The sequence below is a fragment of the Aulonocara stuartgranti genome (genome assembly GCF_965226115.1).
Source record: "Aulonocara stuartgranti genome assembly, chromosome: 6".
Taxonomy (NCBI): Eukaryota; Metazoa; Chordata; class Actinopteri; order Cichliformes; family Cichlidae; genus Aulonocara; species Aulonocara stuartgranti.
The window spans coordinates 16,893,290-17,116,660 of record NC_138944.1 but is presented as its reverse complement, the minus strand read 5'-3'; the positions used below and the strand labels follow the sequence as shown (position 1 = coordinate 17,116,660).

The 223,371-nt window shown below is 40.1% G+C and overlaps 8 protein-coding genes and 4 long non-coding RNA genes across 26 annotated transcripts; 3 read left to right on the top strand and 9 right to left on the bottom strand.

Annotated features, from left to right (window-relative positions):
• Positions 1-26,950: 26,950 nt before the first annotated feature.
• Positions 26,951-27,998, bottom strand: dand5 (DAN domain family, member 5; the record flags this gene model as incomplete). The annotated part of the gene is made up of 2 exons (XM_082537090.1): positions 26,951-27,250; positions 27,468-27,998. 2 exons carry the CDS (start codon positions 27,996-27,998, stop codon positions 26,951-26,953), a joined length of 831 nt encoding a protein of 276 aa, XP_082393216.1.
• A 7,127-nt stretch (positions 27,999-35,125) lies between these two features.
• Positions 35,126-40,289, bottom strand: tspan34a (tetraspanin 34a). The gene is made up of 8 exons (XM_082535183.1): positions 40,207-40,289; positions 39,037-39,118; positions 37,723-37,935; positions 36,795-36,869; positions 36,586-36,693; positions 36,253-36,387; positions 36,042-36,134; positions 35,126-35,554 (listed from the first exon to the last, which is right to left on the bottom strand). The coding sequence occupies exons 2-8, from the start codon at positions 39,091-39,093 to the stop codon at positions 35,498-35,500; spliced, it is 738 nt and encodes a 245-aa protein (XP_082391309.1). The 5' UTR covers positions 39,094-39,118; positions 40,207-40,289; the 3' UTR covers positions 35,126-35,497.
• Positions 40,290-41,625: 1,336 nt separating this feature from the next.
• On the bottom strand, positions 41,626-52,130 carry rab3da (RAB3D, member RAS oncogene family, a). The gene is made up of 5 exons (XM_082536996.1): positions 51,916-52,130; positions 48,588-48,821; positions 46,170-46,288; positions 42,627-42,751; positions 41,626-42,527 (listed from the first exon to the last, which is right to left on the bottom strand). Exons 2-5 carry the CDS (start codon positions 48,819-48,821, stop codon positions 42,340-42,342), a joined length of 666 nt encoding a protein of 221 aa, XP_082393122.1. The 5' UTR covers positions 51,916-52,130; the 3' UTR covers positions 41,626-42,339.
• Positions 52,131-53,653: 1,523 nt separating this feature from the next.
• Positions 53,654-59,299, bottom strand: pld6 (phospholipase D family, member 6). 5 transcript variants are annotated; one of them, XM_082538015.1, is made up of 5 exons: positions 58,784-58,871; positions 57,632-57,742; positions 56,955-57,126; positions 56,516-56,745; positions 53,654-54,361 (listed from the first exon to the last, which is right to left on the bottom strand). In XM_082538015.1, exons 2-5 carry the CDS (start codon positions 57,639-57,641, stop codon positions 54,126-54,128), a joined length of 648 nt encoding a protein of 215 aa, XP_082394141.1. In that variant the 5' UTR covers positions 57,642-57,742; positions 58,784-58,871; the 3' UTR covers positions 53,654-54,125. The 5 variants fall into 5 exon arrangements, with proteins under 5 accessions (XP_082394141.1, XP_082394143.1, XP_082394140.1 ...); XM_082538017.1 differs by having other exon boundaries at positions 57,628-57,776; positions 58,784-58,860; XM_082538014.1 differs by having other exon boundaries at positions 57,632-57,776; positions 58,784-58,860.
• LOC309709405 (transcription elongation factor 1 homolog) lies at positions 58,888-62,206 on the top strand. The gene is made up of 4 exons (XM_082538019.1): positions 58,888-58,993; positions 59,296-59,432; positions 59,533-59,603; positions 61,422-62,206. The coding sequence occupies exons 2-4, from the start codon at positions 59,317-59,319 to the stop codon at positions 61,484-61,486; spliced, it is 252 nt and encodes an 83-aa protein (XP_082394145.1). The 5' UTR covers positions 58,888-58,993; positions 59,296-59,316; the 3' UTR covers positions 61,487-62,206.
• Positions 62,207-62,400: 194 nt separating this feature from the next.
• LOC309709406 lies at positions 62,401-70,525 on the bottom strand. The gene is made up of 3 exons (XR_014277500.1): positions 70,099-70,525; positions 68,426-68,555; positions 62,401-67,277 (listed from the first exon to the last, which is right to left on the bottom strand). It is a non-coding gene; the product is annotated as an uncharacterized lncRNA (long non-coding RNA).
• A 6,696-nt stretch (positions 70,526-77,221) lies between these two features.
• plppr2b (phospholipid phosphatase related 2b) lies at positions 77,222-147,655 on the bottom strand. 2 transcript variants are annotated; one of them, XM_082536995.1, is made up of 8 exons: positions 147,082-147,655; positions 141,146-141,256; positions 120,532-120,720; positions 85,955-86,075; positions 84,498-84,748; positions 82,315-82,491; positions 81,080-81,226; positions 77,222-79,224 (listed from the first exon to the last, which is right to left on the bottom strand). In XM_082536995.1, exons 2-8 carry the CDS (start codon positions 141,254-141,256, stop codon positions 79,192-79,194), a joined length of 1,029 nt encoding a protein of 342 aa, XP_082393121.1. In that variant the 5' UTR covers positions 147,082-147,655; the 3' UTR covers positions 77,222-79,191. The 2 variants fall into 2 exon arrangements, with proteins under 2 accessions (XP_082393121.1, XP_082393120.1); XM_082536994.1 differs by having other exon boundaries at positions 81,096-81,226.
• On the bottom strand, positions 105,177-105,522 carry LOC309708726. Its single transcript, XR_014277323.1, has 2 exons — positions 105,330-105,522; positions 105,177-105,229 (listed from the first exon to the last, which is right to left on the bottom strand). It is a non-coding gene; the product is annotated as an uncharacterized lncRNA (long non-coding RNA).
• A 5,821-nt stretch (positions 147,656-153,476) lies between the features above and the next one.
• Positions 153,477-153,860, bottom strand: LOC309708725. Its single transcript, XR_014277322.1, has 2 exons — positions 153,786-153,860; positions 153,477-153,674 (listed from the first exon to the last, which is right to left on the bottom strand). It is a non-coding gene; the product is annotated as an uncharacterized lncRNA (long non-coding RNA).
• Positions 153,861-154,068: 208 nt separating this feature from the next.
• Positions 154,069-185,170, top strand: palm3 (paralemmin 3). 9 transcript variants are annotated; one of them, XM_082536988.1, is made up of 10 exons: positions 154,136-154,394; positions 154,540-154,591; positions 173,154-173,211; positions 175,554-175,606; positions 176,094-176,174; positions 179,276-179,403; positions 180,021-180,093; positions 181,785-181,809; positions 182,387-182,437; positions 183,521-185,170. In XM_082536988.1, exons 4-10 carry the CDS (start codon positions 175,562-175,564, stop codon positions 184,474-184,476), a joined length of 1,359 nt encoding a protein of 452 aa, XP_082393114.1. In that variant the 5' UTR covers positions 154,136-154,394; positions 154,540-154,591; positions 173,154-173,211; positions 175,554-175,561; the 3' UTR covers positions 184,477-185,170. The 9 variants fall into 9 exon arrangements, with proteins under 9 accessions (XP_082393112.1, XP_082393116.1, XP_082393114.1 ...); XM_082536987.1 differs by adding an exon at positions 173,497-173,604 and having other exon boundaries at positions 154,136-154,591; XM_082536986.1 differs by lacking the exon at positions 173,154-173,211 and having other exon boundaries at positions 154,069-154,152.
• A 16,990-nt stretch (positions 185,171-202,160) lies between these two features.
• Positions 202,161-206,441, bottom strand: LOC309708628. Its single transcript, XR_014277299.1, has 3 exons — positions 202,771-206,441; positions 202,501-202,659; positions 202,161-202,384 (listed from the first exon to the last, which is right to left on the bottom strand). It is a non-coding gene; the product is annotated as an uncharacterized lncRNA (long non-coding RNA).
• A 2,263-nt stretch (positions 206,442-208,704) lies between these two features.
• Positions 208,705-218,477, top strand: misp3 (MISP family member 3). 2 transcript variants are annotated; one of them, XM_082536840.1, is made up of 4 exons: positions 208,705-208,947; positions 212,039-214,490; positions 216,317-216,390; positions 217,868-218,477. In XM_082536840.1, the coding sequence occupies exons 2-4, from the start codon at positions 212,105-212,107 to the stop codon at positions 217,964-217,966; spliced, it is 2,559 nt and encodes an 852-aa protein (XP_082392966.1). In that variant the 5' UTR covers positions 208,705-208,947; positions 212,039-212,104; the 3' UTR covers positions 217,967-218,477. The 2 variants fall into 2 exon arrangements, with proteins under 2 accessions (XP_082392966.1, XP_082392967.1); XM_082536841.1 differs by having other exon boundaries at positions 208,705-208,960.
• The last annotated feature ends 4,894 nt before the right edge of the window (positions 218,478-223,371 follow it).

The following is a 223,371-nucleotide window of genomic DNA, read 5'->3' as shown; positions in this document are numbered from 1 at the left end:
ATGTTTAAAAGTAACCTAGTCAGTTTAGAAGATTAACAATGGCTAACACCGAGCAGTGCTGATTTTCTAACACTGGAAAATAACTCAAAATGTTAGAAATATTCCAGTGTTAGAAAATCAGCACTGCTCGGTGTTAGCCATTGTTAATCTTCTAAACTGACTAGGTTACTTTTAAACATATAACACTGTCAAAAGTGTTAATTTAACACTCAACAGTGTTGTATTTAACACTCAGAGGAGTGGACCCATATAGACACTCTCTAGTGTTAATTTAACACTGGAGATTTTGCTGTGCTGTAGCCCGGAACTTACCGCAGGCCCACAGAAACTTCTACAAGCTTCAGGTAACGAATCTGCTTCCGGAAAAAAAGAAAAGAAAAAATGAGATGATAAAAATCGAAAGGTGTTTTTGTACTAGCAATAATAATAATAATAATAATAAAAAATCACGTAGCTTTGTTTTAAAGCTGTTTAGTGAAAATCGTTGGAAAAATATTAACAAGACATCAAGACAGGTGTTTTAATCAACAACCAGGTATTTGAGGGGAAAAAACACCGTAAATAAAACAAGAGATTAAAAATCCGAAAAAAACGTAAAATCAAAACACTATAAAATTAAAGTAAAAATATGGCATAAATAAAAAACATAGATGGGGGGAAATCCACAGGTATTTAAAACACGGAATCTCTGAGGACGCTGAAAAAACGAGAAACTGAAACTTTAAATACCCCCTTCGTTTTCTTTAGATGTACATTTCCGCTTGAAATTTCAAAGGCAGAATTACACCTGCATTATAAAACGGAATGGTTTTAATAACGTAAATAACGTCGACAGTATTACACGGAATTATACATCTCAAATTGTTTTCTCAAATAAATAAAATCCACAAAAACAAAAAAATAAATAAAGAAAAACGCAAAAAAGTCCGATGGCCGTCGCAAAAACATTGTTTAAAATGTAATAATTAAAGCTGATAAATATAACACAGAGGCAAAACTGCATGTATTTGTTTATTAATGTGTCATAAATAATAATTTATACTTCTTCCTCCTGATGCTGAGGCACCATATGTTTAGCAGTTGACCTGGTTTCAACATTTCCCATGTTTTTCTTACAGTCCTGATTTATAATAAAAAAAAAGGCGAGGGGGCTGGGCAGCTGGTCTTATTTTAATGTGAGGCCCTTAAAACTGTTTGTGTTTTTCCAGGTATTTAAATATTAAGCTGCGTTTAGTGGAAACAGGCAGTGCGCTAATAAAGAGAAGATTATTTGTCATTAAAACAAAATACAAGAAGGAGGAGAAGTCTCAGAAGACTTAATGCCTTCCTCTGATGTTTCTTGGAATAGAACATTAAAAAAATATATATTTAGTTGATATGCCTCAAAAGTTGAAGGACATTTGTTGGCTTTCACTAGTCCTAATCATGCGAGGCAACTTATGAGCATCAATTAGGCTGAGATTTGAGCTAATGAAAGCCCTGAGCAGTGAGTCTCACCACAACCCCCTAAACCAGCCATTACTGCAGACCACAATGGCTCTGATAGCACGCTGTTTTAAGACCCAGCATTATGTGGGCAATAAGTTCTCTAAACCTCACTGCGAGAAAAGAAGGGCACATTGTGGGATCAGGCAAGCAAAGTTTAGACAACATAGAAGGAGTTTTTCTAAGTCCAAAATGCTTGTCTGTAAACCCCAAAACGAATCAGGGGAATTTTTTTCTTCTTCTTTTTACTCCAAATGACAAGTTTCACATTCCAAGCTGGAATATAACTGCAAACCATGATTGACACGGACAAAACTAATTATCAGAAGAACACTAATGCTGAATGAGACACGGAGCTGCTCAGTGGATGGCACTGAGATATTGTAAATATTCACTCATCAGTGATGGACTTGGTGTCATTACATGTTTGCAAGATTAGAGGCACGAAATACAAGGCAGAACTGGAGTTTGCCAAACAGAGCGCACTGCCAAACTTCAATCAACAGGTACACACTTTATTGAAGAAATTACTAAATACTGAGGTGTATAATGAAGGGGAGACGGGGCGTGCTAGGGAAAAACCTGAAATATCCTTTAAGCATTTAGAAAGAATCATCTCTTTTTAAGCAATTCAGAAAACAACCCAGCAAATCTGTGTCTGTTTATGTGGTTCTCTTTCTGGCCCCCAAACTAAAAGCTCAAATAACTCACATTTGTCAAACGTAATGGCCCAAAAAACACAGAAGCTGATTTATCTAATCTGAACAAGTGTGGCAGAAAGGCATTCACCAAATCTATAACCACTATAAATAAAGGAAAAAGAAAATGGAGAAAACAATGCAAACAAAACTGTGAGCTCAGTCCAATAGCTTCAGCAGCTACTGCATGTATAATTCTACTAGTAAAGATCACACGCAGCTATGTTTGCAAAGCCACACATGACCGCTATAAAGAAACAATCAAACAAAGTATATATAGCAACACTGAAAAAAAAGAAGATATAAGAAACCAAATCTGGGATCTATAATAGTGCCAGAAGGAGTGGACTGCACATCTACAACAGAAATGGCAAATACAAACCGAAGGCCCGAGTCGTGCTGCCTTTCTTCTTTTTAAACCACTTCACTCTGACTCTTGACTGCAGCACTACTGACATCTACTCCCAGCCTGATCTCACCGCCGCGCGCTGCAGTGAAAGCTAAACAAAAATATACCCTGCATCGAGGCCATACATCAAACTCAAACTGGAACTATCATTTTTCCCTCTCTGCAGTCTTTATTCCTGTCCCTGCTGAAAGAAAAGCCTCGCAGAAATCTGCATCTCCAAAAGTGCAGTAAGCGGTGGAAAGGAAAGGGGGGCGAAAAAAAAAAGAAAAAAGACAAGGCTCTTTTTGTGTGCGGTGGCCGAGGTTTTATCCCTGCATTGCAGAGTGTTGTCTAGCATTACAAATCTCAGCCCCGGCCTGGATGGACACGGGAGGGCTCTGCTGGCCCTGCTCACACTGTCTGCATCTTTTACGCTCTGCCATGCAAATAAACTCAAATCAGCGAGCAGCTGAAGGAAAGCGCTGAGGAGATGGAGTGTTGTTGAAGGGGAAAACACGGAAGAGAGCGGAAATAGAAATAGAACCAAGCATGGATGGAAGGAGGAAATGGAGAAATGTATGTGGCAAGGAAAGAAGGAAAGGAGGAAATAGTTAGCTTCAAGTAGTTGCACAGGGGCCAAAAGAGAATAAGTCTGTGTGCGCTTGTGTGCAACGCAGAGAAAAAGAGCGGGTAGTAACTGGCCATTGGAGGGGTGAGGAATGCCCGGCCCTGGCACGGGAGAATGGGATGGAGGGTGGAGTATGTTCACATTGCTGCTGCCAGCTGAGCACATTCCCACTACAGAGTCATGGAGACTTTTTAACCTACAGATTTCGAGGCAGCAGCTTCAATCCGGAGATTTTTCCCCCACTGGGGGACAGCAATAAAGCGCTCACCATGATCTAAACCTCTAAACTGACATCAGGTGATTCTGAAATTATCTGGAAATGAAGATTCATTTAAATGTTTATTTCTTGTTATTTTACATTATACGGCTTACACAGACAGGAAATTTGGCAGGAGAGATAGGGCATGAATGTGCCACATGTGGTACTCGACTCAGAGACATTGTGATCATGGCGTTATGGTGCCTTACAGACCTATAGAGGAGAGCACAATTTAGGTTTTTATTATAAGCTGTAATTCCCCATCCCACCCCTCAGTGCTTATATAGTAGTTTGTTTTTTTTAACTGTAAGGAAACTGAAAAAATAATATGAGCCACCTAAAGACTGATATCACCTTAATTCTGGAATCATATTTTTTAACCTCTTTTTTAAAAAAAAAAAAATTCTACTGTTGAATATTTTGAGTTAAAACAGGGAATGTGGGGGTTAATTTAAAGGCAGCTGCATCTGGGAGCACAAGGTTGATTTCTAAACAATATACAACAGATAAGAACGGTGAAAAAAATAATTTAAATGAAGCCTGTGGGAGTAACATATTCATTGTTTGGCAATAATATCCAACACCTCTGAAGGCACTTCATGTCAAAAAGGGTCCTCGCGAAATCATTTTCATTATTGTTTAGGTATTATTACGATTTTTTTATATGGCTGCACTCTTTTGAAGTCATAGAGGACATGTGTGAGGAAACCCTTTTCAGCATGTGCTCCCTTTTAGGCTGAACTAGTGAACTCTAGCAGGAACTGTCTGACAATGAGAGAAAAAATCCTTTAAATTGATAGTATTTTTAAGAAAAAAGGACTGAAGGTAAATGTACTGAAAGCTGCTGTTAACTCAATTATTAAGCACAGTTTTGAAATACTTGCAGTTTGGCTTGAGGTTTATATTTTTTATTGATTAGGTTGCATCACTACATGGTCAGAGGGAAATTTTATACTTTTTTTTATCCACCTCATGTAATTTCTGGGTGATTTGGAGAAAAAACCCAATATGGCAAAAGTGGACAATGTCATAAAAAATGACGCTTTGTTGTAAAGTCAGCAGTTGTTACCGTCTGCAGGCTTTTTAGTGCTTCTAAAGCGTGTTATTGTTTCAGTAAGAAGTTTAGGATTTGAATGCTTTTTCCATTACTGTTTATCAAAGTGTGCAGTAAAGCATAACGTACGGCTTCACTGATTTGTCTAACTGCAAATTTTACTCTGAGACAAATGTTGGTGATGCATCGGGAGTACGTGACATGAGGACGCGAAGAGCCGTTTGGCTTTCTGAAGAGAGACCTCACCTTTCCTAGAATTAAAGCGAGACGAGCTTAGTGTGTGTGCATGTGTCTTTGTGCTATAGTCAGTGCGGTGGTTTATCAGTAGCTCACACTGGGCACAGTTTTGATAGCACGCCACATACACGCACAAAGTGAAACTGATAAAGCATAAGCACAGTTCTGAATCACATATTTCACGTCAGATTACTAGCTGGACAACGGGGATATTATAATTAAGAACTAAAAATAATTAGGTGACTAATTTATTAGATGATTGACGGTTATTTTATTTTTTTCCAAATCTAGACATTTATTGGTTCCAGCTTGTTCATGGTGGAGATTTGCTGCGTTTCCTTGCCATGTTTGAATATTCTGGGTTTTTTTTTTTTTGGAGTATTAAGCGAGCAAAAGGAACAATTTGAAGATGGGAAACTGGTGGGAGTTTATTTTTACACAATTGCTTTTCATATATCTGACAATGCAAATAAATACCTAGTCAGACGAATCATTTAAATATAACCCTAAGTTATGTTATTTATCTTCAAGTGAGAAGAAAATATGAGCCACATTACCTACTCACAGGGACACAGTAGCTCCCTGTATTTGTACGGACGATTGCTTTTTGTGTTCGCATCCTTCTGAAGCAGGCAGATACTCTTCTTTGTGTCATAAACAGTTAGCAAACGTGACCTGATGTGAGGTCACCTAAACGGCAGCACACAGGCTGTCATTGTGGCTCTGTGTCTCCTCCCATTCTGAGAGCGAGGACGACTTCAGCACCGAGCGAATTTGTTCTGGGCCGGGCAGGTCAGCGGCGGGTGCAGCGTAAAAGTTAGTTAGTTTTATGTTTGTGTGACGAGGAGGGGGGACGGTGGTTAAATGGAAGGTATGTGTGTGTGTGGTGTGTGTGTGTGCGCGCGTGCTTCCCCAGGAGAAAAGAGGACTCCTAATCTGTTTTCCTGGCTCTTCTTTAAAGGGAGAGCAAGACACACTAGAGGCTCCCTCTGATCTGCTGCCCCATCCATCCCTCACTTTCTCTCTCTCCTCCATCTCTCCTTTCCTCACTTCCATCATCTGTCTCTCGTTCCCTCTGCTTTTAGCCCTCGTTTTCTCGGCCCCCCGTCCCTATGCTCTCTCATCTGTTGTGTTGGCCCGCTCTGGTCTTTGTATGGCGACAGCCCCCATCTCCAGATACTGCCTAAGAGCTCTGATTCCACTTAATCACTCAGTTTTTTATTAGTTTTCCCTCGCAGGGTATTTTGTGTTCTGAATTGCGTTTATCTATTATGCTGTTTCAGATTTATTGCTTTAGGAGGCAGACTGTGTGGCACACTACCCACCAATACGGTACACGATGCTGTGATCTCTCTACGTCTGCCCCTCTTTATGCCTGTCTGCTTTCATCCCTTCAAAATTAAATGAACAAATACACAAGGAGGGTGCTATGCCACACTAACTCACAACTCTTTTTTTTGTTGTTGTACTTTTCCCTATACTTTTTTATTAGTTTTCTTTAATTTGGGCGTCTCAGGGTCTCATCTGCATTTATTTAGCATGCAGAAAGACCACAGGGGAAGAATATGTGGCATCGGTTTATTGGATGGTACTCTACTTTCACATCCATCTGTCCTGGCATCTTTAATGCCTCATTGATTTACTTTTCCAATTTCAAAATAAAAAAAGAAAGTCACAGGTATGGCTTCCTCTGTGAGCACAGATGTCTGTCTTTGAATGAATTTTGAGTAATTTGCTGAATATTTAGAGCGGCTTAGTCGTGACGTTGGCACCTTTGAATTACACTTAATTAAATTACAGTAAAAGAAAATACTGTTGATTATTCGGTCATTAATCAACCGCTAGCGACGATTTTATTTTGTCAGCTGACGCTGTTGCTCAAGGTCATTTTGTTGCCACTTCTTTGCACTGCAGTTTAAACTGCTTATTTCTACATAATTAGGAGACATGGCATGCATACTCAAAATATTTTGCTCCAAAATGGCGGCACACCATCCTGGCCCTCCATTTTGTTCTGTCACTGGATCGAGTCTGGATCCTGCACCTGACATGTTGGACCAGTGTTTGCATTTGAAAATACCCTCTCTCCACGTCCTGCTGTTACTATGCAACCCCTTCTGGTTATTGGTCACCAAACGTGCCGCTAACCTGCTGCACCAATAGGACGGAGCCCCGCAACTGTGGTTTCCTCCTTCTCCACTCTGCTTCCAGGGCTTCCTGTGACCGGGGGGGGGGAAATATGGGCACTGGCCATCACCTCGACCAAATCCAGAACCAAATGAGAAGAGAGACTCGCAGAAACAGCCAGACAGAGGGAGACAGAAACAGAAAGAGCGAGTGAGCCAGGGTGCAATAAAAAATTATGATTACACATTGATAATTAGTACAAAGCAAGAACTGCGGTCACCATGTAGACATCGGCAGCTCCTTTTTGGAGTGAAAAAGGGAAATTAATATTCATGACCTGGTTCCTCCCATCCAAAATTCAGCACCCTCCCTCCCTTCCCACTCTGATCCTCCCTCCTCCTCACTTCCTCTCCCCTCCGTTGGGTGGCAACACTTGGTAGGGCACATGGTGAGACAGCTGTTGCAGGGCAACATGGGCATCTGTGGTGCTACGTAGAGGAGAGGAGGTAGTACAGCGGGTGTGGGGGGTGTCTGTAGGGGTGCAGACGGCATCAAGAGAGGGAGATAGTACCCCGTCTCAGCACTGTGTGCATATGTGTTTGTGTGTGAATGCGTCCAAAAGTTTCCAGAATTATTATTTTGATCTTTAGAGGAAGATGGAGATGTATTTTAGGGACACAATGAACAGCGAAAGAGACAAAATGAGGTCTCCCTTTTCTTCTTCTTTCGTGTCTAGCTGTGAATGAAATATAGCACCTGTCCTCCAAGCTATGACAGAATCAGCATTAGCATAAGAACACTAGGATGGACTGCTCCAAGATTGGAGTTTGTGTCTTCAACAGCCAAACTCAAGCCCAACACACACACACACACACACACACACACACACACACACACACACACACACACACACACACACACACACACACACGTGCCTGTTTTCATGCCTGCATCTCATTCTGTCTTTCTCTCTCACACACCCTCCTCCCTCTGCACCTTCCTCTTCAGAGGGAATGGGCGTTTTCCCAGGGTTATTATCACATGCCAGGTGCCCTCCCCTCCCTTCACCAATACGCAGACAAACGCACATAGATATACACCTCACCCCCATCCACCCATCTCCTCTCCTCTATCCCAGCACCTACCACACACCCTTGCCATTTCTCTCTCCCCCAAAGCGCCAGCGCAGCCCCACCTCATGGTGCCAAAGTGGGCAGCCTCTGCCTTGGCGTTGCCGAGGCCTTCTGGTGCCCTAGATAGCTGTGTGAGTGTGTGTGTGCGGCTGCGTGTATGTGTTTGCGAGCACTGGCCCAGCTCTTTGCGGACACAGCCAGCCCTTTAAACTGTGTCAAGGCTCCAGATGCTGGGAGAGACTGGGATTAACACAGGCGTTTGTATGCAGACACATATGCACAGATGCACAGAAAACATTATCCAGGCCCATATATTGCATCATACTTGGGTTTTATGTTTTGACAAAAGGCTGAATAAGTCTTACAAAACCCCCCAAAACAAAACAAGACAAGAATGACAAAGAAAAGAACCTGCTTATTCCTTTTGTTATTATTAATTTTATTGTTATTATTGATTTGAAAGGAATGCTGTACATGACTCTATACAACTAAAATACTGGATCACATACAGAAATGTAAGAGACAGGATACAAAGGTATCAGAGATCCTATGGTGAACCAACAGGCCCTGGCAGTACGCTGAGACGATGCACTGATGCCAACGCAGCACCTCAGAGAGTGGATTTGGATTAGGCAGACACAGAAAAGGACCACGGAGACCTGACAAACACACACACACCCCAGTGTCCGTACACTAGCCCTTTAGCTGCATGCCACTACCCCGAGGGCATTAATGCACACGCTCACACAAACACATGCGCAAATATGCAGACACACACAAATACAGACCAAGTGTCCACCTACTGTTACTTTAGTGGCCTGCCACTGCCCTTAGGGTATGCACATTTGCATGCACGCACACATTCACTCTAACACACACGCTCACATGCACATTCCATAACTGATTCTGACATCACTGCAGCTGAGTGCAGTTAATGAGATGAACTTAACAACGGTGTATTCAAGGCGTCCCCCAGCAAACTAGCGAAAGCTAGAAACTACTGATTACAAGTATGCAAGTACGTGCGACTGAGTGTGCAAAGAGAAGAGAGAGGGAGTGTTTTCTCCCAGTGTTCACTCTCTCTCGCTCCCTCATTCTACGAGTCTTGCTGAGAGGTAGTTATGGTGCCAGTTATGGAGTGTTTGCCATAGCAGGGAGCTGCTTTGGCACCATGCCCTAATTTAGGGGAATTAAAAAGCACTAGACAAGCCCCTTTGTGGCACCGTGCGCCTGCTTTAATCTCCCCACGCCTCAGCGGGCACCCACAGCACCAGGAGTTGGCACCTTGCCCACATGACCCCAGGCAATATGGAAATCGCCACCAAAAACCCTAACTAAGTGCCCAGCCCTGCCCTGGTGCACAGTGTACACAGTACGCACAGACATGCGCAAAGTGATGCTGTCGCATACATACAAACACACACACGGTGCAACAAGGACAACACCCAGCGCAAGGCGGTGTTTTGCATGCACACACGCATACTTGCACAAATGATTGAAAACACAGAGAAGTAACTGCAATGGCTCTGTGTGCAGAACTACAATGCTGAAATACACATATGCAACACACACACTGAGGTGTTTCAGAGGGCCACGGTGGCATGAAATGAAAAACCCCTGCTGTTGTCCCTGTTGGCACACATGCTGGCATGTACATGCATACACACATTCACTTTTCCACACGTCCAAAGTTGGTGCGCTCTCTTTGAAGTGTAGGTGAGTGCGGTGCTTGTCATGAGGTCATCCATCAGGGCTAATGAAACTGGCAGACCCTGACACTGTCTCACTGGGCAGCACCGCTGGCGCCGCGAGCTAATTCAAGGAGAAATGGACTGATTTAATTACACAGTGAGGGCACATGCACACACAGACACACACACACCTGCGCACACATATATATAAACAGTCTTGGACACATTTGCACAGAGAGAACAGGACATACACAGAGCACGCATACACATACTTTGCATCCAGGGACATAATCATGGGTAAAAATGCAGTCTCACACACACAGATATACACTTAAATGAAGCCAAATGACGGCCCGTGCGCGCACACACATACACACACACTCCACTAAATATTGCTTTTTAGCCACATCTTTGTGGAGCTCTCAAAATCAGATGAAAAATTATAAACTCTGCGTCAATAGTAACCTTTTCTTATAAACAAAATTTGATAATCCATCATAACAAGTTTAGCTGGCCTCATCATCTCCACGGCAGAATTCACTGAAGGCGCCATTAGTGAGCTAGCTGCCCCTCCTCACCGCAGGTTCACAATGTTCCCTTCCCTAAAACAAAGACCCACTTTGGCCCGGGAACAGGACACACTACCATCCCTCTCTGTCTCTCTCTTTCCCCAGTTCCTCATTCCCCACTCGCCCTCTCTCTGTCCATTGGTCTCCCTACTGGTTTCACTTAATAAGCTTCAAAGGTTTCTGGGCAACATGGTTTTCAGAAAAAAAGTTACCATGGCATTTTTTTGGCACACAACATCTTCTCTCTTGCTAAGGATATGGGGTTGCCATGACATCAGCGGGCACCTTATAAAGAATACAATTGTGTATGTGTGTATGTGAGCATGCATGCGTGTGTGCGTGCTCGATGGACATCGTTTGCCAACCGCAGCTAAATGCTTAGACGCTGGTAGAAAACACAACAGCAATGACTGTGACAGAGTTCAACTTTTCTCCTGCAGCTCATGCTTACAGATCGCTATATTCCTCAACATACATACGCATGCAAACACTCCAGAAGACTCTAATCTCCTCTTCTGTTCTGTGGATGACTGCGATATATTTTGGACAACTTATTAAGAAAATTTTAGCGATTGAAGTCTGCATTTAATCTCACTGTCTCAGTGCTGAACATAGCATAAAAACATAACAGAACATGTGTTTGGCTTTGACATATTATTAATAAACTCAACAACAAAAGAACTGGCTAAGAGCGAACAGCATACATGTATTTTCTGCGAGTACATTCTGTGTTTGTTTTGGTTAAACTTACCCGTGAGAGTCTCAAATCCAAGTGCTAACTTTAAAATTGGCTCTGGATTCCCACTGATGGTTAATGTTTTCATACTGGCATCTTTATTTGTTTCTGCTAATGCTTGTGTGTGACTTTGAATGTGCATGTGCATTTATTTAGTGCACTTTTATCCAAAGTAATTATCCTTGAATTGACTTGTAATTCCTCATATACTGCATAAACAGTACACAACTGATAGCAATGACTGCAAAGGTCATGGCTATATTAGTCAGACTGACTGTGATTTGTGTACATTATGAGTAATATATGACAATTAATTTTGCTTGTTTTTTATGATTATCAAAGTTGTATTGCATTGGTTAAACGACACTATCACAGCCAACCCCTGGATTTCACTACACACTTTAGTGTAAATCTATTCCCTACTAATACTGAAAATAATGGGAAGCTTGAGCAAGCACCACATATCTCTAATTTAGGTTGAATTCATGTTGATTTAAGTCTGCCTTTCCTCTAAATTGTGCAACATCTAACAACTGAAACTATAATTTCCTTTTTTCTCAAGCAATAGAAATGGAAAAGTGGTGCTTTGGTCATTTTTTTGTGTGTCTATTTAACCCAGTGAATGCTAAAAACACCCATCAATCATGACATAAAGGAGTAATTATATTTTGTAAACCTTTTCAAGAAATGAAAAACTTCTCAAATCCCCCCTGAAGTTGAAAGAGACCCCGCTTTGCCCTCTTACAGTGCCAGTACTGTACATCTGTACAATCCTATGGACTCTTATCCCTCTAGTGGCCTCTAGTGGCTTATATATGATGTCACTGTGATCTCACATTTCATGAACGGAGCCTCTGGTGTCCGTTGTCTCCATTGTACACGGCTGTGTCCCACAGCTCCAACAGCACATATTCATTTTATACACCATATACTAATCATCATGGTACTGAGTCAGAATGTGTTGAACAAAAATACAAAAAAAGTAGGTTAAAAGTATTTCAGTAATTTATAGACATATATATATTTAAATATTATGAAATGATACTTGATATGAAAAGTGAATAAAAGTGTGTCACTCCCAGTTACACTTCTAAACCACACATCGTTATAGCTTTGGTAGTATTGAATAGTTATATTGAGTTTTCCAAGATATTTTGGCCGTGTCTCACCGACACCCACTGGATATTTATTTCATCTCCTCCTTTACCTTTTGTGCATCACATTGTGGCTGAATAATGTGCATCGGTAGCATATAGAGTGATTGTATAACCTAGATTCTGTCAGGTGCAAGAATACATCATTAGAAGATTATGAACACACTCAATACCAGAAGTGTCAAAATCATTTTACATCATTGGCCAAAAGCAGTCTAATTTTAACTTAGAGTGAAAAGACCAGTAAAGCTATTTTCTGGGGAAAAAAAGAAACAAAACCTGGAGATAAAAAAGATAAAAAATAAAAACAACAAATAGTTTCCCTTACTTTAAATGTAAAGACGTTTAACTACACATTTAATTCCAGATGTGCCTTAAGAAAAAGGAATGCGATTGCAACAGTTTTTCCACATTATAAAGAAACACTGCTGTAGAAACACATCAGCACAGCTCTTTGGGACCTCATTGTAAGAAAAAAAGGAGTTTATCTTGTAGGCAATTTATCAAAAATTATTTATGAATTTAAAGAAAGTGTCCTTTTTTTTACTATGTAAAAACCCTGAAAATCAGTTTTAAAGAGTAAAAAAAATGTCTCTGTCATTAAATTGAATACTAACAATAAAAAACAATTATTGCTCTTTCATACTTTATTTACTTTGGAATAATGACAGGCCAGGGTTTTGTCTTTGTTTGTAAGATGACCAGCGACCATACAGTTAAATGAAAACTGTGAAAGGTCAGCAGTTTCCAAAGCTACCCTTTAGTTTGCCAGTTTTAGCCTGCGGGCTGTATGTTTAACACCCCTACTCTATAACAAAAAGCTACTTAGAATCAGTATATTATTATATGGGATCAGTGCACAGTGTTTTGTTTTTTAATTTCAGTGGCTTTTAACCTAAACAATGGTTCTGTACACACTAATCTACACCATTCAAATACCTTCATATTGTACTTTGCTTCATATTCACTCCATCTCTGCGTGGACTTACACACTAGCAATACCACTTTAGTAATAAAGTATCACTCAAATAAATTTTGAAATACAAAACAATATGATATAAAAACAAAAAGTGCAAAACAATACCGAAAAATGCCTCAAATAAATGTCTGCTGTTTAATCCAGTCAGGATGAGTTATTCTGCTTATTTAGATAAGTGCGGTGCCTTAAATTAGTACAAAAATCAAACTTGTGTCAGGGACATGAACTTTCTCTTACAGTCGAGCTCACAAGGAGAGGCTACAAGAGGGGTAACTTATCAGGTTTTGAAATAATAAATACAAAAAGCATTCCACCTACATAAAAATGTGAGGAAAAGTTTGCGTGTTATGAACAAGTTTGTGTCCCTCTTGTTTGCACCCCCGAGGCCATGTGTGACCTTTGCAAGCAACAAGGTATGTGGATCATCTCGGGCTTTGTCAAAGCTTCACCCAGCCGATAAGAAAGGACTGCTTTAGAAAAAATGGCCAAAAAAAAAATCCCCCCAAACACTCACCCCCCTGAAACGAAAAAGTGATGATAGCTATCCAAAATAATCTTTTTTTTCCTTCTTAAATGACAGTTTATTTTTTCTATGTAAGCTTCGAGCATTGAGCAGGCCAGTAAGAAGAAAGACAGGATTGTGAAGGCTTTGGAAAATAAGCTTGTGACAAGTCCTGCACTTGCAGTGGATATGTGCAGTACTAATGTGTTCAGCTTTGCTTCACCCTAGCGATATAAAACACCCTACGGAGCTCAGGTCATATAATTTGCCTTCTCTCAAAAGAAAAAGGAAAAAAAAATCCCTCCCTGGGAACCAGAACATGAGTTTAATAGTTATTCTTATTAGCTCGCACAACTGCTGGGAGCCTGCAAAATAAAATAGCTGTTTTTCTGTTGATCTGTTTACGCTCGCCTAAGGAACTTTACCGCAGAAGGAGCCAAGACTCCAGAATAAAAAAACAAAACAAAACCTTTTTCTCTCTCCCTCAGATCTAAAGTGGACTTATTATGTTACCCATGGCAGTATTCCCAGTGTGGAATTAGGACTTTGAGCTCCGATAACGTTCTGAATCCCAGCACGGCCCTGCTTTAACTGGTGGTGGTCACACACCGCTCTCTGTCTTGCCCTGAGCCAATCCAGCCGAGGAATTAGTCATTAATAGGGGGACGACTTCGGGCTGCTACTGTTTCCCATAGCGGTGAAAGAAAGAATATTATTTACAATGATCTTTGTGCCGCTGTGTGGTCTCAGAAATGGTTCTCACTCTGTTTTTTTGGGTGTATGTGTGTGAGTTACATCTCGGCTGCCCTAAACAACAGTTGCGTTAGTTCATCTGTTTCACATCCTCCATAACTGAAATCGCAGCAGCTTAGTAACCCCCTCATGCACCTTAAACCTCTCCGTACCTCTGGTTCCTTATCATTAGCAGTGTAGTCTCTATGCCCCTGTGTTGCTATAGGAAAACAAAAGAGTGCAAATCTTCCAATCTCCTTAATGTTCACTAATCTAACGAGTGCGGCGGGGATATTAAGCAGATTGCTGAGCATTACATTTTACCATTAGAGACATAGCCATCAGCCATTTCGGCACTTCTGGATTCTTTTCCTCAAAAGCCCCCCCCCCCCCCCCCACCCCCCTAAAAAAAAAATAAAAAAAAATCAGATTTTACCATTATTTCTCCAGTCTGATCCTATCGGCCTGCTGCGTCTTGGGTAGATTATGATTTGGCATGATGAAGAGAAGTAATCAAATCATGCTGCTGCTAAGTGTGGTTACTGCTGAGTGCGGGAGAAAGTGAGTGGGAGTATGTGTGACCATGTGTGTGTTTTTGACAGCGACTGAGAAAGAGAAAATGGCATGGTAACAAGCCAAGTTAATAAAGGGAAACAATTAGGACATAAAAGATTGATATAGCCCACAGTTTTTAATGCTCTTGTCCCTCTTAATGAAATCCCTTTGACTATATCTGCTTCACACACAGAGACACGTATATGGACATGTACACACTCATTATAGTGATCCCATTGCTTCCCTCAGGCTCTTCTGACAGGTGTGGCTCCCACACAGACACATAGATAAACACTCACACACACACACACATGCACAAACCAGGCCCTACAGGGCATTTTCCCTATCCTGGGACTGCACAATGGGCACTTTGTACACCCTCCCACCTCCCAACCCTGGCCCTTACCATCAACACCCCACCACCCCCTCCCAACGGCTTCCAGCACATCCCTTTTTAAATGGGAGATTATGCAAATGAGCACACACCATTGCAGCACCCCACATATAAGTGATGTGCATTGAGGGAAATCTGTAGTCTGTCTATGGGAGTCAGCACATGGATGTTTTTACCTACTGAGCAACGGACGTGGCCTAAATACACAGTCGACATCCCAGGTGTTTGAAGCCATATGATGATATTTCTTCTATCAGTCACGAGCGGCAATGTTGTTTTTCACGTTCTCCCGAATAATTTAGTTATTTTATCCCAAATATGTTTCTAAAATGTCTCCTTTCACCAGTGGAAAAATATTTCTTCTGCATTGCCGAGAAATCTCAAAACTGACAAAATAGGCTCAGACGATCTGATCTGAAACTGCAGTGCGTGGACTGAACGAAGAGCCTTTGCAAATTGGTGCATGAGACTTTTTGCACGCAGTCAAAATACGAAGAGCACCATTCATTTTTTGTGACGGACGAGGTATTCAGATCCCTCAAAGAAGTATAAAAGCTACGACTGCACGATTTAAAAGTGAACAAAAAAGTCCAAAGCAACAACAACAAAATGTACAATATAACACTGCTGGTGTGATTTTATTATTGTAACATTTATTAATGAACAGGCAAGTGTTACTTCTTGAAATGCTGCCAGTTGATGTACTTTATGTAAGAGTTTCACTATTAATGGACTGTATTTTGTAGACACTTGACCTAAAAGTAATCTTCTTTGTCAGATAAATGTAGCATGTCCTTCAGAGATGTTCTGAAAAAAGAAACTCTCCAGACTGTACTTGATTGTTGCACATAGTTGTATTCTGCCACCTAATAATAATGAAAATCTGTCACTGTCAACGCTGCAAAATCATACAAAAAGAAATCAGAAATTTGGAGCTTCTGAGGGGAAAGAATGTGAGTGAACTTGATTCCCGAGAGTCAGGAGAGCAGAGGGCAAGCTCAGCACAAATACCAGAGTAGCCCATTTAGATAAAATAAGATGTAGATGCATATCAAAAATGAAAGCGAGGCTTTAAAAACAGCTGATACTCACTTCCATAGGGTGCCGATTAGAGGGGTGTGCAGACAGAGAGGTGCTAGAGATGAACACGGATACACACAAACCCACACGGCGAGCTTGTTACATACAGCAGTTAGGTTCGGGGTCAGGCTGGGACACAGGTTACCACAGGGTTAAAGCCTCGTGCACATGAGAAAAACAGCAGAAACAGATTTAAGAGAGAGGTGGATGCCAAGAGTGCCATCTGTTTTAGTTACCCCCCCCCCCCCCCCCTCCAGTTTCCTCTCTCTCCTCTCTCCCATCCCTCCCTAGCTTTCTCCATCTTTGTCTCTCTGCGCATTCCCCACCGATCCCATCTTCCTATCTAAAGCCACAAACATATTTTATCAACAGCTAAATTTTGCTCTCCATTATTTGCTTTCTGAACACCGCTCGAAGCACTGGTAATCAACTAAGATCGCATAGCTACAAGGACGGGCGTGGGGATGGGGAGGAGAGGGGGGTAAGATAAGTCCAAATCTGGCAACCGTCTCTAGTGTAATGACACCTCCATCTCTATGGAAAACCATCCCTTTTGTCTTCACTTGCATGGAAGCTCTTTCTTTTTACTGTTTTGTTCCCAGAAAACCCATGGAACATTTGCCAACATTTTTAAGAGCTGCGAAAAGCAGGATTTTTTTTTTCTTCTGTTTTTTTTTTAAGTCTTCCACCTCGCAGGTGTTTCTTTTTAAGGCGTGCTCGACAATGCCAAGTTCGTCTTGGCTCGTCTTGAATGCCGCGGGCCTCGGGGGGAGAAAAAAAAAAGCGAGGTTGGAGAAATCTTATTGATTAGCAGTTGTCGCTTCCCTTTTCTTTATCTCACTGTGGCTCTCCTTTTCTATCTCACTCACTCTATCGCCACACACTTTTTTTTAAACTGTCGATAAGGGGATGAGAAACCTTTAAAGGACAGGGCCAAGAAAGGAAGAGAGTGAATGAAATCTGGACTATAGCATAAAACTCTCTCCTCTCTCACAGGAAGTGGCTGGGCTTTTTTTTTTGAGTGTCAAAGAATAAGCTTTAGCAAAGAAAAAAAAATGTCTGTCACATTTAAGTGAGCATTTGTGTATAAGTTTGCATGTCAGAGACTCTCAGCTCACACTAGAGTCCTCAATGTGGGGCTTTTTTTAATTAAGAGGAATCTAATTTCCCTCACACCTTCAGGCTAACATCTCATAGATGCTGTCAGAGCTGATTTATGATGCACGCCTTCTTTTAATACAGAAAATGGAAAAGAATAATCAATCTTATCTTATTCGGATGCGCTCCTGTTTGTCTGATTAGTATTCTAGGAGTAAGTGACACAAACGCAGCCAAACTGGGTTCATTAATATCAAGAAGAATTGCTGCTCGTTAGAGCCACCATGTGGCGCAGATATAAACAGCAACCATCTTGTTCACGGGGAATTTGATAACTGTCAAATCCGTGTTTGGTCCTAACAAAATGTCATGTGAAAGTTATAGCTACAATAAGAAATAATGGATCCACGTTGCTTCCCTTGAGAGAGACAGAATTGATTCCGTTTTTTTTAAATTAGAGAGTGGGTGAAAAGAGAGAATAAACAGGTGGACTGCCAGTTAGGATCAGTGCTACACCGGCTGGATGGAAAGAAACATGGGGAAAAGAGGGAGGGAGGAGGAGAGCTCAGAGAGGAGGATGAAAAGAGGAAATCGGGAAAGAAGTGCCATCTGTTTTTTGTTTTTTTTTGGGGTGGGGGGCATAAAATATGAGTAGCGTTCAGAGGCAGAATTTTAGTATAGACTCTGGGTGTGAAAGGACTTTTCATACAAGGAGGGAGGAGACTACAAGGGCCAGAGAGAGGTAAGGGAGAGAGGGCAGATAAGAGGGAGGTGGACAGATGGAAGACAGAAAGATGAGAGAGGGGGAAAGAGTGAGTGAGAGTGAGAAGGAAAGAGGACCAGAGATTGGGTCTGGCAGCGGTGTGAGCGCACTGGGCACACACACATCAGGAGGGGACATGACTCGACATGCCGGCTCAACCCAGCTGGGTCAACGCTCTGCACTGCCATGTTGTTTTGGCTTGGCATCCCCTGCTCTTACAAACACAGACACACGCGGCCACGCACGCACACATACACGCGTACAAACTGACAAACAAATCCAGTCACCCACAGCTTGCTCGCTCCCTCATTCGCACTCTCCCAGTCTCATATCTAGACACACACTCATTCGCAGACAAACACACACTAGCTCACACCCAAAATGCCATGGTTTTGGCTAGAACTGGACGGGCAGGCGAGGGCCCTGGACTAATGGAAACGCCAAACTCGTTACTCTAACGCTGGGTGACAAGGGCACCTTGGGCTGCAGATGTTCCTGCTGATGACAGATGGAGCCTGGCACTGCCAGGGGACAGTGGGCCAGGCCTGCGCCAGCTCCATGCCACCTGCACCCCTCCTCTGTACCCCTCCACACAAACTCCAGCATGCACACACTGCCTCGCTTTCTCACTTGGCCTATCTCTCTTGAACACTGCCCCCCCCCACCTCCCCCCTTTGTACCCCCACCCCCTATGCGTATGTCTGTCTCTCAATCACTCTTCTTCTTTCTCTTTCTCACACACTGGCATGATACTACTCCTCCTCTGCCCACTGTGATGATGACTGTTTGATGGATCACTGTTTGCGGATAGATATCTATGACACTGGCAAAATGTGCTGGATGAATTGTGTCTGTAGTGGTCCTGATCTTATTAGCAGTCCGAACAAAAATGCGTGTTTCATGAGCCCCATTCAAGATGAACTGCTTTGCAACACATAATCCGGTGCTGCATCCCAACGAGCGCTTTCAAAAAAAAAAAAGAAAGAGAGAGACGGTTACCAATGTTTGTCACACATTTTGTCAGTGTTATCCGATGGCTGAGTGTAATCCGTAGCCATTCCCACTTTTGCAGAAAGCAGATTCCAGATCAGCTAATGCATGATGGAGACTGTGTAATGATACCATTTATCTTCATGGAAGTGGTGACAGGCTTCTGGAGGTGATTCGCTGGTCTGGCTCAAGCAGACAGTCCACCAGGATAATTTGCTTGATGCTGTTAGTAGCCAGATTACCAAAGTGTGCTCAGCTGTAAATTTGATGATGATGGCTTTTTGCGAGGCTTTCAGTTCTCGGCTCACCATGAAAGAATATCCTGAATCGAGTGAGAAACAACCAGTGATGTTTCTCACTGTGAAAGGCCTCTTCTTTTTCCCCCTCTTTTCTTTTTTGCTCTTTTACTTATTTCTCATCTTAGCTTCTGGTCAGATGTTAAAGATAAATAAAAGGGAACTACGCTGGAGTGGGCGAACACATGAGGAAAACAGGGGGAGGTAAGCCCAGGGTTCACATCAAAGTCTTTTTTTCTCACAGAAAATGGGATGAGATTCTGGAAAAGTGCTTGTGCTGCCACGCCAGCTACAAATCCAGGCACTTCGTCTGTCAGTCTGGGAATCCAAGTGCTGAAAGAACACCAAGACACCAGAGATTCATATGTTTGCCGTTTCATAAATTTTGATAAATCTGACCAGGCCCGGTAGCCAAAGTTGTGTCTCCAAGTTGGCTCAGAGTGGTCTTTCCCACTGTTGGAATTTGTGGACTGTGATATTGAAATACTCTGTGATTAATGTGTATTTTGACATTGAAATGTTATAGAAGTCCCGTAAATGGAACAAACAACGTGCACCAAACGTGCATCAAAGTTTCATGGGAGCTTGTGAATCTGTCAGTGTAAAAACCACTTAGCAGCCTCCGGTTTTTCATTGTGACTACAACTCTTTGGAGGGTTTTTTTTTTCAGTACTATTACTGCTGCATTTTTGGTGCTGCACCCCCTTTCCCTACTAATTCAGCACTCTTGCATCAAGCTTGCATCTCTCAACCCCTCCCTTTCATCACTTCATCCAGAAACCATGTGCGGCATGTCATTTCAACTCCCTCCATACTGAAGAAGGGCCCCTAACAAAACAAAACAATTATCTTTCCCCTCGTTAGGACCTGGCTTGCATCCCCTCTCCCTCTTTAACTCGCCTCTTCCTCCTGTCGGACCCAGCCTTTGGTCTTCCCCTTCCGTAGCTGTCTGTGTGACAATAAGTTGAGCTGAGGGTCTCTTAAGTGCTTCTGGAGTGGAGTGTTTAGCTGATTTTAGGCTTCATGTTTCTTTCAAAGGCCTCAGAAGGAACAGGGGCGCAGGATAGTTTTGACATAACGACGAGGACGAGGTGCTCGAGGGAGAAAAATGAAGGGAAGGCAAGAGAGCAGAAGTAGTTCAGCAGATGATGGCATGTAGTGGTATGAGGTGGGCGCTGATGTGTGTTGCTTAAAAGGAAGGGGAATGGATGGGTTGGCAGTGGAAGAGTGAGCAGGTTTCACCATGCCAGCTCTTAATTACTTTAATTGGAGTCATTAGCTAAGTGAGCATGAGAGACATCACCTGCATGGCATGCAGGACCGCACCTGCCACAGCGACATTGCTATCATCATCACACTCCAGCAGAGGGTTTACTGACAGCTCGACACTCAGCAGCAATAATCACCACAAATATATTCACAAGTACAACCCAAGCAAATACAAATATCATCAAATGCAGATAGAAATCACTCAAATATCACTCTTAATGAAATAGAACTTTTTTAGAGAAACTACAGATGCTGCATCTTAGGGATCATCAGATAATAAAAAAGCAGGTTAAGGATACTGTTGGTCTCTTAGTTGAGTCTGAAAAATAGACAAATAACTAAGTGTGTAAGTGGTAGGTGTGTGCAGGAAGAATGATTGCAGCTTTCAAAACCTCTTTCTGTGTTTACATGATTATTTTAAGAGAAACTACAAACGTTGTGAACATATTTCATAAGAACAGCCAAATCACATTGAGCTTATATCAGGCAATGTTACATTTTTACATCAATCCACATTTCTATTCTTAGACTTAATCTTTTAAAGCAATGCATTTCTGAACATAAAAAATTCTCATTTACCACGTTTCAAATGCTAAGCAATGTCAAAATTTTAGCGATAGAGTCATATAATCTTGATTAAGAGATTGTGTGAAATCTAAAGGTAATAAATGAGATTTATGGAGTTGTGTTTTCCATTTGTGGTCTGCTTGTAGCCCTTGGTTGAGCAGGCTCTGGGTGTGTGCACGTAAATAGCTGAGAGCACAAGAGGGAGGGTATTTGAGAGCTGTAAACTCGAAACCACGGACTATTGTCTGGTGACAGTTTAGCTTTGTATAAGCGCTTTTAATCCATCTGCATTCTTTTAAAATAATGAAAGGAAGAAGTGTTGGCCTGGCTTTACTGGAAGCCACAAAAAACTGGCCTATGGTCAGCAGACTTGCCAAGGGGTTCCTTAACTGAATCTCATGTGATGTCTTGCTCCATCTTCTCCACATTAAATCAGGTTGTAATTGAATTAAATGTTGTTTCAATCTCTTGTAAAACCTTTTAAAGAAATAAAATAAACCCCCTTCACCTTACAGTGTCAGATTAGCAAAAGTCTAACTCACACAGAACCAGAAAAACCCATTCAGTTATTTTACTATGGTTACTGGTTAAAACTACATCAACATTTTATCCAATAACAAACTTTTGTAGGGCTACACCTATCTTTGTTCTGCTAAGCACCCAACAGACAGTCTGGCGGGCAGGTTGGCAGTCAGGCAGAATGGCAGTAGGCTGGCAGGCCTAGCCCGGGGCGCCATCTCCAGCAGAGCCAACTCTGACCAGCTGGTCCACACTAACACCACAGAGTGAACATGTACTGCTGCATCAGAGGGGAAATGGATGTTATAACTGTGGAACAGACACACTCTCACCTAGAACCTGACACCTACAGCAGTAGACCTCTACTGCGGGGATTTAGGTGATAACACACCATCTCACCTATGACTTAACAGGTCTTACAAATAATCCTTCTGGTATACCTCTTCACCATTCAAATTTATTTCCAGAGAGTGCATCCTGGACCCCTGTTCACCCTTACCCGCAGATGCCAGATCTAGGAGCATGATCACTACTCCACTCAGGTCCAAACTAAGCAACAAGCTCCAGGGCGAAAACATAAAGCCAGCACTAAAGTGCCAAAAACTGCAGTGCCTTCAACAAATACTTGAGGCTAGCTTTAAAAAGGGCACATTAAATCCCCATAGATGTTAAAAGGTTCCCCAACTGTACCATCTATTAAGACTTAAACTTTGTATTTTTAAGGTGTGACTACATTATAGCTGGCAGGTCAGGCTTCACTATTGCTCCATCAAACCAGTAAACTGTATCCATCATCTGAGTTTGTGGTAAACTGGCCCTAAAAATCATAGAAACATATTGTCTAACCAGATACTTATTCTGGATGGGATTGCCTTGGCCTCCAGTAACACTGTGAGGAATCTTGGAGTCATTATTGAGCAGGATATGTCTTTCAGCACACACACATTAAACAAATATGTAAGACTGCTTTCTTGCATTTGTGCAATATCTCTAAAATTAAAAACATTGTGTATCAGAGTGATGCTGAAAAACCAGTGCATTTGTTACTTCTAGGTTGGACCACTGTAATTTATTATAACCAGGTTGTTCTAAACACTCTCTGAAAAGCCTTTGATTGATTCAGAGCACTGCAGCTAGAGTACTGAGCGGGACTAAAAAGAAAAAACATATTTCTTCCATATGAGCTTCACTGGCTTCCTGTTAAATCCAGAAACAAATTTAAAATCCTTCTCCTTCAAACTGCTGAATCAAGTCTCATCTTAAAGACCTCGTAGTACCGTATCGCCCCAAAAGAACACTTTGCTCTCAGACGTCTGCCTTACTTGTAGTTCCTAGGATATTTAATAGTAGACTGGGAGGCAAAGCCTTCAGCTTCCAGGACCCTCTTCTGTGGAACCAGCTCCCAGTTTCTATATTAGAGACAGACAATCTCTCTATTTTTAAGATTATGCTTAAAAATGTCCTTAATTTTGATTAAGCTTGTAGTTAGGGTTGGAGTAGGTGGCTCTAAGACAGCGGTCCCCAAGCCCCGGGCCTCAGACCGGTACCGGTCCTTGAGTCGTTTGGTACCGGGCCGCGAAAGTTGAGGTGTGAAATGTATGGTTTTCATGGTTTTTATCGTTTTTCAGCGTTATTTTGTTATCGTTTTTATCGTTAACTCGGTTTTCCTGGGTCTTTTCATGTGTGTTATGAATAAATCTTCTTTTTTTCGGTACCGGTACTAGTTTTATTTTGTTGTATTTATCCGCGACACCTTAAAGGCCGGTCCGTGAAAATATTGTCGGGCATAAACCGGTCCGTGAGGCAAAAAAGGTTGGGGACTGCTGCTCTAAGAGATAAGGTTACTCCCTAAAAGAGGGTTACTCTTTTAGTTATGCTACAGTAAGCCTTGACTGCTGGGGGCAGTGTGTTTCTTCTTCTTTTTCTTTTCATTCTCTGTGTTTATACATCACTGTATTTAAACATTAGTTATTATTAATTTCTGGCACTCGTCCCCTCACCTCCCATGTTGCAGCAGAGTGCTGTCCCTCCCTGAGTCAGATTTCTTTCTCTTAAAAGGGAGTTTTTCCTTACCACTGTTTTACCAAAGTTTTTCCTTACCACTGTTTTACCAAAGTTTTTCCTTACCACTGTTGCCTAGTGCTTGCTCATAGGTCATCTGATTGTTGGCGTTTTCTCACTATTATTGAAGGAGTCTCTTCGCCATAAGAAAATAAAGCACCTTGACACAACAATTCCTGTGATTTGATGCTATGTAAATAAAATTGAAGTTAAATTAAATGGACTTGGTGGTACTTGTCCTTCTTACTCACTTGAGCACTCAAAGTGTTCACTATTTCACTCAATAAAACACACATACATACATTTACATAGCATTTTTATCTATGCCTAAGCCCTTTCCAACATTCACACACACATTCACAATGGCTGCATCAGGGATAATATGAAGTATTTTTCTTAAGGATAGTCAGGCATGCCAACTTGCCAACATGCCTTCCAGTTTGGTAGATCACCTGCCCTAACACCTAAACCACAGCTACCCACACGTTTAGTGGTATTTGGTAGCGCTAGTATAATCACACAGTGTGGTTAATTCTACTAATGGGCCACCCAAGAAATGTTTGGTAAGTTATATTGTTATTTTTTATTTGTCATTTAACACTATTTTGAGGTATTTTATCTCTGTGCAATGGGTGCACCTTGCTAACCAAGCTCGCTAGCTAGCTGATAGCTTAGCACATCATGCTGTGATCTCAATTTTGTCAGTTACTGCTACAGAAAAAAACAAAAAGGGAAAAAAACGCATTAAGTTATTTTTACTTACGGTATATGGTCCAGAGTAGCACGGTGATTTAGCTACAACGAAGCCCCAAGTAGCCAGCAAAGGTAGGAAAGGCCAGGAAATCAATGGAAAGATTTCATCAGCATCAAACTGGCTCAGTGTGGTAATTTTCCTTTTCTTACTATGAATCATAAAATACTTCAATGAGCACTTAATATATTATTATAATGAAGGAAAAAAATATATATATAACTTTTCAATAATGAGCAAAATGGGCACCTATAAGTCTCACTTTATCATTCAGTTTCCTTTAAATTCACCTTGACTTAAGTAATATTTCTTGAGTTCCACCCCCCCCCCACACACACACATACCCATCACACATACCTCCCAACCATTTCCATGTCTGACAGTTAAAAGGCCTACACACACAGCGAGAGAAAAAGCAGGCAGCTCATTGTGCGTTTTAAAGCGCTAACTAGGCCACTTAGCACCCCGTGACGCTGATCTGATCCCCGAGGCGCTGAACTTGGCAGCAGGCCCTCCTCCTTTCGCTCCTTCCTTTCCCCTCGCCATGGGAACCAGGCCATCCTTAATGACACAGGAGTGCTCCACCGGATCCCACAATGCAAAGGGGGCTGACATCTGTCTTGCTAAGTGGTGCAATCTCTTGTGCACCTTGTTTGTTCAATCAACAACCGTCTTCATCCTCCCCTCCCCTCACTATGCCCATTTTTCTTTTTTTTTAATCTCTCTTCTTCCAGGAAAAAAAAAGATTGGAAAGAGGGTGATACAGGGAGAAGATAGTGAGCTCATCACTCTTTCTTTGTTAACATCATCATGCGGACTGATGGCAAATGCGCTATTGCATAATGACATTTAGGGAAATACAGCCATGATTAGTTATAGATTACTCAGACTTTGACATTTCACAAACAACCCTCTTCACTATGAGGAATTTGTTCATTGTCGTGTGAGTCTCCCAAGCTCTCCACCTTCTCTATATGTCTACGTATAGAGGGAAAAAAAGAAAAAGAAAACAAGTGCCTGATTAAAAGTGGCCCCTAATTCTTCACAGTTAAGACCTGGGCAAATATTTGTCCCATCAATCTCGGAAAATATAGCCATCAACGCAAGATGTTAATCACATGCTAATGGAATCCAAGGGACTCAATGCACCCCCGTAGTGCAATGAACGCTTTCACTTTTTCAGAAAGCCCACGTGAATGCAAATGGCCATCTAAGCAGCCATTTTGACAACATGCCAAGGCGACGTAAAGAGCCCCCTTCTTTATGCTCCTCTGGGAATGTATGTAGGGATGTGTGGGATGAGTTCACTTTACCAGGCCCAGGTGCCAGGATATAAATGAATAATAGGTTTTATGGGCTCTAACGGGGGGGAAAAAGCACATACACACATAATCACACATGCCCTCTTGCTCAAGTGCATCTGTGGTGAAGGATGTTCAAATTCCCACAGCTAGCTTGAAAAGAGATTGGGCATGAGAATAGGTGGTGCCTATACATAATTCAGGGGTCCATGCTGAAACAATTATGTTTGCTTACCGCTAAGTACTTGTGCTCAATAGCCTGCTTGCTGTCTAGTTCGGTGCTTTCAGATGTAAGTGCTATGTGCTAAAAGTCGATGGAACACGGCTTTTTAATAAAATATAGAAGCTGACACTTGAATGCTTGAATACAAGAGTGGGAGGGAAAAAAAACAACAAATGCTCTTCATGTTTTTTACTTGAGCTTTGCAGGCAAACTAAATTGCTCTTGTAAATCCAACAGTGTTGGCAGAAAACTAATTAGCAATGCCAGGAAAAAAAGGAATGCGGACAAAGAGGACATTTTAATGACAATATCACAGATCACAATATTTCAGTTTAGATTAATCTAAACACACTTTTAATCATAAGTCCAGTGTGGACCGTTTCTTTTGTTGCGACAGAAAAATGCGTGACCGAAGCTCAGGTCACTTTGTCAACAAGCGATGGTGGGAGAAGCCACCAGAACGTTTACCTTCTGAATAATACATTCAGACTCACAAATACAGATACACATACGATTACACATACAAATATTTGTTCCAGCTATTAAAATAATCACTTTATCGTTTATGAAAAATAGTGGCTCACTTTGGCTGTGATTTGATTCAAATTAAAAACTTGTCTCCTACTTGAATTTCTATGTGATTTGCAACACAGGATTGCATTCAGACAGCACAAAATGTCATGAAGCCTTGTTGCGGCAGCTTTTACAGTGTTACACGTGCCTGGAACCTGCAGCCATGGCGCTCTTTTCTTCACGGCCTGTCTCACACTTGCACTCTTCCACCACCATCACTCGCTTCTCCCGGACGTCGGCTCCACAGCGCAGAGGCACAGTAACAGTCTGAGCTTTTGATGGTGCACAGCGGGAGCAGGGGGCCCGCCGGTGGAAGGCTCCTGTCTCAGGACTCAGTCCTTCAAACTCTCCTTCAGACGGGACAAAGAGGGAGCTGCATTGGCCGAAACACAGCTTGTTGTGTACTGTCACTGTTTCGCATCCATCTGCTGTCACATGCTGGGAAGATGACAGCGAGGGTCAGGTTTAGGGTAAACACAGCAGCTATAGACATAAATGTTTCCTTTACCTCTGAGAAAGTAAAAATCAGCGCTTCAACACCACAGCTAATGCAGACTGTAATAATCTTTTTTTTTAAAAAATCAACACTAATGTGACTAACAGTGAGAAATTTCCAATATTCTGTGTAGTCGTGTAAGAAGTCAGTTAACCTGACGCTGATTTGCATGTGCATATTAATGGGCAAAGAACTGAAAACGTATGATTCTTTGGCTCTTACCTGAGTGAAAGGTACTGCAGTGCATGTCTGCTTCATGTCCTTCAGGTTCACTGGCAAAGACATCTTGCCGCCTTTATCTATGACTTTCTGCCACATTTGCAGGCCCTGCTTCTTCTTTAGCTCTAACTCAGTGGGGTTTTTAGGGCGCAGGTTGTGTAGTGGATTTACAGGAGCCTTGTTGCCCACAGCCTGACCTGGACGACCGCGAGACAAGAAGGAAGGGAAGGGCAGTCTGGTACTGTGGGAAGGGGCTCTTCTGGGGGTCAGTCCTCTTCTGAAGAATCCAGACTGGGTCAGGGTATGATGGTCCAGCTGCACAACCTTGACAATCCCCCGGACAGGTTCCTCTGGTCCGCTGCCAGATGACTCAAAATCAACCCTGGATCCTTTCACATACGAGCTGTAAGGAAGTGTAAGAGCCGCCGCTGTCCAACTTGACAAAAAGATAAAGGCGATGAGGAGAGCCATACTCTGAGGAAAAGTTGGATAACTGGCAGAAATGACTTGAAACACTGAAATTATTTTAAAATTTACCACTATTGACTTTAAAACATTTAATTAAAAAAGAAATCTTTGTCTGGTAGTTTGTGGTCCAAGGTTCCAAATGGCAACCTTGCTGTCAGTGCTTTGCCAGTATGGCGGAGGGAGTCTTTTTATGTAGGTGGCTGCCAATTCTCACCTGCGTTTAATGCAAAGAAGGTGTCACAATTCCCACACCAGACCAGACATCACACCCAGCTTAAAAGTCCAGGTCGTGGATGGTTGCCAGACTGAGAGGATTTTAGTTTCAAAGCAAGTGTGGAAAAGACGGTCATAAAAACATAACATTTGAAAGGTGAGCTTGATCTCGGAGTTCAAACTAATCCGATCTGGGCTGATTCCACAAACACTAATTATGCTGCGACTTTTATTTAGAATGCTTTTAATTAAAAAATAAGAGAGAATATTTACAACAACAACAAAAGAACATCAACAGATATAGAAGTTTTTTCAACAGTTGAATGGAAAGACCTTCAGTCTCCTTCAGCATAGAGGAAGTATGAACACCATTCTTGTAAAACATGGTCTAATGTTTGCTATTTACTGCCTAACAGCACCAAATATCCCATAGGTATTCATCTGGTTATAGAAAAACATATAAGATATCAATATCTTTTAAATAAAAGTCTTTTCTTGTCCTAGCACACAACCGCATATAATTTTTTATTGGCAGAAATGACTGCAGTGCTGATAAGAAAGAATTATAAATAAATAAATATAACGGTAAGAAAACATTAACAGTTGTGGGAATTTATTAGAATGAATCACTAAATTAGAATTCTTGATGCACAATTAACCTAAATTCAACCTGGAGGTCTGGGATTTTTACGTGTATGCGTAAACACTCAAAGTATACTCGCACAGTTTCAGAAAGACTTTTGAAACACTGTCTCATCAGCTGGGCCGGTCATTCAACAGGTGTTCCTGCTGCCTTTGACTGTAAAGCAATAATGAGTTTATGTTCCCCGTGTAAACAAACAGTCTCCTTCCCATGTATTCCCGCAAGCAGTTTCTTAGCCTCTCCCTTGGCATCCCATCATTGCGCCATTAGACTTGATTGTGCTCTGTCACCCGTGACGTGATCACATGCTGGCTGTTGAAAGCAGACTAGCTGACAGTCTTATAACAGAACCAGTGTTTAACTTTCTCATATACAAGCCTGGGCTTTAAAAGTCACTTTCCCCTCCCTTCTTCTCAGTTTCTGCTTCCCAGAATCACTATTTAACATTAGCGCATACAATGAGAAAGATTAGGAAAGGTAAATGAATCTGGTTTATTTGTAGGTTTTTTATCACATGCACTCATGTGGGTGACATTTGTAGTATCAACCTTATTTACCAGCAAGATAAGTAGTAATTCAAGGTTATGCGACTGTGTTTAAAAAGCATTCAAGGTCTATTCCTCCAGCTACAGCATGATCATTCTCCACTAGAGGGCACAGTTTACAAACTATTGCCTCCTTCTTCCATTCAATTGCCCCTTTAGTATTTAAACAAACCTCCAGACTGTGACTGTGTGCATTTTACAATCAGTATTTTTGTAGAGCCCCTCTGTTGTTTCACTGCTTTTCAACAAAAGGCTGTACTGACAGGTTAGATCTGCTTTTCTTGCTTCCTTATTCTCAAGGGTTGCCACATCAGGTAGCTCAGGATGTGTGATTTGGCAGATATCTAAAGGCCTTCCTGATATAACTGCAAAAGGATTTGTGTCTCCTCCCAGTATTGAACTGGGAATCTTTGGACTCCTGTTCATTTATACCATTCTCTAGAAAGACACCAGTAAATATTTGAATAAACCAATGACACGTCAGCAGCTTGTTGTGGGGGTTAAAAGCTGAACAGGCGGCTTTTGTTTCTGTTTATTCAAATGACAAGTACACCATATAAAAGATGGCCCGTCATAAACTGTGACAATAAAGTTACTCCAGGAAGTAATGCATTAGAATTATTCACATACTGGAAGGAAACGGTCCATGAATGTGTAACTTTGTGAAAGCCCGACTGCCAGCTTTTTCCGACAATACCAGATTTGGATGAAAATATGTTTATCTAGTATGCAGTTTGGGCATTAACTTTCTGGACAAATCCGCTTTTTCGATTTCTCTATACGTCATATTAAATTACATTTTAAATCAAAGAATGGAAATGTGACTAAAAAGCAGACTTTTAACTTTTATTCAAGAGGTTGAAAGTAAAAATTTTGCATTAACTGTTTCGGGATTGCAGTCATTTTTATATGCAGTCCCAGATTTTTGGAAGCTCAAAAGTAACTGGTCAGAGTAACAATTTCAACACAAGGAGTGATTGAAACCATAAACATCACCAACTGCTGTGTTTCCTTTCTTGAAATGCTCTGTTATGCCACTGTGGCCTTCACCTTCAAGGGCTGCTTGTTTGTGGGTCTGTCTGCATTCACTTTTGCCATCAGAAACTGAGCATGCTCTGTTGGGATGAGATCAGATGACTGACATTGACATTGAAGAATTTCTCTTTTCTTTGCCTTTAAGGACTTCTTGGGTTACGTACATTTGTTTTGCATCATTATCCATTTGCACTGTAACACAAAGTCCTATCAGTTTTGCACCAGCTGGTTGCATCTAAGCAGAGAGTATAGCCCTGCACACTTCACAGTTCTTCCTGCTGCTGCTATCGGCAGTCATATCATCAATAAACATTAGTGACCCGATTTCACTTGCAGCCATACATGCCCATGAGCCGTTTCTTTTCTTCTTCATACTTCTTCCCAGGTAAACTTTGGTTTCAACTGCCCAAAGGTTTCTTTTTGTTTTTAGAGCTGTGCTGACTCTTTAGATGATGTCTGGCAAAGCCTAATCTAATGTTCTTGAGTGTAACCAGTGCTCCCTACTGTAATTCCTCTGTATTTCCATTCATGATTCATGTTGTGATTGGAGATTTTGGCACTGGTACGACTTTCAGGACTTTTGGTGCTGCTGTCCAGTTCATTCCTTTTTATGATTGCAGATTGTTGATTTTGCCACTTTTAATGTTTTTCTCTGTGATCATTTATTGTTTGGTTTTTTGTTTTGTTTTGTTTTTTTCAGTCTAAATGGCCTCATTCACTGGCAGCTTTATGTCTTTTGAAATCATATTGAGAGTTCCAATCAACCACCAACAAATTGAGACTTGATATTTAGAATCAACTGGAGGTATCTGCTTAATTTGTTATGAAAAATCAGCGGAAATAAACTCATCTGGCCATTAAACTGTTTGTCAGAGACTTTATCTTTAAGATTGTCCTCGGGAGATTTTATTCCTAAGTGTATCTACTAAAAAAGTCTATATTTTATAAGAATTTTATAAGAAAACAAACAAACAATCAATCTATGATCTATGACATCTTGAGGTAGTATGATCACATTGTACCACATCAAGATGTTTTACATTTTTTTTATGTCATCAGGACACCACAAAGCCAGCTAGAAAACATAACATACTATACTATAGAATACTTCTGAAGTTTATAAGTTGGGGACATTGATCAAAACTCTTCACTACTGTCTGTAACTTTAACCCAGTTCATATTCAACAGGCCGGGCTTCAGTCTCCGGTGAACAAAGACGGAATGACTGTGCTTAAGAAGGGTTTTATTTTCCACAATAAAATGTTCAAGGTTTAGTGTTATTGTTATTGTCCCACTAGAAAGTAATATAATCAGGTTGCAGATAGGTATGTCAGTGGTAAAAACAAAAAGACATGGAGTCGTTTAGTCCTCCAGGCAGATTAATAGAAAGACAACCTCAGGGGAATAACTCAAACTCCCAAAGAAATGTCTGGTTCAGACTGAGGTTATTTTAGTTAACTAAAACTCAAACTCAAAATTGAAAACATTTAGGAAAAAATATTAGAAAATGAAAACTACAACACACCAAATAAAAAAAATACAGAAAATGTTGTTACTTTTGGTAATTTTGGTCAAATTTGTGAAAACAACCTGCATGAGGAGGCATTGGTTCATATATTTACTGAAAAAGGCTGTTTGTGAGTCTGCTGCCTTGATAAAACGTTGTGTTTGTATGCATGTCTTTAGTTTTTTTGACCTGTGTGGCTAAAAGACAGATGGCTCTATGGTATAGTGGTTGACACATTCACCTACACATAACATTTCCCCAATTTGAGACTGGGTGGAGGCACAGTAGATTGGTACTCTCAGTGTTGATACGAGTCCCAGATAAAAGGGACTTTCCATATGCTTGAAGTTCTTATAAGAACGTTGACCTAAAAAAGAACTTAATAATGTCATAACGCTATCAAACATAATCAGATGTTGAGGTTTATCTGTTTTATGATGTTTATGATGGCTGTGGCAGAACATGTGACTGTAAAACCGGCTGCGTCACCAGCTAGCACACACACACACACACACACACACACACACACACACACACACACTGTGTGATCAATCCTGACACACACACTGTGTGATCAATCCTGCTTAGTATAAATTGAAATGTATCAAATAAAATTAACCTGTGGAAATATAATTTACTTTACTTATTAAAGTGTTTTAACCACTTGTCTACACCATACTGATCAAATATACCTTTTCATCCCTCATGCAATTAAACACCTGTTTGTTGATATTAATATGTAACTTATACACTTTGTTAAGTCTACTTATTACCTGCCACTATTTTTTTTCTTAATGCCTGAATACTAGACATTTTCCAAAGCTTGAAGCAGACTGTTGAACCACGAGATTTAACTCAAAAGATTAAATTGGAGTGGATATACTAAAAAATATGAGTTCATTCAACACTAACATGACTGATGTTCAGGGTTGTGTAAGGACTTCATACATAGAAAAACTGTAAGATAATGTAAGCAGACGATTAAAACATGGAATGCTAATGGGAAATTAAACTAAAAAACTGAACGTGAATGATATGAACTGCACTAACTTTTTTAATAAGTAACAGTGGCAAAATAAATTGTATTTATTTATAGCTGTCAACATTTTAAGAAAAACAGTTTCTTACTACATATTAAATTAATTTTCTGATATCACTGAAAATCCGAAGGAAAAAGACAAAAATAGGGAACAACATACGTAAGAAGAAAAGTTGGCAACTGGATTTCTTTAGGTTTGCAAAGACATTTCACCTAAAACTACTCAATCTACTGAAAACTACTCAAGACTTCCAGTTGCCTCTTTTTACGCTTGATCGGGGTGACTGATAAATTACACAGACATAAAGAAAAATACTCTGGAAATGAGTTCGTTCATTCTAGCAACATCAGTAAAATAAAATGACAATGTAAGAAGTGACACTGTTACAATAGAAGTAATGGGAGCTGTAATTTTTCTGCATGCGCACAAAGTAATCATAAAAAAAGATTGATGAAACTGTTATGGTGATGAAAAACTGTGATAACGGATAAAAAATGAGTGAAACTGTTATGGTGATGAAAAACTGTCATAGTGGAGGAAAAATTGTTTCCGAGCATGGAGGGCAATCCACAGATCAGCGCTCCTGTCAGTTAATGCTCACTGGAAATATTCGACCTGAATGTGACATGTTTGCATTGAGCGGGAGCACTGTAGCGATAATTGGTGTTATGTTGTAAGTTAGTTAGCTAAGGCTAAGCAGACCATCTTTTCTCTTCGACCTTACATTAAATAGACATAATGTTCAGTGGTAATGTTCAAATATACCTTTTCATCCCTCATGCAATTAAACACCTGTTTGTTGATATTAATATGTAACTTATACACTTTGTTAAGTCTACTTATTACCTGCCACTATTTTTTTTCTTAATGCCTGAATACTAGACATTTTCCAAAGCTTGAAGCAGACTGTTGAACCACGAGATTTAACTCAAAAGATTAAATTGGAGTGGATATACTAAAAAATATGAGTTCATTCAACACTAACATGACTGATGTTCAGGGTTGTGTAAGGACTTCATACATAGATTACTTTTGAAGTCTGTCTTATCACCAGTGTTCATGATAACTTAACTGCTTTCTGTGTCCTGCAGATAAAAGCAGCAGCATTAATGGAAAATTCAACTCTTATCAAGTCTTTCTTTAATAATTAGCTTACGTATTATCTCCGGCCACTTTATTGGCACCTCTTACTAAAACCAGGTTGGACTTACATTTGACTACAGAAATGACTTCTATCTTCATGGCATCAATTTAAAAAGGGACTATAAATACTTTTTAAAGATTTTGGGGCTTATTGACGTGAGAGCGTCACATAGCTGCCTGAGATTTGTCAGCTGCACATTCATGGTGTAAATCTCCCCTTTCACCACATCACAAAGGTGATCTACTGGATTCGGATCTGGTGACTCTGGAGGCCATTTGAATACAGTTAACTCATTGTCATATTCAAGAAGCCAGTTTGAGATTACTTGAGCTTTGTGACATGACACTGTGGTCATAAAGAGAAAGAATACTCGGGTAGGGTGTGGCATTTAAATGATACTGAGTTGATACCAATGGGTTTGATACAATGCAGGATGCATCCGTGGTTTCATGTTGTTTACATCAAAATGAAACCCTACCATCCATCTGTGTCACAGTAGAGATTGAGACCCATCAGAATTTTAGTCAGAAAATTGCAGTTTCAGTTTCCTGTTCTTGGCTGACAAGTGTGGCTTTCTGCTGACGTCACCCATCTGCTTCAAGGTTCCACATGTTTTCTGTTTAGAGATGCTCTTCTGCATTTTTGGTTGTAAAAAGTGGTTATTTGAGTTACTGTTTCAGCCAGAAAACTGTTGCTCACTGGATATTTTCTAATTTCTGGACCATTAATTGTAAACACTAGAGACGGTTGTGTGGGAAAATTGACAAGCCTGTCTGGCACCAACAGCTATGCCATGTTCAGAGTCACTTAAATTACTTTTCTTCCGTATTTTGATGCTCAATTTGAACTTCAGCAGGTCGTCTTGACCATGTGCATATGCCGAAATTCACAGAGTTACTATCATGTGATTCATATTCGACTTATCAAACAACTGAGAAGGTGTACCTAAAAAGTTGTAAAGTAAGATAAAAAATTCAAGTAAACTACGATCAATTATGGCACAAGTTCAGTTTGTTCTTTTTATTATTTAGAAGTGATCATACATAAAAAAATAAACTCATAACATTAATTTAGTGACTGTAAACCACTGACACAAAGAAACCAGAGTTCTCTGCACTGTGCATCATTTCAAGTGTATCAGCACATACAGCAGGAGACCCTCACACAAACATAAATAAATCACAGTATAAGTGTGTACAGATACATCGTTTTAAAAGTAAAAAGATGTTACTAGCTTTTCCTCTATCTTTGTATGAAAGCTTTAAAAACCAGAAGAGGCAGAGCATTCAATGTTCAGCTGAAAATCTGCTTTGAATCAAATACTAGAAAACTTTCCACAGACAAAACCGCTTAGCAAAATTTCTCCAAAGTTGAATTATCGATCTTTTCCAGCCTTGCAGTAGAGAACCATTGAAACCACCATGGCAGCGATCTGCAAAGACAACAGTTAATCAACATTAGATCTAACTACAGTGATCTGAGATGAGATACAAGTTACAATGTGGACAAATTCTGTGTCATATTCTGTACTCTGTAAGATGCAAATTGCTGAACAAGCTGTGGACTTTGCTGCAACTGTCATGCCATTTATAAGGTAAGGTTGAGTCAAATTATGGGATGTTAACTGAACTGTTTATTTTATTCAAAAATAAATAAGGTGTTCATTTGGGCTGAAACTATTTCCCCTTACTTCAAGAGTCAAATCAGTATGAAAATTAACTTTTTTTAAATATGTTGTTTCACAGTAATAAAATTAAAATGAATCACCCAGAAAAAAGACACACACACTGTGTCATCTAGTATCATTTATAAGTATATGTAAGATATATGGCCATAAAGAAATTGAAGATAAAAATATACACAATAGATAATAACTAGCATGCAGTATATAACTGATGGATGACGAACGTGAACGATACCTCGAGAGCAGCGATCCCCATTGCCACACCTGCAATGACCAGAGCGTTGTCCTCTATCAGCTGCAGCAGTTTGTCAAAGCAGCCATCGATGTTCTAAAAGCAAAACAAATGTTTTTAGCTGAGGATGGGAAACACTGCTGTGCACTGTACATTGGATTCATTCTGTTGCTGACATGCATAAAATTAGGCCAAATGTAGGCTGGTCTCATACCGAATGTTGCGCTTTATTTTCATTGCATTTCTCAGCACTGATGGTTGAATTACAGCATGGGGCTGGATAGAGACCGTTACTGTTAAAAGGCGAGTTTGTAAAATCTGTGTAGTTCCTGTATCCACAGCATTTAAGCTAGAAGAGAGCAAAAAACTGTTAATGCAACAAGTTTTTAATTACCATAACAACAGAACAAAATTACGACTACAAGTTTGATTAATGTGTAAAATGTGAAGTAATTCAAAACGTTAGTCTTAAAATTTTGATCAAATAAACCTCCATGTGCAGATAGATCACAAACCTTTCTCTTAAATAAATAAATGGGTACAGTACCTCTTTCATTGTGTTGTTCCAGACAGAAGTCAGCTGGTTTTCATTTCCATAGTTGTTTTTAATGCTCTTTTGGACGTTTTTCTCCAGTTCCTGAAGAAGCTCACCAGCCTGAGAGACACAGACAGACAGTAGCACGTTATCATGCTTTTTAGTTTCTAAATCTGACCATTGGCAGCTCTTGCCAGATTTTGCTCTTCAGAGCTACTTACCACATCTTTGAAGACAAAGAGCACAATGGCTCCTGCAACCTCGATGAGGAAGATAATCAAAACAATACTGAAGAACTAAAAGGGGGAAAACGAAAAAGCATACTGTAAAACATTCTTAACAGCATACTCTTAAGGTGTCAGTGGAGAAACAGATGTATACCGTAGTTACAAGAAAGTACCTGCTCAAATATGAAGCTAAAGAGTAGCTACAGAAGAATCACAATCTTAAGTCACTATACAGTACATGTCCATTAATACGGTAAAGTTTTCAAGATGGCTATTTACTGTGCATTTCTAAGTCAGTGTAACAGCAAACCCAGCCCTAAAACACATTTATTTCCTGCAGTGTTTGTTTTTTTGTGTGCAGTACATTAATTGGCTGTTGGATATGCCTTTCCACACTAACTGCCATTTGTACACTACGAGTTTTGTCTTCTTTATCCACTCACATCTATCATATTGCCTTTAGCCTCATTAATTTAACAAGAACTAGCGTCAGCAGTCATAAAGTGCTGGCTCTGGTAAGTCAGACTGTTGAAGAATCTTTCAAGAGCACCTGCACCTGTTTTCAAATGTATCGATAGCACACGAAGAAGAAATTTACTGATGTGTCAGTATTTGGTCACATCATGTGTGAGGACACACGTCTTTAAATGAATGGCAAAAGGAAATACTAAACACTTCTTTTAAACATTTTTCTGACTCAGCTGACTTAAATATAATTCTCTCTACTCCCCAGTTGTAAACTGAAATTGTCATCTCAAGGAAAGACTTTGGTGCCATGTTATATTTTATTGATTTGGGCAAAGTTGCAAACTTTATTATCCTACTATTACAGACACAGAAGACCATATCTGCTGTTCTTTCTTTCTTTCTTTTTTTTTTACAAATGTTTTATTCATTTATTTTTATTCCAAACTTTGCTCACCGTCAGCAGCATGCACTTGCTCTCCCTGATGGCACCGCAGCAGCCCAGGAAGCCAATCAGAACTAGTACAGCACCCACGGCGATGAGCAGGTAGCTGACGTTTGCCAGTTGTGATAAGGAGGAGGTGTCTTCCACCTCATCTAGTATATCCAGAAAGGAACTCCTGTCCACCTGCACCCAAATTCCCACACCCAGAATGACGGCACCTGCTAACTGCAGGTTTATGAAGAAAGAAAGGAGAGAAAGAAAAGAACTGTAAGATAATGTAAGCAGACGATTAAAACATGGAATGCTAATGGGAAATTAAACTAAAAAACTGAACGTGAATGATATGAACTGCACTAACTTTTTTAATAAGTAACAGTGGCAAAATAAATTGTATTTATTTATAGCTGTCAACATTTTAAGAAAAACAGTTTCTTACTACATATTAAATAAATTTTCTGATGTCACTGAAAATCCGAAGGAAAAAGACAAAAATAGGGAACAACATACGTAAGAAGAAAAGTTGGCAACTGGATTTCTTTAGGTTTGCAAAGACATTTCACCTAAAACTACTCAATCTACTGAAAACTACTCAAGACTTCCAGTTGCCTCTTTTTACGCTTGATCGGGGTGACTGATAAATTACACAGACATAAAGAAAAATACTCTGGAAATGAGTTCGTTCATTCTAGCAACATCAGTAAAATAAAATGACAATGTAAGAAGTGACACTGTTACAATAGAAGTAATGGGAGCTGTAATTTTTCTGCATGCGCACAAAGTAATCATAAAAAAAGATTGATGAAACTGTTATGGTGATGAAAAACTGTGATAGTGGAGGAAAAATTGTTTCCGAGCATGGAGGGCAATCCACAGATCAGCGCTCCTATCAGTTAATGCTCACTGAAAATATTCGACCTGAATGTGACATGTTTGCATTGAGCGGGAGCACTGTAGCGATAATTGGTGTTATGTTGTAAGTTAGTTAGCTAAGGCTAAGCAGACCATCTTTTCTCTTCGACCTTACATTAAATAGACATAATGTTCAGTGGTAATGTTCATCTAATCTGATTTATGGGGAAAAGCAAATATTCACATTATCGAAAACTCTGACTTAAAGCCATATCTGAACAGAGAAAGTGGGCTAAAATGTACGTCTTATTGAGACTACCTATAAAAGAGAATAATTCATACAGCCAAATGAAATGGTTTGGCCTTTTTTGATTCACTACTCTCTGTAAAGTCTTCTTTGTAGTCTGGTGTAGGATGTGAAACCAAGCTGTTGAAGGGATGCAGACAAACAGAAGTTCTCTCTTTTTTCCAACTTACAAAGATGCCGCCATTGAAGATGAACATCATAATTTTGAGAAAGCCGGAACAACACATTTTGGCTGATTTCTGTTTTTTCACTCTGTTGAAGAAGCAAGAACAAAAAAAATTATGTCAGTTCAGGTGAAAACAACTTATCTAGTGTAATTACAATTATTCTTTTTCAGCATTTAACATGGGGAACTTTTCTTTTACTGCTGAAATTCAAATCAATAGCAAGAGGCAGACAACACAAGCAGTGGCCAACATGGGTCACTCGGCATTCGCTTGGGTTAAACATTAACCAAAGTAGCTGGCAGCAAAAGAGTGGGGGGTCGTAATCTTCTTTAAATATACCAATCGTTTCATGCTGACGTCATGCAGTTTCGGTTGAAGCATTGCCCAAGTCTACATGTTATTTTTTATTCATTTTGCTGCTAGTTATTTAAATCATCCTACTCTAGGCACCACAGCTGGGTGATATGCTTGCTTCTTTTTTCCTTGCATTAAAGTCTGTATTTGGTTGAGTTGAGGTAAAAAAAATAGCTTCCTCTAGCTTTGAACTGCAAGTGTGCTGAAATATTACAGCTGAGGTACCTTATCAGGTTAGTGGTTTCACAGTTTAGGTAGCACAGGAGTGCCATAAAAGAGGCACACACAACCCCTTGTCCATTAACTTGCACAACCTAACATGCCTGTTCCTGGTATCAGAGAAATAAACTCCGTTTTATAGTGACTGTCATGTTCTTCCTTATTGCAGCTTTGACAACAGCAATCAATTGGACCTACTTTGCAGCTGCAACCTTGTTTCCATGAGGCAATAAAGTTCCCTTATAACACCTCCATGTTAATTTCTGAATACATACTCGAGCAGCCACAGAAGAGGGGAATAAATTACTTAAACTCTAAGAAGAAAAGATGTTTCTGCACCAACACTTTTAATAGAAATGCAGCAGCTAAATAACTCAGTTTGATGGTTTTTTTTGTTTTTTGTACCTGTTTTTATACACAATAATAACACTTGGATATTGCTAAGGAATAGTAATCATGTCACTACAACTTGCCTAATGTTAATAAAATCCTTTGATTACAGAACAAACCATTCATCATCCGGATGAGCTTTAGATTAAGGAAGATTAATAGCAGTGTAGTTGTGGAGTTTGAATTAAAAAGTGAAGAAAGCAACTATACCTGTGTTGTACTGAGGTGTGCGTGTCCGCTGAGGTCTGATCAGCGAGGAGTGTCTGTGCATCGACGATTTGGACTGCCCATTTAAGTTCTCACAGGTCGCACAACCCCATGACCAACACGCCCACCATAGGACAGACACACACACACACACACACACACACACACACACACACACACACACACACACACACACACACACACAGGGTTCAAAGTTATTTTCAATCACATTTCACAACTTTCCATGACATTGAGATACGTTTTTATGACCAAATGTCACGAAGACAAAAAAAATCAGACAACAACATCATATAAAGCAATTTAATCTGACAAGAGATATTTTCTCAGGTGACGTAATTCAGTCACAAGCTCCTATACAAGGGTATCTGGGAAGCATGTTTTCCAAAACTTCCTGGTTTCATTGTTTTCTTGCAACTCATCAAGGGCTGAAAAAAATACTAATTTAAAATTCAATTAATAATCCAGGTTTTTCATAACAAACACGACTCACACAATCACAATTGTGCTCTACACAATAAGATCTTTCTTGGTGATCAGTCCAATCAAAGAAACCATGGTGATCAAATCAATGCAGGTCATGGTCAAAGTAAAAGGTTCACTATTAAAACACAGTAGGAAGTCCAGTGTGATGTCATTGAACAATTAAAACTGTCATGATAAACGATAACTGGTTTACTCGTGGAACATTTTTACGATAATATTTATGACTTTATTGATTTGTCGTGCTATTGATTAGTGAATGATTTCAACACTGCATGGAAACTTCTGGGAATGTTTTATTATTAACTTCATGGATCATTAGGAAGTACTTAATCTGATTCAGCACTGGTTCCTTCCCGGCTCCCTCAAAATTTCTTTTGTATAATAGCTTTAAAATATCAGTGCGCAAAATTTACCCTTCATGCATTAAAAGCTACCTTTGAAGCACATACGCTATATTGCCAAAAGTATTTGATCATCTGCATATGAACTTGAGTGACATCCAATTCTTAATCCATAGGGCTTAATATAATTCCGTAAGGGTTAGTTAGTGTATCTATGGGAATTTTTGACCATTCTTCCAGAAGTGAACCCTGAGAAGGTCCGGCCCGGAGTCTGTGCTATGATTCAGCCCAAAGGTGTTCTGTCAGGTAGAGGTGTTTGTTCTAATACCATCCATCCATTCGCGCTCACATTCACACCTATGGGCAATTTGTTCTAATACCACCTAAGCAAAACTACACCAATTAAATGTCTATAACACAGTAACACAAAAGTGTGCCGGCCACTCAGTGTTTTATCTCCTTTCTGATAATTCACTGGAGAAAACTGTCTTTCCAAGCAATGACTCATCCATTTAAAAACAAATTACAAAACTATACATGAAATGTTTTCATACAAATGAGGCCAACAGACATAACATACATATTCCTTTCTTTTAATTTCAACTTTATTTTAACTTTGGACTAACATTAATAATTAAATGTATAAAAAGAAAAAAACAAATACATTACTTAAACACAACAGATGATTATATTCCTATAAAACATCCAACAAAAAATGTGGTTTATTAACTGGAACTCACGCCGGGCTATCAGGCGTGTGTGATCTCAGCTTTCAAATATGTTAGACTTTGTACTGTACCTTCTTGCTCATTTGGTTTACAACAGGCAATTTCAACAGAAGTCACAGTGATGCAGTTTTGTGCGACGCCCACTAGGGGGTAGCATGACACAAGTCAATCGGGGTGATTCCCCATGCAATTTCAGTCTGGCACATGGCTTTCTTTCACATCCTGACCTGCAACAGGTGCTGTTCACTGCACTGTGTGAACAGGAAACGATAAAGAGAAAAGGCTGCTCAGTGGAGCTCTTTGGCATCTTAGTGTAACAGTTACATTGGGATTACAAAGACGATCCTTGAATCACCACCGAGTCAAGAAAACCAGGAACAAAAAGAAATATAAAAAAAAAAAAAGAAAGAAACTGAACGCCAGGCATCCATGATTGCACTGCAGTAACATTTGGTAAAGTACAATCACAATGAAAGATTTAGGGGCAATTCTGGTCATCTGTGTAAGTGTGGGCACCTATATTTAATTATTAAACCTGTTTTATCAGGTTTTACAATCAGTAATCAGCATGCACAGCCACCCCGACTGCTGTTGGGTGTGTCCTTCAGGCCATCTCCCTTGTGATTGGTTGCCGGATTGGCATCACCGTTGACGCTCTCGTTCATCTTCTCGCAGATGACGTCCACCAGCTTATCAAAGACCTGCTTCACGTTGATGTTATCTTTGGCACTGGCCTCGAAGAAATGGAAGCCTGGCGAGAGAGCAGAGAGAGATAAAGAGCTTATGAGTGATTATTAAATAATGTTTTGTTCACGTGTTTTCATGCTGATAAACACCAGCGCGTACTGACCGAGCTCTTTGGCCAGTCTTTTGCCATCTTCAGTCGGCACCTGCCTGTCATCTTCCAAATCCAGCTTATTGGCCACCAGCACCACCTGAGCGTTGTCCCACGAGTAAGTCTTGATTTGTGTTGCCCTGAGAAAAACCAAAAAATCCAAACCATGTTCACAACTCTACTGTATCACCTACAGAGACCCTCAGTCCATCACAACAATGAACCAAAGTTGAGTCTCTTCTGATTTCTAGCATTCAAGTTCACTTTAATGGCAATGAAAAGGTTATTAATCACTGAAGGAGATCACTGAAGATGCATGGCACAAAATGATAGCACACTGTATAGACGAATAAATAAGGAAGTTAAGACACCAAGTAGTGCAAGATGGCAAACAGGATTATGATAACAATATCAACACACTGACAAATGAGACTAAACCTGTTTGAATGTCACATGATCTCGTCTTCTCATTGGTGTTGCTGTGAACACAATAGGCTCTGCTGACAAAGGGAAGTGGCATTAAGAGATTTTTGCTAAAAGGATTTGATCATCAAATGAGAGCTTTCACTTGAGTCCAAAATTCAAACGTTTCCGGATGTGTATGTTATTAGGAGGACTGTTTATTGCGCCTATCGATTGGTTTCCTTTTCATTTCTACAGGTTATGCAGTGGAACATTGCATTTCTTTAATATAACACAGCAGAATGATAATGCTCCTTTGACATTATTTGTAGTATTATTGTCAACCTGTTGCTATATGTGTTGATTTTTTTGATCGTTTCCAGGTCAAAGACGGAACCCCCCCGCCCCCCCCAAAAACAGTCTTTTAGAGAAAAGCCATAAGATGAACGTATCCATGGCGACACTGAGAAATTCCCTTTCTGAAGCGCACTGAATGTTTTCAACATCATAGCCTTTGTAAACTAAACATCATGGTCAAAAGACAGATCTAATTGCAAAACCTATGGACACACCTGCACATCTACACAGTGGATGCCCAAAGCATACTGTGCCTTTTTTGTCCTCGTGGACCTTAATGAGGGCCGTCATTAATATAATGAAATTCACTGAATTTATAAGGACTTGAAACCATACACTCCTAAGGGCAGAGGTTACTGAAGTTACAAAGCAAACCAAAGGGAACCAAGAGCCATTTTCGCACAGATTTTTCTGAGGATTCATTGGTCAAGAGTTGTCTGCAACCACTGGTTGCTAGGGAAAAATGTGTATTCCTTAACTGCTCGGCAGTGATTCATGGAAGCTACTGGCTGTTGCTGGATGAAATGAGATGCAAAGAAGGTGCAAAGAAGGTTCAGTAAGTTCACTTTAATTAGAATGAAAAGGTTATTAATCACTGAATAAAATCCCTAAGGATGCAAGTGGAAACATCACAAATGATGAAAGCAGTATTCAAAATGAAAGACTGAATAAACTGAAACTGTATGGCACAAAATGTCAGTGCAATATATAAATGAATAAATAAACAGAAATATCCATTAAAAACAGTGCACTGCTGTCATGTCAAGTCAGCTAAGAGCCCAAGTAGTGCAAGCTGGCAACCCGGATTAAGATAAATGAGACTTAACCTGTTTGAATGTCACATGATCTCATCCCCTGATTGGTGATGCTGCGAACACAATTAGCTTTGCTGACAAAGTGAAGCAGCATTTACAGATTTTTGCAAAAGAAGACCGTTGGAAGAAGCTCAGAGTGGGATTTAGAGAAGTCTGAAGCAAAAGCATCTGATTATTGAAAACAGACTGAGAGCTTTCACCTGATATCATTTTCTCACTTTTGATGAAAGTCGTGTTTCAAGTCTTTTGTATCTGAAGTCTTCGACTAGAGCACTGGTAATGATAACATAAAGTAACAGTAATTATAACACACACACACACACACACACACACACACACACACACACACACACACACACACACACACACACACACACACACACACACACACACACACACACCTTCAGTTACCCCAGAATTCTAGAGGCAAATGTTGACTTTTTACTCCACCATATTAATTTAAAGGGCGTTGATTTTCAAATTGTACTTAGAAAACATACACTGATCAGTAACTGACGGATTAAATTAATATTTTAATGTTTCCCGTGGTGTCCATTTTCAGGAGGACTGTTGGTTGTGTCAATTGATATACTGTCCTTTTGTTTCTACAGGTTATACAGTGGAACATTATGTGTATTTTCTTTAATTAAACACATTGTTATATCCAATTTTTTAATGCAGCATCTATTCTTGTGAACAAGAGTGCTGCTTTTTTTAATTTTCTCCAAGTGATCCAAAAAAAACAACAAACAGTTGAAGAAAATGATAAGATGAATGTATCCATGGCGACATTGAAAAGTTCCCTTTCTGATGTTTTCACCATCACAGCCTTTTAAACTAAATGTCACGATCAAAAGACAGATCTAACTGCAGAGCCTATGGACACACCTGCACATCTACACAGTGGATGCCCTAAAGCATATTGTGTTTTTTTGTCCTTGTGGACCTTAATGAGGGCCGCATTAATATAATGAAATTCACTAAATTCAAAAGGACTTAAAAGTAGTGACTGAGACCATACACTCCTCAGGAAAGAGCTTACTGAAGTCACAAAGTAAGGAAACCATGGGCCATTTGCCCACAAATTTCTATTGAGGTTTCTTTCGTGTCGTCATGCACACATTGCTCAAGAGTTGTCTGCAACCACTTGTTAGGGAAAAATGTGTATTCCTTAACTGCTTGGCAATGATTCATGGAATTTGCTGGCTGGAAGGAATCAGATACAAAGAAAGTGCTGCACCAAAAACCTCCTAGTTATCGCTGTTTTGTTTTTTTCCTGTAGTTTTTCGTGTTTGTCTACCAGCCCAACGTCAAAGTAGAGGTTGTGTCTCTGCTCTGCAGCCAGCATGTTTCTAGAAGAACAAATCTTTTACTTTGAAGGCAAACGGGTCTTCAATTCTGGTTCATGTTGCACTTTTCAGTTTCCCTAGAGGATAGCTGGACAGGCTTTGTAGACAAATCTGCCACTTGCATTAAAACTAAGACTGCAGCAAAATTTCAGCAACCAAAGCAAGGAGATTTTACTAATTGAGGAATAAACATTTTCCCTAGCAACAGCTAGTTGCCATGGGGGTTACTGACCAGTCTGTAGCGCAGCATGAGTGGGATGAATTAACATTTTCCCTGTCACTGCCATCACATTCAGCAACCACTCACAACCAGGGAATATCCCATTTTTCTTCACCATTGCTGGTTGCCAGATGGTCGTGAACTGGTCCCTAGGCCTGTGTGACTGAGGCCTAGACGTGGCTGGTGTTCACGGGTCTGTAAAACCTCAACACAACCACAGCGTTTTTTTGCAACCAAAGTGTCACCTCTGCTAGCCATTAGAAAGAAAGCAAGTTTAAGGCACTTCTGTGCAGGTATCACTTTTTAGACCAGTGAAAACCCCCCCCCCAAAAAACACATGCCTTGGAAAAATGCCTTCAGCCACTGGAAAACACACATGCCTATTCTGCATTAATTATATGCTTCATCTACCCACCAGTCCTGAACAGCACAGAACGACTCCTGGCTCGTGATATCGTACATGAGCAGAAATCCCATGGCTCCTCTGTAGTAAGCTGTGGTGATAGTCCGGTAGCGCTCCTGCCCAGCTGTGTCCTGTAAACACACATTGAATGGTGGATGAATTATTTTTACTGGCCCAACTCCAGAAATCACACAAAAAAATGAAGAAACAACAACCCTACTGAAATTCAATTTCACCACATGCAACAAATTTCTCAAAAGCAACATGAAAGCTTAAAAAAAACACACTTAAAACACTGAAAGTTGTTTGCAAAATGAAAACATGACAGGGGAGCAAACGTAAACGAATGGTTAACTCTGCAGAAAATGTAGCTTGCCATCACCAGTGTGTGAATGTGTGTGTGAATGGCTGGATGACTGAATGTAGTGTAAAGCACTTTGGGGGTCCATAGGGACTAAGTAAAGCGCTATACAACTACAGGCCATTTACCATTTACCAAAAGCAAAGGTCAATCATGAACTTTCTTAGAATAGAATAACCCCTCACTTTTAAAATGTTGATGCTGCCACACCCTGGAAGCACACTAGGACACACTCTCAGGTCTTGCCTACATCTCCAGATGGTATTTTTCCTCTTCATGTTGCCTTGGGAAAAACCTTAAAGTAACAAATGTAACACTCCTGTGGATTCTTTGAAACTGCAGTAAGAAAACTAAGACTTTGAAACTAACTTCTTTAAACTTTCTCCCATGTAATGTGATGCCAGTAGCTGCTATGGACCTCATTAACACCACTGACTCTAATTGTACACATTCCTGGGCTTGTCAGCAACCTACAATTTATGTCACATGTAGCTGCGCTTATTTTAATGGTCCTAAGAAATCCCATTAAGTCCCTCAGCAGCCAATAACCCCGATTCTAAAGTGAAGGGCTCATAACAAAACATTTTCACAACCAATATACTGCGTGTCTTTCCTGAATATAAAACCTCAAGTCAACCAGCTGGGACGTTAAAAATCTGCTTGCTTGTTAATGCATCGGTAATAAAACTTTTACTGTTATTTATCTGAATTTTAATATGGTTATCTTTTATACTACTGGTTCATCATTTCACTTGGCACCTTCCTTGTGTGAAAGTGTGCAGCTGGATCATTGTAAAGCGCAGCCGAGAAGGCACGGCCCGCTGAATACATTAACTTCAAAAAAGATGCATTACTTTCATCTAACAGGAGTACTGTGGGTGAGTCCTCGCCTTCCGCTAACATTCAGTAATAGATCTGTCCTGGGTGTCAGTCTGCGCGGTAAGCACATTCGGCTCCTGCAGCTCAAACCCATGCATCTTTCATGAACCCCGCCGTCTGGGGACAATGTTAAACATCAACTGTTATTAACTCCAGAGAGTGAGAAATTAGTTCACATCCATGACAGGCTGCAGCATGTAAGAGGGCAAATCAGGGAATGGGAAGAGGATAAACACTCCATGTTGTGTAACAAGACTTTGAAAAGCTCTATTCATTTGGCCCCTCCTTTGGTTGAAGATGTATTTTAAAACCTCTTTGCCACAGGTAACGACCCCACATAAATTACCACTCCGACTTTAAAGAGACTGGAGCATTTTATAGTCAATTTTGTTGATATATTGTGTGTCAAAGCTGTTCTCTGTACAGTAGATTTTTACTCCGGTGTGGGGAGACCGGAGTAAAAATCTTCCTGAGCATTCAAGTGGAAATTATTAGGGACTTTTAAGATCTCAGTTATGTTCAAATGGAGTTACCTCTACATTAAGTGCCTCTAGGAGCATCCCAGACATCTATCACAGTCAGAGTAGTTAAAACAAGAACAACAAAAAACAGATAGGTTTTGTGTGACAGCTTGATTAAGATTACATTTGGTCAAACTGCAACACTGCCAGTGAGCTTTTAGTTCTTGGCTGCTGCAATGAATAAACATCTTTCAGTGAGTCAACAAACCTTGTTCTTGCCCTAATCATTATAACTATGTGCATGTGGTGACAAACAGTTTGAAAGCAGGAAGAAAAAACAGGTGTTTTTCTTTGGTTGGAAACCCCCCCGAGGTAAAATTAGTGTCTATTATTCCACGTCTTCAGATTAAAAAAAAAAACGTCTTGGTTAGTACTTCAGCAAAACGCCACAAACTATTATTTTAATCATGAGGACTGAAGACATAATTACACTAGTGTATAAGCTGCTATTGTGCTCCCAGTGGCCTAAACCGCCTCTCCTCTTGCCCTGTTAATGGAGGTCAAATACCAGGTAAAGAAGTACAAAAGAAAGAAATAAAGAAAAAAAAAAACCAGCGGATGAGAGAAAATAAATCCTTTGCTTAGAGGGTTTAGGGGGTTTTCGATCCTAAGGACTTCTTAAAAATATTACCTCGCAGTGCAGAGGCTCTATCTCATGCCCAATCTCACCCAGATCTGTAGCTTGACCCGCTTGTTGTTCCTGTAGATGGTCTTGACTTTGAAGTCGATGCCCACCGTGCTGACAAACGCTGAAGTGAATGAGTCATCTGCATATCGGAAGAGGAATGAGGTCTTTCCCACGCTGCTGTTGCCGATGATCAGCAGCTTGAACATGTAGTCAAAGTTTTGGTCGGCTGGATCTCTCTGCTCGTGAGCCGCTCCTGGATCTCTGGCTAAAGCCATCTATCAAATGACGACAGACAAAAAGGAGAGGCACATGTGTGATCACTGAGATGGGCTATAAAGCATCTTTCTTTTTTGTTGTTGTTGATAAATGTTGTCTTTTGTGCTTCTTGTATTAAATATTGTTTGCAGCAATTTGTAGTGGTTGTGTGTGTACATTTTGGTTTTCTGTAGTGTCTGTTGTTGATTGCTGTCCCTTAAAATGCCTAAAAAGGGACAAGTTCTGCCAGTTACCTGTGGCTGGTAATCCTACATATACTCACTGACCACTTTATTAGGTATGCCATGCCAACAATGGGTTGGACCAATTTTTGCCTTTAGAATTCCCTTAATTCTTTTTTGCACAGATTCAACAAGGTGCTGGAAATATTTCATCAGAAGATGGGTACACGATGGTCATAAAGGGATAGACGTGGTCGACAACAATACTGAGATGGGCTGTGAACGGATAATTGGAGGTGAGCTTCCCTCCCTCCAAGACATCTACAGGAAGCGGTGCCTGAGGAAAGCGGGGAGGATCATCAAGGACTCCAGTCACCCCAGCCATAAACTGTTCAGACTGCTTCCATCAGGAAGGAGGTTCTGCAGCATCCGGTCCCGTACCAGCAGACTGAGAGACAGCTTTTTCCATCAGGCCATCAGACTGCTGAACACGTCATAGACACCTCAGCTTCACTACTGGAACTTCAACATTATGCACTCCACACTGTATATAAATGCCACTTGTTTTGCACATATTCAACTCTGTATATTTTATATATTGATTTGATTTGATTTGGTCTTTAAACAATGCTCAGTTGTGACTAAGAGCTCAAAGTGTGCCAAGAAAATATCCCCCACACCATCACAGCACCACCAGCCTGAACTGCTATAAGGTAAGATGGATCCATGCTGATCTTGCAATCGATTTCTGCTGTGACTCATCAGGCCAGGCAACTCTTTTTTTTTTTTTCCAATCTTCTACTTTCCAATTTTGGCAAACCCGGGTGAACTATACCCTCATTTTTCCTGTTCTTGGCTGACAGGAGTGGCCAATCTAAGTAAACCCTAGACATGGCTGTGCAGTCCCAGTAGATCAGCAGTTTCTGAGATGCTCAGACCAGCTCATCTGGCACCAGCAGTAATGCAACATTTAAAGTCACCTTTCTTCCCAATTGCAATGCATGCCATGCACCGCAGCAGCTCATCTTGATCACGTCTATATGCCTAAACGTACTGAGTTGCCATGCGATTGGTTGATTAGATATTTGTATTTATATTTATATACCTTACACCTGTTCAATTGCCACACAAAAATAACACAAGTACAAGAACAACACAGAATAGGTGTGGCTGTAAGGCAGTTAAGGACAATTACATAATTGCAGGCTCAGGGTGCTGCACTGGGTCAACTGCTGGTAAATGCATACATGTACAGGAAGAAACAGGATAGTATCTACTAGTTCCTGTTTTTAATCAGTCACATAACTGCTTGGCTTTAATGCATACAAAAATAATCTAACAGAGTCTGACTTGCCAGTAATCTCAATATATTGCGCAATGATGTCTTATAGCAAAGACAGGAACATGTGACCATGGTAGGGAACGTCGATGCCGATGTCAGACACGTCATCTACACAATCAAATGCCCATTGCAAATAAATTTTAAATAAGGAATTTTTAGACAAAGGCAATGCAGATACATTCCTATAATTGAACATAGTCAAATGTACTGGTTAATCCTTTCAATGTTAGATGATTAGCTAATGTATGAGCTCATGTTAGTTTCTCTTAAATGTTAATATTGGAGGTTTAATGTTTGTTTGAATTAAAAAACAAAAGATGGCAACTGAAAACAAAAAAGGAGGGGGAATACTAAAGTTAAGAATAGCACTGGCTTTCGCAAAATCCAGGATTACCAGTATATCAGCTGTGGTGTCACAGTGATAAATATCAGCTATTTGAGAATTCAGGTTAACACTCAGACGTCTGAAATCCATCCACACTAAGAGCTGAGCAGATGCTGATGTTGGTAAATGGAAGTGTTATTTTAAAAATGGTCCGTCTTCCTCCCTGATTCCTCTTAGCGCTTATCACTGTGCTATGAATCACAGCCAGGGCGTGCTCCTTACTCTTTTTCTTCCCTGGACCGGTCACCTCCTGCTCTCTCCATCCATTTGTCACAAGAACACATGTTAAAAACGTATAGGATCGGTAGAGACTGAGCGGTGGGAAGGGGGCAATAGATTCTCCCCCGCTTGTGTATTTTATCTATCACCCATCTGGTCATTCATTCACCCAGTGACACTACTACTTACATGCACACACAAACACACTCCTTACTCTCATTTATCTTCCTTCTCTCCTCACATATTCATCCATCTATGCATCCCTCCTGTCATCATCCGGCCAGCCAGCTTCCCTCCCACTCTTAACTCTCTCCTTCCTCCATCACTCGGCATCAATCCATCTACATTCATCTATCTACCCCCCCTTCTCCCTCGCTTTCTCCTCCACCCCCACCCCCCTCCTCTTCTCTCAGGGGTTGAGTCCTGCTCCTCCTTGGCTGCTGAGAAGTCTCTGGAGACCAGCTCAGCATTACAGCTTCCAAGATCATAAAAGAGGGGCTGAGCGGCATGCTGCTGTACACACTCAGCAGAACATCAATATCCGCGCATGCGCCTACATCAGCATGAAAGTACCTGGCACACACTGAAGTATGTGTGTGTGTGTGTGTAGGGTCGTGTATTTACTTTAGCTTGGGAAAACATGTCAACTCTCATTAATGCACATTCAATATTTGACTTCAGAGCATCTGACGCCTGGTTTGTAACTGCTTTAGTCAGTCAATGCAGTGCACGAGAGCAGCTGTTTCACGGGACACTTCATTGCCTCACTTGTTGACACCGAATCCAAATATCTGTGTACAAATTAGCCCGATTAACCACGAACAAAGTTCATATTCTGAAGCCACCGATGACACTTGTAGCCTTTAACTAACTAAGAGTCTAAGTTGCCTACACCGCCTTACCATACGGCAGCTCAGCTACAAACCTGATGACATTTAACAGCCCCCGTCTGCCTTTGCATACAACTGTGAGTGACTGCAAATTACCTCGGGTGTTGTTTATGGGTCTGTCTCCTCTCTCCCTCCCGAAGTGTTCACACGTCTACCTGAAAGTCGATGAGTGTGTGCTGGCTGCTGCAGCTGTTGCTGTCTGTCGGGCTCTCCTGCTCAGGTGTTCCTGTCCCGGATCTCCACACTATGCATGTGCATATCTATCACTGGGACGTCCAACACGCAACTTGTCAAGTCATGCCCAATATGAATCACGCACTTCCGGTATAAACTTTCAAAATAAACATTACAAAAGAAAGCTGACGTTTTAGGGTAACATACATCTGAGTGCAAATTTCTGGCAGTTGGGTGTATTTGTTTCCAGGAGTTTTCAGACAAAGTTGGCTCACCCTCTGCATTTCTATGTAAATTAATAAAGGATAACAATTTGTTCATCGCGGGGTTTTATATAGTAGGCAATCTGCACCCACTGATGGCAACCGAAGGAAACTAATAAATAAGTTGAGGGAGAGCTGAAGGTGTTGAGAAAATCTTCGAACTCCATTTCATAATGAGCTGAGCAGTGTAGCTAAGCAACAAGCCGTGCTCCTTGATACCGGTACTGTTTTCTCATTACTTGGCCATCTTGTGCAAAGAAAAAAAAGACGAAGAGATTTTTCAAACTCGGTAAACACGAAGGAATCATTTTGAGTCAAATGCAACTGAAACATTCAAAATCAAGCGAACATTTATTCAAATAATTAAAGAAATTAAGGAAATCATGAAGGAAAATGGGCTTGGTATACCATTCAAGTAAATTTCATTTAATCAGGTTCCATTAAACCTAAACTTTTACATTGCACTTATATAACGCATTACACGAAAAATTTACATGTAATTAAAATAGTTAAAAGCAGAATTTGGGGCACAATTATTTTACTTTTTCTTTTGAGTGTACGATCAGTTCTCGATGGTCAAAAAACGAGTTTATACTGGTTTATTTTGAAGGTTATTGCTAAATTTCCGGTATTCTGTTGCCTCACCTGCTGGTGGACGCACTTTCAATACTAAGCCTTCCGATAAAACAAACAGAAAGTAAAAAATAAAAAAACTAGAAAAACAAATAAACAAAATTCCCAGGGCAGCTAAATAATGTGTTGACTTGTGCAACAGTTAGGCATCCAAATCTCATGAGCTCCCAGGTTTACTGGACACCGACACGGTAAATAAAATTGTCTGATTTTGTGGAGCTACCAGCTGTGGCGAACCCTTGTGTGAATAAAGGAAAAGTAGCTTTTTCTCTTACCATTTACAAAACTGCACTTCAAAATATAACCTTCTAAAACACTTCAAGTGTTAGGTCACACAAACCAGCTGTGGTCTTTATTTACATGCATCAGCCTGACTATGAGCAAGTAGTCATGCACACCAGGGCACATTAATCATGTCCCGACCCGATTATCTTCACTCGTTGGGAAATCTCAAGTGATATTACTGCTACAAAACGCTTCAGGTGAAATGAAATGAAGTGAATCATGTCAGAAAGGAAGAACCCTACACCTACAGGATCATTTTTACAACAAACAAAGACTTTTATTCAGGTTTTATTGGCGTTTGCCTGCAATAACAAACTATAATAAACAACTCTTATTTACGCTATAAACAAAGAACTGTATGTAGATTTGACAAAGGACATTAAACACAATCTATATTATAGATTTTCTCTTTACTTCCATGGAATGAACCACCTATTAATATTATTGTTTAAATGAGAAACGACGTCAGCTTGATAATCTAAGATCCTAAAAAAGCTAATTTTATTAATAACTTTTGTCAACCTGTGACAAAACCTATAAAAACAACACTGAATATATAAAGTAGAATAACAAACGAAAAACAAGTATTCAGATCCTAAAACAGAGGAATACACACAAAGAAAAAACATTGTAGAACCTAAACGCGTTAATGTTGCAGGGTTGTGAAAAGCAGTGGAACAACAGCAGGCCAGTCAAGCAGTTAGCACCTCAAAGGCTTTGTTTTCATCTAAAACCACAAAACCTTTAACTTCACACTTAGCCAGCTAAATCACATAACAGTGTTATGAGTCATAAGCATAAAAAAATCTAACTTTTAATACTTCTGTTATCTACACACAGTAATGCTGTTACATTAACATGAATGAAGTCTCTCGAAACCTAAACATAGCCTCTGGAAAAAAAAGAAAAGGCCACTTTTTTTTTTGAATCCTCACTCAGTATTCATCATAGCTAATCAGTCAATGAACTGAGGTACTGGGCCGAATCATTGAGCCCCCATAGCCTGCAGAACTCCTTGACGAAAGGCTGAACCAGGTCGGGCTCCTCGGTGATGATGATGTTCTCCATGTTGCTCTGCACTGCTGTCAGCGTCCAGTTGAGGGAGCCGGTGATGAGCGTGCGGCCATCCACCACTGCAAACTTGTGATGCATGTGGACGGCGCTCACATCGCACCGCACGCAGATCCCTAGGGAGCAGAGGGTGGATAGGCAGGAGGAAGGAAGGGAAACTCTTTAATGCCTTACAGTATACAGCGCTTGTTTCCCTTCATCTACTTACTGTGAAATTCTGCACAAAAATTCAATGCGCCTCAAAAGGGAAAATGGTGGTTTTTAAAAGTACAGTATGTATGTAACGATCTCTTTAGTGCTACACCTTTAAAGATTGAAAGACTGTTACATATGTGTTTCTAAATGGATGGTGTGGAAAACTGAGGACCCAGAGGACCTGTAAAATACAAAGGTATTGTAAGCAGACGAAATGTAACCGCATTAAAACCTGCGCGCTTTGACCACATATAGGATTACCTAACACCACATCAGCCTCTCATGAAATATTTAGGACACTCACTACTTATTTCCATTATGGTTACCTTTTCTTGGAATATAAAAAAATATATATATATAACATGCAAAGACTGTATATCTGTATATTTTTTGTAAATGTGACTGTTATGTGCATCTGAAAGTCTAACATTAACTCATATGCACTGCAACACAGTGAACTTGTGGGTTTTAAACAGGCAATATAAAGTAAAAAATGTAAAACATTCTGATCTAAACTACAGCACTGAGACCGAGTTTTTTTAATGCATTAAGTGTTTCTCTGTTCTTCAGTTGTTTTGTACGGAAATGATCATAAGGAGGATGTTGGATCTCAGTATGCATTACCCGGCAGACTGCTAATTTTTAGATTGGCCTGCAGATTACTCTCACAGATTAGTCATGCAAATCTTCTCTTGAATTTGGCAAGTGCATGCCTCTTAAAAAAACCCACATTACCAGAAATGGCTTTTTAGCAAACCGAAGAAAGACAAGATCTTTTTCAGAATCTGTTTTATCATCCTTGTTAAAATGTTTAACAAATGAACTCTTGACTATCTTAAGTGATGATAACCTTTACCCCTGTGCTTTATTTATGTACAGCGGTTCAAGAAGCTCCACAAGATAATGATGAAATATAATAAGAAGAAAAGAGACGTTGACTGTTCTTTGTGCCAAAGTGGTTTTCGTGTGATTTGCATCAATACACACATGCACACAAAAACACACACACTTTCTCTCTGAAGAGACACACTTTGCTGTCTGGCTGCCAGTTTTGCACTTACTTAATTCTTACTTAAAGCTTCTGTCTTGCAAAAAAAATAAAAAAAAATAAAAAGGGTTACATTGTATTAAAGTTGAGTGTCTCATTAAAGAACCACAAAGATCTCCAGTGCCCTGCAGTTGGAAAATAAAATACACTGGTGAAGATGGTGTCATTTTCACCGGTGGATGTACAGCTAATATAATAGTTCAAAGAGTATGAGCGAGAGTGCATAAGGGACAGAAACAGAAGAAAAGGGACAGACTCAATCAAATATAGGTGTGATATATAGTTAGTTAGCTAAGTGCAAAAAGCTGCAAAGACGGCTCAGACTTATTAGGGCAGACAAATCAAAAATGGAAAGGTTTTGCTGATTGGTTTTTGGAAATAATTGTGTGTGTGTGTGTGTGTGTGTGTGTGTGTGTGTGTGTGTGTGTGTGTGTGTGTGGGGGGGGGGGGGGGTTCTAGCTTACTGACGACAGGACCCAAAGTTCAGCAGTAAAAGGGATATTGTTGATATATGTTTCCAGAGGCTGATATATGGTTGGAGTAATCTATTAAATGCAGAGAGGGCTGCAGAGAAAGTGAGACAGCATGAGTCAGACACGTGACACAAAATCTTTCAGAGAATGATTAGTCTGACTCATAGGAGGGCTTGTAGCGGCAACCTCCATTCACACAGACAGCTCCTTTTATCTCTCTCTAATCACAACTAAGGAACCCAGTGATAGTAACAATGACACTTAAAGTCAAAGAACATAAACTGAGCAGCATTTCTTGAGCAGGACCTGAGTCATCCTTCTCGTATCTATAATAATGATCTCAGAGGTTAGTGTGACTGTTTTTTTTAACCAATAACACCACCCAAAGGACTACATACAGTATGTCTCAGTGGCCTGTGTGAGATTTATGAGACACTTTGCAACAATAGCACCCTGAGTCACACACTGACTCAAGTTACAATATATATGTATGCTTCCAAAACATTTCATATATATATATATATATATATATAAAAAAAAATCTCCTCCCTTACCGGCTTTGCGGAGGACGCCGATCTGGGAGCCACTGATGGCCGAGTAGACCTTGTCAGTGAGGACTCGGATGGTTACGCCCCTGCTATGCAGCAGTAGTACAGCCCTACTCAGATCCATGTTGGAAAAAGAAAAAAGACACAAGTCCAGAGAAGAGCAAGCAGACAGGATGTAGCGGAGAAGACGAGAGAAAGAGGTGTCTACACCATGAGGCAATGAGCAGACATGGGAGCTGGAAGAGCAGAAAACAAAAGATCACCTGTCATAATTCATGACCACTTAAGTAAAGTTTAGCTTTCAGGGTTCATTTCATGTGAAAAAAATACTTAAGTAGATGAAAAATGATTTTAAAAAGAGGTGAAGTTAATAGACATTGTAACATCTTTGGCAGCGATATAGGAAAACAATAATTACTTCAAGTTTCACTGATGTTCCACTTACTGAGGTAACGTGGGAGAGAAGATGTGCTCCACACAAGCCACCTCTGAGGGGAAGAAGAGGACCTTATTGGTGATTCTTTCAGATCGGCGACGACTGAAGAGCCAAAAGAGCAGCTCCAGACTGAGGGAGAGGGCCACCACTCCCAGGCTGACCACCTTTACTGTCCACATTGCTACCATGTAAAGAAAATAACTTTAAGAATCAAATGTGTAGCATAATGAAAACATCCTTGTCCTCATGCATGATCATAACGTGTTTTAATGTAGATTCTTTAACAGATAGAAAACAGAAAACAAGCTGAATTGTGGAGGACTCCAGCTTATCAGTTCTGAGGATTCACGCCCTTATAAACAACCTTTTCTTATTTTCTCGTCTCACCCTTCATTAGATCAGTAGTGCAATGTTTGTAGCTCCACAATGTTTTTTTTGTTTTTTTTAAATACAGAACATCTTCAACTCTGTAGGAAACCTCTATGAACGCTGTTAAAATAACGCACCACAAATCATACATTTAACACATGTAGCTTGAACACAAAGGCTTGTTCATATTTGCCAAAGAGATCTTGATTATCTCAAAGACTTTTGGGAAAATGTTCTGTATGAGACAACAGTTTGGGTCCTGTTACATCTGATGTAAATATAACACAGCAGTTCATTAAAAATAACATCATACCTACAGTCAAACATGGTGGTGGTAGAGTGGTGGTTTGAGTTGCTTTGGTGCTTCAGGATTTAGATGACTTGCAGTAATTGATTGAACCATTAATTCTCCTCTTTACCAGAAAATCCTGAAGAAGAATGAACTGGCCATCAGTTCATGCCCTGAAGTTCAATTGCAATTAGGTTATGCAGGAAGACAATGATCTGAAACATATCAGCAAGTCAACCCCCAAAGTCCAGATTTAAAGGAAATCGAGAGGCTTTGACATGACCTTAGACTGTTTATGCTTTAAAACCCTTCAGTTTGGCTGAATTTAGAGCTGGCCAAAATTCCTCTACAGTAAAGTTAAAGTCTCACTGCCAGTTATCTCAAACGCCTCATTGCATTTCTTTGCCTTGTACTTGTGACATGTGCAATGACAATAAAGTTGAATTCGAATTCTAATTCTGATGCCAAGGGTGAAAAAAACAGTTATTAGACTTTGGGGCAATTGCTCTTTTCACACAGGGCCAGGTGGGGTTTAGATAACTACCCACTTTAATAAATTAAATTATAATTTAAAAATGTTATTTTACTATATGCTCTATTGGTTTTATTTGAAAATAAATGATGTACAATATTAACATAAATGTTGCCATTATGATACTTTATATCAGAGTTAGCATAAAGCTAATTTTCACCTCCAGTCACGTGCTAGGTTACATTACAAATAATTATAACAACAATAAAACAAACAATATCTCATAAAGGGTCATTCACAAAACACACACCCACATGCCCATGAGCGCCAAATAAGAAACAACAGGAATTATCTCAGCCTGATTAGAGTACTGCAGTTCTTTTATACCCTTACTCTGGTTATCTTTGTCTAAGAAGTTTAAAAATGATCTGAAACATGTAAGTGTGACAAATATGCCAAACAAACTGTTGCACTTTGTTTTCGGCTTTAACCAGTAGAACGCAAATTAGCTCCCTGAATCGGTTAACCAAGCTGAACTGAGCGAATCAAACCAGCATCTTAACAGTGTTGAGCTACTGTTGCTGACTAGAAATCGAAGCACATTTGACCAATGTTAGCCTTGCGAGATGTGGAGCATGTCAAAACAGCAAAACTGAGGTTTTTATTTTATTTTATATTATTTTATTTCTTTAGAAAACAAAGGCAAACCTGAACAAGCTTCTGTCGCCACCACGTGGGAATAGGCAGCGCCAAGATCTTTGTCGTCACTATCAGGCAGTTAACAGACACGTCAGCTAGCCAATAGCAGGCCACGACGCTCACACTCTTCTCCAATTACGTAACGCGAAGAGTTACGGGTGCTGGAGCCAACGGAAGCCGTTTCCGCAAAACGGTAGCGTGTGTTTTCAACAAGAAAAGGTAAACTATCAATACATAACGTTTACCGGTCATTGTGTGTTTAATATGTGGGGATAGTTGAGGTATAATGAAATAGAATATAGCATTAAGTATTTTTTTCTATCGCGAGACGATTTGTATTGCACGAGAGAGCAACAACAAACATGCTAACGTTAGCCTGTTAACAACAGTGTGGGGCACCAGCAGCAACTAGCAGCTGGTGTTGTTCTTTTAGCAAGTATTCTCACATATATATGGTGCTGTTGGTCCAGTGTACGTGCCGTCTTTGTTGAAGCAGTGTGATTTTTGTTTCTTTCACTCAGACTCGATTCCCTTTGTGTAAAATGGGTCGTCGCAAATCCAAAAGAAAGCCTCCTCCAAAGAAGAAGATGACGGGGGATCTGGAAACTCAGTTCACATGTCCTTTCTGCAACCACGAGAAGTCATGTGATGTCAAAATGTATAGTGCCCACCTAAACACACCTGGTCTATGGTTCGTAGGTAGATTTCTTAGGTGATTGGTGGTCTCTGACGCTTCTTCTCGCTTTGTCTTTCAACAGGGAGAGAAGCAGAAACACTGGGATAATATCATGTACAGTCTGCTTGGAGGAGTTCCAGACCCCCATTACCTGTATCCTTATTTAGGTGGCAGCTCTCTTTCTCATATAGCAGCAAAGCAAATATAAGGCAGAGCAGTTTCTTGTTATTTTATTATCTTTGCACATTTAAATTAATTTTTTATATGAGGAAAAGTAGTTTGACAAAATAAAATATTAGCTCATACATTATTCAGGGGTTAAAGAAGTTCATAGGGATGTACTATAAAACCAGTTTAATGGCTTGTTGAGCTATGTTGCGCTTAAAGTCAGCGTTTTCTTTGTCACAAAAGTGATCTCGTTTTACCTTGATAAAAACCTATGCTGAACACACAACCTGGTTGAGAGTAGGTTATCTTTAGAGTTTTGGTGTAAAATTCAATTATTCTTAAAATTGATTTATTCTTCTGCAGGAAATCTACGTCCTAGCTTACGTTGTAACCAGAAACTCATTTTATCCCTGCACTGCAACCATGCACCCCGTCAAAGTAATCGTGGTATGCGTTGATCCGACATTTAGTTGCATTTCTCTGGAGGTGCACATCAAGTTACCTAGAAGGTTGTGGCTTAGTGTTAAAAAGGCACTGAGGCTCAAGCGGTTATTATGTAATTAACTTAATTTAAAGTGTTTGTTTTACCGCTCTGTGCGATTAATCCCAAGATTTGCCGCAGGAGTAATCTCCTGACCTTTTCTTTTGTACCGGTCTTGTTCTTTACTATTATATGTTTTATGTTCTTGGTGGATTTTTAGACAGCATTGTATTGTCATTATCTGATAACATCTGTGAAGTGTAGGTGGCACTCACAGGTATCATTTCACGTGGAAGAAAATCCACATGATTTTATGTGAGCGCCCACAGAGCCTGAAGCAGAACACTCTTAATGGAGAAAGTTTATAACGTGCATCACAACAGTGGTTATCTAGGGTTATAGGCTTTGACAAGCACATTAAAGCAAAGAAACTGGCTGTATTGAGCTTAATTCGTTGTATACTGCCTCTTTGAATAATATAGAGTGGCATTAGGCTAAAACCTTGGTCATACATATGCAGGTGGTCAGGTTGTTGGTCATTTCTTTCTTTCTTTCTTTCTTTGTGAGGCCCTATATGTTTTACTAATAGCTCGTCTTAGGAAACCTGCCTTAAATGTCAACATCAGCATTTGCCTTCATTGCCTCACCACATCACTGAAATGAGACAGTGTCTCTTTCATATACCGTGCATATGACCATAGCTTCTAACTTATCTCAGGTTGACTATGTAGTAAGTCCACCTAAAAACTAACTGGTGCATAACTAAATCAGTATTTGTTTTGGGAAAAAATAATACCGTTATCTTGTTTTCACTTGGCCACAGTAACCACATAGATTAAATCAGATATCTTGAGAGCTTAATTGTAGGTCATATGAGCAATTTAATGATATCAAATGACTGAAATACTTGGTTGTTGACAGCTGGGAGACAAGGTTAAATTATCAGGAAAAAAGAGGTGGTAGGCTGACTTTAAATAAAGGTTATATAATCAAACTATATTGTTATACTTTAAACAACAGCAGCTCACGTCATTTTTCCATCTCCGTGTAGTCTGAGACCAATATGAGGAACTGTTTAATTTTATCAGAGTAATAAAAATGTTGTGGTACAAGCTTAGAAAGGCAGGAGACCTTTGGAAAATGTTAATTCGTTTATTTTACTTCCAATAATTAACCTGGCTTCAGAATGCGATTTGCTCAAACACATTGTAATAACTGGAACTTTGTATTGATTTTTAAAGTTCACCTCATTCTCTGTCTGTGGATGTTTTTATTTTTAAGCAACAGCATCGTTTTTTTATCCTTAATCCATTCTTCCTCAGATCTGTCAGAGCCAGTTGATGTGTATAGTGATTGGATAGACGCCTGTGAAGCAGCCAATCAATAGAACTCATGAAAATGGTTAGAAACAGAGCGCAGTTAAGTTCTACCCACACTGAAGAGGAAAACCTTTTTTTTTTCTTTTTCTTTTTGCATTGCTTGATGCATGCTTGTCACATGTTCCTGTTCACAAAAAGCTGTCAATTGCCCAATGGCCGCTTTGCAGGTTCTTGAACTCTTTATAAGCTGCCAAACAAAAAACTGAGCTTGAATCAGCAGCAGAAATGGGAGAAAATGTGCAACTACTGATAAATAAAATATCCAAATGTCAAATTTGTGGGTACTCTGTTGCCGACACATACCTAGCATTAACTTTCTAACAGCTAACTAGACATGGATGCTACAATAATTAAACTGATAGTAAAATCTAATCTATTTTAGCTAGCTACAGACATTTTGTTGCACATTGTGAGGCCGGCTGTTTTCCTTCTAGCAGGCCTGATTTCAGAGTATGACATGTTGCGCTTTGTCTCTACACCTGTCAGAAAGGTGGTGAAGAGTTCTCCCCTTTCTGTTTAAGGTTTCAGCTCACAACTCTAGTTTTGACTCTTGAGATTTATTACATAATTTGTTCTGTGCAGTGTACCCTGATTTATCTTTACACATTTAGCAGAGCTGTCTGTTTTAAAAATACAGCTTCTTTTTTGGGTGGGTGGTTGGTTGGGGGACCTTATTGGTGATCATCTAGGTCCATTCTTTTAAAATAAAGTATTTTGCATTGAAAAAATGCTTCCAGGTATTTAGTTTCTAACTGCTAGAGATATCTAAGAGATACAAAGATTATGCAAGCGAACATATTCACATCTTAGCATTTGAATATTTTAATATGAATATTTGTATCATGAAAGAAACTATGAATATGGTGAGTAGGTTGATTTTAAAATGGACAACTCTTGAGTATTATTCCTACAGTTTTTCAAAGTCTGACACAAGCAACTCGATCTAGTTGAAGAGTAAAAATTGTCTTGTTTTTTTAATGATTTATACAGTCTTGGTACAAGGAATCCTGAGCCGGATGTTTGTTCAGTCCAACTGCAGTGCTGGAAAATGTCACTGAAATAGCTAATCATGAGCTTTGTGTGTATGTGTGTGTGTGTGTAATCTATAATGATTACTCAGATTTAAGTATGATGTTACAGATTCTGGTCATAATGCAGTCACTCAGACATCTGTGTCACAGCATTAGGTCATTCCACTCTAGAGAGGAACAAGATGTTCAAGATTCATGCTGAGCTGCTGAGTTCATGAGTTTTGAAATGTTTTTAATCCATTCAGTTTCTGTTTCTGATGTCTTCAGGTTATATGTTCATGAAATAAAATAATTTTAAGATGCACAAATGTTCTTTTAATGGGCATGTATATGCAGTAATGTGCAGTATTTCGATGCCTTGAAGTCAGTAGTTTATGCTCTATGACACTCTCCTACTCAGCCATCTGTTTTGGGTATCATGAATCAGAGCTGTTTTGTTTAATGTTTACTTAATGGATATGTTTGATTTTGATCCTGTGGTAGAGACTTAAGGGTAACCCCATCATTATTACATTTTTTATTACGCTCCACAAATCTGATGAAAATTCCAAATCCAAGCAGTATGTTATGTTTTCTGACTTACCTGTCCTGTTGATCTCACGTCTGCCGTTTAATGGGAAGAAGCAGTTTCGTTTTGCAGAAATACTCTGTAAATTATAGAAACAGCATGCTACTGTAGCTTAGTAAATATTACAAAAACAAATTCTTGGATTTTCACCCACATGTTCATAAACACTTGGGGTGCTAATAAGTATTTATGGAAGCAAGAATGTGTGTGTGTGTGGGCTTGCCTCCAAATACACCACATTGTCCAGATCTTAATGAGAAAAAACACACAACCCTGTTAAAGTCTGGCTTATTAATGTGATTATTTTTTTGTAACATTTTTACAGCAATCGGTGGCTCTACAAAGAGACAGATGACTTAATTAGTTTTTTACTAAGAATTGTTAAAGTAATTAGGCTTGCCACCTTATATATTTTATGTGATATTAAAATATTCCAACAGAATAACAGAAATGTAAAATGATAACCGACATGACTGTGTGTGTGTGTGTGTACAAGCACAATTAGAAGAGATTTGCTTCCTTGAAAGGTTGAATGATTGAAAGATGTTTCCCCACATTGTTAAAAAACATTAAACTTATTTACAAGGCCATCTTATAATTTCAAATTATTATCTTTGAAATAATTTGAAAGGCAGTATTAATTAAAAATGGTACAAAGACAACAGAATGATGAAAATTAAAAATTTTATTTTTTTTGAATTGGACAGCAGCAACATGTTTTGTGTTTTGCACAGTTTCACAGTGGTCGTATACTCGCGTGTTTAATCCACACCGTACATACGGCATAACGGCAAACACTTGTATAAAGATGTAAATGCTGGAAAGGGCGTCGGCAACTTGCATATGCTACACCGTAGGCTTTACATAGAATCACTGCATAAATATTAATAACGCGCCAGTGCTCATGAGGTTAATTAGTAACATGAATGGTTACAATTAGCATCTCAGAAGCAAACATAGGGAGTTCACCACTGTCGCAGACTGCACAGGAGAAATCATTTTAGGATTTTTATAATTTATGGTACATGATATCATTAAGAGCATCCACAGAAAAGTGTATACACAATGGGCACCGCTAATTTTAGGAAACCATTATTAGAAAATATAGTTAATCACTCCACCCACAAATCGGGGTTAAAACTACCATGTGAAAAAAAAGGAGAAAAAAACATTTAAAAAATCATCTTGGATAAGAGGAGAGGGATGTGATCTGATTTGTGATTAGCATGCAATCCAAAGGGAAGGCGTTTCTGCGAATGACATCTGTTAAGGTGCCATTAATAGTGAGCAACATATGCTTCAATCCAGACAACATCTTTTCAGGGAAAGCCTTGTTTTATTTCAGCAAGACAATGCCAGACCACATTCAATATGTATTATAACTGCAATGCTGTGTGATAACAGAGTCCTGGTGCTAAAACTGCCGGCAGTCCAGAGCTGTCACCTACTATAAACATTTGGCACACTATGAAACAAAGAAAAATAAAAAGAAGCCTGTAACTGCTAAAATCTTAATGTAAGCAAGTAATGTAAAACACCCTGCTTTCAAAAATGGTCTCCTCGGTCCCAAATGTTTACAGAGAGGTGTTTAAAAAAATGCAACAGCAGCAAACAGCACCTTGTTGCAGCTTTTTTGAAAAGTGTTGGAACCATTATGATCGTCAAATAATTGCATTTCATTTTTAATTGGCCCTTTACACAACTTTACAGAGCCTTCATCAAACTGGGTTTGTATTGTACAGTATGCTTCGCGCTAAAAGCAAAACAGTTTGTTTTTTTTGGCGTTTGTGCAGTTTTGATCCTTTGATATCTTTAAACACAGAGTCAAAAATACGATTTCTGATATATAGGAAATTCCGCACAGCACAATGAAACCCTCCCTCAGCTAACAAAAGGGTAGATGGAGAAAACCAAAACGCTGATTTAATCAATTACAGTAATTTAAATGTTCCAAAGAAAACGATGGCACCTATTTGGAATTAAACGTCTCTGTGTGCAGCTCCTTATCTACTGTCTTGTGGCATTTGTGACCGTGACGCATTTTAGGAGTCCAGTATCCATTCATCCCCACGGAGTGGAGGATGTAGCAGATCACAAATGAAAGAAGACACAGCGTAGCAAGGTTGTGCACCAGGCAGGGCTGAGTGATAATAGATGAGATGTGGAGTGCCTGCCTGGGCTCTCCACCCAGGAAGAGTGTGTCCATGCATGCGAGCACTGTACTGTGTATTGTGTTTGATGATGGACCCCAGCTGGAGAGGTATTGACGACGCCTTATGAAACATGCTGGAGGATGATTACAATGGAGAATGATTATCACTTAGTCTCTTCTCTGTCTCTGCACGTCCCCTCCCACTGCCTCCCCCTCTCTTCTATTTCTCGCTTCTTCTTTCTCCTCTCCCATTCAGCACGCGAGGTCAAGTGTCACTCCGTCTCCGTTGTCAAGGCTGCCAATCACCCACACAGTGAGTGCAAGGCAACTGTTGCCAAGGAAACAGCGATTTGGTTGCTAGGCACCTGGAGCTGTGCTCACAATAGTCATTTTGTTGCTTAGAAGCGCACACACAAATACACGCCAAACCGCAGAAATGGCTTTGCCCAATCAACAAGTTTATGCAACCACGGAGTGAAATTTGTATAAATTATAATTACACACTCTTAAGAGATTTGCTTACACAGTAGTAAGAAATCGTGTGAATGATAAGGGTGTAATTTATCACGGACATAACCAGATGCTAATGTATTGCTGAATTCGCAATGAAATGCTGATTTTCTAATTTATAATACTTAGCAAAATGCGCCCAAAATGTAAAATGTTTTATTCGAACACAGCTGCTACCTGATTAATCAGCACGCCCAAACGTCCGGGAATTTTTCAAACCCACACCTCAGCTTGATCAATAAAGAACATAAACATCCATCATTCTGACTAAAAATAGTTAACCATAAAATCAGTCAATCCCTTATTTCCTCACTGGCACGCGGACCCAGTGAACCTACTAGCTGCACCGTGAGTCATATATGTGAGATCTATCTATATGCCTATTTTTGTGAGATCCCTCAATCCCCGATTTTCCTACCAGCATCTAGATTATGTGAACATTCAGGCACTTGAGCGTATGTGCGAATGTGGGTCTGGATCTCCATCGTGACAGCCAGTCAGCTGAGCTGAACGCTGAAATGTCAGCCATGGGTGCAAGCCTTGACATGTCCTCATGTGGTACTGTCTACTGTTGCTGCTACGGGCATCAAACACACATTTTTAGCAAGATTCGAAAATAGGAATGCAACAGTGGTTGCAAGTGCAGCGGTACGATGCTTATGCACAGTTATAATATAATATATTATCCCCTTGCCTGGGGGATGTGAAGTCCAGGAACACACGGCTAGTTTTTTTCTTTTAACTTGAAATTTCTGCTCAGCTTCAGGAAAATGTTCAGTGCAGAGTGTGAAGGTCTGTGAAAGACACCCATCAACTGATAAGATTATAGGATCACTTGTGTGCACGACTGAATGACAAGGATATGCAATCAAGAATTTGGAATTAACGTCTAAGTCTGAAGACTTTTGTGTTAAGCTCCCTGAACTAATGCCTGGGGGTTTAGCTTAGTGGCATGGTACAAGTCTTTCCCACCAGCACCTCTGCAGGGGAGGCTGAATCTAGCCAATGACACAAACTCATTTCCTCCACAGGTGTAAAGGGTTGACATGGTTGATAAAACTGCGATGATAAAACCCTTTCATTGGCTGGATTGGATTTGGGCTCCTGCTGGCCTCGATTGGATTCTATTTAAAAATAAAAACCCTTTCTGATTAAACAAAATAAGCCTTTGCCATAAAAAGTCACCTCTGGGCGCTTAATTAAAAATCACCAAATGCCTCAGTTTGACTATACATTTAAATGTGTCTGCCTGGGCTCTGAGCAATGTTCTGTTTATGGTCCAGTGCTGATGATAAAGCTTCCGCTCGACTACGCGTATTCTCAAGCAATAACATCCACATCTGTATTATCAACCCAAGAATACCCGTGGTCGAGACAGGAGCAGAAATGCCCACCTCCTCCCCTCTATTACTTTCTTTCTCCTCTCGACTGTGGAGCTCACTTTCCTTTTCTGTGTGCTTCCCTTCAGCTTCTGCACTCTGAATAAGATTGCAGTGTTGAAGTAGGTCTGTGTGGAGGCACATCTTTAAGGACAGCACCTGGGATAAAAGAGACAAAAGAGATCATTTTTCTTTTTCATTTTTTATCCTTGAATGACAAGGGAGCGGCATTGCTCTGAGGTTATAATACGCATTTAACACACGCAGTCACATCTCGAGCACACTGTTAGACTGATAGCCCGACTGTAAGCAACAGCAACGCATACATCCACACACAGACACGCAGGCAGCCTGCTATGCGTCTGTACCTGAGCTGCACCAAGTAAACAGATTACACTGCCAACAGCTAGTCCCTGTGCTCTCCCCAGTATCAAGCAACCATTTAGCCAAGCGCTGAGGGAGAGGGCAGGCTCACCAATTATCAAATAGGTGTCAGTATGTGTTACACTGCACTGAGGGGAGAGAGTGATTACCAAACAGATGTTTAGTCCTCACCTCCATCCTCCCCTCCTCACCCGCTGTCTTCCTTCATACTGTTTACGACTCCGTTTGACCATCTATTCCCTTCTTCCTTTGCTTTGTCTCCTCTCCCCTCAACTATTGTTGGACCACTTCCCTGGATACGTCCCCCATCTCCTCCCCACCTCAACACACACTCTCTTTCTCTCTTGCTTGGTCCGTCCCATGGAGAATAAGCTCTACTCTCCCCTATCCACACTTGCCAATTAGAGCCACAGTAGCTGTCAGTCAATAGCTGAGGAGGAGAGAATGAGGGAGAAGGAGATTTTATTGGGAAAAGAGGGGGTGGGAGTTGTCGGGGTTACATCAGCACCACAGACAGTTCCCCCCGGAAACAAACTAGTTTACAAACCTGACTTGATGCACTCTCTTTTCTTTTCTTTTTCTCCTCTCATCTCTCACTTTTCCACTTAACCTTTCCTCTCTAATCATTGTGATCCCTCTGCTGCCTTTCCCTCTCTTTGCCACGCATTTACCCTTTTATCCCTTTGTTATCCTCGGATCAGCTTGTTTATCCATTTTCACACACACACACGAACCAATCACCTATCAGAGGTGCACTTCAGGGAACCTGACACCCCTCAAAAGTTCCCATTTGCCACTGACAAAACCCCTCACCTCTCAGACTCTGGTGATAGTCTACTTCCTATCCTGCTGTCATTCTGCGAGAAGTGCCAAAACTAGCTAGGGCCATCACATCGACAAGATCTTGACGCCTCCCTCATTACCTATACTTCTCTAGTCTTCTCGCCTCATCTCTCCCCTTCGCATCTTGCCTCTTCCTCCATCCCAACTGTCCATGTCTGGGCTGCTGATGATGACAACTCAAGTGGACGTGTCTTCTGTTCTCACCAAGAGCTGTGAAGAGATGTACGTAGGTGTCAGAGATCTGGTGTAAAAATACACTCTGCTGCTGCCCTCTTCACTACTCAGGACCGGTCTGTGTCTGCTCGGTGTCACTGGAATGTCTTCATGTAATTTGAAGACATGCTTCAGTGTGGTTTTAGCCGTGTATGCGGGGGTTAAGCTATGATAGCAAGACACTCACATATGGGTGTGCCTGTGGCAGCAGTTTTGAGTGTACAGACAGGCAGGCCTTTTTTTCTCGCCTCCTTTTTACGTTCACAATCATATGAACTTGCCCTGCATGCACATTTTATAATTCTAATAATTTCTGAATAGACTTGGTAAGAACTTCATTTCGCAGCGAACGACATCTGGCTCGCATTTATAAGAAAATCCATTTCCTGAATTGACTTGATTGAAATTGAACTGGCTCCAGCTGGAGGGCCTAATGAAAGAAAATCGGTCTGTGTTTCATATTTATGTCTGATGCAATAGACTTATCAATCATTTAATGTACCTGGTATTTCAGATAGGATGCAGAATCACAAGTGGCTGTGCCAGGGGCAAAGACAAGACAGTCTTGAGATGGAGACAGACTAAGCGGATGCTGAGCTGCTGCTTGCACATTACTGCTTAATTGCTTGGAACTAAAGGCACTGTTATGAGGATGTTTATGCTTATGCCTGCAACAGCAAATCTTTCCAGTCATTTTTTTTTCTTTTTTGCTACACTGTGGGGTCTTATAGTCACCACACAGACAAAAACTAAACGACCCAGCGATGGCAATTGCAAAAAATTCAGCCTATAGTGCAGAATAAGAATCCAACCCATCAGCCTTGGGCCAAACTTTTAGTGACAAACTTAAAAGAGACACTTTGGTTTCTTTAATCTTAATGCATAGGCTCCAGTTGGCCTACTAGCCCAGATAACCAGACAACCACACACACCACTGTAAAAATTGCAGATAGCCAGCACCTGTCCCCTACGTGACAGGCTTGGATATTAAGCTTTCTTTGTTTGTAAATACATCCGCTTCTACTGACAAGGAGAACCCAGTTCAGAGTGGCAGGCGTGGATTGAATCCTTAACCCTTTGCAGGGAGCGTGAAAGAGATTTTTAAGCATCTTTTCTTTTTTCTTTTTTTCGTTCTTCTTCCCCCCCCCCAACCGGATACAAAGGAGGAAGACACGTTGGCATGCTGTTGTGGTTAAATATTAGCCTAAGCTGCATGCAGGTACAATTCGCATCAAGTAATCTGATAGGCATTTGGGAGTGAGGCTGCTGGGACCAACCTGTTTAGTTATCAAATCCTAAAGCGTGCCAGCGACAAATTGACAGGGCGTAATCTCATGCCATGCTGTGCTGCAAAGCGGCTAATGAAGCAGAAATCTACAAGTCTTGTTTTCTTCACTTCAGGGATTATCAACAAAATATCTTTAATAAACAGGACAGTGTAAAGTGACGGGACCCTGAGCAACAACGCCGTGCTGCGAACTATGCCCAAATCGCTTTTCGTGGTTAATGAAAGCGAAAAAAACAAAGACATTTAACTTACCGCCACGTCCACCTTTATGTCAGCTGAAAAAGCCGCTCCATATGCTGTACAACGTATCCATGCTCAAGTGTGGTGATAATAGACTGTGCTGTGCAGGGAAACGCCCCCCTCCCCGCTATTCCTTTTCTCCACTGTGCGCTCCTCACCCTGCATGTGGGGAATCACATAACCACTCCTTGTTTTTTCCATTCTCTCCGAGGGAGGGATGGAGCGATGGAGCCTATGCAGCAGCATCACTATCCCATGCCATGCAACTCATCTGCAACCTCTCACCTCTCTTTTCCCCCACCTCTGATTCTTATCCCCTCCTCCTCTTCTCTTTCTTTCTTTCTTTCTTTCTTGTCCATGCCTCCATAAAACCACGCCGACAAGGACCAATGCCCCCCGCCCATAGTGCAGCGGTCCCCAAGTCCAGGGCCATAATGGACCACTGGCAGGCCCTAGAGAAAGAAAATAGAAATATTGGCTTTACACACCGAATGCAACACTGGTTGATTAATTCGCCCGCTGGCTGTAGCACACGGTGCCTTTTTGTTGTTGTTGTTGTTGTTGTTTTTAATTTTCCTATGCAAAAAATATTATATGTGGGCGGCTTTCACACGAAATCTGTATTTATCACAGGTGTCACGTTTTGTAGTTCATTGTTCGTGGATTCGTGATGCTTTGAGCCCGCAGCAGTCTGACTAATATTCTAAATAATGTGAGTGAACAAACCTGGAAAACACAATGCAATCTGGAGCAACAGCCAGGTTTTAATCTTTCACGATATTGCTTCAACCCCATGGTCATTTTAGATTTTAGTTTGTGCTGTTATTGACTTAAAGGTCTGGGCTGTTGCAGTGCGTTACATTTGGCATTACATATACTTACCGTTGGCTCAGTTTGTTTTAAAATCTCATTTAGCTGCGTCTCTTTGGAGGGGAAACCGAATGTAGTACTTATTTGCCCACTTAAAAGAGGGTTCTGTTGTTTGTCATTGTTGTTGATGTTGATTTAATGGGACCATTTTAAAATTTACAGCCAGCAACACATTTTATGTTCACTCTGTGTTTCATTATTCTTCATCAAATAACACTCCTTTTGGGGGAGAACTGAGGATATCTGTAGTTGTGGAAGTGATATCTTTCCTCAGTCTTGCTCAACAGTTCAAGGTTTTTAGAATGCTGTATTTTTATTGCACAATGGGCCAGATGTTTTATATAGGTGACAGATATGATATGCAGCCAGCCCAGTTTTGCACCTGGACGCTCGTACTGTGTGCACAAGGTTTCTTGGCTTTACCTTGCTTAAATAAGAAAGGCCTACACTGGAAAAGATTTTGTCGTGATTGCAGCATACGTTAGTCCAAAACACACGTATCCTGTGCAGCATTGGCGCTGCCTTCACAGAAGTTTGAGTCATCCATGCCGTGCTAGGTGGTCCCCTTGGTCTTTGGGCTGCAGGGTGTGGCATCCACCGTTTCTCAAAAAGAATTTTAGCTTTTGATTGGTTACCTGATAGTACAACTTTTCTGCCCATCTAAAGTGAGCTTGGGAGTGGCATTTCTGGCTCTTGTTCATATTTGTTTTATCTTTGCGTGACAGAGATTTAACTTTCATTCATGGATGCAGAGACCAACTGTGTTCACTGACAGCGATTTTCGGATGTGTCGCTGAGCCCACTTTTCAGCGGTTTTCAGTAGAATCCTCACTGCAACCCAAACGGATAAAAGATTTCGACCACTTAGTGTAGATTTACAGATTTCTCACTACAGAGAATGAATCTGAATTCTCAGAGTGTTTTAATGACAATGTATACCACAGACTACATATTCTTCCAATTATCGTGTGTGTATTTATAGTTGCACTTGATTAAGGGCGTTTGCTGCAGAGTCTCAAAAAGATTTCTACTGTATATTCCCCCGGTGGAGTGTCTGTGTTCCTTTTAACAATCTTTCTCTTATATATTCAGCGGATGGTCTTCCTTATTAGACATGCTGGATAGGATTGGTGGTAAAGACATTTTTGCTCATCTCCTCATTTGGTGGTGTGTAAAAGGGCTGACCGCTCAAAACCATTAGAGTGTGTGCATGTGTATGATTGCCAAGTGCTCAGTAATGGCCGACACACGAGATAGTCTGTATACACCCTTTTCTAGTAACTTTTGTGTATGATTTGTTTTTTAATCCATTTCTTTCTTTGTGCCTTACTGTCTCTGATTTGGTCAGAGGCATCAGTAACAATAGCAGAAAGGCAGCAAACATGTAAATTTAATGTTTGAGAGCCCAGAAGGCTGATGCTGTAAGGGACTGGAGCCTCCAGGGCCATAAAATAAATGAAAGCATATTTCTTCAAATCAGCAGCCATAGCGTCTCTGTATCTCTCTCCTTTCTCTTTTGGACACACACACATATATATATACACACACACACAAACGTGTATATATGTGCACTCACACTCGCAGTGTTAATGGCTTCATAATTGTCAGAGGCAGACCACTGAGGATAATCAGGAGACTGCAGCAAGGCAACAACCACTATTTGGAATTTACTATGACAGATAGTGCCTTTTTATTACTCAGAGGCCTCTGGTTTGTTTTGGGATGCGATAAACCACACTCATTTGACTACCCCCCCCCCCCCCCCCCCCCCCGATACTTCTCTTTCTCTTTCTCTCTCTCATCCTCAGTCTCTGCTTCTTTTTCTCTGTCTCTCTCTCAAACACACATGCATAGCGGTTCAGTCCCAGACAGCGTGTGACTCAGGGATCAAGGCCATTACTACCAAACACTTAGTCAGGGAGTAAAGTTCAGCTTATCACAGGAAATCACAGACACGCACACACACAAAGGCGCACACAGACAAGCATGAACGTACTCAAGGAAACGCACACATAGAAGCGCAGTCAGTCATACATGACCCTTTAATACATAAATTGAATGCCTATGAGCAGTTTGGTCTCGGGTGAGAGCCAGATATGTTTTACATTTTTCATTTTTTTTCCTCAGAAGGTTTAATGGTGTAATTACATTTGCACTTCTTTAAAACTGTCTCACTCACGATGAACAGGTAAAAAAAAAAAAATCCAGATCAAAATCCATGCATCAGGTCCAGATATTTAGCTGAAGCCTCAGCACAATACAACGCAATAGCTCTGCACCAAATTCTACTTTTACAACCCTTCCTCATTTTCATTTTTTTTTTATAGTTGATTGCTCTGCTATATAACTGAGTGGATGGTCATGGCATTCTGATAAATTGCATCACTACATTTATAAAAATGCTAATTTTCTTTTGTCCTTTTGTGTGTGTATGTGCTGAAAGTAGTAGGCTATATGTAGAAGAGCTGCTGTACTAGCCAGTATTAGATTTCACACATGTATTTTGATGTTAATGTAACATCAGTCTGCTCTCCCAGCCTGGCTAGCTCATTCTTTCTAACTCCACCTCAGATTTGTTCCATTTTCAAGCTTGTTGTCTTCAGATCCAAGTGCTTTGAGGCAATTTATAAAACTTCACACGGCTCCCTCTGGAACCACAAAAGGCTTTATACTACTTTTTTTTTTTACTTTTTTACACTTGTAGTACTCCTCCCCAAGACATTTAATAACATTTTGATGTTTAAAATCAGTGGAATCCTTTCTCTTTCACACAGGTATCTTAACAGATATGTGTGCTTCTCGTGTTCGCGTGTTTACGTCTCGCGCATTATGTTCTGTCATAACCGCTGATCTATCTCTGACTGCACTTAAAGTGATATTAACACATTCTAATCACCCAAATCAAGTTCATCATTCATCTCAGATGGCCTATATCAGCTCTAGTGGCTTGACATGTTACAAAATATCCATCCTGTTTTCTCAGTGTCTAGCTTTGAGAGAGAATTACTCATGTCCAAAACACTAATTTAACGGTCACAAGTCATTAGAATAGCACACGTAAATTATTAAATTGAGTGGTTTTGCACTCTGAGGCAGAACTTCAAGATGTAAGTGATTCATACTCTAATTGGAGTGGATGTGTGCTTTTGCTCAGTAGCCAGTTCGTACGATTGGGAATGGGGATGCTGGCAATCAGGATGTAGAAAATGTGTGTGTGTCTGTTAGTGTGTGTATGCGTGTGTCAGTGTTAACAAGAGAGACAAATAGGAACAGAGAGAGAAGCAGGTGCATCACTAATGGCTTTTTAAAAAGGTTACAGCGTAGCGCTCTTCTTTTCTAATGGGGCTCTGGCTGTGCTTGAGAAGCAATTTCCGGAAAAGATAATGTTGTCGAGAGAGTGCAGAGAGTTCTCTGTTTGCGTGTGTGTGTGCGTGCGTGTGTGTGTGCATGTGTGTATTTGTGTTGCTATTAACAAGACTGACAAACACAAACTCAAAGGAACACAAAGAGGGGCGGGAAAAGAGAGAAAAGAGAGGGAGAGAAATTGCCTTTGTCTTTATTGCAAAGTAATTGTGCCATATTGCATTGCATTTATTAGTTGACGAATAATGCCTGCTCCCGGGCCAGCAGAGGTCTCAAGCCACAACAAATAAATAAATAAAATTTTCTCTTTTAGCATATTTTTACATTCATAATGTGGGGTTTGATTTCATAAACATTAAAGCTGGTGAGTCCTGAAAGCTCCTCTCTTGCGCTTCCCTTTCCCAGTAACCATGGTAAACAGTGCCACCCTGTGTCCACAGTTATCTGCTTCAACGTTTTGAGCCACGTTTCTGCAGATTCACAAGGAATAAAGCTGCAATCCCGAAATGCTGCAGATTTTAATAGTATATTGATAAAGACAGATTTAGACAAATGTACTTCCAAGTGCGCGTTAGATAATTAAATGCAAGTGCATATGTAAATACATTTCATGTGTTGATTGGTACATCTTAAACAAGAAGTTCAATTAAGACCACTAAGGGGCAGTACTTTCCCATTACTGCCTGCATGCTTTACAACAAACCCTGTAGTGTTTACACTGTGAAATTGACAAAATTAGTAAGAGTCGGCTTTTCAGAATATGATGTTGATGAGAATTTTATTATTTTATATTTATTTATTATTTTCCTAAAAAGGAAATGAGTGAAGAAATCACAGATGCAGACTAATTGTGGTTGTTGTGGTATCTCCAGGAACACTTCACATAAGAGAAACCCTTTTTGTGAAGTGTAGTGAGAATCTAAGATCACAGTTTGAGTCAAGCCCTAATTTCTAATATAAAGTCTTTTTGTGTCGAAATAGCAAAACGGTGTGCTGTACAATACACTGAGTACTTGTAGTATGTATTGTGCAGATGTGTGAAACTGGATCATGACTCCAGAACCTGAGCACAGACAGATCTTTCCCACAGATCATCGCATGTCATGACATACAGCAGCAGGAAAAATGGAAATTGAATTCCATCTAGTGGCGTGCTGGGTCACAGTCACACTGTCCCGGCTAGAATTCTTGTAATCAGTCACGCCGGTGTTTCATTTAAAATGTCTAACACCAATCAGCTGCAATGTTAAAATCACCAGCCTTATATTCTGTCCGTCTAGTTCTGACTCTAGACACCTCTAGCAGTGCCCTGTGGTTGGATAACCACTGTGGATCTGGTTCATTTCAGTCAGAGACATTATAATAGAGACATGGCACTCATATTCAAATCTATGGCACAATTACACAATGGCAAAAATGGTGATATTAGTATAATTTCCAGGGGGAAAAAAGGAGTTTTTAGAAATTCTTTTAGGGGCAAAGTCAGCACACCACTGCAGCTGTTTTTATTGAATTTGTCCCATGATGGGTTGAGATGATTTGGACATGTAAAGAGGAGGGATAGTAGATTCATTTATTTCAGCCTGTACTACTTGATTATTCCAGCATCGCCCATCATAACATACACTGGCATCAAAAGACTTTCCTTGTAGACCTTCACTGTCTTAAAATAGTTTAAAAAATATTATTGCTGGTTTTTAAATCGCTGCATAGTCGGTTTGTGGATGCGCTCTGCATCCATAAACTGCTGACTCCATATAATATTGCCTGAGATCTTCCAACATGACCTTTATAAGTAATGCCAAAGACTTGTCAGGACACTAAAGATGATCAAGCCCGTGCACTCTCAGCAGCACGACTGTGTAATTCCCTGCACGAAGAACTCTGTGAGATAAGTGTGATTTATTTGTATTGTTTTGCTTCTTTAAACCATGTGTACTTGTTTTCAATTGTTTCCACTGAATTTGAAATTGCTTTAAGTTCCAGTGAAGTTATTTTTGCATTTTTCAAATTTGTACATTCTTATTCTTTAGCACTTTGTATGTTTACTTTGTTCTCTAAAAATCCAAAAAAGTAAAAGCAAAATAAAGGGTGCTGTCAGGGAAGAGGAAAAGAGGAAGACCACAGAGACGCTTCATGGATGTAGTGAAGGAGGAGGTTGATTTTTCTGGTCACTGTTGTCAAGATTAACAGAAACCATTTGTCCATTTTCTTCAGCTATCTAATTCAGGGTCACAGGGAGGCTAAAATAGGGCAAGTAAAGGGTACACCTGGGACAGGTGATTCAGCGCTAACACAGAGAGAGACCTATGGCTGGTTTAGTATTGCTAATAAACCTAACCCTGTGTATGTCATTAGACTGTGGGTGGAATTACACAGAAAAGCCTCAGCCGCCTGTGGATTTGAACCCAGGACTCAGGGGTGGCTGTAGCTGGGGGTAGTTGGGTTTGGCTAGAATGGGTCATCTACTAATTGGTGGTTGGTTGGTGGTTTGATCCAGACTGCATGCAGAATTCTTGTAATGGGGCAAGATACTAACCCCAAGTTGCTCTTTGACACAGAGTATGAATGTATGTTAAAGTTATATAAAAAGCACCAAAGCATAGTGAATATTTGTGTGAATGGCAAGTTATATAAAGTGCTTTGAGTGCTCAGCCAGAGTAGTAAAGTGCTATATAAGAACCGGTCCATTTACCATTCTTGCTAGCTGCCCAACTGAAACAAATTGTCCAAAAACCGTCACTTGCATGTGCAGCATGCACCACTACTGAATGTCCGGTATTTCAAATAAGACCATGCAACAAAAAAAGAGTAACACATAAAATCCATATCCTCATTAACGGTAGCAAACAAAGTGAAAATTAGAAAATGTAATTCACCAAGCGGTGTGTTATAATTGTGATTTATTTTGGTAAATAAATACAAAACAGTGACATTTCAACATGAAAATAACATTATTTAGACAGTTATGGTATTCTCTATCTCTTCAGTTATTTACAAAGTTTCACCGTAGGTAATCACAGAGCTATAATGAGCACCTGCTATAACAGGCATTGTTAAGAAGCCTTGGCAGGGGTCCTTCGAAGGCCTGCAGTTACACACATGTACAAGTGTGTAATTATAGCAGCTACTTTTGACAGTTTAACTTAAGAAAACAGATTGCCAAATTAACAGTTATGCTGCCATACAATGTGCTCATTATAAACATACACACAAATATGCACACGCACGCACACACACGCTTAATAAAACCTTAACAACGTCTTCTTTATATAACCCAGTGTGTAGAGTAGTATACCCTCCCTGGAGTGTCCTTTTGAACTGAGCAGAAGCAAGCAAGTTGTGAGCCAAACACCCCAATTTTATGCTTTTAGATTTCACACACTTCTCCGCTGTGCTACATTCCTGCTTTAGATCAGGCTACTACTCATGTTCATACAAGACAGCTTCAGGTAGCTTCACATTTTTCACACAATAAAACATAATGTGGTATATACTGTGTAAAAAAAAACCTATATTCTGTACAAAAGTATACACAGCTCAGAGGGCTTACCTCTGTCTTACACACTGGTCTGTGCCATCACTGTTAGAGAATCGGTGAGAGGAAACACTGATGGAGCTAGGAACAACTAGACAGGACAGATGCATGAACTGCAGCAAACTGATGTCATAACCACTCTTATTACAGACTAGTTTTGGAAACACCAGCTGATATAAATGTAGGAAACATCATACAGGTGTCCAGTATTTAGATGAATGTACTCTGGAATAAAAGACGATGCATGGAAGTGTTAAAAAAGGGGACGAGGGAAACAGACAAAAGGGATTTTGTTTCTACAGACTTTCACATTGGAACAGGCAGTATGTCAAATCACAGAGCTCTCCATAATGTTTCACAGGATGGAGATTAATCCTACAGTACATTTAGAACACACACCTGAATAGAAAGGAATAAGGATATTTGGAAAGTTGGTGAAAATCAAATGCTGTTCACTTCGAGGATGAATTAAATGATGCCACAAAACACGTGGCATCACGAGCACAGCTGTGGTGTGTATAAATCTCTCTTCTATCACGTCACACAATATAAAATAAAAGAAAATAGGATACAACACAGTTTCGTGAACACTGAGTCGGTTCATCTGTGCTATAATTTACAAAAGTGCTTTCTCTTTGACAGCATCTCTTATTGACTTTGAGGACAAAAGAAAATGTTAATACTCTCGATGGTACGTGTATTCTTATTATAAAGGTCTTTGTTCTTATTCCTGTCCTCTGCTTGTTTCTATTTAATCATCCTGAGTGTTACAAAATGGTCTTGAGGGCAATTCACTTGTGCCCGGGATTTTCTTCGATCCCCAAACCCTCAGCGCTGCTGAGTTGTTTTTTTAATTGTTTTTGTTGTTGTTGTTGTTGTTGTTGTTTTTAAAATATCAAGTCATCACCAGCCAACAGTCTTTATAGTCTTTGTGGAAAAACTGGACAAGAAAGCAGGAAACAGTATTGCTTTAACAGCTCTGGCTTTGGCGAGTCATGAAATGGGTCTTTTTCACCCAAAGGAGAAGGTAGGCCACCGTGGATGACAAACAGGACAGTGCAAGGTAAGGAGGGCAGGTCTCTGTCTCCGTCTGGTCCTTAGCAGATGGCGAATTTTGGCCAGGCTCGCCGTGTGTGATTTTTGCTGGTTTGTCTCATGTGACGGGTGGACCTTCAGACCTGGGTGGATTTGACTCGTCTGAGAGGCTTTCGTCCTTCAGGGTGGGCGTGGCAGGGCGGGGGGCACTCAGTGGGCAGGTCTAGACTGCGCTGGTGAGGCAACGTCGTGAGGGGAGGAGCACATCGGGAGGGGCGGGGGACGGGATTGGCTGATGGTCATGTGATCTCAGAATACGGTAGCCCTGGAGCCTAATGGGAGGACACAGGAAAGGGAGGGGAAGACGAGAGAGAAAATTCATATCAGAACACATTGTAAAATATTTGGGAAGTTCAATTTGAGCGAAAAGGGCAAATGAACTTGACTAGACTGAGATAATAACAGTAAAAAAAAAATGCCCAGTGATGATGTCTAGACAAGAGAATGGACACACAAAGCTGGGATATCAGACAGAGATCAGAGCATCTGGTACACATTAAGACATAATGAGTCAAACAAGACAGGAAGATCATTCCATAAAAGATCCATAAAATCTGACCCCTCAAATCAGCTGACTTTTTTTTAGTATATAAAAACAAAGCCTTACAAAGTTGCTCCTTCATACTGATGTATGAAAATTTTCTCTAATAGGTTGTCTTGTTGCACATATGCTTTATGAAAATATCAATTCCACAGGTCTCTGGGTGCGTGTTGTTTTGTCACTATGGTTTTTGTATATTCACGTCAAATTGCAATCCAACCTTTGCACATACAATCACTGGCAGTCACTGGTACATCTGTTCAATTGTTTAATAATGCAAATATTTAATCACATAGCAATAATTGGGTCCATTTAGATCCATGTACACATGGTCACGCTGACATCCTGAAGTATAGTCAGACTGCTTCGAGGTAATAGAAAGTAAAGAGTAACTTTAATAACCATTAATCACATCCAAGCTATGCAGAAGAGCATATCTGAACACATGTTAAACCTCAAAGCAGATCAGCCACAGCAGCAGAAGATCACCTGGTGTGTGCAACTCCTATAAATTGCACAGGAAACAGAAGATTGGAAAAATGCTGCCCAGTCTTATCAGTCTTGATTCCTGCTGCGACATCCAGACGGAATCAGAATAAAATATCAACAACATGAAAGCACTGATCCATCCTGCCTTTGATCAACAGTTCAGACTGCTGGTGTAATGGTTTGGGGAGTATTTTCTTGGCAGTCTTTGGCTCCCTTAGAACCAATTGAGCATTGTTTCACTACCACAGCCTGCCTGAGTATTGTTGCTGACCACGTCTATTCCTTTGTGAGCCGAGCAGCTATGTTCTGATGGGTTGAACATGACAATGACATCACCGTACTCCAATGGTCTCCATAGTTACCAGATCTCAATCCAATAAAGCACCTTAGGGATGTGGGGAATGGGAGATTCAGGATGTGGATGTGCAGCCAAGTAAAAATCTGCAGCAACTGTGTTTCCAGCACTTTGTTGAATCTATGCGATGAAGCATTAAGGCTATTCTGAAGGAAATGGATGTTCAATTAAAAAAAAATGGTTAGTTGTTAGTAATGATTAGTAAAGGATTTCAACACAAAGGAATCAGAGCTGGAAAATGAACCTGGCATCAAAACAAAAGACCTTTTATATTCTACTTGTTGTGACCAGCCACCTCGATCACTTGTGGATATGACCCTTAAAAGTAAATGCTTTTTTTTCTGTTCTTCTACATTACAGACTACATCCCATGATATTGACGCTCAAAGCTGGTTATAGAAATAAGAGAAAACATGCATAGCAATAGATAAGATCTGGGTTTAGACTGTAGCACTCAAAGTGGGTGTAAAATTGATCTGAAGCTCAAAAAAAGATCACAAACACTGGAAAATATGTAATATGATGGCCTGTAATATGTCAAGTTTTTTTTTTCTATAATGTTAAAAATTTATATAGTTTTTCTAAAGACACTACAGCTGATTCTGAGGAGGTCAGGTTGGATGTACTCACTGATTTGTCATGGAATGAAAATGCCCAAACATTTCGATAAAAAAACAAGTACATGCACATTTAAAACATTGTTTTGATTGCTTTGGTACATTTCGTTTCCCCCACCCCTTACCTGGAGGCCACTTAACTTTTCAAGTGGACTCTCCACGCGGGGCAGGCTGAGAAGAGGCAGCCCAACGGGGGGCTCTGAGCGCTGAGGAGGTGGAGGAGTCGACGCTGCTATCTGGGTTGGCCTGAAATTGTTGATCACACATGACACCTGGTAGAGAGCAGACAAAAAAGGTGTAAAGGGAAAAGGAAGGGAGAAATTCTCTCTACTCCACTATAGAGATGGATGATTTTCTGCTGCATGAAATGCTGAAGTGTGCATGGAAACAGATAGTGAAGTGGGAGAGACTGAGATAAAAGAAAGAGGGATAGGCAATGAATTTTGCGGGGAGGCATGGAAAGAAATTTATATTCTTAGGGACACACACCAGAAATGACTTTGATCTTTGAAGTTAATACTGATACTTTGGGTCAAGAGGTCCAACACTAAATGACATTATTTGAATTATCAATATAAAAGACTCTGTTTAGTCCACGCTTTTTTTTTCTTTTACAGTCATGTATGGAAGTGCATCCTTTTTGTAGCCTTAATCATCAGTAAATCCTCCCACCATCATTCCTGTAACCGTATTTTACCACATTTCTCCCTTCAACATGTCCCACACACAGAAAATGGAGTGGAACAGATCACAGTTTGAGTTTTTATGATGGTGAAGGCTCAGAAAGTACGACATCCACAAAAACAGCATGTAAACTCGAGAATGACAAGAAAATGAAACTAAAATGCAAACAGACAAAGGACAGTGACATACGAAAAGCACGCTGGTTATGTTATTCATTTATTTTTGCAACGGTTGTTCTCTGTAACTGTAAAATGGAAATACAATAAATGTGAATTAAAATTCTACCTTTAAATCACACATTTAAATACAAGAATACAAATATTAACAGAACATTCAGTCAGTTTAGTCAGAGAAGATTGTGATGTCCATTGACAGTAATTTATATTTGACAGCAAGGCCTGATGGCTACAGAACAGAGCAGGCACGATGGCAGCAGACGTGGCATTGATTAAGTCAGGCACAGAATGAAAATAAGGAGGGTGGAGGATGTAGGCGGGTTGCTGAGCAGCTTGCAGAGATAGAAGCAGCTGTAGGCAGCTTATAGCAACTGACAGCATATAAGGTGACTGTGTTCCTATCTGGAGGTGTATAAATAGGCTATGATCTATCGCCTCTTTCACCCTACTTTCTTTTACTACCCCTCTCAGTGTTTCCTCCCTCCCTTTCTCCTTCTTACCAGAAAGGCAGCAATGGCACCACCCGTTACGAATCCAGCCAGAACATCGTTCCAGTGGTTCCTGTGTTCAGTCACCCTCACCACCCCAACCAGCACAGCCAGAGACAGCAGCACCAAGCATAATGTGGGCTTCATCAGGCGGGTCCCTTTTGTCCTGAACACCAGAGTCACATACATCTGGAAAGCAGTAATATACTGAATTAGGTACATTTTTAAAATGCTATGTTATCTTAACAAAGCAAAGAGTTGAACAATGTGTTGAAAGCTCAAGCAGCAAGCTGAGATAATGCAAAATATTCTAGACACTGACTAGCTTAATAGTTCAAACAGCTTGAGTAAACCAAAAGAGGCCGCACTCTGCAGGGATTTTTGAACAGCTGAGTGGTTTATCCGCAGGGAAAGCAGCATAATAAAACCACCGCAGCTGGTTTAAAGGTTCTAAAATGACAGGAGCAAGTTAATGTAATTCCAGAGAAAAGAGGCAGAAGGGTGTGCATTCTTTTTGTCCAACTTAGTTAAGTGAACGTTTTTTACTTTATAATCTCTTACATGAACATATTTTAATTCTGAATATTCAAAACTTTGAAAGTCAGGTATAAAACTTGCCAGTTTGCAGAGGGATTGTTTTAAGAAAAGATGATTTTCGGTTTGCTATGCTCTATAAAATATATAATATTAATATAAAGACTGTGTTCAAGCTGTTTATTTCAGTATGTTCGTAAAATGTAGATTTATCTAGGGATAATCGGGAATTTTACTTCTGTTTTTTATTTGTGCACATACCTTAAAATGTGGTTGAAAGAACTACCAGGCTTAACCTTATATTTGTCATAACTGATGTAAAGTGGTAGCATTGGCTAGTGTTTGAATCCCGACACATATGATTCTGTACCCCAGGATCTCCAACGTGGAGATGGAAATGGACGGCTGCCTCGTGTTTGAGGAGCAAGTGACTCTGGGATGGTGTATAGAGCCACATGGCCATGACGAAAAGGAAGATGCACACAAATGCCAATTTAAATACAGTTTATTTTAAAGAAGAAAAGAACTTTAACTAACTATAATGGATGTAGTCAGTACAATCAGCGGTGTAAGTTAGAGCATGGGTAAAGAAATGGTTCATGCAGTGTTGTTTAGTGTAAAAATCCAAACCACAGAGCCACCCAGCAACTGAGCTCAGAGGCATTTCATAGAACGCTGGTGTGCTCAAAACATCACTTCTAGATGCAATAAATCAGAAAACTGGAGTTCTGCAGCATGTGAACCTTTCATTCTTTTCAGTGTCACTGATGGGAAACAAGCCACACCAGCCCTCCAGTGCCTGTGGTTAAGACCAGCCACACAAACAGGTTGAAAGGAAGGAAGGGTGGAGGTGGTTGTCACGGGATGAAGATCAGTTCATAGAGGTACATAGGGCCAAGACTGTGGAGGGACTTGTAGAAGATCTCATATTTATATCAGTGCACTCTATTGGGAGCCAGTGTAGGCGGAGAGTAGGGTTGATGTGCTGCCAGGATTTAGTGTGTGTCAGATCCAAGCAGCTGAAAAATACTTAACAGTGGAAAAAATAACCATGTTTTCAACCTGGTACAAAAACCTGTTTGGACATCTATACATATACAAATATATGGGGGTAGTCTATTCTATTATTAGTTTTTTAAATTACAGACTGTTGAATTACAGGTGGCTGAGGGCTCCAGCTGCGTGCTAGTGTTTACGTCAGCTATCTGAAACCAGCCATGTTTTCATTTCACTTCCTTTTGAAGCATTTTTACTGTAATTATTTGACAGATATGTATGATTAATTGCACAGCCAGTCCAAGTAACCTATACTCCAAATTTGATGAGTAAAATTATAGTATTTCATTTATATTTCTTCTGGCACAAATTGGGAGGTGTATGTGTCTGTGCAATTCACCTGTACAGTCTGTGGATGCACCTTGCTTGCCAAGCTCAGCAGCTGATAACTCAGCTCTCAGCATTAGCTAGACTTGAATAATAGTAAAAATGTTAAACAATATAAACAATATTAGTCTACTTTAAGCCACTTATCAGAAACTTTTCTGGTGCTTTGTTGTGTGTTACAGCTCTTCTAAAGACTCTTCATAAAGTAAAACCAGATCATCAGTCATCTCATCCGGTGCATCTCCCTTCACCCAGACTCAAAAAAGAAAGTCTCCTACCACCGTGTAGATGGCTGAGTAGAAGCTGAGCGCTGCATCTTTGGAGGGGAAGGATTTGCGGGCGGACACCACCAGATACGGGTTTCCTGTGCAGGCTCGGTGCTCTGCGATGTACTGCAGTGGAGACTGGCAGCCCAGAGCTGTGTAGTTTGGCTTACAGGCAGATAGGAAATGAGGCGTCTGGTTTCCTGTCACCACCTGACCGGCATTGGCAAAGATGGTGGTGGTAAAGAGGCCGAAAGAGTACACACCTGAGCGAAAGACAGACAGAGTGAAAGTGAGGGAGTGTGTACAAGAAAACAAGCACTCTCCTGGGATTTCAGCTGTTATTGTTGATTTTATGTGTTTCGCACCAAATGTGTAAGGACAAGAAAGACATTGTGGACAAAACAAGACACCCCCCATAATCTTTAGTGACAATATTGTAGTTAGTTAAATGGTCTGATTGTTCAAATCTGTATTTTCTTTGATTGTGGTAAAATAATGTGTGCCCCAGTCTCCAAAAATGACATAGTGCAGGAAGCGTAGTTATTCCTCCGTTACACCACAAGAGGGAGTATCCCCTAAAATGAGCAGCTCTAGCGGGAGTAAAGAAGCCAGCCACTACCCATAAGGCAGTGCGCCTATAAGCGTTATGTGAGACTGCAAAAGTGTGGAACGCTGTGCTATGTCCATGTATATATTTGCAGGTAAGCAGATACAAGATGGTAAATAACTTAAAATGTATCTACAGATGAGTCCACGGGGTTGCAGAGAATGTGGGAAAGTTGGCCGTTAATCCCCACTATGTGTTATTAGTGTATAAGTTATTGGTAGCGATGTGAATTAGCCGTGATGCTAACGATTAGCAGCTAGATCTAATTCATTAGTTTGTGCGGAAACCTCGTGGCACTTTTGTGGATTTATACCTGTACCGGGCTGTAATCACAGCAGATATAGACTGGTGGATCACACTATCTTTTGTTTATGTTTATTTCATTGTTCCACTGTAAGAAATATTAGTGGTTTGAGTTTAAACACTACCCATAAGGCAGTGCGCCTATAAGCGTTATGTGAGACTGCAAAAGTGTGGAACGCTGTGCTATGTCCATGTATATATTTGCAGATGCAGTAAAGGCGAACTCACAAAGCCACACTGGTTTCAATTCATTTTAATTCAAGTGTGCAACAAATGACTAGACAGAAGCAGTCTTTGCTTTTATGCTTCAGAACCTCAGTCTGTCATACAGATGTGGTGAAAAAGATCACAGAGCATCAACAGAATGGGACATAAAAATAAGGCTAACGAAAATGCGTCCACAGGAGACTCATGTTAAGGACAAGGGCTTTTTGTGTTTAGTCTACATACTGTAAGATAGAGATGTAGTGGTGTGAGCCTTAATGAGGCTGCACCCCAGAGAAGAGAGGATTTATTAGTTAAAGCAGAAGAAGCTCTGATCTTTAAGACTGTGACTGACCCAGAAAACGTACGATCCTACGGAGGAGAGGGTTGAAGTAACAGCAGTCAGCCGTCACTATGGTCTTCTCCTGAGCGCCTTCTGTCTTCACAAAAAAACTGGTCACCTCCCCGATAAGAATCTGGGACACACACACACACACACACACACACACACACACACACACACACACCAAGAGAGAGAGACCACAAACATTTTTGTCAAACAGAAAGCTTAAACTGTGCGCTTAAGTATTGATCAGCCTCGATGAATATTCTGTCAGTTAAACATGGTGCAAAGCCAAAATTATTCATGACTGTTTCTCCCACAGCCTTGATTAAAATTTCCCCTCATCATTTGGCTGATTTTATGCTGCTAGTAAATCCCGACACCAACACCTCCCATTCCTTGTCATCAGCGAAAGTTTGTTTGCCAGCGTCTATCCGGTTTTTCCGCTCAGATTTTACTGCAACTCCATAAAATCATGGATGGACTGGTTATGTCACACAAGTTAACAAGCTCGGTCTGAAAGATAAGATCAATCAAACCCATTTTATATGACTTTCTTGAAATGCTTAAAATCTATGAGCAAACGCTTTAGCTCACACTGATTGCACCCTATCACCCATCACTGTATATATATCAGTATTTTTACATTCCAAAACTCATTTGAAGAGCGCACACCCAGAGCATCTGGCAGCTGTTTGAAAAGCACTTTTAAGTCAAAGCAGCAGGACCTTGATCTCTTTTGACAGGAGAATAAATTGACTAAACACTATAATACACACTCCAGGACACCATTAAACTCTGCACACTGAACCTGTCTTATCAGGGGACCTCCGCTGACAGAAGCATGGGTATATGTAGGTTGCCTGCTCATACAATATGCGTGGCCCAGGGCCAAAAGCGTGGGACGATGCTAATGCACTAAAGCTCATTGCCCTTAGTGTGGCAGATGAAGGCTGGGGTTTGTGTTACGGAGTAAGAATTACCAATAGAGGACTCGGTGTGACATGTAGTAGCGTGTGTGCCACCATAAATTATCTGTTTGCAGCATAATGTCACCTGAGTGCCGCAAAGCTATGCAGCAGGGGTGTGCAGGTTGAGAGTGTTGCTCCTGCATCCCTGCGATCACCTTCAAAGTTTAGCATGAAAATGAAGACGACCTACTACAGAGTTCTAACTATTTATCGAGATTAATTCAGCAAAAAGTGTAAATTCATTTTGCCTGAAGAGAGTTCTAGTCCCAGGAATTTTTCTTCTTAGTGGAAATTTTTCCCTTTCAAAGCAGTCCTAATGTTTGCCATCCCGTCCCTCTGAGCTATCGAGGAAATCCATTTAATGATAGTATATTGTATAGTGCTAAGTGCAAGTGATCCTGGATCTACATCAGAAGAGCTGGCGTGTGACTGAATAATAGATGAATAATAGATAAGGAATTAAAAAAATCTTTTAAAACAAGTATCGTAAGATAAATCTGTCTCAGGATGGACGATAAAGTTTTGATTTTTCAGAACTGAGTACTGGTACTGATGCTAGAGTGAGTGACAGGTGTGGGTAGGTAGAGCTATGTGTCAGAATGGAGCTGCTGTCAGTTACTGACCTTATGTGCACATCATTTCTGTGGACGTGATGGCTGTATGACACATTTATTCAGTATTTATTTATTTATAAAGTTTTGTTATGTATGTAAGTGTGTTACGGTCATTCTTTGGGTCCGGATTTTCTCTAGCTGCTCTTGTGCACTGACTTGACATGTATGCGTGCACATGGCAGATTTCACCCTGTTGTGTTGCTTTCAGGCAGAGACTTGTACTCATCAGAATCAGAATCAGAATGGGTTTATTGCCAGATGTTGAGGTTTACAACATTAGGAAATTGCTGCGGTGCTTCAGTGCAGACAATAAGAATTAAAGTGCTATGTAGAAAGAAAGATATGTGCATGAGATATACATGAGATATATACATGAGAATAAGAATTATGAGTGCTACGTAGAAAGATATATACATGAGTGCAGGTGGTGATCAGTGCCAAACATGAAATGATGCAGTGACACAGCGTAGGGTCATGTGTTAGTGGCGGGGTCAGTCATGTGGTTATTGTTCATGTGTCCAACAGCAGAGGGGAAGAAACTGTTCTTGTGGCGAGAGGTTCTGGTGCGAATGGACCGGAGCCTCCTGCCTGAGGGGAGCAGGTCAAACAGACTGTGTCCAGGGTGAGAAGGGTCAGCTGAGATCCGGGCTGCACGCCGCAGTGTCCTGGAGGTGTACAGGTCCTGCAGAGATGGGAGTCTGCAGCCAATCACCTTCTCAGCAGAGCGCACAACACGCTGCAGTCTCTGTTTGTCCCTGATAGTGGCTCCAGCGTACCACACGGTGATGGAGGAGGTGAGGATGGACTCGATGATTGCGGTGTAGAATTGCATCATCGTCCGTGTTGGCAGGTTGAATTTCTTCAGCTGCCTCAGGAAGTACATCCTCTGCTGGGCTTTCTTGATGACGGAGGTGATGGTGGGCTCCCACTTCAGGTCCTGAGTGATGGTGGTACCCAGGAAGCGGAATGAGTCCACAGAGGTGATGGGGGTGTCAGTCAGGATGATGGGGGGGAGTGGGGCTGTGTGCTTCCTGAAGTCCACAATAATCTCCACTGTCTTCTGGGCATTCAGCACCAGGTTGTTGTGGCTGCACCAAGACACCAGACGTTCAACCTCCCTCCTGTAGGCAGACTCGTCCCCGTCCGAGATGAGCCCAATGACGGTGGTGTCATCTGCGAACTTGATTAGCTTGACAGACTGGTGGGTGGAGGTGCAGCAGTTGGTGTACAGGGAGAAGAGCAGAGGAGAAAGAACACAGCCCTGAGGGGAGCCGGTGCTGATGGTCCGGGAGTCCGAGACATTCTTTCCCAGCCTCACGTGCTGCTTCCTGTCCGTCAGGAAGTCAGTGATCCACCGGCAGATGGGATCAGGCACATTCATCTGGGAAAGCTTGCCTCGGAGATGGTCTGGAAGGATGGTGTTGAAGGCAGAGCTGAAGTCCACAAACAGGATCCTGGCGTAGGTTCCTGGGGAGTCCAGATGCTGCAGGATGAAGTGTAGGGCCATGTTGATGGCGTCATCTACAGACCTGTTGGCTCTATATGCAAACTGCAGGGGGTCCAGGAGGGGGGCCGTGAGGGTCTTGAGATGGGAGAGAACTAGGCGCTCAAATGACTTCATGACCACAGATGTCAGAGCCACGGGTCTGTAGTCATTTAGTCCAGTGATCCTAGGTTTCTTGGGGACAGGGATTATGGTAGAGGACTTGAAGCAGGCAGGCACATGACATGCCTGCAGTGAGGAGTTGAAGATGCCAGAAAACACTGGGGCCAGCTCGTTTGCACAGTGTCTGAGGGTGGCAGGAGACACACCGTCTGAGCCGGGAGCTTTCTGAGCATTCAGACTCCTAAACTGCTTCCTCACATCTGCTTCATGAATATGAAGAGTTGTGGTCGGAGGAGGTGGTGTGAAATCCTCTTTTGTGTGGGGTGAGGGGGCGGGTGTTGCAGGTGAACAGTTTGAAGGTGGTGATGGCTCTATGGAGGGGGGAGAGGTGGGGGAATGAGTGTCCAAAGTGCTTCTATTGTTGGGGTCGTTGGAGGTGTGAAGGCTGCCTGATGGCTCGTCAAAACGACAGTAGAAGTCGTTGAGGGTGTTGGCTAAGAGCAAGTCATCAGTGGAGTGGGGGGTTTTAGGCTTGTAGTTTGTAATATTCCTAAAACCTTTCCACACAGAGGCCGAGTCATTCTCTGAGATCTGCTGCTGCATCTTCTCAGAGTGCTGATGTTTAGCAATGTCCACTTCTTTAGTGAACCTGTACTTGGCCTCTCTGTAGCAGTCCCTGTCTCCGCTTCTGAACGCCTTACTCTTTTCCAGCCACAGCTTTTTGAGTTTAGGAGTAAACCAGGGTTTGTCATTGTTATAACTCACCCTGGTGCGTGATGGCACAATGCCTCACAGAAGTGGATATAGGAGGTGACAGTGTCCGTAAACTCGTCCAAGCTGTTAGAAGCAGCCTTCATTGTGTCCCAGTCTGTGGTCTCCAAACACGTGCGAAGCTCCTCCACAGCCTCGTTGCTCCACAGTTTTTTGGTCCTCACGACAGGTTTGGAGAGCTTCAGCCTCTGTCTGTGCGTGGGGATCAGGTGGATCATGACGTGGTCAGAAAGTCCGAGTGAAGCGCGCGGCACCGCGCGATAGGCCCCGCTGATCGTGCTGTAGCAGTGGTCCAATGTCCTCTCCTCTCTGGTCGGGCATTTAATATACTGCTTGTATTTCGGAAGCTCATGGCTCAGATTGGCTTTGTTAAAGTCCCCAAGAGCAATGATGAGAGAGTCCGGGTATGTCCGCTCCGTGTGGAGAATCTGCTCTGCGAGTGCGCACTGAGCTGCTTGCGCATCCGCGTCTGGCGGGATGTAAACAGCGGCCAGGATGAATGAAGCAAACTCCCGCGGAGAATAAAACGGTTTGCAGTGAATAAAAAGATATTCCAGAGAGGGAGAGCAGTGCTGAGCAATCACTGTTACATCTGTGCACCAGCCACTATTGATGTAGAAGCAGACACCTCCACCTTTGGTTTTACCGGAGAGAGCGGCCTGCCGGTCCGCGCGCAGCAGATGAAAGCCCTCAGGCTTGAGCGCGCAGTCCGGGATGTCCTCACTGAGCCACGACTCCGTAAAACATAAGACACAGGAGGAGGCAAAGTCTCTGTTCATGCTTCTCATCAGGGCCATCATTCATCCTATCCTGCGATGTCTCCTGCAGAGATTTAGGTGACACCCACCTGTCTCATAGTGCAAGCTTCTTGTCATTTTACTGAGGCAGAGATGTTGACTTGATATATAAAACTCTTTTTTTCCACATGAAGAAATACAATATAACAGGTAAAGCAGTTACATGTAAATTTCAGCCTGATGCCCAAACTTAAAAAGCTCTATCAAGCCTCTGTTGGTGGTCGTAAAACTTGGATCACAGTGAGTTTCACTGAGAAAGCAACACTACAAAGGAAAGGCTTTCTTGTATTTGGTTTAAAACATATGGTCAGAATCCACAGAGGCCGTGGCAGAGCTTTAGAGAGGAGGAAATGAAAGCAGTCTTTCTTTGATTCTCTGAACTGAACTTGGGCGTTGCTATAAAACTGAAAGAGAGCATCTGTCTGACAGGAACATGTGTAGTGAGGTAATTATTTAGGTTGCAAGGCAATACAAAGATTTAAGCCATCACAAGGAACTACCTTTGTAGTGTTTCTACAGTAGGATCATGATAAAACTCTTCTAATGTATTCCTGTGACTTGGCTGTGTGAAGTGAGTGTGGGGAGAATATGTAGAAGACCGGAGGAGACAGCACCACTGATGATAGATGCAGTAGCTAGCAGCCAACAAGGCAGGAGGCAAAGAGACTTGCAAATGGTGCTGGCAAATAATCATTGTGAAGCTGAGATTACAGATTAAAGAGGTCTATAACAACATAATTAAAACTATCAAGAGGCTCAATCTACAATTCTCAAATTAGTTTTAGCAGCTTTCTTTCTAGTGTGGAGTGCAAAAAAGATTTTCTTTTGTTTGCTTTTGTTTTTATAACAAATCAAGGAAGCATGCCACGTGTGTGGTTTACGAGTGCTCTGGCTGCCACTAGCACGACCACAAAAAGGAAGACATCTCTGCAGGGCAGCAGGATGTGTAAGCAGCGTCACACAGACCTTATAAAGAACAGCATGCGCTAATTGGGTGCAGCGCGTTATTTGGCCATTTTTAAACTTCAGCAAAACCCACAGAAGACAGCTGCATCCCTATTTGTACATATTACACACACACTGTGTCTCGAATCTCATAATTCCATACTTATGCTCACACCATTAAGTGCCTACGCGCATTTGCGCTGACAATTATATGGCTACATTAAGTACTCTATGAGAATGCAAATGGTGGAGTGGTGCAGTATACATTTCTAATCTTTAATGGTTGCCATCTTGACAATGTTGCAAAAACTTTCAGCGTGTAGAAGCAGGACACAGCAGCTGTTACGGCCATCAACTTATCTCCATGACCAAAAAACTTCTTTTATTTAAATGGAGAGAGAAAGAGCGTAAAAAAGAAAAAAAAAAACAAGGTGAAATGGGTTTGGGCCAGAGAAACAATGGGGTCTTGGACCCAGAAACTCCTGCCCTGAAGAAAGAAAATGAAACTAACAAGTACAGCTGCAGAAAAACAGACTTCCAGGACCGCCATCCCAGCCATCAATCATGCCATGAGAAAGAAAGAAGAGATAAGTAAGGGAGAGGAACAGAAAAGAGGAAAAGTGGATAGAGGAAACAAATACAAAGGAAAGAGCATGTAACACTGAGCTAACTGTAAAAAACAACAGTGAAGGTGGTTGTGCTGGCTCACAGAACATCACATGTGTTGTGCACATTCAGACCTCCAGAAACCTGTTCTAAAAGGTGTGTTTGTGACATTCAGTAATAAGCTGGTAAACCTAAGGGATGGATGTTTTTTTTAAAATATATAAATAAGGACAAGTAGTTACAATTAAAGATCAAATCACGGTGCTATCAAGTCACTGAAAGGATTAAATAAATTAGAATACCATCATCTTAATCACTAATACATCCACAATTATAGCATCTTCGTTGTCTTTAAAGGTCACCAAGCTGGAATCTAGTGTAACACAATAAATATCCATCCACGCCTCCAGCTGGCATTTTCTGTTTAGCCACTGATGTTACGCATGTTTTTTTTCTTATTCATTAATGTTAAATTGTCATCTTCATTTCAGAAGAATCCAGTTCTAACTTCACAAATGCTCACAAACTGCAGAAACTAGCACAACCATCATTTCTGGTAAGAGGACAACTAAATCTGTTCAAGACAATCCACCTCACAACTGAATACTTAGTGAAGATGCACAAACAAATATCCTAATTAAGACTATACAAATTTCCACTCAAACAACCACCTGGTTTAATTCTTTCTTATTTCTAACAGCAAATGACATTTTGTGTAATTACTGAGGGAATATTAATCGTGCACAGCTTCCTCAGACAGCATACCGAGGTTACACAAACAGTGTTACTTAATGAATACTGATTTGTCAGTATATGCCTCAGAAAATTTACAGACCCACCTCTATATTTTTTTTAAAACATTACATAGCTTTTCAGATTGCACAGGAACAAAAACAATTCAGGAATTGGGAAGACAGAGTGGAGGACACTTGTTGAAGCATGTATTTGAAGGTTTACGTTTAAATAAAATATTCATTTCTGATGTGATAGCAGTGCAATGTTCGGTGCTTTAGGAAGTGTGGTGTTTCATACAAAGCTGCAGCTACAGCTAACAACTGAATGGGCTTGTTACCCCTTCCTCTGCCATGTTTTTCCTCCCCCTAATTCTCACTGTGAGAAAATCAAGACTGCACACCAATTAGGGAAGTGGTTGCCATATCCACTCCATTATCATTAATTTTTTCCCGCTACTCCAAAGCTGTGTTCACACTGACATTCACAGGAAGGTTTCCAACTGAATTGTTATCCCCTACATGTCTCCTGCTGTCATCAGAATTATGTGGTTTCAATCCTTTTCCCCCACACCGACCTCACTAAAAGTAACTTCCTGCTGCTCCACAAAACCCCGACTTTAATCACAGTGAAACTTCTGAACGGAAATTTTAAAAAGTAGTCTTGGTTTTCCCCAGCTTTTAACAAAGAAGTCTCTTCATAGTAATCAGTAGGTAGTCCAGCTCCACCAGGACTGTACATCAATATGTGGCATTGCAAGAAGGTTTGCTACTGTTGCAGCACAGTCTCAAGAGTGTGGCAGTTTTATCAGGACACATGCTGTAACACAAGGACAGAGCACCACAGCAGACTTACCAGTGTTGGGATTTTCTGGCGAATGCTGATTGAGTGTGAGCACAGGACCCACTAAGGATGTTAGCACTTGTTAGCCACCCTCATAAAGACTATTTCTCAGAGTCTGATTAGGAACATGCACATTAGTAACCTGCTGGAAGCAATTTTGTGCCTCCTCTTCTTCCTCGCACAAAGGAGCAGAAACTGGTCCTACTACCACTCTGTCACCCCAGCTCTACTCATGTAATGGCACATCTCCTGCTAAACCACTTCCTTTTTGGTTGTCTTGTTGCTTGTCCAGTCACTTTCATTTGCACTGGGAGGAAATAAAATGGATTCACAATGGTTTCTGCTTCCTAACTGAACAGACTGACATCCATGAAGTTTTGTGTAACACTGTGATGATCAAGTATTAACTTAATTTTGTTGAACAAGGTATGTTTGAAACATAGTAATATACAGTACCTTATTATCACAGCACATATATCAAAGCTACACTTATAAATACTTTATAATAAAAAGACATGGGGATTGTTTGCAGTTTGAGAGGGCTCCCCTCAGTGATACAGAGTTAATTTGTATTTGTCTCATTGTCATAGCTTTCCAACATTTCCAACGATACAAAATAAAATCCCCCATATTCAGCCTGTTCAGCTACAAACAGCAGGCACACAGTTAGCAGCTATGGGCTCAGGAGAGACAGCAAGGTGTTGACTAATCAGTAAATCTGTGGTTTGATCCCCAGCTCATCCAGTATGTATTCTGTAGAGTCCCCAGGCAAGATACTGCACACGAAACTGCCTCAGATACATCCATGAGTTTGATGTTCGTGCATGTGTGCGTGATAGATAAAGTGCTTAAAGTCTGCAGAATAAAGTGCTGTGTGACTTTTTTTTTTTTTTTTGGATTGCAAAAGCGTTAAAAAGGTCACTCAGTTTACATAGTCCAGCATTTAACAGAGTCACATATTTCTCTTAGTAGTTAATGGATGCTTTCAGATTAAACAGTTATAAAAGAGAATGAATAATGGAATTAATATTGCCAAGTATATTACCTCAAATGAATGCTAATGTTGTTTTTTTAATGGTAGTTGCTAGCTGTGTAAATAGGCACCTGTTGTTGGTTGTTGATAATATACTAGTACTGTGCTTTTACTGAATGAAGAGAGACCTGGCATCATGGCAGCAAAAATTCAAAAACACATGCACCACATAACAATTAAAACAAATACAATATTCTGTACCAGTATGTGAGAAATATACAATAACAGATCATTAAGAGCGACGTTAAAAACAATCACTGAAAGAGTGATGCCAGGTCTCTCTTGGAAATGAGATTTTTAAATAATAAATAAAGGATTAATAATATTATCACAGGTTTAAATGTGTGGTGTGCAACACATGTGCATGTTTTTGCTTATCCTTGCAGTCGATCACTTTCTCTCTTAGACTGTAATTCTCACTCACAAATATCTTTTTTTTACTTGTTGTATCAGTAAAAAGTCCTATTTTTTTTTTTCCACAATAGGCTCTAAAAATCTGGTAGTGCCGTACCCTAATCCTTCTCCACCAATAGGATTCCTTTCCTCTTCAGCTCAGGCAAACCAGTCTTTGCTTGCTAACAAAAGATGCACTGGGTGGGTCATTGCACTGTGTTCTGAGGATGGTTTTGCCCAGGTGTGACCGGTCACCTTGCCCAGCTTTCACATTGCAAACAGGAGTTCAGAGCTCTTTCAGAACCCACACATTGCACACGACTATGTCAGCACGAATCTCTTGCTGCATAGTCAATTGAGAGAGTGAGCAAACACTAAAGATGGACATGGATGGACAAACCAACTGTCTGCCTGCTTCTCTTCCACAGGAACACTGAAGCATTAATTCAGCAATATGCCTCCATCCCAGGCTGCTCATGCAAACGAGCAGACCGCTTATTTTGCAGCACTACTTGTTGATGTAAAGGGTGCCAGACTATGAATGTGGCCATGAAATGGACAGTCGGGCCACTTACAAATATCCTGATGGGCTCTTGCATTTGTTCTATATCAGCAATGAAAAAAAGAAAAGGCTCTTAAACCAGCAAAGCTAAACGCTGCAAGGTAGGAACATTTAGGGCGAAAAAATACACGCTACCGTAAAGCATACACACACAGACACGGATGAACATATCACTGATATTTATAACTAGTCTGTCACTTATTACATCAACCAGTGGAGCTAAGCTACAGAATGAGCGGTCTGGTGCTTTGTATGAACAGGATGGCCCATCATGGAGAAAAATCCTTGGTTGAATTGTTGCTCAGTATTCGGCAGGTGCGCCACATCGGAAATGCAACTGCAGACACAAAATTTAAAACTGCACACTATTAAAAAAATAAATAAATACAGAGAGATTTATCTGATGCTGATAGACTTACTCAACATTGTGTGCAAGGATTGGCACATACCCAATGCTTATTTACATACATACAATACCACACTCTAGATTTAACTTTTGTCACACAGAAGTATTTCCAGGCTTCCAGTGTATCAGTGATAGCAGCCAGTACTGAGTGTGTAAAATGCAATTGAACAGTTGCAATGTAAAAAAAACAGCTGAAACAAAGTTAATGTATGGAAAAGTATACTGAAAACACACAGTTTGCTGTCAGTATAAATGACATTAATACATAGAGAAAGCTTGAAAATGCTTTATAATCAAGCAGCAAGATCTTCTGTCAGCATGATTTGATTCTGACAACAACTTCATGTCAGCAGAATTTCTGTGAAACTTCAAAACTCTGCTAAAGCAGCAACAGTATATTCCTCTCGCATTTACAGCAATGCAAATTAAACCCATAGAAGATATCGCAATCGTAATCTCTGCTTTTTAGCAATAGCAAATACTCAACCACAACCACACACATATGGTCAACCAAGCCAAAAGAGAGAGAGAGAAAAAGAAGGTTGGTGCAAATATGAAAAGGGTGAAATATTATTATCCGACAAACAGATAGTAAAGCAGGTGACAAGCTTTGTGAGGAGGTTCCAGTTTAGAGGAAGGTAATGAGGTGAAACAGCATTCAGAAATACAAAGCAACTGATTCCAAGCTAATAATCTGACTCTAATGGTGCTAAGCATCGTTGGGTAATTTGAAAGTATTTGTGAGGTTCAATGAATTTGTTAAGATCAGAACAATGTGGATGGGAGCTGCCAGACTGCCAGCATGCAGCCCAAAGCAAAATATAACCTGCTTTCCATGCTTTAGGTGTCTGGTGCCATTATGTTGATTGAAAATCAATCTGATTGTTTATGGGTTGCTTTCAAAGCCATCATGAGGTCTATCTGAAAGGTATTTTTGAGGCAACACATACCATATGTATTCATGCAAAAGTGGGATATAGTATAACAAATTCCGACATGCACTGATTTGATTTGATTTAGGAGACTCCAAATGAGCAAGGCTAGGCTGTAACAGTATGAAAACACAAGTACACGAGACAGGTGTCTGAGTCCTGCCAACATTAACTTTAATTCGCACAGTCTTGGTGGACTGAAAATCCACTGAAGCAATGTGAAAATCTGACTTGGCAGTCAGTTAGTTTTGAGCAGATGTTGGCTGTTTTCTGGAGGCAGTTGCTGTGTTTTTTAGGCCATATTTATTTTTTTGTAGGACTATTCAGGGAGGGATAAAAGCGTTCTCAGGTAGTGAGAGGAGATGGCAGGATACAGGCAGGCATTTGTGTGAAAAATACCTGAAGAGAGATAACGCAACAGGGTGTGGGAATGAGACGACACGGAGATAGTGGAGGGCAGAACATGGGGTAGCAGAGAGGGGCACTAAAAAGAGAAATGATGAATGAGTGTCACAAATTGCCCTCTCCTGTCACAGAGACCAAACAACCTTCTTTGTTGAGAAAATAGGCACATTTATTCATGTGTTGTGCACAAATGTGTAGGTGTCTGTGTACAGCAAAACCCGTTAGTGTGACTTTGCGAGTCAGGGAGTAGCTGTGGAGTCTTTGATGTGCAGCCCTGACAACTAGAGGTTGAAAAAGTTATAAGGACATCCAGGGAAACAGAGGTGGCACAGGAATGAGAACATGAATGTGTTCGCTCAAAGTGAGGGAACAAAATCAAGAGGCTGAGTTGATGTTAATTGGCGTTTTGGGCTCTCTGTGACCAGTTTTGGGTGTAATGTAAATGGTAAATGGTCTGTATTTGTATAGCGCTTTACTTGGTCCTAAGGACCCCAAAGCGCTTTACACTATACACAATCATCCACCCATTCACACACACATTCACACACTGGTGATGGTAAGCTACAGTGTAGCCACAGCCGCCCTGGGGCGCACTGACAGAGGCGAGGCTGCCGGACACTGGCGCCACCAGGCCCTCTGACCACCACCAGTGGGCAACTGGTGAAGTGCCTTGCCCAAGGACACAACGACCGAGACTGTCTGAGAAAATGTGGTCCGTTACTGTTTTTCAACAAACAGAAGGTTGAAGCTGTGTTCAGCTTACCGCATCTTATATACATACAATCACATGAGTGCTGCTGTTTGAGTGAGGAAGAGTAAAGTAGTTGTGGTAAGCCAGTCACATGACCACTTAAAGACAAAGCAACAAGGTGATATATACCAGCTTTCAAATTGTGTAGATAGAGTCAAAACCAGAGTCATGATACAAATGACTCTGGTTTTTCCCTCAAAGCTTAGTCGCGTTTACTGTCTAAGGACAGCGCTAGCAAGCAATCTGTGCTTATGAGAGAGAAAAAAACACAACAGGGGACGTTTTAGGAGTGACGGAGAGAGAGAGAGAGGGAGAGACAGCAGAAAAAGAGAGAGAGCGAGTTTTGAGATGTGAGAGATTTGTGTTTAGCGTGTTTGGAGTGTGTAGTTAATGCGTTGTCTTGTGTAGTTAGTGTGTAGTGTTGTGGATAGTTTTGTGTTGTGTGTCAGAACAATGAGGCAACTGCTGTCTCCAGGTAGAAACAGGAGTGATACGCCTGCTGCTGTCAGACCTGCAGATATCAGGCTGTGATGTTCTCCTTCATAGTGGACAGAAATGATTTTTTTGGAGTGGCACAAATAATTTGTGTGGCATCTTATTTAATGCAGAACAGCTGATTTGTTCTGTAAATAGTTTGAAATGGTTATTTAAAAAATTGAGGTAAAAGGTAAATGGATGCAAATAACTTTGTTTGCAAAACTTGTGCATAGGATTTTAAAATTGAAGATTTACATTTGCATTTAAAGTTATGAAATATGATTCACTAAACATGTTTGTGGTTGTTACAGTAAAAAAAAGAAAACTTTTTCTACTCTGATTTTACGATTTTTGTCTGATTTTATTGTGGTAATACAGTATATCAAAATGAAAACACAACTGTAAATTCAGACATGTGAGGTTGTGCTGAAAAGAATGATACCAAACAAGGCAAAGTAAATTCCTTTTTAAAGGTAAAATGTGGAGGGAAAATCAAAAGTAGTTAAAAATGGCCAATTATACCCTGGACCCCAGAGGGTTAAACGTTTTTTTAAAGTAACGCAATAGTTACTTTTCAAGTAATTAATTACTTTTAGAATATTGTAACTCAGTTACTAACTCAGTTACTTTTTTGAAGAAGTAACTAGTAACTATAATTAATTACTTTTTCAAAGTAACTTGCCCAGCTAGAGCCTGAACTTCAACAGGTAACTAAAGCAGTGACGAGCAGTCAGGCTTGAAGCCTCCATTTCTGCTTGTTCATGCTTCTAAAGAATCACTGTGGAATTTGCTTTGTAGGAAGTGTCTTTGTGCTGGTGTTCATATGTAAAAACTGAAGAAAAGATGGTACGTGTATCCTCATTAGGATAGGAATTTGTGTTGGTGTGTGAGCCTGTAGCCTGAGATTTCTATTGTTAGCTGGTTATTATGTACGTGTTTCAGGTCATTTTAAAGAGAAACAAAAACGTAACGAGTACTCGTGGCTTTCTCTGCTTTTAATTATGCTACGTACTTCATTACTTTTCTTGAGTAACAACCAAAACACTGCCTGGGTCTGAGTGACAGCTGATTGTGGGATGTGCTTTTGCCTGCTTTTGTAAGCATGACTCTGCACACTCATTCTTGCTTCACAAGCGAGCGAACATCAAAAAGGATGAAAGGGTGATCGTTATTATTTTAACATCAGAGAAAAACAGCCTGTTGAAAACCTAATTTTTCAGAAATGTATTGTAAGACAACGGAGCCGTTAACAGGCATCTAATCGTCAGCTTTGTCTGTAAAGGCAGGACCTGCAAACTCATGTTTTTCTGTAACATCAGATGTATCCAGGGTGTTCAGTCAAGCGTCACTTTCAATTTCTCAGCCCCTCCGCAAAGAAATATACGAGAGCTCCTTCAAAAACAGACATCATATCACACACAGACACACAATATACGTAGAAAACAGACACACACACTCGTTCGCAGGATGCACTGTGAGTAACAACAATCAGGAATCAGTGATGCAGCATTAAATGTTGGTTTGACGTCACGACGTATAAAAAGCATGTAAAGCTTGAGGCAGAGTGTGAAAATGTAAACCGATGCATCCATTCCTTCCCTTTTTTTTGTTCCAGATTTGCGAGGACTTTTCTTCGCTAACACCTCGGGCACATCGTGAGAAAACAGTAAATTTAGCTATCCATTTACACCGTGAAATGCTCAGAGTGACTCACATTTGATGCAGTGCTACATTCCTGCTCTATGTATTTACGGTTTGTGTCTATAACGCGTGTCTTGATAGATGTTCTTTACAATTATCCACAGTTTAAAAATGATGTAATGCTGAAAACGGCTCTTCGTTGGTTAATGTGGAAAGAAGCAAATTGAAAGAAAAAAGCCTTCATAAGGATTACACTCAATCTACATAAGCCTTCTGCAAATATCACATGACATCTGTTGACACTGCAAGCCCAGTGCTCTACTTTAAACACACACGCACGCAGATACACGGCCAGCCTTCGCACAGACTAGCAATGGTAACCATGACAATTTAGCTTCATCATCACCCACACTCTCTCCATCCTTCTCTGTATCTCTAGCTCTGTTTTTACTGTTTTTATTTTTATAGGCCGGCTTTCTCAGGTCTTTGTGGAGGAGAAAGTAGGCTACCAGAAGCATCTCTCTTTTTCACTGTTTTTCTTTGATATAAATAAAAAAAAAGTCCTTTCTTGCCTTCTCTCAATCCTCTAAGATTTTAACTATGACCCCAATATTCTTCCTTTCCCATTTTCTCTATTGTTTCTTTTGCATTTTCATCTCTCTCGTTCTTTGAGTCTCCCCCTCCCTGTCCTCTTCCTGCTTTGTCTCTGTTTTTTCTATTTATTTCTCTTTCCATATACTCATAATCTTCTCCCCATATAAGTTTCCTTCCATCTGTGTCCTCTTAAGAAGAAACTGAGGGATCCTGGCTCAGTGTGGGAAGAGACCTTGCAGCTAATCTACCAGAGTGCGAGTATATTGGGGGATTAGGGTTCTCATCTGCGGGTTAGACCATGTCTTACAGGCTATCACAATGGGAGCAGATAGCTGGTCAGGCGTATCAGCATGGGCCCTTCTGTCTTCATTTTTCAGACCTCAACCAAGTATGACTGGCAGTGACAGGATAAAGCTGTGATTATCCCTTATTATCCCTGCCCTTTTTTCCACTGCTCCACCTCATACACATGATGACGCAATGATCTCGCCAATGATCTCGAGACACTGTGATTTGATGGTCACTGGTCAAACAGCTTACAACTTTTTTTTTTTACCAGTGCAAACCCCTTTAGATTATGAAAAGTAGCTTATAATTCTAATAATTCATCAGTGACAGTCAGATAACTGATGCACAGGAAGTAGAATGGATTATCTATAAATTGGAAGATTTCTCTATCATTTCAATCCACACGTATAAGTGTCCTTGAGACCCTACTGCAGTTTAAAGGTTTTAAGGATCAGGACACAATACAAAACATCAGGTCCATTGCATGTCTTAAAATTAGGTAAATACATCCTCAGGTGAACAACATCACATCACATATTAAATTGTTATTATCTGTTAAACAAAAAAACTAAACCAAACGCAGAAACAGTGTTTGCCCAACTGATACAGGATTTTAAAGACATATAAAATTTGATTTATGGGCAGATATTTTTTTCCCAGACAAATAAAACATAAACTGATTTCCCCAATATTTGTGTAGTTATGTGTAGTTTTATGAGTGCCTACTAAGATAAACAGTAATGCCATTTAATTATGTTTGCAGATTTGAAAAATGAAGGTATGTGTTAATACAATAGTAAAGGAGGAAAGACATCTGAGACAGGGCCATTTCAAAATAATTGTATACCTATCATTTAGAGTGAAAAAGATTATTTGCAAGTGGAAAAAGTTCACCCCCAATGTCTGACCATGCAATGCTCAAGGAAACTGCAAAGATATAAACAAAAACAAAACAAGAGCTGCTTCTCAGACGAGCCTCAGTTAGTTAGATGTTAAAATTCTTGACAACTGGAGAAAAATGTGAAAAAAAAAATCTGTTGTTTGGAAGTGCTGGCAGGAGACGCTGTTCTCTCGAAAAAGAACATGGCAGCAGCTGCAGAGCTGCATCTGAGAAAACCACAAGACTTCAGAAACAATGTCCTTTGGACAGACGAGACCAAAGTGGAGATGCTTGGCCATAATGCACTGCACCATGTTTGGCAAAAGTCCAATTACACAATATCAGCACAAACACCTCACACCAACTGTTAACTACAGTGATGGAGGGAGGATGATCTGAGATTGTTTCACAGCCACAGGACCTGAGAACTTTGCAGTCGACGGGTCAACCATGATGTCAAAGGGTTCTAAAGTAAAATGTGGGTCCGCTGTCCGACAGCTAAAGCTTGGCCAAAACTGTGTCATGGAACAGGATGATCCCGAGCACAGCAGTAAATCTACATCAAGGTTTTGCAATGGCCGACTTAAACCTCAATGAAATGCTATGTTGGGGCTTTGAGAGCGCTGTGCATAAATAAATGTCCCTGAAAGTGATTACTTTAGTTTAGGTTGTACTGCTAAAGCTGCTTCTGCAAGCTACAGGCTCTGTAGTTTTTTCCTCATTGCTTCTGCATTTTTTGTTAAATAAATAATGACATCGTGATTTGTTGCTGTTCATCTGAGGCTGTACTTACCCAATTTTAAGATCTGGTGAGAACCAGGTGAATTTTTTATGTGCTGATATGTAGAAGGTTGTGTTTCCTTTTTCACAATTGTTAATGCCAGTCTAATTATAGTCACCTTTTGACAGTTTAATACCTTCTCTAATGCTGATCTATGACAAGGAGAAAGTACTAGGCTAATATTTTGTGATTTTACTTACTTCTTGTCCTTCTGGTAGTTCCAGACCATGCCATTTCCTCACCCTCAAGCAGCTGTCCTGAGTTTTTCCCAATGTTCCCCAGCCCCCTCATCTACTCATGCCAACAGTACACATTTGCCCATCATTTCCCTAATCAGTGTACAGCCACTTTCACTCTGTTCCCTGCAAGAATGTCTTCTGTGATTTTGCCTTCACATTCTCTGCTTATCTCTGTGGAGTAATTTTAACCAGAAAAATATTTATACTGGACTGCGTGCAGGAAAGTTTGTTTCACTTTAACCTGGTTCTAGCATTGATAAGCACACAGACACTGCTATGTGTGCTTTGTGTGACTATTAAGTCACACCAGAAACACTGCTGCCTCTCAGGGCCCCCAGAAATATTTAAGGTCCCGCTCACAAATGAAGCTACTAAGGCATACATTACACTGATCAAAGCATTTTGTTAACCTCTGGGGCTGAAAAATGAAGCCAAGACAGAAATGCCAAAAACTACATTATTTGAATGGCCACTTGAGGCAATCCCCATAGATTCCCACGTTAAAATAAATAAACAGGTTTATAGCCTGTTTTAGGAAAAAATGGTTTGGTGGAACCTTAATTTAAATGCATCTGTTTAAACTAAGGCTTAAAGTTATGGATTATCTGGGTCTGACTGCTTTGACTGACAGGTGGATGCTGACACAGGCCCCTGATAGTTGTCAGCTAGGCTTCACCTCCAGTAATTCAAGTCTGGGCCTCTCTGCAGTGTTTGTAGTGTTGGTTCATTTTGGAGCATGTTTATTACACTCATCTGACACACTCTTCCAGTCTGCGGATGGAAAGCACTAACCAAGTTTGCTGAAAACTTCACATGCACTCTGTCAGCAAAACGTGGTGACTTCTAGCTCTGAAAAATCAACAACCACAGGCTTCAAAAGTTAACAAACAAAATATAGGTGACATCATAGTGTCCACATCTATGTGTTATATACAGTTTAAAGCTCTCATGCACTGCAATTCAACAAACCATGGCAACAGACACAGAAGGTAGCACTGAAACACACAGGATTAATCAAACATAATCAAGTAAACTAGAGAGTGCAAACAATAAGCACTGAAAATACAGTGACGGCAGCATTACAAGCACCTTTTCACAGCAACTACAACATCCATGGTTTTGGAACGAAAATACTGGAAGAGTTTCAGTGTCACACTCAAATCTGTCCTCTCACCCAGTGGCTCTGCTCAGTCTTCTTCTGTCTTTCATATGTGACTCCATTATTCATGAGGGATTGTGCCCAGGCTTAGCAGTATGCAAACTTCTGGTCAATTTGTATATGATTATTTTGTTATGTTAGGCTTATGTGTGCACGAGTGTCCAAAAAATACAGAAGGTAACTGCAATCAATCCGAAATGTCTGTACAAAAGTATGAGTTCAGAGCCGTCGTGATCCACGAAAGACGCTCGTTTCAGCTTTCCTTTACAGTTTATGAGTATGTAGTTGTATGTTTCTGTGCATTGGTGTGCATGTGTGCGAGCAGATTCCTTTTGGGCTGCTTGTCAAAGATGACAAGTCTGATTAGAATAACAATAGGAGGTAAATATAGACTAGAGAAAGGCAATAAATGGGAACAGGAAAAGCCCGGATTTTCTGAACATCATAATTTTCGAAACATTAGCATAACAAAGGCTCTGTCAAGGAGTATGATGGGGACCATTTTCATACCTGAGAACTCCACTGTTGCTGGGCTCACCCACACCCTTCCACCAATTTAATCTGCAAGTCTACACCTGAGCTGGGAGTAAAGAGGGAAACCAATTTCCCTATCCACAAGTGTTTACGATGGAGAAACAGAGGACTAGTTGTTGCCGGCTGCAGTTACAGCTGACATTTCCATCTCTTTTCTGACATCTAATTGAGCAGATTGGCTGTTGTGAAGTAGCCGCATGTTACCACAGGAGGAAGTGTAACTGCTCCTGAAGGTTTTTCATGTTCGAAGTAGAATAAAGGGCCATGCTCCAACTGATGTTCAGCCAGTATTTTAATCTTCTTTTCACCAGCAAACACCGTGAAAAACTATGGTGAAATGATCAATGAAAAACACGGATATTACATCAGCAGAACAAAAATTACAACTCAAATAAAACATACACACAAAGTAAATGCACCAACATACCGTGTGCGCCTTTCTACTGAACATTCATGAGCAATTGTAGTCCATATCTTCTATATTTCCACCCTTTACACAGGCCAGCATTCTCTTTCTGGCTCGAGCCTTCAGTCTCTGGTGACACGTGCGCTTAATTGAGCATCACCCCAAAGCATGTGCACTACAAAGCGCCACACTCAGGCCCACCAGTAGGTGGTGACAACACAACATGAATCCAGATTAAACACCAAATTTTGAACATTGCAATCACATAATAATTACATTTCAATGCGACGGCTACACTGCCACCAAAATTACAAAGGATTTCTATTTACATGTGTTAAACAAAATTAAATCCTGTAATTTTTAATAAATTGACAATCAAACATCAACTTATGTTACAAAAATGTTATGTTTGTGTTCTTAACCCTTGTACTACTTCACTGTAGTTTAGACCCTTTAACTAGTACCACTAGTTTCTGAACTGGTCTCTCAAGAAAAGAGACTTGTTTCAAACGTTCACCTTTCTTTCCCAGATCCTTTTGCCCTATTTGGATCTTAACCTTCCGCACTAAACCATCATCATCTTCATTGGCTTCAACCACCCTTGCCAATTTCCATTCAATTCTTGGAATATTGTCCTCTTTTAAAATCACTACATCTCCAACCTGTACATTTTGTTTAGGAGTATGCCATCGTTGTCTTAAACTAATGCTGGTTAGGTATTCCTTGCGCCACCTGCTCCAGAACAACTCTGTTAAATATTGCACCCTCCGCCACCTCTTCCTGGCGTACAAATCTTCTCTTACAAATCTACCAGGAGGCGGAAGTGGCACAGACTCTTTCATTGTGAGCAAATGATTAGACGTCAAAGGCTCAGCACTGTTGGTGTCGTTGATTGTATCAGTAGTGAGTGGACGATGGTTCAAAATTGACATGGCCTCGTAGAAGAAAGTTCTCAATGAGGTGTCATCTAACCTCCCTGTGGCTTGGGCTAGGACAGAACTCATGACATTCCTAACAGTGCGGATCTGTCGTTCCCAAATGCCTCCTCTGTGACTAGCTTCAGGAACATTCATTTGAAAGTCACACTGGTTTTTAGCTAGATAAGTAGAAATCATCTCCTTGTCTAATTCCAACAGACCCTTCTTGAACTCGTTCTTAGCTCCGACAAAATTTGTCCCTTGGTCAGATTGAATCTGTCTGACTGTGCCTCTGATTGCTATGAAGCATCTTAAAGTGTTTATAAATGCGTCAGTGGAGAGATCCTCCAACATCTCAATGTGTGCGGCTCTCGAGCTCAAACACGTAAACAATAGGCCATACCTCTTCCATTCCTTTCGACCTTGTTTCGTATAGAAGAGGCCAAAAACATCAACTCCAGTGTAGGTGAATGGGGGCAAAGGATCCACTCTGTCAAATGGCAAGTCAGCCATGCGTTGTTCTTCAGCTGGCCCACACACTTTTCTACAATTGACACACCCTTCAATGTATTTGGCCACTACCTTACTGCCACCTATGATCCAATAGCCACTTTCCCTGAGTTTGTTCAGAGTTTGGCCTCGGCCTTGGTGTTGCGTTTTGTTGTGACAGTGGTCAAGAACGAGTTGTGTGACAATGCCTTCCTTTGGAAGGATTACTGGATGCTTCAATGCAAATGATGCTGAGGATTTTCTCAACCTTCCTCCAACCCTAAGCAAGTTGTCTACCAAAATAGGATCAAGTTGATACATTTTATGAGTTTTTGGTAGTCCAGCTGAGTTTTGACTGAACCATTTGAGCTCTTCTTTAAAGGCTTCCCTCTGTGCTGCCTGGAGGAGTACAAAAGCAGCCATTTGTCTTTCTTTTACACTAATGGGTCCTGAGTTATCTCTCCTTGCAAGTCTTTTAATTCTTGCCACAACGTTAAGAGCTGTATCCCAATTGGAAAATCTTGAGAACCTCTCAAGAAAGCTGTTTTCTTCAAGGGCATTTGTCTTCAGGACCTTTACTTCTGGGTCCCCAACAAGAAGATCAGGGGAATGTTGGTTTGTGACAATTTCCCTTTCCCATAGGAATTTAGGTCCAGTGAGCCAATTCGAGCTTAGCAGATCTGCCACCTTGAGGCCCCTAGACGCGTGATCAGCTGGATTTTGATCAGATTCAATGTAAAACCATTGCTTCGGATCAGTAGAGTCTCTTATTTTCTGAACTCGATTTGCCACAAAGACATGAAAGCCACGAGCATCATTTTTTATGTATCCAAGCGTCACTTTAGAATCGTTCCAGAAAAACTCCTCGTCAATTTTCCGCTTGAGCTCTGACCTGAGGAAGTTACTTACAGCTGCAGAAACTGCAGCTGCAGTGAGCTCAAGGCGTGGGATAGTGATTATTCTTGTGGGTGCCACTCTGGCTTTACCCATGACCAGTGCGCAATGCACGTTCTTATCAGCAACAATCCTGATGTATGAACATTGTCCATAGCCACTTCTGCTGGCATCCGAAAAATGATGCAGCTCAATTTTTTTGACCTTGCCGAAGTTCTCAGGAACAAGGCATCTTGGTATTTCAATCCTTTTTAGATTCTCCAAGTCACCGAACCATGCTTTCCATTTGGTCTCTAGTGCCGGGGGAATAGGATCATCCCATCCCACTCCGCGTTTGCACATTTCCTGGCCTTTCTTTGAGGGCTACACTGAATGAGAACACGTCAGCGTCTATGTTCCACTTTACTCCCAGCACACTTTGCATTTGAATTACAGAGTAGTTCAGGTTTACATCTTTGGTCTTGCTGGCTCGTTCTGTTTCTGGGATAATGCTCATGACCTCCTTGTTGTTGCATGCAAATTTGTGCAAGCGCAGTTTCCCTTTTGCACAGACCTCTTGTGCTTCACAGACCAGCTGCTTGGCTTCCCTTACTGAATCAATGCTGATTAGCCCGTCATCCACATAAAAGTTTTTGTGAATGAATCTGGCTGCCAGTGGGTAGTCCTTTTTTTGTTCCCTGGCGAGATACTTCATGCCATAGTTAGCACATCCCGGTGATGATGCCGCTCCAAAAATGTGGACTCGCATGCGATACTCCTTAGGCTCAGTATCTGTATTCCCGTCCTTCCACCACAGAAACCTTAAGAGGTCTCGATCCTCTGGGTTGACATGGAAGCGATGAAACATTTTTTCCACATCACACATAATTGCTATTTGATGCTCTCGAAATCTGCACAAAACCCCTGCCTGAGCATTAATCAAGTCTGGGCCTGTGAGTAGGTGGTCATTTAAAGAGATGCCTTCGTGTTTAGCAGAGCAGTCGAAAACAACTCGAATTTTCTCTGGCTTCCTGGGATGATACACGCCATGGTGCGGAATGTACCATGTGTTACTACCTGATGTGCCATCTGCTTCCTCTGCATCACCATCTTTAAAGACACTATTCATGAACTTGATGTAGTCTTCCTTGTACTTTGGGTTCTTATCCATTTTTCCTTTTAAACGTTTCAAGCAAAACATTGCAAGCTGCTTGTTATTTGGAAGCTGTGGGCGTTCTCTAAAAGGCAGAGGCATTTCTAAATGGCCTTCCTCATTGTAGTGAATGCTCTCATTCAGCATCTCTAGAAACTGAATGTCCTCTTGAGATACACTCCCTTCTTTATGGTTTGTGTCCAGAAAGTCATTTTCAAGTGCTTTAATCACAGAAGCAGGTGTGACAGATGGCAGCACCTTTACTGTGACACGATGACAGATCCCTGCTGCTTCCATCGAACTTTTCCATGGCTTAATGGCTCCCACGATACTCCACCCTAAGTCTGTTTTTATTGCATAGGGATCATAATCATTTCCTGGTATGACTTCCCTTGGCTTTAGCGCTCTTGCACAGTCGTAACCGATGAGAAGAGCTATAGGACAGTCCAAGAGATCTGGCATTTCATTTGCAATGCTAAGTAGATGGGGCCACTTTTTTGCTGTCTCTCGAGTTGGAATAGTGTGTTTCTCCAATGGAATGTACTCTTGAGTGTAAGTTGGTGGCAAGTCAATGAACTTTTCTGAGTTGTACCCTCTTACCCTCAGTCCATCCACTCTTTGACTAGGTACAATCGAACACCTGTCAGTCATTGTTGTCAGCTTTAGCTTCACTGGTTCCCTGCTTGCCTGTATCTTTTCACAAATATCTTGGTCAATAAATGTGTTGCTGCTTTGGGTGTCTAGCAAAGTATAAACCAATGTCTCTTGATTCTTCGCTGATGAAGAAAGCCACACTGGAACAATCATTGAAGTGCAATCATTGTTGCCCACTCTCACACTGCACGATACGGTGGCTGCATTCTCCTCTTCTGATGGTGGTTCAGGTTCATCTCCCAGTGGAGGATCTTCATGGAGAGGAGAAGGGTGGCTTCGTCTGCAGACATTACATGTTGCTCTCTGTCGACAGTTTTTGGAAATGTGGCCGACTCGCAGACAAGCAAAGCACATATTGTTGTCCCTAATAAACTGTTTCTTTTCTTCAAGCGGCATTGCTGTAAACTTTGCACATTTATAGATAAAATGATTTTGCTTGCAGCAGATACATTCAAGTTGCCGTTTGTTCTGAGTTGAGGAAGGGTTGGGTTTTGATTTTCTGTTGCTCTTAACTGTAGTTGTGTTCTTCACATCTTTAGAGCCATTTGCTGATGTCACCAGGACACTGGCCTTCAGACGTTTTTGTTCTTTCTCAGGTTTTTCAAATGTGTTTTTTAAGGCAAACAGAGAAGAAACTGGATTACATGCTATACGCGCCTCTTCAGCCACAAAGTCTGCAAATTCTGCAAACCCTGGATATGCCTTTTCTTCATCCAGTAATTTTGTGACATAACGATTCCAGCAGGTTGTGGCCCAGTCAGGAAGTTTCAGCAATATTTTTTGATTTTCTTCACAATCATCTAAAACCTTGAGGCCTTGGATGTGAGGCATAGCATTCTTAAAAGAAATGAGGAAATCACTAAACTCTCTCAATTTAAGTGACTCCTCTGGACCAATCTTTGGCCAACTGCTTAGTTTTCCCCTAAAGTCTCTTTGAACTACAAATGGGTGTCCATAGCGTTTGTTCAGAGCACCCCAAGCTTGTTTGTAAGCTTCCTCGTCACTTCGATAAAATGTCCCTTCTAAAACACAGAGAGCTTCTCCACCAATGTACTTCTTCAAGTAGAACAGCTTATGGGCTGAATCTGTGCAGCTAGTCTCGATAAGCGCCTTAAAGCAAGTGCTCCACTCAACAAATTTAAGTGGGTCTCCTGTAAATGTAAACGGCTCTGGCACTGGGAGTCTAGACATTACTAAGGACTCTTTTAATGCCTGCACCAGAGACGGCTCACTTTCTTTTGGCACCACTTGAGTATCATAGTGAGGGGCGTGAACACTTTGTGAGGTCAGGATGAATTTACCTTCAGAGTGAGGAGGTGCAGTGCTCTGAGGAACTTGGGTGCATGGGGGACTGCTAAGTGGTTTAGGAAGCTGACTGAAAGACAAAGTACTCCTTACTTCACAATTTCTTATTTCAGCATTCATTTTTGATTCCTCTTCAGCATATACATTGTATTCTGCCGGAATGACCTCAAGATCTCTTTGATTTTCCAACATTTTCAGTTGCTCTTGTTGAGCTAATATCTCCTTTCTCCGGGCAGATATTTCCATTTCTCTGTTTATTTCAGCTTGCTTCGATGCCAGTCGTGCTGCTGCCTCTGCTTTCCTTGCAGATACATGACTTCCTTGCTGACTATGGCTGTGCTGGCTATTTCTTCCAGCTCTAGACACAGTTGAGCCATAAATTGATTCTGCACCTTCTCTTTGGAGTAACTGAAGTAGTGATTCTTTTACAGCTCCTGCATCAAACTCTTTGTCAGCATCTGCGTAACGTAGGGCTGCTCAATTAATCTAATTTTAATCACGATTACGATCTGGGTTTTCAACGATCATTAAAAATGACTGAGCCGATTATTAGCCCCTCCCTCATGCTTTACTCTCGCGCTGCTCCGTGTGGCAAATTGAGTGCACCGCTCTGCATTTCGAACACGCGTCACAACAATTAAGAGGACCCGAGGGAAGCTCGGAAAGCTAAGCAGAAGTTATTTGGAGAGAAGAGTGACTGCCGTTGGTTGAAAAGAGGTAAAAAAAAAACCTCAGTGGTGTGGAAACATTATGGGTTCGCGGAGTCAGACGTGGATCAAGTAGACATAGTGTGTAAACTTTGCTAAACACTAAACATAGATGTTTAAATTTTTCATTTATTTCTTATATTGCAAACATTTGCACTGTTATCAGTATTTGCACACTATTTTATATTATTTTTTAAAGTCATTATTCAACACATTGTTATTGTTAACCCTTTAAAGCCGGTCAGAGCAGCAAGCTCCATTTTGTGTAACTATTTTTAAATCCCGCTAAGCTAGTGCAATAAATTTTTTTCCATATGAAACCAGAGGAGTTGTACTTACATCTTATGCCATCAGCTTGTCCTAGGTCACGGTTTCCTTCCACATAAAGCTTTGCAAAAATTGCATAAAAAGCGCTTGCAGGAACAAAAACATAATATTCCAGAAACACGCTTTGCCGATCCGATCAGCTGTTCGTAACACTACCCACATTGAAAAAGACGTCAACGCGAACTATCGCATGTCCGCCATTTCCTGCCCAAAACCGGAAGTGACGTCATTTTCGCGGAAAATGTAGTTTTTTACTTGTAGGCCTTAAAAGCCTATACTGGTGTTTTTATAAGTCATGTTTGACTTTTCTGAATAGTTTCTGGGATGCTTAGAACTCGAATTGCACTGCTGGAAATAGTTTAAGATAAGATAAGATAAGATAACCTTTATTAGTCCCACACGTGGGAAATTTGTTTTGTCACAGCAGGAAGTGGACAGTGCAAAAGTTATGAGGCAAAAATTAGAATACAATAAGAATAAATACAGTACACAACTGTACAGAATAGAATAAAATAAAATACTATATACAGTAGAATAAAATAAAATAAATATACAATAAGATAAAAATAGAATACAAATACAAATACTATATACAACTGACTGGAAATACAACGATGACAGAAAGGATTATTGCACTTAGTATTATTGCATATGTATGGATGTGTGTACTTGATCAGTTAAAGTCTTTGTTGTGGAGTCTGACAGCAGTGGGGAGGAAAGACCTGCGAAATCTCTCCGTCCCACACCGTGGGTGCCGCAGTCTCCCACTGAAGGAGCTGCTCAGTGCTGTCACAGTCTGCTGCATGGGGTGGGAGATGTTGTCCATCAGGGATGACAGCTTAGCCGCCGTTCTCCTGTCACTCACCACCTCCACTGGGTCCAGAGGGCATCCTAGAACAGAGCTGGCCCTTCGGATCACCCTGTTCAGTCTCTTCCTGTCCCCAGCAGAGATGCTGCCGCCCCAGCAGACCACGCCATAAAAGATAGCAGAAGCCACAACAGAGTCATAGAAGGTCTTCAGGAGTGGGCCCTCCACTCCAAACGACCTGAGTCTCCGCAGCAGGTACAGCCTGCTCTGCCCTTTCCTGTAGAGGGCGTCTGAGTTATGAGTCCAGTCCAGTCTATTGTTCAGATGAACACCAAGGTACCTGTAGCTGTCCACAGCCTCAATGTCCATACCTTGGATGTTCAGTGGTTGCAGTGGAGAATGCTTGTGCCTTATTTTGATGCACCTGCTGTTTTCTTTGCAAATTTGCATCATAGGATTGTTTTTTTTGTTTTTCCTGCAGTATATAAAAATTGCTGTATCTCCAAAATAAAACTATGAAGACACTCAAAATAAATTTCCTGTTGTTGTAAACTATTTTTTGCAACTTTTTTGTATTTAAAGATTTGAGGGATAAGCCTCTTAAATTTCTCCAAGTAGAAATATATGTAAAAAAAAAACAAAAACGATTTTCAATTTTTTTCTAGTTTATTGCACTTTTTTGCAATTAATGTAGTTACTATGGACTTAATACATACATATTATTAAAATATGGGCCATAACAGTTGTATTGATGTATAGCAACTTGAAATGCTCCCACAAATGGCACTACAGCATGTAAAAAAATAATATAAGCTCTGGCCGACTTGGTTCTATGGTAGGTCTTAAAGGGTTAAATAAATATCGTCAAATAATCGTGATCTCAATTTCAGTGAAAATAATCGTGATTATCATTTTTGCCATAATCGAGCAGCCCTAGCGTAACGCCTTTTCAGAAGTATCATCATCTCAGCAGAAACTGAAGTACAGCTATCCATCTTTCTTCTCATATCTTGAGATGGTGTAGTCAGTGCACGTAAAGCCACATAATCTTGCTGTAGGTCTAACTCACATTTTTCTACTGACTTGATCATTTCAGCTAATTCTGCTTTAGAACATTCTTCTTTAAGTTTGGACCTAGTGAGCTGAATTTCTGCCTTAAAGTTTAAATATGTTGACATAAACTTTCTTTCTTTGCTTGTTATCTCTGTCTGTTTAAAATCACGCATTTTTTCTGTTAGTTGCCTTTGACGGTCTGTCCGCCTCACCTCTGCGTCAGGTTTAGATGATGGCTGAGGCAGCCCTATTTTGTGTATTTCAAGGTCTCAATGAATTTCTCCTATGCGTGCTTCAACTTCTTCTCTTTCTGCATCTTCAAGTTCAGTTTCTAATTTCTTTTCTAACTGTGCCTTTTCATCTTCTAAGGCTAGAAGTATTTGCTCAAGGATATGAGTTTCTTGTGTACTCTGCTCCATTACAATGTTTTGAACCAACAACTTAGAACAATAAAAGGAAACTTACCCAGAGTACACTACCTTAAATATCAAACAGCACAGTAATAAACTTTCAATAAATGAACAAATGTACAATATCTACAATATACAATTTTCTTTTTGGCTTTTTCTTAGATCTCTTTATGCCGTTCAAACGTTTCGCTGATGTAAGAACTCACAGTCTACTCTTCCATGTGGGCTGCCGTCTTGGAAGAACGGCGTGCAGGGCTCTGGCTGCTCGCTCCATAACAGGCCATGTTTTTCACTGTAACTGCTCCTGAAGGTTTTTCATGTTCGAAGTAGAATAAAGGGCCATGCTCCAACTGATGTTCAGCCAGTATTTTAATCTTCTTTTCACCAGCAAACACCGTGAAAAACTATGGTGAAATGATCAATGAAAAACACGGATATTACATCAGCAGAACAAAAATTACAACTCAAATAAAACATACACACAAAGTAAATGCACCAACATACCGTGTGCGCCTTTCTACTGAACATTCATGAGCAATTGTAGTCCATATCTTCTATATTTCCACCCTTTACACAGGCCAGCATTCTCTTTCTGGCTCCAGCCTTCAGTCTCTGGTGACACGTGCGCTTAATTGAGCATCACCCCAAAGCATGCGCACTACAAAGCGCCACACTCAGGCCCACCAGTAGGTGGCGACAACACAACATGAATCCAGATTAAACACCAAATTTTGAACATTGCAATCACATAATAATTACATTTCAATGCGACGGCTACAGGAAGAGTTTGGTTTGTGGTTACAGAGAGCAAACGTCTTCTAAAGAGTTCACAGGTTAGAGCACATTTAATGACTTTGAGCCCAAAAAGATCAGCAGGGAAGGAGTTCAGCTTTTGTGTTCGACACCTTTGACAGAAATAACTCTAAAAAGATAGTTTCCTGAGGGAGAAGCTATCTTATTAGAGGTGTGAGAACATTACATTTGACAAAATCATGTTCTCTGAAATGATAAGCAGCAGGGTTTTTTGTTTTTATAGCCACCTTGTCATTGAGAATACTAACCAGTAGTCACGATGTCATCTGTCAAATGTCCTAATCTGATACGTCCCAGCACACAGACTGGAAATATAAGCACTGGCGATTTGTTGTTTTCTGTACAATCCAGGTTTAATTTTGTGAACAATTTCCTGTTTTTATTGCAAACAGTGGCAAAAACAAAAGAGTTGACACTAAAAGACTTGAAAGGCATTTAATTTTTATGCCATTTCTTCATTTTATGGTGTTAAGCTCCACTGATGGAGCTCTTTTAATATCTCAAAATAACTCATTGTGACAAAAAGATAATTATCAAACAGCAAAAGAAAGGAAATTGACAATTAAAAAATAAAGCACTGTATCCTGTCTCTCCAGCTTCATCACGCTGATCTGCAAACACCCAGACATCTGACAAGCAGGACCATCTCCTTCCCCCGAATGCTGCATTTATTCAAAGCTACTTTGCTTTCGCCAGTCCTCTTCCACTCCCACTATTGTTCCCCTTCATCACTTCAGACCCTGTGATGGCAACAGCACCATACAGATTTTCATGCATCAAGAGCTCTCCCTTGATAAACTCTGGCATGACTGGATAATGTGGTCTGTATCCCTGGTTTGCCCCAATCCCCATCTTTCTGTCACATGGAATTGCATAATGCATGAAGGTTTTTTCCCAAGCTTTAACAGACAGCAGAAAACAAACTTGGAATAGAGCCTCTTGTTTCTTCTTTCCTTCTTTTTTGGCTGCCCTAACACTTCTTTTTCATTTTCTTTTCTTTCATTTCGCCATTTCTCTGCCTCGATGTTGTAGTTTGTATTTGCTGCATTTTGAACTCGTTCTGTCTCTGCGTCTCTCCTCTCAAAGAGCGCCCTCGCTGTGCCTTCTCACACAGTTTGAGAGGCTTATATTTAGCAGCATTAGAACGGAGCTCTCAAGGGCAAAGGTATTTAGCATTATGCCTCTGACCCACATAAAAAAGGTGGAGAAATAAACCTCTGCATTCAAAACTTCATTAATTTGCCGCACCCTTGTGTGTGTGTGTCCACGTGCTGTGAAAGCTCACACCAAGCCTGCAATTACCACTGGGTGGATTGCAGTGTGATATCAACATGTGCACATAAGGTCTCCATTCACTCAAATACACTCAAATACACACACACACATGCACGTAATTAGCAAATGGTTCAAATAGCACTTCACCTTGCTCTTTCAGCTTTGAGTGATGATTAAAATGAGTGCTGAAATGTCACCTGTAATGCATTTGCTACATGTATTGCACACGCGGGATGCTACATGCTCTGCACTGAATACTGTGTCTGTAAAAACGGAATTATCTGCAGTTGTGGAAAGTCATAGAGATCGCCTGAGGCTACTCTGACTAGTACTTAGATCCGAGCACTACTGCGTGCGCACACACACACACGCCGTTTTCTATCTTCACACACAAAAATGATTTTCAGTGGCCGCGGAGGAGATGTGTGCCGTCATCCTCCCACATACTTACCTTCACTGATGCACTGAAACCTACAGCATTTTTGCCAAGTACCACACAAGTGCCTTTATTTCACTCACCCTCTCACTTCCTCTCTGTGTGTCCCTTTAGCATTGTGCAGCATTCACGTACTGCACACACTCACACACAATCTGGTGTGTGTGCTATTCAGTTCTTACAGGTTGTTTGAGATTAACAAGATTTGCACTGCTTTTCAGCACAGTCAGCTTCAGAACAGACTTTTGGGTCAGAGAGATGGAGTGGACTCTGTTTTAACCAGTGCAAATCAAATTTTCACCAAGGCTAATGTGTGCTACTAGCTATTGCTTACCATTTTTTCTAACAAAAATATGTGAAGGACTTGATGGAAAAACAAATGGAAAATAAATAATTATATTATGAAAAAAAAAAACCCCTCATGGAGCTTTTGATTGTAGTCCAGTGCCTTAGTCATTCAATCACCCTTGCTTGGGTGCGATTGCAGAAAACCATAATGGAAGCCAAAATTTATTCCAGGGTGAAAAAACAAGCTTAAATAAACAGATAAAAAGAAAAAGCAAGGCTTAATTTTAAAAAAAGTAAATGGATCCTGAAACTGAAATGCACCCAAAAAAACAAATTCATGGTCCCACACCAGTGCAGAGGTCTGACAGATGTGTTGATCTTAATCTTAAAACAGCCGAAAACTTGAAATATTTTATTTGTCTTAATTCCTCGCAGCATAGTCTGAACAAAGCGCTGGAGACATTCCTCAGAGACTTTGGTTCATAATGACACAATAGCATCACACAGTTGCAGAGCTGAGGCCAGTGAACTCGCTGTCGTGTTCAAGAAATCAGTTTGAGATGATGTGAGCTTTGTGACATGCTGTGTAATCCTGCTGGTTAACATGGCAGTTACTGTTGCCTTTCTATCAGCTCAAATTAATCTGGCCATTCACCTCTCATAGCAACATGGCATTTTCACTCATAGAACTTTTTTTCAGACCATTCCCCATAAACCTCAAGAAATATTTGTGTGGGAAAATCCCAGTAGATCATCAATTTCTGAAATATTCAGACCAACCAGTCTGGCACCAATAACCATCACCCGCTTGTAGTCGCCCTTTTCCCCCCAGTTCTGATGCTCTATTTGAACTTCAGCAGGTCGTCTCGACCATGTCCACACGTCTAAATGCATTGAGTTTCTACTATATGATTGGCTGATTAGGTAACAGTCAGTTGAAGAGGTGTACCTAATAAAGTACTGGGTGAGTGTATGTTGCTCCAGTAGATCAGTAGAAAAGTACAGAGCCATTTCCAGGAACGTGTACTGAAGGGTAGGAAACACATTCTGTAAAATGTTAATGGTGAGATGAATTATTTAATGTTCAGCATATTGCCAGTAAGAGGAGATTTAAATGAAATTTGAATTCCTGAGTCATGCCTCTGACACTGTCTGACCTCACATATCTGTGTAGATGAAGACAAATGTATTCCGCTGAGCAGGTCCTCACTTCACTTCAGCTGAGTTGTTTAGTTAAAGTGCATTATATTAAGCATGTAGCACTTAGAAATGTGATGTGCACATCATTTCAGAACTTTATATCACTTTGAATGGTGATGTCCTCGTCTGAACAGAATTTGGCTTTATATGTGATACAAAATACAATACAATATATATAAAACATCACTTTTTAATTTGTAAAAGACATGTAAGGTATGACTTTACTAATCGTATAGAAAATATCTTTTAATGCTCATTAACTTATTTAGCATAGCTCTGCAACCTCGCCTGAAATCCATTATTACATAATTGCCATCCTTACATATCAATGCATATGCTTTCCTGAAAACAAAGACATACCAAAGAGCTTTGCACTTTGCCATCACATTCTTGAGAGAGCCTTTTCACGCACGTTGATGCATCTCATGATGTTTTCTTTCTCTCTTTTCTTTCTCTTTCTTATCTCCTCATTATGCAGATAATTGAAGAAGTTATGCAACACAAGTGGCATAATTTTTGGATTAGAAAGTAGGATGAAAACTCTGAATCTAAGAAGACTAATGCATTTCTTTGTTACATTACAGACATATTTAATCTCATTACAGTAGTGCACTATTTTGTTTTGCTGCTTAAATGCTGTGTCAGCCAGAGGAGCACCTGCCCTGAGTGTCAGTGCAACACATGCCTATCTTACAGAGAACTAAACTAAACACATTCCTGCATGTGACAGATTCATTGAAAGGTTGTGCAAAGTTATGCAAAGACATTTCTAGGGGCACTCAAATTTCACTGTTTATCAAAGGGAGTATCTCTCGTCTCACAAAAACTGCAGTAAAATGTCTTCAGTGGCTCTGGAAGGGGGGTTGTGTAGTCAGAAAATTTAAATCTGGGGCTTTCACTTGGGTTATTCTAATAAATAAATGGACTCTAATGGAACAAAAAAAACTTCCTATATTCATTATAGAAAGTGTAGGTGTCAGCATTTCTGGAGATTCAGTCACACTAAGGGCTAGATGTCAGAACATCTCAGTCCTCATTTAATGGAGAGACTAAACGTAAATCTCCAGAGTTCTGTTATAAATATTTTAACTTGGGCAAGACAATGCAGCAAGTGTACGTGAAAAGAGAGAGCAGCAAAAAAGAAGAGGGGTTAAAGGGAAAAAAGAAAAATCTGCACAATTTCTGGTGAATTTGAAAATAATCTTGAGCTATCAAAGATAGAATCCGCACACACGAGATATGGATACTTTGTTAAAACAAGTGTTTGCACGGTCACTTGAAAGAGCTAGAGTTGTGTTTGTAGCTAAAAGTCTGAGTGAAATTTGAGGGAAAAGTTTGCAAAATGTCTGCCTTTTTCATTGTTACTAAAGAAAGACTTGTGGGATGGAGCGTTATCTTCCAGAAAAAGAGAACACAGATGCTCTGACTTTTAAAAAAGCCGCTTCCCTTCTCCAGGCAAAATCACACCACTCTGCTCCCACTCTGTACCCCGACGCTTGGAGCCTGCAAGCATTAGAGCACACGCTAGGCTCCACCTGTGCATCTGTGATATGCATGTCAACTTTGGATGATTCCTAAACTGGTGGTAAAGTCTCACACAACCTAAATATCAGTTACACACAATAATGTGCAAGTGATACATAAGTAAAACAGGCCAACTAATGATATATGTAAGTTTATAAAGTATGTGTGGAGGATTTTTTTTTATGTGTGCACTGCCCTAATATGTGTTTCCGAGGCAGACATGTCCTACTGCCAATTAATTGTAGGGCATCAAAGAAGTAGTCCCTAAGAGACAGAAGTCATGGATGCACAGCTTTGATGAGGATGTGAATGTTTCATTATTAATGATATTCAAATCTACTGATGAGAAACTGTGCATGCTGTGATTAACTTGGGGTAATTACATGAATTATAGCCACTATAAACTGATTGAGTGCCAATGAAAATTGATAAATTCCTAAAGATAATTACTAAAAGAAAGCACTTTAACACTGATTGGTCTGATCTGCTGTATTATGACTGACAGTATTCAATTCTACTCAGCTACTGAAGATGCTTCTATATGCATATTGAAGTAACAGGTGAAAATAATGAAACTGTGCCTTGCAGACCTAAATAAGTCAGACCACTCAGAGGTGATGTTTTATTCTGTTTTAATGCAATGTGGAAATAAGGACAGACTTTCTGCACACTGTAGCTATCTCTGACTGCTCTGTGGAGGACAAATATAGTGCCCGTTGCCATGGTTATTACAGAGAACGCAACCACACAAACAGAGCTGCGAGTCCACGAGGATGCACACCTACACATCGCTACCCTGTTTTAATCCATAAACACCACGTGTAGATGAGGAGGTACTGTCCATGTGCATGTGCGTGTTTATTTCACATGCTGTGGGTCAATGTTGTGTGCATGACTGTCACGTATATTCATGTAAGATATGTGTGCATGTGTGCAGGATGATCACATGTGGAAGTATCTTTTTTTAAATTTAAGTTGAAAACAGACTCACCGTCACAGTGGGTATGGCGGTGACGAGAGAGTAGACGAGGACAGGTGGAGCCTTGCTGTTTTCTTCTGGTCCTGGGTACGGCTTGGAGTAAGCTTTGTCAAAGCAGAAGAAGCCCTGGATGTGCACGGGGAACGTGTCTGTGTACTCAAAGTAGTACGCCAACAGAACGGTCCCTGCCATGATGACCAGCTGAAAATAAAACATATTGGTTCCAGCTTTAGGATTGGATCCACAGGAGAGTGTAGGAGTTGGGAAAGAGAAGACAGCCGTAAAGAAGAGAAGTGGAAAATACTGTTGCGGGTTTTTTTTTTTTTTTAAAAAGAAAAGGGGGAAAAAAGAAGAGATTTTTCCTCCACAGAGCAAAATGATGGATGCTTCCGTAATGTGTAAAATGAATCAAGTGTGCATGGAGAGATAGCGAGGGAGGAGGATGACAGGGAGGGAGGAAAGGAGGGAGAGTGAGGGAGGGAGGTAAAGATAGAGACGGAGGGAGGCAAATAAGGAGAAAGACAGATAGAGAGAAGAATGAGAGCAATGAGGGAGACAGTGTGAGAGAGAGAGATCCCTTCAGCTGTGTCAGTATGCTGAGTGGGAGGGTAAAGAAACAAATGGAGAGCGATCAAAGAAAAAAAAGCTGTATGGAGGAACAGAAGAAGAGCTGAAGAAGGGCAGGAGAGAGAGTGGAGGGTGAGACACAGAGAGGTGAAAAAGAGCAGAATAGTGAGGAAGGAGCAGGCAACAGGGAAAGGAAGAACCCGGGCAAGAGCAGAGAGTATGAGAACAAGCAGAATCAGGGTACATGAGTCTGCATAACTTTGTGCTACTCTGACATTTATAAAATATCAGATTTATGCAAAGCAGGAGCTGTGAAGCATAAAATATGACCTTCATTGCTGTTAAAACATAAATAATAAATAAGCATTTCAAAGCAGATTGTATGTATGTGAGGGAGAGGACAGGAAGAGGCGATGATAAACATAGAACACATCAAAAAATGTGAGATATTCTCCCAAGATGAGACAGATGCACAAGTTCTAATTATTCATTTATACTCCAGTAAACAGCACACAGACGCTCTTTGCAGGGAAAAAAAGTGACTGCAGTGCGAGCTCCTGTAAATTTGCAACTGAAAACTGGAGGTTTGTGCAATATTAGCTTGCCCTCGCAGATCGGCCCGAAACAAAAAAAAACTGCAAATGAAAAAGGAAAATGTGAGTTTAAATATAGAGAGCTGCTGATTAGTTTCCTCTTAAGCTGCAGCCTAAATGCTTGCTAGATGGACTTGCATTGTATGCGAAGGACAAATTTATCAGCAGCAAAACATGAGGAGCCTCTGCTGGCAGGCTGAGCTGGTTTGCAGCTTCAGGGACAGTGAGACAAGGAGCAAATTGTAGCGGTTTTTGTGGCTGTCACTAACAATTTCTTATTTTACTTGAAGAAAGTTTTACTATTTAGCATTTGCACATTAACAAAATATAAATGAACAAATTAATCATGTGACCACAACAACAGAGTACTACATCATAAGTCAAAGCAGATCTTAAGAAAGGACCCCAGCTGAGAGTTAATAATTATTACAGCTTATTAATGATTTCCTAGGTTTGTTTGTTTTTGATTATGTGCTGGACTTCAGAGTTTTCCGGTTGGTTACATTTCAGTTATGCTGCCTCATCTATGTCTTGTTAAGTCTCTATGTGTGCTTGGTGTTTAGTTACTTCCTGGTTTTTTTGTCTGTTTGGTTTTGTGGGACGTTATCACTTTTTCTTCCCCTTGTGTTTTTTTTTTCTATTCAATTAACCCATGTCTTGTTTCCCCCCGCTGTGTCCTCTATCCCTGTTACCTTGTCTGTATTTGTTTTGGGGTAGGAGTAGTTTTAATGTTTTATTCTGTGTTTTTTAGTGGTTTAGTTTATACCATGTTTTTTGTATACATTTTGCATGCATGCTTTTATTCTGAAGTTTTTCTTTTACTTCCTACCCACACCTTAATCAAAAAAAATTATCTGCACCTGCTAGTGCTGCATAAAAGATGGGAGGTGAGGGCAGTCAGTCAGAGGTGGCACAGAGCATATGCAGAGGTGGCACAAGCATGAAGATGGCAGAGCTTCACAAGAGCAACAGGATGGATTGGCCAGATGGATGCCAATGAGATTGGCCCTGGAATTGTCTGTGGAACTGGTGCTGGATGTAGTGGAGGAGTTGGAACCAGTAAGAAGGCCTTTCCCAGTGTGATACGACTGGTGAAGAGTGACTTCTGTGATGTTTGGTGCTAGAGCATGTGTTTCAAGACTTCTGCATGTCGTCTGTATAAAAGGGACATCTAGCTCGCCGTTAGTTTTTCCATTTTTTGAAATGCTCTACTCTTGTGTTATTGTAAATAAATGACGTTAACCGCTACGCTTGAGTTTTGTACTCCTTGGCTAACACTGCCCTCATATTTTTAGCTGCTCTCCACCTGATGGAAAAGGACCTCCCCTCATTACATATTTAAGCTTTCAGTTTTCCCATGTTCCTTGTTGTGTCGAACTGGTGAGTTTCACTGTGTTTCTTCATTACATCTCTGTTTGGATTACTGGACTTTTCTCTTTTCTCGCAGCATAAAACATGTTACAAAGCTGTTTTCTAGCTTACCATGAGATCTACTACCAGAGGTTTTAAATGCACGTAAGTGATCAAAGTTGGTGTGCTTAAAAGAAAAATGGCACGCCTTCTTTCATTCATCTATCAGGTGGTGTTAATGAACAAAATGGGGTCTGGGTACATTCTTATGCAATACCTCATGTTGCCGTAAAAGTAAACTGCTGAACTGCTGTCATATTAGTGATATCAATAGTGTAGGTTTAAAAGAAAATCAGGCAGGAAGCCCAAATCTCAAATATATTTATTGATTATGGAGATAGTCCATAATAAATGGGGTTTTATGGAGCTCCAGTAAATGTAGTCTTCCCTGAAGTTGAAATGCAGCCAAATTTGGTGCAATGGGATTACTAAGTGAACAGGCTCTCTGCCATTTCAAGAAAAGCAGTTTTATTAAAACTTATACTTCATGTAGTTCATATATATTTCATCTTCACGATCCTTGCAACTCAGAGAAAAGGAGAAACTCACATTAAGTGTGACTTTCACACAAGTGTAACATGTCGACAGGATGCTGTGGTGGACAGATGGGTTGACAAAATACTGGATTTTACACAAAGTCCTTTATTTTTACTTTCTGATTCACTTATTTAGTTTTACTTCACATAAACATAAACCCTAAAAGCTACTACTCACTGCATTTCAGTGAAGCATCATGAAATCCTCAACAAAGTTGGAAGTGCAACGTGCTTCACTGTGTATATAACCCCATGCATCGTGCCATAGACACTGATGGGCACCTTGCACATGTCTTTGAGAAGTTAGTCACTTGTAAATGTGCTGGCTGTAGCAACATCTTGGAGACCAGTTAATGAGTGCTGTGGATTCCCGCAGTCTCAGCTGACTGTTGAGCAAACTCGCTGTTGTGTAAAGACTTCAGGGAGTCACCTGGCAAGGCAAACATGCCATCTACAAAACTCTTGCTTTAACTTCCTGCATATAATGTAACTTCAACTACACACAGAGCAAAAGATGCTTAACATGTTGAGTGCTTTTAACCGAAAGCTTCTAAAATGCTATTTCAGTTTATGCGACAATGTCAAGCAGACTTGCATTTATTCATTTGAAATGAAGAGATGTGCTGAAGGAGCTTCATCTTCTTTTACAGCACCAAAAGAGAAAGGTTTCACAGTGGCAGATGGCTGGAAAAGTGACATAACACTGAGAAACGTCCTCCAACACGTTTATGCTCTTCAGAAAACAGAGAGCCCACACGGATTAATGCTATGGGAAGGGGAGGCTTGTTATGTCTTAGATACTATTCTGCTTTATTACACAGAAAGGAGCACTGAAGATGGGATGGAGAGGGTGACCTAATTTAAACATTCATTACACACCCAGCTCTGCTGTCTGATCTGCAAGTCTACACGTTTCTCTTCAGTGTTTTTGTAAACAGTTATTGAATTTCAATGAATGGATTCCCTTCATGAGCAACAAAATCAAATAATTGATCTGTTCCTGTTGGCAATATGCAGACGTAATCTACATAACTCTGTTTATGGGAGACGTTTCACTGAGGGTCCCAAATGAAGAGAGCATCATCACGTAGGCCATTCGAGCGAAATCTTTAAAAAACACACACAGCCTGTAGTTTATATATAGACCAATAATATCAAGCAACTTATTCCTCCATGGTTTTTTCGTTTCCCTTTACATGAGCTTTGTGTGTGTGTTTGTGTTTCAGTATGTGGGTGTGTTTCCGTGAGTGTCTGTGGGCATGTGGGTGCATTCCCATGTCTGAGCAGGAACTCTGACACAGATACGCTGTGTTGAACATTTCTTTCCATCATCCATTTCTCTCTTCTGCCCGAGCAACAGAAGGCTTGAGGCAGGGAGGTGTAGATAGTGGGAGAAAGAGAGCGAGGGAGGTCTGCGAACAACCATCAAAGTTTAAAAAGCGTTTGAAAACAACCGCAGAAAACCTCCCTGGGAGATTACGCGTCATTTTGGTATCTACTTTTGCTCTACGCAACCGTCAGTGTTTGTGTACTATATGTCCCATCAGACTTATACATCGTGTACTATAAGAATTAAGCATCATGTTTGCTTGTAGTCAGAACATTCAAATGGGGGGTAATTTTCACGAGAAAGTCAAAGTAGATCATTGCAAGCCTTACGGGATTTCAACACTTCAACGGCTCTGGACCTACCTATCCCCTTACTTTCCTGGCTTTGTGTGTGTGTGTGTGTGTGTGTGTGTGTGTGTGTGTGTGTGCGTGTGCGTGTGTGTGTGTGTATGAAGGGGGTATATCAAGGTGTTCACAAGCCAGTCTCTCCAGTGTCCTTGGTCCTGAATATGACTGAAGCCTGAAGCATCTCACCTAGGGGGCATGATGTAAGGGGGGTTTGAAGCCCAAGTAATCCCAGCAGCTATACTGTCTAAGGCAACTTGCCCCTGGTAAGATTTCCCAAAACAAAATGTATTCTGATTGAGAGGCCAGACTAAGTGCAATTCAAAATGATACCTAATACCCACCCAGGGTATTAGGGAGGAGCTCACTCACGACCACCAGGTGTCCAAACCTTAGTCCATGGGGCCCTTTAAGGACTAAGCCAGAGCAACCTGCATAGGCCCATCCTCCTCTGGGCCATTCAGCAGCAAGAGCAGCCAAAGAGGTCGTGTGCTTTGTGGACTGGGTTGGGGTCAAAAGCTCTTGGTCTCTGCTAAACCACTCCCCAGTTTCTAAAACTGGCTAAAAGTTCTGCATTTGGACAGATTGAAATTCTTGAGTAATTAAAGTTCGTTAACTTGGTAAAAACAGGAAATATACATAGTATTCCTACTGATTACAAATTCAGAGGTGATATATAACATTTAATCCATCTTTATTACACACAAACAAGAAACCAAATCCCTGCATATTCCGCAGGCACTGCCAGTTTGCCGTAATATCTGTAAAGGTCAAAGCAACTTCAAGTTGATGGTTTCTAATTAGCATCGAGGAACATCCTGCACAAGTTACCTTGGAATATTAATTTGCATAAAATTATTTCTAAAGCATCATGAACAGCACTGATGAATTAAAGTTGGTAGTAAGGGTGGTAATGAAGGGCTATGGCAAGCCAAATGTCATTCTGTCACAAGTCATCTTCACACATGCTCTTTAACCAGGATACTGCCGTTGTAAATTCATTAACATCTTTGCTACAATAGTAACCAGTAGAAGTGCTTAAATTTTGATTTTTTACACAGTAAGTCTTTCTTGCAGCCACTGAAAATAAATGTCTTCTTTATTGCCCCAATACGTCGCGACTCTGGCACCCTTTGAATCCAGTCGGTCCACCTGTTTGTCCCACTTAAAGGAGTGCTCACCAGATGGTCCACACCTTCCCCTTTCAATTCTGTCCTCATTTTTGTTCAGGGTGTACACACATAAGACCTCCGCCTAATTCTCACATACAAAATAAAACAAAATGTTTTATTTCCTTTTTTTAAAATTTTTAAAGTAGCATACTTAAATTTTTTGTTAAAATGTATCTTGCACTAGATTTATATCTGCTACTTGTAAATGTTCAATGTTTCTCTTAGTAATTTATCAGCTCTTTGTTAAATTCTTTAGAGGCTATTTGGGAAACTCGCCTGGAAATAGAAATAAAGCATGGTGAAATTGTAATGAAACACAGACAGAACCAGGCTTAAGAGCTGCATTCACACAAAAGTCCTCCTAATCAAACAATAAAATATGTAATTTTTGCACGCCTTCAAGAACAACAACTATCATGTGGAGGATAAGACAAAAATTCAAATTAATTCACTTTCATTTTAAGAAATGTGACGGTAGAGTGCAGAATGGGTGAGCGACAACAACTCACTGCTGTAAACATGAAATGTCTCCAAAAAACTGCAAATACATGACAACACAAAGCCAGTAATGATAGACCTCAAAGTCCAAAGAGATGCTCAAATGTGTGCCAGCCCCAACCAAGCAGCCAGAGCCTGAATTTTCAACAGGTCACCGAAGCAGAGATGAACAGGCTCGCGGAATTGAAAATAGTACAGTAAATGTTGCCCTTCTCTTTAATATGAGCACTGTTGACACAGCATTTTGAAGTGCTCTTTGTGTTTGCTTTTATCAGGTCTGCTGGTGGCTCAGTAGAACAACACTAAAAGGATGACCTTGTGTATCCTCGTCTTATTTTCAGAGTATTTGTGCACAAGCATTTGTGCGGATATTTAGCAATACGTAAGGTTTAATGTTAATATTATGAATTGCTAAGCAAACCAACATCACTCAGGTGGTAAATAAGAGTGATGCATAAGTAGAATGATTTACTTTCTGAAGGGGATAAAGTAAAGTAATGTGTAAGCACCTGTAGCGCTTCCCTCAGGGAAGCGCTACAGGTGCATCAGCACAAAAACCCACAGACTCAAAAACAGTTTCTTCCCCAAAGCCATAACTGACCTGAACTCACACATGCACCGATAACACAGCCCCCCCCCCCCAAATTTTTTTATTCCCACTTCCTCTATGGACCACCACTGTGCAATACCAATTCTATGTGCAATAACTCAACTGTATATACACAACACTATTTATTACATATTACTTTTTTTTTTAAACGGCTTGCATATTTGTACATTATATGTATATATATATATCTTTTTCTCTATGTTAATACTGTCCATATGTATATAGCGCTGCAGAACTGTACCCCCCCCCCCCAGCATGTTTACACTGAGTAGGAGATGCTCAGTATCTCATTGTACAACTGTATAGTGACAATAAAGGCATTTTATTCTATTCTATTCTATTCTAATGATAGTGTGCCAAGAGTAGAGTGACAAGTTGCTGGTTTACTGTGTATTATATATATTCTATAAGAAATGAATCCACATAATCATAGTGTCAAGAGGGCAGAGAAAGTCTGTGGCTATCACATATGTTATCACAAAAAAGGGTCTAAATAAATTTGCTTGTTATCTTCTCTGAATGTGAAAATTAGCAGTTGGTTTTATGCCACAAAGCGTGTTCCTTTCACTGCTCTGTCAGTCTGTTTCAAGAGATGTGAAATTAATCTTTCAAAGACTATAAAGGATAAAACACTAAAGCCTCGAAACATTGAATGCCAGTTCAACGACAGGAAATAAGACAATGGCTTCTGTTCACATATTTAAAAAAAAAATTCAAATATGACGAAACTAAATATTTCATGCATTTTTTAAGTCTTGGTGGACACTGAGGTTTGAAAGGCTTACTGTCATGCAAACACAACTATATGCTTGTAAATCTTTGAAATAAGAACGTACAGCCGTACTGTACTGTACAGTAAATATCATAGCACAGCCAGGAATTGGCATCCCTGTTTATGAATCACATAGATTTGTTATTTCTAGCCTGCTGCTTCAGAATCTGGAACAATGTTGCCAGCAGAAATGATGATGAAAAAAAGGGATTGCACTGTTATGCAATGAAACCCAATTTGATTTAGATACTAAAATCTGTCAGGATAAATTTAGCCATGGGATTAAATCAGATTTGTAAATTGCAAAAGATTCAAGAGCTTGACCTCTTTCCATCTGACCCAGTAAACTGAAATCACTTATCAGACCATGTAATTAAGACTTAATGCTTACACCTCTGCACTTCAAAGGGAGAAAAAGCAAGAAATCAAAGAGACTAATATGGGACTCGTGACAGAAAATGAGGAAAATCTCCTTCCCCTAAAAGCCCTTTAACTGGAAAGGGGGAAATGAAATGTGACAATAATGGTGCATTATGGGTAGGGAAACTAGAGGTGAAAATAGAGTGGGCATCACTAATGTCTCCTGGGGCCAAACTGTGAGTTCGCATATAACTGCTGCATGTCTACCGTCGGCCTGTGTGGAGCAGCCAGATGGCAGAAAAGTCAACTGCTAAAGTCAAACATGTTTACAGGAGGTGAGAATGTGTGGATGGAGGCTGGTGACGAGATGACAGCGTCCTGCTGCAAGAAGACAAATGTCACAGGGCTCAGGATGAACTGGAGGCATGCTGCTGCTTTTTGCTAACAGCAGGTCTGCAGTGTTTTTAAATGAATATACACTCTATACTATAACTGAGTCATAATGAGCACGGGTGAGGCTGGGTAAGCCTACATTTAAGAGATAATTTTCTATATTTAAGTATGGTTTTGCACATTTGAAACTTCATTTATATAAATTAGTTATGTTGTTTTTAATTTTTTTGAGTCATGCGTATTAGTTGCACCTGATGTAAATGTTCTGCAATAAAATCTACTTTGGAAAAGTCTAATTCCTTTGCTTCCAAGGAGCCAGACTTTATTGTAATTTTTTTAATGTGCTCTTAGTTCTCCAGGCTTTCTAACTGAATGCTTTTTCCCCACTAATTTTCAGTCCAGGCTGTAGTTTTTATGTCATTTATCACTGACCCATGAATCATTCAAGCATGAAAAAGCCCCCTAACTGGAAGGATGAAGTAGTATTGGATCTCCAAATAACAGAAAACTTAGCAGCCTGTTGCAAAAACACAGCATTTGTTCCCAATTATTTAAACGAATCTACAAAAAATGCCGAACATAACACAGTTTGACAGGCATATAATAGTATTTTTGCACTAACAAGGTGATTCCCAAATAGCTATTAGCTGCAAACTTGGCAAATCTCAGCACATTGTGCAGTGTGTCCTTGGCAGGCCTAAAAAGCTATCTGCAGCAGATAAACAGCATCTGGAAGTCATGTCCTTAAGAAATAGGAAAAGAAATCCAGCAAAGACCTGACACAGGACCTGAAATATGTATCTCTACTGTTGACTGAAGCCTCATCAGAAATGGTTTTAGTGGAAGGGTGGGCATCCCTTGTTAAGGAAGGGAAGCAGGGAGAAAAGGCTGAGGTATGGCAAATTACTCAAGAAAAAAAATCAGCAGTCACAGATCTTTTAAAGCTGAAAATTGTCGTCATCAACATATCCATATATACAGAAGACGGCAGAAGTGAGTGTCTATCTGTAAAACACAGTGGAGGCTCTGTCATAGTTTCTGGCTGCTTCTCAGGCAGTGGTGTTGGAGACGTTAAAAACTGATGAATTATGAATGCAGAAAAGTACAAGCAGATCTTGATCCATCATGCAATATCAGCTGAAAAGCATCTGACTGTCAACAGCTTCATTTGTTAGCATGACAATGATCCAAAACACACAATGAAACACTATCAATCATGGATTGGCCTTCCCAGAGCCCAGACCTCAACATTACTGAAGCAGTGTGATCTTGACAGAGAACAGAACAGCAGCCAACATCCAAAGAAGAGCTTTGAATCACCTCCAAGAAACGTGGAGAATTATTCCTGAAGACTATTTAAAGAAATAAGAAGAAAGCTTTCCCAATAGAGTTAAGGCTGTGTTGGAGAAAAAAGACATCAAATATTTAATTTCAAGCTTGTTAAAACGATAAAAAATCTGTTTTTGTCTTATATAAAGTATGCATCTAAGCACCTGTTTCACTAACTTGCTACATACATTTTCTATTTTCCTAGCTTCATATAAATAAATGAGGGGTAGTGCAAGAGTTTTACATCACAATGTATGCTTTTAAAGGGAAAGTTTAACCCATAATCAAATTTACTTACATTTGTCCTCTGACTGCCTCCCTCAGCTGACTGGTAATATTGGCTTCTTTTAACTGGCGGATGCAGACAGATAACTGTTTCTAAATGAAACATATCACGGTACAATTATCATTTAGTTCTATTATATTAAAGAGAAAGCAAACATTTTTGCAGCAGATACCTGCAAAACCAGACAACCCACACCAAAGCAGTCTGTGTGAATGAACATCACAACAGGGCAGAAGAAAAATATGTAAATTTAGTTAATAAGGAAATTATTATCTTGATTCTTTGTTGTGCTGTTCCTTTAATCTTTCATTGAATTGTTAAATACATTAGGTCCTCAATAATACCTCCTTTAACCTCGACCACAGTTATATACATAATATAACTGAATGAACATATTTTAATAATGTCACCAAAAACAAATGATTATGATCTCTGGCACACATTAGCCTGTGAAGGTGTTTCTCATAAAGTGGCTGCAAAATGTTTAACCTTCTTCTTATTATATGTTACTAAACAGCTAAATGTTCTGTTTTTTTTAATGTGCCAACATTAATCAGCCACAATTAAAAACACATCCACACAAATTAACCTCTAAACCAAAAGCTGGCATCTTCAGCTGAAACGCTTTTTATATTTGCATGGCTTCAGTTGACTTCAGAGTTACAACACACATCACAGAGCCTCACTGAAAACATTTCACCTAAATTAGAGTGAGACGAGGCAGCAACACCTCTCCTGTTTTCCTGATGAGCCACATGATTACTCGCTCACGTGATCGGAGCCACTAAATATTTTACAGCGGCTGAGATCTCGATCTGTGCGTCTCTATGAGATTCAGCAGATTTCCAGATAAAAAAAAGCAAAGGTGTTGGGCGCATGCAGCCTCTGGGACAGAAACAGCTCAAGTAGAGCACCAATACGATGCATCGCAGGGACACTGCCCCTTAAAAACATATTTGTTAAATAGATGAGTGTGATTATATGAGATAACAAAGTAAAAAAAAAAAAAACTCACTAAAGGAAATCATAATCAGCATGGATAACAAGCAAATAAATGGCCTTGACTGCCGCCTGGTGTCACTGGGTTGTATTACAACACACTGAGCAAGAGGACTACAAGATGGATTAGATGGAAAACCTTGGTCAAGCCAGAGGGATAGAGCCTTTAAGAGAGCACTGGGAGAAGCAGCAGAGGGTTAGGGTTAGTGGAAGTGGAAGAAGATAAACAGACAGATAAAAGAGTTAATGAGACATTAGTACATCACAGAGTGCGGCCGGGCAAAGCCGCTGGGAAATAAAACTAGGAGTGGAAGCGGGGAGGAGGGGAAAACAGGGGAGAGGAGGTGCAAGAGAGTAAATGAGGATATATGAGAGAGTGAAAGAGGGTGAAGTGGAGAGTGAGGTAAAATACAAAAAGGGAACAAGGGAAATGAAGAGGATCAAAGCAGGCGTTCAGTTTTTTGTGGCGAGGTGGGGGGGGGGGCACCCACATGTCCTCCACTCTTTTCCCTGTCTCTCTCTCTCTCTCTCTCTCTCTCTCTCTCTCTCTCTTTTCTCCCAGTGCTTTTGTTTCTCTTATGGGTTTATTTATCTTAAAATCGCCCCCCCCCCCTTCCCCGTCATCTGTCAAAAACATCTTTCCTCAATAATTTTCAAACCCACGCTTTCTGTGTCTCCCCTTCTCGCTGCATTTCCTTTTATGTCTCTCAATCATCCTCACTGTCAAAACATCTTTGTCTCTCTGTGTCCACAGTCTCTCACTGGCTCCCTCACCCCCGTCTCTCTCTTTCTCTCCCCATAGCAAACAAATGCATTTAGAGCTTCCTCGTGCCAGTGGACTACATATCCATGAATAGTGCGTTTAAATGTTCACTGCTACACACCAAAGAACAATCACATAATTGTATGAAATCCCCAGTCCTCAAGCACACATGCCCCCGCATCTTACAAACAGGGAGGAATAAAAGGAAGAGGCTCACTCGCACAAACACGCTGCCAGAATAAAAGCCTACAGTGCAGTTAAAGGTTTTTATGCCAACGCTATCTTGCTTATGAATATACACATGTATTTGCTTTTTTTTTTTTTTAAATAAACAGTTATTTGACATGCATCCCCCTTTTCTATTGTTACTTCAGCCTTTAAAAAAACAGCACTTTTGCAGAATAATTTAAATCTAACTTGATTTTAACGTGTTCTGGAAAAAGTGTGTACAATTTAGAATTTAAGCCGAATCTATTTAGAGCTACATGGATAACCAGCACTGAGAGCCAACCTCTATATCTGACTCCTGTAATTACATGTAACATGAATAGAAGGAAGAGTTTGTAAAGACTATATCTTAGATACAGATTTTATTGAAAGTCTCATTCCAGCATCTTGTTGTTCTATTTCTAAAACAGTTAGCTCTGATGCCGCTGGCCAGATATTCAGCTACTCTACTGATTACCTGCAGATGACAGGGACCTACAGTATATTGTGATATCCATACAGTACAGGATCTCTATCACCCCCCCCCCCCCCCCCCCCCCCACATCCCTTTCTTCCTCCCTCCCTAAAGGGATAAAAGGTGGGAAGCAGCGCAGCTAACAAGTGTTTCAAACATCCACCCAGAATATTGAGAAATCCCAGAGCAGCAGACAGGCGGGCAGGTGCTATTCATGGAGTCAGAGAGATAATGAGGAGAGAACTAGGGAGAGAATGATGTGCCAATGAACTGTTACAGTGTCTTCATGGGAGTATGTGTGTGTCTTGAGGAGGGAGGGGACATAAAAAAAAAATTAATCTGTGCAGGCACTTTTTCATCACCCAAAAATTACCAGGAAACTATGACGCTCTAGTGTAAAGGTAATGTGCTCAGAGATGTTATGAAACTGAATTAATTTTTTTCTTATCTTTCCTTTGTGGCATGAGGAAATGTTGATTGTGAATAAATGGATCATAACAAAGTTAAAAAGAAGTTAATGGCAATCATTAGCACTATTACAAAACGACTTACGGGGATGTACAGTACTTTAGCAATAACGTTTAATCTACCGGAGCGTTTTAATTTAAGTAAAGCTGGACTGAAAGCACATATGAAAAGGAACACTAATGGAAAAGGTAATGGGGACCCTCTATGCTCTTTTTAATTTCTGTCATATATAAACTGACAGCAATAGATGAGATGGCCATCTCAAGCACACAGCTCTGACTCGTAAACCAACCAATCAGAAGAAAACTGGGTTATTCTACAGTCATAAGGAAAACTGTGGTTGGACCAAAAGAATTGTGACTTGTGATCTGGCGATATTGTTACCTTTGAAATGCGGTCTTCAAAGCAGCTTTGGTGATGACAGCGATAACACAGAGACAGTCTGATGTCAGTTTACAATTAAATGGGTCAAGGTGGCAATTACTTGCAATCTGTTTTTAAAATACAGTGAATAACTATGAGAAATGGTTGAAAATTGCAAATTTGTTGCTGTCTGTTCCAAATCTGTTTCCGTCTACATACACAAAGAGATTCAGACAGAACCTCATATAGCTGAAAACTTCAGAAATTCCTCCACAAATAGTTTAACTGCAAAATGACATAGGCGAACGACATGGTTTGACATAGGAGCAAAACCAGTGGGCAACAAATTGAGTCAGGTCCCCTTTTACGCAGATGCCTGTCACAGATGATTTGCACTCAGTGGTGCAGACTGGATTAGGTCAGTTGCAAAGGCTGGGCAATCTGTCTGCATTTATAAATTAGAAGGCAATTATTTGCCAACCTTTGCCAATCTAAGAGGGACTGATCAACCAATCGTTGATGGAGACCTTAAAAGACGAGAAGCTAAAGTGGCTTGTTTCAGGCAAGACTTCAGTACAGGTTAAACAGGGATTGTTTTGAACTGGGAATCATGCAAAGCTGCTGCAATAGAGCCTAGTCATGTTTATTACTTTGTATCTGAGAAAATATTGTGTTTCTTCTTCCTAGCACAAATGAACCAAAAAGAAATATTTAGAAAAAAGCAAACGATATATCAAGCACGTTGCCTGAAGGTAGAAGATGTACTGAGATGATATCATACCCAGCAGGGACTGTGGATGAAGTGAGCGCATGTAAGGAGAAGGCTTTGGTGGAGGCAAGTGTTGGTCTGATGTATTAGCAACACTGTTTATTATTAAAGCAAACTAGGCTAGGCTAGAGAACTTGTTTTTAAAACCTGAAACGATAAAAAGATGCTAGATTTGTGTCTGTCCTGAATAACATAACATATTAAGAAGCAAACTGATGCCGGGGCTGAATCCAACAAGATGGACAAAACAAAACAGAAGTTTGCTCTGTCTTTGTCAGGATCAGTTCTGCCCCCAGAAATTATGGTGATATTTATGCTCTGTGTTTCTAAAAGGGATGAAACCATGTATTTGGAATGTGTTCAGTGTCTCTATTTTTCTGAATACTGAAAATATCAGAAGGAGCAAGTCTTTTTGAGACCAGAGATCTAAATTATGATTAGGCGAGCACTCCACTGTTTTAGCACTGCATTGTAACACTGTCAGAGATGGACAAAGGATCAAAACAGATGCAGCAGATTCAGAGATTTAAATTTTTCATTCTTGTCGCACTCAAACAACAACCGGCTCAGTGACATCACTTCAGACAAGTCATTTCACGCAGCTCCCTCTGAGACACAAAAAGGCTTTGCACAACTTTTTTACATATGCACGAACACTCCCCAATGCATGTAAACAAACTGAAGCGTAAAAACAGCAGTGCTTAACCAACCAAGAGCCTAAATATTAAAACTTTTGTCTTGCTTTGGATGCTAGAAGTGAAAACTGTTTCGCTAGAAAGGAAAAGCAAAGACATCTGTGAATGTTTTGAACTTTCAGTATCAAGAAAATTTGTGACTTGCAAGATATCCTCAGTATGTTTTAGGATTGAGGATGTAAATTATTACAGTTGCATATAAATGCACCTATTTATTAAAACTTCAGAGTTTTAATAAATAGCCTCACTGACCTCTTTAAATTTGACTTTGGATTTGGCAAGATTGTTGTTGCCTAATGGGCGGTGGTTTAATGAGAATGGTCCAAAAAAGAGAAATCAGTTCTCTGGGCACAGATGCTTTGATTATGCCAGAGGAGAATTAGCAGACTCCTTTGAGTTGACAAGAACGCAACGGTAACTTGTTACAAACTCGGCGTCCAGAAGAGAATCAACACAGAATGTCAAACCTCGAAGAAGATGGGCTACAGCAGTGCACCCCAGGGCAGCTGTTGCTACAATGTAGCTTGCCATCACCAGTGTGTGAATGTGTGTGTGAATGGGTGAATGACTGAATGTAGTGTAAAGCACTTCAGGGTCCTTAGGGACTAAGTAAAGCGCTACACAAATACAGGCCATTTTCCATTTACAGCAGCGGAAGACCACACCGCATGTCACTCCTATGAGCTAAGAACAGAAAGCTGATGCTACAATTCACATGAGGTCACCAAAATTGGAAAATAGAAGGCTGGAAAAATGTTGCCCTGTCCAGACCAAATTTCTGATGGAACAATTAAATCGTTGGGTCAGAATTTGATGTAAACCACATTAAAACATGTCTTGTATCAGTGGTTCAGGATGGTGATGGTGTAATTGTGCGGGAGAATTCTTTTCTTGCCACACCAACTGAGCATTGTTAAACACCACACCCGACCTGAGTATTGATGCCCACCATGTCCAACACATCAAACTATGTCCATCTAGTGATGGACTGAGCTTCTCAAACTGGTTTCTTGAACACAACAATAATTTCCCTGGACTCAAAAGACCTCCACAGTCACCAGATCTCAATCAAACAGAAGACCTTGGGATGTGGTAGAACAGGAGATCATCGTGGGTGTGCAGCCAACTATGATGTTGCCATGTGGACATGGACCAAAATCTCTGAGGACTGTTTTCAGCACCTTGTTGAATCTATTCCATGAAGAATTAAGGCAAATTTGAAAGCAATAGAGTTTCAATTGGCTATTAGCAAGATGTATATAAATAGATGGCCTTTGAATGTATTACTGACCTTCCAAAAGTTGATTCTGTTCATCTGGACGTAGCGTTTTGTGGGAGAAACGTTTCGTCACTCATCCAAGTGACTTCTTCAGTCTCAACTGACTGCAGGTTTCCCCAATCTTATAAACAGTACATTGCATAATGACTGAAATCAGCCAAGTGAAGGAACAATGGGCTGGGAGGTCAGTTCCTTAATCCTAATTATGCAAATCTCATGACCATTGATCAACAACCACTGATCAATGGCCACGAGTATTACTGTATTATGAATATTACTGACTATTAAAAAATTACTAAGCAAATACGTACTGGTGTATGTACAGAAAAGCTCAGCTATGAGAGCTGCAAGCTGACATGAACTAACACCTCAGAGTATCATCAGACAGCATAAGCTGCAGACCTGAAATATTATGTGGTCTGATGCTGAGCAGTCTGTTTATTTTACAGAAGTTGCTATGCCACAGTAGGACGCAGCCAACGAGGCGTGAGGAAGGAGCGAAGAGGAGGAAGCTTAGCGAGCCCGAGCTGGCCGAAAAGTAAAGCTGGAAAGCCCGCGCGCACGCTTCACAAGCTGTGTGCCATGAATTAATAACCACAGCACATTAACAGTTGACAGTAATAATTATCATATTTTACTATTGTTGCAGCTGATACAACACTACTATTTGACGGCTGCAGTGAGAACAGTCAATTTATAGTCACTCCTACTTCGATACTATGTAACTCGACTTCAGTACAGATTTTCACAGTAGGCCCGCCTGGCCTAGATCACACCAAAGAACAGCCCTCCTCCCACCCACCAGTGTCTAAAGCAAGTCAGGAGCCAGTCGTATCAAAATGACTTTTTAAAGAGGATCCTTTGAAGCCGTGCCTCTGTTAGGCCCCAGACCAGCCTCTTGTGTGGCTTCACAGCTGCAGAAGCAGCATGAAGCAAAAACAAAAGAGAGCAGCAAGGACGGAGAGATAGAGCGGCGAAGGAGGACGACTAATCTGCTGTCCATTATGTTGTTTTCATCACATGCAGTTTAAAGGAAAATGGTGTAAACGCTTTCTTGTTTTAACAGGAAAGTGATAGGGCCAGTTCTCACATTTTAATCAAGCAGAGGGAGAGAGAGAGGGAAAAAACAATCACTAAAGGGGGGGCGACACAAGCACGATCACAGGGGAAGAGAAATACAGACAAGCGCGGTGAGATGTGGTAGACAGGCCTTTATAAAAAAAAGGAGTGACGAACTGACAGAGACTGACTGAGTAAGAGGAAAAGGGCCATCGCCATAAATAAAATTATAAGGAAGGAATAAAAGAGATAGAGCGGCAGACAGTGATAGATAGACAGTTAGATTGTGCGGGAAATGAGAGAGGGAATCGGCAACACGATCACAAGAGCGGAAGGGAAATAAGACTGGGCGTTTGGATTGAAAAGAAATGGGTAATGAGATGCTAATGTAACAACAAAGGAGAGTGTGCCCTCCGGGGGGAGCTATGCTACAGCAAGCTGCTTTAGTCTGAATGCAGCAGAGGGGGGAATTTAATTTTAAAACGCTCTTTATTAAACTACTGTAATGCACGCAGATTCATTCAGGTGCACATACAGTCATTAAAGTCAGACCAAATCTCCATCTCCAAATCCATCTCTAAGCTGAAAAAAAGAGGGGTCCTCAGAAATGGGGTAATAAGGTGGCAAAAATGGGAAGAAGCGCTCACACCCTGGTACGTAATGCCCTCCTGTCTCCATTCTGATATGAGGTAAGGTTGGGGACAAGGTCTACCGAGGACAAAATCTATCCTGAGGAGGAGCAAATGAACAAAACCAAGAGGAGCGACACAAAGAAATACCAAGAAACGATGGACACTCACGGGAAAACACGGACAGAGTGTTGGTGAAAAATGAGGAGAATAGAGACTTTGTGATAGCAGACTGGCTTTTGAGTGGGAGGAGGAGACGAAGCTTTACAATCAAAGGGGAATAATGGAGAAATCTATGGTACAAACAACGTACGGTAATTACTCAAGGGACCGAGTGCTGAATAGGAGTGATGCAGAGAGGTAAAGAATGACTGGGCAGTACTCAGGAGACCATCAAAGAGAATATAGAAGGAGGTGAAGAGCACCTATGACAGATTCAAGCCTAGAGATATTACAAACGCACTATGAACAATTTTTTTAAAAAGGTGGAAAATCATTATAACATGTCCTCAAGAGGATCCCGAGAATGAGCGAATGCTAAATCGCAATGAATGAAAAATAAAAGCAAGCTTAAGGCCGCGTGTAAACCTGGAGGGATCGTGAGATATTTGAGCTATAAAGAGATGGAGAGGTAACTGAGGTGTGTGCGTGGAAACAGTGCAGGCTCCATGTGTTGGCTGAGGCACAAAGAGCAGATAAAAAAAAAGTTATAGTCACATCTCAAGAGGTTGTTGTGTTTTTGAACATATAGAGAGATGAAACACAAGGCTGAGGAAAATCCCTTTGGAGTTTCAGGTGAAGAGGTTGGGTCGTGTAGAAAAGAAAGAGTCAGCTTAATTTTTTTTAAAACTGCAAATCCACAGCACTGAAATAGACTGGCGACCTGTCTAAGGTATACCCCACCTCTCAACCGATGGCAGCTGGCTAACTGGAAGAAAAAGGATGGATGGATACCACAAAGAGACCAGCTTTTCACAATATCAGTGATAGTCAGTTTAAGTTTGTCTCAGTTGGTAAATCAGAAAAATGGCCATATACATCATCAGCTCTTTGCTTGACTGAACAGCCAAGCAGTCTCCAAAAAAAATACAAATAAAAATACGTTCCCATATAACTAGATTGCTTTCTCAGTGATGTTTCAAGAGAAACCAATTTTCTCTCCGGCAAAACACCTTATAATTTAAAAGATCAATAAAGACTGCATGAGGGGGCGGATAAGCAGAATGGTGGCAACATAATCCGTGAGACTAGGGTTCATTTAAAGGCACTGTCATTATTTCACCTACTTTAGTGTCTGTTTTAATTTGCTGTTTAGTTTCATTTTCACTCGCCCTTTGATTACGTTTAGGCACAAAAAGCTGTAAGTAAGTACCCATCAGTTGGATCAGACATTAAACAGCTTTTGCTTTTGCTCCAGGCGCTACCCCTTGCCAAATCCAAATTGAGTATTTCCAGTAGTGAGAGCACATCTGACACAGCGAAGCGCCTACTGTGTGATGCATATGAGAGAGGGAACCTGTGGACAATGTCTGGGCCTGATTTTCCCAACACTGTCCCGATTTCGTGTTAGCTTCCTGAAAAGGGGAGACACTATGAAAGCAAGAACACAAAGATCAAAGATATGTTGGTGACACACACGCACACAAAAAAATGCTTTCCTCAATTTAAAAATGTACATTACTTGTTTAGGAATATCATTTTAGGGTACAGGGCCCTACTGGAGGCACTATTGTCAATTGCAAAACCTCTATTTCTAGTCAGCTCTCTATGGCACTACTTGACTAAACAGCTTTCATCAACATTAAACATTAACATTTGATCTCATGTAAGAGTAAGAAATTATATTTCTAGGCTGAATTTAAATGCAAAGACCCTTATTTTAATGCTAAAAAGTGCTAATTTTGCATATTTTGCTATTTCTGCTGTAACTCTGAGGATCCTCAGGCTTGGAGCATGTTAACAGTAGCACAGGCTAATTGGGTTTCCGTTCTTAATCAGGCCAATTAATTAGGAAATGCAGCTTGATCCATGAGAGCTTCACCGGGTCATTTAGGGATTACAGGGAAAGAAGAAGAGTTGTGGGAAGAGCAGGAACATATGAGGGAAAAGGTCTTTGTGACAGATCCCTTCACCCTTGTGCTGAATGTTATCACTAAACGGACTCATGGACGAGGGGGTAATTACCCATTTGTGACAGTTAATCAAAATCAATCACTTCCTTCGAGAGTCACTGAATTGAAAAGTGGTTCAGCCAATTCATGCATTTTTTCCCCAAGGGACACATTTTGCTCTTCATCCACCATGAGAAACACAGGAAGAGATTGCAGAAAGCGATGCAGGAGTGAGGGAATAGAAAGCGAAGAGAACATCCACCAGCAGACGGCTGTAAAATGTGCTTTTATGTCTCCATCCGTTTGCTCTGTGTGACTCCAACTTACAGAGGTTTCTAAAATTTCCAACAAGACCTAAATACACAGCTGAATTTAAAGCATTTTTTTTTTTTATTTCTGCTGTGCTTGCTACACAGCACATCATTTTGTTCCACAGCACAAAACACATTAAACCTTTAGATTGCAGTAGATTTCTTTCAGTTATAGCTTCCAAATGATGTTCGGGCCAAATCAAGCTGAAATGTCCTGTTGTGAGTTAAGCCTGATGAGCACAGCAGGGACCAAAGCGCTGAAATGTTGAAGAAAATGTGCCTTAACAGTCACACTCACCTCCACAAGGAGGAAGCAGGGCACGATGTAGGTGCTGGTTTTCTGAAAGCCTCTGTCTGCAGGAAGGTTCCTCATTGTCCTCTCCTGTGCTGACAGGCGACTGTCCATCATCTGTTGGGGAAAAGAAAAAGTCTCTGTAAAGCTTCAGTCTACTGGATTTATAGTGTTGAACTAATCCTTATACTGAGCCTTTGTGTCTACTCGCTTCACCCACTGTCTGAAAGAAGCTGCTTTAGCTCCTCACCTCACTGCTTTCCACTGACTAGCTGCCCCCTGCAAACAAATAGGTTTGAACAGCAGGTAGATGAGGGTCCAGTGCTTTATAGCCAGGACTGTGGCTCTGACCACTGTGGCAATATTGCCTCTCACTGTCATCATACAGAACCAAGAGTAGAGAAAATGATCTGAAACTGAGTGTTTAGAGCAGTTTGAAGCCTGAATGTTTGGCTTACGCTGACTATTTGTATACACACTGACCTCACGTTGTCTCACGTGTATTGAGGAGATTTTGGACAGAATCAGAGTCAATATTAAGCTTTGGCAGTGGTTAATAATTGATTTGAAATGTTGTATTTGCAAAAAAGAAACCCATCAAAGAGACTGACACTTCAGTTTGGTCACTTTCTTCAACTTTGTACCTAATATGAGTCACTAAATAGTTCTGGGCGATAAAAAGTGGTAGTTAATATAGTGCCAATCATAGAGTGGACTGTGTGTGAGTGGAAAAGCCTGTATAGCGGATTCTTGTGCAGTTTTTTGTGTATCACTACATCCTGTGATGGTTTCAAATATATTTGTTTTAAAATATGCTAGAGAAAACCTCTGCAAGGCCTTACTCATAGAGAAAGAGGTCAGCATGCTAGAAAAATCGTTTTTATGCTGTTTTTGTTTGGAGAATGCTGAACAATCAGACTGCAATAAACTTTACAATGAAGCAATGTTCAAACACAGCAAAATACATTTAAAAAGCACTGCATGCTGCTGAAGTTCAGTTCAGATCTAGTGTTGTGCAAACCTTTTGAGCTACCTCTCATTTCTCCTTACTTTGCCTCTAATAACAATAGTTCTCGTGCATTTTATAACTTTGCCACTGACCCTTTTTTGCTAAGCTACATACACTCACCTATGAATCATTCAAGCTTAAAAAAGGCACCTAACTCAGAGGGTGAACCTGTGTTGTGTCTACAGACAACTTTGCAAAGAAACAAATGTGCATTTTACTGTTTGACACTTTAATTTGTTTCTTTAATTGAGTCTATAAAAATACCTGGGATAACACAGCCATAAACAGTATTTTTGCACCAACAAGGTGATTTTGAAATAGCTATTAGCTGAAAACCTGGCATATCTTGAGAAAAGGTCTTAGTGGTGAGATGGCTGTCAAGAAGCCATTCTTAAGAAAGTGAAACAAGGAGAATGGATGAGGGATGCCAAATAAACACAAACTGGATTGAAAATCAGTGGCATCCTATGAAGTGATGGATCCAAATTTTTGTTTTAAATCACTGTTGTATGGAGGAGGTTAGGAGAACGATACAGCAGTGACTGTCTATAGCCATCTGCAAAACATGGTGGAGACTGTTAAGGTTTGGGGCTGCATTTAAGCCAGTGGTGTTTGTCTTTAAGTACTCCTAATTTAAGTACTGTCAGATTGTGATCTACCATGAAATACCATCTGAAAAGTGCCCGATTGACATCATCTTTCATCACATCAATGATAGCGAACACATACTGGATAGAAAACCAAACACTGGACCACTATCAGTCATAGACTGGCCTCCCCAGAGCCCGGACCTCAACATTATTGAATCAGTGTGGGATCGCCTTGACAGAGAGCAGAACAAAAGGCAGCCAGCATCCAAAGAAGAGCTTTGAATCTCCTTAAAGAAGCCTCAAGAACTTTCTTCTTATTTCTTTAAATAGTCTCAGGGAAAGCTTGTTTAAGACAGTTCAGGCTGTTTTCATATTAAATATTGACTTTCAAGCTCATTAGAATTGTAGAAACTCTGTTTTGTACCATTTACTGTATTTCATTTATATTTCTACATTTGAATAAATGCACCATTTTCCATTTTCCTGGCAAAATATAAAGAAATGACAAGCGACACAAGACTTTTATACAGTGGTGTATTTGCATGATCAATTTATGCTGCTTTATAGTTCAATGAGATAGGATGTTTAGTTGTTTTTAAATTTCTTTCATTTACTAGTATGATGATTAAACTGTTATCTCACAGCGAGAAAGGTCAAATCCAGTCTGGAGCTTTTCTGCGTGGGGTTTCTGTGTTCGCCCCATGTCTCTGTGGGTTATCTCTGGCTACTGCCACGGTCTAAAGACATGCATGTGGTTAGGTTAATAGGTGTTTCTAACTTGGCCATGGATGTAAATGTGAGTGGGAATGGTTATCTGTCTCTATGTGTTAGCCTTGTGATAGACTGGTGATCCTGTGTCTCACCCTGGGATAGGCTCCCAGGTTGTTGCCCCCATGCAACCCTGAATTGGATAAACAGATAAAAATGGATAGGTGGACACTTACTTGCCTAAAAGTGAGTATTTATTTTGTAGAATATATAACTAAGAAATTAAGATATAAAATTGTTGATTAACTCTGTGGTATATAAAGTAGATTGAACCTACCTTTACAAAGTCAATATCAAAGTGTTTTTTACACACATCTTCTTCTGCAGCAGTCTGAGTCTTCACTGCTTACAGTCAAGGCTGAAAATGCCTCTGCACCATGCATGAATTGAGACCCTGGGTGCAGAAGGATATTTGGACTGTGATAAGAGTATGACGTTTTCTTGAAGACATACAAGAAAGTGTATTCTAATTTCTCTTATTTAATTATGATATTTATTTGAGAAAATATACATCACATGCAAATATATAAGCTGCCCTGTCTCGTAAAGATAATAAATCATTAATCAACTCCAGAAATCACTTTGTTGTCGATCCCAGCCCCGCCTCTTCTAAAATTTTCATGCAGTTTTGAATAATCTTGATTACAAACTGGCAAACAACCACCAATCATCTCCTTGGCAGACTAGTAATTTTTCATTTGACCTAAAACACAACCCCCCTGACATTTCCCATGGTGAGTTTTTAGGGGAGATTTTTTCAAAGTATATTCTTCTTCATTTAATAATGAAAAAAATGGACCTGAGAACTCCTAAATATAATTGAGGAAAGGTTTTCTCACAACTCATCTTGTTAGAGCACCGCTTCTCCTAGCATAAGAGAAAGCTTCACTCGCTATCACTTCATCAGCTCGGTGATGTGTTTCTTTAAAGATATGGTAACGCTTTTCTGGGACTAAATCTTCACGGTGAACAATAGAGGCACCAAGTGTTGTACTACTTAAGATCATTAACTATAATGAGGACACTTTTTGCCTGATGCTCACAATGTGCCATCCATCCATTAATAAATTGGCCCCATTGAAACAGCTGATAACCCCTGTGCTTCATATTTTCATAGATAATCATGTCGGAGCACAAAGAGAGAAACCATTTATTATCTATCATCAGTACGAATACAAAAAGATTATTCCAAAGCAAACACACAACCACAGTTGTATACATCCACACCAGCTCACTCACCAAATTGTCGGGATGCCTGTAAAGACACTCTGCATGGCACATCAAAAATGCACACAGGTACACACACGCACACAAACCAGTATGGGTAGGCAATCAAAAGAATTGGAGGGGAAATGAGGTTGAAAGGAGGAGAAGTAGAGTGGAAACAGAGGAGCGATGATCAAAAACAAAAGCCTGACAGTAAGAGATAAGAGCGAGACAAAGTCCTGATGCAGACGTTCGGAAACTCTTCAGAAATCAAGCGGGTGGGGTGAAAGCCAGCAGACTCAGCAATGGGAAATTATAGTGACTGAGGGATAACAGGTACACGCTGAAGAAAAACAGATCCAGTCCCCAAACTGAGAAGAGGTGGTAAGGGGGTGGGGGGGGGGGGATGATGATAAAAGTCAGAGTAAGAAGAGTAGCTTATGAGTTGCTCAGGGGTTTGTGACATGCAAATGACTGCGCTCATGCTAAATAATGACAGCTACTACTCTTTTAAGTTTAGGAGAGCCTCAAAAGGCTTTCCAATATATCCTCTGATTAACACAGTAAATGCATTTTTCAAGAACTGTGAAATCCTGATATTATCAATCATAAAGCAAAAGGCTTCAGCAATCTTCAATATAATTTTACTCACTCGCAAACCAATTGGTTTTCCTCTCAGATATCGAGCTTAGCCCCCTCCCCGATCTCCCTGACAACAATTATCTTGCTGACTTTATGGCTTAGTGAGAGTCTCTGCTGCCTTGTCAGCCCTTTCCCCAATCAATGGTCATTATGGGTGAGAGGAGAAGGAAGGCACTTCACAAGTTTGGAGTGTGTCCATGCATTCGTTGTGCACTTGACCCCCTATCAGTCACATCCTAAAATGATAGAAGCCAGATTAAAAATAAAATAAGAGTAAAAACAAGGTAAATGATTCATTCCTGTTTACACAAACACTAAAAATACACCATCTTGTTATTCGTGACGGCGATTCAAAGTGCACATTTGCATGACGAACAGGAGCACGGCAGTTAAACGCTGTCATAGTATGCATAGTAGAGATACAATATATGCATTAATAAAGAAAGAATTAAAGATGTAATACTCTGACAACCCGGAATTCATTTAGATCTTCTCTCATCTTTAACAGCTTTTTTTCCCCTAGCAGATAATTTAAGCTCATACATATATGCTATCAAAGCTTTTTCTGACTTCTGAGGCAGCAACAAGATAAGATTTAAAGAACTTATTTTTTTTATATAATCATCTTATGCTGTGAAAGGAGTGAAAAAATTATATTTTTGTCACTTTAAACATGGAAGATTTCTAAATTAAAAATCCCAATTTGGGCAAAAATCACCCTCAGGTGACATTGTGCACAAACTTAAAGAATCAGTGGTTCCTCTGCAGTTATCAAACATCATGTCCCGCTATTTATAGACCTGAATGAGGCTTGTTAATGACCAAAAATTCTTATAATATTCAAGAATTTCCTTCAGACATGTACGCTTAATGAAGAAACGGACACAAGTATTCATGCTGTGGTTCATATAAATGTATTTGATTCTTTAATTTCAAGGCCACCTGTCTGCTTCATTAATTAAACACTATTCCACTGTAAGGTTCTGCTTCAGAGCATGAAAGACAAGATTGTTTAGGTTATGGCAGGAGATCAAAAGACTGTGTATTGTATATGCATACATTCCCACACAGGGGGCTGCATGCTGTAAATACTGTATTTGGGTCTTCTTTTATGTTCCCATCTTCCAAAGCAGTGAGAAGCAATCAGGCATAAGACAGCTGTGTCTGATTGTCTTTTGTGTTGCTGTCCATGTTGCTCACAATGATTTTTTTCACCCTTAAGCCTTGCATTGGTAGCACAGCACAAAAAGAGTTAGTCACTATCTCACACATGCACAGGTGCATTCACACATTCACTGATATTCATGCAAATGTGTGCACGCATACAACTGACCAGTATTTCAATATTCATAGCATGTCAGTTTGGATGTCAGTCCAACAAGTGGTGTCACACAGCTGCGTGCGAGTCTGTGTGTGTGTGTGTGTGTGAGAGAGAGAGAGAGAGAGAGAGAGAGAGAGAGAGAGAGAGAGAGAAGGAAAGGAGAAGAGAGATAAGAGGAGAGAGAAGGAGAGAGAGGGGAGAGAGACATCCTACAGAGAATTCCTGCTGTGCTGCTCCTCAGGTTCAACAATGTGGGTCACACTGATGCACATCTGCACTCACACTTTTTCCTTTTCGCTCTCTCTTGCACACACACACCCACACTCACACAAATTTAGGAACAAAATGTTTCCCAAAAGAGCCAGAAGAAAAAAACACAGAAGTAACTGGTTTGAAAAAGTCTCACCTTCTATGTCTTTTTGTTGGAAGCAGTGCTGCTGCAAAGTAATGGCTGCCACCTCACAGTTTCTGTCTCTAGGAGGTTGTGCTCCTGCAGCGGACTTCCATTCTGAGGTTTTGTTGTGGTCTCAGCTCCGCTTCTTTCTCTTTTCCCCTTCTCGTCTCTTTCAAAGCAAAAACGCCCCTCACTTCCGCCGCTCCGCCACTGAGAAGCCCTCGGCGGTGAGTGTGAATAGAGAGAGATAGAGAGCTTGCCCGCTGCCAGGCACTCTGCCTCCAGCCAGCCAAGTCTATATCTGTCTGCACTCTGCCGCTAGGTCACTAAGCTAAATATGATGATCTTCAACAGCACTTCAAGGCTAATTAGTCAAGTGAAGGGATCCACGGGCTTGGTGAGGGAGCCTGCTCAGTTGCCGGTGGATATGAGGAGAGGGAGAGAAAGAAAGCGAGAGAGAAAATGTGTGTGTGCATCTGTATGCGTGTGTGGAAGAGGAAGAGGAGGAGGAGGAGAAGCAAAGAGGAGAAGAAGAAAAAACAGAGTTGGAAGAGGGAACAAGAGAATGAGAAGGCAGGAGTGGAGACTGAGAGTAGAAAGCAGCCAGAATGTGTATGAGAGAGAGAGAGAGAGAGAGAGAGCATTAGATAAAGAGAGAAGGAGGGACTGTATGTGTGTCAAGCAACACAGTGGCTAAAATGGTAGATGCTGTGCACTTTAGTACCCTAGGAAACCACTTTGACACAGGAAGACATCATGTACTCTGTGAGAGCGAGTGTACCGTTGTGTGTTGTGTAATTATGGTAAAGTGGAAAGCCAAAGCAATGGAGAAAAAAAATAAACTAATGGTATGGTGCCATTTCGTATGTGTGCGTGTGTGTGTGCTTTTGTATCTAAATTCAACGGTGGGTTCAGGTGAGCTGCAGGGACTTGGCTTTGGACAGTCAGAAGTAGGTTAATGATGCATTGTCAAGCGGAAAAGTGGGATGCATCCCCCACACGCTTCAATGTAGGTCACGGGCCTTCAGGTGAAAGTTCACGGGCAGCTTTCTGGGCTATTGTATGTACGTAAGAGCACACTGCATAATTTTTAATAAATTCTGCCTCCCTCAGGGCTAAAACGAAACCTTGTGCATTTCTGTGGCCGCGCATGCATATACATGTTGATGTGCTGGTAACCTTTGGTAAATATTTAGACATGCTGCAGAGGCTGAACTGTTGGACCACTGTGAAATAACCAGGCAGCACTGTTGCACAGGTCTGTACTTCTTTGTCTCATATAGGCATCGCAATTACATTCATCAATGGGTGGATGTAGCCTGCACAGATTATATTGTGAGCTTATACTTTACTTCTTTATGCTGTAGTGTCTTGTCTTGGCTGGCTGTTCACACTGACAGAGGACGTGGCGTCCACTGAAGATGCATTCGGACTACTGGCACATCATACAGCTGCGGCTTCACATTGACTGCAAAGAAAAAAATGACAAAGACAAGAAAAAAAATTGTTGTTGCATTCACAGACACACAGGGTTCTGAAACAGAAGGAACTCCGATAATTCATATTTCAATCATACATACTAGCACAAACACACACATGCACATACAAAACCAAACAACAAAAAAAAAACACCTAAAATCATAACCTTTTCTAAATGCACTGTAACAAAATTTGTGTTCTAAGTTTCGTTTTGTTGTTGACAGAATTTGCTGATTTTGTTGTGGCTATGTGGGCTTCCTCTGGGGCTCCAACCCACTCTAACTTGGATAAGAAACAAAACAAAACAGTGATAGATATATTTAAGTGTTTTTAGTCCTTGTCAGGGACACACACACACACACACACACACACACACACACACACACACACACACACACCAACAACAACAACAAAAACATAATCTCAGAGAGATTGAGAGAGCTTTTGATCTGAAATTACCAATCCATTTTTCAAACCTCTTCCTTTTAAATTTCCACCCACTACTTCCAAAACCCCACCCTTAGATGACAAGCTGAAACCAACCTTGTTTACGATATCTGCATCCCTCTTAAATATATAAAAGCGAGGCAATAATAGCAAATTGCATCTTGAGACTATAGCATTATGATGAATGAAATCTAAAGAGAATAAAAGAATAAGTAAAGGTGTTTGGCATCCCTATTGCTAACACAGTTTTTTGAATACATCTCCATCGTTAACAGGAAGCCACCCACCTTTCTAATGCACTCAAACGAATCATTCACAGCTGGAGAGGGACAACGGACCACATGTGGTAAAGTGTGTTTCTTTTTTTCTGAAAATCAGAGATAATATCACGTGGTGTCACAGATGTCATGGTTCCCATGGTAACTTAATACATTCATTGAATGGTATATCAAGGAAAGGAATGTGAATACGCAGAAACGTGTATGCTATTACAGCACAAACGCAATGTAGATTCAACAAGTGCCACTTAATAATGACCTTGCCTTAATGACACCACTTGTAAAACACACACAGGAAAAAAAAAACACTTTAGCAACTAGCCTAAATCACTGCTCTCGGAAGCAACAAAAAAGTGTTGGGCATGAAAAAAATAAATAAAAGAAAATCATATCAATAACTGCACAGCTAATAAATCTGAATAAAAAAAAATAAGGATAAGTGGATTTTTTTTGCACAGATACAAATTTCCTGTCACCACAGCACCTGCTTCCTGCGAGGACATCATAAGAACTGCAGTATTTTTTTGTGAATACATTAATATCTGTCTTTTATAATCTCCCAAAGGAGAGCTACTTTTTCCATCCCATCACTTTAGCCCAAACACTGCAGGCGTACATTTTTCTGTAATATCTCTTCTATGACAGCTGATGCTTTTAGATATGCCCGTCTGGTCTGATACCACGATGTATGTCTGACAAAATAACTTAGATTGCATCACGCTTTCTAAGAACAGAAAAAGCACGAAAAGTTGACAAAGTCAAGGGCAAAACAAGCAAGGTAAGACACTGCAGAGCTCTTTAAATAGAGCAAGCACACAGAGGTGTAGCCTGCAAACACTGAGACACACAAGTGCAGTGGACATGCACACAAACAGAAACACATGCAGTACACTTATCATCTTTACAGTCATTTTGAACACACTCCTTATAGCCCCATCTATAGGAACTACAGCTTTGTGTTTACAATAGACTTCACAAATCTTTATTAAGTGTGCAGCTAATGTTTTATTAGAGAGTGGCAGGATCTAAATCTTCACAGGTCACAGGTTTGCACTAGAAAGGACTTTTCAGGCATGGAAGTAATGTAAAAACAGTCATGTGATGCTGATAACCTAATCAGCATTTACGTCACAAGTGGATCACATGACTGTTTGAATACAGGTGATGGTGAATAAAGGTGAAGCTTAACATTACTTAAATGCTTGACAACACACACATAAACACACACACAATTGTTTGCAAGCACCAGATAAAGTCCAAAGATTTACTCCTTCACTGTCACATCTTATGTCAGCACTGTTTTCAGCCCCAGGTTATACCTTTGTGCTGACAAGCGTCTGCCCTGTTAATGTTTGCCTTAACAACTGTGCTCACACTGGTTTGTTAGAAGACACAAGGTGTTTTCACCAATGAACCGCAACCCCAATGTTTTCTAGATACAGAGCATCTGATGACCAGGGTACATGTAAAAACAAAGTTTCCTACTCAGTCAAATGGAAACTAGCCAGCCTTTAGTTGTTTGTGTGATGCTGGATTGCCAAAAATGTATGAATGAAGTGTATTATTTCGTGCTGTTTGCTACAACTGTGGAAAGTACCTGTTTACCTGATTATGTGTGAGAACACCTACACGGCAAACAACCTGGCTGAACCTCACTGAGATAATTCTGTCTCTTAAAAACCACAAAACCCTGTCAGTAAACCGCCCATTAGAAACCAGTGTTCCCACTTCCTCTTTACATTTGTATTGTGTTTACATAAGCACGCAGACAAGAACAGCGCTTTTTTCAAACTATGCCATTAAAACAGATGCAGGCAAACAAAGAGCCGTGCTGGTACTTCTACACGTGAACACAAAGGTACAAAAAGCCTGTGCATGCAGTATTGTTAAAGAAACGCTGCTACCCTGCCAAATGCCTCCCCTACAAACACAGACAAAGGACTAGTTGCTGTATTGTTATCTATATGATTTTAGCCTGCGTGCTCCCTCTCTCTCTCTCTGGTGTGGTGTGAAGACTGTATCTTGGGGAATTAGAAGTAGGACGAGTCAGTGGATGCACTCATTTCATATAATATCACTGTAGGGGATCACAGCCAAGGACATTCTTACTTCAAATTGCCATGGTAGGGACTTTCAGATATAAAGAATTAATCAGATTTTAAGCAAAATGGGATTATAAAGAAGAGACAGCACAGGTCAGCTAAGCTGTGATTCATGAGGCTAAAATACATCTCTAAAGAACTTGTTACGCTTGGACATCAGGGGTTCATACCCTACATTTGGGAAAATTAAAAAAGCAATTAATGGCGGGAAAATGAGGATGAAGTATATGTAGTATAAATGAAATATGACTAAGCTGTAATGATACGTAAAAATAGCTTGGCCTAGTTTTATTTCATGGGTCTATAGAGTAGCTGAATAGTGCCTTTGGTCTGTCCTTTCTGTCACTCATAAAATTATTTTATCACTGATATAAAGTGCCCTGAGACTTTTTCACACGTGAACCATAGATAATGTCATGTGAATCAGGTCAAGACACTGTCTGAAGCTGTCCTTCCTCACATGTGACAAAGAGCCGGAGCTAGATTGCGTCAGCTAATGGGAATACATCGTTGAGTTGCAATGAGCAATGGGAGTACAGGAGGCCAGACAACTACTCAGTAGCTGTAAATTTACTGGACTAAAGGCACTATCGGCCCAACTTTGCACAACTGGACTCACATGTATTTTGTACTAGGGAACTGGCAGGTTAAAGACTGATTAATGGGCAGTCTCCCTGAGTCAGACATTAGTATTTTCCCGTGCACTTCCTCTTAATAATGTCTAGAAAAATCTGCTGCAGGGCACATGTGAAAACAACTTTAGTAAGGATTTTGGGCCCAGTGCCTACCAGCTCACCAAAAGTGCACCTTGAAATAGATTCTGTCCAAATTAACACACAGATCTGGTGACTGTGAAGATGATAGTGCATTAGATTTTTGGAGGTTAAACGAAATTAGTCTTAATGGAGCTTTTAGGATGATGACCTTGGCTTTCTTGTGGTGCCTGGTGTTTTGGCTCCTTGGTAGACACAAGGACAGCCTAGCTGCTTGCCGACAGTGCAGAGACATACTGAGCTTCTTTATCTGGAAAGCTGATATATAAGAAGGGGTATGTGACACTGTCTGAGATTAGGACTTCAGAATGGTATAACCGTGCCTGCTTTTCACCCTTTTTCCTTGATATGAGGCAATATATCATAACACAAGCATATATATTCTCTACTATTCATCTGCATCTCAACATTGATTTTTCTGCACAAGAGCCTGAATGATTACCAGTAGCAATGAGGCTTTGTTTGTGGGGCACTGTTCAAAACAGTGTGGTTGCAAAGTGCTGTACAGAAAGCAGGACAATAGATCACAATCCAAACTCAAAAAGAAAGGCAAACACAGTTAAAATAACAATATATGAAAGCACGGCATAAAACCTGGACAGACAGACTATGAGAGGTAGGCTAAGTAATGAATTAATTAACGATAAGAAGAAATGGATGATAAAGAAATAATATTGTATTATTTATTTAAAAACAACTTTTGGTTAAAGTAAGCTTTGAAGAGTAATTTAAAAGTAGATGCAGAGTTTGTTAGGCTTTAATATGTTCACAAAACAAGCAAAATTACTACCAAAGGCAACAAGAAATTCTTCTTTGTGTCTTTCCCCCCTGCTTTTTAAAATATTGCAAACAGAAAAATAAAGGTTAGGGACATGACACATTAGCTATTCCAAATAAATGTGCAACCCACTCCTACATTACCCTTGTCTCATTTGCTTATTAATATTCCAAACAGCCTCTCGTGTTTCCATCAAGCAACCAGAATGCAGCTGAATTAGTTGATTTCAGGCACCTGTTTACATCAGACACTCAGGAGCATTTAGGCAGATGACCCACAGGTCACACTTTATAATCTAATCCCTGGCTCCCATCCTATATAAATAATAAATACACGCATAGCTTAATGCAGCCCTGAGCAGTTACAGTCTATTAATTTTACAGCTACATATTGGGCAATCCAATATATACCACCCACTCACCTCACAGCTAGAGGTGACTGGTGGTATATAAAGACTGGTCAAAATAATATAAACACCTGTCAGCATAACACAAAGGAGCTGAACAGCATCACAAATAATCATAAAGCTGGACCACAATATATAGGCTACCTAATTACATGCAATTAGCTGCACTTTTACTGCGCAGTCCTCTGAAGTGTTATAATTGCTCTGAGTTCGGTTATTTTTAATAAGCTTCTTTTCCTTTGAAAACAGACAGGAAGCTGGGCTAGCTGTGTTAGATGGGGCTGCCACTGGGTAAATGTATTGCAGATCTAACAGCGGGTTCAAATCAGATAGCATCCACCTCTGCACACATACGAAAGAGAGAGAGAAAAAAAGCATGCATATTAATTTTGCCACTAATGAAACTGAAACTGAAAGGGATGCTAATAATGATAATTATATTTTTGTTCATACCCTGGTTAGACTTTCGTGATGGTCATACCTTTTAAACGACTTGGCCTTGCACACCTACGAGAAACAAGCATTGAGACTTGGTTTAATACAGTGCAGCTACACAGCTACAAGGAAACGCAAAGAAAAGTAAATACTACAGTAACTGGAGTTTTCGCCGTTACTCTTATGTTAATGTAACGGATCAGAGCCAGAGCCGCAGGTCACAGCTCAGTCCTCGGCAAATAAAAGAGGAAAGCATCTCAACCTGTTGCTTTTGAGGAAAGCTGTTTGTCGGTTTTGCAGTCACTCAGAGCGACAATACCAGGAAACATGAGGCGGCAGCTGCTGTTGTGAGGAGGGCTGGCCTCACGGTAATGACTGGAGTCAGGTAACCGCCGGACAGACCGACTCTGGTCCTCCTCACACACGCATACACTCCAAAAAAGCGGGTTTGGAAGAGCAGGAGAGCGCCGAAAGGCAGGACTCTTTCACTTTTTCAAGCGCTTTCTGTTTGACGAGGACTTTATTTTCTTTCAAAGTAAAAAGTTTCACACATTTGACGACGCGTCGTCCAGCCTCCATGTGACGACTGTCACATTTTGGGGCCAGCTCCGCGCTGAAGCTACTCAGGTGTACAGTTACACTACCCGGGGAGTTTGTGTCGCATTTTTTGTAACTCTTCTTGCTCTCTTCATAAAATTGATTGAGCCGGAAGAAGGGTCACTTTTTTTTCTCCCCGCATTTTTTTTTAACTTTTCTATTTTGTGTAATTCAGCTTTCCCACCGTGTTGGACTTATAATATCATCAAGCGGGCAAGCCTGAGCTGGTGAGTAACAGCGTAATGTTTTCATTTTCCCCGTGAATATTCTTTGCATGATTTGCAACAAGTATTTGGTGTACGTGGTCGGTTGACACCTTTTGAGTTTGAGCCAAGAGGTGGAAGTGAGCCCAGCCACAGTGTTGGGACAGCCCATGCTGCTGTTGACTTGTCTGACCTCTGTTAAGCATTCTACATTAATGAGTTACCTTTTGATTAAAGCCATTAAGAAATAATTTTAAAAGGGTCGCATATGTTATTTTTTTCGGACCCTCTTTAGTTTCTTTAATCCTGATCAAAAACATTAATACAACTCACAGAGAAAATTTTGGTCCTGCATATTAGGACTTTATCATTTAACCCCCCACCAAAAAACCCCCAACTTTTCACAGTTAAGTATCAGACTATTTGCGTCTCTGTTCTCCAATATCTTTCTATCAGTTTTGAGAGATAGGGTAATTACGCCCATGAGGCACAAGTCTGCAGTTCATTTAGAGTAGCTTCAAGAAATGTGGTTTGAGATAGAGGCTCCATCTTTTTGCATGTTTGTAGTTATTGTTGCAGCTGCATGTCACCAGCGGTGCTCGCAGACACCCCGCACACGGATACACAGCAGGCAGATTTTAAGGTGTGCATATCAGATCAACCACACATTTGTTTTTCTCGCTCTCATGACTCACTAACTTACAGCGGAACACATTGCTGTTTCATCATTTTCGCCAACAGCCATGCAGGATCTGTGTTCTGAGTTTCGCTTTTAAACAACCAGTATTTAACTTGCAGCCTATCAAACAAAGGCTGCTTAGCATGCAGCTGAGTATACTGATTTACAAGCCGAGCGCCCAGCAGGAGCTCCAGACATGGCTCGTCTTCTGTCAGGTTGAAGGACTGAGGGCCTTGAGGCCATTTGGAGAAAGAAGGAGACTGAAATGTCAACCAAGAGCAAGTTGTGCTGCATTCAGCTGCTGTCACATTTTCATCTGTTTGATTCCAACTTGTGTTTTTCTGCTCTTGCACAGTGACAGTTTTATTTTTATCTTAAATAACCATTAAACTCGCTAATATCTTCTGTGAGAAGCCAGACAGCACATCTGTCTAAGATAGCCTTCGAATGTTCCACATTATGTGGACACAAATGAAACATGCATGAAGGGTATTTTTTAATTTCATACTTTTAATGGTGTGGATGTCTTTGTTGCATTTTGGCTGTCACAGCAGTCTCTCTTGCTTTGTGTCATAGTAATAAAGCCAACTCCTGTGTAGCAAAAAGTGACGGCCTGTTTGTTGTTGTTCAGCTGAAAAGTTTTATCTTTGATGCACAAACAATATACCATAGCAGCCAGATCCGCATGCACGTCGCTTGCAGAGCATTTAGATTTTATATGAATCTGCAGAAATCTACACAAATGTGCAAAAAGGAAGAGAGAGCGGGCTGTTAAAGGCAGATAAAAGGACAGGAGAGACTGTGTGGTCGTCAGCACCACCAATCAGCAAGAGTTTTATCTTTTCAAATCCTGTTGAAAAGAGCATTGGAGAGTTAGACTCTGACAAGGCAGAGGGAGATTAAAAAACAGAAAGATAAAGGGGAGGAGACAAAAGTGTAGCTGGGAGTGATGAAACCCACCACTTCTTTGCTTGGCAAACTGGGTGATGGATGAATTTCCAGCAGGAGGGAAATTCCTCACTGTCAAATCGCCTCCAGCATTTCTCCGTGAAAGTCTGTCCATCCCTGGTTTAAGTGAGATTGGATTTACACATTTCTTTGCCCCTCACTGAAGCATTGACACCAGTAACCAACTCCTCCATGATTTTTAGCACATTGTCAAATTTTAGCTGAGCTTTTTACACAAGTGCAACTTTTTCCATTAAAAGTATGTTCTGTGGAGCTTTGCCTGATTAATGATTCCCTCTGCTCACTGTGTGGTACTGCTTGGGCGTACTACCTCACACACACTCTGTGCCTCATGCTTCTATCTCAGTGTGCAAAATGCACATCTTGCTTCAGGTTATTTTTTTGGCTAAACAGAGAATTAGACTCAGATTGCAGAGCATGGGCAGAGCTGGTTCCTGTGCAAACAACAGATTACTATGATAATGGTCACATGTAAAGCTTTTTTTTTAGTCTTTCCTATTGCGAGAGAAAGGTCTCAGCATTCTAGTATTATTTGGTTTAGGTTTCATTTGCCAGTATTTAAATTTTAGCAACTGGAATTCGAATTTTAGGCAAAGCTGTTGTGTCCCACTATGACTTTATGACTCATACTGCAGTTCCTCCACCAATTAGGTATTGCATCAAAGACATCATACATGGATAGATTCTTACTTAGTTCCTAATATGGGCCAAGCTTTAAAACAGAACTTAAAAGCGTCCCTGGTTAGAGCCTTCCAGCTTCTTGCACTGCTATGTTTTTAAAACTTGACATGCCCTGTTTGTAACACAGGCTTTCTTGTTAGAAATCTTTTTGCCCAAGCCAGCATAACCTTCAAGATATAACCTAGTTTAACTTTTCCGATTTTAGTAGTGAAGATATTGATTTGTGTAAAAGGATGGATTCTCCCTTTAAGAAGAGTTCATCCTAGAATATTGTTTCCTAGTTTGCTTACATGACCTTGGAGGATGTTTCAGCGATATGTCACCATGTCACTTCGAAGATGCCTCACATGGCAACCATTCCCTAATACTGAGCTATCAACAGTGGTATAAGATTCATCTTTTTGTCAGGTCTCTTTAGCTTGTCTTGTTTAGGCACAGACGACTGTTTTTCTCTTCAAATCAACGCCTGTGTGTGGTATTCCTTTCTTTTGCAATAATAATGACTTAAAGCCTCAGAAAATCCTCGCTGACAGTACGAACAGGGAGGGGGTGGATGGAAAAACATTTACTATCTTCAGTTTACTGGGTAAAGAGTAAAGATCCCTTCTTTTGTCTGCACAAGAAAAGTATTAATCAAGCGGTCAAGGATTAGGGAGTTAAGTAATGTGTTATGGCAGCGAAGGAGTCTGAGGAGATAACAAGAAATATCAGAGCTGCCTGAAAGCTGTCTGAATACTTTAGCTTCTTAGCTTGCCAGCATTTAAAACATCCCTCTAATGCATTTCTTTTTAAATTGTGGTGTAAGATTGCAGTCTTCATTAAGATGTCACCTGTGCCTTTGTGGCTTTTATCATATATTAAACGTTGGAGGAAAGTCAACTTGTAAAATTCAAATTTATACATAGAAAAGGAATGTTAATGAACCGCCACAGGATAATCTGGCCTTTCTGATGGACATACAATGGTAATTAACAGCAAATTAAGCTGCTGCTTGTGCAAAACTGTTGATCATTTAAGTACATTTTCAAGCAAAAATCCAAAAAGGTTATCTGAATCAGTGTCTCAGTTGTGATTTTTCTTTGTGTTACTCTTTATATGATAATAAATTAACAACACAAGCGCTCCATGACAAACCTTGTGCTTTTAGAAATGTGGGAGGGTGATACGAACCAAACAACTGATCAATAATGGAGAACAATGAGAGTAACTGCTAGCTGCAGCTCTATTCCAGAAACTAGAATGATTTGGTGTTTCTATCTGCAAATGAAACAAAGATGATAACATAAGTAATACAACCACAAGACATCAGAAAAAACAAAAAAAAAGAAGCCCACAGTTGTGGTTAGTAGGTTACAAAGTCAGGTTGGCCATCAAGCAATGCACAGATGTAACAAAAGAATCCCACTAATGCACACTGTACGCAACAATTACTCTGAACAATGTGGTAATCTTTATCTGAAGTATTGGATGTTTAAAACACTGGAATAGCATGGTTGCAAAACAGGAACTGGATATGTTTTAGATTATGTGCACTAAAGTGGTTTAACAAAACAGCCCAATTAAAAAAAACAAAACTGAAAGGACTGTGTCCACATTTTTGGTGAGTCTGTGTCTTTGTGGTGGGAGAAGCTGAAGTCTTCTCACATTTTTGTGATTCCAGAAATCAGTCTAATGTTAGGCATCCTTCCATAGCTGCAGCCAATGTGTGATGCTCTTGTCTAGTCAATTATATGGTAAACCACATCTTCTCACTGCCACTTCACAACTAATTTTGGAAGAACCTCACCTGTAGCTGAACTGCACAAACTGCCAGTGACAGATCTACATCCCACACTGAAAATATAACTGATGTACCAAGCATAGTTTGTCTGTAGGGGCTTGGTGGCTGTGGTTTAGTCCTGGCAGAAATGCTTATTGCAATCACAGCATAAACACGGTATTTTCATCATCAGAGGGGGTTGACATGTGTTGTTTTCTTTTGCTGCCTAGAGGTATGTGTCCTTGTCCGCTATTCAGTAAAATACAATTAGTACAACTACTGCTTGGTCAAGAAAGGTCCTATGCTCTTACGTCTGCCCCTCCCAGTAAAGAAAGGTCCAGAACACATGATGATGTCTGTACCTGGAAACCCATCCATATTACTTGTTCCCTTATTATTGAAGTTTATTTTGTATAATTGTTTGCAGTCACGAGTTTTTATACCAATTAATGTTCAACATGTTGTTTTGAAGTTGCATTTAAACCCCCTTTCCGTGTCTAATGGCAACCATGAGAGATTGTGAGCTGTAACCTTTCTGGATATTTGAAGAAACGTGTGTATCATACCTGCTCTGAAAGGTTTTGTTCTTACTGGACTCTTCACTCTTACTGGATTTCTGTCAATAAGTCTAACTAGACACAGAGCTTGTGATAGAGTTGCAGGTGTTACGTGCCAGACTTTAATGGCCAACTCCAAAGTTTGGCTCTGTAGATAAAGAGAGTTATTACCTTCATACATTGACTAATAGCCTGTTTAGTGTGGTAAAGTGTTATTGAGTCAGCTGCTATTGAAACCCTTGCCAAGCCTATACTTCTGCTACAAAAGACTTTTCAAGCATATATGGTTGGAAATAATATTCATTTACACCATTTTAATAGATTTCAGTACTGCAAAGAACCAAACATTCTTGTACAGAATAAGGTGGTGTAGTTAAGTTTTGGCCGTACGTAAAACATTTTCCAACCAGGTAGGCTCAGTCCACAAACTGACAAGCTAAGGGACCAAAATCATTTCACAACTTGCTGCCACTAAATTAACAAACAACGGGGATACAATGAGTCAGTGATGGAAAACTATTTATTCGTTGACCTCCTCTCCCCTCCAAAAGTATGCAGTTTGCAGCCAGTCACAGAGGCGTCCTTCCTAATCAGTTGATTATGTCTGTTTGTGTCAGCAGGTCTGATTCTGCATCCCCAGCAGATCACAGCAAAGTATACTGCACTCACTAATGGACTTTTGGAAGAAATCTCCAACATTTTGCTGCTTGTATTAAAGGATCTGAATTTCCTTAAGAAACAGAGCCTGCTCATCTCGTTCTTGTATGCAGCCTTAACTTGTATACAGCACTGGTCTTCCAGGCCGTTGTTGATGTGGACGCCCAGGTACTTGTACGCTTCCACCATATCAACATCCTGCGCCAGGATAGACATGGATTGTGTAGCTGTCCTCTTCCTTCTGAGGTCATCTCTCTGGTCTTATTCACATTCATAAGCAGATTATTTCTCCCAGACCACTCCACAAAACCACCCACTAGTGTTGTATACTCCTTCTCATGCCCATAACTAATGCATCCAACCACTGCAGAATCGGTTGTACTGAAAGTCTGAGGTGTACGAGGACTTGAGATAGCATGACCTGTGGAGTTTATGTACCTCATATTAAGAGTGGGATTTTGGATTTATGTGATAAATAGGAACCAAGGAGGTAATGTTCTACATTTGGAGGATATGAGTGAATAAGGTCATGGTTTCTTAATGTGGTTTCTTATCTACCTCTTAATTCTTAAGTTTCATTGTATTCACAGAATAAGCATTATGTGATCAACAAAACAACCCCTTTTATTTTATTTTGGTGTCCTGGTGCAGCATCATCTTTTGTCTAAAATGAGCAGTTTTAGCTCTTGAACCTCTCCTTAAGCCAAGATGATTATATTATGAATTTTCCCAGTCCGACATCACACATGTAAGAGTATCTAAGCACAAGCATTTCAAGTATGGGGTGACTTACACAGACAATGAGTTTATTATTTGCAGTTTTGGCCATCTTTAAATATGAGCATCCAACATGATAATAGTGTGTGTGTGAATGACTGAAAGTTGGAGAAATTGTAATAGATCCCCTTTAAGTGGAAAAGAAAATCAAGATGAACGACACTGTACTCTACCCAAGGAGTGATTTGGAGCAAAGGCCAGGGGACAGATGTATAAAACTGTGTCACATCTGTGTGAACGAAGGAAGAAATGTGTATATGGATTCTTTTCAGAAAATGTGTTCATCTTCATCTACAAGCCCCATTAATTGAAATCCCGCACACCAAATGTAAAATCAAGAAACTCCGAGAAGAGTAGAAAAGGAGAACTGCTTTATTAGATGTTCTTTCTTTTGGAATCAGGACTGAACAAACACTACTGAAGGAAAAGACTTCTATGCAATAGCAAAGGAACCAGGCAGGGGTGAAAAAAAGGAGAAGTCGTCAGACTACAAATGTGAGGCAAAAAAAGCATATCAGCACAAAAAAAGCTTGAGGGCAACATGAAGAAGAGCAGCAAACCCTGTTTTATCTGTGATAGCTTACTCCACTTGTGTTTAGAGCCACTCAGCTTTGGGTGGCTCTAAGAGCCCGAGATGAAGACGGAGACACAGGTGCACAAACTGTTGAATGTTTTTATTAGATAAGCTCAAGATAAATAAGGCAGTTAATTATTTAGCCTAATAAACTATTCCACAATGCCAGAGCAGGCGTCTCTATGGACAACCATTACACACGAATGCAGCTGTTTATAACAATTACATAAGTATGAGTGTGTGTCTGTGCGCTTGTGTTTGCAATCCAAACTAAACTAAACATGTTAAAGCTGAAGTTAAGAAGTCTGAGAATATGTGAGGTGTGCATTTTTCTCTGGGTTTTTTTTTCATAATGATGAAAAATATGTTGTTAAAAGAAGAATGTTAAAGAAAACATTAGGTCCTACAACACATCCCTGAGGAACGCCAAAGGTCAGCAGAGCAGAGTCACTCAGTGAGCAGTAGAAAAAGTTAATTTTGAAAAAGAGGGTTGTTTAAGTCAGCGGTCCCCAACCCCCGGGCCTCGGGCCGGTACCGGTCCATGAGTCGTTTGGTACCGGGCCGCGAGAGTAGAGGCTCAGGTGTGAAATGTATGGTTTTCAGGGTTTTTATCGGTTTTCAGCGTTATTTTGTTATCGTTTTTATCGTTAACTCGGTTTTCCTGGGTCTTTTCACGTGTGTTATGAATAAATCTTCTTTTTTTTCAGTACCGGTACTACTTTTATTTTGTTGTATTTATCTGCGACACCTTAAAGGACAGTCTGTGAAAATATTGTCGGGCATAAACCGGTCCGTGGCGCAAAAAAGGTTGGGGACCGCTGGTTTAAGTGACAGATTTCCCTAACTGTCTATGACTATGTTTAAAAAATATTTAAAAATGTTAGACTCTTTGGTAGGGTAAACCAGGTTTGTCAAACATAATGCCCCAGGGCTAGAATCGGCCCGGCAAGGACACTTTGAAAAATGTGAAGCTTAAATTGTAGACTTTTTCATTTTTCCCCACTATCTACTATAGAAATTTAACTATAGTACATGTTTTGTTTTCTACAACGGGCCCCCATTTAACAAAACAGAAAAAGAAGGGATTTTTCTTCTGTGAAATAACAAAAACTAGCTATGTTACCAGAACTTCACCTGTAATTTTATGCATTTGTTTGTTACAATTTAAGCACAAATGACGGATGTCTTTCATTCACTGCCATGACACAGCATTTTAATGTGTAGTTAAACATCTTTACAAGTTTGACTCATCTGGCCGTCCTTAGATCAAAGTAAGCTGTATGTGGCCCTCTGTGTAAAACGAGTTTGACATCCGGGGATAAACTATACCATAATAACTAAATCAGCCTAGCTAAGTCTGGCACTGATAATGCCCAAATGAAATGCAGCAAAATCATGTCACATTTCTAACATTGTGTTTACATAATGGTAAGCTGAGAGTGTTGACAGCTATGGATTGAAGGATCAGTGTATTGTCTTTAACGTATTTAATGATTGGTTGAAATTGTGTTTGCTTGTCCACAATGATTACAAGGAAGGAGGGAAGTTAAACATTAAGTTGCCTGACTAGACATTTGCAAGGTGACTGGATATCCTCCAGAACAAATTTAAACAAACACCACTTTGAAACTCCAAGGTCATTTTGTTACCTTAGTGAACTGTATCCTTAAGTTATTTCAAAACTTGAAATTTAAAGATCTTTTAAGAGTTCTTTTCACTGTATCTACAGATTGCTTTTCTAATGATGTGTTGTCCCGTTGTTGTTTTAAAAACGATTTAGGCTGCAGTACTATATGTGAGAATATGTCTGTAGTCATGACTGAGCTATGGGGCCCTGTGGCAAACAGGCCTACAGGCTTTTGACTCGGTGACAATAGCGAAAATGAACCGAGACTGGATTACAACAGTCCTGCATTCCTCTCCAAACCTGCCTGACACACACACATACACGCACTAATCCGGCACACAAGCAGACAGATCACAGAAGCAAGCCAATACATGTCTAACACACTCTTGCCTAAAGTGCAAAGAGAGTACTTAGGACAAGAATTGTGTGGGAATAGAAAGTCTGAAAATACTTGAGTAGAACATCCTAAAATAACACAATCATAAGTCTTAGTAACCAAAAAGAGGTCAAATCATTGATAACGATCATTAGATGTGTTTCACTGTACTCGCTCAGTTCTACTCCCAGACTTTTCTGTGCTGACTTGAAAATAAATGAAGTCCTGGCCCAGTCTGCATCATCAGTACGCTAGCCAAGAAATACATTTTAAAATTGATTAGTATTTAATTCAGAATTTGTTCGCAGCCTTTGTTTATTAGATTCTGCTGCATGAATGCCACCTGTCACGACCTGCTTTCAGTTAACACAGTCGACAGTTTCCTAATGCAGAGAGTGGTGAATGATTAAACCACAAAGCAGCACAAACAGATAACCTGAAGGCAGCAATATAAATGAACATCCTCACTGCCTGCGTGCATCATTGAGCAGAGGAGGCAGAGCCACTTTGGGCTGGGGAGAAAAGAGTCTTCTCCTTCATTTTGATGACATTTTGCCAGTGCACAAGGCTTCTAAAGTGCTCTTTGAAAAGAACAAGCCCAGTCTGTCCAAGCCTAGTTGAAGCCTCCTTTTCACATCAGCTCCTAAATGAAGTCTAAACAAAACAAGAGTAATTGTATTTTCAAACCCAATATGGTTTTATCAGGTTCTAATGAATGAATAGTCAAAAGTACCCAGTATGTTTTCCAAACTAAATTTATGCTTAGTGAACAGTTTCGGTATATAAGCTTGTGTCAAGTTTAAAACTCAGTTTTAGTCCAATATTTTTTATGGAATAGAGCGTTTATAAGAGGATATCATCAAAGGTTATTTCAGGATATTCAGTAATTTACTTACAATGTGAATGTCACTTTTGTATTTCTAGGAAAAATGACTATTTTACAGTTTTAACTGTTAGTGCACTATTGCAGGTGAAATTACTATCGCATTCCTAGTTTTATTCTAGCTTTGTTGTGAATGTGTCTGCACAGAATGAAGACAGGGGCGTTATAAAGAGTCTTGGTGTGAACTTAATGTGTGCGGGTAGACTGTTAAAAGTGGTGTTACTGCCTCAAGTATCTTGTCAGGACTTGTCAGAACAGGTGTCTGAAACTCTGATCCCCCTCTTAACTTCACTTCCTCTAATTCTTGTTCTCCCGCTTGTTTTAACCTCTCTACTTCCTTTTATGTCTCCGTCTCATCTGTCTTTTATGCTTTCTTTAATCTCCCCTTACTTTTTTCATTTCTGAAGCTCGCCCTGCTCCTCCAAGTTAGGAGGTTTTAGTCATTTTAAAATTACAGATTCATTTCAAGTTTACACTTCTAGAGCTATTATGTAAACAGTATACGTCTTGCAATGACACTGGCACCATGTACCAAAGTGAAATATACTGTAAAAGGTTATAATGACTGTAATGACATCGAGTTACCCTCTCTCGCTTTCCTGTGAAGCCTCATCTAACATATAATCTTCACTCATCTGAGTGTAACACCACCCACTCGGTGCATTCCACCTCAGGGTTAAAAACCAGTGGTTTCCTACTTATCGGGAAAACTAATACGTACCTTGACTACCTGTGCACAGTGTTTCGTAGCTGCAGATAGAGGGAATTTGTGCATACCAAAACACTGAAAGCACAGTGATTACGCATCTTACAGTTTAAGGGTGACACTTTATAACTGTCATGCAGGGTCATGACTTAGTCTACATGCAAACAAAAAGCTGGGTGGTAACCCAGCTATTAGCCAGTGCTTTCATGATGGTCATTTTGCAAACATCTTCCTTGTCAATTCGATGGGTTTCACCTAGGCCAGGGAAACACGGCTGAAACCTTTAGTGATATTAATAGGGATATTTTATTAGACCCACATGCTGAACAGTGTGTTGCATTCCTTTGCAGTTTCTGCTGGCCCTGCAGTGGGACAGTGGCTATAGTGTTTGGAAGTGCGTGGGCTTAATTGCAAGCTGTCCACAGCTAAGAAGATGTGGATAAAGGCACACCTTGGGTGGTTTTAGATGGCCACTCATCATGCTCTCATAGCTGTGTTTTTCAAAGCAGTGACTAAGTTGCACTGTCATCGACTGCAGTAAACCAAACAAAACTAGCTGTAAAACTAAAAGTTTAACTACTGGTTTTGTTTTAATTGAAGCTTGAGGCTGGGATTAGGCTCACTTGTGGATGCACACAAACAGCTACAGGCACCACGGATGAGCAGTTACTGTTGTTCACTTTTTCAAGTCCCTGAAGAGTACATCTCGAGTACTGGAGTACAAATTTGAGGGCGCTGATCCTCTGATGACAAAATTCGCATCACTCAAACTGAATCAAGCCTTTATTTATTCATTGAGATGAAAACTCTTAACACATTTTCTGTCATTTGCACAAAAATGTCACAAATAGTAGCAAAAAATGTATATTAAAAATAATTTGTTCAATGTTCAAAAGGTCAATTTAACATTTTGTGCTTCGTTTTAGGTTCAATTCGATTTTCATTTATACAGTCACAGTTCTCAAAAGTTAATGGTTTTCAGTGGTGGCTTAAGGGAAGTGTTCAGTGCATCATGGATGATAAATGAAATGCAATTATTTTATCTTTTTAATAGCCCAATCGCAAAGTCGTTACATTGTATAATGTTAACTTTCCTTAGAGACGTCCAACCCAACATACCATAATTTAAGGCGTGAAGAGATTCACTGACTTTACAGACCAAATAAAAAATACTGAAATTTTACCTTAATCTAGTCCAAATTTAAATATAATCTTTGTGAACATTATGAAATCTTCAGTACAAAATAATAATCCCCTGTTAGCTCTTAATTACATTAAGACTGCCTGAGCTGACTTCACACAAACCTTCAGATCACAGAGGTGTTTCCGCACACTGACACTTCTAAAACTGAGCCATTCTATAAAGTGCGTACAGTTAGACTCTTACAGCAATCTGACTTCTTCACATTTGGATAAAACAGATAATCCTGCATGTTAATCATGCTCAGTAAGCCACGATGACTCATCCAAGCTGCGTCGCGCATTATTCTTCAGCTTCATCATACATATGTATGTTCTGGATGACCGTGCTAATCTCTGCAGCCCCTCTGCTGATTTGATGAGTGGATGACAAGGTCTTAACAAAGGCCTCGCCATGCTGTCGCTTTTGATCAGTCGCTCAGCCTAATGGCTGTGGAACTGATATTTCTCACCCCAAATCCATCTAGACTTAATATTTTAAATGTGTGTGGCAGATGGTGAGTTTGACATAGCCAGTGATCAGAAGCTTGCCCGTCTTGAGAACCACTCGGAGGGCAGCATCGAGCAGTAGGTAGCCATATACGGTATTTAGTATTCTTTCAGCCATCTGTGTTTGCCTGAAGATATAATGGCTGCACAAACTGTAGTTTAACAGCACAGAATATGTCAGTAGGCACAGCAAGGCAGACTTGGTAGATCATTTTGTCAGATACAGGATAACACTATTCAGTCAAGCTGCAGTATTGACTAAAATTGTTCCCAATAAGTATTTCCTGTACCTTTCTGAGCTATTTGTGACACAAAAGAAACTAAACCTTCCATAAAGAAAGAGCCCCCTATCATTCGCTTTGCTTCATTTCTGTACATGGATCCATGTAGCACTGACATTCCAGGTCTAATAGGTTACAGTGTGTAACTTTTTCTCCCTGCTTCAAACCAAGTGAACCAAACTCCAGTTGGGAAAGAGAATCACAACCGGAGTTCATGAATCAGCCGAGGATTATGAATATGATTCACTTTCTGCCCACCTAATCTGCCCAGGAACAGGTTACGTTCAAGATAAGAGACCAGCACATATGAAAATCACTTCCAATTGACCAGTTACCTCTTTGAAAATTGCATCATCATTCATTCCTTCTCAGAATATCCTGCAGCCCTGCGTAAGAGATAGTGAGGTGTATAGATTTCAGAGACTGCTTAAAATCTTTGTCTTTCCTGGCGAGCATCATGAGGAATATAGATTCCAGCAGAGTCAGCCCTTTTTTCATGCAATCTATAAATTTCTTTTTAACCACTGACTGCAAGTATTTTTAAACCCTTGCTGTTGTTCTTTTTCTCACAGATGTGACTTATCTGTTTCCATTGTTTCATGTCCAACTCTTTGTAGTTGTTGACCTTTTGTATAAGCGTAGGTTTTCTTGCTGGTTGTTTATTTGTTCTTTACTTGCTTTCAGACAGTTTAATATTACGATCTGAACACTGAACACTTTTCCTAAAACACACGCATTCACACAGTGCTGCTAGGGCTGGAACAACGCTGCTGTTTTTAGCATGTAACGTATTTAACCTTGTCATAGTTCATATATATAGTTTGCTCTTTGTAAAATGTGTCTGCTCTGCTGCTAGTAGATCTTTCCTGACTTGTGACTGGTCATAAGTTCATAAGCTGACAACATCACCCATTTAATTTGAATGTGGTCGTAGCTATATTGACAAATCTTTGGTAGATTCAAATATTTTATAAGCAGCTTTGTAGTTGCCCTTACTGCAGAAATTAGGTTTAGTGGAGCAAGATCGCAAAAACATATCTTTGAACTTGCTTTGAGGTACAACCCCGGATGGAGTTCTGTGGGTGTGTGCTATGTTGGAGCAGGATACTGCGGGCAGAACGAAGACCAGCCCACTACCTGCTCAACAGAGACTCTATTGTGTGTGTGTGTGTGTGTGTGTCTGTGCGCACACATGCACTTGTGAGTGTATTACCTGACAGGATCCTATTGATCCCGCTGAATCTTTTTCACTGCTGTAAAACTTAAGAGACCAAATGAGAGCAAAGAGATTTGCTCCTTGGAGGTGCTTTTGTTCCATCACTGTCTCCTCTCTCAACACTGTTTAGTCAGATTGTCAGTGCATTAAACTCACTTTAGTCTTAGCCACTGGAACATGTCTTTTGATATCCTCCTGCAGTGAGTCCTTTGATGCTTTCAAGCAAATGCGTTCCCTTGTGATGACTTGTGCAAGCTTACTGTTCGCATCTGCAAAGGTAACCCTCTGATAAATCTGAGATTCGTAGGTGGATGATTTTCTCTGCGCTTTTATATTCACAAATTGTTTTATCCTCTTTGTTACGTAGATGCTAGGTTGTAGTTGGAGTTATGAAGTGGATAAATGACTTGGAGTGGCTCTGTGATGTCTGCTGTTGATTCTGATAATCCTCAACATGCTCCGGTGTCTACTACACTGTTAGCTCTGTGATTTAGAATGCACACACAAATTGCACATTAAACTTTTTTTTTTTGTGATTTGTGCGCAGACACACACACACGCGCGCGCGTGTGCACACACACACACAGAGCAGTGGAATGTGGTGTTTTCATTTCCCTGGCCTGGACTGTCAATCAGAGGATGTTGGCCGTGTGCTTTTGAGACAGAACGATCCAAGCTACACAAATTCCACTCATACCACCCACTCATGTACAGCACACACACACACACACACACACACACACACACACACACATAACCCACATAAACACACCTTCCCACTGCGTGTCAGATTTATTTCCATCTAGATATGCAGGATGTCCATCTCCAATAAGTAATTTCTGCTGCTGGGTCTGCAAAGCAACCAAAAGTCAATAGCTGATGAAAAAGCACTTTACTACAGTTTGCTCTGTCCATCCCTCAAGCTAAAGAATAATTGCTTCTTTGACTGACTCGTCTCCAAATGAAGTTCAGTCTGCTAATTTGTTTTACAGTAAGTTTGCAGGCTCTTTAAATCTGCCTCTTCCTGAGCAAGAGCCGGTGACGAAAGCAGAGGATGCATCGGTTCAGAGATCAGGGTCGGTGAGATTGCACGCTCTCCTGCCGAAGGATGATGTTTTCGCTCTTCCTGTTCCCAAGCACTTTGGTGGAAGGATATTTTGAACTTGCGGTGGCCTTGAAATACTTTGTCTGTCTCTCTTTGTTTCACAGATTAGAAAATGTGAAACTTTCCAGATTGAACTTTTAGTCCCAGTGTGTTTTTGAACCTTTTTTTTTTTGCTCCTGTCATCTTTGACTATTCCTTTCTGCAGTTTAAATGCTACAGTTGAAGACTCTATTCCCCAAGGCTGAAAAGAACTACAGCAATACTGAACAGAAACACAAATAGGACATTTAGAAGCAATATTGTAAATGAGCCTCAAGCTGATGCAATAAACTTTATACTTGATTTCAGCGTATGAGGTTTGCTTTTATGAAAGAAAAAAAGCTAACACTGTTAGTACTTAGGTAAGCTTATAGTAATTGAGGACACACGATACCGCACACTTATCTGCTCCCCACTCCTCTCAGTCGGCACCTTCTTTTATATTATTTTTATTTTTTTGATCTCCCATCTCCATCCCCACATCTCTTCAAAGCCCCTTTCACATAGTCATACATTGCCATTATGCATTTTTATGTGATTATTGTTGCCTTTAAGCCTGTAACAGAGCCAGTCACAGAGCTGAATCAACATCTGTGTGAAACAGGGAGCCAGCATAGCAGGACGCCATCCTGCACACCTACACTGCTGTGTTAGTCGTCAACCCTCTTTGTTTGCTTCGGGTTGAACCAGGAAAAGCAGTTTAATGAGGGGGTATTCTTAGCGTCATTATAGGATGAACTGTGAAAGGAGCTTTAAAAAAAATGGAGCAGAAACTTGCGGTGCTGGCCACCCTGCTTCTCTGTATTTCTGTCAGCAGCATGATTTCATCCTCACCCACAATCAAAATGTAAATGGGTGGCCTTTCAGTGACTCCCTCTCCTCACCGTCCTCCCCTATAATCTCAGTTTTTGACTAAATTGATGCAATTTCCCCAAAATATATTTAGGGTGTTATAGTGCTCCTGTTTAAGCCAGTTGTTCATCACAGGAGCTTTGTCAGTCATTTATCCCAATGTAGCAATGTCTGGACTCAAAGTGCACCATGTCACAATCTTGCTAGTCTCATACCAAAAGTTCAGTTTCCATGCTTCACTGCAGTTGCTGCTCTCATGTTTGAGTCATTTATTATTTTTAAATAAGGTTCTGAGCTCAGAAACATCCTTTAGATTTCTATGACACCCATGTAGCAAGCTTATAGACATTGCATCTTTCCTACCACTATAGGTTGTATTCCACCTAATAGAGACCAACATGAGGCATTGATGCATGTGATGACTGCCTATCAGGTAACACTGACTGTGCTGATTGCATCCCACGCAGACTCTTTAGAGACTTTCTTTTTAAAGTGGTTTTTGTGGTATTTTCTCAGACTTTTCTTTACATTCGCCCTGTGATTTAGCTGAACATCAAAGTTTGTAGGGAAGTTGTTCTGGTCTTTTGATTAAGTGCCTTGCCTTTTAGAAATAACACTACCCAACTTTCCCATTTTTCAGTCTCATATGCAGTCAATTGTGCACTCCCCGTCGGTGTGGATCAGAGAACAGCACAAACTGCGAGCTGTAATTCTATAATACTTGTAGTTTGCATTGCAGACACCCTACTGTTCCTCCATCTGTTCCCACAGAACTAATGTCACTACACAAGCACTTGGTATACAGACTTCATGACTCCCCACTAGGCAAATATACATTTTTACATACACATGCATGCACGGCAAATATGCACCACATTCTTTTGCAACGGGGCAGGAGGAATGTTTGTAAAGAAACCCTGCTGGGGTAATGCTGAATGACGGTGACGCAACTCGACTTCCTCAGCCTTCCAATGAACACATCAATTAGCAGTTCATTGAAGTGTCCAAGAAGGGCCAACAGGCTGATGCAAGTCAGCGTGAATCGGTCAACTGGCGCTAAGCAAATGTATGGTTGCATCCCTTGAAGCTGCCATTTATTTCTGATAGTGGATAGTTGACCCTTACATTTCTCAAGAGAGATCTTTTCTATACCAGCCATTTTTATATGTCACAGAGGGGAAAGCACTACGACATCTAGAACTTTGAAAAACAAAGTTATTGATGGCTGAATTCTGCTCTTCAACCTGTCCTTGTATTGTTTATGTTGGCCCACATTCACACTGCTTTGGTTCACTGGCAAAATGGTTATTGTTAACGATATCTCAGCATTGCTAGACGCACACAGACTACTGTGTGTGAGTGTGTGTGTGTGTCTGTGTGTGTGGTAGAGGGTCATACCACTGAGAGCAGATAGCTTCAATTGGCAAGCTTTGTGTTCGACGCAAATTACAGCATTCAAAACCAAATCTGGTTTAATGGAACTGATCTAAGCTGGCATGTAGCAGGTGTTACAGGTGAAGCATTATCTGTAATTAAATGCTGTAGTGGCAAAACTATGATTATGACCACATGACTTAATTGCCGCTGTCTGCTTCTGGGATGTATTGGATTTAGGCCAAATTAACAAAGGCCCTGAAGTCCCGCACATTTATGCGCTGCTGGGCTTTCTTAATGCCAGAATATGATTGTGGGAGTCGTGTTAATATTCACAGTTGAGGTGAAAAGATTCATAGTTTAAAAAAAAGATTTCATATTCATATGACTCCTAATTTGGGGGGGGGGGGTTGTTGACTTGACTTTTCAGTTTGTACTTGGGTGGTCTGCATTCGAGTGTCAATGAGAACGGGATAAAGATTAGCACCTCCAAGTCTGAAACCGTGGTTATCAGTCAGAAAAGGATGGATTACCCAGTTAGGGGTTGGTAATAAGTAGCTCTACCAAGTGGAGGAGTATCAGTATCTTGGGTCTTGGTCATAAGTGAGTAGAGAGTGGAACTGGAGACTGAAAATTGGTTTGGTGTTAGCAGTGATGTGGACGTTGTAGCTGTGGTGAAGTGAAGCTGTTGATTTACTGGTCGATCTATGTCCCTACATTCACCTATGGCCATGAGCTCTGGGTGAGACTGAAAGATTGAGATAATAGATACAAGTGGCAGAAATGAGTTTCCTCCCAAAGGTGGCAGGGTGTCCCTTAGAGACATGGTGAAGAGCTTGGTCATTCAAGAGGGGTTCAAGCCAATATCCCCCATGTGGAGGTTCAAGCATCTGACTAGGATGATTCCTGGCCACCTCCTGCGTGAGATGCTTCAGGCATTTCCTACCAGGAGGAGGCCCAGGGGCAGACCCAGGACTTGCTGGAGAGATTATGCCTCTCAGCCTGCTTGGAAAAACCTTTGGTGTCCTCCTGGAAGAGATGGCAAGGGAGGAGGAAGTCAGGTTGTTTCTGCTTAGACTGCTGTCCCCACAAATCAGATTTTTGTTTTTGTTTTACCATTTCTATCTATTCTAATATGGCCTACACATCTTCCCATCATGCACATCGTGCTGTTTTTTATCCTTTTAAAATATGCTTGTAGCGCATTTGCTTTAAGGTTCTACAGTTAGACAGTGTCAGTGGATTTGATTTGGAGCTGTATTAACAAAATTGACTTAGCTTGACTGATTGGTTTTGAAATCCTCCTCACCAGAGGGCATGGAAATCAGTTCTCCAGATGTTGGATGTTTTTCTTTGCGCCACTTCCAGGCTTTTAAAATTCCAGATTACAAATTTATTCTTTGGTTTAGCTGCAAACCCACTGACCTGAGTTTGATGACAATCGGGATCTGTTCTTCTAAATCCTTTGTTTTCTCTCTGGCTCTTTGTGTTACAGGTCAGTCACATTGACAATAAGTCGCAGTGACAATAAGAAATCACAATCCCTAAGCAGTTGCTACATTTGCACATGTCACCTCCGTCCCCTTACATCTTTTCCGTTTCTGTAGCTTCAGCCAGCTTGACTTTCCTAGTCTCTTAACTTTTTGACTTTGTCAGCCTTCCCTTCTCTACCCTCTTGTATCATGTCTAATTATCGAAGTCTGTGTGTCTACGGGGAGCTCCTCAATACCTCCTCATCAAAGCTCTTGTTTGTGTTTGCTTGTTTATCTCTGGCTGCTATTCTAGGCGCTCTCCTGGAGCCCTGATGAGACACAAGCCGCCGCTCCCCACGGAGGGTTATACTGTAAGCTGTCACTGCACCTTCAGTCATTCAAAACCCTGGCACAATAAGATTTTGTCTCTTTCTACCTCTTTTGCTCTTTTGCTCTTGAAGGCTGCATTCTATGTTGTCTCTGTATATATAGCATATGTATATACTTTCCCATGTCTTTCTGCTGATGTTTTTACTTTGTGCACATTTTAGAGAACGGCAGAATAATGAGAGCCATGCTGGAGGTTGTGTCCTCATCAAAATTTTTCTCTTTCCTCCTTTTTTCCATCTTTCTCTGTTTCCCCTCTCCATACAAAGTGCATGCACATTTTCATATATTTTATTTGAGTCCCGCTCCCGCTCCCCCTCCACCACCACTACCTTCCCCACTCCTGGAGGGTGCCAAAAGGAATCCTTCAGGTGTTGGTAAGAGAAAGTTTCTTGCTATGATAAGCCCTGAAAGATCTACCATATTTTAGGAGCAACATAAGCTAAAGTGCTAGGTTGCCTTCTGGGAAGAAAGAAAAGAGACCTGATTTGCAATGTGCGTGTATCAGGATGGGGAGGGCATTTTGGGGAAAAACAAGCAATGTGTCCAAGAGTTGATGTGTCAAGGCTTATTCTGGCAGCTTCTTTAATTTTATTGAATTTGATGTGCCAGGATAAAGTTTTATTTTAGTCTCAAATCTGGCATCATCTCTGAAATGTAACCTTCCTGTTGGTGTGCTTATTGCCATCTTTATGAGGTTTTACAGGTTATGCATCTGGAAAGTGTTTTGCGAGTGCATGTTGTGCATTGGTAAGCACATATTTTGCGCTTCAAAGTGCCGCTTAGCAGCAGTAGTTGTGACAGCGTGGCATTTGGTATAGAAACGGCTCCCTGCATTAGTCAGATCTGTCCCAGTGTGACATCTCAGTTACCCTGGTGGCTAAATGTTTACTGGTGTAGGACAGCACTCCTAGCATACCACACAGGATTGACGGTGACAAGCAAAATGTTGCTGTCATTGTGTGGGGTAAAAACCCCCAAAAACGTCAATTTCCAATAACTGTTTTAATTATGTTTCCTATATTTTTATGGAACCTAGTCAGTGCTGAATTACATGCGGGTCAGAAATACGTGTTGTTTTTCTCCTAGGAAGTTAACTTTATTTTTAAATTTTATTTTAAGAGTTTCACTCTGTGGAGAGCAAAATATGGAGAGTTATGGCTTGTGATGGCAGGAAGTCGGTAATGACTGAGTTGCCGTGAGCTGGTTGCTATGTGTGGCTCTGCTCCTAGTTTGGGGTAACTCAAATATTATCCCACAGAGTGTCAGCTGCAAGGGAAAACAAATATTGTCTGTGCTTATCTTCTTGCAGATGCCTGAGGCTGCGTCATGACAAAAACAAAAAGCTTAATGGGGGTACTGGAAAGACATTTTGGGCGGATGATCGTGAGTCATATTGGGTCCGATAATGAGGATACATAGTAATGCTAGTCCAGCTGCATACTTCACAAATAGCAAAGGCTAAATTCCTGCCTTTGATTTTTGATACCGCTCATTAGCTGCCGCTGTCCTCTGATGTAGAGACTCAACTGCACTCCGAGAGTTGGGGACCAATGCAGAAATGTTGTTTGATTCTCATCTTTATACACTCTTCAAACCAGTGTTTCTCAACTGGGGGTACTAGAACCCCTAGTGTTAGTCTAAATAGAGCTGAGGGTTCTTATGATTTTTATGTTAATTTAAAACCTATCAGTTATGCATGTTTTTTAAACAAAACTGTTGATATAAAAATGTTTGACAAGCCACATTTTTATGTTCAGTATTTCTGTTTCCGATGCACTTTGTAACTGTCATTAGCCAGTTTCTAAACCAGACAGAGGAAGAAAAACAATGCTACAACACAGCAAAAATAAAGTCATGAAAATACTGTTTATCACTAACTTAGTGATGGATTTAAACAGCTAATGAGTAGTATTTTAAGTCTTTTTTTATGTTCAATGACACATATTATGCAGATGTCTTCTTTTTTTTTACTAGAAAATGCTTTGAGCTGCTCGGGCTTACTTCCCTTAGAGAAGACAATTCAAAGGAGGAACATTATTGAGAAAAGTTTGAAAAAAGTTTATGAAATACTGCTTCAGGCAAGAGACATTTTTTGCAAGAACACAAAAACCTCGTCAAAAACTGCATAACATGGACATCTCAACAAAAGGAAACACATAATAGGAATCCAGAGCATTCATCCAAAATAAGTGCTGAAGCTCATTCTCTCAATTCAGTGAATATGGTACATTTTGAGCATAAATGCATCCAGCTGACTCGCCTCATATTTGTTTAACCTCTGATCTTTAACCTTTGCTCCTATCCCGTCTTGTTTTTGTCCCAGGTGCCGAGATGGATGAGGCTGAGAAATACAAACAGCGCATTGAGGCCATCGCTGTGAGTCCACACACACACACACACACACACACACACACACACACACACACACACACATATATTTGTCTGCATACACGGAAAAAAAGAGGGTGAAGAGACCGTGCTCTTAGAGCTGTCCTTAACTCTTAAATATTTTAATGAGTGTGCTGCGTGCTGAGCCAGTCTGTCCCCGGTCCCACGAAAACAACACCAGTTTGCCAGGCAACAGCTGCTTTGAGCGTTATGTAAAATAGAGTACACCTAATGTTCACAGTGACAGTGTCCTATGACATGATGGGTGGTTAGATAGGTGTCCTCATTTCACTTCTCCTCTCCATTAACTTCTTCTTCATGGCTGCTTCTCACCTTTCTTTATTTCTGATGTGTTATTTACTCTTCCAACTCATCTTCCTGCTGCCTCTCTTCATTTCTACTAAACTCTCTAAGTATGTCCATATTTATTCTCTTTCCTTGCCATATTTCGCATTCCTCCACTTCTTTTTTGTAGGAGAAGCGTCGGTTGCAGGAAGAGCAGGACAGATCCAGAAGAGAGAAGGAGGATGAGAAGCTCAGACTACGGCAGTTCAAGGTCTGACACACACGTATTCAGGATGAGCTAACCTGTCTCATTCATTTACACACTTACTCACACAGAGAGACACAGCCTTAATTTCACTCAGCTAAAATCCTCCGTAGGCTCATTCCAGCTCATTCCAGCTTGTTAACAAGCAGATTGCCTCCAAATTTATTTCCTTTTCACATTCAGTATCTCACACATAGACACACGGATGAGCTGTAAGTACAGACTTGCACATTTCCTCGCCCTGTCACTCTCTCACAAGGTTAGCGGCAAGCCTTCCTTTGTTGAAATCAGTTTTTATGTGTGTGTTTACACACTCACATAGTTACAGAGCTGCTCTATTGTTTTCACATCATTTCCACACTGGTGTTCCAACTTCCTACTCCACTGTGTTATGCTGCCCTGGGGCACATTCCTCAAATTTTGTGAAATTTGTGCAGAAAGTGTTTGTGTGCATGCAGGTATGCATGTGTGTGCCAGTATAAATCCTGTAGCAGAATATTGTGTGTGCCTGTGAATTTGTGCAGAGTGCTCCAAATGTGCGTTTTTGAGATCAAAAGTCTATGTGCAAGAGGCTTCAGCGATTAATCTTACATGATTGTATTGCCGTCTCGCAGGAGTTATTATCGTTACAGCTTTTAGCACATTCATTAGCTTTGACATTGACTCTAACCTCTGGTTAGATGCAAGGATTTGATAAGTGGGAGTAGCAGCTTATATGCAGTTCCTGACCTGCAGAGAAGTTTAGAGGGGCCTGCCTAGCTAGCCAAAGGCACAGGGAGGGGAACAGAGTTAGGCTTGTCCTGCACAGCAGGAGAAAACACAGAGATGGTATTGTGACGTTTACTTTTGAGTAGGAAACTACTGGCCAACGGTGGCCAGATTATGAACACATGGGCCAATAATCTGGAACAGAGCGGTTTCTGAGAAGATTGCAGACATCGCCTCGTATTACAGAGTGAGAGATATCACTTTTACAAGATTTATATCACATTGAGGACTGTGATAGAGCTCACCCGGTGTCAGCTGGAATTGATTTGACCAGACATTTTAATAGAGAGACATGACACTCAATAGAAATCTATGCCTTCTATATGCCATGCTTTATTTCGAGGTAAGGTTTGAGCAGTTTTTATCAGATATGTGCTTTTAAATTAAGGTTATTTGATGTAATGCTTCGATTAACTGCACAAGCAGGTGCCTAGAGACATGTTAAGCAGAGATTCACAAGTTGCAATTTTCTTGGCCAACTGGGATTTCCTTTATAATATGGTAATATTGACTTTTGCCAATTTCAGAATATACAGTACATGTCAACAAAATCTGTCTATTATCATAACATTATCAAATGTTAGTTTTTGTAGTAAAACAAGATTAAATTTTAAATGTCCCCAAACTGCATTAAATATATTAGCGCAAGTGTTAATGAAATATTACTGCACTGTTTTCCTGTTTTATTATACTGCCACCTGCAGTTAGTTCAGAGGCCTTGAGTTTCAGTTAAACGTCTGTTGCTGGTAGCAACCACTACTAGCAATATGCTAACTCGGTTCCATAACCTAACAGCACAGTAAGAGTAACCTAACAGTAAGCTAGCTTAACTCTATTGCTTTCACTACGTTCCAGATATAACTTATCTAACCTTGCTGAACCACTATCTGTAGGTATTTCATTTTCTGAAGCTGTTTTATTAATATTCTTGTAGTCTATTAATTTCTACTAGCCCAGGTTAGCCTCGTGCTAAATAGGCTAGTAGCGGTGTGCTAACTGTCATTTGTTAAACTTTCTGACTGTGCTGTTAAACTTATATGTGGACTGCTGTAGTATAATATAATCACATTAGTAAGAATATTTTTATTTAATATTTCATATCTATATGTATACAAAACATAATAAATCAGAATAATAAAAAAATAAAAGACAGAAGATAAATATAAATTCATACAGCTCTGTTCCCCTGTGCTAACAAGTAGCAAAAAAAAAAGTCTCTTGGTTTCTGGCCAATCCACCAAATGAAATACTCAACAAATGCAAAAATAAAATATCACAGAGCTTTTCAAACCTGTCAATAATTTGACTGTTTGGATACCATGTTTTCTTTAAAAATCATGCTAAATCCAGTAGTACAATATTAGAAAGCTTTTCAACTTCACTGATTCAAACATATGTCCCAAGTCACATTTATTTGTTTTCATCATTTTATTACCATACCTTCGAAGTAAAAGTTGTGAAGCATCTAAAAGATCTTCCTACAGAGTTATTAGTTGTGCGCACACCTCTTGTGTCAGGTCTTGTGTTGGTATCTTAAGGTGGCAGAAGAGTTGAAATTATATACAGTGTGTTGATTGTGTGCCTAGACAATAGACGGTCTGTTTTTTTTTTAAAGGATGTAGTCACCATGATTTCAGCTGCTGGTTTGTCCTGTTACGAAACCTGACCACTTTATTGTGGGATTTTGAAATTAGACACGATGGATACGAAGCTGCATGTTTACTGGCTAACCACTTGTGAGTGACATATTGTTAACTAATCAGCAGTACCCTTTATAATCCTCCTGTCTGAGTCTTAAAATTACTATAATTTATAAAATGAATAATGTTCCATTTAATGTGACCTGTAACAGTGTTTGAGTCCAGTAAAGTCATCAGGAAAGTGTTTACTGAGGTCAAAGACCGAGGGGGCAGAGGACTGTTTTCCCATAAACCTCTATGCAACGATAAGTCTTGGAGCCACGTCCCTCTTTTATTATGTCTGTGGTGTAGACTGTGTTTCATGGATGGTTTGGCAAAGTGAATATCATTAGACACACAATGATAATGCTGGGAGTCTTAAAATACAGGAGAAAACATGAAAAAACTGAATGTTGGCAGGCCTCCAGTGCTGCTAATAAGCTAGTTTATCTATTGATTTGCAGTGCTGCTTAAACATATGACTGAAAATGATCTGAGATATAATCAGGATATATATAAAATATTTGCAGTCTATTTCTCCATATTATTACCCTCTAAACCCATCAGTAATATAATTACATTAATGAACTACAATACTAATGAAAGTTGGTTCACTGTTTTTCCCCCTTCATCTCCTTCACCCCTTCTTTGTTCCTGTAGAGGAAGTCGCTGAGAGAGCAGTGGTTAATGGAAGGAGCTCCCTTATCCCCAACCTCTCTGGACGCTGAGAGCCTTCACTCACCTCCATCGAGTGCCCAGGCCCAGCATATGGAAGAGCACATTGAAAAGTATATCCACAGTTTGTGGGATTTTGTGTGTGTGCATCTGTGTGTTAGTGCTAGAAGACAAGGAAGACATTTTGTGTTTGTCTGAGACAGTTAGCAAAGCAGAGAATGAGAGAAGTGTCACAATTCAGTTGTTTTTGCATAGTTGAAACTTCATGTATATTGCAGAATACCCTCTTCTGTTTCAGTCTTCTAATAGTTTTCTTCTCTTTTTTTGCTTTTGTTGTACATAATGTATTCTTTGGCAAAACTGAATTTTAATCCTGCCAGTACTGAACTCACGCAGAGAAGGAGCCACACACGAAGAGATTTTTCTGAACTGTAGTGCACAAAGTTGTCAAAGCTCTGAAAATTACAAAGATCCCACTCTAATTATTCCAAAGGTCCACAGCTTTGTATCACTTTCCTATAAGTTTTCCAGCACATGTTGTACATGGCCTTTGAGGAAATGTAAACTAAAATTTTGGGGGAAAGTGCTTGTAGTAGTGATGCCTACTATTATTCAGTTAGGGTAATGTAATATTTACCCAAGTTCTTTTAGACCTTACCCAGTATGAGGATGTTGTTATCATAGGTTTGATTGTGTTTGTTCTTTCTTTGTACGTTTGTGTCCATCTCAGGTCGCAGTCAGAGAATAAGCAGTTGGCAGACGAGCAAGAAAAGCTGGAGCAAAGGACAGAGGATGGTGAAACGGTGCGGTAGTTGTGTGCTCACACACACTCACACTCACCCACTCACCCAGTCACTATGTGGACACAAAAGGGGTTGGTATATGTGTTGAACAAGCTTGCTCCATCATCTTCCATTAAGCAGAAAATTTCCCACAACCTCTGTCTGTGGCTTTTTGCCATGCATAATGCATTCCACTCTTAATGTACCTTTGATGTAGCACCTCTTGTTCAAAAGCAGGAACTTTATAAATGCAAGCAACCCCGTTATGTAAACAATACGGCATTAGATCCTCTCTTGAATTATTGTTTTAGCTCAAGCCAAGGCCGTGTATGTGTACTTCACGTCCGAAGGCCTTTATAGTCGGACAAAAGTTGTCTGTCCTCGTTTACTGCCTGCTCCAGGGTCTTTTAGTAAAGTTTGTCATACTTGTATATCTTAACCTTGGCTTTTGGAGCTCAACTAAAATCAGTAGGAGACGTAAACAGAAGATTCCACTTTTAATAGGTTTTACAGCCTATTAGCCATGCTGGCTGTGATAGAGGAACCTTTGAATGCTTGACCTTATCTTCTGTGAAAATTAAATGTTTTAAACAAGCTCAGCCAATAAGGCTTTGATTTTAGTGGGCCAGACTGGGAGTGAGTGAAAGGTACAGTACATCTGATAAACCAAATTCACATTTTTCTTCACTTCTTGCGTGTTTGATGTGGTTAAGTACTTTAGATGGGGTCAACTTTCACCGGTTACAGCAAAACCACATAAATTTTGCTCATCAGCTGCAGCAGCAGCTTGTTTATAGGGAGCTGGCAAAATAAATTGTGTCGAACGCTAAATCTAAAGGAGGAGGACTGGGACGTAGCTTATTAATGACTCATCCAGCAAACATAAAATCATTATCTCAGTGCAAATCATCAGCTAGTCTCTCCATCCATGTTACATCAGCATGATTACGTTGGCCAAAAACATCTGAACAGACAGCGGTGCTGTGCTAGCTTTACACTGATTGAGTGGTGCTGACTAACACAGCAGGGGTGAAAGCTCAAGCCACAGCAACAAGTAGATAAGTTAGTCAGTATGTGAATAAATGCCATTAACACTGCAATCATTCTGCAAGCACATTCACACACCACAGAAAATAATATGTGGTGACCTTTAAAAAAAACTGTAGAGCGAAGTTTTAGGCTAAAATGCCAAAATTTCAGTCACTAAAAGTGGAGAATGAGCTTCTTGGATGGTCTGCAATTAGGTAATTGCATTAGAAATGCCCCAAAGGGCATCAACATCACAATAACGGTTGAGAGAGTCAGTGACTCGAATTAGCAGAGGTGACGCCAGCAGGCAGCTGCTGGCTACAGCCACAGTCTGTTCAGAAATAAAGCTTCATTTCTTTCTTTCATGCTATTGTGGTTGTTGCTTTTTTAATGTTTGTATTTTATGACAGAGCATTGACTTTAAGTACACTTAAAATGTGCATCATCTTTTTTTGGCTGCTCCCTTTAGTGGTTGCCATAGCGGATCATCTGTCTCAATCTCATCAGATCTCACCCATTTGAAGGGGGAAGTTTAGTCAGTTTAGATCAGTTTAAACTGCACTTGTCTTAACTGATTATAGTGTTGGGTAGAAATTAGCAAACTTTATAAAGTCAACACTTCACAATGTCACCATTTGAGTACAATACATTTCATTTGTCCCCTGTTCCTTTTTACCCAACAGGTAAAAATGTTACATGCTGGAGATGGTAAGTAGATGAACATCTCTTTGGGAATTAAGAAATGTAAAAATGTGGTGCTTTGCTTTTCATTGTCTTTTTAATCAAAGAAAGTGATAAATTCAGTAAATCAACCCTGAAAAATAGTTTAAATTCATAAAGAATTTGTATGTATAAATGTAGAGTGAGGTATTGCTGTCATCCATCTGCCTGCTTCACTTAACACTCACATGGTATTCTGTCCAAAACCTTTTAATGTGTGCGTGCACACTTTTCTGGCACCTACCAACTATCAGTCAACAGCTGCGCTACTAATTCTGCTTTTACTTAATTGCATCAGTCCATACTGGTTAGATTTCATTTCTTTAATTCTGGGACTTCTTCCAGCTTCTCTTTCTTTACTTGCAATGGATTGTGAATGGATGCCATCCTATAGAAAAGAATAACGTTATTTAGTCAGGACATGACAGCTTATCCAAAGCACAGGTGTAATAACTGATGCACTACACCTTATACTGTAAATTCTGGTTAATTATTGCTCCATCATGTTCAGCATGCTCAAGTTACACATTACATGTCTATTAATAACTAATTATTTTGTCCTTAGAAGTGGTCAGTGATGTTGCACAGAATGGAGAAAACAATTCAACTGGATCAGGTGGGCATAGGACATTCACCTCAACAGAATATCATCCAGAAACATCCAGGCTTTTATTAAAATCTCCGTCATCATCCTGAGCCTGATAAAATCTTATCCTTTCTCTGTCCTTCCTCTTGTTAATTCTTATCTAATCACCAGCTTGTGCTGACCCTGTTTATCTCACCTCAAAGACCACGTAATTCCCTGCAGATGTGCTTGTCTATATGAGTTGTATACACTGATAGAAATTTGCATTATAAAGGACAGAGTGGCACACGCGTACCTATGCTGTACTGGAAGATCATATATTCTGTTATGAATAATTACACATGTTGGATAAGGGTTTGAATTTAAATATATGCTAATAGAAACCTAAGTGCATAACTTGCATTTTTATAGTTCAGCAGGTTCATGGACATGTCCGTTGGGATGCTACTCAAGCTGTTAAAGTAGACAAAAGAGTTGGTGAAATGTAATCAACCCATCCATTTATATTGAAATCATCCAGTGCCTAAAACTTTCTTGTCCAGACTGCAGAATTTAAATGGCTTCAAAAACATTAGTTGGCATACGTATCTAGTTTAAGTCCAGTCCTTTTTCCATTCTCGTGTCTCCAACTCTTTATAAAGCTAGTACTTCTTTACCTCATGGCCGAGCCTAAAAGGTTTAGCATATATTTATTTTTTTACTATTTGATATATACACTATTTCAACATCAGCTAAAAAATATATCTATATTATTATTATTTTTCTTTTTTAATGTATTTTTAGCTGATGTTGAAATGGTCAATATGTTCTGCTTCATTCAAATGGATACCTCTCTTCATTAGTATGCACTTCATGGAGCAGGTCAATAATTTTTCCATCTAATGGATCATTCATGGATAGAAAACCGTTTGGTTAAATGTTGCACATGAATTGGCTGCACTGAGCTAATGATGTAAAAAGCAACCTCTAACTGTATTGAAAAGCTGCTTCTACACCAGCCATTATGAATGTTTATAATCAATGTAAAAGGTTCAGTTCAATACTGATGAATGAAGAACATTTTTTAACGAATTTTGTTGACCTTTATTGATATGTATTTGTTGGTTTCTTCAGAAAAAAGTGAAAGTGATACGGAGGTATACCAAGAAGCACTACTGGATGAAAATGGAGTCATTGTAACCAATGGTGTGGAAAACACTGAAGTTAGTGCTTCAGATGAAAATAATCAGTCACTCACTAATGGGCCAACCAGTAATGTTAGTGTGGAGATGGGAAAGAATTTGGATGTTTCTGAGGAAGATCCAGTCAAGGTTCCAAATACCAATGTTAAAGAAGAGGAGGAAGAAGAAGGGACTCTGGTGATGAGAGCAGAATGCATCTTCATCACAGATGATGGGGATGATGTTTCTGGAGAGGTTGTGCCGCAGGCAGATCAACAGGAGTCCGTGCAGTCAGACCAGATCCTTCTGCCAAATCCAGAAGCAGAAGCCAGCAAAGAGGGAGGGGAGGCTGCAGAGGAGGATGTACAAACAGAAACTTTTACAGAGCCAGAGAGTGAGCCATTGGGAGACATAGATGATAGCATAAAGGCAAATCCAGGTGAAGATGAAGATAGAGATGTAAAAACTGAGGGCCAGGACAACGAATTGAAAGATCCAGCCTGTGTGCAGTCGCAGTCCCTAATCAGTCCTCCAGAGAGCACTGTGGTGGCTTTGTTGCCTGTCTATACTGAGGCACAACCTTCTAATCTTAGTCCCAATCTACAGGTTCAAGCTGAAGAATCAGCAGCAGTACCAGAGGAAACTGAGGCAGCATCAAAAGCACAAGAGGCTACCTGTCTTACTGATCAGTTCCAGGAGGTGCCTCTGGCTGATGCCCAAGAAAACCAAAGAACAGAGGCAGGGTCTGGGGAACAGGAACCCCTTCTGTTGAACGCCAAAGCCCCCAGCACCATGGTAGAGCCAGCAGGCGCTGACAGCCCAGCCAATGCTGGGGCACCGAGCCCAAACGCAGCTAGCCAAGGAGAGTCAACCAAGCCCAAAAAATGCGACTGCTGCTCTGTCATGTAAATGCCCTCTGTGTACATGCATTTACTCTCAACCTCTTCACTCTGCCAGTATCCTTCAGCCTGTGCATTGGCTGCTCAGTTCATAACAATTACTTCCCTCATCTCTTTGTTTTGTGCATCCATCCATTTTTTTTAATAAGAATGCCTGGAAGCTGCTTCCCTTTCCTCCACTGTCCACTGCCAACATTCCTAGTATTCCTCTTGAAATTTCCTCATCCCCAGTCTCAAGCTTTGATGCTGCAACAGGAAGTGTGCTCGCTCCAACATGAGGAGAGGAATCACATGGACTGAACTAGTTTTAAAGTGGAACTACAGTTTTAAAAAGAAAAACCACAGGTTTTTTTTGGGCCACACTGTTTTGAGTTTGATAAAATTCTCTTGAGAGAACAAAAATGATTTCATGTATTTTACATTATTTGCTGAAGTCATTTTGTAGTTTTAAAAATCTGAGTTGTAACTGGAAAATTGCAATGTTATGGAAAGGTTCATAAATTTCTGGAGATATTCTGTTTTACTGACTTGAAGCTGGACTGTTATCGCTTTAGGCTTTTTAATAAATGTTTTTAATCCCACTACAGTAGCCTAAACAGGTTTAACCAACTGACTATTTGGTTAAATTGTGTCATTTATAAACAGTGTGCTCCATTGATAGTTAAAAAAATATTACCTAAAAGTATGATACATATGGGTTTTTTTTTAAAAAAATTCTTAACATGGAAGGCCTGGAATTCCTGAGATGACTCTGTTACAAATGTACATACTGTATACAGAAAGCGTGTATAATTTTTTTTTTTTTTTTGAAATGATTTAATGATTAAACTGTCATTTGCAATACTCTTCTTAACATAACTTGGTCTGCATTCAGAGTGTTTGTTCTTCAAATACTGGATTTATCCCAAAACATCATCCATGCTTCATGCAAAAGAAATGCAAAAACGGCTGTATTACATTTTTTCTCTGTTCATGGTTTTTTACCTAGTTATATAGACACCACTAGGAAACAGAATTTAAGATTCAGATTGAGAAATCCCACGACACAAAACTTAACTTTGCATGTATTACTACATGCAGTTTACTTTTAGATTGTATTTATTGGTTTTTATTTTGGACATACTGCTTAGAAAAAGATAAGTTAAAGCATTGAAAGGTGAATCATGAGTGCACACTGGACCAGTCTTCCAAATGTATGCACATGAAGCTTTTTATTATGAAAGAAATAAGGGAACTAGTCATCACCTTTTGGCAGTAGCTGGTGTTCCCTTCAACATGTCTCACTGCATGTGCTTCTCCCAGGTCTTGGGATAGTCCCATGGATAACAGCAGGGTCTTCTTATTGACCAGACTAAAGCTGGAGTCTTTGGAGAAAGGACTGCAGCATGTCCTCGAACTGAAAAGAAGTCCTGCTGAGCTGAGAGCTCCCAGAATCTCTGCTCCATCTGACAACAAAGACATTTCAAAAAGTTATTGCATGGGGATCCTGTACCTCTCTAAACTAGGTTGAAACATCACTGTGCAGATTGGCTGTGCATGGATATATTTGTCCAAGCTATAAATTACATATTTACAAATTTGCTATTATAGCCAACCCTTTCTTTCAACACCAAGATTAAGTCTACTGACCTACACGCTTATTTCTTTCAATTTAAGATTTCTTTCATTTATTATTGTAGCATTTCTTTATCATGTATGGTCATTTTATACAGAGATATTTCAGTGATTAAATGTGCAGTTTAAAGTCCTCACACTGGCAGAAGGCAAAGTTTCACTGGTCCGGCCCACACATCCATGTCACACCTAGGACAGGTTACTAGTCTGTTGCAGAGCTAACAAAGAGAGACAGACAATAAATTTCCACCTACAGCCAATTTGGAATTATTGGTTGAGCTAATATGCACATGTCTGGACTTCAGAAAGAAGACAGAGTGCCTCAGAGAGCCCACTTAGGCACACGGAGAACATATGACCTCCAGACAGACATGAGCCAGCCAACTGCAGCATTCAAACCCAGGAAATTCCTGCCGGGAGGTAACAGTGCTAGTCACTGCTGTTGTGCATAGCATTGCAAAACAGGCAGATATTCCTCCATCGCCATCACTCTTTCCTTTCAATAACAGACTTAACGAGACTTAATGAGATATTGCCCAACCGGTGTTATTACTTGGCTTAACTCTGGTTAAGAATGCCTTAAAAAGCAAAGTTGTTCAGTTACTTGGTGCAAACCACAAGTTGTCTTCTCATCTCAAGAGCTCAGTGTTAGATTTGGTAATATGTAGGGGAGCATCTGAGAAAGAACTTCTCATTTATGATTTAATAGCCTGAAACCTGAACAATTAAAAAACTTGCACACAATATATTGGAACAGCCTGTATCGTGTTAACATTATTACTAGATTTTCATATTTAAGATTTTCTCTCTATGGGGAGAGCAGATGATGAATTTTACGCTTAAAGCAGCCACGCTGGCAAAGGTACTTAAACCAACCCAAAAGCTTTCAAACGTCTCTGCTAAATAAAGCAAAAGTGAGGTTTTAATATTTTTCCATTTCTTCTCAATTTAAAACAGATTTATCACAACTGATAAAATGAAGAGTGCATACAACTTGAGGTCATTGACCATTTGTTACTCAAATATTGCATTAGACTGAATGTTGAGTTTACCAAACGTGGTGTAAACAACACACAATCCTTTCACCCATCCTGGAATTTCCAGCACTAAAAAACTGAGAATGTGAAAGAATTGAACTAGAAGGAAAACCTCTTTACCAGACACATTTTCAGTGAGACCCCACGGTGCGACGGACATCATGTTTGCGATACTTCTCACACTTCTCTGTTTGGTGTCTGTGAGCCGTTCAGCTCCTGTGGCCTGTGAAAAGTTGGTCAAGCCTTTGGAACAGTTTGATATTCACAATGTGACAGGAAGGTGGTCTTTAGTCGCTGTCAGTCTGAAATTTGATTCCATTGCCAGAAGAAGAGCCAGTGTAGTTGTTGATATCCGCAACTCCTCGTACATCACAGCTGAACGAGTTGCTGGCAGATGCCAGTATGAACTCCTTGACTTTACTTTGGAAGGCCACGTCTTAACCATGACGGCGAGAAATGTCAACCTCACTGGAACTTTGTTTTATACATCCTGTGCAGACTGTATGGTGCTCACCATGCACATCAAGTCCCCCACTTACCGTGCAGTGGAGTTCTACGTGCTTAGCCGGAGGAGACAGCTGGAGCAGAAGGAGATGGAGGAGTTCAGTGCTCAAGTGCTGTGTCTCAGCATGCCTCCACCTATTGTGATGGATCCTAAAATGGAGCTTTGTCCTGTACAGACAACCAACCAACAAACTGACCAGAGAACGATAGAAGTCCCATAAAGGGAGCAAGGGGAAAGAAGAAGAAGGAGGCGAAGAAGACAGTTAACTTCAATGTGCCAAATGTCAGCGTATAGTGTGACAAAAAGAATAACAATTGATGATCATGTGTTGGAAGCTATAAAAACGAGTTCTAATTCTCCATTTTTTTAATCTGTGTTTTTTTTTTATGTTTAAGGACCAACAACAGCTTGTTGAACCTGTTCTTGTTGGATGGTTTTATGAGTTTTATGTGATCCATTATATAGTGCATTTAATCATATCTTGCAAATGACATACTGCACATCAAAAAATGTCTATATTTTTGCTTGTAAATTACCATGCTAGACCAAGACTGTAAAATGATTTTTATTGTAAATTTATAACTTTAATCTCAGAAGTTCTCAGTCTTTTCTCTGCACATTACCCCACTATACCACTTCATCATTTTTAAATTACCTTGATAAGCCCTTTTACACAGAAGTAAATAGAAGCTCTCTGAAAAATGTATTCAAATACATAGTATACTGAGAGGTTAACCAAAGTATTTTGTTTAACCAAGAGCATCAGAATAGTAGCTTTAGCTAACGGTATTGCTCCATATCTTTGGGTGTACTAATGTTATATTACTAACCTACTGAAATTGCTAGTGCATCAAATATAGCACGCTAGTACATTTTCATATGCTGTTAATTAAATTCCTATGTTGCGTATTATGATGATACCTTTTTTCCCCTTGTCCTCGGGAAGAGCAAAGTGGGAAACTGTAGCATCATAATAAACCAAACTAAAGCAATTATGGGTTCACATGGAAGTATTCATAGTCTGCTTCAGTATTCCCAGTGTGCAAAGAAAGATAAAGTCTGTTTAGTTTTGTTGTGCAGTGGGAAATTGTGAAACTTGAGATTAATGACATCCAGTTTACCGTAACAAAAATGACTATCCACACACGGTTTCACGATATTTCATGTTCGTCATGTTGCATATTTGGTAAGCAGTAGGTCACACCTTTTAAAATGTGTGCTTGTCTTTAAGGTAGAATAAGAATGTGAAAATATAGCTTTCAATCAGCATCAATTCATGACAAAAATTTGTTCACTGTTTGACTTTTTTTTTTCATTATTTTGTTGATGATAGAATAAAAGTGTATCCCTATTCAGTAACTGAATCTGATTTTGCTACAGTTCACAGAAATTTCTGCTATTTCAAAATCATAGAACCTGTTATTGCCAGTGTTGCATAACTGGAGGGTTCTGATCCAACTAAATAGTTGTACACAGTACAGAAGAGGGTAACTGGCTTCAGCACTATTTTATAGCAGTTTATATCATTTTAAAGAAATATATGTACGTCTATTTTGACGTTCTTATTCAGTAAACTTCTCTTATTTAGTTTGGAGCTTTTATATGCTGTGAACTGTTCTAACATAACATCCAGCTAATTGCAAAAATATGCCAAACTGAAAATATTTTTAGCCCTTCAGAAGCTACCTTAAATACCAATCGAAAATGAGTGCTGCAGCTTTCAGTAGCAGACTACATATTGTCAATAAATGCAGTCTGCTAAATACATTGAACCCTTTCATTTATATTTATATCATCCAGTGTCTAGAACTTTCTGTCCAGACTGCACAATTCACCAAGAGTTGTGTTCAACTCTTCAATCAGCCATTGCTTCTTTGCTTTGCGACGTAGCATAAAGGTTTAGAACATTTTATAATTCTTCTCTTTTTGTTTTGTTTATTATTTGCTGTTTTTGAAGTGGTTGATACATTTTGTTAAACAGCAGAATGAACTCATCCTAACCAATAGTAGGGAAAACCTTGCTCGAGGGCAGAATAATCAGTCAGTTGCTAACAGGTCAATGACACCCACTGTTCTTAGCATGAGGATGGAAATGGATTTGGGTTTTCCTGAGGCAGATCCTGCTCGGGTTTCAAATGACAATGTTAAAGAGTGGGAGGAAGAAAGGGGCACTCTGATGATGAGAGCAGACGATGATGGGCATGATGTTTATGGAGACGTTATATAGCAGGCAGATCAACCGGAGTCCACGCAGTCAGATGAAATCCTTCTGCTAAATCCAGAAGCAGGCGACAAGGGAGTGAGGAAAGGGGGGTAAGACTGTGTGGGAGAAAGTAAAAACAGAAACTTTTACAGAGAAGAGTGAGTCACTCACAGGCATAGATGGTAGCATTACGACAAATCAAGATGACGATTGAGAGATAAAAACTGAATCAGGACAGAAAATTGGAAGGCCCAGAGTGTCTGTTGTTTTTCGGTGTCTGTGCCTTTTGTTCCCTTCAGCATGTATCACTGCATGTGTCTCTACCAGCTCCTGGGATTGTCCCATGGATAACAGCAGGGTCCTTATGTGGATCAAACCAAAGTCAGAGGCTCTGGACTCGCCTGGAGTAAGGGAATGCAGCATGTCTTCTACGTGAAAATAACTCCTGCTGAGCTGAGAACTCCCAGGACGTCTGTCCTGCCTGACGACTGGATTTCAAAGGGCAATTACATATGGATCCTGCGCCAGCAGCTAGATAGTGGTCAACCTGCTGCTTTATACGAAAGCAGAGATTAGAAGCCCAGTTTCCAATGAAGATGGCTGTGAATAGTCATTTTTTTAATTAAACTGAATTTTTTTCCGCACCTAGATTCAGGTTGTAGTTTAATTTTAATGAACCCTGGTAGAGAAGACTTTTTTCCCCTACTCAGACTTTAATTCATTATAAAACAATAGCCAGATTTGCTTCCACCGCCTTTCTTTTAGTGTTTTGTTTTAGTTTTTTTTTTTTTTTACATTTGCCTCAATACAAAGTATTGTACAACTATTGCTGTAACCAAATCTGTCAATCTGGATAAAAATTATTAAGACATTTAACGCGGAAACTAACACAAAATCAAGTCAAGTGAAACTGAAGCGGAAGAAAGGGTGAATAAAGACCACCTATTTGTGACCTATAGGTTCAACATGAAGCTTTGATGTCTTACCATTTTATGAGTTTTTATACAGTTTATTTTACAGCTTGGTAGAGCTAATGTGGCTATGTTAGAATCTCTGCCCACACAAGACATTACTGTCAGACAAACGTGTGAGACACAACAAAGTAGACCTGATGTCTCAACAACTAAACACAAGCTATATAATATAAAGTTAAATTCTCTGTGGAAGTGCATTTGATCTACTTAATAAGTTTATTTAAGTCTAACTGCTCACATTGCATGTTTGCAGAATGTATGCACATTTTGTGCAAGTGAGCTTTTTCATTAGTATGCATGCAAATATATCCATATGTATTAATCACAAGAAGAGTACAACTCATATTTGTTCCCCAAATATTACAAATATCACACTGAATACTGAATTTACAAAATTTCACAAAAACACTACACTTCTGTTTTTGTAATTTAATTTAATTTCATAAACAATATGCGACTAACCAAGACCAAACAGCCAGTGTAAATAACACACAGTCCATGCCCTTTGGTCTGACAGTTCCCAAATCAACATATCCAGGATCTTTTGAATTCCTGAGCTAAATATGTGAAACTGAACTATGAAACCTGAACGTCTTTACCAGACACAGTATCAGTGAGAAACACAGTACGGAGAGTACATTACACACTGGCGCTCTTCCTCATGAAACTGAATAGCTTCACCTTTACTCTAACATTCTTTCATACATGTCCAAACTGCGCTGCTGGGATCATGACCTCCACTTACAAGTCAGTTAACTTTTTCAACCAGAGGAGAGCTGGAGCAGAAGGAGATGGAGGAATTCAGTGCTCAAGTGGGGTGCCACCACCTACTGTGACAGATCCTACCAAGGAGCTTTGTTACTAAGCAGAAATCTCTCTAAGTTTACCAAATCAAGGTCATGTGTTGGAAACCATAACAGATGGCTGTATATGAAGTGAATTCATTTATATGATGCTACTTTTTGAAATGTATGCTTTTTGTTTTTTCACCGATTGCAATATTTGTTGCTGATTCTGACTTGCATTATTTATATCTTGGACATAATATACTACAGATAAAAAAATATGCAAACACCCACATACTAAATGGTTTTCATTATAAACTGACAGTATAAACTTTAATCTTGGAATGTTTTTCCTTCACATTTTTATCATCCTACTCTCGCTTCATAAATATGTAGTTTAGCTCTAATACACAAAAATAATCAAAAGCTTTAAAGTACATGTGCATGTACTTATTGTATTTTAGTACATCTTTGGATGTACTAAAAACAGATAATTATCATTCTGACTGAATTAGGTTTTTTTATGATATTATACCTTTAGTATATTTATATGCTATTAATTCAGTTGTTTTGTGTGACATATTTTTTGATCCCAAGAAGAACAACTTAAAAACTGAAACTAAATCAATTATCAGTATACTTAAATTAAGTCTACTATTAAAAAGAAGAAGAAGAAGAAGCTCTCGCTATCATAGGTATGTCATGATTAGCAAAGAACATTCGTTGGCTCATATTGGCTCATATTGTTGGGTCTGACTGTCCTTTTTGATTAAATAATTGATTTAATTTGTTAAGCTGTGGGAATTTAGGATATAATTTTAATTAGAAATAACAGGCCTTTAATAAATCCATTATATAATCTTACAGCTTTAGATAACATTATTAAATTATTTTCTTAGTTTGCTCATTTAAATGGATAGTTCAGCCACTTATATTTTTGGGTTACAGATACCAAAATACACAAGAATATCCCACTTTTTTTTTGATGTATACAAACTAAAAAGGTTTTATTAAATAAACTCCTACAAATCATGAACTGAATAAAAAACTTTGAACAGATGTGATGCAGTCAGACACAAAAATATGCATGTCATGTTGTAGCCACTGGGTTGTTTGTACCTGCTTGCATTTTCTTTAACAAAATAAAGATATCATAAGAATATAACAATGTTGCTTTTAAACACAAATTAATGAAGGAAGTGTGCTCATTCTTTGAAATTAGGGATTTTTCTTCTTTTTTTATGATGAAGCAAATCCCAGTTATGTAATTACATCAGAATTCGAAATGGTTTCAGAAAAATGTCAGAGAATCTGCATGTAGAGGGAGGACTCTGCCCTCTGGCTCTGGTAGTGTTGCATAACTGTGGGGTTTCTGACCAAATCAAATAGTTGCACACAAAGTGCAACAGAGGGTAAGTAAATATCGCCACCATTACCTCCACCCATCTTTCTTATACTTCATAGTTCATTGTACTATAACAGAATATTATGTAAAGTTGCTTTATCAGTAAATAAAACAATAAAGTTCAGCATCTAAATTTATTATAATCAGAGTAGATGAAGATGAATAGAAGAAGAAGAATTTGACTTGACAGACTTTGACAGATTTTGAATTTTATTCATTTGGAATATTTTATATACTCCAAATTTTCAGCATACAATTAATTGTAGAAAATATGCAACACCAAGCTGATTTTTGTACTTTCCCAACCAGGGTAAGTTTACCAAAGTGCAATAAAAAAGAATAAGGTTTTGCAGCTTTCATTAGCGCACCACCTGTTGTTAATATGTACTGTTTATTCAACTCCTGGCATTTCATGCCTTACAATATGTTTGGACAGCCGGAATCTGGGAACAGTAAATAAAAACAATATGACTTCACAGTGTTACACCACAGGTACTGGAATAGAGAAACCAGTCAGCGGGTAAAACTTATCTGTGAACAATCAATAGTCACAGGCAGGACTTCAAAATATTGTTTAGTTTTACAATCACGGAAACCACAGGTGAAAAATTACCGTGCTTTTTTCTCCTGTGTTGTGAAACTACATGTTTCCGAACAACTATAAAACGACCCGGCACACTTCACCGTCTCCAGAGGTTTGAAACTGCAGTGTGACTGACAACATTCCACTGACTGCCTATTAATAGCTCAACATGATTTTTGCTGCGCTTTCTCTTCTTTGTTTGGTGGCTGGGAGTCATTCAGCTCCCCTGACCTGCGAGGAGTTGGTCCGTCCATTAGACCGACTCAATCTTCATCATTTGAAGGGGAAATGGGCTTTAGTTGCAGGCAGTTTGAGCCACCCACCATTCCTGGAGCGATTTAAACAAAGAGACAGTGCCTCTGTGAACTTCTACAGCAACACCAGTGAAACTCATATTTCCTACACCCGCAGCATCAGCTTACACAACGAGTGCCAGTATCACACCTACAACATCACTCTGAATGGCAGCAGTTACACCTTTGACGGGACAGAGAACGACAACTTCAGTGCAAACTTTGCCCATACGTCTTGCCATGACTGCATGCTGATGCACATGAGAATGGAGTCGGGGGAAAGGCAGCATTTTTACCTGTTCAGTCGGAGGAGACAGCTGGAGCAGAAGGAGATGGAGGAGTTCAGGGCTCAGGTGGAGTGTCTTAACATGCCTCCACCTGCTGTGATGGATCCCACCAAGGCGCTTTGTCCCGAAGAGACTGCCAGCGATCCAGCAGCACAGCCTGAAGAAAAAACAGAGGGACAGAAGGAATAAGAGAAAGTGAAAACTCTCACTCTGATGTGGTGGATGAACATACAGCAATAAAAATTATTTGTGTGTGTGAAGTGCATTTCACACTCCTTAGTGTAGAAAGATCAAAAGTCTGATATTTGATTTTGTAACTTGAAATAAATGATTGTTATTTCTATGATACAGTGTTTTGTTTTTCAACTCATTTGAAGATTATCTGAGAATACACGTTTTAGCTTTCACCTTCACCACCATATTATTCTCTGTTTCATAGGTTGTTGTATCTCAGGCATGTTTGAGAAGATATTTTAAGGTGCAAATTTAAATTCTAAATTCACAACCCAAATAAAGTAATTAATTAAAAACATGAAAACTGTTAAAATCACAAAAACTATCATTTCTTAACTTTTACCTCAGGAGTTCCCATCAAACAGTGAGTTGACTTTTTTTGTTTTGTTTTAATAATGACACATTATTAATTAATAAATTATTATTAATCAAATGATCATACCTTAATCATAATATATATACATGCTTAGCCTTTATAAATGATAAAATGAGCATGTTATGAGCTTATTAAACAAGAATAAACATTTATATCTGTATTTAAATAAACTGCATACTAAGGAGGAGTATTGCTCTATAAATGATGAATTGAGCACTTACTTATTTTTATTAATGTTTAGTAGTGTGTCATTATTATAAAGTTTGACCCCGTTTGGTTTCGTTTGCAAGCTGAGCGAGCATCCATTTGTCACAAGGGTGTCAATTCCAAACCAGGGCCCTTGCTGCATGTTTTCCCACGTGCTCTTTTCCCTGCTTTCCCGTCACTCTTCACTGTGTTATCTAATAAAGGTGAAATAGCCCATAAAAAATGAATTTCAAAAAGCTTGCCAACTTCTGTGATGTGAACTGTATGAAGACAGTTACATAGAGGCATTTTTGTGTCTTCATTATCTTTCAGTTTGAGATGGACAGTTGAATAATGTAGCTGTGTGAAACGATGGAAAATGTACCACTGCAAGATGGTATATTTTGTCATTTGTTTCATTTTATTCATACAGCACATTTCATCACATGCAAACTCAATGTGCTCAACACAGAAGGTAAAAACCTTTATTGGTCATGGTGTGTTTTCTGGCATATAAAAAAACCCATACAGATCCTAACAAGGCTTAAAATTAAAATTTCATCAGAGGGCCTTTAAGACATTCTTGAAAGGGAAAAATTAGATGCTTTGAACACATAAGACTCATTTCATCATAAGTGCCTGTAATATTATCAAATAAAATGTAGTTTTCCAAACAAACATATTAGAAGTACTTTGCTAGTAAAAAGGACCGGACCCTTTGCCTTCACAACTGCTTTCATTTTTCGTGGCATAGATTCAGTTCAACTCACTTGTATATTGCTAGTTAACAATAAAAACAGTCACATAAAGGATCAGCAAGGTGCTGGAAACATTCCTCAGAGATTTTGGTCCATGGTGACAACAAAGCCTCAGATTGTACTTGTTATGCTTCTTTTAACAGATTACTGATTGATGGATGAATTGTATAAGATCAGCGTGGTGTACTTATTTACAAAGCAGTGTCCCATTTATTTATTGTGTAATCAAAGAAACCACAGATGAAAAAGGGACTCTGCTCCCTGGTATTTTCAGTATTGTGAAAGTAATGTTTGTTAAGCAACTATAAAACCAATATATATTTATTAACCAACCTTTCTGATACAAACTGAGACTTAACAAATCAACACAATCCTGCAGAGAGACGGTACTGTGTCAGAAAGAGCCATGTTAGCTGTGTGTGCCGTTGCTGTCATCTACTTGATGTCTGTGAGCCATGCTGCGCCTCTAGCATGTGAATATTTGCTCCGGCCTTTGAATGAGCTGGACCACCATCATTTGGAGGGCAGATGGGCTATGATTGCTGGCAGCCTGAGTGAACTACCCCTGATTGAGCATTTAAGACTTAGAGACAGTGCTACTGCTAAGTTTTCCAGCGCCAGTGAAACCAACGTCTCCTTTAGACGTACCATGAGTTTAAATAATACATGCTCTTATAAGTCCTTCAACATCTCGCTGGAGGGCAGCACCTTCACCTTTGACAACGGCAGAGTCAACACAACCTTCATCCAGACATCCTGTGACGACTGCATACTACTGAGTTTTGATGTAAAATCGGGGACCCGGCGACATTTTTACCTATACAGCAGGAGGAGACAGTTGGAGCAAAGGGAGATCGAGGAGTTCAGAGTTCAGGTGGAGTGTGTGAACATGCCTCCGCCTGTTGTGATGGATCCCACCAAAGAGCTTTGTCCTGAAGAGAAAACAGCTAAAGATGCTAGAAAAGCAGAGGAAAGGAAGTACTGAAAGACAATGAGATAATAGCTCATTATCTCATTAATATCTGTTTTCTTCAACCAGTCTGTAACTAGAAGTATATTCATTTTTAAGCCTCTGGCTTCAAAGAAAACTTTCTCTTGCAGCGTCTTGAGCTTTTAATTTAAGCTTCGTGACAACAGGAACCGTGCTGCTAATATTCTGCGATAGGAGAAAACAATGACTGAAAACATCACCGAAAATAAGTGCCAACACGGTATCTGTAAAAGCTCATCACAGAATATTTGACGGATTTCTTTTAAAGTTACTGCTTTGTAATCAGTAAAACTCTACAGAGCCTGATTTGTTTCTTCTCTGTATTTACATGAATCAACTGTCGTCTAACACGGTGACGCCGTTACACTCGTACAGATTGTGTTCACAGCCTGTAATGTTACGGCACATTCATCCTTTTTAACCATTTTTTCAGGGGCTTTTAACTTCAAATACACATAATAACAAAATAATAACAAAATTACACAACAAACGATGCCAACACCATCATTATCCCAACCTGATAAAATTAATTATTATGTTAAATTGTTTAATTTTAAACTGCAAAAAGTCTTAAGTCATGGTTTGGTCTTTCTCTCACCCCAGGCATCTGATTATTTGTATGTTCTTAACACTGAATTTAATTTATGTATGTTCAAATGTTTGTTTTATAAGTCTATTTATATGAGTGGATTAATTTTCCTCCAATATTTCATCTTGTTTCTGCAAATTCTTACACGATGAAAAGAGAAGGTGAGCTGTTTTGGGACTTTTTTTTTCCTTTTCTCTTTTTCTTTTCTTTTTGCCTTCACTTTGATCTTTAATCACAGAAATTGCATAATTTATAACAGGAACCAGAGTTGTGCTGTGAGTAAAAGTGTATGTAACTATACTGACAATCAACCCAAAGAGAGGGTTTAAAAAGCGTGTCTCATGAAAATAATACAAGTATTGTATCTAAATATTTGCATTTTATAAAATAAATGCATTAAAACCCCCTGAAGTTTCCCACAATGTACAAACCCTAGAACAGCCGAGTCACAGTTGACCCAACAGTGAACCAAATGCTGCATCACATGTAATGCAAGAGAGAGGCGAGCACTGTTAATATTAGATAGTCCCAGAACGCTCATTTCACAATCACAAAATAAACAGACACACAAAAGAAAAGGACTCTGCTCTTCAGAGCTTGCAAAAAAAAAAAAAAAAACTGGATGAAAACCCCCTGAGCTGCATTCCCAGGCTCATTTTCAGTCTGATGCTAACTTGTGACAGTTAATATCTGAACACTGCCAACATAAAGAGGGCCACATATCACACATAAGACATGTTTGCTGTTTATATCATCGTTTTCATCTGCTGGAAGTCTGTGAGCCATGCAGCTCCTTCTGCCTGTGAAAACTTGCTCCATCCTTTGGAACAACTGGATTTTCACCATTTGGAGGGCAGCTGGGCCTTGGTTGCAGGAAGCGTGAGTGATCCGGCGCACCTGGAAAGCCTCAAGAGCAGAGACAGTGCCAGGATTATTTTTGCCGGTAACAATGACACCTCCAAAATATCCTTCACGCGCGTTTTCAGTTCTCACGACAGCTGTCAATACATGCATTCTAATATCACACTACAAGGCAGCGGCTTCACCTTTGAACAGCTAAACGTCACTGTGACGGCCCTCAATACATCTTGTTCAGACTGTGTGGCGATGCGTTTTGACAAGTCAAAGCAAGTCCAGCGTTTCTACCTGTTCAGCAGGAGTAGGGAGGTGGGACAGACGGAGATGGAGGAGTTTAAGGCCCAGGCGGCATGTCTGAACATTACTGCACCGTTCGTGATGGATCCTTCCAAGGAACTTTGCCCTGAAAAGATATCCGGCAATCCAGAGGGTCAAAATGCCTAAGACACTCTGGCTTTTGACATATTGTGACAAAGAGCTGAATGAATACAAATGTGGACATAATGTGCAAAAACTAAATTGATGCAGATTTTCTGTATTTTTCTTGTTGCTTGGACACGAATCCTTAAATCACCCTTCAGACTGCAAACACATGACTGACTGGATAACGTTAGGTAGAGGGTTTTATGGTTTCATTGGTTGCCATTGAAAACAGCGTAAAACATCCTAAGATTAGAAAGACAAAGTGTAAGAAAATGAATTGCATCACTCTGTGCTCTTGAATAATACTAAAAATGTTAATGTCTCGATATTTTTCAATTACTTCCTCAAAAGAAAACGTAACCAACCATCAAACAACTGAAATGATGTGCAGTGGGAATCGTCCATTTAAAAGCACATGTTTGAACTTGATTTGCTCATTCTGTAAAAATAATGAACCACTTAAATAAAATTTAAAAAACAACTCTGTGAAATCTGGCCTAATATTTGCATTTGCTAAATGATTTTTAAGTGTCTTTTATTTGGCTTTTTTTTTTTTGTCTCATTATGATGTGCCTGGCTCTATTTCTCTTCCACCATTATTTATTTGAATGGCACAGAGACGCAGCTATGGAGAAAACTCGGATTTCTTTAATCCCTGAATGTCTGCCAATAGTTTCCAAATCCACATCCCCTCACAGTTCAAGTTTACTTAGGGAAGAGTAACGAAATACAGCTGTCAAAACTGTATTTTTAAAGCATATTACCAATAAATACCAACTTTTTTATTTACACAAGTATATAAAGGAAACTTTGAATAACTGTTATTTTTCAAACCACACATTTTGTACCCTTTTAGCTATATATATATATATATACATGTACATAATTTTATACTGTGAGAAACCTTTGGCAATATTCGTTATTTCAGGACAACCAACAGATTTTTTTAATCAAGGCACAGTAATGACAAAACAACAGAGGGGTTTTTGTGTTATCCGCGTCTTTATCTTTATTGTATGAGTCCATGAGTGGGCTGATTTTATTTTATTTTTAAAAAAAAAGGAAATTTCATAAAATAAAAGAGGACTCTGCTCTCTTACATTTCCAGTATTATGTCACTTGCGGTTAATTATAAACTAAGACAGGCTTTTTTACTGTTGGTCGCATACAAGATTGAAACTCAAGTCTGTGACCACTAAAGGTGTCTACAAAGATAACCATGCTTGCTGCATGTGCCGTCGTTCTCCTGTGGTTGATGCCTGTGAGCTATTCGACTCTTCTCACCTGCGAAGAATTGGTCAGGCCTTTAAATGACCTGGATCCTCGTCATCTGGAGGGCAGATGGGCTCTACTTGCAGGCAGTTTCAGCGACCCAGCACACCTGAAGTTCTTCAAACTCAGAGACAGCAGCAGCATTCACTTCTCAAATACTAATGTCACCTCGAACGTTTCCTATACACCCAGCGTTTATTACGGTGGAGAGTGTCATCATAAGACTCATAGCGTCTCACTGGACGGCAGCACGTTGAACTTTGATGAAAGAGAGCAGGTGAACCTCACCCTGACCTTCCTCTTCACATCCTGTTCAGACTGTCTGGTGATGCGATTTGACAATGAGTCAAAGAAAATAGAGCGCTTGCTTCTGTTCAGCAAGAGAAGGGCGGCCGAGCCAGAAGAGCTGGAGGAATACAGAGTTCAGGCGAGGTGCCTGAATCTGCTTCCAACTGCTGTGATGGACCCTACCAAGGAGCTTTGTCAAGGCCAGAGCGCTCAGACTGAACGTGAACAACAAGCTTGAGACGACATCAATTTGTGGATAAATAATTACTGAAAATATGCATAAATCTCCAATGCAGTTTTTGATATCTTTAATTAGTTATCCTATTTTCGTTCTCAAATTTGAGATTGTCAAGATAAAATTGATGGTGCACTGTATGAATATGTTTTTAAATTTCTCTTTATCTGTGTTTCTGTATAGCATTAAATTTAAACTCTTTAAAGGTTCAAGGTTCAAGGTTCTTTATTTGTCACATAACACACAGTGAAATGTAGCCTGACACTATATATATATATATATATATATATATATATATATATATATATATATATATATATATATATATTCACCCAGTGTATATATAGTATATACACTGGGTGAATGTGCAGTAGTAGCAGCAAGCAGGTGAATTCTGTACATTAATATGAATAGACATCTGACTATTTTACAGGATAGACAATATAAACATATTTAAAATTAAAGGAATTGAAATGTACATTGTGCCTTGGTTTAGTGTCTGGAAGAGAGTCCTGTCTCAGTCAATTATAGATGATGTGAGAGGGCGGGTGTGTGTGTTTAGGGCACGGATGGCTTGGGGATAGAAGCTCCTCTTGAGTCTCTCTGTCCTTGCCCGGAAGATGCGGAACCTTGCAAACAGGTTCGAGTTTTACAGTAAAAATCAGCATTTTCAATGATTTAATTTCTATGGTGATGTTTTTATTTCTTATTGTTTTTAAATTTCGATTGGAAGACAAAATCATTTGTAGATTTAATTTAATTAAACACAAAATATAACCTGCAGCAACAGTGTTGTACTGATAATCAGACAAATTAAATCTGAATAAAACACACAGACATTATGTTTTTTCTCCTATTTCCCCCTTTTAATAGGCCTTTATAAATGATGTAGGGCTAATTGTTGGATTTTAAAATAATTATAAAGTCTACTTTCTGAGAGCCAAAAAGATACAAAAACAATGCATAACAGATGCATTTTACTCAAATACAATAATAAATTAGGTAAAATGTCAATTTTAATCTCTTACCCAGTTTTAGAGTTTTCCTGTTTTCTAAAAGTTTAAGTTTTATTTAACTGTCTTGTACTCTGTACAAAAGTGTTTGGCCATATTAACAGTGGGGTTGGTCTGTGCCTCTTGGTTTCTGTCCATAAAAGCATGGTTGGATGTGTTTGGTGTGGAAGAATGTGTGTGGTGCACAAATAACTCTCAAATCAAACCCCTAACCAACAACACTGTCTAGATTTTCTGCTCTTCTAGATGAACTGGCAAAAAATATCCAAACTCCAAAATCTTATAGAAGGCCATCTTGGTAAAGAGGAAGTAGCTTAGCTGCATTTAGCTGTAATGTGCAGGTGGCCCAGTATTTTTGCATATATAGTGTATATCAACAGCATGACGGTGCCGTGCCGCAGAACCTTTTAAGGACTTTTGTTCTCCTCTTGCTTGATGGGCTTGCTCGGGTGCTCCGATTTCTTCTCACAATGCAAAAACATCCATGTGAGGTGAATATGTGATTTTAAATTAGCCTTAGGCACAGATATGAATTAGGTGAAGCTTTTAGTAAGACTACAAAAAGTGCTTAATTAATGCCAGTCCATTTCCAGTAGCACGAAAAAATAATCTTAATAATATAAAATATAAAGTAAATTAATGGGTACCCACTGTCCTTCTTGAAAGAATATTATGTTATATGAAGGTACAAAAAGTTTCCAGAGGTTCAAAGATTGGTGTCCACAGTTTATAATAATTATACATCATCAAGGATATAAGATTAGTAAGAGGAGACAGCTCCACTGGCAAGGTGTTACTTTATTACGTTACTTTATTTTCTGAAAGTCTATGTTAATTTATCCATTTGTAACCCCAACCCTTCTGAGAAAACCCACAGTTGCTGCACTTCCACCCGAGATTCCAAGAACACATGAAAATTATTGACTTTGTCAATCTGTAGCTGTACTTACTTAAATCCAGGATAAACAAGGCAGTGTGACGGGACATGGCAGTGCAAATATTGATCAAACTGAAAAAAACCCCAGTGGCATTATTAGTAAAGCTAAAAATTAAAGGCAACAATAAAGCAGTTCAATGAGAAATTGTCACCTAAAAGTATGATTTCTGCACACACAGACATGTTACCTCTGTTTTCCATCACTCTGTTTGATGTCTGTGAGCATCTCAGCTCCTCTGTCCTCGGAAGTCTTGGAATAGTCTTTGGATCAGCTGGATTCTCATCATCTGCCAGGAAGATGGGCTTTAACCGCAGCTAGCATGGCTCTCCCACATGACCTGCAAGACCTGAAACACAGAAGCAGCACGATTGTGTACTTCTCCAACTCTAGTGAAACTTCACTCTATACCTACACCCATGTCAGTCATTTAGATGACAAGTGCTATTATCTGTCTTACAGCTTCACAGCAGAAAGTAGCACTTCTGTCTCTGATTTAGACTGGTACTTCAGTTTGACCTGGTCCTTCCACTACACAGCCTGTCAAGACTTGATTTGCTCTTTCCTGGAGAGGGAAAAACTTGACTTAATGCTATTTTGTCAAATGTAGTATTTTTGCATTTGCAAGATAAAAAATCCTCTTTTGCTCCTCATAATTCTGCTGCTATAACAGAAACCCCACTCCTAAATCATTCTTTGGACTGTTTATTTAGTTTGTTTGACTACTCTTTTGTACTTTCTTCTAATAATGCTGACGTATCCCAAATAAAAGAAGAAATGAGTTTAAAAAGTCAGTTTTAAGGTCTTTATAAAAACATGTCAGGACTTGCAGCCTTAACTGGTGCCTTCTTGCATGCAAGGTGGACTATAACAATATTTCAAGAGTATTTATTTGTTTTTTACCCTCTGACCCTATAAAGGATAAGAAGCTATAACTAGTGATACTTGACTCTCTTGACAAGAATTAAAAAGAGAAGAAAACAAGGGAACAAGGTTTACCTTGCTTGTCTCTTCAGAAAGTTTAAACTTTTATCAGTTGTTTTTTTTTTTTTTCAATTTGAATGCCCATCATTTTCCAGAGTCTTTTAAGCTGCTCACAGAGATTCACACATATTATACAAAACACTCTAAGGACCTTCAACTTCCATCTTGTTGGACTTCACTTAATCATACACATTGACAGACAGACATCAATCTCACTACAATCAACATTTCACAATTTCTTCTTTTCAATAACTTCACAGGTTATTACTGGTAAAACAACATATGTGACCTTGATAGCGAACGCATCTTGGGTCAAGACATATGGACAGATGATGGATGCTCACCATAGTATAACCTCATTAATTGCTTGCTCTATGTAATTTTTTCCTGTATCTTTTTTTTTTTTTTTTACTAATTTAAATACAGGCTTTATGCAACAGTTGTTATTTAGATTGGCGGTATTGAGAGCTTCATAGTACGGTGACCCTGAGAGGCCAAATAGACTGCAACTTAAGAAAACACCAGCAATAAGAAAAACGCTGCAAAAGCACACAAAACACAAGGGAAATAGGAAGAAAAAAAAACGGAAATAGGAAAAACTGATTTCCAAAAGCACAAAGGAAGTGTTTCTGGGGAGACAATAACCTGACAGACCAGTTGCAGGAACCCAAAACATGGTAGGTGTGTTTGATCATGATTCATACAATACTGATGACAGATTTTTAGGCTAATAGTTAGGCTAGCACACTTGCTTCTCATCTTTTCTTTCCCCACAAATCCTCCACTTCTTTTAAGTGTCTCCCAGCGCAATTCTTAGCATATTTTGGTTCCTGCAACTGATCCCCTAAAACATTTCCGTTGTGCTTTGTGTGCTTTTGCAGCGTTTTTCTTATTGCTGGTGTTTTCTTAAGTTGCAGTCCATTTGGCCTGCAGGGCCACCGTACTAACCTCCACGGCACAATATAATCTCCATTGCCTTTTAAAAAAACTAAAACTAAAACTAAACTAAACTATATAAATATGAAACAGTAGTATAGCTCAGCATGAAAAAAACAGAAGAAACCCACTAGCTAGCATAGCTCTGTTTAGTAGCTTAATAAGGAACTGTGCAAACCAGAATAATAAATAACTTAGTTTGTTAATCAAATCTGTACCAAAAAAATGACATGTTTTAAAAAATACGTGTTTAAATTGGGATTATGTGGCTGGGGTTTTGTTTCTACCCAACTGACAAAGACTCCATATATTAATACCTGCTAATAAGTAATCAGATCATTCCAACTTCATTCAAACTGTTGCTGTTTTTAAAGTTGCATTGCAGATTCAACCAAGTAGAAATATAATAAGCACTAGAAGAGCTGTTATGTGGATTTGTAACCTTTGGACAGAGTTAAGCTAACTGGCCCTGCCTCTTAAGCTAAGCTAAGCTAACAGGCTACAAGTTGAAGTAAGCATGTCAAACTATTACAAACTAGTTTAATAATCATAGTTATTTTCATGTCAGATGTATTTACTTAGGCTCTATAAGTATAGTGTTGAGGTATTTCTACTTTACCTAACTTTCGTCAAACGGTATTTTATGCTTGTACTTAAAAAATATACTTGTACATTTTGGGGCTATTGAATTAACATTGTATTTGTATACTTATCTGACTTTTGGAAATTTCTTCTTCTTCTTAAGTTTTAACGTCAAAAACATTTTAACATCATGAAGATCTGAGAATCCCTCACATGCTGCATGGTTAAGACTGAACCAGTGACAAAAACGTGACGTATTACATGAGCATATTAGAGTCTCTAATGGCCTCTGCTGAAAAGAAAAGTTAAATCTACTCCAAGTGTTTGAATAATCTTTGAAGGAGCTTTTTAACTTTGATTTAGAAAAGGCAAAGAAAATAAGACAGGAAAGCTGGGAGAAAGAGCAGGGGAAGGCATGCAGTAAATAGCCTCAGGCAGATTTAAAACCAGGTCTCTGCAATAGCCTTATGGCTATCGATCGTCTGCCCAATCTGTTCAGCTACACTGAAACCATCTGATTTTTAACCAAACTTTTTGTGTGGCAATATGTAATATTTCTAAAAATAGAAAAAAAATTGATTTGATCACATGCAAGTCACAGACATGAGCAGAGGATATAATATTTAACTTTGTTGGTAACAATTTGTGCCTCTTGCACTACTGTCAAATTAATGAAGTGATCACCAACGTCAGTACTTCCTACAGTACATCCTGTTAATAAACATCTTCTCCATCTGGTGCATTTGTTCATTCATTAGCATGGTGCAATAATTAAAACACTGTTCATCACAATAATCTAGTTAATAATAAATGTAAAACAACAACCACCAAGAAGAAGTGGAACATTCAGATTTTGGTAGACAAGATTTACTGTGATAACAACAAAAATATATGCAATATTTAAAGTGTCATTTGAATATGTGCTGCTCACACATGTGTTTCTAAAATCTTCTGCAATGGTGAAGACAGAAAGGACGATTTTACTAAAAAAAAACTTTCAGTTCAGTGCCAACAGTTGTGCCCTTTTTATCTTAAGTTCCAACCAATGATTGCATGCATTGCTGCTGTTAATGTGTATTTATAGAATTTTAAAATTGGTGAAAGAGTTCGTCAGCACCGACAGTCTGGCGTATATTGCTTTTAATGTTTAGCCTCAGCTCAATATCTACAGCAAACAAAGACAAAGTTCAAGTCTGGACATGATGTTCCAAGATAAATAGCCACTCAAAATTCAATTTAATGTGGATAAGAATCACAAAACTTTCCACTATTTCAAAATGTCTTTGATGTCACAATAATGGAATCCACATTTAGATAACAGATAATGAACCTATCCTGTGTTGAAAAGGTGGATTTTTTTGATGCAGGTTTTTGTTATAAAAAGACAAGCCTGCTAATTGAATTCCAGTCTTGGTGAGAAAATAAAATAAATGAAAGGTTGGAGAATAAAAGGCAAACATTTAACCACAGAATGGGAAAACCTTCAAGAAACAGCTTGGTTGCTGTGTGTGCAGTCACTCTCATTTATTTGATGTGTGGGAGTCAGGCAGCTCCTCTAGTCTGTGAAAGATTGGTTCACCCACTGGATCAGCTGGTTCCTCATCATTTCGAGGGCAGCTGGGCTCTAGTCGCAGGCAGTCTCAATCACTCACCATCTATGGAGGCTCTGAGACGTCGAGACAGCATCACGATGTACTTCTCCAACTCCAGCGAAGCTTCAACATTGTCTTATACCCAGATCAACCGCTTTGGTGATCAATGCCAATACCTGCGGTACAACATCTCAGCTGAAGGCAGCACTTTTACCTTTGATGTGCAGAGTCGTTTCAGCCTCAGCATGTATTTCCTCCACACGTCCTGCCCAGACTGTGTGGTAATGAGGTGGCTTGTGAAGTCAAGCAGGAGGATTTCTACGGACTTGTACCTGCTGAGTAGAAGGAGGGAGGTGGAGCAGAAAGAGCTGGAAGAGTTCAGAGCTCAGCTGAAGTGTTATCAATTGCCTGAGCCTATTGTGATGGATCCTACCAAGGAGCTTTGTCCAGAGCAGCCTGAGAACCAACCAACAGCAGCAGCAGCTCCTCAGGCTGAGGAGACAGTGGCTCAAAAGGCATAAAGGACACTGGCACATTGTAATCAGTTACTCAGAGAATTACTCTTACAGTGTTAGTAAGTTCTTCTTACAGACTGGATGTTTTTAATTTAATCAAAAGTTATACTTTAAACAACAGTTGTATTTTTCATTGGAGGGAGATGTTGCGAGTAGATTAAATATTTGTTTTATTATGGACACCTTGGTATTTGCATTTATTGCCTATTAACTCTCAATTGAAGCTTTTGTAAAAATATATCTTGCTCCTTTTAGATTTCTAAAGGTAAAGTGATTTAGAGCATCTAGAGGGTATACTAGTGTTGTCAAGATTGCAAAGTGCTAAAACAAGCTTGTTACTTCATGTTCTTTCATGAAATGTTAAACTGATGCACAATTAAATTCCCTATTGCTGAATCCAGTAACCTCAGAGTTTTGGACGTACAGTACAATATGACCTTATTTGGTCTGGAAAAAAATCTTTTAATACATCACCACCTAGTGTTTGTTTTTTTCTGGCCAGTTTGTGTGGAAACCTGTGCTAAACTGACCTATGACTAGGGACAGGAATTGATGCACTTTTACTGATACAGCACCAATGTTATTGTTTCTGCCACTGATTAGAATCAATACTGCATATTGATCTGGTTCTTTATTGATTGCCTTACCAATTCTGACCCCGTTTTGCTTCAGGAGAGAAGTACACCTACATAGGTTTTTAGCATCTATAGCATTGCTTTATCACCTAAAATTCCCAAACAGAATAATGCCCAGTGCTAACTGTAGCATTAATTTCTCCATCAGCATCTAAAATAGGGAAACTGAAAGAATGATTGCATGACATTTGTTTGCATTTATGCAAACCGATAAAGAAACGGTTCCCAGTGTTAGTCTGCTTGCCTATTGGTCCTGCTTATCGGTGCACTTGTGCTACAATTAGCTGATTTCAGTTCATGTCCCAGAGGAGTCCATAGCATGGATATGGGCATTACTTTTATTTTTATTGCACAGATCAGAGTGCGATGATAAAGTGAAAACCAGAATACAAACATGTGCATTATCCTCCTAACACAACTTCAGCTCTTTGCAAGCATCTGCACAGATAGCATGCTAACGCTAAGCCAGCCAAGAATCCAGAGCGATAATAAAGCTCAGTGAATGCTGACCCCAGCCCAGCAGCCACACCCTGAACTTCAGCAGCTGACAAACGCAGCGATGAGCAGTCAGGCTGGAACCTCTGTTTATACTTGTTCATGTTTCTAAAGATAGTTTTCATCTTTGCTGTGTGTTCATACCTAAATACTGAGAGAAAGATTGTATGTGTGTCCTCATTAGGACAGGGACTTGGTTTTATTGGTTTGTGGGACTGTAAACTATGGGTTTATATTGTTTTGAGTAATGAAGCCAACACAGCACAACAAAGAAAGGAAATACCTTCAATATGCACAGAAATTTGGCCACGCAGCATGTAATCACTATGAAAGTCTTTAAGTCATTCCTGCAGTTTAACAAATTGGTGTGTGCCATCTGGCTTCATGGAAAGATAAAGATTAGTTTTAGTAGGATCTTTACCTTGAGGCCACTCTTGTTGTGATTTGGCACTATATAAACTGAATGAAATGTCTGTCTCTGCAAAGCACAGTCTATTTATTCATAAGGCTAACCAAGCCTACTCTTGTTAGCTAGTAGCTTAACACTATTGTCTTAAATGCGATGCAACTCCAATCCAGTCCAATAGGATTATTACTACATATCATATTTTCAAATCCATGACAGCAGAGTAAGCCTGGAGCACATGTGTTTAAGCAGACTCTCATGCATATTTGTCCACGTATTAGTGATTGTGGGTGAATGAAATGCAAATGTGGGCGTGCACAATTGTTGGACTGATGGTGTTGGTGTGCACAAATGAGGAGAGCCGGGCTCTGAGGCATTGTGAGAGCCGAGAGCAGACAGAGTCCTGTTCTGCTGATTACACATCAGTGAATTGAAGCAAGACAAGTGTGTATTACACAGGAATCTATCATTTGGAGGGCATCTTCAAGACAGGTATGTGCAACAGGTATGTGTAGCTGTATATTCAGTTCCTGTAGTATGTTCTTGTTGAGTAGGAAACTGCTCTAAATACATACATGAAATATTTTCTAGGGTAAGTAATTACCACTGGGAAAAAACAAACAAGCGTAGTACAGAAATTTGGAGCAGCTGAGCCTATTGGGATAAATTTCTCAAATATGACACTTATGCCTGGAAAATGTTAAAAGAACATAGTCAGCAACTATTAGACAGCAACAACACTAGGGATGAATTTGGCTGAATTTATTCAAATTCATTTCAATTTTTTTGTCTAAAGTCGTTAGATCTTTAACAGTTTTAGGACATTGCTGACCACGAAAAGGAGGTTTATTTGTTTGAGCTGACACAGATGTTTTTTCCCCAATGATGATAATGATTATTCTGTTCTTTTGATAATGTAAGAGCCTTTGTGGATATAATGAACAAAACATAAGTCTGTTATGTAATTAAGTTTAATCCGCAACCTTACCTTTGGTAAAATTCTGCCAGATTCCTCTGAAAATAAAAAAGAATCCAATAATCAATTGTCAGAGTTTATGCTTAGAGTGGTTAAATTACATCAACATGCCCCAGAATGAATGAGCAGCTTGTTTTACTACCGTAGCGTTGGAGGCTACAAAGTTTAAACCATTATAACAAATTTCTTTCTCACTGTGGCAAAATGTTCCTTTTCATGCTCAATTTCACAATGAAGCTTAGTGTTGGGAACTCTCCGTTAGTAAGCGACTTATTATTCTGACTTTATGAATTTCAGGGGTTTCTGTCAGTTATTCTGTAACATAGGTGGTAGAGTCATGTGTGCAGGTAACAGCTGAGCCTGTGTTTCTGTGTCTGATCAGTTAAAAAGCAGCATGCATTAACTGAGTTAATGACTGAGGTTATTGCTCATTTAGGCACAGTAATAACTCCGTGGGAATGCCAGTTACCCAAATCTCACTGCCCCCTCATTACAAAACACCCGGCCTGACGTTAGCCAGGGTACATTTCATAATGGGCACTGAATAGGGCATTCAGTGAACACACTAATAAGCTGCTTATTAAACTGGTATATGAAACAAAACAAATAATGTTCTGGCTTGAAATCTTTTTACATTTCGGAAACAAGAAAGAAACCTTGAGTTAGTATGTGTGTCTTAGCTGGAAGCTGATAATAATGTTAGCCCAGATACATCAAACGCAGCTGGAGATTGGCTTCCCAAACCAGTTTCTGTCTTATCTCTCATATCTCACTGTTTCCTCTCCCTGATCTCATACTAATTTACCCGCACTAGGCTACATTGTTCTGCTGTTGCATCCACATGTTCAGCCAGTATGCCACAGCGATCCCCATTCTTCCCACCGTGTCCTCATGCTGTCACTCCTTATAATCTGTACACGAAGGGGGTGTACCTCATTTGTCCGTCCGTCCCAGTTCATCAAAGACCCTTGATCCCCAGTGCTGTGGTCTACATTCCCCTAATGATCAGTCACAGTTGGAGTCCAGCCTAGTCAGAATGGCTTGGAAGTGATAATAGTGATGGGAAAGGGAGTTTTTCAGAACGCAAGCTGAACAAGAGATGACAGTGTGTGTGTGTGTGTGTGTGTGTGTGTGTGTGTGTGTGTGTGAGAGAGAGAGAGAGAGAGAGAGAGAGAGAGAGAGAGAGAGAGAGAGAGAGAGAAAGAAAGAAAGAAAGAAAGAAAGAAAGAAAGAAAGAAAGAAAAAGCAATAATACAGATTCAGGGCAAGCTTGAAATACAGGAGTGTGTATTAAAGAAAAAGAGATATTGGATGAGTTGGACTCCACTTTAGTAAGTATATCCCGCAGACAATCCTATTGTCTGTGTGTGTGTCTGTGTGTGTGTGTGTGTGTGTGTGTGTGTGTGTGTGTGTTACTGAGCCATTTCCCAGCCTGTAAGCTGATTAAAGAAAAGGTGTGCTCAGCAGAAAACTTTAGTTAGGCTCTGCACAGAGTAGTTGCCACCTTACAGCCAAAGTCAGGCACAGCTTTATAAACACCCTGCGTGTCATATAATAACATAAGCGCACTAAAGCTGCCGTTAAAGAGAGAGAAAAGGAATGCAGTACACTTTAACTGGATTTGCAGTGCTCTAATCCAACACAGTTATTTAAGCATATACAGAAGACAGTAACAAATTAAAAGAGATACTAGTCCGCCATGCGCCCCAGAACAGTTTTAGTGATCTTTGCTCAGATGTCTGGATTCATACAATAAAAAAAAAAGCACCCCTCCACAGCAAAACCCATCTGTTCTTTGATTGGATAGGTAAATTTGTGATTGACATGACATTGGCCAATCAGATGAAAGGAAGAAAAATAGAGTCAAAATTCGTACTTGTAACTTGAAACTTGAGTGCAGACTTTCTCACATAGTTTTTTGGCTAAGTCCACACACAAATTCTTTTTACACATTCAAATCCTGATTTACAAGTACAAAACTGATTTACAAGTACAAAACTGATTTACAAGTACAAAATATTTATGACCACAATTTGAGCCCATACAGATGAGTGCAATGAGTTCTGAGGACTGCAGCGTCGTCTGATTCATCCTCATTTTCATACTCGTATGGCCTGTTTTTAGATGTCATCACTTCAAGTATATTCCATTTTTTCTTTCATTTGTTTCTCACTTGCATAATAATGAACATATATTTATTTAAAAAAAAAACCTTTATACCATTATTTTTTAAAACCTCTGATAGCTGAAAGGGAAACAGAAGCTGACATTATCTTTTAAAAACAACAAATCCTGCTATGCAAATGCCAAGTGTCCTAACATGTTTTTTTCCCTCTTAACAATTATTTAAAAATGTTCTTTCTTGTCTGTTCGCTGTAGTATTTCAACAGAGATGAGAAAGAGTTATGAAAATACAAATGAAAACATGTCAGTATAGCCCTCAGCGTTTCGCACAGTGAAAACAGACAATGATTCATTGCAGCAGTAATATGAATGAGTTGTTTGAAATGCTCTAAAATATTAGTGTATAAAATAAACAATGCTAAACAATGTCAATCACTCTGCCATTCCCCTCTCCTCCATCTGTGCTCTTTTGCTTTCATTCAGACTGACTGGCTGGAGGCCAAACAACCTGACTGCTCCAAACACTTCTACATCAGCAGACCTGTCACCATGGCAACAAGACCCACGGCCTGGCAGGAGCAGTGCCCTGTCAACTTACTTGACGAGTCGGTCAATGAGTCTTGGGCGAGGGGTGACAACTTCCCTCTGAAAGGCTTAAAGGCACCCAAGGCAGAACCCGAGGAGGATATAGACACCCTGGAGCCTGATGCTCAGGTCAATACTCAGCGGGAGAAAGAGACTATCTCAAAAATCAAAACAGCTGATGCGACTAAAATGGAAAATGAAGGAGCTGCGAGAATAAGGGAGACAGAGGAAGCAGTGATGGGATCAGAGCAAGTTCCTAAAAACCTATCAGGAGGACTAAAGACTCAAGAGGAACCTGAAGTTGAGTTATGCGAGGAAGTTTTCCCGCCTACACTTTCCTTGGGTGCCTTATCAGCAGGAGTACACCGTGACAAAGAGGGCTTTTCCAGCCCTGAGGGTGAGGTGGCAGAGTGTATCAGTGATGTTGATGTCATTTCAGACCCAACAGAAGACATTACTTCTTTAGATAGCCAGAATAGTCGAGAATGGTTAAAGGCATCTCAGATGACTGAACCAGCTGATCAGAAGACATATAAACCATCTGTAACAGATGTAATAAGTACCGGTATAGTGGAAAATAATGTGTTACGACCTGCTCACCCTTCTTGCTCTGACATTAACATTACAGATGACGCGCATACTGTGAGTTCCCCTCCTTTTGCAGATGAAAGTGAGGAAGAAGAGGAAGTGGGCATTGCTATTATGGAACTGAACACATTAAATATCAACAGCAAGTCTTTCCAACCTTTATATTTAGCTTCCACTAATCAAGAGACAGACTCAGCTTTGCATGCAAAACCCTCAGATAAACACCAGGAGGGGCTGTTGTTAAAGAACCAACGTGAACCTGCCCTCAGAGGTGTAAACCAGGAAGCAGGACAACAGGTGCCTGGCCAGGGATCTCCACCTTTGTCGACCGTTGCCATGGAGCCGTCCAATCCAGGTGGGGCTGCTTCTGCTACAGGCTTTGCTTGCGTTGTTGCTGTGAGAGAAAGGCACAGCAGGGCGGGGGAAAGAACAGAGGGAGAAAATGAGCAAACAGGTGGGGAGGAAGGGCAGAAAGAGAGCGGACTTGAAAGGAACAAGCCAGCTGGGCAGCAACACAGCGGGGGACTGTTGAGATATTCACAAACAGTCCAAATACAAGAGCCGGAGATAGAAAAATATAGCTGTGGTGTGTCTCTGAAGCACAGCAACCACACCAGGATGGAGAATGACTCATGTGACGATAGCCAGAGTGACAGTGGTGTATCAGCTGATTTCTCCCCGTCCAACACTTTGGAGAGCTCTCCATCAACTGTATCCAGAGAGACTCCCATTGAGAGGGAGATCCGAAGGGCTATAGAGCGGGAACATAGCCTGAGAAGATCCAGAGGGCTTCCAAATCTACGCATCACTCCAGAGTATGTAGAGGTTCCCTTAAGAAAAACTGTTCTTTCCAATTCAGTAGCTGCGAAGACTGAGTGGTGTCAGGACAAAGATAGAGAGTTTGCTGGCAAAAAGATGCTGTATGAGATTCAAACGGAGACCCAGAGGGAGCAGGATCTGGTCAAGCTTGGGAAAATTCCAGGTTTTTATGATAAAGGCACAGTTCGACAAATAAGGGAGAAGAAACAGATCTATGAGACCTTTCAGACACCCAGTGACTCAACTTTTACAGCCTCAACCAGTCGCAGGGCCCCATCGGTTTCTTCTGTCAGCAATGGTTCAACTCCCAAGAAGCAGGAAGACATCTCATCACAGGTGTCCACCACAGAAGACACACGTGTCGAGAAGAGACACAGTTTGGATCTTCTTAGCCCGACACAGACCCCAAACTCTCCCATAGGACGGAGTGTAACCAAAAACACTCTTCAAGGACCGGGTATCTCACAGGGGACAAGTCGACAAGTCATAATCTTAGAGAACAACCTGAAGAACACAACACCGAAGAAACACCAAGACAAATCAGAGGGTATTACTGTTGTCGACTCTGGAAGTCCTTACATCTTATTGTCACAGAAAGGAGGGAATGAAAAAGTAACAGAAAAAAGACAAGAAAAGGAGGAGGTGGAGGATTTAGTACCCAAGGAGAACCCCTTTTTCAAGCTGCGCTCTTCAAATAATTTAGTGAAAGTGAAGGAGGATATCCAGGAGGCCCAGAAGAGGGAGAAGGAGCTTCGCAAGCAGAGGATTAGTCTGTATGGGGGCAGTGGTGGTGTTGGTGGTACACAAGGACAAGGAGGGGGAGAAAGAGAGGGAGGAAGGCCAGTCAGCATGGAGTTAAAGAGTCCTGTGCTGTCATTAAACGGACTGTCCGTTGCTGACGCACCTGGGTCATCATCCAAAGGAGAAACTGGACCCTCAGCAGGTTAGTGTAGGCCTGTGTTGGTCTCTGGGTGAGCATGTGTGTAAGGGTGTAATTGATTCTGTTTGTGCCCGCCTGCTCACATAGGCTGGTGTGTGTGTATGACTGGTTGAGCGTGGGTGTGTGTGTCATTTTTATATCCGTGGCTAGATGATGAAAACCCCCTGAAACAGCTCAGTGAGCACATTATTTCATTTTCCTTATGGTCAGTGGAAAACCTCAAAACAGCTTTCGAATCTACTGTTAGCTATTATGAGCAATAACTTTGCACCGGAGCCCATAAGCTGGCCGGCCAGAAAATAAAATTCTGTAACTCAACAAAAAATGTAGCACCTAACCTGTCATATTAATTGTGAAAAGCTGAGGCAGGGAAAAACCTGGCTCATATTTCAACGCTATTGTGTCAGGGAAGAAAGGAGCTGGCTGAAAGAGTCCAATCTGGGAATTAAGTCCGAAATCAGCATTCAAAAAGTGGATATAATCTGATACAGAGTTTGTGCATGTGTGTGCGTGTGTGTAGACTATTGCTGCCTATAGTGTATCTCTGGGAAATTTTGTTTGCCTGTATTATACAGTAGTGATTTCCAGGTGGGGTACTTGCTATTGTGTCAGCAATCCAGGGATCTTTATATGCTTGGTTTAAATAGTCAAGTAAGAAAATGGGCTAAATAGTTTAAATAATAAGTTAGTGACCTTAAATAAAGGGAGAAAAACAACTGCTAAATAGCCAATTTAGCCAAAGATAAATAGCTGAAATCAATACAGTTACAATAAAGATGAAACATATATTTATATATTTATAGATATTTATATATTATTTTTAAAGATATGGGTTTCGGTAGAGAGTTTAGTTTTGAGCTATATATATGTCTGTAACGTACATCTATACTATTAGATGGGTGGATATTCATATTAAACATAGTTTGAGTTAGTAACGTTAGCTTATAGCTTTAGCTAAGATGAAAGCTAAGGTTAGCTTAAAGCTTTTCCACCTGAGCCAAAATTTCAGGCTCCTCTGAACGCTTGATTTCAAACTTCTGTTTTTCCTTCTCCAGCTCTGCATGATGTTAAAAACAGGATACTGTTATATGGTCATTTCAAAACCAGCCCTGGCAGTGAGCATCGCCCTGCTAACAGAAGGCTCAAACCTTCTGTTGGGGCAAAGATTAAGATAGAGAATAAGGATTATTTTGAACTGTGAATGACGCAAAGCTACTCCAGTAGAGTCCAAGAATAAAAATATGAATAACACAAGTAGAGATTTATAAAAACAGTGCTTAATAATTCAAATTACAAACATTTGATACATGATTTTGAAGGGCATTTTGAAAGAGTGCTTGGCTGTGATACATCAGAAAAAAAAGACTGGGAGGCGTTGCTCTACAGTATGTTTCAGTGTGTTTTTTTGTCTGTGTTGTGTTGCCATGAAGGCTGATTTGTGATTACGTCAGAATGAATGACTTAAAACATTGTTGGTTTAACAATGAGTGACATAAACTGACCAGGGTGTGTCCACAAAGCACGCCGGACGGTAACTGAAGGTCGTGCAAAGTGCAGCTGCATATTGCTTTACACATCAGGCTTTATTGCCCTTCTGTTTCTTAATTACCGCTGCCTGCTTTTAGTTTCTGTTTCTCCACGTTCATGAACAGATTTCTTTCCGTCTGTTCCCTCTGCAATCCTCTGTCTCTTCTCATTTCTCTCTGCTGCCTCACGATGTTCAATCTTAATTTGATTCAGTGTTCACACTGTGGTGCTCAAACAACATCACAGGGGCACTTCTCCCTCACTGCTGTTCTTTCTTCATCTGCTTTTCTCTTCTCTTCCAGCACGCCTGTCAGTCAGCAAGTCATTTGTGTGGCCCCCGGTCCAGGCTGAAGACGAGAAGATTAACCGGCTAGAGGTGTGTCAGTGTTACAGCTCATCCGTCACACTATTGATTTTTAGAGTTTGTATAAATTTTACCATCTGGTACTTAATAAAACTTCGCAGTGAGTTTTATTAAGTACTTTCGACTCTGAATTTTAACGTGCCAACCTCACCCGTCTAGTACACTTGGCATAGGACATGAAAATGTAGGCAAATCGCCATCCTGAGTCTCCCTGGAATGCAGACAAGAAGATATCAGGTTCCAAAATAATGATGCTTTGTTAGCTCTACATTTGACTTGCAATGTCGCATTAAGATGAGCTTTCAGGCAGGTGAATTAAAGGAAGATCCAACATAGAGTGTTCTTGTACGATGCTGGTCAACCAAGTGCCACGAGACCAGAGTCAATGGGTTTTGGAATTTATTGCACAAGAATTAAAGTCATAAAATGTTCTAAAGGTCTCAGCTACACCACGTCCAATCAGGAAATAAATTAAGATATCTTAAAACAACTTTTTATTGATTAGCTGTGATCATTTCCATCAGAGAGGCTAAGTGGAGTCAAATAAATCCAGCAAAATTCCTCCCACAGTTTAACAGCTTCCCCTTTTCCCCATTTTCCTTTAATTTGTCACGCATCTGTCTGTTTAAAACTGCTCTGGACTGTAATGTGTCAAATGGAGAAAGTCTTGTGGGAGGATGTCAGCATCTCTTTTGCACCAAATATGGGACGCAAATATCTGATAACATGCTGAACACACAGTGAGGCTCTTATCTTTATAGATAAGGGATGAAGGCAAACAGCCCTGAGACTGAGAGAGAGCAAGAGAGAGAGGGAAGGAACGTGTCTGTAGAGTGTGTGTATGTGCGCACACTTGAGCAGTCAATAGCAGGCAAAGAGGAAAGTCAATTGACAATCCCACTGATTTGTGTTACCTTCCTTGTGGGTCTTGCATCTCTTTGATACTCTGGTATCTCTGATTAAAGCGGAGTGCTGCTTCGTGGCTTGAGCTGTTTAATTCAGTTTGGCATTGATGTGCTGGGGTTTAGCTGCATGGTTCAGTCTGACATTAGCAGCGTTTTGCCCTCTTTCCTCTCACTTCCTCATAGACCCTCCCTCTCTTTCTCTCTCTGCTGGTTGATTATCTGTGCACAGACCTAGTTCCTGATTAAAGTTCAGAGATACATGAAGGATTGCAGGGCAAATTGGCCTCACTTGTTGACTTAGTCATACAGAACATGGCCTTGGATCACAGTCGCATTAACCTTCCTTTGACTTACAGAGCTAATGATGCTCATCCAAAGATATGTCCTCAAGAGGAAGCAAATTCATCCCTTTCCTTTCTTTTCGCTCCCTCCGTGTTGGCTTTTTGGTTTGGTCTCCCACTCCAACATACTTTTGAATTCTCTTTCTTTTTCTGCTCCTACTCTTCCAACTTACTGCCTGCCTCTTCTTTTACCATGCAATCACCACTTACTCCTGTTCACTTTTTGTTCTCCTTTTCATTCAGCTCCCCCAGAGTCCTCGTACCCCTAGACAGAAGTCTCCTCTAGTGCTGCGCTGGGAATCAGGTCTGATCAATGGACACAACAACAAGGATTTGGACTGAGAAAGGTCTTTTTACAGAGACCTGCAGATGGGAATAAGGAACAACGATGAAGAGGAAGAAGGAGGGAACGTGGAGTGAGAAAGAGGTCAGGGATTGAGGCTAGAAAAGGGGTCGGGAGTATTGGGAGCAAGGAACATGATTTGTGGTGGACTAAAAAAAAACCCTGAAGAGTCCTTCAGCAAAGAAGCGATGTGAATGGAGAACGTGGGGCACCTATAAGTAGATAAGCTCATGGCCTGCTTCAGGTGCTGAAAACCCTTAAGACTAATGAATGTAAAAAGACAATAAAAATAAAAATAATATGTAGGAGAAAAGAAGAATTTAGGAGATTTTCAAACAATCAGGAACTCCTTCATCTGTGGATTTCTTATGTTTTGAAAAAACAATGTGTCATCAAGAGTCTTATGTGCTTAACAATATCTACATAGAGGAAATAATTTAGTTTATTACACATGTAAACACCTTATGCAATCTGATACAACAGCCATGTAATAAACCCTATCTTTGCCTAGCTCTGTCTCCTGACTTTTTATTGACTCTGTCAGAATGCTGTTGGGTTTTTTTATTGAACTCTTTGGCCATTTTGAAGATTGCAGTTAGAGACCAGTGATATTTGATTGCATTATAAAATAATTACTTCAGCAATATATTTGCAATGACCAATCTTGAGCTAATCTACATGGCCACTCTACTGGGAACTCAGGATTTACTGGGATTTTTTTGCTGAGAACAGAATTTTCCAGTTCTACCATGGTTATCCAATACCCTTCAGAACACTGGAGCTTAATCATTCTCTCGACCCTTGACGAGTTCAAAGTACTGATAAAATATTATGTAACCGAAGAGTGCAAACTGCTATTCTGAATTTAGATTTCATATTTTGTACAAGTTGTACCTCCGTGGTTTTAATGTGCTCAAGTTTTCTGTTTTTATGTGATTGATTTTAATTTCCTTTTCATCTTTTTTAATTGAATCCTTGATTGAAAATATGCAAGCGATATAAATTAGCACCTCTCAGTGATAATTTGCTACAGGTTTATAGTATTTGATTACATACCCAAGGGGTTCCTAGTAAATTGCTAACTAAAAAATGTAGTGTGCATAGACCAGTGATCTGAGTCAGAGGTGGACTGAAACAATAAGTCTACCCAGACAACAGTGCTTGCAAACCAACAGACTTCTAATTTCAACACTATGTTGTGTTTTGAATGGGCTGTTGTAATATCAGAGTGTCATTTTGTGATTATTGTGTCCAGGTTTGACTTTAATGATATTATTGTAATTGTCCTTTATCATCTTATGGCACTGAAGATACAAGTGAAGGGAGGTGTAGCCTGGGTCTGAATCCCAGCTGTCAAATCTCACAGTTATTGTCAATACAGGTACACAGCGCCAACCTTGGTGCTATTTGTTCACTATTTACATAGGATAAAAGTCATTCAGTTTACAAAAGCAAATATTTGGCACTAACAAACCTCAACACTGAGTTATTAAGGTATGCTGAGCCCTTAATGAGCCTTTAAACACTCAGGAATACATCAAACAGAGCACGTACTACACAGATGTAAGTCCAGACATCAGAAATTTTAAGGCCAAAATGTCCCTTAAGACACAGGTAAAAACATCTACGACATTCCTCCAGCAATCTATTTTATTGCACCAAATATCTCACTCACATATAATTTTTCTTGTTACTATTCATGAATAAGTACTGGAAGCTGAATTTAAGGGCAAAAAAAAGCATGTTTATAAAAAGTAGAAAGTTGTGAGTTTGTGAGCTGAATTATGACATAAAAGTCATTCACTGATGAGAGGACAGTGGAAAGAAAAATACTCAAATACATGTTTAAATACAGGTGTTCATTGTTCTACATGCGCATGCAAATTAGTCTGTAGTTCATACAAAACTTGTTCAAATTAAAGGGATTAACTGGTAAAGTGTCACGGTTAGCTGCTGTTTTAAGAATTTACCTGTCTTATAGGAATGCTTGGCATTTTCCGTTCATTTAAAAGGCCATTTTCTTTCCCACATTACCCTCATTATTCTTTGCATGTTTAAATCTGTGAAATACAATTTTAAAAATCTGTGAACGTTACCCTCTGTACTGCTCATCTATTCTACTGCGTTCATCTTCTTAACCCGACATGCCTCATGAATGCCAAAGAACTTCTGGGTTTGGAAGATCTTTTCTTGAATTAAGCAGCACGACTGCCCTGGTGGACCTTCCTGTGGGTGTAGATGAGTGTAGATGAGCTGAGATCATGCTTTAGTGACCTTCCAGTCTCCTTTAAATAATTTATCACCTCATTCTGACTGGACGCAGCCCAGTGACATTGCGGGCACATTATTATGGTGGAGCCACGGGAACTAAAGTGCTCAAAATTATTAATAAGTTCAACTTCTCACTGTGCTGCACAACGCTGGAAGAAACTACCTGATGTTCTTTGAAATGTCTCAATCATCTGTACATTATTAAATCATAACATTAAAAAAATATTTTTCAATCTGGATGGTGATATATAGCCATTAATATTACTTATTATTTTAATCTATGTGTTGTTTTCGTTCTTTAAAGTGCTTTTCTTGTTTTAAATTTAGTGATCAAACTTTCTTTATTATAAATCTTTCTTTCACTCTTCTATATGTTATTTTTTAAGTATAATTATTTCACCTTTATACTTTATTCTAGTTTTTCTTATCATTATAAATCTTATTTATTTTTAATTTTGGCCTCTTTACCATTTCTTGTCCTTACAGGTTTTAGGCTTTATAAACATATATTTGAATTAATGTGTGTTAATTAATTCTTTTTTTGCAGTATGCTCATTCTGCCTTGGTGTACGGAAGGCACTCCACAAATAAAACCTTGCATTGCTTTGGCAACTTTCCTTGTTTTGCCATGTTGCCAAGCTGTTCTGGCGTATCACCAAAGGCTATGGCAAGATCAAAGATCAACACTATAATTAGATTTGTAAAACACAGTTTGCTTTGCTACCTCAGAATAAAAAGTAAACCATCAAAGATGTTTCTCTCTATGTTATGTGAAAGCGTCAAAGCCGGCCAGGCAAGTTTCATTTTACATTTTATCAGTCATTCTGATATGTAATCTGACTTTTTCGAAGTTGTGCTGCATACCCATGTATCACAAGCTCATTATCAAGTCATTTCCATGATATTTCGTTATCTCTGGCTTCCAAAGTCCTCTTGGCACAAAGTCATCGTGGCAGCATTGTGTGAGACTGTCCATGTTTAGAGGATTAGTCACTGCTCTTGTAATAACTCTTTGTCAAGAGGACAAAAGTATAAGAAGACATGAAGGGCATTATGAGCTATTTACCTTGTAAGAATTTGCTGCTTTATGCCCTTTAAACAAAAGTTTTTACATTTTGCCATTCATAGTTTTAGACTATGTCAAGTTTTCACACAAAATGCGATTACCTTATAGAACTGTTAGAAATAAACCCAGCCAATACTACATGGAGTGAACTTAGTCTAGACTAGCAACAACAATATTCCAGCTGTTTTAAAGCAAATCTATGTATTTAGTTCTTTATTAGCTCATCCAGCCAAATGACCCATACGCTCATGCCACAGCAAGGCCTTTAATAGAAGCCGTGGATTTAATCAAACATGCACACAAGGATCACCAAATGGGTTTTCAATCAAACTGCCCTTAAGATCAAAGTAAAATTTGTAATTGTACTGACAATAACAATAATAGATTCCACCTTTGCCTCGTCTTTTCTTAACAGCCCCTGTGGCTGTAGTCATGGAAAACATGAATTTACCTGGGTAGGATTATCCAGTGGGCATGGGTCCATGCACAGTTTGGGCCCACTCAATAAGCAAATTCTCTTAAACTTGAGATCTTGAAATCATATATTATTATTTTTTAAAAACATAGATATATTTCTTTATCATAAGAAAATTATATCATGGGTACAGTTGTTTGTATTTCATCTGCCTCTTTCTCCCCTGCACTCCCGAGCTGAATAGTTTCTCCCAAACTCAGCCGTGACTGGTAGAGTGTAACCAAAATGAATGAAACAAACAAAAATCAGATTTCCAAACTAGAAAAAATGAAAGCTCTTGTGGAAATTGCCATTTTAAAAAAAAATCAGGATGCAAATTTCCAGTTTACTTTAAAGGTGCTGAACACTTTAGCAGCAGCTCACAGTCACTGTGAACATCACCTGAGACTTTGGTTTGAGCAAGAGCTGCTAAGTAATGACTCTGGTTGGAGTGAAATGAAGAGGCCAGCCTGCCCTCATCAGTGGAAGTCCTTCTGCCCTTCACAACTGTAGGAATAAATATCCGGGGAGTATTTCTCTCTTTGTTTATTCCATTTCTAAGTGGATCCCAAAATGCTGCTTTTTAAGAGAAAAGCTCTCTGAGGTCTACTTGCACGTGAATAATTGTTTAAACACTTGAGGCTGTGAACATGAGCAGATTGAGGGAAAGAAGAGCTACTTTTCCTGTTAGGCAATGTGTAAACCACTACACTTTGGAAAAGCTCAGGCTACTTCATTATCCAATCATTGACCACTTTAAAGCATACTTAATAAACACTTTAAAGAGTTCAACAAAGGCGTAACTGTTACTTTTTTGAGAAAAATACATTTATGACTATTCTGTATTGGCGTGGGCCCACCACACATTTTTGGCCAGGTTTGTGTAACTCGATGACCCGGGTGTGGACCTCACATGTGTACCAATTAGTCAGTTTAATACAATTCCCAATTCAAACACAATAGCGGGCGTTTGATGACAGATACTGGAGTCACCAGGCACAGTCTCTATGTGTCATACGTTTGTGTACCATGAATAGATAACGCAGAGGTTTCAGAAATTATTCTTTTGATTTCATTACATGCGGGCCTTTGGGTGGGTGTGTTCCATTGTTTTGATGTTTGGGAGAGGAGGGGATAAATGGCATAGCTGAGTCACAGAGAATAAACATTTATTTTACACCTTGATATTACATAAACCCACTTGATTTCGTTCCGTCTGTTTACCGAGAGGAGGAGTGGACCTATTTAATGTGTGTTCACTGCAAACACATCTCAGTCTTGAAATAAGATAGTCTTCTAATGAATGAGCAAGTAGGCTCATTACTCACGGGTTACTGATTAATATCTATTAATAAAGTTCACTGTGCTGTCAGTTAAAAATACTTTTAAAGGTTGTGGAATATAGTTAGGCTTAGCGACTCACATTTGCCTTTGGACTTGTAGCATACTGTAAAACATTAAATAAGTTGTGTTTTTGAGTGTTCCCATGAGTCACTGAAAGATACGGGTGAACTGGCAATCACTGGCCTTGAGCTAAATTAGTCAGAAAATGTCAGAAGCAGCAGCATATTGTTTTGGAATAATCTGTTGAAGGTAATCATGCACCGCTTACC

Coding starts and splice junctions, on each gene's coding strand:
- misp3 (XM_082536840.1), top strand. CDS start 212,105: ATGGCAACAAGACCCACGGCCTGGCAGGAGCAGTGCCCTGTCAACTTA. Junction 214,491..216,316: donor AGAAACTGGACCCTCAGCAG/GTTAGTGTAGGC, acceptor CTTCTCTTCCAG/CACGCCTGTCAGTCAGCAAG. Junction 216,391..217,867: donor AGAAGATTAACCGGCTAGAG/GTGTGTCAGTGT, acceptor CTTTTCATTCAG/CTCCCCCAGAGTCCTCGTAC.
- LOC309709405 (XM_082538019.1), top strand. CDS start 59,317: ATGGGTCGTCGCAAATCCAAAAGAAAGCCTCCTCCAAAGAAGAAGATG. Junction 59,433..59,532: donor AAGTCATGTGATGTCAAAAT/GTATAGTGCCCA, acceptor GTCTTTCAACAG/GGAGAGAAGCAGAAACACTG. Junction 59,604..61,421: donor GTTCCAGACCCCCATTACCT/GTATCCTTATTT, acceptor ATTCTTCCTCAG/ATCTGTCAGAGCCAGTTGAT.
- pld6 (XM_082538015.1), bottom strand. Junction 56,746..56,954: donor TTCTCTCCCACGTTACCTCA/GTAAGTGGAACA, acceptor CTGCTCTTCCAG/CTCCCATGTCTGCTCATTGC. Junction 54,362..56,515: donor CGGCGTCCTCCGCAAAGCCG/GTAAGGGAGGAG, acceptor TCTGCTCCCTAG/GGATCTGCGTGCGGTGCGAT.
- palm3 (XM_082536986.1), top strand. CDS start 175,562: ATGGATGAGGCTGAGAAATACAAACAGCGCATTGAGGCCATCGCT. Junction 180,094..181,784: donor GGACAGAGGATGGTGAAACG/GTGCGGTAGTTG, acceptor TTTACCCAACAG/GTAAAAATGTTACATGCTGG. Junction 181,810..182,386: donor AATGTTACATGCTGGAGATG/GTAAGTAGATGA, acceptor TTTTGTCCTTAG/AAGTGGTCAGTGATGTTGCA.
- tspan34a (XM_082535183.1), bottom strand. CDS start 39,093: ATGTGTTGTTCCGGCTTTCTCAAAATTATGATGTTCATCTTCAATGGC. Junction 36,870..37,722: donor GCAAGTGCATGCTGCTGACG/GTGAGCAAAGTT, acceptor TCCCCCTTTTAG/TTCTTCAGTATTGTTTTGAT. Junction 36,694..36,794: donor TCTTTGTCTTCAAAGATGTG/GTAAGTAGCTCT, acceptor TGTGTCTCTCAG/GCTGGTGAGCTTCTTCAGGA.
- plppr2b (XM_082536994.1), bottom strand. CDS start 141,256: ATGATGGACAGTCGCCTGTCAGCACAGGAGAGGACAATGAGGAACCTT. Junction 82,492..84,497: donor ACTCAGCCATCTACACGGTG/GTAGGAGACTTT, acceptor ACTGCTTTCCAG/ATGTATGTGACTCTGGTGTT. Junction 79,225..81,095: donor GTGGAGAGTCCACTTGAAAA/GTTAAGTGGCCT, acceptor TCCTCCCATTAG/GCTCCAGGGCTACCGTATTC.
- rab3da (XM_082536996.1), bottom strand. CDS start 48,821: ATGGCTTTAGCCAGAGATCCAGGAGCGGCTCACGAGCAGAGAGATCCA. Junction 46,289..48,587: donor GGGTCAAGCTACAGATCTGG/GTGAGATTGGGC, acceptor GTGTGTTTACAG/GACACAGCTGGGCAGGAGCG. Junction 42,752..46,169: donor TTCTGTGCTGTTCAGGACTG/GTGGGTAGATGA, acceptor GGTTTTTCTCAG/GGCAACACAAATCAAGACTT.